Raw genomic sequence first — 275,470 nt, forward strand, 5'->3', positions numbered from 1 at the left:
GGGCCAGATGTTTAAAGTGATTAAAATTGAGAGTGCTAAACAGGCAGCCAATCAGCTCCTAGCTACCATGCTATAGACTGGGTTTGAAAAATGGCTGGTAGGAGCTGGTTGTTTCTCACTTTATCACATTTTGAAGCTTGATACATCTGGCCCTAAACTGGGCGACTTTAACTTGAAAGCTGCTCCGTTTTCTCGTTTTGAGCGACTTTCAGCATGAAAGCTGCCCAGTGGGTACTGGGTAGCGATGCTGATGCGCACTCCAGGATCATCGCTGACGGACGCTCATCTGTTGGTACTACCAGCAGATGAGCGAGGAAGTGGATGGCTTTCCAAAGCATCCTGCTATGAAAACTCGCCCACCCTGGGAAAATCACGGGGATTGGGTTAAAACCGCTTGGTGTTATATGAACTGAGAGTTTTTCAACCCAGTGATTTTCCCCATCGTTGTTATCTATACACGCTGGGCATAGTCGCCCAGTCTGTATGGACCTTAAGTCTGGCGGCGTATCACAGTTCGTGCAATACAGAATGAGAGCATTAGTTATAAAGTATACATGGCGTAAGACACATTTCTCTGTGCACGTTTGCCTTACTACATTTTTGAGTTTGTTCGGGTCGGAGAAGGGTCAGGTGTAGTAGTGAAGTGTATACTTGTTCAGGAGCACTTCTGTGCCAGCTTTAGCAGAGCTAAAAAAAAAAGGTGAGAAAAGTGGAAATGTTATGAGTGGAGTGACAATAGGTGGTATAGTGGTAACAGGTTGGACTCTGATGTGACCTAACTCATTCTGAGCCAATTCAGGCTTTTGCAACTCTGCACACTGAAGTAATGAGCATTGGGTTTAACATCAAGGAACATTGGGCCTTATTTTGGTTCATTCTTTCTGACAAAATCCTTCTTAGATGGACAAAACCATGTGCACTGCAGGGGGGGCAGATGTAACATGTGAAGAGAGAATTAGATTTGGGTGAGTAATTTTGTTTCTGTGCAGGGAAAATACTGACTGCTTTATTTTTACACTGCAATATAGATCTCACTTTGAAGTAAAACCCCACCCAAATCTAATTCTCTCTGCACAAGTAACACCTGCCCCACCTGCAGTGCACATGGTTTTGCCCATCTAAGAAGGATTTTGTCAGAAAGAATGAACCAAAATAAGGCCCCATTGACACTAAGGCGATCCTCTTCTGTGATCAGTGACTGCAGCTAGTGCATTGCCCGCCTAAGGCGTAAGCCGGGTACACACTAGCTAAAATGTGTACTTGGCGACAGCAAGCACCTGGTGGGGTGTCTTCATCAGCAAGTGCATACGCGTTTGCCGATGCCGGTGGGGAGGAAGCGACAGTGGGGGGAGTAGGGGCAGTGCTGCAGCGAGCCCATTGTTAACAATGACCTCCCTGGTCTGCACTGTTCAGACAAGCGAGGGTGGCATTTATGATGCATGGGAGCATCTAGTGTACACACTAGACGAGATAGTAAAATATATCGCTCAGAAGGGCTCCTATTTTATGAAGGAAGCTATTCTGCAAATGCCCTCATGCACACATGAATAAGCCACTCTGGATAAGTGACTTGTGTGAATGACCACATTTACAGAGCAGACCCTCTGCTTTTAGGGACTGCGTTGACTGCAGCCCATAGAAACTAGGTAGGGCTGCCTTGTTATCGGAGGAGTGGCTTACTTTTGAAATCCCTTTCTGCTGTCTGTGTGGGATTTCTTTCTCTTCGTGGATAGCTTCAATGATTGAACTTGTGTCATGACAAGTCTTTTTGTATTTTAAGGTATGATTTGTGATCTTACAATGGTGGGCTCAACTTTGGCAGCTCTGTCTCAGAAATAAGAATAAGTGATCACAATACTAATAGTAAAAAAAGAAATAACCTGATCGTCCCCATTGATCTATTATAATATTGAGGCAGCTGAGCAGTGTTCTGGCACATATTAGTTAGAAAGCTATTGACTGTTTTAGGAAGCACCAGAGAAGGCAAAGCCGCACGTGTTACTGATTAGTATAGTCAAACAAGGAAACCCTGATTAGTAAATTGTCCAGCGGTTGGAACTGCTTCTTTTGTATTCCATCTATCGGAAATTTTGCGTTTTGAAATTTGTTATAGCATAGTCTCTCTTGTATTATGTATTAAAGCAGGGGTCATCAAACTATTTTTTGCTCTGGAACCCCATCAGACCATAAAAATAATTACAGGACCCCAGCAAGTTACCGCAGAAGGTCATCACTGACTGAGATTAGAAAAGTCTTCAGCCTGATGGTCAGCAATAAGGAGTAGCGACCGCATGGTGAGAAGGTCAGGACCCACTTTTGGGCGAGGAAACACAGTTTGAGAACCGCTGTATTAAAGTAAATGAGGACTTAAGGCCACCATCCACTTGTGCGATATGGCCACTTTTTACGCGAGCGCGTCGGATCGCATGAAATGACACATCGCATCTTATTTTCCTGTGATTGCGATGTGAGGAGTGTTCCTGTGTGCCTCGCATCTGTCGCAGATCCTACAGGCTGCCATGAATATTCATTGTAGCCTTGGCTAGGATCGCATATGATACATTGTATGCAAAAGGACCACATACAATGTATAATATGTGATCCTGCCGCCCAGCAGCTGCCGGGTGAGTTGGAGGGGTATTGCATACGAGGTACCGCATGTGATACCCCGCCCTAGTGGATGGGGGCCTTTACAATGGGGTGACTACACTCTACCAAGACCTGAGATGGCATTTACCATCATTTCTGCCATGTGAGTCACAAATCACATGATCCTTTTCCTGCAACATGGAAATGATTGGGTGTGTCATCTGTACACAGAAATCAAAGGTTCCGATTTCAGCAGCATTGGACTTTGTATTCAGCAGTTGTATAAATACGTGTAATAAACCTCATATACATATCATAGCCTCTGTGTTAGCTCTGTGGGCAGTTTCTGCACGCACTGAGCTACCCTGGTATTGTGTCAGAGGGGACTGTGTGACTGGCATCTAATTTTACACTAGCCCTCTTTCTTGCAACACCTTGCTTTTTATAGAAAGTATATCTGTGTGGGAAGGGTAAAGGTACTTGTGTATTTGCAGGGCGCCCACTAAGCCACTAAGTGAAATCGCATTGCATGGCACGTTTTCGTGCTGTGCGATGTGATGCTATGCAATCTCACTAGTTAATTTATTCACTGCACCCTGACCACGGATCGCATCACACGCAAAATCGCATGCGATTTTGCGTGTGATGCGATTTAGCACAACACGTCCAGTGTACACGTCTATGTGATGCGATGGGATTTAGCACAACCCGTTATACACGTCACCCCAAAGCGTGGCGAGTCGGGGTGGAGTTGATTTTATAAAGTGTGGCGAGTGCAGTGAGCCACCGAGCCCGAAGCGTGGCTATTGCAGCGAGCCCCGCGAGGGGACAAAGAACACATTTAAAGTAATTTGCCTCCCCTCGCGAGGCTCGCTGCGCTCGCCACACTTTATAAAATCAACTCCACGCCAACGTGGATAGGGGTGCCGGATGCGTTCCCGACGTCGGGATCCCGACTGTCAAAACGCAGACAGCCGGGTGATTTTCCCTCGTAGGGGTCCACGACCCCCATAGAGGGAGAATAATATAGGTGGCTCGCGTAGAGAGCCACCGTGCCCGCAGCTTGTCGAGTGCAGCGAGCCTGCAAGGGGCTTTTTTGCTGTCTGAGTCCAGACAGTCGGGATCCCGACGTCGGGCTAATGACTGTCGGAATCCCATACCACACCCCGTGGATAGTGGGGGTATGAAAAGGTCGGGGGGATGCGTAACGTGTCCGCTTGCGGGACTCGCTGCGCTCACCACGCTTCGGGCTGGCGTGGATTGTGGGGGTGTTTCAGGAACACATTCGCACCTGCCATATCATACATCTGAGACAGTAATGACGACGTGTTAACTGGATTTTACTTAATAATAAACAAGAAAATATCAAATTAACAAATTACAATAATAACAATTAATCAAGAACAAAGACAATAATAAGAGTTGGGAGAAGAGAAAGTGCATAAAGAATATGCTCAAAAGCATTTTCTGCACCGACACCGACTTTTGCCAGATAAATTCCTGTAGGTAGGAGTCGAGATTCTGGCGCGCGGTGCCTCTTTTGACGTTTGTTGCGCCATTTACAGGAAACCCAAATGCGCTTAATGTTTTGTGTGTGAACCCCAGTCTCCGGATTAACAAAATTAAACCGGTGGTTCACCCGAGCATGGTGGTACCCTGCCTGCTTCAGCTGCTCGGTGTTATAGGCACGCCAGCAATCAGAGTAGATAGTCATCCCCGGTTCAATGTATTGGTTGATGGCGGCCATCAGGGTACTGGCGTCACGTCTTTGTACAGGTGTCACAAAGCACTCACCGGTGTCTCTGGAAATGCCTCCGAATAGCCACTTTTGAGGCAGCATCCGTCCCACATGACTTTTCCTCTGTACAAAGAGGCTCTCGTCGACTTCAACGATTTTCCCTGGACTGCCAATCCGGCTTTGGGGCTGTGACATTTGGTCCACGGTGCAAGCCTCCCACATCAGGTTATTGTATAGCACCGTTGTTTTATTCGACAACTTAAGTTGTCGCTCACAGAAAGATATACTTGTGAGCTTCTCCGCCCATGAATAAATAAACCATATAATCAAAGAAAAGGTAAACGGCAACCTGGGAACCAATGTACCGCACGGAGGCTCACCTTCTTCCGACACTTTTAAATATGGCAGCACCACCTACACTCCTTCATATTTAAGCGCATTGGGTGTCCATTAATACAAGTTTGTGTTAGTGGCAGCAAATGGTGCTGCTGTAAGAACACCACTGCCGCCTCCTCTGTCTGGGGCAAGTTGAACATTGTGACAGGTTCTGCAGTCACTTCACCTTCACCTCTGACTGAATCTGACAGGGAGCGGGAATACTACGCTACTTCTGACTATCTACGCTGCCCGCGCAAACACTACGCTGATTCTGAAATTGGGCGCCATGCAAATACACAAGTACCAGGGTAAAAAATATCAGATTTTTTTTTAGCGTGAATAAGTCATATGTAAAAGTGCAGATATTTAAGCCTTTTGGAAATATCGGCGCTGATTTAATACCCCCTACATCTTATATCAGTTTGTAACTTTAGGTGAGCATCTGTATATCTACTCTTCATTGAGTGCTGCTCGTGTGTATAAATGGATTGTAAAGCTTATGAGCAGGGCCCTCCGACCTCGATGTTGGTCTGTTATTACCCCTTTGGTTATTACTGTTGTTTCCAGTTGTAAAGAGCAACTGAATATACTGTGCTATATAAGAAACTGTAAATAAAATGAAAGAGGGATACTAACAAATATTTAACATGATTTCTCTTTCAGTGTCTGTGCCTTGAAAACCATTCTGCTTCTTTAATAATTTCAACCAATTACTTTCCTGGAAAGTGAGCAGAAGTCTGTGCTTCTCTGTCCAGCAAAGCCCTAGACAGTACACATTGTACTGGGGGATTTATAATGTATGCTCGAAGAGTGATGCGCGCTGGAAAAATATTTCCTAACGTCACAATCACTAGTATATCAAGTCTATTAGTCAGCATATAGTGTATTAGGAAAAGGAAAGCAGCAAGAATTAGTAAAGCATAAGACCGCTTCAAAAAGTGCATTTGTAATCTTTTCTACCGATGGGCTATTCATTTTGTTATAATGGGGCAGATGTATTAACCAGCGTTAAGTTCAAAAATGCACTTAACGCTGGTTAACTGGGGGGGGATTACGTCTGACGCTAATGTATCACTAGCGCACCTAACGTGCGCTAGTGACAGCCCGCCGAATTACGCTCGGCGGGGCTGTCCCTGCAATCCCCCCCAGGGATTAACGGCCGGGGCGATGTATTAACAGCCTTGAAGGCGTTAATTCGCCCCGGCCGCTTCGCCAGCTCAGGGCTAGCGTTGTCCTATCCCCCACTATGGGGACAACGCTAGCCCTGCGTCTGGCTTGGGCTGCGCTGGAGATCTCGCGGTTTTTGCGAGATCTCGCGCATGCCCAGTAAGCCGGGCAGGGGGGGCGACGGCGACTGCGCATGTGCGGGGCGGCGAGGGAGCCGATAAGGAGAGCCGTTAACGCTGGGCATAACGGCTCTCCTTATCGGCTTGGAGGATGTTAGTACATCTCCCCATAACGTGTGCCCGCTTCTCCTCGTTATGCAGGAGAAGCGGGACGTTATGTCAGAGGCGCAAAGTGGGGGGGTTAGTACATCTGCTCCAATGTAACAATATGTATGCAGTGGTTGGAGAGATGGAAGGTTTACATCTAATGGTTACCTAGGCTGCATTTATCAAATGTTTCAGAATTATTCTATTTCTATATTGGTGCATGGAATGTATTCAGTTGCTTGAGTTCTGGGGTCAAAGGAATCTGTTCTCCATGTATTTGAAAAAGTCTACAAGCACTGCGCTTGGTACATTGCTATTCCCAATTGTAGTTCAATGATGGACAATGAAGTTGAAAAAAGAATGTTTGAACAAAAAAAAATCACTGGTATCTAATCAATTCAGGAGCTCAGTCAGGAAAAGAGCTCAAACCTCTTTTATATTGCTCAGAGCTATAGTTGGTCATTGTTTGTAGTTTGCATTATGCAATGATTGGCAGCCTTCTTTTTTTTTTCAATGACATATTTTTTTATCCAAGACAATAGGGGGTGATTCTTTGTTTTTGAAGGGGAGGGGCAGGGCAACCAAAGCAATGGGCGCAAAAAGGCTACAACCCACTAAATACTCGCCATAACTCTGTCGTTTGGAACACCCATCTCAGGTGGCAGCATCTGAAATGTGTCCCCTGTGGCTGTTCACGCCTGAATGGCGGTCCTCCAGTAACCCCAACAGTGCATGTTTTCCAGAATCACAAGTGAAATAATTAGCTCCACCTGTGGATCTTTTAAAATGTGTCGGTGAGTAATAAGTGCACCTGCTGGGTGACCTGGAAAACGTGACCTGTTGGGGGTACTTGAGGACCGAGGTTGAGAACCACTGCTCTAGACCACCAATGTAACATTAAAGAGATGAATGACAAATGAAGTGCAAATAGGAATGTGTTACCTGGAGGCTTCTATCCAGAAAACGTTGGAATGCAGAAAGTAAAAAAAAAAAAAAAAAACTGCAACAGACTGGGAGAACTAGGAAATGTGGAACTTGGGGGCCAATTCAGGCCTGCACGTACAGGTCAGAATTCAGCCCCTCTTCTGATGGTGGCTTGACTGCACATTTGCATTGTCAGTAGGGTGCATGTGCAGGGCCCGGCTACGAGCGCCTTCAGCCAGTTTCTCCCTTGGCAAGGCCTGATTGACAGGTGGGGGGCATGCCTGGGTGGTTCCCTCTGCATTTCATGGCCATGTCCACAAAAACTGTGGGTGCACACAAAGAATCGCTGGGTGGGCCCGAGTGTACCCAGACGTTCCTTTTCCCTGCTCAGGGCAGTGGGAGCCTCACGTCGGAACCTGCCTTTATTTTGCTTCAAACCCAAGCAGCCACGGAATAGCTCCTGGGTCACGCGGCTGCTGAGAGCGCTGGGGAGCAGATGATAAATCCTTTGCTGTTGTAACCATACAAATCTGTTTTCAGCCCTGTAAAGGGAGTTCACAGCTCCTGACGGCAGGAGGGTCATGCGTGCAGCATTAACCAGCTCGAACCGAACACACGCAGCCCAGTGAGATGGTCTGAATCGGGCCCTTAGCACATGTTCACGTTGTTTTAAAGCCGCAGTCATTTGTACACCAAAACCAACCTAGCATTGCCATGTAAATGATCGGTGCTTTACAAAAATATGAGAAAGCAGATGAAATCCCACAATTCTATGTTCTTGCACTCTACTGTACTGTATTACATTAACCCCCATGAGTCTCTGGTGTGGCGGGCTACATATGTAACTTTGGGGTAGATTTATTAAGCTCGGTGAAGTGATAGTGTCTGGTTTTTATCACCGGCCAATCAGCTCCTACCTATACACTCAGTAGCTGATTGTCCGGTGATAAAAACGAGACCGTTTCACTTCACCGAGCTTAATAAATCTGCCCTTTTGCAACTGTACACATTTTGGCTTTCGTCTGCATGGCTGGCAACAATGCAAATGCGTGATAGAGAACCATTTCATGGATATTTAGCTATTTTGAGTTGGTTGTGACTGATTTCAGGAGCATCACTCTATAGTTTTAATTGGGTGGACCCCTGCAATATTTAAATGTAGATTAGTATACTTAATTAAATGATTTGCAAAATAATTATACTTTTCTATTTTTATTTTTTTAATGAAGTGGCACTTTTTGCATATTTACATTGCCTCTAATTACAATTCCCTCTTTATTGGACAGTCAGTGTTGATGATATTGAAGATGTGCGTCTGGGTCATGAAACCGAAGGGATGAAGCGATATGCCACTGACGTCCCAGACGATCTTTGCTTCTCGATTATCTTTAAGGGCCATCGGAAGAACCTCGACCTGATTGCAAACTCTAATGAGGAGGCCGCCCGCTGGACTGGAGGTTTAAATAAAATTATGAGCAACTCACGGACCATGAACCAAACACAGAAGCTACAACAGTATCCTTACAGGCATTGTATGTAATATTTCTTTGGTGCATGGTTGTTTCAGATTTTGATTCTTGTAATGTTCCACCGAAAATGGCCCGGTAACAAAAACATTTCCAGATACTTGATAAAGGAACACTCTCTGAGTGCACTGTCCCAATTTTTTTTTTTTCATTTTTCAATGGTGGATATATAGGACTTTTTTCAGGTAATGGGCCAAATGTAATAGGGTGAGAGTTTCAGAAAGTGCGAGATCCCCCCCCCCCCTTTTTTTTTAAAGCGGCAATCAGTTACATGGCAAAAGCCACATAGTTTTGTAGTGTAAATGATTGCCGCTTTAAAAGAATGGGAAAACTCAACCCAAAATCTCTCACTTTCTGAAACTCTCACCCTATTACATTTGGCCCAATGTACTGTAAGTATATTGAGATTCTAAAAGATTTAATAAGAATAATGGGAAAAAACACTCCCCCATGCCTCCAATGTCATATTGCTCCAGTGATTTTGTATCCACTGCTGTTACTCACTTCTCGGTGGACATCCCAGTGCCACTTGTTTCAATACATCGGTCCACAATTACTAGCTTATGGGAATATTCAGTCACAAAGATGCCACGTAAACATGCTGTACTTTTACAGGTCTGAGTAGGGTACTAACTAACCAAAGGCAAATGTTCTGTAATCCATGAAATTTTATTTGTTTTATGGAGTATATTCACTGGCTTAATTATAGAGTATGTAAGGGATGTGATTGCTATAAGGCCCGACCGCTTATGGGCACTGTACAGACCTTTATTCCCTGCTGCCACCTTTTAGTAAAATTCTGTGGCCAGCAATGGATGGTATGGAAAGTAGAGGTTTGGCCTTTTTGGTTTGGGAGGTTTCACAAAGACTCTGTGTCTGTCATTTACTGTACTCCTGGCCTCCGTGCCATCACTGTTTTGCAAGATGTCTCTTCACCAGGCTTGTGGTGGAATGCAGGGACTCAAAAGTACTGACAGCCATACAGGCTGGGCGAGCTATAATCTTGTAGTGCTGGAATCTGATGTATTGCTTTGCAGACACTACTAGATGGCTAAACGGTAAGTCTTCCCTCCAAATTGCAGTGGATAAGCATATAAAATAAATGGTGAATGGATGCTGGTTTGTATACCGGTCTTCAGCAGTCCATTATAGGCATAATATCCATCAGTAACCATAGAGAATCGTGTCCACTGCAAGTCCATCATGCTCGACGGCTGTTTTGGTGTCTCCTCACCCGCTTGGTACGTGTCCTAAGATTTATTAATGGCTGGTATGAGAAATTGTCACTTTTTTGTAATAAAAAAAAAAACCTTACTACACTGTGGAGCGCCCCCTCTACCTTTTCTTTTAAGAGATTTTTACCTGTGCCGAGAGACCCCGGGAGATTCAGTGGGTCAGCTGCATTCCTAAATCAACGGAGGACCTGGTGCTTTATTGGTATATTTCAGCAAGAGTGAGATCAGTGTGAACAAAATAGTGCAGTATTGGGCTATTACAACTTTTACTGAATTTGCTAACTAGCGCACCTGTACCAAACAAGGAGAACAATGATATAGATATATATATATATATATATATATATATATATATATATATATATTTTTTTTTTTTTTTTATGCACATGTGTTATATATAGTGCAAGTTAACGGTGCGTTAAATAGTGTTAAGAGTTGTAATTTGCTAAAAATAAATAAAGAGAAATCTAAATCAAATCTGTGTGTGTATATATATTTATTTTATTATATATTTTAGATGTGTGGTGTGCTATGTTAACTACTATCTCCAATGCTGTTGGTGTACACGTCTGTCTCTAATTATATGGCCTAGCAGAATTAGGGCGTTGGCCTCAGGATAAAAATATGTAGTCTCCTACAAGAGGTCCTGTAATTACTAGTTGGCATGGACCAGTGTGGTGATGACAGCCACTGGCAACTCGTATTTAACAACTCTGCTGTATATTTGGCATGCAAAAATTAGCATTTATCTATTTGTAAAAGAAAGTTTAAGGCTTTTTGTAAACCTAGAATTTGAAAGAAAGGCATGTACAGTACATGTGTACAAGTAGTTACATGATTCCACATTTTTGTATATATGCTACTTAGTGACTTACAGAGTCTAGGTCTACGACTGTTGGTCAAAAGATGACACCTGACAAAGGTAGACCAGCTTTAGGTCGACAAGGTCAAAGGGTCAACATGAAAAAGGGTTGACATGAGTGTTTTAAACCGACTTTTTCATAATTTACCATCCGAGTTGGCAAAGAGGGAGAATATAACAGTGTGCCCGAAGCATGGCGAGCAATGCAATATACTTATACGGTGTCCATGTTGACATAGACTGCAAAAAAGTAATGTTGACCTTTTGCTTATGTCAACCTTTTTTATATGTATATCTTTAGTTGTCGACCTAGACCTGTGCGCATCACTGGCCACAAACGGTGCTGTCAAGGGAGAGCCTTTGGTGGGAAGGGGCATTGACCGCACCATCCCATCCTTGCCTTTGTATTATTCTAGCACAGGTGTTCTCAAACTATTTTTTGCTCTGGGACCTGTCAGAAGATAAGAATTATTTCAGTCCCCCAGCAAGTCACCACAGAATGGTCGCCACACGTGTGGTCAGCAGACAGCACATGCATGGCAGCATTGTGGAGGCACAAAATTGTGAGGAGTCAGAGGAAACCGACCATTCAACTGATATATTAAGGCCCCATCCACTAGTGCGATATGGACACTTTTTTTATGCGATTCCGATGTATTGCTGCAACGGATCACATAAAAAGTGACACCTCGCATGTCCTTTTTCTTGCGATGTGAGGCAGGCAGCCATGAATACTTGTTGCAGCCTGTAGCCCCTGCTATGATCACATAAGATACATTGTATGCAGTCCTTCTGCATACAATGTATCTTATGTGATCCTAGCAGCTGCCAAATGAGATTGCAGGGTATCATATGCAAGGTACCGCATGTGGTGCCTTGTTCCTAGTGGATGGGGGCCTTTAGACTCTCCGGATCACTGGCTAAGAGATTAATGACGTCATCAGCCTGACAGTCAGCAACATGGAGTCACAACCCTGTGCGGAGATGGTCGCATCCCACTTTGGGGTCAGAATCCACTTTTTTGAGGACATTTTGCTACTTGATATAACAATATACCATTTTCCTGAACAATGTAATTAGCTGGATCCACACATGTCTACGGAAAGCTGACAAAAATAAGGACAACAAGATGAGCCTCAAAGAGCTGAAGAACTTCTTACAGGATGTGAACATCGAGACAGATGATAACTATGCAAAACATATATTCCAGGTAATATCGCCAATATGTCCTTTTAAATTAAATTGCAAGCACACACTGGTGGGCTAAAGGCTCAGTATGTGGTGGTGGGCAACAGGTGCGACTGACGGGTTAAGATGCATACACACTAGCCGATTTATCGGCTGCTTAGTTGATCGGCTGACACATGCCTGGTCCTTGGACCAGCATGTACCAGCTTTATGTTTGAACGACGCTGTTCAGACGTCTTGGGGGGGTTTACAAAGATGGGAGTTCTATTACAGATGAGGTGTTGCTATGGGCAACCAATCAGATACGATCTATCATCTTCTAGAAGGTGTTAAATAAATAAGAAGTGGATTCTTATTGGTTGCCCATAGCAAAATCACTGATGCCAGCAGTAATTGATGGTACAGGTGTATTTGGAGGGTTACAATTGTGGAATTACAGGTAAGGAAATAGGCATGGTTAGGGGGGGTTAGCAATCATTTCTGGGAAGCTGCTGAGAAACCTGTATTTCCATTTACATTATCTGTTTGCTATATATAATAACCTGTTATTAAATGTATATTCTTAGATTTAAATGATTTATGTTTCATTTCCAGCAATGTGACAAGTCAAAGTCTGGTGCTCTGGAAGACAATGAGATAGAGGAGTTTTACCAGATCCTGACAATGCGAGAAGAAATAGATGTCATATTTTCTAAATACAAGAACAGTGACGATCTCATGTCTGCTGCTGCCCTGCAGAATTTCCTGAAGAGCGAGCAGATGGAGGATGTTAGCTTACAGCAGGCACAGTCCCTGATAGACAAGTATGAGCCGAGTGAGACAGGTGAGCCAGCTGACTGCATCATGGTTCCTCTAAACACTTGTATGTAACCCTTCCTGCATTAGGATGATTGTGTCTCTACACAGTAGTAACAAACGGACATAGAGGTAGGAGGGCCCTGCTCGCAAGCTTATAATCTAAAGGACTTAAAGTGCATTGGGAAACAGGGGCACATGGCTCCACATATGGTGCGATTGCTCTGTTGTTGTCTCATTTTGGCTTAAAAATAATCGCCTTGATTTTAGAAATTCTAGGTCATAATGTTCACGCAGGGCCCAAATTCTGGTTACTGCTTTATTCTTTATAGGCATCCACGCCAACGTGGATAGTGGGGGTAGGAAAAGGTCGGAGGACGCGTAACGCTGCCCCTCGTGGGCTCGCCACGCTTGGGGTTGGCGTTCATCGTGGGGTGGCGTTAACAATGGGGGGGCATTTGACATACAAATTACCCATCAGGGTGGCTATACAATCAAAAATCGGGTATGGGGGGCCATTTAACATTGGTTCCTATGTAAAATCTGGTCCATCGCATTGGTCGCATCGCATGCCATTATAATGGCATGCGATGGACCCGATTTTTACATTGTCGGGAAAGCTCTTAAAAAGCCCGAAATCGGGTTGGTCGGGTCCCATCGCATACCTTAAGTTAAGGTATGCGATAGGACCCAACGGGCGCCCTGCTAGGAAACAAGTTCCGCTAAATCCATCTAAATTATTAGGGAAGACAAGAAAAATGTGAAAAGATGCACTTTCTGCTGGCCACCTCAGAAGGGGGTGAGCAGAAATAATTGTTTGCCGGTGGTATTCGTGTCTGGGACAGAACATCGGTTGAATTGATCATCATATGCAAGGTGGCAAAAAAAAAACAATTAAATTGAGAGAAAGACATGGTGTAGGCAGATGACATAACATGTTCCGCTCCATTTTTCTGACCATTTAGAGAAAACATGGCAACAATGACAAACCTCTTGATTTTTAGGTGTCCCTGTAATATGTTGTATGTTGCAGCTAAGAAGCAGCAGTCCATGACTAAGGATGGGTTCCTCATGTACCTGCTGTCTGATGATGGAAATGTATTTGACCCAGCCCATAGCAAAGTTTACCAGGACATGAAGCAGCCTCTGAATCATTACTTCATCTCCTCCTCACACAACACATATTTGATGGAAGATCAGCTGAGGGGACCAAGCAGTACTGAGGCCTATATAAGGTAACCTGGCCACAAACTCCTGTTATCGTCCTGACTCCATATGGCGGAGCTTACCCATAAATGTGCCTGTACTAACGAATGCACATACTTGGCTGGCTGACCTCCTCATGTTATGGGGCATCTTTCCTGATCTATGTAAATTTGGGGACATAGTGCTACAAATAGTAGACTCTATATGGGGACAGCAGACCTTGTCCAATTCACGTTGGCCCAAACGACATAAATCTTGAAATCCCACTGACCTTGAGTTCTGAATGATAAACGTTCCTTGTTTAGGTAACCATGCAGTTGGATCCATAGACTTGTACAATGGGGGTCATTCTGGTTGGTTTGTTCAGCAGCATTCTGGTTGGTTTGTTAAGCAGCGGTAGCAAGCCTTCTAAAGCCGCCCACCGGCAAGCCTTCTAAAGCCGCCTGCCGGCAAGCATATATGTTCGCATGGGGACACCCAGCATTTTCCTGCTCGCTCCCACAGTTTTGCAAATGCCCCCTGCCCATCTCCAACCCACCCTCGCCCTGTGCGAGCGCCACGGAGACTATGGAAGTCTCCGAAGGCACATGCGCAGAGATTCAACATCGGTCCAAGGGGACCAAGTCAACTAGAATGAGAGCCAATGTGTGTATTGACAAATTATTCACATAAACTAAACAAAATATGAGTCAAGCAGATAAATTCTATAAGATGGGCAAAGTGCAGGGTGAGAGAGTTGGCATAAGATTGATAGACATTTGAAAATGATGGAACAGCTGCAGTAAACCTTATGGGCCTTCTGATCGGATTCTGAAAGAGATGGCCTTTGGCTTTTATTCTGATCAGGGTACTTTCTGTATGACCTTTAGGTTTACCAATACCACATGTATTGTAATAAAAGGCAAACTGTGCTGCATACCTCCTATGGGGGAATTCAAATGTGTGTGCAACGGCAGCCACTAGATGGCACCAGATGGAGCAATTGAAGTGTTGCTCTGTTTGGGCGCCATTTGTGCTGACATTGCTTGTTCAGTTATTTTAACTTGCTGGTAACTAGTAATAATAGTAAAATGGCAGCTTGACGTTATTTTGGGTTTGATTTACACACAGAGCTCTTACAAAAGGATGCCGGTGTGTGGAGCTGGACTGCTGGGATGGGGCTAATGGAGAACCAGTCATTTATCATGGCTACACCTTCACTTCCAAGATCCTCTTCAAAGATGTTATTAAAGCCATACAGAGCTATGCCTTTAAAGTAAGTCAGGGCTCCAGGCAGTGTTGCAGTTCCTGTACCTGGCTTCCTACAAGTAGTGAGGGTTAGACAGACAGCTGGCAAATCCATTGCTGTATTACATTCATTGGCAGCTCCAGAGGTGGGGCTGCAGCACATTCCATAATTCAAATAGGGGATCCATTCCAGCTGCCACTCAATCGCTGCCACATCACTGTCCGGGACGGGTGTGATATGGGACTTTGACAGTCGGGAATCTGACAGTCTGTATTCCGACATCGGGATCCCGACTGGCCGGAGTCAGACAGCATGGCGAGCGCAAAAAAGCCCATTGCGGGCTCGCCGCGCTGCAGGCACGATGGCGCGATACGCGAGCCACCTATTCTATTCTCCCTCTATGGGGGTCGTGGACCCCCACGAGGGAAAATAGCGGGTGACCGTCGGGCACCCGGCTGTCGGTGGTTTGACAGTCGGGATCCCGACGTCGGGTAAATGACTGTTGGGAACCCATCCAGCACCCGTCCGGGACTCGCTGGCATTGGGTGTGGATCTCCCTATTTGAATTTTGGACTGTGCTGCAGCCCCACCTCTGGGACCGCCACTGATTACATAATATTCAAGTTGAAACCATTATGTAACTATCAAAAGGGATGCACAGGGCGTTCAGTTATGTGGGTCCCTGTGTCTGTTCTTATATCAGCATTTTTTTTGTTCTTTTTTCTTCCAAAAAGACCTCTGATTACCCTGTTATCATTTCCCTGGAGAATCACTGCACCCTGGACCAGCAGAAAACTATGGCCAAGCACATGAAGGACATCCTGGGAGATATGCTGCTAATGATGCCCATTGAAGGGAAAGTAAAGGATTTCCCATCCCCAGAGGTTAGTCTGAAAGCACTATCCTTGTTGGTAGGGCAGTAGAGAACAGGGTTGGCGTGGTCCAGCGAAGGTGTGGGATGAATGCAATCCCCGTCTCAGGGGAATTATGGTATAATTTACGGACAGTCGGGATTCCGACACCAGAATCCTGACTGTCAGGAGCCCGATAGGGGGCGAGCGTATTCAAGCCCCTTGTGGGCTCCTATTCTATTCTTCCTCTATGGAGGGAACATAGCCTGTATAAGTCGAGATTTCAGCTGTGGGGCTACTGACAGTCGGGATTTCGATGTCAAAGAAACAACTGTCGGAATCCCGACTGTCAGTGACTCATCCGGCACCCACGCAAGGAGTGGCCTCCCTGATCCCACCAAAGCTCAGCACACAGCAACAAACCTGTGTAATTAATCCCAACTTGCCCCCACCTCTCGGCACCCCTGCTTACCGGTGATCTCTAATCCACATTACAGTATATGTATAGGATACATTTGCATATAAATCTATAATGCTACAACAAACAGATACTATAAACACTTCACTTATTTATCTTGTAAAGGAAGAGGGGTTATGTAGCTAATAAAGTTATGTTTGTTGAGATTATAAATCTGCATGGCATTCTGCAATGGCCACACTCATCCGAGTATTCCTCTGTAGGAATCCACATGGCAGGTATAGCAATAAAGTACCCTGAGCTCAAGATATTGTTAGATATACTATTCATATTTGTTCATGTCTGGCTGTAGGTTTGTCCCTCTTCTTTATGATTTTCTTTTTTTTGTTATCATTTGCACACAAAAATTTATACCCAGTGTGCTCTTATGTTCCTGTTTGATGTATAAATACTTAAAGTGAAAAGCTAAACAATAAGGAGTGGTTTCCTGATCCTGAGAACCCTGTGTACCAATACTGGTCAAATACAAGTCAAATGATTATTTATTATTATATACAGTATTAACAAACAGTGAATCCAACCACCAGTAAGTTGCATGACTAATACGAACAAGTTCATTAATACAGCACATATTGTGGCTAATTCTGGTAGGTGAGAGCAGTGTTCTGTCGGTGGGTCAGATTTATCATGTGCAGAGATATTTCAATGAGACAAAGAGATGGGCGTGTCCAGGCGCAAATCTAAATTGCGGTGTAAAAATAAAGCTGCCCAGTATTTGGGTCTACATGAAAAAGTAGCCACTATTTACCCTGCTTGCAAATAAAAAAAAGAATTGGTACTTGTTTTTTAGCACGGCGCCTGCGATAAAGATTGTATCCATCGGGACCCCCAAAAATCGCGTCCATCGCATGCAACCAAATCGCATGCGATGTGATCGACGTGATTTTTACATTGGAATCAATGAAAAATGGTCCCTGAGACCCGATTTTACATTGGCCCCAATGTTAAATGGCCCCCAGACCCCAATTTTTATTGTTTCCCAACCCTGATGGGTCAAATGCCCCCTCATTGTTAACGCCACCCCACAAACAACGCCAACCCGAAGCGTGGCGAGCGGCGGCGGTACGCGTCCTCCGACCCTTTTCATACTCCCATTATCCACGTCGGCGTGGCGAGCGGACGCGCATTACTTCACAGGTATTACGTGTCCCCTCGCGGGGCTCGCCACGCTTCGGGCTCGGTGGCTCGCTGCGCTCGCCACACTATATAAAGACACCTCCACGCCGACGTGGATAGTGGGGGTATAAAAAGGTCGGAGGACGCATACCGCCGCCCCTCGCGGGCTCGCTGTGCTCACCATGCTTCGGGTTGGCGTTCATCGTGGGGTGGCGTTAACAATGGGGGGGGCATTTCACATGTAAAATACCCATAAGGGTGGGTATACAATGAAAAATCTGGTCCATTGGCCCATTTAACATTGTTCCTTATGTAAAATTGCGTCCATCGCATCGGTCGCATCGCATGCCTTAACTTAAGGCATGCAATGGACGCGATTTTTTAATTGTCGGGGAAAAGGCTAAAAATAGCCCTGAAATTGCGATGGACGCATACAATCGCATACCTTAAGTTAAGGTATGCGATCACCTACGACGGGTGCCGTGCTAGGAAACAAGTACCTAATAATTTATCCCACCCCCCCCTTGTGTTGCAACATGGTTTTGTTCCAGGTGCAAATTTAATTGCTTTTTTGTTTTGCTCCAAACTCTGTATCATATCTAATATAAGTGGAAACAGCAAAGGGGATTGTTTAAAGGGAGTGTTTATTATGTGTACTCCTGGACGTTTGCAGATCTGGTGCAAAGGGAGTTCTACTGTTCGAGATTTTTTTTATGTGTTGGTGTTATCTGCTTTGATAGGCTGTTATGAGCAATGTGTAATAAAGATCTGACACACCAACACCAGCTGGTTTCAATAATGGAATGGGAATGTGTAGGCGGTGTTTGCAGGGTGTGCCCCCTTGTGGCCAAAATGTATGGTACATAAAGCAGGTTATTCCAAGAACATGATCTGTCATTGAAAAGTGTTACATCTTAAACAATACTTAAACTGTATTTCCAGAATTTATTTTCTCAGGACTGATAAATGCAAATAATATAATTTTGCTAAAGTGATTGATATACATTTAAACGTTCATAGTGCTAGCATATCTTACTGTCATTTCATCATAGTCTGAGTATATTCATATATTGGTCTTACATTTATTTATTTTTTTTATTTTATTTTTTTTCACTGAATTTTTATCAGCAACTAAAAAGGAAGATCCTGGTGAAAGGTAAGAAGCTGAACTCAATTGAAGATAGCTTTAAGAAAGCAGAGAACCACACGACAGAGGCCGATGATGTGTCCGATGAGGATGAAGCTGCGGAAATGGAAGATGAGGCTGTAAAGTCTAAAGTGCATGCCAAGAAAAGTACGGTAAGTAGAAGGACCATGTCTGCAGGTGTGTGTGTGTGTGTGTACAGTGATAGGGGTCGATCCGAAGGGTGCAAGGTGACATTCGGGTGCTTTTTAAATGCCCTTTGCTGGGCCTAATTTGCTTAAAATTGCTTGCAGCCGTATGAGGTGCGAACACTGACTAGCAAGGTGAGGTACTACCTAGTTATAGGCACAACACATAGCGGTATATTCTGCAATACGTCATTATACTGTTCGATGTACATTACTGAAATAGGTGCTTCATTTGTTCTGCAGAAGACCATTGTTCTTTATGCCAAACATTAATGATGATGCTTTTTTCACAAATGGTTTCCTAGGGTGCGACGCTGAAGCTTGCCATGGAACTGTCTGACACGGTTATGTATTGTAAGAGCGTGCACTTTCGTGGCTTTGAGTATGCGGCGCAGCATCAGTCGTTCTATGAGATGTCCTCACTCACAGAGAGCAAGGCTCTAAGGCTGGCCAACGAGTCAGGTGAGGATATGGGAATAGGGCTCTGTACATGGCATGAGGCAAAACCATGTGCACTGCAGGTGGGGCAGATGTAACATGTGCAGAGAGAATTAGATTTGGGTGGGGTTTTACTTCCAAGTAAGATCTATATTGCAGTGTAAAAATAAAGCAGCCAGTATTTACCCTGCACAGAAACAAAATGACTCACCCAAATCTGATTCTTTCTGCACATTTTAAATCTGCCCCCCTGCAGTGCACATGGTTTTGTCCATCTAAGAACGATTTTGTCAGAGAGTATAAGGTCCATTGTGCTCAGGTACCCCCCCCCCCCCCCCCTGGTGTTTGTCACTAAAATGCCATGAAGGGACAGCAGAGAGAGGTGGGAGATAGAGAGGACTGTGTCAGAGAGAGGGGAGCAAAAGAGAAAAAATGTTAGGGAGACAGACTACTGGATTACAGCACAGAACGGGGGTGGGGGCATAGATGGACATTAGAACAGGCAATGCACCGGTGCGAGGGCATAGATGAACAAACGGGCATAAATGGACAGATGGGAGAGGGCATACATCTGGCACCATATGACTCAACCCGGGGCTATTTGAATCAGCCCTGAAGTCGTTTTCAAAGCAGTTAGGAATAAAGTTTTTTACAATTTTGTTTTGTCATCTGACCTCTGTCTAGCCGGCCTGTAACTGCACACCTTCCCTGCTGTGCTTTGTACATAGAATTAGAGGTACCCTTTGTTACTTTTACAGAAAAGCATTGGTTGCAAAGAGTGCACCATCGTGAGTCACTTTGCAAGCTTGTGTAACACAGTGTGCACCATCGTGAGTCACTGTGCAAGCTTGTGTAACACAGTGTGCACCATCTTTTTAAAGAGCTGTGGTTTAATTTTTTATATTGTGTTACTGGTGAACTGAACCTCCGCTGAGATTCCAGACATAATTATAATATACAACTTATGATGAAATGTATTGTGTTTCCCCTTCCCAAACAGCAAACAGTTTTATTCGCCATAATGTGCGTCAGTTGTCCAGAATCTACCCTGACGGCAAGCGTACTGACTCCTCCAACTACAGCCCTGTGAACATGTGGAATGTTGGCTGCCAAATAGGTGGGTACGGCCCTGCGTGTGCACTAATCTGAGTGCGTCTTATCCTTTGAATGTGCACAGGAAGGACTTTGCACCACTGCAGGGAGAGAGGGTGGTGCTGTGTCTTATGGTGCCCATAGACAGTCCGTTCCCGGACCGTCCGTTCTGTACTATGAGATGCGCGCTCCCGCGCATCTCATCGTACGGTACAAAAAGTATGTGCTGCACATACTTTTTGTATTAGGTACACATCGCATCGGATCACAGTGCATGCACTAGGGATGCGATCCGATGCGATGCGTGCTAATTAAGTGCCGAACGGATCCGTTAAACGGACCGTGTATGGGCACCTTTACTGCTCAGGACTCCGGGGTCAGCACAGTCTCCCCACAGCCCCATTAACTGGCTACCACACTGATATGTCACAGCACCAGTGTGAATGTGTGGCAATATTATATGGCCAACGAGATTATTCATGCTTCAGATTAATAATTTGAAGGTATAACTATATTTTGATTGTAAATGAATCAAATCCGCTATAATTCACACTGAATTTAACGCCTTCTCCTGTTTATTCATGTTCCTGGTTTTATATACAGTAATATTTTGCAATTGGTGTGCTAAAAAAATTGATGACATGGCCACTGGCGAGAGGTATCAGATATCCTATATGGTGCGAGTTGTCCTGATTTATCCATTTTCTGGTGCCATGCTAGATCAGAAGCGATCTGTCTGTCCTGTTAACTCATATTTAAGTAATTTATTTATATAGTTTTATTCATTTATTTATTTGTAACCTCTACCAATTCCTCTGGCTCTTTCTGCTAGTAACATAGATTGTATCCTCTTTCCCACTGATGTCTTATGCTGGGTACACACCAGAACGACCATGATTGTGCAACCATTTCATAAAATCGTACGACGGTCACACGATCTGTTGGAGCACTCGATCTGCTTATTATCTGTTAAAATCTCCAAACGACCAGTGGGGAAGCACATCGAATCAGATTCGCATTGAAAACATGCCCAATTCTGTTTTTTTTTGTTTGTTTTTTTTTACATGCAATCGGTCGAAATTTCGGGAATTGAACCCAAATCGTTCTGGTGTGTACCCAGCATTCGAGATCTCTGTAGGCTTCCTGAGGCATTTTCCATTTGTAAATATAAAGAAATGGTGAAAGTCCTAATTACATTTCCATTCTGTTTGTGTTAAAGCCACATATTAATCCATTTTAAGCACTGAGTATACACTATATGGTTCAAGTATTTAGCTACATCTATTATTGAATTCAGGTGTTTCAGTCAGACCCGTTGCCACAGGTGTATAAATTAAGCAGCCACGCAGCCTCCATTTGCTAACATTTGTGATACAAAATGGGTCATGCTGGAGAACTTGTGATTTTAAGCACAGTACTGTGATAAGATGCTGCCTGTGCAATAAGATGGTTTGTGGAATTTGATCCCTGCTGGATATTCTATGGTCATCTGTAAGTAATATTAGAAAGTGGAAGCCGCAACTCAGCCATAAAGTGGAACACAACGTAAAATCAGAGCGGGGTCAACAAGGTGCACGGTGCGTAAAAAGTCACCATACTCTGCCGATTCCATAGTGGAAGTGTTTCAAAATTCCACTGGCATTAAAGTAAGCACAAAAACTGTGCGGCATGATGTTAATGGTGTAGGTTTCCATGGCCGAGCAGCTTGCATGCAAGCCTCACTTCACCAAGTCCAATGCCAAGCGTCGGATGTAGTGGTACAAAACAAATGGACACTGGACTGTGGAGCAGTGGAAATGTGTTCTGTGCAGTGACGAATCACAATTCTCTTTTTGGCACTCAGGTGTGCAAGCTGGGGTTTGTTGGATGCCAGGAATACATTACCTGCCTCACTGCACTCTGCCAAATGTGAAGTTTTGTGGTGGAGGGATAATGGTTTGGGGCTGTTTTCCAGGGTTGAATCTAGGTCCCTTATCTCCAGAGTCCTGACCTCAACTCCATTGTGCATCTTTGGGATGCACTGGAACAGAGATTATTCCATATCAGAACCTGACCTTATAAATGCTCTACAGTGTGAATGGGCATAAGTCAACCCACACAGAAACACTCCAAGATGCCTTTCAAAGTTGTGTGGAAGCTGTTTATAACCACCAAGGACCAACTCCATATTACAGTATATGTATCTGTATACAATATCATTACAGTCCCTGCTGGTGCAGTGGTCAGGCATCCAAATACTTTAGTCCATCTAGTGTATATTAAACATTCTTGCTGTGTAACAAAGCTCACGTTCCATTTATGGGGTGTGGATTATTAAAAAGACTGTGTCTAAATCAGTGTTTTTCAACTAATTTGCCGTGGAACACTAGTGGGCCTTGAGCTGTTCTCAAGTGTGCCCCCAGATCTAGAGATGCCCAAACCAGTCAACAGCCACCACCGGTTTAACTGTTGTTTACTGGTCTCTTCTTTTCATGTAAAGGCCAATGTATTTTATTTTTGTTACCTGTGGTGACCAGTGTGATTGTTTTTTTTTTTTTTATATGGGGGCCAATAGGTTTGTTTTTTTTTCCTGTGGGGGCCAATGTGTTTTGCCCTGTGGTGATCTCATGGTGTGCCTTGGCAATTTTTAAATCTTATTTAGTGTGCCGCAAGGTAAAAAGGTTTTATTACTTGTTAGTAAATTACTAGTCTAGATAGACAATCAATAGGTTGATGTGGTCAAAAGGTTGACAAATGAGAAGGTCGACATGAGTTTTTCTCATTTCTTTTGGGTGTCAGTGTCGACATGGCAAACTTTAATGTTCTTAATTGTAGTCCACATGGATGGTAATGTATGAAAGAGTCCAAAAAAGGTGTCTGCCTATTGACTATATATACTGTAGATCAGGGGTGGGGAACCTTTTTTGTGCCAAGGGTCGTTTGTATGGGGAAAAAATCCTTTGGGGGCCATAAGTAAAAAATTATCTTACAAATTGTCCTGCGGCTGCCGCTGAATAGGACCGACAGTCCCCGGCTGCTGTTGATTAAGAGGAATCTCGAAGAAGAGCTACCGACCTCTTGCGAGAATTCCCCTGTACTTGACTCCCAGCAAAGCCGGTGGGTGGGAGGGCCACTCAGACTGGCTACGGGGGCCGCATACGGCTCCCGGGCCTGAGGTTCCCCACCCCTGCTGTAGATCTATCAACAGGAACCACTTTTTTGTTTTTAGTTCCTTGTAACTAATGTATTAAATATACATTAGTTACAAGGAACTAAAAACAAAAAAGTGGTTCCTGTTGATAGATCTACAGCAGGGGTGAGAAACCTCAGGCCCGGAGGCCGTATGCGGCCCCCGTAGCCAGTCTGAGTGGCCCTCCCAGGGGAAGGGGGCGTTCTAGAATTCCGTGTAACTGCTTTAATGTATGTTGGTGCAGTTGTATTCTAGAGTTGCTTGTAATTACTTGAATGTATGTTTTGGCAGGAAGGGTTAGAGAATTCTTTCTAACTACATTTAATACAACTCACCTCTTCAGGCTAGCTGATCACATTCCAGAACCGCTCACTCAACCATTATAAGCTTTCCTATCCAATTATATCCCCACTGTACAGCCCACACATCCTCCACAAATCTTCTTTCTTCACCTTTTCTTCCTTCTGACCCTGGTTCACCATTGCTGAGATGTGATATCAAACAACTCACCTAGAACCCTTGTAATCTGGTGGTCAACTATGCAATAGATAGCACCTATCCTTGTGTATTGATGCCTATTTCACTATAGCTAGTAAGCCTGCGAGCAGGGCCTTCCTACCTCTATTACTGGTTGTTCTTACCTAGTTTTGTTTTATCTGTGTCCAATTGTAAACTACAATGGAATTTGCTGCCTTCTATATGAAACTGTTAATACATAAATAAGGAAATCCAAGTTTTTTGAGCTTATAGTGAAATTAGATATTGTCACCTAAATAATCTTCTATATTTCAATAGAGTTGAGATTTTTTTTTTTTTTTTTTTCCAGTGGCTTTGAACTTCCAGACCCCATGTGTGGAGATGGACGTGTACCAGGGCAGGTTCCGGGACAATGGCTTCTGTGGCTATGTGCTGAAGCCATCATTCCTGAGATTCAGTCAGTCTATGTTCAACCCGAAATCTATTCAGGATGGAGAGTGGTGGACTCCAAAAAAGCTCAGCATCATGGTTAAGTATTGATGTCCTCCCGACACATTCGTGTAGTAATGAAAGCGGTGTCTTCATGAATTGATGTTAGCAGTTTGTAGATAAGCATTCTGGTTCCCTACATGGAGCAGGTTACCCCATCCTAACGTTAATTTGCCCTCATTTTCATTCCCTGTGTGGTTCTGAAACAGCCTGATTATATGCAGAGATAGGACGGTTCCATTGTATTTTGCACTTTAGTGTGTGCCATAGGGGGCAATGTCCCTGTGAGTTCCCTGTGACACATTTATATAAGGCACTGCTTTTCCAGATTTTTGGGAGGTGATCGTCCAAGTGGGCAATTGGCCTTCTTCTCATCTGGTGCCCCTTGACCCTCTTTATCTTTTGTAGCAACCAAGCACCGGACCTCCTTTTTTCCTTTGTCTTAGTAACATCCCGTTCACTTCCCTGAGACCCTGATATTGTCCCCTCTATTCTAATCTAAATACAAATGAGAGAACCCTGACATACTGCACCATATCAGACTGTAATGGTCCAGCAGGAAAGTTGCTTACATCTGTGATATTTGAGGGGCTACAAACATGGGGCGAGATGTACTAAGCTTTGAAAAGTTATAAAATGGAGAGTGATAAACCACTCGTGGCAGGTAGGAGCCGATTGGCTGGTGGTTTATTACTCCCGATTTTGTCCCTTTTCAAGTTTAGTACATCTGGCCCATTTTCTCATAGATAGAATGCCTCTTAGTCAGATCATGATGCGTCTAGGACGCACTAGGAGACTTTGCTGACAGATCAATATGTGACAATTGTATATGTGTGGGATCTGTTTTTGCTAAATAACACCAAATTATTTAGCATTTTTATTCCTGTTTTATTAGTTTTTTTTTTTATGTTTTATTAGTGTTCCCCAAAAGTGAAACATTGCTAACCAGAAACCCATCTATAAATGTGTATAAAATGGGCAGAGCAGGATGTTTTACATTCAGCCATCCACAAGGGGGCACACTGGTACAGTTGTTAACAGATGCCTGCTCATACAGTAGATTACAGGTTTACAGAAGTGCTGGAGAATAATCAGTTATTTCCATGCATCAGACTGTTTACTGGGAACACATATAGGGCCTTATTCTAGTTCACTCTTTCTGACAAAATCCTTCTTAGATGGACAAAACCATGTGCACTGCAGGTGGGGCAGATGTTACTTGTGCAGGGAGAATTAGATTTGGGTTTTACTACAAAGTGAGATCTATATTGCAGTGTAAAAATAAAGCAGACAGTATTTACCCTGCACAGAAACAAAATTACTCACCCAAATCTAATTCTCTGCACATTTTACATCTCCCCCCCCTGCAGTGCACATGGTTTTGTCCATTTAAGAAGGATTTTGTCAGAAAGAGTGAACTAGAAAAAGGTCCATAGTGACATTGGCCCTTATTCTGATCGGTGCGTCCGGATCCGATTATGCGGCCAGGACCGTGCGTGCGAAACCCCGCCTTCCATACGGATCGCCAACTCCGTCCGTACGCGGTAAGAAGCTGGCCGAACGGACCGCACGTGTATTTTTCACGGAATACGCCTCCTACATCTAAGGCAGGGGTGGGGAACCTTTTTTGAGCCAAGGGCCGTTTGGGGAAAAAATCCTTCGGGGGGCCATAAGTAAAAATTTCTCTTACAAATTGTCCTGCTGCAGCCGTCCCACGCTGCGGCGGCTGCCGCTGAGTAGGACTGACAGTCTCCGGCTGCTGTTGATTAAGTGAATCTCACGAGAACTACCGACCTCTTGCGAGAATTCCCCTGTACTTGACTCCCGTCAAAGCCGCCGGGTGGGTGGGAGGGCCACTCAGACCAGCTACAGGGGCCGCATACGGCCCCCGTGCCTGAGATTCCCCACCACTGATCTAAGGGAACCTCTCCCATCATTCGATGGTCGCAGGACCGAGTGCTCCACCAGCTCCCGCAACCTCAGACCACACGGACATTTTTCTGTGCAAAAGCAGAGATCTGGGCGGGCAGCTGACATCCGGCGATGTCATATGTCCGCCCCCTACACGTGCGTCACGACTGCATTACCATACGTACGCCCAGCGTTTGCATGGGAACGCCCATGAAACGCGGGGCGTATGCATATGGTAATGAGCCCAAATAGCCCTTTACGCCCCTCTCCACCCCCTGTTCGTAGTGTACACATATCATGCGGGATTTGGCCGTACGCCCCGCTCGCACATGCGCAGAGACGCCTCTGCACATGTGCAGACACAAAACATCGGCGGCACGAACGCACGCGGATATTACCGCACCGATCAGAATAAGGGCCATTGTGCTGATCTGCCTGCATGTGTAATCAGCATACTGTAAGACTGTTCTATGGATGTTTATTAAGATGAGCTTTCTCCTCTTCACTCCAACTGTTAAATATATTATAGTGCTTTTATTGGTATTTATCTAGTACAAACACTTTTTACACAGAGGGACTAATGTGCCATCTTGTTCAATATACAGGTAATCTCTGGACAGCAGCTCCCGAAACTGAGCACAAAGAAGAGTTCCATAGTGGACCCATTTGTCACCCTTCAGATATTTGGGGTGGCACGGGACAATGATAAGAAGCAAACAAAAGTCATTGATAACAATGGTAAGAAATATAAAAATGAAGACCAGGTATTAGGATCCATCTGCAATATTATTTGAAAAAACTTTTGGAAACAAAAAAACAGTACCACATATATCTTTTCCAAATCAACATGATGCCCTCATTAATAATCACGCCACACGTATGCATCCCCTCCCTTATTTGCACCTGTGATCAGTGACTTCCTAAGGTTACATACCAACTGGTGTTGATATTCTGTATTTAAGGCATCTGTTAATGCAGGATTCACCAAAATGAGAGCATACTTATCTGAGGGTTTACTTGCCCTCATGCTGCGATGCATAAGGTTGAGTATCCCCCCGAAATATTATGAAAAACCACGGTTTTCGGAATATTTGTGTTTTTAGAATACACGGATAAGGGAGACTCAATCTGTATTGTTCAGTCATCATCCTGGTTAAAAACTTAAGCTGGGTACACATTAGACTATATATCGGCCTATCCCACGTCTCCGCGCTATATATATTGGGTACAAAGTCTAGTGTATACCCATGTTATACGCGCTTCTGTGGGTCACTAACGACATCCCCCGTCGGCCTTGCAGCAGGACTAATGGGGGATGTCGCTAGTAATTCACCCACACACACAGTTTGGCTGTTCTAATGTGCATTGTTGGTGGTCTCAGCTTGGCGTGAAGGGAGACCAGTGGACAGATCGCCCACCTAGTAGTTTAGTTTTAGTGATAAGCTAGGCACAACTAATCTGGCGAGAATCTGTCTGGGTGGTTAGGTGAGTAAAACAATTTGTAATCCATATTATAGAAGTTACTAGTAATCCCGTTTATCCAATAATAATTGATTTTCAAACTCCCTCTCTGTGACGAAATGTAACAGAAGCACAGAGGATCATTCATCATTCTGTATAATGTTACAGGGTCTACTGGTTCTAGTCTGTATGAACAGATCTAGGGGTCTGTTTACCAGTCATTGAAAAGACAAAGTAGAGAGAGAACAGTACCAGCCAATCGGCTAACTACAGTGTCACAGGAAGCAGGGTTTGAAAAATGACACAAGCTGGGACTTTATCTCCATCCACTTTCATGTGATAGAAAGAAAGAAGATGCCTGGCATGAGCGGGGTGACTTGGTTTTTCTTTCTATGTACAGAACTTGTTGACTTGAACGGATGCATTACGCAATGTTTTGTTTATTTGGAACACTGGATGTTCTGCCCGTCAGGTTTCCCTCCTCTCTCCTGGTCCCCAGCAGTCTCTCTCTGACTAACATTTGCAGAGTTACTGCAGATAGAACTCCATGTCCAGTTTCGCTTTGGTCAATAAGAAAGATTGTGTTACAAATGAGTTTTGACGATGTTCCAGATCTGCCATATAGTTGTTATTACTTATACGGTCTCTCACTTGTGTCATTAATGTATTTCCCTTTTTTTCCTGTGTATTGTGTGTTAAACCTTTTTATTTTGTATTGTTCATGCCATTGTATTTTTCCTTTAGTGAACCACAGCCACTTGGTGTCACCATACTTTATTAAGGATAATAACAATTACAATACTATAAGGGAAGCACAGACAGCTTTGTAGATTACTGCTCCCTATGTGCAGTCATTTCTGTGATTTTACGTCTCCACTGACCCTGTATCATGGCATATTCTGATATTCACTACTGTGTATACAGCACTGTGCTAAATACTGTATTTATGTATGTGCCATGTGTTCCTTTAGAAACAGACTTCTCCCTACAAGTTCTGTAATCGTTTGTTACTGTCTGATTTCAGGGTTTAATCCCATGTGGAATGAGAGTTTTCAGTTTGAAATTGATGTGCCTGCCCTGGCCCTGGTGCGATTCCTGGTGGAGGACTATGACACAGCATCACGTAATGACTTTGTGGGGCAGTACACCGTTCCCCTCCCCAGCTTACAGCTAGGTAAGAAAACCTCCTAATTTCTGTATCTGAAGTCAAATAAACCTCTGGAATGCAGCGCTGTTATTTGCTGTATGTTATAAATACATTTGTCAGTAATTCTGGGTTTAAGTGAAAGACAGGTGTTATAAACTGGAAGTTATAAGTTATATATTACCATCAATACTGTATGTCTGGATCCCCAAATCTAACAGTAAACTGCTTCCATACGGTTAGACCAGCACCCGAGGCTGCAGGTTAACAACCGTGCTGTCACCCTTCAGTGATGCGGAGCTACTGACAGACAAGCACCTGAGGCTGCAGGTTACCACCGCGCTGTCACCCTCCAACACATATCTATTTCCAAGATAATTATCTTCTTTTCCACATACTCCCCCTTCTGTCACCACGTTTCCTCCTACACCTGTATTCTTATGGAAGACACTGCAGAGTTTTATACATCTCTTCAGTTACACTGATCAGATGTTCCATGTACAGATATAGCCGCACCCATTGTTGCTGCGATATGGCCGCTCCTGAAAATGATTCCCATGGTGTGGAATCGCTATGCCGTGCCATCACGTCCCTGCATTTCTATGAGCGGAAGAGAAATAGACTCACGAGCATGGTCATGGGGTTGCGTTACTAGCCACGGATGTCGCATGTGGTGAGGTGACGATGAGCGCAGCTGCATCTGTAGTCAGGAGTTACAGCCCCCATTTTAAATTTGTCACCATGGTAGGTGCAGTTCTTCTGTACAGTACCACATAATGTAATAATACTAGGTAGATTGAGAAGTATTAATAGTAAACTTCCAGGTTTGGGTATTTTTTTCTGAAGACCATAATAAAATCATATGTATACTGATTTATTAGTTCGCAAATTAAGTTGCGTGTTAATGAAGATTACTGTCCAGTGTCATTTGAAATTGCCATCTATAATGCCCATAATAAGCATGAAGAAAAGAAGGATCTCTTTACATTGGTGATTGTGCAGAGTATGTGAGGTGTCCTTTGCTCGTTTTTGTGAATGCTCTAATACTATACATTGTGATTCCTTAAGGATTAAGCATTTGCTTCTCTTCCTGCAGGCTACCGGCACATCCACCTCCTGGATAAGAACGGAAACATTCACCCCTCTGCCACCCTGTTCGTGTACATTATGCTGCAGGAAAGCAAAGGCTGATGGAAGACTTTTAGAGTTTTATTTTATTTTACCAACATTTTAGTTGCCTTTGTTTTAGGTCAGATCCATTTTTTACATTTTTTATTTTAGTGCATGGGTCTTCAACCTGTGGCCCTCCAGAAGTTGTGAAACTACATGTTCCAACATGCATTCCCACATTTTTTCCTATAAGAGCATGCCAAAACTGCCAGGGCATGCTGGGACATGTAGTTCCACAACATCTGGAGGGCCACAGGTTGAAGACCTGTTTTTAGTGTATATGAAATATTCCCTAACCTGATACTAGGAGAAGTTAATAAGACCTTAACATATTTTTTATAACTATTGTAATGTATTTTTATTTTTTCAATTTTAATGGTGTTTTAAAAACCCTTTCGTGTGCCTACTGCATTCGCCTATTGATGGCGCTGTCGTATTTTTAAACCCTGTTGTACATAGATTTAAAAGGGAACTTTGTGCCAAAAGTGCACTTTGCACATCCCTGTACCCCCAGGTTCCATCCATTAGAAAAGATAATTGTATTTTTCTTTTATCCTTATCCGAAAACCAAACTGTCGTGCCTTGCGATTTATCATTTTGCTAAAATAGCTCTGTTACTGCGCTTATGATATTCCAAGCGCAATTCATTTTCATAATGTTTTATGCAAATTCCAGGAGCTCAGGTAATAATGTACAAATACAGCAGCCATACATCAGCGTTAGATAATCTATCTGCTTTGCACTGTGGGAACCAATCCTCTGAGGTAATATTACCTACATCTCTGATAACGCGTGTAAGTCCCATTTACTGCCTTGGGATTACATTCAGTTGTTGTAGATAGATGGATCAAATGTGCTGGTGCAGTGATGGCTAACCTTGATACTCCAGCTGTTGTTCAACTACACATCCCAGCATGCCCTGCATCAGTTTAAGCATGGCCAAATAGTAAAACTGTAGCAGGGCATGCTGGGATGTGCAGTTCAACAACAACTGGAGTGTCAAGGTTAGCCATCACTGTGCTGGTGATTTAATACCTCATATATGATCTATAGACTGGGTCAGTGGTTCTCACCATCCTTATGACACGTTGCGGACCCCTGTCCTGCGTTGTCATTTTAGGTGTATCCGTATATTTAATTAATACTAAAGTAACATGTTATAAGCCAAGTATTTAATGTTTTATGTTACGATCACACAGAAGCATAAATGGCAGTACAAGACGCAGCATTACATATGTGCGCAAATAGTTCTAAACATAAGATTATGACAAAATAGGGGTCGTGGTTGAACACTTGTCACATCTGTGGTTTCTTGTTCCTATAACATGGATGAAAAGAACGTAGAGCACGTTGTTAATAAACCATTAGGTGAAGTAAATAACCAGGGAAACACTACATCCTGTGTTCTGCAGGGACTGTACATGTATGTTACTACATATGTCAGGGGAAATAAGTGGATTGCACTAGATAAGAAAATACACTAATTGGCTACTTCCATAGTAATAAATTAAGGGTATGTGTGTCATTGTGGGGAGGCACTTTCCGGAGAACCTATTGTCTGCATCCACAGGGCAGTCGTTTATATGGGTTAATGAGCTGGAAGGCTGCAACTTGTATGACACCTTTTATTCTAACTTACATTCCCTCCCCTCTACACACTTGGTTTCCAAGCATTTATTTGTACTGGAATGGAGGTGTACTCTCTATGCGTATTATATGTCCCCAGTCTACTGGCTTCCGTGTAATATAACTTACTCAATAACTACAGTAACTTCTTATAGAGATACTCAGTAACCTATGGTAATGGTTCGCCTGTTGGATCGCTTACAATTCACTACATACATGTGATATGACACGTTTCACCCATAACTGAGCAACTATGCAAGTTTTTGTTCTGTCCTACATGTATCTACTTGCCCTTTCTTTTACTTTGTAATATAAGTGCTACAATAATCCGTTGTCTATGTGAATGATGCGTCAGTGACATCACTACACGCTGCTAATGTTTTAAGGAAATCACTGATGAAGCACAGGCAGATTGGCTGCTTGCTGCTTCTGGGACATAAAAGTAACCATACAGCATTGTGGGCAGTAGATAATGTTGGTCTCCTGGTGATACCCCTGTTCTTTAACAGGGCTATGGATCTTATAGTTTGTAGTAAATAGCGTAAAGTTGGGTTGGTAAGTAAGCAAATGCCTTTGTTCTATTTCATATGTCAGTCTGTTATACACCAGAAAATGTGCAATGTTATTTAGTAAGTTAATGTCAATACTGTTGTAAGTTCCTTTACACAGAAGATCTCTTGCAAAAAAGTTGACTATTCCCTGCTGGATTCCCGAATCCTTCAGCTTGGGTGTGGTTCCAGCTTGTATTCCTTATTTGTGTTTATACAATGTTAAGACATGTTGGCCTTGAACACTTGGAATATACATTTTGCAAATAAAAGTTATTTGGCCCATTGTCTTGGAGTTTTTGTGTCATTGTTCAACCCATTTGCTGATAGTCCTATTGTGAACCTTTTCAGGCTGGTCACATTCCAACATCAGTGTCCATAGTTGTTCTGCAGCAAAATATCTCCACCAAGATGCACACAGATATACGCAGGTGGAGCACACACAGGTGCCTCTACATTTACCTTTCTGAAAATGATGCCATTGCCTGCATTTCATGGCAGTACATAATCTTCTCTGCCAAAGAGGCTGATGTTCTGATGAACTATGCAGGTGTATGGGCTGCTGTGCGCTGCGCTTGCCAGCGATGAAAGCCTGCAACTTTTTTTTTTCTTGATCGCGGCACGTTCACACGGTGATTGTCAACGCCTGGGGGTGGTAACTGGCTGTTTTATGGGCTTGCCAAGATCAACACTAGGCGTGCTGGAAGTTTCAGGGAAAACACAGTCATGCCCAAGTGTTTTAGGGGAGGGTGTTTTAGGGGAGGGTGTGTGATGTCAGCAACAGGCTGGATATTGCTGTTTTCCTCGCAGCTGCTGAATAATCATTTGAAGATGAGCGTCTTACGAAGGATTGTGGACATATTCACACAGCGAGAACATTAATTGGCAAAGGTGGGATTTCATTCTTAGCGGGGCAGCGTTTTACCTAAATGATGGCTGCTGCAAACTCACAGCCTTTCCATCAGGTCAAAATCGGTCCCATAGTGCAGTACCACTTTTCAGACAGCAGATGGCATTTTCAGAAACTATGGAAATCTGAGAGGAAAATGCTTTACAGTAGACAGGCATATAAAATGCCCTGCAGACGTAAGCTACACATACTGTACAGTAAAAGGTCCCGCTGAGACCACCATCCCCATCTGACATTAGCAATTTTTGAAAACTATTTTCAGTTTCTGAAATCTATTTGAAAAATGGTCAGTTTCAGTAGGTTCTGTGTGCTACACAGCGAAACGTGCCGGTGGATGGGTGCTTTTTCGGTACTTGTTTCCTAGCACGGCCACAACGATCATAATCGCGGTCATCGGGGGTAAAATCGGGGCCATCGCATGCGCAAAAAAAACGGGTGCGATGGGCCAGACGCGATGCTCGCGATTTCCCCATAGAGAACAATGTTAAATGCCTCAATTTACCCGCGATGACCACGATTTCCCATAGGAAACAATGTGAAATGGCTCAATTTACCCAAATTATCATAGGAACAATGGTAAATGGGCCAAAAACACCCCTGAACATTGAAATGTCCCCCCAAAAGTAGTTTACGCCACCACGTGATCAACGTGAACCCGAAGCGTGGCGAGCGCAGCGAGCCCACGAGGGGCGGCGGTACGCGTCCTCCGACCTTTTCATACCCCCACTATCCACTAGGGCGTGGAGTTGAGAATAGAATAGTGTGGCGAGCCCGAAGCGTGGCGAGCGCAGCGGATACCTGTGAAGCCCGCGAAGGGATGCGTTTACCTGTGAAGGTATCCGCGTCCCCTCGCTGCGCTCGCCACGCTTCGGGCTCGGTGGCTCGCTGCGCTCGCCACACTATTCTATTCTCAACTCCACGCCCTAGTGGATAGTGGGGGTATGAAAAGGTCGGAGGACGCGTACCGCCGCCCCTCGCGGACTCGCTGCGCTCGCCACGCTTCGGGTTCACGTTCATCGCGGGGTGGCGTGAACTACTTTTGGGGGGACATTTCACTGGTCAGGGGGGTTTTTTGGGCTTTCTGGCCCATTTACCATTCTTCCCTATGATGATTTGGGTAAATTGACCCATTTAACATTGTTTCCTATGGGAAATCGGGGTAATCGCGGGTAAATTGAGGCATTTAACATTGTTCCCTATGGGGAAATCGCGGCCATCGCGGGTGGACCATTTAAGCATTTTTAGGCGCACACGACGCGACCGACCCGATTTTTCACTGTTTTCAATGCATTTCAATGGAAAAATCGGGGGCATCGCGTCGGTCGCGTCGCAGGCCACTAAAATTACCCCCGATGGCCAAGATTTGTGGCCGTGCTAGGAAACAAGTACCGCTTTTTCTACTACTCGTCCACCCGGACACTCCGATCCTACTGCTGACCTTCTTTGAGTCCATCCGCTAATATAACATAATTGCGGCCACTGTATCCATGAACTCGCTTCAACAATTGGCACAGGGGAGACGAGTATATCCAGCCTGCTACAATCACACAACGTCCTACCATCTCACCAGAGTTAAGCCACCTCACCAAAATATTTGAGATACCTTGATCCCCCAGTTGCCAACTATACAAGAGACTTAGCTCAAAACCAACTTTAGGGACACGTTTATCCAAACATCAGACTGCTCAGGACCAGAGGTCACGGGTGATTAGAACACTCACCATTATGCACCTTTTTATCAGATAACCAATTAATGAGCATGCCATTTTTATATTTTGTCTGTTATGTTTATTACAATTGTTTATATTTGAAACTTATACTATTAAGTGCAACATACACCGTCTTTTTTGTATATGTATTTTTAAGGGCTGGACACCCCTGAGTAATTGCTGCTGCTTGGGCTAAACCGCTCATTCTCAAAAGTGCCCTATTAATCTCTTACCTTTTTGTTACAACAAGTGATTGCGTCAGCCAAACCACTCCTCTACGCATTTTGTCATTCGACTTAGCCACTTACGAAGCCACTTATGAAGTTGAATAACTACTGCTGTGGATCTCCCCCTCAGATCGCCCTCCCTCCGCATCTCTTCTTCCCACTACCCAACACACACAACGAATTTGGGATTTTAGCGTTAAGGCTTATAAACTGCGTTCACTCCTCCCCCTATCTGGAATAACCAGCTCCCCCCCCCCCCCCCCCGGGATGGATCACAAATCCTTCCACTTCTGGACCCGACACAATATTCTTTTCCCACTAGACATTGCTCCCTTGTTGTCCTTTCCTGATTTTGCTTCACTTCAATCCAGATTCTCCCTTCCAAACCACGTTTTCTATCAATAGCTCAAGCTTCTCCATTTCTATAACTCTCTCCCTCGTCCAGCCCCTTTCCTATCTCGCTCAACCTTTGAATCTCTTTGCAGAAATGCCCATTTAACAAAAAAGCTAATCTCCACTACCTATCAAATACTCTCATCTCATAATCAACCGCTAAAAGAGACTCATGAACTAGCCTGGGAAAGTCCTGCTACTTGGTCGAAAATTAGAATGGCCATTGCTAAGAGCTCCATATCGGTTCGAATTAAGGAAAACGCATATAAAATATACTTTCGATGGTACATGGTCCCATCCAGACCTCTGCTGGAGACTGTGTGGCCAAAGGGGAACTTTTTTGCATATTTGGTGGTCCTGTCCTATTTAGATCTTCTGGAGGGAGGTTCACAATCTGATTAAACTAGTCACAGGAACTCAAATGCCCTGTTTTACTCTTTATTGCTTGGACCATTACTCAAAAATTAATAAACCATATCCTAGTTGTGGCTAAATGCCTCATTGCAGCTCACTGGAAATCCTCATCTCCTTCTATAACTGCTGCGATCAATTCTATTTGGGCCACATCTAAAATTAAAAACAATCACCTCGATCATGCATGATAACTCCCTTAACTTTATCAAAACATGGTCGATATGGACATACCACTTCCGAGCCGAAGCCCCGTTGACTACCCTATAATGCCACTATATTCATATCACTGCCTTGGTGGCTGTCGACAGCTCCTCCGGATCTTTAGATCTCCAGTTATCAAATCCCTTAACCACACCGCCCCGCCCAGTCTTTTCCCCTTGTCCTAACCCCCTCTTCCCTCTTCGCTCACTCTTGCCCCCCGCTCTTCTCTAGATAAACCTTCACACTTCTAATGATGGTATAATGCTTAGAATGATCAGGATTAATACCTTGCAATCATCAAAGCATCCTTACAAATGGTTACTTCATCCAGTGATGATCCTGTCCTCTCTTAGCACACTATTATCAAGATTATAAAATACATGTCTTCTTGTAATTATCAATGTATCCATTTCATGCATGTTGATATATGTTTGAAACCAAATAAACACATTTTCTCAAAAAAATAAAAAAATCCATCCTGAATAAAAATTTTAATATCTAAAAATCTAAAATCACTTCACTTATATTAAAAGTAAGTTCAATATTTAAAACATTAAAATTCAGATATGTGCAGAAGGATGATAATGCCTCCCTTCCCCCTTTCCAGAGGAACAGTATATCGTCAATATAGCGTTTACATTATTTATATAGATCTCATTGTCCCCAATCTCCTATATATTTGGCTACATCTGTCACTCAAAGTGGGTGTCTGTGTCTATAACGCTCTGTTCCTGGACTTTCCTCTTAATGTGTGATTGCCTTCATCTGTGCTGAACACCTTTCTGAGAAATTAACCTGTTTAAAACAGGTGATGGCAATCATACATTAAGGGGAAGTCTAGAAACAGAGCATTGTGTCCCTCCTGGAGAGGGTCATGTTGGGAGGTATGTGACCGAGAACCAGCCCAGTGAGCCCACAGACAGTGCCACAGACAGTGCCAGACACCCACTGCCTTCCCATGTTGCCCAGCACTGCTACTCCACAGCCACCAGGTGAGCGCCCCCCTCCCGCGATTTGCGTCAAAACCTCCCCCCCCCGCGCGCGCCCTCCCGCGATTCGCGGCAAAAACACCCGCTCCCCCGCGACCCCCCCTACCGCGATTCGCTGCAAAAAGACCCCCCCCACGACCCCTCCTGCAATTCGCGGCATAACCACCACCCCGCGACCCCCTCCCGCGAATCGCGGCAAACCCTCCCCCGTGACACACCCCCCCCCCCGATTTGCGGAAAAAACACCCCCTCGCGACCTCCCTCCCGCGATTCGCGGCAAAAAGAACCCCCCGCGACCCCCCCTTGCACGATTGGCGGCACCCCCCCTGCGACCCCCCTCCCGCGGTTCGCGGCACCCCCCCCCCCCGCAATTTGCAGCAGCCCCAGGATTAAATGGCACATGCAAAACACTGACATGGCTATGGTCGACAATGAAAAAGGTTGACATGAGTTTTTGAAAATTTATTTTTAATTTTTTTAATTTTTTCATATTCATTGTCATGTGTCGACATGGACACCAATGAAGTGGCACACTTATGTCAACATTTACATGTGTTGACCTTTCTGTGTTGATTTTTTCTTGTGGCGATTTGCGTCACCCCCCCCCCCACAACCCCCACTCCCGCGATTCACGGCACACACACACACACCTCCCCCGCGATTCTCGGCACCCCACCCCGTGACCCCCCCCCTCCCATGATTCACGGCACCCCCCGTGACCCCCCACCTCCCGCAATTCGCGGCAACCCCCCACCGGAACCCCTGTGAACCCCGCCCTCCTGCGATTCGCGGCACCCACCCCCGCGACCCCCCCTCCCGCAATTCGCGGCACCCCCCGTGATTCGCGGCAGCTCCAGAATTAAATTGCACATGGAAAACACTGACATGGCTATGGTCGACAATGAAAAAGGTTGACATGAGTTTTTGAAGTTTTTTTGTCATTTTTTTAATATTTTCATTCTCATGTGTCGACATGGACACCAATGAAGTGCCACACTTATGTCAACATTTACATGTGTTGACCTTTCTGTGTTGATTTTTTTCTTGTGGCGATTCGCGGCACCCCCCCGCGACCCCCCCCTCCCGCAATTCGCGGCAACCCCCCACCGGAACCCCGCTCTCCCGCGATTCGCGGCACCCACCCCCCGCAACCCCCCCTCCCGCAAATCGCGGCACCCCCCGCGATTCGCGGCAGCCCCAGGATTAAATGGCACATGCAAAACACTGGCACGGCTATGGTCGACAATGAAAAAGGTTGACATGAGTTTTTGAAGATTTATTTCATTTTTTAAATGTTTTCATATTCATTGTCATATGTCAACATGGACACCAATGAAGTGGCACACTTATGTCAACATTTACATGTGTTGACCTTTCTGTGTTGATTTTTTCTTGTGGCGATTCGCGTCACCCCCCCCCCCCCCCCCGCAACCCCCCCTCCCGCGATTCGCGGCACCCCCCGTGACCCCCCACCTCCCGCAATTCGCGGCAACCCCCCACCGGAACCCCTGTGAAAACCCCGCCCTCCCGCGATTCGCGGCACCCAACCCCGCGACCCCCCCCCCCCCCTCCCGCAATTCGCGGCACCCCCCGTGATTCGCGGCAGCTCCAGAATTAAATTGCACATGGAAAACACTGACATGGCTATGGTCGACAATGAAAAAGGTTGACATGAGTTTTTGAAGTTTTTTTTTTTTTCATTTTTTGAATATTTTCATATTCATTCTCATGTGTCGACATGGACACCAATGAAGTGCCACACTTATGTCAACATTTACATGTGTTGACCTTTCTGTGTTGATTTTTTCTTGTGGCGATTCGCGTCACACCCCCCCCCCCACCCCCCCGCAACCCCCACTCCCGCGATTCACGGCACACACACACCCCCCGCGATTCTCGGCACCCCACCCCGTGACCCCCCCTCCCGTGATTCACGGCACACCCCCCGCGACCCCCCCTACCATGATTCGCCGCAACCCCCGCCCCCGTAACCCCCCTCCCGCGATTTGCGGCAACCCACCCCGCGACCCCCCTCCCGCGATTCTCTGCAATCCCTCCCCTCCCGCGATTCGCAGCATCCACCCCCCCACAACCCCCCCTCCTGCAATTCGCGGCACCCCCCGCGACCCCCCCTCCTGCAATTCGCTGCACCCTCCGCGACCCCCCCTCCCGCGATTCGCGGACACCTAAGTTGCAATACAGGGCATCTTTCATACAATTCTAACCATATTTCTCATATACAAACGTTCACAAATTAAGGGGGCGCAGCCCCTTACGACGGTGTGAAGAGCGCCCGTAGGGCGCGATGAATCACCTAGTAGATTATATCTCTTTCGATAGGGATGGGAAATTCTATAAAATGGACAAAACATATGTCCCCCCGTTGAATTAGTTCTGTTACATAGTAGGTGAGGCTGAATAAAGACTTGCGTCCATCTAGTTCAACCTATGTTTATAATAGTTTATCCCTTGTTGTATAGTATGTTCGTATGTTCCAATATTTTAAAGACAGATTATGTTACTTATTCGTACCCGTGGATGTTTTTAACCAATAAATGTTTATCCAACCTTATTTTAAATGTATTTATAGTGTCTGCCGACACCACTTCTTCAGGAAGAGAGTTCACTCGGTAACTATGGAATGGCAAGGAATCGGAAGTCCGGCATAATAGACCGCATTTTGCGTTCCATTTGCCGGAAGTGACATTCTGGATGGACGTACCCGGGAGTAAGTACCGGTACGAGCGGAGGAAGGAGGTGGACACTCGTGACCGCTAATTAGATGGACTTACTATAAATAGAGGGGTTCTACAGCCACAGACACAGCCTTGATAAAGACCCAAACTGCTCAGGGTCGAAACGCATTGGCGGAGTTCTGTGGTAAGAGAGACACAAGGACCTTACCTGTTTGCAGCTGTCCCAGACCTGGCACCCGGGCACCGGACTGGTGACTATAGATACAAACACATGCATGAACTGATTAAAAACCAGTTCTGATACACATGCTGGTAATTGTTCCCTTGCAGTTTTTGTCTGGAGCTTTTTAAATTCTGGATATTGTGTGTTGAACTGTATATTGTTTTATGTATTAAAACTGGCTTCACCATTAAAAGCCTTTCTTCTTTTACATATATTGGAGTATTCTACCACCAGATTAGTTCCATCTATCCATGTGGAAACAGGATGGAATTCCATACAATATAATGGAAGTATAGTATTCTGGTCCATTTGAATCCTACCACCCTTTCACAGCATTGTTGATTGCAATTACTTTCTTTGCTTGGGCGCCGTTTGAAGTTGTATACTCTGTTTTGGTGATATTGTTCAGCAATCATATTGCTCATTGTACCGTTTTCATTTGCGACCAGCGATTTTTGCCTGAAAATTGCAAGCTATTCTGTCTCTGGGTGTGGTATAGGACTCCGACAGTCGGGATCCCGACTGCCTGGAGTCAGACAGCATGGCGAGCACAACAAATCCCCTTGCGGGCTCGCTGCGCTCGCCACCTATTCTATTCTCCCTCTATGGGGGTCGTGGACCCCCACGAGGGAAAATAGCGAGTGGCCGTCGGGCACCCGGCTGTCGGCATTTTGACAGTCGGGATCCCGACGTCGGGTAAACGACTGTTGGGATCCCGACTGTCCAGCACCCATGTCTCTACCTCATTTTGATTAGAAAATCGCTGGTCACGTGTGCACAGTGCATTGTGCACCAGTGACCAGCGATTTTTAGCCATAATCGGAAGAGCCTGCTCCTGCGACCATGAAGGGCTGGCAGCAGAAGCACGCTCCCGGCGATTTATCTCCCACAGCACATGAATTCACTGGCAATAGGTGCTGATATCGCCCCGTGTGTACACAGCTTTAGTGATATCATTGCTTCAGCACAGATCCGCAGTACATGTACATTATTTCTCAGACATGGCGTACTCACTGGGTGATATAATGAAGGATTTTGCACAGAAGGGCAGAAATGAGCAATACATTTGTTCATTACATCACCCAGTGTGTACGCACCTTTAGAGGGTGTGGATCATATGGTCGACCAAAAGTGGGTTGACAGTCATAAGGTCGTCATGGGTCTAGGTCGACACAAGCATTAGGTTAACATGGGCAAGGTTGACAGTCAAAAGGTCGACATGGGGTTTTTCTCAGGGTTTTTTTACCTGAATGTCGACATGGACACGGACGGCCCACTGCATCCCCTCGCCTGGCTCGCTGCGCTTGCCATGATATGGGCACACTATTTTATTCTCCCACTACGCCCTAGTGGATGGTAGGGCATGAAATACCGTCTGACGGCTCAATAAAAAAAGTGAAAAAACCCATGTCAACCTTGTCCCATGTCGACCTAGTGGTGTCATTGTAATGACTGTCAACCAACCGACCGTATCCCTCTTTAGAAAACCCTTGCTTACATTTGGTAATCTCTCTATGATTTCCAATCCAATAACACAGACCATGCAGGAGATTTTACATTGGATTTATTAGACGCACTTTAGGATGAACCGATAGCATAAAAATAAATGGTCACTTAACGTGACATCATGGCACTTTCTTCATATAATATTGTTACCCTAAGTGACCTCTGCAGAGACCGATTTAAAACAACAATATATGGTATGGAAACAATTCTACAGCGTAACATGACTAATATCCCCTAACAGTAATCACAGTTCTATCATGGCGGATACAGGGACACAATATGGCGACAACGACCAGACAGATGCATGTTTGCCACTGACATTGTACCTTACAGAGGAGACACAAGGATGTATTGGTCCTGGCATTGGGAAGATCAGATACAGATGCCACTATAGATAAATCTTTTATTAGTTTATTATGGGAGGTGTTCAGCTGAGCGATGGCTTATATGTTATTGCAGATCAGGATTTCTCACCTCTCCCAATTTTCAGTGTTTTCGGAGTTCTGATCACTTCCTGAATATATATGTACTTACAGATATGGGCACACACACACACACACACAGATGTAGGGCATAATTCAGACCTGATCGCTGCTGTGCAAATGTGCAATAAAATCCAGCTAATTTTGCCCTGGGGGTGGTAACCGGCCGTTTAGTGGGAGTGCTCAGAAAACCGCAGGTGTGCCACATAAAACCCTAGACGAGCCCAATCATTTTAGGGGAGGGCCTGTGATGTTGGCTCCAGGCCGGATAAGCCTGTATTTAAGTCCAGGGCTACACAGTCCTTGTGATGAGTTGTGGCCAGTGAATACATCAATTGATGGAAAGCGTCTTACGAATGGGTTTGGACATTTTTCCCCTCAGCTGCGATTTCTCCGCTAGACGTTCACTACTTGCAGTGAGCACATTCATTCGCAAAAGTGGGATTTTACTACAGTGGGACGGACGCTGCCGATTCGCTCAGCGACAAACAGGTCTGAATTGGGCCCTTAGACACACATATACCATGACACACCCATACGTATGGACAGACATCTCTAGAGTGTAAGCTCATACAATCAGGACCCTGTCAGCCTCATATGTCCTTGTTCTGTGTGTATGATGTGTTATACTGACTGGCCGGAGCTTAGGAGTGTGATGTGCCCTATACATTAACAATAATAATGATGCTGCAGTATATACACACACATATGCTGTCATACATGCACACACACCGCATACGTGTAGACAGGAACCCACATACAGAGGTATGAGCAATAATGTACATAGTCAGGAATATACATCGCACGAGAACGAGGGTTTGTGAAACAATCTTACACTATTGGACATAAATGTGATTAGTAATAACTATCATGGGGTAACAACCTCTGAGGTGCACAGCGCTGGGACGCTGAGGAAAGAATACATGGACACACACATCTGCGCAGCTGTATACATTGATCTATCCAAGAAACCCTCAGACAGGTGTAACATATACATGTATTTATTTATGTAAAACGTGTTGAAATGCAGATTGTCAGACCTTTGCCTCAGAAATATATGTGCTGTCATGAACTTTCTCACAAATATGGCAATGTTAACCGAGTAACCAGAATGTATCTTGTGCTGTAAAAATGTATAAAAGTTATGATATGGACTCGTTGTGATTACAACATCACCTATAGTGAAGGAAGTCTAGATATACAATTGCTAATGCCATGTTTTAAGGACATTTGTACTGGTAATGCCTGAGGTAATTGCTTTGGCTGCCAATCATCATTATCTGAGCGGGAGAACTCAGGAGCTCCAGACAGCTGTGTTTTCCCGCTCAGCTGGCCTGAGGTGAAGGTCAGCTGACCCTGTAGAAGTTGTATAAATAGAGCTGTCAGAGCTCTGACAAGGGAGAAGCTGTTCCCTCTTTCGTGCGCTCACTTCACTGCTGCTGGCCCTGAGCTGTAGCCTTATCTGTAAACATTGGCCGCAGCAGGAGAGGTTATGAGCCGGAGAAAGAGCTCCTAATGTTTGCTGACTACTGCTTGGAGAATAAGCAAAGCTCTGAGTACATACAGTAACCGGGCACTGTATAGATAGCTGTTCAGCCAGCGGAGAAGTGCGCTCACATACTGTTTACAGAAGAGGGGAGGTGATGTATATTAGCTTCAAGTAGGAGCTGCCTGCCCCACACACAGAGACTCAGCCAAGAGCGAGATAGCTACCCTATTCTTGCCCCTCTACACCCAGAGCCTGCCTGCTCACACAAAGGCGCTCTGCGGGAGACGGGAGGAGGCATTGGGAGAAAATACAGAGCACATCTCAGTCAGAGATAAGTGCTGCCTGAGCGGAGGAGAAGCGTCACAGTAACAGCTGAGAGAACCGCTGTGATCAAGTGAGCGATGTCACCCCACCGATAACAGCCACCTCCTAAAGCACTGTCAGCAGCCAGTGCCTCCCCAGACAAGAGGGGAGCGCACCACAGCTATCGGTTGCTACCAGCAACAACACGCTCCAGCCTTTCAGCCCTGCGCTGTCTTCAAAACAGCTGCCGGAGGGAGAGCTGCAGAACAGCTGAGAAGACTGCAGCAGGAGGGGAGCCCTCAGCCGCCGGCTCTCACCTACTATTGGTCACTGTTGCCGCCCACCACCAGAGCGTCATCCAGCAGGGAAGAAGCGCTACAAGTCAGCTGTCAGAGGAAGCTGCCGCCTACCGCCCCCTAATCAGCTGCTGCGCTGATAGAAGAGGAGTCGCTATACAAGTCTGGTGAAGTCACCGTCTAGCAGAGGAGGGACGCAGGTAACAGCCTACCCAAGTGCCTGACAGAAGAACACGCCCCTCTACACCCAGGACTGCTGGTGTAAACTAGCGGATCTTGCGGGAGACGGGAGGAGGCAGAGGAAGCAGCCAAAGAGAAAGCTCCTGAGACACCTGCTACTCACCAGTCGGGGAAGTGCTGCTGACAACTCAGGCTACCGCCCGCCGCTGTCAGGATCCAAACAGCGCTGCATTCAATAAGGGGGAGAAGACACCTGTCCGCTGCTGAAGCCGTCCAGTCAGCTGTCTACTAGACGCCGGTGAGAGACATCCCCTGGAACACCCCTCTACACCCTAGTACCGCCCACTTAATGGTGGTACTTGCGGGAGACGGGAGGTGGTGTTTACAGTGGGGGGGACGCCCAGCTGAGAGAGACGCCGGTGATTGACAGCCGTTACTAAGAAAGAAGACAGAAGAAGAGGTAGGGATCTTCCGCCCGCCTACCACCCACTAAGGAACCTTTGCTATGAAAGACAGCCTATGCCCAGCTTGGAAAGCTTGTCCCACTTCAGTGATCGCTGTAAAGCAGTGTCACTCTTTATACCCCTCTACACCCTGGGAGTGCTAGCTATAATCGCAGCATTCCTTGCGGGAGACGGGAGGAGGTAAAGGGACCACCTGTGGCAATAATATTGCTACACTCAGTTGCCAGACATCGGGCTGTTTAAAGTACAGACTCAAGCACAGCAGCTAAAGGTAAAAGGACAGTATCCAGAGACTTAAACAGCGACAGGATTGGTGAGCTCAGCAACTTTATTTTATGCACTTATAACACTACAGGAGCCACAATTGCTTAATTTAACACCTTTTAAGGATAGCTAGGTATTTAGAAGCTATTCATAGCTACAAATACAGGAGTGACAGTTTCTTTTAAGTAACTTCAAGTAATTGCTTCTGGGCTTTCAGCCAAGCAATTATAAGAAAGTATAAAAAGTATCATTATCTAAAGGAGAACAAGACTATCTAAAAGACAGTAACTTAGATACTTTGTGTTACTATTATCACTCCTAATAGGGAAAGAGTTATATATTTTCTACAGCTATAGGATCCACCTAGAGAATTTCAGCGAGAGGATTTATTTCTAAGGCTGACTATATTCATGTACTTACCTGCTCTCATCTCTAGTAACTTAAGGGCCCCAACGCGCGCCAACGTAATGCTGTTATGATATTTATGTGCGATGTTATTGAAATATATTTTTTCCTATACTGGCCAGTAATTACCCCCGGGGAGGTAATTGTAATTTTTGTACTGCATGCATAATATCAACTGTATAGGTAGTTTAAAGGATTAGAATGTTAATGAAATTGTACACGTATATTTACTGTGAATTTAATGCTTAAAGTATATACTATATTAAATTAATACTAAGTTATACTTACCGAGTTGTGGACATTTTCCTTGAAGCCATTCATCGATATCTATATAAATAGAAATAAAGAACAGAAAGAATTAGGTTTCCCAAGTGATCCTCACATACGTTATTAAAACTTGGGTGGAGGCACAATAAATTTGGTCGCCCTCACTGTGATAGGAGGGTTACATTTGGAGGCACAGGCCGAGATACGAAATACAGGATATACGCCTGTTAAGTCACAGGAGAAAATGGAGATCATGTCAGGGAAAGATATTTATGAATGGTGTTCAAGGAAAGGAAAAGATGAGGATAAATGTTTTGCAGTAGGAGGAAATTTTTCAGAATTTACTGATGATAAAATAATACAGCAAATAAATAGGCTATGTGGTGTAGTCAGACCTAGGGTGATAGATAAATGGAGAGGAGAATTGGGGAAAGTTGTAGCTGTATTAATTGAGACTGACGAGGACTTAGACAGTGAGTTAATACCATTAATGATTATAGCTGACAAGGAGACGGGGAGGAGATGGCACATTATGTGGCCTAAAGTAACAGAAGAAGAGGCTGCAAGTGTGCATGCGTCAGCATTCATGTCTGGAGAAGGAAATGAGAGGGGTGATGCTGATAGACCCACTCAAGAAAATGATACCAACCTAAATGGTAGTCAATTCGAGACTATGGTAGGCAGAGTAGTCACTCAGTTGGAACGTTGGCACTATGAGGGCAGCTATAGAAGATTAAGAATCTTTTCTGGGATTATCCCTGTACCCACTGGAGAGGAGGCTTATGAAGCCTGGAAGGAGGCTGCCATACAACAAGCCGAAGAATGGCAATGTCCGGATAAAATCAAAAGACAAAGAATCGTTGAAAGTCTGAGAGGTCCAGCTATGGGGATAGTACAAGCTGCCCGGCGTAGCAACCCAAATGCCACGTTGGACACCTACTTCGAGGCACTCGATTATGCCTTTGGAACCATGGAAGACGTCGGAGACCTAACATCCCGCTTATATCACACTTTCCAAGAATCTGGAGAAAAGCTGAGTACCTTTCTAATTCGTGTAGACAAGCTGCTGTACAAGATTGTGGACAAAGGAGGGATTGAAAAGAAGGATGTCGATAAACAGCGGATGAAGCAGCTTCTAAGGGGGGCTTTGACCAGTGACCCGGTAGCGCAGAAATTGAGGTGCTCAACAATGCAAGAACCTCCTCCTACCTTTAATGATTTACTCAGAGACATAAAGCAAGATGAAGCACTGATCGAAATGAGGGAAAAGACCGTGAAGAAAGTGAAGGTGGTCCAGCCTACGACAGAAAGCAGTGAGTTCGAGAGCAAGGTTCTTAAGATGTTAGAAGAACAGAATAAAAAGATAGAGGGTTTTTTGACCCAACAGAACTCCAAGACTCCTAATGTGAACAGCTATACCCCAGTGAGAGGCTTGGGCAGAGGAAGCGGTAGAGGGTGCTTCAATTGCGGAAGATTTGGACACCGAGCATTTGAATGTAATAGAAATGCATACAGAAACCCTGGCAGAAGAACTGATAATGATGAGCAACAACAAGAAAGCCAGAATCAGGGAAACGGGAGAGGGAGACCTATGAACCCCGCATAGACTCCCTCGAAATCACGTACTGTGCCATGGGAAACTCATGGTGGAATGGGGAATTGCCTGAAGGTTTGGTGGGGCCCTCCTGCCATTTGAATGCGACCATCAACGACAAACCATGCCGAATACTCCTCGACAGCGGATCCCAAGTGTCCATAATCTTTGAAAATTGGTACCAAGAAAACTTGCCTGATGTACCCATTAAACCACTCAGTGGGCTCGTGATATGGGGACTTAGTGCCGAAAAATACCCATATTCGGGCTATGTACAAGTGACTCTTAAATTCCATCAAGAATCATCAGAAGAAGGTGACACTCTGGAGATCCCTTTAATTGCCTTGGTGTGCCCTGATTTATCGAAAGAGAGAGGTGAGACACCAGTGATCGTGGGGACAAATACCCGGTTGTATTCCTTGTTACAAGAATGGCAGGAGGGTGAGAGTGAGCAGTTCAAGACGACTTCTTTCTGCATACAACCTAAAGAAGATAAATTCCATGTCTGCTTTGAGGGGAGCGACATTCATAAAAGTGATAAAGATGAACTTATCTTTGAACTTGAAAAATACCAACAGGCATTCTCCGAGGGAGAGTGGGACCTTGGCACAGCAAAAGGAGTTGAGCACAGCATCCGACTTACCAACGAGACCCCTTTTAGAGAACGCTCCCGACGGATTGCCCCAGCTGACTTCGAGGACGTGAGACAGCATTTGAAGGGATTGATCGAGAACCAACTAATTATTGAATCTCGGAGCCCTTACGCTTCCCCCATAGTGGTGGCCCGAAAGAAAAGCGGCAAAATCAGAATGTGCGTAGACTATCGTACCCTAAACCAACGTACTATCACTGACCAATACACCGTGCCCAAAGTGGATGAGGCCCTAGACTGCTTGCAGGGGAGCAACTGGTTCTCTGTGCTCGATCTTAGAAATGGTTACTATCAGATCCCTATGAAGCCAGAGGACAGGGAAAAGACTGCTTTTATATGTCCCCTAGGATTCTTTGAATTCCTGAATATGCCCCAAGGGATCAAGGGAGCCCCTGCAACTTTCCAACGGGCCATGGAAAAGATTGTCGGGGATATGGCGTACAGAGAGGTGGTCGTATACCTCGACGATATCATAGTATTCGGAGCCACTTTGCAAGAACACAATCAGCGCCTCTTAAAAGTACTAGAAAGACTAATCGAAGGTGGATTGAAACTATCGATCGACAAGTGCCTGCTGTGTCAATCAAAAGTCAAGTATCTGGGCCACATCGTCAGTCGGGATGGGGTAGCTACTGACCCCGAGAAGGTGGAGGCGGTGAAGAAATGGCCAAGGCCTATTAAATTGAAAGAACTGAGGTCATTCCTAGGTTTCTGCGGGTATTACCGGAGATTTGTTCCCAACTACTCCAGTGTGGCCAAGCCCCTAACCGACCTCACCAAGGGGTACCCTTCGCCGAACAAGAAAATTAAGAGCAAGAAAGAGTGTTATAAGGTTGGTGAGCCTTTTGGAGAACGATGGACACCAGCGTGCGAAGCAGCTTTCCTGTCTCTGAAGAGATGTTTGACAGAAGCACCATTACTAAGCTATGCGAACCCTGACAGAACCTACACACTCCACATCGACGCCTCTCTAGATGGACTAGGGGGAGTGTTATACCAGGAGCACGAGAATGAATTACGGCCTGTATCATTTGCCAGCAGAGGACTGAGTGAGAGCGAAAGGCGGTACCCGACGCACAAGCTAGAATTTTTGGCTTTGAAGTGGTGCATTGTCGACAAGTTTCATGACTATCTGTATGGGACATCATTTATAGTGCACACTGACAACAATCCACTCACCTATGTACAGAGCACCGCCAAGCTCGATGCCACCGGGCACAGGTGGCTGGCCGCCTTAGCTCTCTATGACTTCTCCTTGAAATACCGTCCGGGTGTCAACAATACAGATGCCGATTCACTCTCCCGCATTCCAGGCCAACAAGGTAACAGCGTAGAAGACGACTGGATTGAAGTGCCTGCTAGCTGTATTAAAGGAATGTGCCATAGTATTGGAGTAGAGCTGCAGTCTGAAAAGAGATGCGTGGATTGTCTAGGGCCTCCGCCGCAAGTCCTACCACTATCATATTGCTGGCTCAGTCAAGTCGAGATGGAGGGACTGCCGAAAGTGAGACAGGATCAACTAAGAAAAGACCAGCGAACTGATCCCGGTATGAAGTATGCCTTCTTGAATAAGTCTGACCCTAATGTTTCACAAGACATCAAAAGAGAAGCTGAATTGTTGAGGCGACAGAGAAAAAACTTTATCACTAAGAAGGGAGTGATGTACAGGAAGCATGAAACTGAGAAAGGCCGGTGGCAAATTGTGCTCCCCAAGAAACATCGAGCAACAGTAATGAAGGCATTACATGATAGGCATGGTCACGTGGGAATGGAAAAGACATTGAAGTTAATATCTGACCGTTTCTACTGGCCTAATATGAGGAAAGATGTGGAAATGTACTGCAAGAGATGTGGAAATTGTATTGTCCGGAAAACCCTCCCGGGGAGAACGGCCCCTTTGATGAATTTGAAAAGTCAAGGCCCCATGGACTTAGTGTGCATAGATTTCTTGACGTTAGAAGTAGACCCAGGGAACAAGTGCAACATCCTAGTAGTCACTGACCACTTCACTCGCTATGCACAGGCGTATGTCACCCCAAATCAAAAGGCCATTACAGTTGCCAATGTGCTATGGGAGAAGTACTTTGTACATTATGGCCTTCCCAACAGAATACATTCCGATCAAGGACGTGACTTCGAGAGCAGGCTCATCAAGGAAATGTGCCAAAGATGCGGGATAAAAAAGTCCAGAACAACTCCCTACCATCCGCAAGGTGACCCACAACCTGAGAGATTTAACCGTACTCTGTTGGACATGCTGGGGACATTGAGTCCATTAGACAAACGTCGTTGGAAACAACAGATCTCTCGGCTAGTACATGCTTACAACTGTACCCGTTGTGACGCCACAGGATACTCGCCATACTACCTCATGTTTGGGCGTGAAGCGAAACTCCCCATTGACGTCAGCTTTGGGACCCCAGATCCCAACCAGTCAAACCTGTCCCATCTAAAGTATATACAGACTCTTCGCAGAGAACTCAAAGAGGCATATGAACTGGCTGAAAAAACTGCTGATAAGTTAGGGAAGAAGAATAAAACCAATTATGACCGCACTGTGCGTGACCATATTCTCCATCCTGGAGACAGAGTACTACTGAAACGGCTAGGACATCCTAAAAAGTTCAAAATATCCTACAGGTGGAAGGAAGAACCTTATGTAGTGCTGGACAAATTTAAAGACTCACCTGTCTACAAAATTCAAAGGGAAGATGGAGAGGGAGCCATCTTAACTCATCATCGACAAAACCTCCTACCAATAGGAAGAGATACTCGCATGGAAGATCTTATAGACAAAAGCACAAAACCCATCAGGGAAGAGATAACCACAGATAATACAAGTCAAGTACAGCACCAAACAGAGTCTGAAGAGAGTGAGGAAGAGATTGGACAGGGTTGCTACTACAAAGACTGTGATCGAGACACTGATAAAATTTGTGAACGTAACCCAGAGACTGATGAACTCTCTTCACCAAGCCCTGTGTTGCCTGATTGGGACTTTACAATTGATGACTCTGACCGTCCTGTCCCTGAAGAATGGGTTGTGGGAGAGGGGGATGTAACAGAAAGTTATCCCAATGACTATACTTCGGAGGATGGGGAAGCATTTGGGGAAGTGACTGCAACTAGGCCTCAGAGAGCATGTAGGCCCCCAAACATTGTTACCTATGATCAGTTAGGGGTACCCACCTATATTCCAAGAATGACATACCCTGCCAGCATGACCGTATGGCCTTACTTTGCGAATACAGAAATGGTATACTAAAGAAATGTAATGGCTACTATGATGATCCAAGTTCACTTAGTTGCCTTGTATCATCAGGGGAAGAATGTAACATATACATGTATTTATTTATGTAAAACGTGTTGAAATGCAGATTGTCAGACCTTTGCCTCAGAAATATATGTGCTGTCATGAACTTTCTCACAAATATGGCAATGTTAACCGAGTAACCAGAATGTATCTTGTGCTGTAAAAATGTATAAAAGTTATGATATGGACTCGTTGTGATTACAACATCACCTATAGTGAAGGAAGTCTAGATATACAATTGCTAATGCCATGTTTTAAGGACATTTGTACTGGTAATGCCTGAGGTAATTGCTTTGGCTGCCAATCATCATTATCTGAGCGGGAGAACTCAGGAGCTCCAGACAGCTGTGTTTTCCCGCTCAGCTGGCCTGAGGTGAAGGTCAGCTGACCCTGTAGAAGTTGTATAAATAGAGCTGTCAGAGCTCTGACAAGGGAGAAGCTGTTCCCTCTTTCGTGCGCTCACTTCACTGCTGCTGGCCCTGAGCTGTAGCCTTATCTGTAAACATTGGCCGCAGCAGGAGAGGTTATGAGCCGGAGAAAGAGCTCCTAATGTTTGCTGACTACTGCTTGGAGAATAAGCAAAGCTCTGAGTACATACAGTAACCGGGCACTGTATAGATAGCTGTTCAGCCAGCGGAGAAGTGCGCTCACATACTGTTTACAGAAGAGGGGAGGTGATGTATATTAGCTTCAAGTAGGAGCTGCCTGCCCCACACACAGAGACTCAGCCAAGAGCGAGATAGCTACCCTATTCTTGCCCCTCTACACCCAGAGCCTGCCTGCTCACACAAAGGCGCTCTGCGGGAGACGGGAGGAGGCATTGGGAGAAAATACAGAGCACATCTCAGTCAGAGATAAGTGCTGCCTGAGCGGAGGAGAAGCGTCACAGTAACAGCTGAGAGAACCGCTGTGATCAAGTGAGCGATGTCACCCCACCGATAACAGCCACCTCCTAAAGCACTGTCAGCAGCCAGTGCCTCCCCAGACAAGAGGGGAGCGCACCACAGCTATCGGTTGCTACCAGCAACAACACGCTCCAGCCTTTCAGCCCTGCGCTGTCTTCAAAACAGCTGCCGGAGGGAGAGCTGCAGAACAGCTGAGAAGACTGCAGCAGGAGGGGAGCCCTCAGCCGCCGGCTCTCACCTACTATTGGTCACTGTTGCCGCCCACCACCAGAGCGTCATCCAGCAGGGAAGAAGCGCTACAAGTCAGCTGTCAGAGGAAGCTGCCGCCTACCGCCCCCTAATCAGCTGCTGCGCTGATAGAAGAGGAGTCGCTATACAAGTCTGGTGAAGTCACCGTCTAGCAGAGGAGGGACGCAGGTAACAGCCTACCCAAGTGCCTGACAGAAGAACACGCCCCTCTACACCCAGGACTGCTGGTGTAAACTAGCGGATCTTGCGGGAGACGGGAGGAGGCAGAGGAAGCAGCCAAAGAGAAAGCTCCTGAGACACCTGCTACTCACCAGTCGGGGAAGTGCTGCTGACAACTCAGGCTACCGCCCGCCGCTGTCAGGATCCAAACAGCGCTGCATTCAATAAGGGGGAGAAGACACCTGTCCGCTGCTGAAGCCGTCCAGTCAGCTGTCTACTAGACGCCGGTGAGAGACATCCCCTGGAACACCCCTCTACACCCTAGTACCGCCCACTTAATGGTGGTACTTGCGGGAGACGGGAGGTGGTGTTTACAGTGGGGGGGACGCCCAGCTGAGAGAGACGCCGGTGATTGACAGCCGTTACTAAGAAAGAAGACAGAAGAAGAGGTAGGGATCTTCCGCCCGCCTACCACCCACTAAGGAACCTTTGCTATGAAAGACAGCCTATGCCCAGCTTGGAAAGCTTGTCCCACTTCAGTGATCGCTGTAAAGCAGTGTCACTCTTTATACCCCTCTACACCCTGGGAGTGCTAGCTATAATCGCAGCATTCCTTGCGGGAGACGGGAGGAGGTAAAGGGACCACCTGTGGCAATAATATTGCTACACTCAGTTGCCAGACATCGGGCTGTTTAAAGTACAGACTCAAGCACAGCAGCTAAAGGTAAAAGGACAGTATCCAGAGACTTAAACAGCGACAGGATTGGTGAGCTCAGCAACTTTATTTTATGCACTTATAACACTACAGGAGCCACAATTGCTTAATTTAACACCTTTTAAGGATAGCTAGGTATTTAGAAGCTATTCATAGCTACAAATACAGGAGTGACAGTTTCTTTTAAGTAACTTCAAGTAATTGCTTCTGGGCTTTCAGCCAAGCAATTATAAGAAAGTATAAAAAGTATCATTATCTAAAGGAGAACAAGACTATCTAAAAGACAGTAACTTAGATACTTTGTGTTACTATTATCACTCCTAATAGGGAAAGAGTTATATATTTTCTACAGCTATAGGATCCACCTAGAGAATTTCAGCGAGAGGATTTATTTCTAAGGCTGACTATATTCATGTACTTACCTGCTCTCATCTCTAGTAACTTAAGGGCCCCAACGCGCGCCAACGTAATGCTGTTATGATATTTATGTGCGATGTTATTGAAATATATTTTTTCCTATACTGGCCAGTAATTACCCCCGGGGAGGTAATTGTAATTTTTGTACTGCATGCATAATATCAACTGTATAGGTAGTTTAAAGGATTAGAATGTTAATGAAATTGTACACGTATATTTACTGTGAATTTAATGCTTAAAGTATATACTATATTAAATTAATACTAAGTTATACTTACCGAGTTGTGGACATTTTCCTTGAAGCCATTCATCGATATCTATATAAATAGAAATAAAGAACAGAAAGAATTAGGTTTCCCAAGTGATCCTCACATACGTTATTAAAACTTGGGTGGAGGCACAATAAATTTGGTCGCCCTCACTGTGATAGGAGGGTTACACAGGGAAACCGCGTCTCATAGTTCCTCCAAATTGACAAGTATTGGTCTCCCAGGAATGACATAACTGACGTGACAATAGGAAAAGTATATATAAATATATTCAGAACAGGTTATGTTGCTTTTTCATATTTTGCTGCTTCCATTTGGGCAACTGGTAGAACTGAGCCCTGGGCATCCCCAATACGCTGGCAAAATCTTCATCAGACAGGTACACCTGTTACACAGGAGACAGGTTATCAGGTGGGAACTGGCATCAATGCATTATGGCATAATATACATAAGCTTTTTTATATATATATATATATATATATATATATATATATGTCAAAAAGAAGGACAAGAGGGGCGCTCCATAGTGCATAAATGACAATTTAATAACAACATATAAAAACACGGTCCAGGAAAAGCAACACTGTACTCGTACCGAACCATGCAGCGCTGTGGGCTGGGTACCACAAGATATTCAAATTTTGAATGCCAGGCAAAGCTCCTACCACCAAACGCCGGGGCACCGCTGGAAACCACGAACCACCACTGGGGATCACCGTCAACAGGTGTCAGTGTATCGGGAACCACACGGGAACAGCTACGGAGGAGGGAGCCGGGCAGCAGTTGGAGCAGACGTCACAGGCCCCGCCCTAACGCGTTTCGTAGTACAACTTCGTCAGAGGGCGTGGCCTGTGACTGACGGCTCGCTGGTTAAGTAGCAGTGACCAACCAATCAGTGCGTTTATGGTTTTTAACCTGTATCAGCTGTGTGAGAGCTTTGCTAAGTAAATCACCTGGACACAGCCCAATATAGCAATAAAATGTGAACTAATGAAGGAAAAAATATATCCACAAACGTTCACCACATTAAAAGTATATATAAATATTGAACATGGGAATTAAAATTATTTGTATATATTATCTTTAGTAAAACAAGGTACACGCTGTAGAGTGGATGGTCACCGTAGGCACATACAATAAATTTACAAAGGGATCAATTATAATTGCAATTACAATCCATTTTGAACATTTTCATAAAACATATCAATTGATAACCGCTAATTACAGTGGAAAAATTGATACATAATGTGCAGTATGCAGAGACAAAAGAAAAAATATATGTATACACATTATCAAAACCTGGGAGGATTAATATATTGTGGATTTGACATATAGTCAAAATACACTAAGATAAACAGAGAAACAGTTTCAATACAGGAGAAAAAGTAATTATTAATATTAAACAGCGGGAAGAATTGAGTCTGTTATTATTACAGATCATTCTAAGCCGCTTCATAGGACATATTACTTGATAGTCACTAAATGTAATGAAAGAATTCATACACACTATCCAATCTCCATAGACAACCAATCGGTATCAAAACCTAAGATAATTAGGATATCATGGATTTATACATAGAGCCACACTAACGTGGACAAAAAGATAGTTTCAGGGGACACAAGAGACTAATAAGGTTAATATACAGGACTGGCCAAGAAAATACATTATTAATTTGTATAACACAGATGGAATCAACGATTAATAAAAGGGGTAATTTCATAGCCCTCATTTAAACCCATAGGGGTAAGGGTATTGAGGGTTATGATCCAAAACGTTTCACGTCTTAGGAGGGCCCGGTCTCTGTCGCCGCCCCTTTTATGCGGTAGTACTATTTCAATGCCTTTAAACTTAAGACCAGAGGGGTCACTATTGTGGGCATTCTTGAAGTGACGTGGAACACTATGATTAACCAATCCATGCTTGATATTGCGTGTGTGCTCCAGTATGCGGGTCTTTAAAGATCTTTTAGTCTTTCCTACATCCTGGAGCCCACACGAACAAATCAATAAATAGACCACATAGGTCGAGTTGCAATTTACAAATTGTTTAACTTTATGGGGGTCACCATCAGGAGATTTAAACAGTGGTCCTTTCTCGACCAGAGGGCAAACCTTACATCGGCTACAAGGAAAGCAGCCTTTCAGACTCAAGAAAGTTGTACTTGATGGACCATTGTCACCCTGATTGACCACCTCCAACTGGCTCTTAGAGACCATGGCCTTGATGGTTTTTGCCCGGGTATAGACAATTTTAGGCATATCATGAAGATGTGGACCAAGGATTGGATCTCTTTTCAAAATGTGCCAGTTCTTTTTTAGGGTTTTAGAGATATCCCGTTCGGCACTGTTATATTTAGTAATAAACAAGCAATCCTTTTTATTATCCATAGTCTGATCTTTTACTTTATATTGGAGGATCTCCTCTCGCACTGAGTTTTTTGCCTTATCCAAAGCAGTTTGAATAATTTCCTTGGGGTAACCCCTCTCTCTAAACCTTTGAGTATAAACCTTAGATTGTTCATCAAAGGTGTCTAGGTTGGTGCAATTTCTGCGCAATCGCAGAAATTGCGAGTAGGGGATGTTATTCTTCCAGGGCTTAAAATGGCAACTCTCGTATTCCAAATAGCTATTGCTATCAACGCTCTTAAAAAATGTGCGAGTTTCTATATCAGAAGACATGGGGAAATTCTCCACACTAAGGACAAGGTCCAGAAATTCAATGCTGGTAGTTTGAAAATTGGAGGTGAAAACCAGGTTGTAAGAATTCATACAACCTGGTTTTCACCTCCAATTTTCAAACTACCAGCATTGAATTTCTGGACCTTGTCCTTAGTGTGGAGAATTTCCCCATGTCTTCTGATATAGAAACTCGCACATTTTTTAAGAGCGTTGATAGCAATAGCTATTTGGAATACGAGAGTTGCCATTTTAAGCCCTGGAAGAATAACATCCCCTACTCGCAATTTCTGCGATTGCGCAGAAATTGCACCAACCTAGACACCTTTGATGAACAATCTAAGGTTTATACTCAAAGGTTTAGAGAGAGGGGTTACCCCAAGGAAATTATTCAAACTGCTTTGGATAAGGCAAAAAACTCAGTGCGAGAGGAGATCCTCCAATATAAAGTAAAAGATCAGACTATGGATAATAAAAAGGATTGCTTGTTTATTACTAAATATAACAGTGCCGAACGGGATATCTCTAAAACCCTAAAAAAGAACTGGCACATTTTGAAAAGAGATCCAATCCTTGGTCCACATCTTCATGATATGCCTAAAATTGTCTATACCCGGGCAAAAACCATCAAGGCCATGGTCTCTAAGAGCCAGTTGGAGGTGGTCAATCAGGGTGACAATGGTCCATCAAGTACAACTTTCTTGAGTCTGAAAGGCTGCTTTCCTTGTAGCCGATGTAAGGTTTGCCCTCTGGTCGAGAAAGGACCACTGTTTAAATCTCCTGATGGTGACCCCCATAAAGTTAAACAATTTGTAAATTGCAACTCGACCTATGTGGTCTATTTATTGATTTGTTCGTGTGGGCTCCAGTATGTAGGAAAGACTAAAAGATCTTTAAAGACCCGCATACTGGAGCACACACGCAATATCAAGCATGGATTGGTTAATCATAGTGTTCCACGTCACTTCAAGAATGCCCACAATAGTGACCCCTCTGGTCTTAAGTTTAAAGGCATTGAAATAGTACTACCGCATAAAAGGGGCGGCGACAGAGACCGGGCCCTCCTAAGACGTGAAACGTTTTGGATCATAACCCTCAATACCCTTACCCCTATGGGTTTAAATGAGGGCTATGAAATTACCCCTTTTATTAATCGTTGATTCCATCTGTGTTATACAAATTAATAATGTATTTTCTTGGCCAGTCCTGTATATTAACCTTATTAGTCTCTTGTGTCCCCTGAAACTATCTTTTTGTCCACCTTAGTGTGGCTCCATGTATAAATCCATGATATCCTAATTATCTTAGGTTTTGATACCGATTGGTTGTCTATGGAGATTGAATAGTGTGTATGAATTCTTTCATTACATTTAGTGACTATCAAGTAATATGTCCTATGAAGCGGCTTAGAATGATCTGTAATAATAACAGACTCAATTCTTCCTCCTGTTTAATAATAATTACTTTTTCTCCTGTATTGAAACTGTTTCTCTGTTTATCTTAGTGTATTTTGACTATATGTCAAATCCACAATATATTAATCCTCCCAGGTTTTGATAATGTGTATACATATATTTTTTCTTTTGTCTCTGCATACTGCACATTATGTATCAATTTTTCCACTGTAATTAGCGGTTATCAATTGATATGTTTTATGAAAATGTTCAAAATGGATTGTAATTGCAATTATAATTGATCCCTTTGTAAATTTATTGTATGTGCCTACGGTGACCATCCACTCTACAGCGTGTACCTTGTTTTACTAAAGATAATATATACAAATAATTTTAATTCCCATGTTCAATATTTATATATACTTTTAATGTGGTGAACGTTTGTGGATATATTTTTTCCTTCATTAGTTCACATTTTATTGCTATATTGGGCTGTGTCCAGGTGATTTACTTAGCAAAGCTCTCACACAGCTGATACAGGTTAAAAACCATAAACGCACTGATTGGTTGGTCACTGCTACTTAACCAGCGAGCCGTCAGTCACAGGCCACGCCCTCTGACGAAGTTGTACTACGAAACGCGTTAGGGCGGGGCCTGTGACGTCTGCTCCAACTGCTGCCCGGCTCCCTCCTCCGTAGCTGTTCCCGTGTGGTTCCCGATACACTGACACCTGTTGACGGTGATCCCCAGTGGTGGTTCGTGGTTTCCAGCGGTGCCCCGGCGTTTGGTGGTAGGAGCTTTGCCTGGCATTCAAAATTTGAATATCTTGTGGTACCCAGCCCACAGCGCTGCATGGTTCGGTACGAGTACAGTGTTGCTTTTCCTGGACCGTGTTTTTATATGTTGTTATTAAATTGTCATTTATGCACTATGGAGCGCCCCTCTTGTCCTTCTTTTTGACAGATTCTTCCCCCTCTCGTGAGTCCCGAGAGTTCAGAGAGGTGGCTGCTATTCAAATTGTGGATATAGTGCACTAGCCCCAGGTGTACCCTGTTTGAGCTAGTCCATTGCTGGAGTGGTGCTAAGGAATCAGTGGCGCACGTCCATCACCTGCTTTTCCTTCCATATATATATATATATATATATATATATATATATATATATATATATATATATATATATATATATAAATAAGAGAGGCCTTGAACACTGACGTGTAACTGTTACTGTATTATACATATGTAACACTGAGTTGTGCATGGCCACAGGCACTTCTACTCATTTGCATGTCATTAATCCAATTCAGTGCAACATGTGCGAGATGCCATTGCTACGGTGCCCGAGCTTTCACTCCTTGTAGTCCCATTTAGTGGCAACCAGATTTTTGTCAGTCCTATGGGTTTGCAAACAAATTTCCTGAAGTTGGCGGTACCCCAAGTGCAGCATAGCACCGCTCTTACACCTGCGCTAATAATGAGGGAAATAGGATTGGCCAGGGCTGGACCTGTAAATGTTGAAAGGTCAATTATGAGAACCCATACACATACACCCCAATGCGGGAAATTTACTTAGATTGGATCACATGGGATGTTGTTATGAGCAACCAATCAGAATCTACATATTTATTTAGCACCTTCTAGAATATAATAGTATCTGATTGGTTGCTCATAACAACACGTATGGTGTAATGGTTAGCATTATTGCCTCACAGCACTGAGGTCATGGGTTCAATACCCACCAAGGCCCCAACTGTGCAGAGTTTGTATATTCTCCCCATGCCTGCATGGGTTTCCTCCGGGTACTCCGGTTTCCTCCCACAATCCAAAAATATACTGGTAGGCTAATTGGCTCCCAAAAAAATTAACCCTAACATGTCTGTCTGCGTGTACACATACCTCCCAACTATCTGACCTGAAGAAATAGGGACACTCGCGCGGAGCGCCCGAAAAGGGGGCGGGCGTATGCAAATGTGGGCGCGGCTTATGCTAATTAGCCGCAACCTCATTTTCATACGAGAATAGACGCTGTGAGCATGCGCACAGCATCTATTCTACTAGATTGGGGGGTCTCCCAACTGCCACCCCCCCCCGCAGCGGGACAATGCCTGCCGCGGGTGGTACAGCGGGACAGGACCCGAAAATCGGGACTGTCCCGCTGTAATCGTGACAGTTGGGAGGTATGTGTACATGTGGTAGGGAATATAGATTGTAAGCTCCACTGGGGCAGGGAATGATATGAATGGTCAAATATTCTCTGTAAAGCGCTGCGGAATATGTCTGCGCTATATAAGAAACTGCTAATAAATAACTAAATGTGAAATAGAACTCCCATCTTAGCAAATTTCCCCCGATGTCTCACTAAATAAATTAAAATACAAAAATAGCATGTGTGTAATGTAGGAATGCAATTAAAATACAGTACTTCTGATTTATGGCCAACCATGTGACCACTTGGTGAACATCATTCTGCCATGACGGTGGGCCTACTTTTCTGAGAAGGCCTGTAATTACAGATCCATGATGCTGTATGTGGTGTACTGGGGTGTAACATAACATGGATAATGGGGGGGTCTGTGTCAGGTAATATGGGAGATATAAATGCACTATGTGTCCTGTATCAGTGTGGAGGGGAGGGTGCTGCTTGTGGGGTATAACATTACATGCGCTCGGGAGGCTGTCAGGTAATATGGGGGATATAAATGCACTGTGTGTCCTGTATCAGTGTGGAGGGGAGGGTGCTGCTTGTGGGGTATAACATTACATGCGCTCGGGAGGCTGTCAGGTAATATGGGGGATATAAATGCAGTATGTGTCCTGTGCCACACACTGAGCTACAGTATGTGGAGGCCTAATGAGCTGTACTGTGCACTAGTATCACTTGCTGTGTACATGGGGTATACCGCTAGCACTAGTTTCCTAGGATAAATGAAAGGAACAGTTACTGTTTGTGTTTTCTTGCATGATCTGAGCTTTCTTACCTCCTTCTTAGTGGGGTCTACTCCATCAGGTAAGTCCTCTCCATTTTTGTTAAGAAGAAGACTCTTATCAAAAATGTTGTTGCCCTGTGGTAATGACTCTATTGGTTGGCCCTGGCTCTGCGGCTGATTGCCATTGGGCGTTCCGTTATTACCATTGCTGTATGACAGGTTCCCATTGCTGTGAGGATGATATACCGAAGGCTTTGGTGCACTCGGCTCTGACTTTTTTGGGGCACTCGGCTTGGTTGTGCTGTTTGCATTTAGATTTGTGTTGTGCAAGTCCTAAGGAAAGAAAAAAGGTTACCTTCCAGAGAGATCTAATAATACACATCCAATCAGGGCTATTTTTGTGCAGGCTCCAGCAGGAACTGTGGCCCTTATTCTAGTTCACTCTTTCTGACAAAATATTTCTTAGATGGAAAAAACCATGTGCACTGCAGGTGAGGCAGGTGTAAAACCCCACCCAAATCTAATTATCTCTGCACAAGTAACACCTGCCTCACCTGCAGTGCACATGGTTTTGTCCATCTAAGAAATATTTTGTCAGAAAGAGTGAACTAGAATAAGGGCCACAGTTCCTGCTGGAGCCTGCACAAAAATAGCCCTGCATCCAATCATTTATAATAATGCACAGGAACTTGTACAGAATATGAATACATGTAGCAGTACTGCTGCTGTTATTATTATTATAATTAATAATAAACATTTACTTTTAAAGAGTTTGCAGCGCCCTATGTATTAGTGTTCATTCTAGCACCCGCTATCTCTGAAAACATATGCAGTTCCTCTTCCCTGCCTGGGGTGTCGCTGTCTGCTGTGATGTTTCTAGCACAGGTCTGGTTTGCATATCAGTGCTGATATACAGACCACACTGTGCTAGAAGCACTACAGCAGACAGCGACACCCCAGGCAGGGAAGAGGAACTGCATGGGTTTTCAAAGATAGTGGGTGCTAGAATGAACACTATGTAGTGTACAGTATAAGCAAACTTTCAGTACAAGTCATTGTATAACAGAGTAGACACTATAACAGCATTGCAGCACATGCAGTCACGCAGCGCCAGGCTCCCGTTCAGTGCCGCTCTTGGTAATGGGGAGAATTTAATGAAGGGGAGCGTGATCATTAGGTCGATTCTGTCTCGGTCAACAGTCGATAGGTCGACCACTATTGGTCAACAGATTTTCCACGTCGACATTTTGCATATCAGTCTTTTGACCATGTTGACGTAATGCATGTTGACCTTTTTTAATGTGTTAACTGTCGATCAATAGTGGTCGACCTACTGCCTGCCGTTCCTATGACCCATAATGAAGCACAAAAGGGAGAGGGCCCTGCTTTTTAGAGCTTGCACTCTATGTCAGTCGTCAGTACAAAAGGTTTGTTATTTGAAGTTGGTCCTGCGGCCTGTTGAAACCTGGTCACTCGTAGAACTGGGCACACAGTGACCACCCGGAGGTGTGCCCTGTCACTACAATGGGTGTGAGAGACACTGTTTACCTTATTGTGTACAGTATTTAATGCACATAAAACAATAGCAAAATTATGGACAGCAGCATGCATGGTGTAATGGTTAGTGTTATTGCCTCTATCAAGGGGCCCAGACCATCTAGTGGTTTAGCCAGGCCTCTGTGGACTAACCACTCCCCTAAACCGTACCTCCCAGCTTGAGGTGTGCCTGTTGAGCTAGACATTGGACAATATTCTGTCCACTTGCAAGGCTGTGAAATTCGCAACCTTGCGTGTGAATGAAATGCTGCCCGCCACTGGCACGCCCGCCCCCAGCCCTTGCTCTGCAAATTCACCAACCATCGAATGATTTGGAAGGTGCACACAAAACTAAGACACTCTCTGGTGTCTTAGCTTTGTGTGCTCCCTGCACGGGAAGGTGGGCAGCTGACATCCGGTGACATCACAGTCTTTTCCCCCTGTCCTAACCCCCTCTTCCCTCTTCGCTCACTCTTGCCCCCCCCCCCCCCCCCCGCTCTTCTCTAGCTAAACCTCCACGCTTCTAATTATGGTATAATGCTTGGAATGATCAGGATTAATACCTTGCAATCATCAAAGCATCCTTACAAATGGTTACTTCATCCAGTGATTATCCTGTCTTCTCTAAGCACACTATTATCAATATTATAAAATACATGTCTTCTTGTCATTATCAATGTATCCATTTCATGCATGTTGATATATGTTTAAAACCAAATAAACACATTTTCTCCAAAAAAAAAAAAAAAAAGATCCATCCTGAATAAAAATTGTAATATCTAAAAAAATCAACTGTCACTTCACTTATATTAAAAGTACAGTAAGTTCAATATTTAAAACCTTAAAATTCAGATATGTGCAGAAGGATGATAATGCCTCCCTTCCCCCTTTCCAGAGGAACAGTATATCGTCAATATAGCGTTTACATTATTTATATAGATCTCATTGTCCCCAATAGATTATATCTTTCGATAGAGATGGGAAATTCTATAAAATGGACAAAACATATGTCCCCCCGTTGAATTAGTTCTCAGTTACATAGTTACATAGTAGGTGAGGCTGAATAAAGACTTGCGTCCATCTAGTTCAACCTATGTTTATCCCTTGTTGTATAGTATGTTCTGATATTTTAAAGACAGATTATGTTACTTATTCATACCCGTGGATGTTTTTAACCAATAAATGTTTATCCAACCTTATTTTAAACGTATTTATAGTGTCTGCCGACACCACTTCTTCAGGAAGAGAGTTCACTCGGTAACTATGGAATGACAAGGAAATCCGGCATAATGGACCGCATTTTGCGTTCCATTTGCCGGAAGTGACATTCTGGATGGACGTACCCGGAAGTAAGTACCGGTACGAGTGGAGGAAGGAGGTGGATGCTCCTGACCGCTACTTAGATGGACTTACTATAAATAGAGGACATCTACAGCCACAGACACAGCCTTGATAAAGACCCAAACTGCTCAGGGTGGAAACGCATTGGCGGAGTTCAGTGGTAAGAGAGACACAAGGACCTTACCCGTTTGCAGCTGTCCCAGACCTGGCACCCGACTGGTGACTATAGATACAAACACATGCATGAACTGATTAAAAACCAGTTCTGATACACATGCTGGTAATTGTTCCTTTGCACTTGTTGTCTGGAGCTTTTTAAATTCTGGATATTGTGTGTTGAACTGTATATTGTTTTATTTGTATTAAAACTGGCTTCACCATTATAAGCCTTTCTTCTTTTACATATATTGGAGTATTCTACCCACCAGATTAGTTCCAACTATCCATGTGGAAACAGGATGGAATTCCATACAATATAATTGAAGTAAAGTATTCTGGTCCATTTGAATCCTACCACCCTTTCACAGCATTGTTGATTGCAATTACTTTCTTTGCTTGGGCGCCGTTTGAAGTTGTATACTCTGTTTTGGTGATATTGTTCAGCAACCATATTGCTCAGTGTACCGTTTTCACCTGCGACCAGCGATTTTTGGCTGAAAATTGAAACATAGAATTTGACGGCAGATAAGAACCATTTGGCCCATCTAGTCTGCCCCTTTTTTACCCTTCAGGTAAACTCAACCCTTTTTAATCCTTATTTCTTTGTAAGGATATTCATATGCCTATCCCAAGCATGTTTAAATTGTTCTACTGTCTTAGCCTCTACCACCTCTGATGGGAGGCTATTCCACTTATCCACTACCCTTTCTGTGAAGTAATTCTTTCTAACATTTCCCCTGAACCTACCTCCCTCCAGTTTCAGTGCATGTCCTCGTGTTTTATTACTTGTTTTCCTTTGAAGAAAATGTCCCACCTGTACTATGGTAAAACCCTTGATATATTTGAAGATTTCTATCATGTCCCCCCTTTCCCTTCTCTGCTCCAAACTATACATGTTAAGATCTTTTAGTCTATCCAGGTAAGTTTTGTGGGTACTTATGTAGTATCTGGGCTGCCGATTTCTAAATCGGGTCGGATCGGGAGATCGCATCGCATCGCATGCGACCATGCGATTCGATGCGATGCGATGCGATGCGATGCGATGACCCGATTTTTCCATAGGAATCAATGTTAAAATGGACTGAGTCCATTTTAACATGGAATTCAATGGGAAAAATGGGTCCTTTTCATACCCCTACTATCCAAGTGGGCATGGAGTTGGATATAAACCTGTGGCGAGCGTAGCGAGCCACCGAGCCCGAAGCGTGGCGAGCGAAGCGAGCCCCGCGAGGGGACGAATACCGTCCCCTCGCGGGGCTCGCTTCGCTCGCCACGCTTCGGGCTCGGTGGCTCGCTACGCTCGCCACAGGTTTATATCCAACTCCATGCCCACTTGGATAGTAGGGGTATGAAAAGGACCCATTTTTCCATAGGAATCATTTTAACATTGATTTCTATGGAAAAATCGGGTCATCGCATCCGATATCGGATGCGATATCGGATGCGATGCGATGCGATATCGCATCGCATCGCATCTGATTGTATGCCTTAACTTAAGGCATACAATCAAAAAATCGGCAGCCCAGATACTACATAAGTACCGTTTTGTGATGTAGGCCATGAACCATTTTAGTTGCCCTTCTTTGTACACTCTCCAATGTATTTATATCCTTCTGAAGATATGGCCTCCAGAACTGGACACAGTATTCCAGATGAGGTCGTACCAATGACCTATAAAGTGGCATTATTACGTCTTTTTTTCTGCTACTGATTCCTCTCCCTATGCAACCAAGCATCTGACTAGCCTTCCTCATTGCTTTGTTACATTGCCTCCCTGCCTTTAAGTCACTTGAAATAGTGACTCCTAGATCTCTTTCCTCCTCAGTAGTTTCCATTATAGTACCCTTGATACTATATTGAGCCTTTGGGTTTTTGAGTCCCAAGTGCATAATTTTGCATTTTTTAGCATTAAACTGTAGTTGCCATTCTCTTGACCAATTCTCAAGTTTACTTAGATCATCAGTCATTTGATTTACCCCTCCTGGTGTGTCTACTCTGTTGCATATCTTTGTATCATCTGCAAAAAGGCATACTTTCCCTTCAATACCATTTGCAATGTCACTGACAAAGATATTAAAGAGCACTGGTCCAAGTACAGATCCCTGGGGTACTCCACTGGTAACATGTCCCTCCATAGAATGCACTCCATTTACGACAACTGTCTGTTTCCTATCCTGCAACCAGGTTCTTATCCATTTAATTGTTTTATAATCCAATCCCACACTTTCAAGTTTATTTAGCAGCCTGTGATGTGGGACAGTGTCAAATGCCTTACTAAAGTCTAGATATGCCACATCTACAGCCCCCCCTTCATCTAGTATTTTGGTCACGGGGTCAAAAAAGTCAATGAGACTTGTTTGGCATGATCTCCCTGCAGTAAAACCATGCTGTTTTGGATCCTGTAAGTTGTTTAATTTAAGATATTCCACTATTCTTTCTTTTAATAGTGTTTCCATTATTTTCCCTACTACTGATGTAAGGCTCACTGGTCTGTAGTTACTTGCTTCTTCTTTGCTTCCGCTTTTGTGCAGTGGAACTACATTTGCTTTTCTCCAGTCCTCTGGAACTGCACCTGTATCTAGTGACTGGTTGAATAAATCTGTTAATGGCGCTACCAACACATCTTTTAGTTCTTTTAGTATCCTTGGATGCACTCCGTCTGGCCCCATTGATTTATCCACTTTCAGTCTTGAAAGTTCTGTTAGGACTGTCACACTCAGCCGCGGCGGTGCGCGGCGGGCATATTACTCACCCGTCCGCGCCCGCCGTCGGCTAGCGTGTAGTGGTCTCCGGGTCAGCGGCAGCGGGCAGCGGCAGTCTGGTGGGCAGCAGGCAGCGTGGGACATCGACAGGTGTAGCAGTGTGTGCTGTAATGGTGCCGGGAGGCCGGCGCCGCCATCTTGGTTAAGGGCAAAATAGCAGATTGGCCCAGGTCTGAGGTTTCCTCCCATACTGACCTGACAGCCAATGGCAGCCGCCCTCTTGGGATATAGGGGATCTGCCTAGGGCTGTTCAGTGTCAGTGCAAAGAGTCTCCAGAGGCGTTCACAGCTCCCAGCTGACTCCGGCTCTCTGACTCACCTCTCCTGACCTTGGTGCCTTGCTCGTGCTCTGCGTTGGTCTAGGTTGCTGCTTAACCCCATCGCTGCCAGTTCTCTCCACAGTCTGGTCTCTGCCTGTATCCCTGAGCTTCCTGGCCTAGCCCTTCAAGTCTCCTGCTTCCAAGCAATTCTTCAATCTTCATTCATCATTCATCTTCCTCCAGTCTTCAAGGATCCTTCATTTACCATCAAGTACATTCTCTTTCCGGATCCTCTTATTCTTCAAGACCCCAGCCTGCCGTCCTATGCTATTTGAACTGTCATTATTCAAATGAACTTTCTTCTTCTAAAGTGCCTTACTGGCTCAAGTATTGTTTATCACTAACTGCCACTTTAAGAAAGTATTCAAGTGTGTATTGTTTCCATTTATGAATTCTATTATTAAACCTGCACGATTTAATCCTTCATCATCTGGTCCGTCTCCAGTCGCTACACACCACACGACTTCATCCAGCCCTTCAGTCGTGACAGTTTGCACTGACCCGATGGAGTCGGGTGAAGTACAGGCTTCCATGGCGGACGTCTTTCAAGGTATCGTGACTCGTCTTGAACAAGTGGAAACTACCCAACGCCAAGTGGCTCAATTTCTTCAGGCCTTGTCCCCGCCCCAGGCGGCTCCCTCAGTGTCGGTTGCTCCAGCGCCAGAGATTCCAGTTCCTGTTTCCACACCAGGATTCGTAGTTCCTCATCACATGCAACTCCCTACTCCTAGCAAGTATGATGGTTCGCCAAGAGCATGCCGTGGGTTCCTGAACCAATGTGATGTCCACTTCACCTTGCAGTCATCTCACTTCCCAACCTCCAAGGCAAAGGTGGCCTATATTGTGTCTCTCCTGGCAGGGTCAGCTCTGGACTGGGTGTCCCCTCTCTGGGAACGCTCTGACCCCCTGCTCAATGATTATGAAGCTTTTATTACCTCTTTTCGTCGCATCTTCGATGACCCTGGCAGAGTGTCCTCTGCCGCCACTGAAATCCTGAGGATTCGCCAGGGTAGCCGATCGGTGGGACAGTATGTTGTGCAGTTCCAGACCCTGGCCTCAGAATTAAAATGGAACGAAGAGGCTCTCCTCTCCGCCTTCTGGAATGGGCTGGCAGGTCGTATCAAGGATGAATTAGCTACTCGTGACTTCCCGGCTACCTTGATCGAGCTCATCTCTCTGTGCAACAAAGTAGATCTACGGATGCAGGAACGCCAACTAGAGAGAAATCGCTCTGATCGTCTTCGCCCTCGCTTCACCCCAAATGCTGTTCCCGTTCCTAGACCAAGTCCTTCCACAACTACACCACCTGATGAACCTATGCAGATCAATCGTTCTCGGCTCTCACAGGAAGAAAAGTCCCGTAGACGACGGGAGAATCTCTGCATGTACTGCGGGTCTGCTGCCCATTTACTGTCCTCCTGTCCATTGCGTCCGGGAAACGGCCGCTCCTAACCTCCCCGAGGGAGGCCCGGTTAGGAGTCTTGCTTTCATCTCCCTCCTCCGCTGTTTCCACCATTCCAATTACCATTGTGTGCCCTCAAGGGGAAAATAAAGTCCAGGCCCTATTGGATTCCGGAGCGGCAGGAAACTTTCTTTCTTCATCTTTCGTCTTTCAACACTCCCTGGCAGTACAACCCTTGACCCATCCCCTGGTTCTCACTGCAGTGGATGGGAGTCGTATCTGTAGTGGGCAAATCACCCTTCAAACCAATCCAGTGACAGTCCTAGTGGGTGCTCTACATCAAGAGACTCTAGAGTTCTTAGTTCTTCCTCAGTCATCACACCAGGTGGTCCTGGGTCTACCATGGCTCGCTAAACACAATCCTCATATTGATTGGACCAGCATGGAGATCAAGGCCTGGGGTACGAACTGTTTAACCACTTGCATGACTCGTATCATTCCACTCAATCAAATGAATCCTCAAGAAGAGGGAGGTTCCAGTCTTCCGTCTTCACCAGCTTCACCCTTGTCTATACCCACACCATACCATTCTTTTTCTGATGTCTTCAGCAAGGGAGGTGCCGATTCTCTGCCCCCTCATCGTCCTTGGGACTGTCCGATAGAGTTGGTACCCGGGAAATTTCCACCGCGGGGTCGTATCTACCCCTTATCTCTACCCGAGACCAAGGCTATGTCTGACTACATTCGTGAAAACTTGAATAAAGGCTTCATTCGTCCATCCACCTCGCCAGCCGGAGCGGGGTTTTTCTTCGTTAAAAAAAAAGATGGGACTCTCCGGCCATGTATCGACTATAGGGGTCTCAACGATATCACAATCAAGAACCGCTACCCATTACCCCTCATCACCGAACTCTTCGATAAGATCAGAGGGGCGTCTATTTTTACCAAACTGGATCTGAGAGGGGCGTACAACTTGATCCGAATCCGTTCCGGTGACGAGTGGAAGACGGCTTTCAACACCCGGGATGGCCACTACGAATACCTGGTGATGCCATTTGGCCTTTGCAATGCCCCGGCCGTCTTCCAACAGTTTGTAAACGACATATTTCGGGACTTACTGTATCATTCTGTCGTGGTGTATCTCGATGATATCCTCATATTCTCTCCTAACCTTCATCTCCATCGTCAAACTGTATCTGAAGTCCTGCGCCGTCTACGCCAAAATCAATTGTTCTGCAAGCTAGACAAATGCGTCTTCGAGGTCACTTCCATTCCATTTCTTGGCCACATCCTCACCAGCACTGGGATAGAGATGGACCCAGAGAAAGTAAGAGCCATCCAAGACTGGACAGCGCCTACCACGCTCAAAGGTATCCAGAGGTTCCTGGGTTTTTCAAATTATTATCGTCGCTTCATCCGGGACTTCTCCACCCTTGCTGCACCCCTTACAGCTCTAACCCGCAAGGGAGTAGATCCTAGTCAGTGGCCACCCGAAGCCTCGCTAGCTTTCCAACAACTAAAGAATGCATTCATCTCTGCTCCAATTCTTCTTCAGCCGAACCTCGACAAACCCTTCATTATCGAGGTGGATGCATCCTCAGAGGGAGTCGGGGCAATCTTGTCACAGAAAGGAGAGGACCAGGAACTTCACCCCTGTGCTTTCTACTCTAAGAAGTTTCTTCCAGCAGAGAAAAATTACCCCATTGGGGAGCAAGAGTTACTAGCAGTAAAGTTAGCGTTGGAGGAGTGGCGGTACCTCCTGGAGGGGGCACGACATAAGATCACGGTATACTCTGACCATAAGAATCTCTCATTTCTCAAGCATGCCCAATGTCTTACTGCTCGTCAAGCCCGCTGGGCCATGTTCTTCGAACGATTTGATTTCCAGATCAGATTCAGACCCGGGTCGATGAATGCCAAGGCCGATGCCCTTTCACGCTCCTTCGAGACTCCGGCCGACCTAGAGACTCCTCCTCGACCAATCCTCGACCCTCTGGTTTTTGCTCAAGTTACGGTCCAACCTTCACCTCCTCCGGGCAAAACCTTTGTTCCCCTCAATCTTCGCAAAAGAGTGCTGTCCTGGGCACACGCTTCCCGTTTTGCAGGACATACTGGTGCACAGAAGACCCTAATGTTCCTGTTACGTTCATATTGGTGGCCCACCATTCGTCAAGATGTAACCAGCTTTGTCGCTTCCTGTGTAAAGTGCGCCCAGCATAAGTCCCCCAGAACATCTCCTGCCGGTCCTCTTCTACCTCTAGCCATTCCTACAGAACCATGGTCCCACTTGTCTATGGACTTTATCTGTGAACTTCCTCCCTCCAAAGGGCATACGGTAATCTGGGTGGTGGTTGACCGGTTCTCAAAAATGGCGCACTTCTTCCCATTGAAAGGTCTTCCATCCGCTCCAGTTCTGGCTCAGCTCTTCATCTCCACAATCTTCAAACTTCATGGGTTGCCCAAAGAGATTATATCTGACCGTGGAGTGCAATTCGTTGCAAAGTTTTGGAGGGCTCTCTGTTCCGCTGTACAAGTCAAACTCAAGTTCTCCACTGCATTCCACCCACAAACCAACGGGCAGACGGAACGGGTCAACCAAGACTTGGAAGCCTTCATTCGTTTATTCATCTCTTCTTCTCAAGACGACTGGGTCGATCTTCTGCCTTGGGCGGAATATGCGCACAATAATTCTTATCATTCATCCTCCGGCACCACTCCCTTTTTTACTGTTTTTGGCAAACATCCCCGATCTCCAGATTTCTCAGACTTATCTTCATCCGATGTTCCTGCAGCTGCTGCTTCTTTACAACGGTTTGCGAAAATCTGGTCAGATGTTCATACCGCTCTCCTCAAAGCATCCGCTCGATACAAAAGGATGGCGGACAGGAAAAGAAGAGCGGCTCCCAAATTGAAGGTTGGAGATCGAGTGTGGCTGTCTACCCGCCACATACGCCTTCGGTTACCATCCATGAAGCTGGCTCCCCGATTCATCGGACCGTTCCCAATCACGCAAGTTATTAATCCTGTTGCATACAGACTACAGCTTCCTTCTTCCCTGAAGATCTCAAATTCTTTTCATGTGTCTCTTCTAAAGCCCTTGAGATTGAACTTCTATCAAAAGAAGGTGCCCAAACCGCCCAAGATTGGTTCTGAAAGAGAGATTGAGTTCGAAGTGAGACGCATCATCGACTCACGTTGTCGCAATGCCCATCTGCAGTATCTGGTGGAGTGGCTTGGATTCGGTCCTGAGGAGAACTCCTGGGTTGATGCTGCAGATCTCCATGCTCCCCGTCTGGTGAGGCAATTCTTTCAAAGGAACCCACATAAGGTGCGTAGGTGCCCTGGGGTCACCCAGAAAAGGGGGGGTACTGTCACACTCAGCCGCGGCGGTGCGCGGCGGGCATATTACTCACCCGTCCGCGCCCGCCGTCGGCTAGCGTGTAGTGGTCTCCGGGTCAGCGGCAGCGGGCAGAGGCAGTCTGGTGGGCAGCAGGCAGCGTGGGACATCGACAGGTGTAGCAGTGTGTGCTGTAATGGTGCCGGGAGGCCGGCGCCGCCATCTTGGTTAAGGGCAAAATAGCAGATTGGCCCAGGTCTGAGGTTTCCTCCCATACTGACCTGACAGCCAATGGCAGCCGCCCTCTTGGGATATAGGGGATCTGCCTAGGGCTGTTCAGTGTCAGTGCAAAGAGTCTCCAGAGGCGTTCACAGCTCCCAGCTGACTCCGGCTCTCTGACTCACCTCTCCTGACCTTGGTGCCTTGCTCGTGCTCTGCGTTGGTCTAGGTTGCTGCTTAACCCCATCGCTGCCAGTTCTCTCCACAGTCTGGTCTCTGCCTGTATCCCTGAGCTTCCTGGCCTAGCCCTTCAAGTCTCCTGCTTCCAAGCAATTCTTCAATCTTCATTCATCATTCATCTTCTTCCAGTCTTCAAGGATCCTTCATTTACCATCAAGTACATTCTCTTTCCGGATCCTCTTATTCTTCAAGACCCCAGCCTGCCGTCCTATGCTATTTGAACTGTCATTATTCAAATGAACTTTCTTCTTCTAAAGTGCCTTACTGGCTCAAGTATTGTTTATCATTAACTGCCACTTTAAGAAAGTATTCAAGTGTGTATTGTTTCCATTTATGAATTCTATTATTAAACCTGCACGATTTAATCCTTCATCATCTGGTCCGTCTCCAGTCGCTACACACCACACGACTTCATCCAGCCCTTCAGTCGTGACAAGGACTTTCTCTCTAGTAAATGTACCTCCATCTACCTTATTTTTATGAATGTCCTTGCAACTTAACTGTGATCCCTTCCCTTCTCCTTCTATAGTGAATACAGAGCAAAAGTAATTATTTAGATGATCTGCAATTGCCTTGTCTCCCTCCACCAAATTCTCAGTGTCTGTCCGCAGTCTTATTATTCCTCCATTTGATTTTCTCCTTTCATTTATATACTTAAAAAAAGTTTTGTTTCCTTTATCTACCGACTGAGCCATTTTCTCCTCAGCTTGTGCCTTGGCACGCCTGATCACTTTCTTAGCCTCTTTGCGTCTGGCAAGATACACTTCTTTGTCATTATTATTTTGAGTCTGCTTGTATGTCCTAAAGGCCATCTTTTTTGCTTTTACACTAGTTGATACCTCTTTTGTAAACCACACTGGCTTCCTTTTACTGGTACTTTTCTTAACCCTTTTGATACAAAGGTCCGTTGCCTTTAGTATTGCACTTTTTAATTTTCTCCACCTCTCCTGCACTCCTTTCAAGTTCGTCCAATCCGCTAATGAGTCGCTTAAACATCTCCCCATTTTTGCAAAGTCAGCCTTCCTAAAATCCAACACTTTAGTTTTTGTGTGACTGGAGTTGGACCCTGCCTTGATACTAAACCATACTGCTTGATGATCACTGGATCCCAGGTTCTCACCCACATATATGTCTGATATCCTGTCACCATTTGTGAGTATTAAATCTAATATTGAGTCTTTGCGAGTAGGCTCCCTCACCAATTGCTTGAGAGAGGCTCCCTGTAGGGAATTTAGAAATTTGCCACTTGTAGATGATCTTGCAAAAGACTCCTCCCAATTCACATCAGGTAGATTAAAGTCTCCCATGATTATGACTTCTCCCTTTAAAGCCATTTTAGTGACATCAAGCAATAGGCTCCTGTCCAAATCCTGCCCCTGGCCTGGTGGCCTATAGATGACCCCAGTACGAATAATGTCCTTCTCCCCCATTTCTATGGTCACCCAAAGGGCCTCAGTTTTTTCTTCAATGTTTTGTATTAAAGTAGCATTTATGTTTTTCTTTACATACATTGCTACCCCTCCTCCGATTCTTCCCATTCTGTCCTTCCTAAATAAATTGTATCCTGGTATAGCTACGTCCCAGCCATGGTTCTCATTACACCATGTCTCTGTGATAGCCACAATGTCTAGGTCATCCCTTGTCATTATTGCAATTAGATCAGGAATTTTGTCTCCTAGGCTTCTAGCGTTTGCACACATACTGTAGTTTTAAAAATTTTGCCTGTGCATCTGTTATTCCTAGCCATGTTCATACAGTACAAAATCGAAATCTAAAGTTGAAATTACCTGTTTGATGATTGCAAGCTATTCTGTCTCATTCTGTCTCTACCTCATTTTGATTAGAAATCTCTGGTGCACAGTGTATTGTGCACCAGCGACCACCACACTCCCGGCAATTTATCTCCCACAGCACATGAATTCACTGGCAATTAGGTGCTGATATCGCCCCCGTGTGTACACAGCTTTAGTGATATCATTGCTTCAGCACAGATCCGCAGGGGTGTACATTATTTCTCAGACATAGCGAACTCACTGGGTGATATAATGAAGGATTTTGCACAGAAGGGCAGAAATGAGCAATACATTTGTTCATTACATCACCCAGTGTGTACGCACCTTTAGAGGGTGTGGATCATATGGTCGACCAAAAGTGGGTTGACAGTCATAAGGTCGTCATGGGTCTAGGTCAACACAAGCATTAGGTTAACATGGGCAAGGTTGACAGTCAAAAGGTCGACATGGGGTTTTTCACAGGTTTTTTTACCTGAATGTCGACATGGACACTGACGGCCCCACCGCATCCCCTCGCCTGGCTCGCTGCGCTTGCCATGATATGGGCCAACTATTTTATTCTCCCACCATGCCCTAGTGGATGGTAGGGCATGAAATACCGTTTGACGGCGAAATAAAAAAAAGTGAAAAAACCCATGTTGACCTTGTCCCATGTCGACCTAGTGGTGTCATTGTAATGACCGTCAACCAACCGACCATATCCCTCTTTAGAAAACCCTTGCTTACAATGGGTAATCTCTCTATGATTTCCAATCCAATAACACAGACCATGCAGGAGATTTTACATTGGATTTATTAGACGCACTTTAGGATGAACCGATAGCATAAAAATAAATGGTCACTTAACGTGACATCATGGCACTTTCTTCATATAATATTGTTACCCTAAGTGACCTCTGCAGAAACCGATGTAAAACAACAATATATGGTATGGAAATAATCTACAGCGTAACATGACTAATATCCCCTAACAGGAATCACAGTTCTATCATGGCGGATACAGGGACACAATATGGCGACAACGACCAGACAGATGCATGTTTGCCACTGACATTGTACCTTACAGAGGAGACACATTGGACCTGGCATTGGGAAGATCAGATACAGATGCCACTATAGATAAATCTTATATTAGTTTATTATGGGAGGTGTTCAGCTGAGCGATGGCTTATATGTTATTGCAGATCAGGATTTCTCACCTCTCCCAATATTCAGTGTTTTCGGAGTTCTGATCACTTCCTGAATATATATGTACTTACAGATATGGGCGGGCACGCACACACACACACACACACACACACACACACACAGATGTAGGGCATAATTCAGACCTGATCGCTGCTGTGCGAATGTGCAATAAAATCCAGATACCTTTGTCCTTTGATAGCCATTCGCAAGGTGATGGGACAGGAAGTAGACGGCTGGTGGTGGTAACCGGCCGTTTAGTGGGAGTGCTTAGAAAACCGCAGGTGTGCCACATAAAACCCTAGACGAGCCTAATCATTTTAGCAGAGGGCCTGTGATGTTGGCTCCAGGCCGGATAAGCCTGTATTTAAGTCCAGGGCTACACAGTCCTTGTGATGAGTTGTGGCCAATGAATACATCAATCGATGGGAAGAGTCTTACGAATGGGTTTGGACATTTTTCCCCTCAGCTGCGATTTCTCCGCTAGACGTTCACATCTACTTGCAGTGAGCACATTCATTCGCAAAAGTGGGATTTCACTACAGTGGGATGGACGCTGCCGATTCGCTCAGCGACAAACAGGTCTGAATCGGGCCCATAGACACACATATACCATGACACACCCATACGTATGGACAGACATCTCTAGAGTGTAAGCTCATACAATCAGGACCCTGTCAGCCTTCGGTCTCATGTCAGCCTCATATGTCCTTGTTCTGTGTGTATGCTGTGTTATACTGACTGGCCGGAGCTTAGGAGTGTGATGTGCCCTATACATTAACAATAATAATAATGCTGCAGTATGTACACACACATATGCAGTCATACATACACACACAGCATACGTGTAGACAGGAACCCACATACAGAGGTATGAGCAATAATGTACATAGTCAGGAATATACATCGCACGAGAACGAGGGTTTGTGAAACAATCTTACACTATTGGACATAAATGTGATTAGTAATAACTATCATGGGGTAACAACCTCTGAGGTGCACAGCGCTGGGACGCTGAGGAAAGAATACATGGACACACACATCTGCGCAGCTGTATACATTGATCTATCCAAGAAACCCTCAGACAGGGAAACCGCGTCTCATAGTTCCTCCAAATTGACAAGTATTGGTCTCCCAGAAATGACATAACTGACGTGACAATAGGAAAAGTATATATAAATATATATTCAGAACAGGTTATGTTGCTTTTTCATATTTTGCTGCTTCCATTTGGGCAACTGGTAGAACTGAGCCCTGGGCATCCCCAATACGCTGGCAAAATCTTCATCAGACAGGTACACCTGTTACACAGGAGACAGGTTATCAGGTGGGAACTGGCATCAATGCATTATGGCATAATATACATAAGCTATTAGTGTTCATTCTAGGACCCGCCATATTTGAAAAGCCATGTAGTTCCTCTTCCCTGCCTGGGGTGTCGCTGTCTGGTGTAGTGCTTCTAGCACAGTGTGGTCTGTATATCATCACTGATATGCAAACCAGACCTGTGCTAGAAACACCACAGCAGACAGTGACACCCCAGGCAGGGAAGAGGAACTGCATGGGTTTTCAAATATAGCGGGTGCTAGAATGAACACTAAGCTATTATATATATATATATATATATATATATATATAAATAAATGAGAGAGCGAGGCCTTGAACACTGACGTGTAACTGTTACTGTATTATACATATGTAACACTGAGTTGTGCATGGCCACAGGCACTTCTACTCATTTGCATGTCATTAATCCAATTCAGTGCAACATGTGCGAGATGCCATTGCTACGGTGCCCGAGCTTTCACTCCTTGTAGTCCCATTTAGTGGCAACCAGATTTTTGTCAGTCCTATGGGTTTGCAAACAAATTTCCTGAAGTTGGCGGTACCCCAAGTGCAGCATAGCACCGCTCTTACACCTGCGCTAATAATGAGGGAAATAGGATTGGCCAGGGCTGGACCTGTAAATGTTGAAAGGTCAATTATGAGAACCCATACACATACACCCCAATGCGGGAAATTTACTTAGATTGGATCACATGGGATGTTGTTATGAGCAACCAATCAGAATCTACTTATTTATTTAGCACCTTCTAGAATATACTAGTATCTGATTGGTTGCTCATAACAAACACGTATGGTGTAATGGTTAGCATTATTGCCTCACAGCACTGAGGTCATGGGTTCAATACCCACCAAGGCCCCAACTGTGCAGAGTTTGTATATTCTCCCCATGCCTGCGTGGGTTTCCTCCGGGTACTCCGGTTTCCTCCCACAATCCAAAAATATACTGGTAGGCTAATTGGCTCCCAAAAAAATTAACCCTAGCATGTCTGTCTGCGTGTACATGTGGTAGGGAATATAGATTGTAAGCTCCACTGGGGCAGGGACTGATATGAATGGTCAAATATTCTCTGTAAAGCGCTGCGGAATATGTGTGCGCTATATAAGAAACTGCTAATAAATAACTACATGTGAAATAAAACTCCCATCTTAGTAAATTTCCCCCAATGTCTCACTAAATATATAAAAGGTACAAAAATAGCATGTGTGTAATATAGGAATGCAATTAAAATACAGTACTTCTGATTTATGGCCAACCATGTGATCAGCTGGTGATCATCATTCTGCCATGACGGTGGGCCTACTTTTCTGAGAAGGCCTGTAATTGCAGATCCATGATGCTTTATGTGGTGTACTGGGGTGTAACATAACATGGATAATGGGGGGGTCTGTGTCAGGTAATATGGGGGATATAAATGCACTATGTGTCCTGTATCAGTGTGGAGGGGAGGGCGCTGCTTGTGGGGTATAACATTACATGCGCTCGGGAGGCTGTCGGGTAATATGGGGGATATAAATGCAGTATGTGTCCTGTGCCACACACTGAGCTACAGTATGTGGAGGCCTAAGGAGCTGTACTGTGCACTAGTATCACTTGCTGTGTACATGGGGTATACAGCTAGCACTATTTTCCTAGGATAAATGAAAGGAACAGTTACTGTTTGTGTTTTCTTGCATGATCTGAGCTTGCTTACCTCCTTCTTAGTGGGGTCTACTCCATCAGGTAAGTCCTCTGCATTTTTGTTAAGAAGAAGACTCTTATCAAAAATGTTGCTGCCCTGTGGTAATGACTGTATTGGTTGGCCCTGGCTCTGCGGCTGATTGCCATTGGGCGTTCCGTTATTACCATTGCTGTATGACAGGTTCCCATTGCTGTGAGGATGATATACCGAAGGCTTTGGTGCACTCGGCTCTGACTTTGTTGGGGCAATCGGCTTGGTTGTGCTGTTTGCATTTAGATTTGTGTTGTGCAAGTCCTAAGGAAAGAAAAAAGGTTACCTTCCAGAGAGATCTAATAATACACATCCAATCATTTATAATAATGCACAGGAACTTGTACAGAATATGAATACATGTAGCAGTACTGCTCCTGCTGCTGTTATTATTATAATTAATAATTTACTTTTTTTTTTTTTTTAAATAAACAATTTTATTGAGCAAATACAAGGATATACAAGCTTTACAGACCAGCTGTTATCTCAAAATATCAAGACAGCGTGTATCACAATTTGCCAAGATTTTCATATTTATCAGAATGTATAGCAAGGGGATAGAAAGAACGAAGAGAGAATAAAAAGAGAGGAGGAAAAGAAGGACAGGTGGGTAAGTTGGGGGGTAAGAGGGTTAGTGAAGAGGGGTGGGGGGAGGAAAAGAAAAAGAGGGGGGGGGGCGGGAAAGGGAGGGGAAGGGAAGGGATGACCTCCATTAGTATGGCTCAAACGGGGGTGGCATGTTTTGTTGAGAAAGCCATGGAGACCAGACCTTATGAAAGGACTTAAGCGAGTGGCGTATAGTCGCAGTGATATATTCCATCTTGTAGACGTACCACACTCGTGAGAGAATTGCTTGCATTGGGGCAGGTGCAGGTTTCTTCCAGTCGGAAGCAATTTGACAAGTCATTGCAGAGGAGATATGCCTTAGTAATTTGTGCTGATGGTGGTTAAGCTCGGGGGGTTTTAGTGGGAGAAGGAAGTATCTGGGGTCTCTGGGCACCGCAACTCCCAGCAAAACTGTAAGCAGGTCAAGCAATTCTCCCCAGATGCCAGCGATTAGCGGGCAGGTCCACCAGATGTGGAGGAAGCTACCCTCTGTAGGACAACCTCTCCAACACCTGTCAGAAACCTCGGGAAACATCTTATGTAGCTTAGAAGGGACGTAGTACCAGCGATATAGTAGTTTATATATGTTTTCTTTAATTTTAACGCAAATGGAGCTTGATGCTGCATTGTCGCGTATTTCCTCCCAGTCCTCCTCGTCTAGGGAGAGACCTAGGTCTCTTTCCCATGCCGTTTCATGAGGGGCCCGGGATGAGGTTGTGAGTGGGTCTAGCAGAGCGTACAGTGCAGAGATTAAACCTTTAGATGAGGTGCGTCTCCAGCACATATATTCTATAGAGGTTAAGGGTCTAGCGTTTAGAGTAGATATAACTTTGGAGTGGAAGTGGCGAATCTGGAGAAAGCGGAAGAAGTCTATGTTGGGAATTGCAGTGCCCTCCCTGATGTCAGCGAACTGAGGAAAGGTAGCGTTATCTGATATGTCGTTTAAATAATAAATGCCGTCTTTCAGCCAGCTAGACAGGGAGGAGTGTCCCAGGCCGGGGGGGAAAGCGGGGTTGTGAAATAAAGGTATTAATGGGGAGGGTAGCGGGGCTAAGTTGTACGTTTTGTTCAGTCTGTCCCAGACTGCTAGAGCATGCGACACCACCGGGTGTGATACTATCGAATGTGGACGTTTAGGTCTGGGCAGCCACAGCAGTGAAGACAGGGTGGTCAGGCCCAAGTCCCCCGCCTCTACGTTCACCCATACTTTGCTCGCGCCCCAGGGGTTACACCACTGAACAGTCTGGGACAGCTGTGCGGCATAATAGTATCTCTTAAAGTCTGGTATCCCCAGGCCTCCCTGGCAGGAGGGCCTCTGTAATAGTTTTAATCTTATGCGCGGGCGTTTTTTGTCCCATATGAATTGTGATGATTGGCGTTGTAAAAATTTGAATACGTAGGGGGGGACATATATGGGCAGGGTCTGAAAAAGGTACAACAGGCGTGGGAGAATATTCATTTTAATAGAATTTATTCTGCCTATCCAAGAGATAAAGTGGGAGGACCAGGTGGTAAGGTCTGATTTAATCGTGTCTAGCAATCTCGGGAAGTTGGCTTGGAAAAGTTGGAGGTAATGATGAGTTACTGTAGGTATATACCTAGATATTTCACTTTTTTCCTGTTCCAGTTACATGGCAACAGATTCATTAACTCTGTTTTGAGGGGTCCGGGTACATGAAAATCGAGGACTTCGGTTTTCTCAACATTTATTTTGTAATCAGAGTGGAGGGAGTATTGTTGAATCTCTGACAGTAAGCGGGGGATAGAGCTCACTGGGTCGGCGAGGGTCAAGAGCACATCATCTGCGTATAGTGCTATTTTGTGCTCCGAGGAGCCTACTTTAACGCCTTGGATAGACGTGTTATTGCGTATCCTCGCCGCCAGGGGCTCCATAACCAGAGCAAAGATTAACGGTGAGAGGGGGCAGCCTTGGCGGGTGCCATTGGTTATGCTAAAGGGGTTTGACCTCACCCCGTTTACGACAACCCGGGCGGACGGCGTGTTGTATAGAGCCTTGACACCCTCCAGGAAGGGCCCTGAAATGCCCATCCTTTCCAGCACTGCAAAGGCAAACGACCACGAGATACGGTCGAATGCCTTCTCTGCGTCCAAGGCTAGGAGCAGAGCCGGGTTTTTCTGCTTCTGGATTATGTGGATAAGGTCAATCGCTCGCCTTGTGTTATCTGACGCCTGATGTCCCGGGATGAATCCTACCTGGTCCGGGTGGACAAGGAATTGGAGCAAAGGGGCCAGACGTCCGGCTAGAATTTTTGCATAAAGCTTCAGGTCAACGTTCAGTAATGAAATCGGCCTGTAGTTTGCACAGTTGGTTGGGTCTCTGCCCGCTTTTGGAATTACCACTATATCCGCCAGGGTTGTCTCATGGGGAAAGGAGGCACCCTCCAGTATGTTGTTGAACAAGGCCGCTAAGTGGGGGGCTAGTTCTTTTGCAAAACGCTTGTAATAGATGGCCGAGAACCCATCTGGACCTGGTGCAGCGGATAACCGCAGGGATCGGATTGCCGCTACCACCTCCTCCTCCGTAATTTTCCCATTCAGGGTAGCCAGCTGGGCCTCTGAAAGGAGCGGGAGGGGGGTGTCTGCAAGGTAGGAAATAGTATCCTCATGTTCTGAGGTGGGTAGGGGAGGGGGCTTTTTTAAATTATACAAGGTGTCATAGAAGAGTTGGAATTCCCTGGCTATTTCCAATGGGTCATACGTGCAGGATCCTAATGTTGGGGACTTTATTTTCTCAATCAGCCTGGACGCTTGTTGTCGTCTGAGTTTATTGGCTAATAGGGTGTCTATCTTGTCTGCTTTGTCATAAAAGCGTTGCCCAAGCTTTTGAAGAATGCTAGCCGCCCGGTGAGCTAAGAGTGTGTTCAGTTGACCTCTGATCGCTTCAATTTGGGATAACAGGTTTGGGGTGGGTGTGCTTTTATGTTGATCCAACAGAGTGGCCAGCTGTGATTCTAGAGCATGTATCTGGGAGGCCCATTTTTTCCGCACAGAGGCGACCTTAAAGATTATCACGCCCCTAATTGTTGCCTTATGAGCCTCCCAGACAATGCCGGAGGGTGTGTCAGGCGAAGAGTTTTCTTTAAAGTAGTCATTGATGGCAGTTTTGACCTCCTTCAGAGAGGAAGGGTGTCCCAGAATGGAGTCGTCTAGTCTCCATCTGTTGGCTCCTGGGGGGCGGTCGTAAAGGCCAAGATCTATGAGGGTGCCGGCACGGTCCGTCCAAGAGAACGGTGCCACGCCCGCACTCCTAATATGTGGTATAAGAGAGGAGGAGATGAGTAGCATATCGATCCTAGAGTACTGCTGGTGGGGGGCCGAAAAGTGGGTGTAATCTCTGGAATGTGGATATTTCAGTCGCCAGGAATCACACAGCCCATAGTGTTTCATGGCAGCTCTAAGAGTGCGTGTGGCTCTAGGGGTGTCTGCCGTGTGCGGATGAGTGGCAGGAGAGGATTTGTCTAACATCGGGTCTATAATAGTATTGAAGTCCCCGCCTATGATTATATGTCCCTGCGCTACTTTGTCCAGTCTCTTGAAAAAGTTGTCAAAAAATTGTGATTGATCTTGGTTGGGAGCATATAGGGAAACTAGGGTCACAGTCAGGGCTCTGATCTTTCCTATCACTATAAGAAACCTGCCGTCGGGGTCCGCAATTGTCTTGGTGAGGGTGAAAGGGACATCGTTGTGGAATAGGATAGCCACTCCGCGCTTTTTGCAGTCTGCTGATGCAAAAAAGTTGTTTGGGAATGATCGACCCTTCAGTTGAGAGTGATTGCCTGTAAGGTGTGTTTCCTGCAAAAACACGATAGATGCCTTTTCCCTTCTACAAGCTTCTAGCAGAATTGTACGTTTCCTAGGGGAATTTAGGCCGTTAACGTTTACTGATAAGATTTTTAGGGCCATGGTTGGGTGTGTAGGTGCGGCGCGACGGAGAGACCAGGGAAGAGGAATAGAGGCCATCCCACGGGAGGGGAGAGGCGGGGGGGGGGGGGACAGGGGAATGGGGGAGACGAGGGGAAGACGCCCCACAGATTGGGGACTAACTAGAGTAGAGAAAGTAAAGAAGGGCCCGTGAGGGCAGGATCCCTGATAAGGAGGGTCCCCATTGGAGACCGCTACTAAGCAAATTAAATCAACAGACATTGTAAACTTATGTAAAGAGGGAGTTTGGGGGGGTGGTAAGTCGGCAAGGTGGTTCTGATTTCAGAACCGCCAAGGCCAGTAATGTCCCTTTCTGGAGTAACTCGTAGGGGCTGTATCGACCTACAAAGAACATGCAAACAGTCACTAGAACAAAAGCTGCCCTGGAGAAGGGCTTAAGGTGTCAAACAAAAACAACAATGGGGATAGATCTCACCCATAACGAATCAACCTGGCGAGAGCATGAATGACGCCATCAGGTAAGTCAGTTCAGTTCAGTTAGGCTCTTTGTTTTCAACTCGAAGGCGAGAGACCCTTGTCCATTCGGGTGGTGAGGGGGACTGACGTTGAGATCTTAGAGATGACTCTGCGTCCATTGGGGGTGTCGGGAGGAGGTCCAGCTTGGATAGCAACTCCTGACCTTGGGCAAGGGCATACCTCCCAACTGTCACGATTTCGTCGGGACAGTCCCGATTTTCGGGTCCTGTCCCGACGTCCCACCCGCGGCAGGCATTGTCCCGCTGCGGGGGGTGGCAGTTGGGAGACCCAGCAATCTAGTAGAATAGACGCTGTGCGCATGCGCACAGCGTCTATTCTCGTATGAAAATGAGGTCGCGGCTAATTAGCATAAGCCGCGCCCTCATTTGCATACGCCCCGCCCCCTTTTCGGACGCTCGCGCGGCTTCGCCGCGCGAGTGTCCCTATTTCCTCCGGCCAGAAGTTGGGAGGTATGCAAGGGTCTTGACGTTATGTACTGTGTTGTCAGCTGTGACGTGGAGCATGAACGGGAATCCCCACCTGTAGCGAATGTTACGTTGACGAAGGATTCTGGTTATTGGCTGGAGGTCGCGCCTTTTCTGGATTGTTGTGGGAGCCAGGTCTTGAAAGACTTGCAGTTGCATCTCTTGGAATTGTATGTGTGCGGCGTCCCTGGCGGCAGATAGAATTTTCTCCTTCGTTTGGTAGTAATGAAAACGGATAATGACGTCCCTTGGGGGTTGAGAGGGAGGGGGTTTAGGGCGGAGGGCTCTGTGAGCTCTGTCCATTAGGTAGTCTTCATCTGATAAAGCCGGGATGATGTGCTGGAACAGGTTTTTGAGGAAGGCCGGTAGAGTGGACCCCTGGACAGACTCCGCTATGTTGCGGATGCGCAAGTTATTGCGCCGGGACCGATTTTCCTGGTCTTCCTGGCGGTCTTTGAGGGCTTCCAGCTCTTCATGGAGTCTAGAGAGCTCTTTATCCATGCGTAGTTGGGACCGGCAAATGTCGTCTGTTTTGGACTCTAATGCATCGGTTCTATTGCCCAGGGCTGTTAAATCGGAGCGGAACTCTGCAACGGCCTTGGCCAGTTCATGTTTGAATGCGTTTTGGACGCCCTCGAGGAGTCCTGTCATTACCGCCCGAATGTGGGGGTCTATAGAAGATTCGGTTAGCTCAGGGCGAGTTGGAGAGTCTGTGAGCTGTGATGGGCTTGGGGTGTTCTTAGATTTGGAGACAAAGAAGTTACCGGCTGCCTGCGGAGCCCTCTTGTTTTTATGAGACATCTCCAACCAGAGTTAGGAGAGTAAAAAGGTAGCAAGCTGGAGGGTGTACTGGGTTCGCCAGGTGGGGGCTAGTAGGCTAGAGAGGGTCAATAAGTCGATGCTGAGGGACAGGTTTGGCCCAGGCGGGTCATCGGGCACACTCAGGTTAGCATGATGAAACTCAACGTACCGGGTGCAGGAGGGGGGCAGATCATCAGGGGGGGGTCCCTTTTAGCTTTTCAATTATTTCCCCCACAGCAGTTTATGTTGTGGGTCCTTGACCAGGCCTCTTGGGCGTTGGGGGGGGGGGGGGGGGAGCAGGGCTGATGGCGACAGCGGTGGTGGAGGGAGGACTGTCAGCACCTCTGGGTCTCTTCCCCACCCCTGAGGGAATTGCCAGCGTTTCTGTCTGCACCTGTGTCTGGGTCCTTGGTGCAAATCTGCCCCAATCCAGTTATGGCACTGGGGGTTATCTGGGGTAGTGCAGAGGTTTTAATGGAGCAAGGGAAATATGAGTGCTCCTGTGCCTGTACAGGTGCAGGGGAAATGTGCTGTGTGTAGGTCTCTATGTAAGGAGAGACCAAGATGGCCGCCGCTGCTGGAGCCTGGGGTGAGGGTTTTTATTTATTTTCCCCTTTTCCCCCACCACAATCGCCGCCTTGGGAGGGATGCAGAGCGTTGGGGAGGTTAGGGGGGACCCCCCTCTTACCTCCGTTTTGTGGGCTGTCTGTGCTGGCGCCTCCGGAGGTCGTAGGAGGCCGCGAACGGGATGGAGCTCCGTGGCCGGGTGCCCGCTCCTACTTTAGGCCGCGGCTTCAGCCGGGGAGAGGGCCGCAACCTGCAGAGAAGGATTTCTCCTTCTCCCGGCTCCGCAGCACGCTCAGCCCCGCTTCAGCAGGCGTCGATGGGGCGGCTGAGCTGGTGTGGAGCTGGGGTTTTATGCTCCAGGGCCAGGGGAGGGTAGTTTTAATGGAAAAAACGCAGGAGCTCTTCAGTGGTGCGTCCTGCAGCTAGCTCGGCTCGGCCACGCCCCACGCATTCGACGATTTTCACAGATGCCGAGGTGTTAGCACAGTGGGGGGTGCGCGATGGTGATGGGCAGGGGGCGTTTGCATGGGGACATCCTGTGTTTCCTGGCCGTTCCAGTGAATGTGCCCAGGACAATGCTGGGCGTCCCCATGTGAACGCAGGCAGCTTAATAATTTACTTTTAAAGGGTTTGCAGCGCCCTATGTATTAGTGTTCATTCCAGCACCCGCTATCTCTGAAAACATATGCAGTTCCTCTTCCCTGCCTGGGGTGTCGCTGTCTGCTGTGATGTTTCTAGCACAGGTCTGGTTTGCATATCAGTGCTGATATACAGACCACACTGTGCTAGAAGCACTACAGCACACAGCGACACCCCAGGCAGGGAAGAGGAACTGCATGGGTTTTCAAAGATAGTGGGTGCTAGAATGAACACTACAAGTCATTGTATAACAGAGTAGACACTATAACAGCATTGCAGCACATGCAGTCACGCAGCGCCAGGCTCCCGTTCAGTGCCGCTCTTGGTAATGGGGAGAATTTAATGAAGGGGAGCGAGATCATTAGGTCGATACTGTCTCGGTCAATAGTCGATAGGTCGACCACTATTGGTTAACAGATTTTCCACGTCGACATTTTGCATATCAGTCTTTTGACCATGTTGACGTAATGCATGTTGACCTTTTTTAATGTGTTAACTGTCGATCAATAGTGGTCAACCTTTTGCCTGCCGTTCCTATGACCCATACTCATAATGAAGCACAAAAGGGAGAGGGCCCTGCTTGTTAGAGCTTGCACTCTATGTCAGTCGTCAGTACAAAAGGTTTGTTATTTGAAGTTGGTCCTGCGGCCTGTTAAAACCTGGTCACTCGTAGAACTGGGCACACAGTGACCACCCGGAGGTGTGCCCTGTCACTACAATGGGTGTGAGAGACACTGCTTACCTTATTGTGTACAGTATTTAATGCACATAAAACAATAGCAAAAGTACAGACAGCAGCATGGATGGTGTAATGGTTAGTGTTACTGCCTCTATCAAGGGGCCCAGACCATCTAGTGGTTTAGCCAAGCCTCTGTGGTGGCTGACCACTCCCTTAAACCGTACCTCCCAGCTTGAGGTGTGCCTGTCGAGCTAGACATTGGACAATATTCTGTCCACACACAATTCTGTGAAATTCGCAGCCTTGCGTGTGGATGAAACGCCGCCCGCCACTGGCACGCCCACCCCCCTGCCCCCACCCCTTGCTCTGCAAATTCCCCAACCATCGAATGATTTGGAAGGTGCACACAAAACTAAGTCACTCTCTGGTGTCTTAGCTTTGTGTGCTCACTGCACGGGAAGGTGGGCAGCTGACATCCGGTGACATCAGCTGCTCGCCCCCGGGACCCAAGTCACGGCCATATTTTCATTAAACCGCGTAGCGTTTTCATAGGAACACCCATGAAATGCTGGGCATTCCAATGGGCACAGCCTGTCGCTGCCACCCCTGCCTGCACTGCTAGGTGCAACTGGACGGCGCACTAGCAGTTTGTTGTGCCCACTCACACCCAGTGTCTGCACATGAACATAAATGCGCAGGTGCACACCATCGCTCCCCTGTGCGAATTCGCAGGAAAGTGTGGTGATCAAAATAAGGCCCTTTGCCTGTAATCTATACCACACCCATTCCTTCCAGGCTTACGGCCAAATGTAATAGGGGGGTAGATTTATGAAGCGGCGCTGTGGGGCATATGCGTTATCCCCGCACGCTAAAGCAGGGGATAACGCTTCACTTCATCTATGACACCCGCGATGTGTAACACTCGGCGCTATGGGGGAGAAGGGGTAACATATATACTTTAGGGGGAAGTGGGCGCCTGCCTCATACCTTATTTATCAACATCTCTTTTGGCCACGCGCTGCTGCTTTTAGCTCTTGTACATAGCGCTGGATTTTTCTGGCGCTGTGTAGTAGTTTAAACGGAGGTTTTTTTTTTTGTTCATTAAAAAACTTTATTGGTCCTCTGACCGGCTGACACATGTTTCTCTCTCCTCTTCTCTTTCTCGTCCCCGCCGTGCGACAGATGTATCTGCGCATGTGCCGGGTACACATCGCCTGACAAGGTAACCGGCGCATGCGCAGTACTCGGCAGAAGGGGGGAGCGCACAAACGCTAACGCTAACCGGCGCATGCGCAGTACTCGGCAGAAGGGGGGAGCGCACAAACGTTATGGGAGGAAGCGTATCCCTGGCAGGAGGGGATGTACAGTCGAGCATTAATAGATTAGGGCGATAGACAGGTTCTCTTCACCACGATAAAGTGGTGAAGCGAACCTGCGCCCTTAAGGAACCTTAGGGCAATATTAATAAATCTACCCCAGGGTGTCAGAATCAGAAAAGTGAGAGAATTTTCAAATTTTAAAACGGCTAATCATTTACACTTAAAAAAACAGGGTGATTTTGCCATGTAATAGATTGCCGCTTTAAAAAATGGGAAAACTCTCCCAAAATCTCTCACTTTGACTCTCACACCCTATTACATTTGGCCCTTGGTGTGTTTGTTATTGTACATATTCCAATGGAATCCCACCAGCTTTCATAATGTGTCTTCCAGTTACCAAATTCAATGGCAAGAAAATCTATCAGGACTTACCACACTTATCTGTGAGATGGCGGAGACATCACCCAAGTTCTTTTTCATATCTTCATAGGACAAGTCCGACTAAGAGAGACAACATATTAGTTGGCAATTCCAGAAAGAGCCCGCTGTACCGGACTACATGTGCACATTATACATGAGTCCTATACCTGCTGCAGTCCTATCTAATAAACCAATATTATAATTACAGGACAGAAGTTGCTCTCATTACAGTACATTGTAATGCCTACAATATGCAGGAGCAAGATGGAAACTAGTGCAAAGGTAGTTCTGCAGGAAGGGACTGTTACCCCTCAGATAGGCTTAGTGGGAGCCTCTGGTGTGGAATGGAGAAAAGCCTGGTTTAGTACCAGCTCACAGGATGGAGGTTTGGACAAGGGTTCCTTGTAAGAAGTGGAGAACAACTGGGTTTATTCCAGAGGTATGGGCAGGCCCCTGACAGACAACAGAGAAAAGCCTGGTGTAGTATCTATTCTCTCGCTGGGGGTTGGACCGAACCCTTAATGGAGAATGGAGAACCGCTTGGTCCTCTTTTTGGAAGGTCGGCAGCCTGAGGTGCTATGTGCCACTGGTGCCTGAAAATGCCCTGGTGATTAAAACCCTTCTATGTACCATTAAGGCACTTTTGAACTGTGAACTTCCCCTCTCGACCCTTTTGGCTAGGGTGAGGACAATTTTAATTCTCTTCTGGCTGGAGCTTAAGTTTTTATTTTGTGTGTCTGCACCGCTTTGAACTTCACCATACCATTTTATGTTTTTATTGACCCTTTTTGGCGTGACCCTTATGGGCTGCCTTCTCTCTTTGTTGATTAGGCTCTTCTCCTTTTGGGGATAGCTGAAGTTCCAGTTCCCCAGGGAGTAGCTTCGGTCAATGCTGGAGAAAGGAGTGGCCCTGAGCCATGAGGCGGAGGGAAGCCAGAAAGACCTTTGCCCCTAAAGAGGTATTTTGGCTCCGGGTTGGAGATGAGGTCTCTCTAAGCTTCGGCAAAGAGGGATCTGAAGACCCTTTTCCCCTCAGCAGGCCTTGTGGTTTTGAGCTGTTCGGGCTGGGGTAGCCAACTCCAGTCCTCGAGAGCTACCAGCAGATAACGTTTTCCAGGTCTCCTCACAGAATCACAAGTCAAGTAATTAGCTGCACCTGTGGATCTTTGAAGATGTGTTAGTGAGTAATGAGTGCACCTGTGCAGCAGCTAGGTTGTCTGGAAACTGTGAACTGTTGGTAGCTCTCGAGGACTGGAGTTGGCTACTACTGTGTTAGGGAGTAACAGGGCCCTTATACTTTTGGAGAGGGCCAAAGTTTCATGTCCCTAGCACGGTGTTGAAGACATGCACCTCAGACTTCAAGAACAAACTATAATCTTTGACGTACAACTATCAGATACCTGTGTTCCCAAATGGAAGATATAACCAAACCCACACTCCAGAGCAGGGCCATATAATAAATAAAGTTCAAGAATACATAAAACATATAGCTGTTGTTGAACCAAAAATAATATTCAAACAAAAAGAACATTATAAACAGTCACATATAAAGGCAGGCTAAATGGCCCTGTTATGTCAGCACAAATATTATATATCTACTTCTGCTCAATGGCACTGTAATAGTCTAATTCAAAAGCTCTGACTTTCAGAAATGGGACTAGGAGCAGTCAAAGAATAAAAAGAGTAGGTGTAGTACTATTTGTGACCAGCAGGTGGCAGAAAGTCATTTCTTCTATTGTCAATGTGTTTGCCATCTGCATATTCATTTTTATTTAGTTTGATTTTTAAGGAATTTTTTTTTTAACATGACACTAATATCTAAAATCACATTTTCTCGCATTTAAAGACATTTTGTCTCATCATATTCTAAGAATTTATAAGGGTTTTTGTATAGCTTCCTGTACAGCAAACAGAGCTAGCCCTAGGAATAGGCTGTATTGGTAAATGCTAGGGTCATCCAAAAAGCATGGGAACATCTGGACAGACTGGACATCTAAATGCAATTTCAGGCTGTAGCTTTATAGCAGCTGCGGTAGGCAAAGCCTTGCCTAGGGCACCAAATGGTTTAGGGCTGGCTCTGACAGTATAGAGGCCTACACATGGGGAGAAGAGTGTTCTGAGCGATGCTAGATCTCTCAGCGCACAGTGCTGCATAGCGAAGAGCGATCTGTGAGGGCTAGTGGTCTCTGTGAGACCATGGCGATGTAGGGGCATTCTCTAAACGATCTGTTGGGATCACTTAGAAAATCCCCAGGGATCGTTACAAGGACTCACTGAATGCAAGTGATTTAAGCACATAAACTGTAAGAAATAACTATATTAGAGAGTCAGTGAGAATAGACTCAATGGCTGGAGGTTTAGCACCAGTGGCGTAACTATAAATTTTGCTCCCCCCTGCCAAAAAGTTTGTGGTGCCCCCCCCCCCGGCTCCTCTCCAGCGTGTTTCCCCAGCAGGTGATGTGATGACATCAAATGCATAACGGAAAAGCTGAAGCAGGAGAGAGGAAGAGAGACCAGCAGACACTGCTGCTTCCCTTGGCTCAGACGCATCGCAGGCCGCCCTAGCATGCCCATCCGCCCTGCCAATAGTCGCCTCTGTTTACAGTCAACTGATTCAGTGGGGGGATTTGTCGTCTCTGCCATAGCCACACCCGTGCAGTGGCTGACTCGCCTCCAGTGCTCAGTCAGAGGGCAGCGGCAGGCAGCAGCATGTCAGTGCGTCAAGCGGGTGCCAGCGCCCACACAGAACCCACTGCTGCTTGCTCCCCCAAGTGGCTGCCTTACAGTAGTTACGCCACTGTTTCTGCCCCACATGCAAGCTGCAAATGGATGTTTTTGCAAAACATCCATTCGCATGCGTGCGGGTGAAATCTGCATGTGGGCGGTGGGCAGACCTTCGTGCGGGCAGCAGGGTGGCATTTAGATGACTGTCACCACTCACTGCGCACTCTTCTCCGCCCGCCCGCCTGCCTCTTCTCCTCCGCCCGCCCGCCTGCTCGCCTGCCTCTTCTCCTCCACCTGCCCGCCTGTCTCCGCATGCTGCCTGCTAAGGAGGAGGTGCACTTGCCGGGAGGCACAGTGCACCTTCAAACCCACTCCTGGCCGCCCGCTCGCTAGCTAATGTAAGTAAATAGGCGGGTCGGCCGGTGTGGGGATGTCTATGGGATAGACAACATCAGTGCTGGTAATGGGATTGAGCATTTTTCAATCCCGGGATTGAAAAAATGCCCCGGGATTGGCATCCCTAGTGGTGTGTGTGTTTCTGACAGGACCACTCAAGGTCATACTCAACATTTTGTATTTATATTTTCCAGGTACTTTGCTGCTATAATAGTCTTTTTAAGCAGGTTACCTGACATTTCATCTTGATGCCCCTTGGAACATCCCTACAAACTACAAACCTTAATCATGATACGCTTGCTGAATATTATAAGTGTATTTATTGCTGTTTTTAATAATAATTTTCAGAAAGGTTCCAAATCTATAAAACCTGTAGGTTTCCTAGCACGGGGCCCATTGCATCATATACCATTACACTAAATAAGGTATACGATGGGATGCGATGCGACGCGATATTGTACAATAAAATATTGCATCACATCGTATGCCATACAATAGCATACAATGCGATTGTATATGATTTTTGATTGTACAAGCACCCTGATGGGTCCTTACAATGTTAAATGGCCCCCCCATAGTCAACGCAAACCTGAAGAAAGCGCAGCAAGCCCGTGAGGGGTGGCGGTACGCGTCCTCCGTCTTTTTCATACCCCCACTATCCACGTTGGCGTGGAGTTGATTTTAGATAGTGTTTAAAATTAAAAGCACCCATCAGGGTGCTTGTACAATTAAAAATCGGATCGCATCGCATGCCGCTATATTGCATGCGATGCAATGCGATTGTATAAGATGTAATACAATCAAAATCAGGGGCGCTGTGCTAGGAAACAAATACCAACCTGTATCTGTACCTGTTTACTATATGTAGCAAATTCAGCATGTAGGGTGAACAAAACATCAGTACAATAATAATAATGTGTATATATGAGTGTTACAGGTTACAGGTACTGTACATGCCTATGGCATCCACAAGACACTAGGGGAGAGGGTCTCCACTGAAGGAGGGCATCCCAGATACAGTAAATACCTCACAAAAAAGGAGCTGTAGAGTGTGGGATTGAGGCTTCTGCTGATCCTGTCTCCATTGTAACCAGTAGCAGCAGCAGTACCAGAGCGGCACACTGGAGGAAGCGCACCCACGCCGTAATAGGGCTGGCGGATGGGTGATAATAGCCCTTGCCGACAGGACGGCCCTGCATGAGGGGGGTGGATGCCTTGTGTCCCCAGAAGGTGCTGCTCATAGGCCTGTGATAGTAGGCTGGCCAGGTGGAAGCTGCGGCTGAGTGCAGTGCCACGGCGGCAAGGGGCATTAACATGGACCAGAACTGTGAGACTGGACGCCAGTAAAGCTGCCGCCCCTAGGCATAGGTTGCCATCCTAGGCAATTGCCTAGTATGCTTATGCCTAGAGCCGGCTCTGGGTGCATCCACAAGTAAATTTGCAACAAATTTCTCCTTTCCCTAATTGGACACAATCAGGGGCATCTTAAGAGAGGAGGAGGCCTGTGTGCAGCCTCCTCGGCTGGGACCACTCCTCTCTGCTGGGAGCAGTCTGAGTACACTAGAGCACTCAAACTACACTGCGCATGCACAGATCACCGGAAAAACGCAATTTTTCCAGCAATTTCTGCAGCACACCTGCCGCTGCTGCAGGACTCCAGAGGGTATTTCCAAAATGGGTTCAGTGTGCACAGTGTGGGCCCCCTTAGGACTTGGGTCTGTGAGCATTATAGATACACCACTGTACCATGGGCGTAACTTCAAATTTTGCGCCCCCCCCCCCGCCAAAGTTTTCTGGCACCACCCATATACTAACCTGTCCGGCTGTCAGCGATGCGGGTGGGAGCTGGGATGCCTGTCAGTGCTGCACTGGTCCCGGCTCCCGTCCTGGCTTCATTCTGATATGTAGAACGGACCATCACAAAATGTCCACCCCCATACAGCAGACAGTTTCAGAAAACAATGTGCTATATGGGGGCGGACATTTTATGATGGTCCGTCTCCATAGGCTCAGAATGAAGTCAGGACGGGAGCCGGGACCACCGCAGCGCTGACAGGTAAAGCTGCGGGGCATGGGGGGTGGGGGGACATTACAATAGCACCGCAGCCCCCCGGCGCCCGCACTTACACTGCGCCTCCCCGCGACCGCGGGGGCTGCGGTGCTATTGTTACACCACTGCTTAGCACAATACATAATATACACAAATCGCCCTGCACACTATTAGGTGGTGTGCCGAGACAAGTGACAAACTGACTCTTATTACATAAGCAAGACTGGTACAGACTTATGTCTATTCAGACAAAATGTGGTAAAACCCCCGTTTTACCACATTTTCAAATGTACTAATCCCCGACCACCACGTCACCGCAGGGTATCGCCACCTTTGAGTGGCGGTACCATATAGAAGCCTATGGGCTTCTATCGCCACCCGCCACAGACCCCTACCCCCCTCCCCGTCCTCTGTGCTGCTCCTCCTCCACCAGAAGCATGTCACAGCAGGGGATGTCCTTCCGGCTGCAGGGGTGAGAAGGAGACACCAGGTTCCACCGCAGAGTCCAGGAGGTGACGGAGCCCTCCCACGCACACCAGTGCATATGCGCTAGCATAGTCGCAAGGGCATCGATGTATGTTAATACATCCCGCCCTAAGCCTTTGATGAAGATAAAGTGGACGGAAATAAATTACCAACCAATCAACCCCTAACTGTTATTGTTCAAACACAACATGTAAAATGGCAGTTAAAAGCTAATTAGCTTGTCCTTTATCTCTCTCCACTTTATACCCATCCAAGGCTTAGGAAATAGACCCCTAAGTTACAATAGTTACTCAGTTATATTACTTACACTCCATTTATGAGAGTCCCAGGCGTTGAACCAGCCAGTGAATGTCTGGGGTTCGTGTCCTTGCTTTACTGTAATTATTGGTGTTGACAAGTCGCGCCCAGCCGGATGAGCTCTCAGGTATTCATTGGCAGAGGTAATGGATTCTGTTTTCTCATAGTCATTGGCCGACTTACCGATCCAAAGGAAAAGCTTGTATGCAAACACAAAGAAAAAGTTATTCAGTGTTATTGTCCACTAACTAGTTTAATAAACCACATATTCAGAATACTGAATGCAATTTCCCTGAAGGCAAATAGGCACAATACAATGATGTAAATTAAAAGATGCACAAACTAACTAAATGATTTACTTCCACAAGGAGACTTGAGTTATGCTGGCCAAACACTAGACCAACTTTCATCCATCTAGTTGGTTGGTTAGACTGAAGGGGGTATTCAATGTGGGGTCACGGCTGTCGAGCTGGCTCGACAGCTGTGACCCTGTCCCGTTCTCGGGCAGCTCGAAAGAGAAATCGGAGGCAGGATTCAATGTCCCGCCTGCCGCGGGGACGAGAAAGGGCCAGGAATCTGAGAGATGCGGCCGGGAGCTTGTCAATTACCGTCCGTTCTCGGAAGAAAGAGCCTGATAGCATTGAGCAGGGGATCTCGCAGAACGAGCCCTACTTCACAAGCAGTAGGGGAAGACAGCATTGAATAGGGCCCCACAGCTATCTCCCCAGTCGGGAGATGGCTGCAGGAGATTGAATACCCCCCCCCCCCCCCCCCCCTGAATCTGGTACCGTGTAGGACCAAAGGACAATCTGCACTTTGCTCACAAACCCAGGAAAATGGACAAAAACATTCAAATTGTTTAAATCAGATTCAACTACAGAACCTTGATCAGATTCAACTACAGAACCTTGTCTGTGCAACAGATTTTGTAAATTTCAAATTTTTGGGAGCCCATTATTGTATTACAAATAAATTTGCTCCCGTCCAGTACCAGAGTTTTATTCCATCCAACCAACTAGATGGCCAGCATTAGATCTTCCCCTGACAGAGAAAACCAAAGTCAGTGATCGGTGGAGATTTCTATCTTGGCCAAGCTAGAACTTCGAATACTGTATTCAATTGAGTTTTAGTAGACATGTAGGTAAGAAGCGAAATACACATTTTGTGAAAGCAAATTAATGTATAACAGTGATCAAGTCATAACAAAAGGAATCACATGGTAATGACACTGAGCCTGCAGACGAGGCCTGATATAATAGCACAGTTGCCAATGTTAGGTATTGAAGATTTGTGGACAGAATTTGTGTAGCAGCAAAATTCAGAAATGTGCATCCAATGCAGTGCTTCCGCCACCATATAACCTATGACTCATCCCAATGTATTAGGGAGGGTCCCCAGCACTAGGGTTACCAACTCATCCCTTTAATTCGGGACACATATTAATTACACAGGTTCTGTGGCAGTTTAAAACCAGGTGAAAGCCAGCCACAGAACCTGTGTAATTAATTTGTGTCCCGGATTAAAGGGATGAGTTGGTCACCCTACCCAGAACATAAATCTAATATCTGCTGTTATCGCTCCATTTCTGACAGCAGCCGCAGTCCCCATAGGTTTCTATGAGGGATGCAATGCGGTCAGGTTTACAGAGCTCGGAAATGCCAATGATTACAGAGTTTGTCCCCACAGAACACTATCTGACATTGTGCTGCTGTAGCCTGTGGGTTACACTCACATGCGTGGTCAGCAGACTGTGCATGCACAATAGTACTGTCCCAGCAGTGAAGACATTGCCAGGCAATGGCAGCCACACCTGCGCAGTAGCGCTACAGCAACGTATAGGAGTAAAGGAAGCATGCTAAGAAACAGAACATACGGGGAAACTTTATTTGGGCCTTGAGAAACGTTTTGAAGACATAAATGCAGCAGTGTTGGGAGAGTTATGGATCTTGCTGGCAAATCACAGGAAGTGATGTAAAGGTACAGAAAGTAATTGAAGCATGTATAGGTGTGGAGACAGGTTTGCCTAAAACCAACTAACCTCTTCCCAGGTGTCAAGTAACATAACATCATCCTCATCCAGGTCACTCTGGTCGAAGTCTACCAGTTCGGTCATGATAAACCGGCCCGTCTGATTGGAACACTCAAAGAGGCGGGGCTTGTACTGAACAGCAGACTCCTGGAACCTAACCCAAGCAGCATGTGTCAGACGTTTGTAAAGGTTTATGGTGCATACATGTCTCTTCTTTAAATGTGATCGTATCAAGTATAACTACTACTACTTGCAATAAACCCTTGAAATAATTAAAGCTGTATTATTTGTATGCTGCAAGAAATCAGAAGCACTCAAACCAATTTGATTCCACTCCACACTCTGGGGCTGATTTTAAAGTTGGGTAAAACATAACGGTGCACCTGGAACAAACCACTGCACTGCTATAATCCAGCCTTCAATGTCCTCTCCAAATTAATAAGAATTGGACCAAAAAAATTCTAGAGTTGCTCCGGAGTAATATCCCACAGGCTCGGACGTTCTCTGGGCCCCTAGGTGTTTATCTGCATTGTCCTCTATGTTCCCCACTGATACACGCTTGTTTTATTACTGTTTGTTTTTCCATCATGTGCTTTCTGTGCTTGCTCACTATTGCCTCTATGTAGGCCACAATACATCTAACTCATATTGCATGAGGATTTGTTTTTGTCTCTGATATTGTTGGTCTTTTTGTTTCTTAAAAAAAAAAAACTTAAACAATTAAAAAAAAAAGTTAATTATGTTGCACAAACCAGTTTATATGGCTAATATGTGAAAGAAAGTGTTAATCACATAGATTATTAAACCCACATGTCATTAGTAGATGAATAAAAGACAAGGACATTCATATTAAAAGTGCAGTTACCTCTTATCGCTGGAATACGGAGCCTTTCCGCCTAGGGCCACCCAGAATTCTGCAGGTTCTTGAACTTCAAGAATTGTTTGCTTGTCTTGATTGGAGATAATATTTGCCACTGTCTTAGCCATTTCCCGTTCATCTCCACTGCAGCCCTAGAGACAATTTAGGGTTAATATGAAACCCAGGCTGTATACAAAATAATTGTGTATTACAATTTTTTTTTACTATGACTATTACCAGCTATCTACAGAGCGGGTCACTAGCTGGTTAGAATGGAATATTGGACATTCCTATTAATGCTCACTGATTGTACCTTTCCGCACCACAAGTAGCATATAGTATTGGTCTTCAGCACAAAGACGTCATTGGAGTTGAGGGAAGCGGCTCTGGCAGGAACCTCGGTGGCCTTTGTGTTGTATTCATCGGTTCCTCTGACCTGGAACAGTCTGATTGGAGGTACTGGTTCAGTGCTTCCAGTTCTACTTGTTCCTCCCTGTAACATGGGTGAAGATGCAATACATCATAAAGGACACAAATAAAGCAATCTGTTTTTATAAAAGCTCTAGTAGACATGATTAAGCAAGGAACCCTAATGACAATATATATATATATATATATATATATATATATATATATATATATATATATATATATAACATTATTTATATAATAACTGTAGAAGGTCTATTACATCTCCACAATTCACATTCCATAGAAGCCTGGGTGCGTGCCTCAATGGCTCACAGAGAGAAGGGACCATACTAGGAGGGGAGGACTGGCGGCCAGGCTATGTATGGAAGTGGAGGGTGGTCAGGACCACATACCTCCCAACTTCTGGCCGGAGGAAATAGGGACACTGTCCGAAAAGGGGGCGGGGCGTATGCAAATGAGGGCGCGGCTTATGCTAATTAGCCGCGACCTCATTTTCATACGAGAATAGACGCTGTGCGCATGCGCACAGCGTCTATTCTACTAGATTGCTGGGTCTCCCAACTGCCACCCCCCGCAGCGGGACAATGCCTGCCGCGGGTGGGACGTCGGGACAGGACCCGAAAATCGGGACTGTCCCGACGAAATCGTGACAGTTGGGAGGTATGCCGACCAGGCAGATCGAGAGGGGGCTGAGGGAGCGGAGACTGAGGAGATTCAGCAAATGCCAGGCACCTTATACTATTTTAAATAAATAAGAGAAATAAAATAAAAAAACAAAAATAAGAACACTCAAGGGCAAGCACTTTGAAGTCCCATAGATATCTAGAATGGAGTGTAGATGAAAAGACAGACAGGAAATGGTGGCAATTTATTGTAGTATGTTTTTACCCTTCCCAAATATATGAGAAGTTTTATGTAACAGTGTAAACAAAGGGTTAAAGTATATCTGAGGCCTGTGATTGGTCACTGATGCTGCTTTCAGACCGCATAACTGGCTTTGACCCTGTATTTGGAAACGTTTCCAAAAACGGGTCTGCCAGATAAAACCCCTTTCACACCGCAGCACTTAAACGGTATATTACCGTTTAAGTGCTGATTTTTTGACACTGGCAGACCCGTTTTTGGAAACTTTCCAAATACAGGGTCAAAGCCAGTGCAGCCTTCAGCCCTCCCCTCCGTGCAGCTCCCCCCCCCCCCTCGCGTGTCGACCGAGAGCATGTCGACGCCCCCCCGCGCATGTCGACGCCCCCCGCGCATGTCGACGCCCCCCGCGCGTGTCGACGGCCCCCCCACCCCACCCCGCGTGTCGGCGCCCCCCCCCCGTGTCGACTTACCCCGTGCCGGTACCTCCGTTGTGGACTGCAGCTCAGTATGCTCGGAAAGCACTTATGAAAAAAGTGTCTTCCAGAAAATGGCTGCCCCATAGGAAACCCTGTTTAAAAAAACTGTCTTCCGTATGGGGGGCAGCCATTTTCTGAAAGACACTTTTTTCATAAGTGCTTTCCGAGCATACTGAGCTGCAGTGCCGGGAACCACAACGGAGATACCGGCACGGGGTAAGTCGACACGGGGGGGCGCCAACACGCGCGGGGGGGTCGACACGCGGGGGGGCGTCGACACGCGCGCGGGGGGCGTCGACACGCGCGCGGGGGGTGTCGACACGCGCGGGGGGGGGGCTCCAGTGCTGTGAATACTTAATGAGCGCTCATTAAGTATTCACTGTGCTGAATTTAGGACCCAGCTCATTGGCTGGGTCCTAAATACCGTTTCTGAGCCGATTTTTGCGCTAAAATACCGGTTCAGAAACGGGTAGGACCCTGCATTTTAACCGGTTAGAAAAAACGGCATTTTCTAACCGGTTAAGTGGGACTGGACCTTTCAGACCGCACACATTACCGTTTTAAAACGGTAAAAAAACGGCAATTTACCGTTTTAAAAGTGCGGTCTGAAAGGGGCATGAGATGGGATTATGTACTCATACATGCCTAGTGTCACAGACACATACATATAGTATGGTCAGTTTTCTAATTCTGGTTTACTGCAAAGGAATAGCTGTGGTCCCTCCAGGAGCACAATATACCTGTATAAGAGAATACATGAAAATAATACTTTTTCTACTATGTGTGGAAGAGAGTTAATGCACCTTACTAGAAGTGTTGTTGAACAAATACAACAAAACAGTAATAAAACGGATTACAACTAACACACATATGAGCGATATGGGCAAGGAAGGAGGAGGGTTTTTGTTTTATTGTTCCTTTATGTTAAGAAATCTTTTTTGCTTGAATGTTTCCTGTTGGTTAGTACTGTATGTATTCCACATTTTTGTTCAACAAACATTCTGGGCGGGATTCTCTAAAATCCGCAGCCCAGTATCGCCGGCATTCGCATTTCTAATGACCGCATATTCTCTAAAATATGTGGTCATTAACGCAAGGGACAGCTCTTGCGGTAAGAGCTGTCCCTTGCGATGTGGCGCCGTTGCTGGACTTCCGGGTCTATGACCCGGGAGTCCGTCTGCGCATGCGCAGACCGACGCTCCGGCCGCTGGGCATGCTGGGAGAGATCCGTTACGGATCCCTCACACAGCGCTGCGGTAAGAAGCCCATAGGCTTCTGCAGGGAATCGCCAGCTTTTTCTGGCGATTCCCTCCGCAGCGCTGAAACTGCGGAGGGGGGTTAGAGAATACAGAAATGCGGTAAAAACCCCGATAACGGGGTTTTTACCGCATTTCTGTGATAGAGAATCTCGCCCTCTGTCTTTTGTAATATTAAACTCCATTATATAAAGTTCTGTCTTTTGTCATATTAAACTCCATTATATAAAGTTCTGTCTTTGTTTTCAACAGTCACACCTTAGAAACTTGCCAATTAAAACAATATAGGTTTATTATAACCAGGGCTATTTTTCAGCAGGCTCCAGCAGGAACTGAGGCCCCTATTCTAGTTCACTCTTTCTGACAAAATATTTCTTAGATGGAGTAAACCATGTGCACTGCAGATGAGGCAGGTGTAAAACCCCACCCAAATCTAATTATCTCTGCACAAGCAACACCTGCCTCACCTGCAGTGCACATGGTTTTGTCCATCTAAGAAATATTTCGTCAGAAAGAGTGAACTAGAATAAGGGCCACAGTTCCTGCTGGAGCCTGCTGAAAAATAGCCCTGATTATAACTAAGATTAAGTTAGGTTGTGACTGTATTTTGGGATTAGACAGAGAGTACCTGAAAACAATTCATAAGTGTGTCAACTAAATCTTAGTGGGGACACAACTTGGTATATAGTTCTGGGGAAGAGGAGGTTCTGTTTATTTTAAACTTTTCACACCTATATTTCATGCAAGTCCAGGGTGTTAGGATGTCACATAATATTACAGTAATCTGGCGATTATATTCTTTACAAAATAATAATAATAAAAAATATTACCTCATATATAATAAGTTTTCCTTTAAAGATAGCTTGGAAATGTTTTGGCTCCTTCCCCATAGTCACCCTTATTTGGACTGGCTGGTCGTGATACTTGCGGTCCAGTTCTACTGCATGAAAGGCGCATGCTGTGATCTCATCTGGAGTAGCATGGCGACCCTACAACAGGGACACATAATAATATGAGTATTACACAGGCCTGGAATACAGAGAATAAAAGCTTCAGAATTTTAGTCAACACCTATAAGCTGACTTTCTAACTGGCCACATTGGGTGGCCGGCAGGCAGCTATGGGAGGCTTGCACTCTCTTCCAGTTGCCCAGGAGAGGCACTCAAGATTGGTGAGTCTCCTGGACAGTAGGCAAGTATAGCACAAATCCAATGTAACACAAAGTTTGTTTAGTCTATCAATGCCCCCCTCATGCTTTCAGTTCTAAGATCCTAAGAAAATGAATACTGTTTGTATACATGGTCTTCAGATGGGAACATTTTATAGAAATATTAGTATTACAAATTAAAGACTTCTAGTCCCCAAAGACATATGGCAATTCAACATGCAATACAACAAAGAAACAAAGGTCAGAATCAGGGCCGGACTGGCCATCTGGCACTTCTGGCAAATGCCGGAGGGGCCGATGGCTAGGTGGGACGATTTCTTCTTGTAAGTGGAGGCTCCACCTCCAGATCGGCGCACAGAGAGAGCCGCTGGACTTGCGGCGGGTCCGGCTGCTCTCTGTGTGCGTCGTTGAGGTCCAAAAGAGAGGGGGCATCACACGCCGCTATTCCCTTCTCTCCTGCAAGCCGGGAGAGGCAGAGCATGCATACAACAAAGGTCACGCGCATGCACAAATTCCAGGGCCGGTTCAGCGACCCAGTCCGCCACCGTCCGAATCATAAAGAATACAGGTATAGTAGAGATCCAGAGCTGTAATGAGTTAGAATAATACCCTTGTAGGCAATCAGCCCCAGGCATTGCGACTAGATCACTTTTACTTTAATAATGATGATACGCCACTTACCAACCACATATAAAGCAGGTAATTGGGTTTCCCTGACTTTATGTATGTATACAGCACCAAATAGCAATCGCCTCCATAGAACCTTCCATACGTCTTTGGATCAACCTCTTTTAACTCTAGGTGTTCAATTCTCCAAATCTGTACAGAAAAGAAACATAAACATATAAATAGAGCAGTTACATTTGCTGCCATCGAGATCTACAGAAGGTCTATATGGTTATAAAATAGTAATTTAAAGTTTTGTTGTCAGTGATTAGATCACCTGAATATGCAGCAATGTGTAATAACTCAGCACTTTATACATAAGGTATAGTGATTATAATTTTATGTATTTTATTATTAATTAATTGTTAATTAATTGAAGATAATTGAATTTAGAATCAAAAACAGTATATATTAGGGGGGTATTCAATGTCAGGTTCACGGCAGTCGAGCTTGCTCGACCGCCGTGACCCAGTCCCGTTCTCGGGCAGCTCGACCGAGAACACGCAGGCGGGATTCAATGTCCCGCCCGCCGGGGAGCGAAAAGGGGGCGTGGCCGCGAGTTGCGGCCGGGAAGAGGCGAGCTGCAGCCCGCAGCTCGTCACTTCCCGGCTGTTCTCGGCAGAACGAGCCCGACAGCTAGTGATGTCGGGCTCATTCTGCCGAGATACCCTGCTCAATGCTGTCGGGGGAAGACAGCATTGAATAGGGCCCGGCGGGCATCTCCCCGATGGGAGGTGCTCGCCGGAGATTGAATATCCCCCTTAATCTATTAATAATGTATTAACCTGCAACTTTAATAAAGTATATTTAATATGAAGAAGAGAAGCAATGGGAAGTTCTATAAACTCACCTCCACATTCCCGGAAGCATCATCCACCATCCTCTGTTCTGCTGCCAAGTCTGGTCTGGCATACAGCTGGTTAATATCAAATTTTACTTGATCCACTTTGGCTGGAAGCAATGTAATATCAGTTAGAGTGCAGTTAGAATAAAACTAAAAATCTATGAAGGGGAGGTAAAGCCTCACCTATCATACTCCATTATACTCCAGATATTTGACTATAAAAATGATTACAGTTAAACAAAGATGATATTATAAGTTGCACATATCTTTGTTGTATTATTCTAACAATTTTTACAATCAAAACTCACAAATGCAGCACTCTAAGTTGAGGCAGCTATGAGCTCAGCCTCCACTCTGTGACAATCAAATACTGCCTGAAGCTGGGCGTGGGCTGGACTGCAAAACATGGCACAAGGGGAGGAGCAATCAGATCTGCCTAACTCATGGCTGGGCAACACCGGCCCTCCAGATGTTGATGAACTACACATCCCAGCATGCCTTGCATCAGTTTCATAATGGCCACATAGCAAAACTAATGCAAAGCATCCTGGGATGTGTAGTTCACTAACATCTGGAGGGCCGGTGTTGCCCAGCCCTGGCCTAACTGATACCCCTTTCACACTTGCAAGCCGGGTCGCAAGCTGGGATCTAAGTTCCAGGTGCGACCCGGCTTGCAAGTGCTTTCACACTGGCCACCCGACCCGGAATGAAGTCGGGCGGGTGACGTCATCTTGAGGCTTGGCCGGGGCGGCGTTGGGAGGTGTCAGCACCTCCCAGTGGCGCATTTGCACTGCAGTGAACGGGATCTGGGTCACACTGACCCGGAATACCCGTTCACACTGACCCGTTCACACATCCCGTGTCGATTCCGGGTTCTACCCAGGTCAGGACCTGGGTAGCAATCCCGGAATGCTGAACACGGGATATTTGTCCAAGACCCTTTCACACTGAGCTAAATCCCGGGTTGATGCACGTTCATGTGCAAAAACCCGGGATATTTTTGCAAGTGTGAAAGGGGTATGAGGGGGCATGGCTTGATGCAGTGTCAAGTGATTGATCTAGGAAGTTACCTAGACCCCAACCAGGGGCAGCCAACACGTAGGAGAAGCCGATGCTCAAAAGAGCAAAAGTTCAGTGGAACGTGCTGGTGGTTGCTGGGGCTGCACAAGGGTGGGGAACAGAGCTGACCCACTCCCCTCCTGCGTGCAGTATACCCCCCTGTACAGGGGAGAAGCAGATAGTGCCCAACAAGTTTTAGGCTGATTCTGCACAGGTAATCCAAACTGCTTTACTTATACTACCCTACAAATATACAGAAGGCTGCTCTTATGTATAGAGTGGCACCTGTATTATGGAGCAAAAATAACGGGGCTAGATCTGGATGATGGGTAAGATAACATCCAGAGAGGTAAGGGTCTGGGAGTATACACCACCCCACAAAGAGAACGGGGGTTTCAATTTCCTCTCATTCACCCCCAGAGCAAATGCATTCAAATTTCTATTACGTTACAAAGCATCTTACCAATCTTCCCCACACTGTATGACTTCCCAAGTCCTTGTGTCTCTCCGAAATCTCTCCAGTTCTGGAAAAGCTGCTTGAACATGGTTGACTCCGCTCCATCATTCAGGACCTCAATGTTTGTGGTAGCTGGATATCCCTTGGCCTGTATGAAACCCTACAAGAAACACAATGGTGAATAACTAACGCTTCATCCCGTAGTCATATAGATATAGGGGGATATTCAATCTCCGGCGAGCACCTCCCATCGGGGAGATGCCCGCCGGGCCCTATTCAATGCTGTCTTCCCCGCCAGCATTGAGCAGGGTATCTTGGCAGAAGGAGCCCGACATCACTAGCTGTCGGGCTGGTTCTGCCGAGAACAGCCGGGAAGTGACGAGCTGACGGCTGCAGCTCGCCTCTTCCTGGCCGCAACTAGCGGCCACGCCCCTTTTTCGCTCCCCGGCAGGCGGGACATTGAATCCTGCCTGCGTGTTCTCGGTCGAGCTGACCGAGAACGGGACTGGGTCACGGCGGTTGAGCAAGCTCGACTGCCGTGACCCTGACATTGAATACCCCCCATAGACTCTAAGGGGGTATTCAATGTCAGGGTCACGGCAGTCGAGCTTGCTCGACCGCCGTGACCCAGTCTCGTTCTCGGTCAGCTCAACCGAGAACACGCAGGCGGGATTCAATGTCCCGCCTGCCGAGGAGCGAAAAGGGGGCGTGGTCGCGAGTTGCGGCCAGGAAGAGGCGAGCTGCAGCCGGCAGCTCATCACTTCCCGGCTGTTCTCGGCAGAACGAACCTGACAGCTAGTGATGTCGGGCTCGTTCTGCCGAGATACCCTGCTCAATGCTGTCAGGGAAAACAGCATTGAATAGGGCCCGGCGGGCATCTCCCCGATGGGAGGTGCTCGCCGGAGATTGAATATCCCCCTTACTGTGACTGGGGCATCTTCCAGGGGATTAAGCCTCAGGGGATCCTTGTCACAGAACATGTAACACTGATATAGAACAGCCATTAGTGCACATGTAGCTCTACAATGATCAGTGTAATTATTCATGTGCACACGTGTAACACGCTATCTGAGACACTGAATGTATTTGCAGTAAGTAAGCAATATAGTGGAATGTACCTTTTGTATGGCATAGTTTTTTCTTAAGCAAAATAATTTCCCAGATACACAATGTTTTCCGCTGGCATAAAATAGGAATTTTACCGGAAAATAAAGTAAAGTAACAGCTAAATTGAAAGGAATAAGTTTTACACCTGCAAACATATATTTTTAATAATTGTGAAATGGAATATTAACACCAATTATAATTAGGTTTTATGTATTTTATGTAGATTAAAGTGCAATTTCCTTGTAAAAAAAGGAGCATATAATGATATGAATCTAAAAACATGTTATGGTCACCTCTGATAGTCCGTACGGCATGTACTGTATTGTGTTCACCAATGTTATACACACAAAGTGGAAGAGTCCAAATAACCTACTCTCCCAGGGATGCCTGCAGCTTCTTCTACAAACATAAATCCATTCATACCGTACCTCTGCACAGGACATGTTGTATATTCAGCCTCAGTTCTGACCTGAACCTTTTATCAGGGCCATCTTAACATATGGGCTTACAGTGCAGCTGCCTAGGGTCCCACAATTCTAAGGGCCTTCGAGCAGGGGTTTGCTGGTGCCTCTGGAGTTTCTTGTGAGATTGCTGCCCGGCTACTTTGGTTGTGAATTACAAAGTCAGAGCTGCTGGAAAACATTCTCTACCGACCTATAGCCAAACAGTTAATGTCTGTAAGCATGGTAATTGCTGGATGGCTAATAACAGGTGGTAAGACACTGCAGGGGTTTTTTTCTTTTACTTAAGTTGGGGCACCAGTGCATTGCTTTGCCTAGGGCCCACAATGCCGTTAAGATGGCCCTGGCACACATAAGAAGTCCCTGTGTATCAGCAGATATTACCTTTGTAAATACATGCAGTGATGTACTTGTTATTATCAGTGGCGTAACTTGTGTAAGGCAGCCCACGCCACTGCTTGGAGGAGCGGGGGCTGCGTGGGCACCGAAAGCCTCTCACTAAATTGTCGGACGCTTAATGTCCTAGCAGCGGCCGGGGCTGATATTATGACAGAGAGCAAAAGCTCTATCATACGTCACAGCCTCCTGCTGCTGCTGCCGCCCGGCCAGTGTATGACAGGGCAGGGTGACAGCTGCCCCTGGACCAATCTGCTTTCTGCCTAGCAAGCAGGAGATGGTGGGGGCTGAGTGTCCTCCTCTTCCCTGTGCAGCCACGGACTCACGGAGCTGCCGGGTGTGCGTGCCTGTATACTGCAGACTCAGCGGTTCCCCAGCTTCTTGTGAAGGGAAAGCATCAAGGAGCTGGGGAACCGCTGAGTCTGCAGTATACAGGCACGCACACCCGGCAGCTCCGTGACTTCGTGGCTGCACAGGGAAGAGGAGGACGCTCAGCCCCCACCATCCCCTGCTTGTTGTCTGTCTGGCCAGCAGCTCCACTTCACTCCCTGCCCTCACGGCAGCCCAGCCTCAGGCAGCAAAACAATGTAGGTAACTAACAAGCATAAGAGGTGCGTGTGTGTGTGGGAGGTGACTAGTGTACAAAGGGTGTTTTTACAGTGGGATAGGTAGGTACACACATATATGACTATCACCCCCATCGATTATATATATATATATATATATATATATATATATATTAGGATGGGGGTGATAGTCATATATGTGTGTGTGTGTGTATAATGGATGATGTAGGGGGTGATATGTATATACGTATAATGGATGTGGGTGTGTGTGGGGGGTTGCTACACAAATATTTATATATAGAAGGGGTGATTTGCATACAATATATTCTGGGGTCAGGATGCCAACACTGGGTTACTGACAGCCAATTGGTGACAGTGGCGTAGCTATATATGTGGCAGACCCTGCGGTGGCTTGGGTGAACGGTGCCTGCAGGGTCTGTGGTGGGCGCCTGGGCTGAACTGACAGATGACCTAGGCAGCAGTGAGTGCTGAGCTGGTCCCGCTCCGTGCATATTTAATGAGCGGGGACCCAGCACAGTGTATATTTAATAAGTGTGTCCCCGCCCCATGCATATGCTCAGCGCTCACTGCAGCCTGGGTCACCTGTCAACTCAGCCAGCAGTGCCCATAGTGAATTGCCTCGCCCCTTCTTGGGGGGGCGCCAGAATGTTTTTGGCAGGGGGGAGAAAAATTTCTAGCTACGCCACTGGTTATTACAGTACTTACCACTCCTCTATTGAATGCTGCTTTCTTCTCCGCTGTGCTGGAGTCTTTCCCTCGCCAGACGAAGATCTTTACTCCTCCTTGATCTAGAATGTGGCAATCCTGCAGGAAGGGATGACACAAACGGAAGCCACTAATGGATGGAAGCCATGCTGTGTATGTAGGTCGCATAAGGTCTCATCATGAATGAACAGTTTACTATATGATTTGGAACTCGACATTTGTTGTATGGAAAGTAGGATGATATGAGCTCCAGCAGCAATTACAGATATAGACGCGCTCATCGTTGCTGCAATATGGCCACTAGTGCTCGTTTGGCGCAGAAAATAGCACCCTCGGTACAGAATCGCAATGCTGAGCCCATAGTTCCCTACCCTCTTGTATTCTGCAGGAGACTTCCTGAAATAACAGCAATCTCCATCTATCCCTTATTAGTATAGCAATCTCCCTCATGTCACCTAGCCACACTGTTACTTTTTTGTGGAAAAAGTAATGAGAGATAGATACATTTACATTGAATCAACAGCACATTAGCAAGTACAGTGGCTCTTACTAACTGCATTGGGGCTCATCTACAGATCTATAGATCCCTCTCAGAAGTAACAGTGCACCCCCACGCTTCTAGGTGCCACGTTCACAATCTCATTTCATAATCTCTCCATATATGGAACTAGACATGCCCTTTGGTGGAGCATGACACGCCCCCTCAATGGGGCGCCGTGCAAAATTCTGTTACCAACTATAATCTCCCTGAAACTAGTTTTCAAAAGCAGGCAAGTATGGTGAGCCATGCACTGCCGAATGCTTTTCAATGAGCCGCATGTGCGCCAAGGCTGAGCTCCGACAAGCGGGGCTACAAACTGTACCATAAAAAAATGGTACTGGTTTCCTAGCACGGCGCCTGCGATTTTGATTGTATCATCGCGGCTGCAAAAATTGCGTCGATCGCATGCCAACCAAATCGCATGTGACGCGATCGCAATTTTTACATTGGAATCAATGTAAATTGGTTCCTGAGACCCAATTTTACATTGATTTCTATGTAAAAAGCCCCAAAACCCCAATTTTTAATTGAAAACCCCTCACCTCATGGTTGAAATACCCCCTCCCCCATTGTTAACGCCACCCCACTATTGACGCCAACCCGAAGCGTGGCGAGCGCAGCGATCCCGCGAGGGGCGGCGGTACGCATCCTCCGACCTTTTCATACCCCCACTATCCACGTCGGCGTGGAGTTGATTTTTTAAAGTGTGGCGATCGCAGCAAGCCACCGAGCCCAAAGCGTGGCGAGCGCAGCGAGCCCCGCGAGGGGACACGCATATATACATCACAGGTATACGCGTCCGCTCGCCACGCTTCGGGCTCGGTGGCTCGCTGCGCTCGCCACACTTTATAAAATCAACTCCACGGATAGTGGGGGTATTAAAAGGTCGGAGGACACGTACCGCCGCCCCTCTCGGGATCGCTGCGCTCGCCACGCTTCGGGTTGACGTCAATAGTGGTGTGGCATTAACAATGGGGGGGCATTAACCATAGTTAATACCCATGACGGGGGCATATACAATGAGAAATTGGCCATATTGGCCCATTTCCCATTGTTTCCTATGTAAAATCGCGTTGATCGCGTTGGTGCGGGTGGCCCGCGATGGACGCGATTTTCACTTTTACCGGCAATTAAGCTGGTAATTGACAGAAAATCGCGTCCATCGCATGCCTTAAGTACCTTAACTTAAGGCATGCGATCAACCCCGAAGGGCACCGTGCTAGGAAACAAGTACCAAAAAAACTATAAAATCACAAATGAAGTGCACAATAGCGAACATTAGCGAAATGCCCTAATAACTATTTAACAAAATGAATAACTGTAAATAAATAACAATAATTATTTTAGTTCCTTTTAAGTGATGAAATAATTAGGTTTATTTGTGTAATTGAAGATAAACAGATGAGCTATTATTATTCCAGAATTTGGTACAAGCCCATTACCTATAGTGATTGCACATGATAAATGCTGAGCTTGTGTCTTTCCCCGTGTGACGGTCCTAATCTCCGGATTTCATGCATTTTTTGTATCCACGTTTCAGTTATACCGGAACTGAAAATCATGTTGTAAAATGAAAAAACCTCATAAAATAAATGAGATTTCATCTGATATTTATCACGAAGGGTTATGTGGTAACTCTGCTGCAGCTCTTGAGATGCTGGTGCAGCAGCATCCAGGAGTTTTTTGCACGTTTTTTTTTGCTGTATTCGCTCCATAAGACGCACACACTTTTCCCCTCCACTTTATTTGGGGAGAAAAATTATGCATCTTATGTTGCGAAAAATACGGTAATTATATTTTGTATTATTTACTGCTTCTAGTTCATGTTAGGAATGCCGCAACTCTGCCCACCTCCCTCTGCACACTGCTGCTCCTCTGCCATCTTGCTCTGCACACCTAAGCAATCTAGGCACAGACTGTATAGCAGAGCCTACTGTCTTTGTAATATACAGTAGGCATCTATTGTGCGCTTTGTAAATGACCTTGAGTCTGAATGAATGGATTTGGTGGTCTACTTAAAGCTTTGATTTTGGATAACTTTGGCTAAACAGGTGACTCCCTCCTTTATAGTTAAATAGAACTATGTTCTTTACATATTTTTGCTTTCAGATTTTTCCTGTTATGCAATTTACTAACCTCGTGCTGGAGGAGATCCTGGGTTAGAGGTTTCGTTGCGGTTTCTTGTACGACCAAGTCTCCGTCTTTTTCAAATACACTGCACAAAAGGAAAGCGATATAAATGAGAAAGATCACTCGTACTTACAGCTAATCGGCTATCTTCAAAGACAAAATCAATCTATTTACTTTTAATTAAAAAAAATTGCATAATTATTTTGGGCACATTTCAACACTGTAAAGGCTGTGATGTGCCGTTGATACTACGTGGAAATATGGGTAATGGTGGCATATGGCGGTACAGCAACGCTACTTTTAACTTATACCAGCATAGGGGAGCACAGTAATTATGCCTGATAAATGCAGATAACGCTCCCAGTGTATATACATGCGCAGAAATGCTGTGGCACATACGCAAAACACTGGTCCTGGTGCGAATTTGCGCCTGGTCAAATCAACCAGAATAAGGGCCTAGATGCAGTGCTGAGACCGACACATGCTCTATATCATATCACAGCACAATGCACAGCTCTCCCATTGATTATTCCTCGTGTTAGATTGGGTCCTTAAATAAAAAGTCTATTGTGTCACTTGAGTAAATATTTAATCTCACCTTACTCATGTTCACTGTACAGTTCCTATATTTACATTTACCTGTCCACAAACATGTTATATCTACAGTATGTGCTTAAAAGGCAACTAAATGTAAACATGAGGTCATATAATAGACACAATGCAGTTTGTGAGAGCTGGTTAAGGCCATATACTGTATGATCCATGAGCCACAACACATACACAGCACATACAGTCTCTCATACAAAGATGTAAAAAAACTTTACAAATTTTTGAATACTGTAAAAGATGACATTTAGGTGATTTCTATGTTTTACTATGGACCAGTTTGTCTATCGCCAAGATTTTCTATCTATAGCTTTGTATTCACACAGTGCACTGTGCGTGGGAATCATGGAAACTTTGGTGAGTGGTTGCAGATTTCATACGCTGTATTGGAGGGTGATAGACAAGGCATGGCAAAGAAACACCCCACACATGTACCCTTGTCATTACTTTAGCTTATTAATAAAGGGTAACTATGCAAAATGAAACTCTCCTTCTGCATTGCTTGTAAAATAAGGCCCACAATTGTCTGTTCCAAACTTTGCGAATAAAGCTGCTATTGTCGGCCAACTCCTCCCCTTTGCTCCTCCACACATGTGACCAGATTCCTCTGCAGAACCTATGTACCCACATCTGCATAAATGGAGGCACTCTGATTTCTATTAGTGCTGTAGAGCTGCTGCTTTCTGCTTCTCCTTTACCTCCTGTACCATATTTAGTCAAAATTGACATCACTTAGAACTTATGAGGGAGTACGAATGCAAACGAAGCATCCAATGGGTGTGTTGGGGGAATATAGTCCCAGTTACTGCCTACTCTGAGTATCTACAGCATATGGTAGGTAGTAATTACAGCTAGTCTTGCGGCTGGTGGTCTGGGGGCTGTACGATCATTATATAGATATCATAGTCATATTAGAATTCCGTTTGCTTTAGGTGTCTGAAATTGCTACTACACTACATGTGACTTGAGAGTTAGGCCCTAAATTCAATTAACAATGTCAATGCACTGTTTCAGTTTTCTATGTATATACAGTATCTTCCAAAAGTGTCAGATATACTGTAGGTCAGGGCTACATGCCAGGCTGCTGCTCTGTGACTTACTGGTAAAGTCTGACATTTGATTTTTGTTGCTCGTCTGCCTTTTCATCTGGAACTGCGTCCTTCAGCTCCCCGGTCCTTGCCCCTAGCACGGCTGTCATCACCTGCATCAAGTCGGGGGAATCGTGTTCATTGTCTATGATCCCAATCTGTGCTCGTCCTCCTCTCTCATCATCTCTTATACTCTGAGCCAAGGCGCAGGCCTGGAAATAGACACATTATTTGTTAGGCTTCATGTAGGGAAAGACCTACTAAAATGCCTTATCTATTAATAAGTGATATAATGTCTGTATACTGTATATCATACACCAGAGATAAAACATGTATGACAACTTGAAACAATGACACTGTACCCTGCAGAAACCAATCCACAGGACAGGGAGCAGAATAGCCTATTCTTGGCACAGAACGTGGCGTTAATTATAGGGGCTAGATGCGAAGCAGGAACACAGAAGGGGATTACAATAGTTGATGTGGAATTGGATCAGGGTTTGCATTAGTGTTTTCCAGACAATGGAAAAATCCTAACTTTACAATTCCCCAGAATGAAAAACAGTGGCGTAACAATCATAGGCGTGCGCAGCACATTTTATTAGGGGGTGCACTGTCAAAGCGGTGTGCCTAGCACCACCTTTTGGGCATGTCTAACACTGCCATTGGGTCTGTCTAACACCACCAATCAGGCGTGCACTCACTACAATATAAAACGACTCTCAGCCAGACCATTATATCCGGCCTATTTCAGTTTTAATCTTCTAATTACTCTGTGTAACAGTACGTGCAAATAAAGTCAAAATCATATCTGGATGACGCAGGTATGTAGTGATATGACAATTAACAAGGCAAAACACACATAATTGATTGATGGGCGCTTATTTTAATGGAATACAGGTCTAAAAAGCAAAAGTCTTTGGTAAAAGGTATTGCTGGTATTACTAGCAGCAATAAGTGTGGGTATGGGGGCACAGCATTAGGGGGTGCCTGTGCACCCTTAACACTCAATGTGCGCACACCTATGGTAACAATAGCCCCACAGACCCCGCGGTGGCGGGGAGGCGCTGTGTAGGTGTGGGTGCCGGGCGTCTGCGGGGCTATTGTAATGCTGCTGACACCTGTTGGGACCTCACTATGTAGATCGTTCAGAAAGTGTCAGCGATGTGCACCAGCGATTGTGCATAGGCGATTTCAGTTAAGCAGGGGAAAAACGTAGATCGCTGATCACTTTCGCTCATGTCACAAAACACGGACGATGTAGAGTCTTTTGGTAGGCGATTTAACCAGATTTATCCTGCATGCATGATCTTCATCTCCTAGCGATATTGACAGCGACGTGTGCTTAATTTCTAAGCGATCTAGTCAAATCTAGTCAGACCGCTTACAAAATATGCCTTTATCGCTATGTGTGTAGGCCAGTGGTTCCCAAACTTTTTTGCATCACGGCACGCTAGATTATCAGAATATTTGTCAAGGCACCCCTAGGTGCAAAGTTTGCTACCGAGAATTTCAGAAAACAATAATAAATTAAATAAGTTGTGCTTATATGTCATCCTTTGGTACAGTTATGTGGTGAGGGACAGGATTCACTTATTTTTATCCACATATTTTAAAACTGGAAGCCACAAGCTCTGGTTTTGCCTATTATATTGACCAGAAATTATTTGAATCGGTTCTGGACCACCAAACCGAGGCACCCCTGCAAGTGCTCCGAGGCACCCCAGAGAGCCGAGGCACACAGTTTGGGAACCACTGGTGTAGGCCCTAGTACTATGCTGACATACTGTAAACTGACAGATCCATGATGATAGTGCTGGAAGGACAACGAAATGACTGCATAGGCATGTAGTGTATTAAACATGCTGAAGCTGGGTGTAGACCTAGGGAGAGCATGTGACACGGGGTATCCAATAGGGGCATGGGGATTGGCAGATTAGCTGGGATAATAGTAGCTGAAATGGGAGGAGACTCCCTCTCTTCCCAGGAAAATTCCCGCCCTCCCTTCCCTATTTGTTTGGTTCTTGGAGGGTTGGTGTTAATCGCGTTAGCTGATTGGCGGGAAAGAACAGCAAGTTCATAGATTTTAGATTATTTCTTAAGTTTTGTTGAGTTTTCGGTGTGCTCGGTGTGCTCGCTTTCGGTGTGCTCGCCTCTCATTGGCTTAGGCCTTTCGCTGGATCACCCGCTCGGGGACAGCGACCCCACCCGGATGGCTGGGTAGTCAATGTCGTAGGTTGAGTGTATACCGTTTTTCTGAGTTAGGCTGATTTACGCAAGTTAGTTTGGGGGGTGGAGCTTAACATTTTTAGCCGTTCTTTCTGGCCACCATAAAATAACCAATTAAAATAAACAAACATCAAATTAGCTTAACGTCTAAATAAATTCAGCTAACAAATTCTGCCAAACCTATGTCTCCGAGTCTTTATTTTAGATTAGTTTATGTAGAAGTATAAGTACACCATTTTACATGCTAAAGGTCACATATCTGCTGATAGAATGTTTAGGCTGCACTGTAGCAATCTTACAATAAGACATTTGTATGTGTAATGTATCATAATAGCGCCACTAACACCTATGCACTACTACACCTAAATTGTGTTGATGTACACAGAGAAAATAATAAAATGGACAATGTTTCATCATATACTTCAATTGCTTGGTTGCTTTAAATAGAACACAATCTTCCTAGGAAATATGTAACATGTAAAACAAACATCTCTGAATGTTCAGTTTTACTGACCTTTATTCTCTCTGACTTGTTACTTTCTGGTCCATTCCATTGGATGATCACTTTACCAAGGTCCAGTAGGAAAACATCTCCTTTGTTAAAACTGTTCCAGGACAAATCCACCTGTGAGAGACATATGCCAGAAAGTTACTGTAATGACATCGCTGTGCTTCACCAACAGACACATCCAATACCAATAGCTATAACTGTGTAATTCTTAGTCTTCATGTAAACATACTCTGCCTGCTTAATCATGTTGCTTAACCCTTTGAGTGCCAACATCTCTGAGAGATGTGTAAAATATCTGCTAAAAATGCCAGCATCGCTCACATTTGTTATATAAATTCAAATAAAAAATGTTGTGTAAAAAAAGATTATATTATATGCAAAGAAAGATTATATTATATATTATAATATAAACATTAAAAGGTCATTATGATGAATAAAAAGGTTTGTTTGGCAATTTTTAAAGAATCATTTTGACAAATTTACTTGCCACTCAAAGCGTTAATATATTACTTTATTTGTTTTAGGTCTGTGTTTTTCAGTAATCAATTTGTACTATTAAGAACAGGGGCGGGATTCTCTAAACTAAAAATGCAGTAAAAACCCTGTTATCTGTGTTTTTACTGCATTTTGGGATGCTCTAAAGAGCCCTCGCCGGATTACCGCAATGGGGGGCATCACCAGCCAAAAGCTGGCGAAGCCCCATAGAAGCCTATGGGCTTTTACTACGACCCACTGCCGCCCCGCACTGACCCCCCTCAGGCACTGCATATTCTAGAACTCTGAGTTATCAGCTTACTGCTAAATAAGCGCTATGTGAAAATGTTAGAAGGATAATGACAGATAAACAGCCTAAAGCTGACCATACACCTAAAGATTTATTCTCCGATCTCCTAGTTGAAAAACAAAATTGGTAATTTATGGGAGCAAAAGACAGTTGACCATTTGCTTAAAAAAAAAACATGGCCAGCTTTACTTGATGTCATACACCTTTGTAATCAAAGTCACTGGTTTAGAACTGTCCGTTAGCATCTGTATCTGCTCATATGACTTCTCACGGTTTAAAATGAGCTTACTTGACCTAAATGTTTAAAAAAATTATGGGGGATATTCAGATGTGCAAAAGAATGCGACCGCAGTGTAAATGCTGGAGGGGGTGGTGGTGGTGGGGTGGGGTGGAAGGGGTGGTGACTCGCAGTTGTGACAATGACTATTTGGCATTGTGGGGGCACGGCCTGGACAACGCAGACCTTACAAGTAGCTTCTGTGAATGAAAAGATGGTTGGCTCTGTAAGGCAACCACAAAATATTGCTGTCGCATAGCAGGGAGGGACCCGCATACAGGGCGGCCTTGCCCTGTGCTGGGTGATTCCCCATTAATTACAAAGAATTAAAGAATCAATAGATCTGAGGTTACCAAAATTTGGAGAAAAAGGCAAGACTAGATGGGCCAAGTGGTTGTTATATGCTATCAAATTCTATGTTTAGATAAATGGAGACATGTATAAGAAAAAGAAATGAAAGAAAGAGAAAGAAAGAAAGAAAATAGCAAAAGAAAACAAACAAAATAAATAAATAGAAAGAATGAATGAAAGAAAGAAAGGAGTGAAAGGAATGTACCCATTTATAAAACATTATTTGCTGCTATGTCCCTGAAAACACCCATTTTTAGGGACTAGCTTCAAATATTAGGTATCCCGCAAATGTAAGATGTAGGGCTCACAGCAGATCTGATATTCCTGCTGTGATCTCTCCATATGCTGCCCGATTTACCAATATTGGGAATGCAAAGTATTTCCGATATTGGCCCCCACTGTTACAGCAATCTTTAGATTGTAGCCTAGGGCTACAGATCATGGGATGTAGTTCTGGCAGGGTTCCACAGGAAACCTCCACTGAAAATGGCCCCTGTGTATGGCGGTCACACAGACCACACATACAAAGCAGCACAGTCGACCCACACAGCACATTGCAGGAAAAGATAAAGAAAAAAAATCAACACAAAAATATGAAATATAGAAAAAAGTAACAAAGAAAAAAGAAATACATGTAAAGAAAGAAAAATTTAAAAGAAAGCAAAAGGAAGGAAATAAAAAAAAGAAAGAAAACAAGAAAAAAGAAAGAAAAACAAAATAAGGAAAGCAAAGGAATTAAAGAAACAAAGAAAAAAGTGAAAGAAAGAAACAAACAGAAAAAAAGAGAAAGCAAAAAATCAAAAAATCTATACAAAAAAATTAGATGTAGAAAAAAAAGAAATAAGGTAACAAAGAAAAAGAAATACATGTAAAGAAAGATACAATGAAAAACAAAGAAAGAAAAAGAAAGAAACAAAGAAAAAGAAAGCAAAAGAAAGAAAAAAGCAAACGAAAACAAGAAAAACAAACTGAAAATTCGAGAAAAAAAAGGAAAAAATAAAGCAAGGCAAGCAAAGGAATTAAAGAAAAGAAACAAAGAAAAGAAAGAAAAATAAAAAGAAAGAAAAATAAAACAAAAATGAACAAGATACAAAAAGAAACAAGTAAAAAAGAACAAAAAATGAAATATAGAAAAAAAAAAAAATATTGGGTGCCTGTACAATAAAAAAATCGGGTCGCATCGCATGCGCTCTGATCGCATGCGATGTGACGATTTTTGGTTGTACAATGACATAAGATTAAAAAATTGGGCGCCCAGATAATACACAAGTACCGGGAAAAAAAAGTAAAAAAGAAAGGAAGAAAAAGAGACAAAAAAAAGAAAGAAAGAAAAAGAGAAAGAAAGAAAAAGAGAAAAAGAGAAAGAAAGAGAAAGAAAGAAAGAAAGAAAGAAAGAAAAAGATAGAAAATGAAAAATTTTAAAAAAGAAATAAAGAAAGAAAAAATATTAGTAACAAAGTAAGAAAGCAAAATAATGATATAAAGAAAATAGGAAAGTAGAGAAAGAAAAAAGCTAAAAAAACGAAGAAAATGAAAGCAAAAGAAAAAAAAAGAAAAGAAATAAAGATAGAAATAAAAAGAAAGCAAAGGAAAAAGCAAAAATAAAACAAAAACAAGAAAGAAATGAAAATACTAAAGAAAGAAATGAGAGAAAGAGAGAAAGAAACAAACAAAAGAAAATTTAAGAAATAAAAATAAATAAAACAGAGAAAAAAAGAAAGACAACCAAAAAGAGAGAGAAAAATAAAGAGAAAGAAAGAACTTCTGTTTTCTGTACTAGATTTAATTTTATTGAAATTATATTTATTTTGTGGTTTAAGGTTATTTCTAGGTGCACTTTCACACCCAGCCATTTTCTCCTCTTTCCTCTGTAGTCTAGGGGCATTCTTTAGTTAACTGCGGCCTTTACAGAGGGTGACAGGCTTGTTGCAGTTCCTGTAGCTATTCAGTTGGGGTTTTTTTTGTTTGCAACCTCCCAAGGTTCTAACAGAAATCTAAATGGGTTTTGTCCTTACTGTAGCCAGTGTGTCAACACATAGCTCCAGTCACTTAACCCAGTACCTATGGGTTAACACAAATTAACCGTGGTTTTAGCACAGGAGGAGATTTGCGTAAAATTGAATAGCTATTGGTATTAAAGCTCAATGCCACTCTCTGGGGCTAATTGAATATGCCCTACAAAATCCTTTGCATGAATGTATGTTATATACAGTAGATATTTGTATCTTGTTTATTGTATGTACAGAACTTTACTAAAAACATGTAGGCTAAGCAAATACTAGGTGGGTATAAGTAGATTAGATGATAGGGGGGCCCCACGGTATCTTAATCTGTGTTGGGGCAGGTGGAGGGGGGGGGGGGGTGTGACAGCAATTACTAGGGAGATGGGAGGGAGAGATCACAGCATCGCTGTATGATCCAAGAACGTGGTAAAAAAAAGCAACAGAACGGTCCAGACCAAACAGGGAGGCTGTGATCTCTCTATCCTCTCGCTGCTGACTGCTGCCACATACACCCCCACAGACGGCGATAATTTGTAAATGGTGTTTGCACAGCGCTCGGAATGAGGAGAAGGCTAACCCTTAGCAGCTCGCACCTGTAGGGGGGAGTCCTAATACCCCCTAAATAAAACAGGTGAAGGATTTGGGTGGTGCTGGCGCTCTGGGGTTGCTGTAAGAGGTGGAATTGGTTAAAGTTTAGAGACACTGATGTTGTGCTTAAGCAGGTGGGCAAAAACTGTAGGCTGGGTGTTGAGAGATGTTAATGGACCAACGTGGTCTGTGGACCTATGGTGACCTGTCCCACTGGGGTTGTTGTGAGGAATGGTTTCAGAGTTCAAAGTTACTGATGGTGTAATTAAGCAGGTGGGCAAAAACTGTAGGCTGGGTGTTGGGAGATATTAAAGGACCGGTGTGGTCTGTAGACCTTAGATAACCTGTCCCTCGAAGAGTAGTCTTTCTACCTGGGGGACTTGAGGCTGGGGGTTCTGAATTGAAGTTGCTTGCTTCTGGGCTGTAGTGCTGGTACCTCAGATGCAAGGAGGATGTGTCAGAATAAATAGGATAACAGAATGGTTGCTGCTGTAGCAACTTACCCTTAGGTCTTGTAGAGTCAGCGTGCACTTCTGTCCTGGATGTAACCTGGTGTGGCGATCAGACGGCAGGAGGAATGAATGAAAGATAGGCTGTAGACTAGTGCTTGCAATGTAGCACAATTTATTGTAAAACAATATACAATTGGAAAAGGCTGGATTACCAAACGCGTTTCATCCCATAAAGGGACTTTTCCAATGGTCATTCATTCCTCCTGCCGTCTGATCGCCACACCAGGTTACATCCAGGACAGGAGTGCACGCTGACTCTACAAGACCTAAGGGTAAGTTGCTACAGCAGCAACCATTCTGTTATCCTATTTATTCTGACACATCCTCCTTGCATCTGAGGTACCAGCACTACAGCCCAGAAGCAAGCAACTTCAATTCAGAACTCCCAGCCTCAAGTCCCCCAGGTAGAAAGACTACTCTTCGAGGGACAGGTTATCTAAGGTCTACAGACCACACCGGTCCTTTAATATCTCCCAACACCCAGCCTACAGTTTTTGCCCACCTGCTTAATTACACCATCAGTAACTTTGAACTCTGAAACCATTCCTCACAACAACCCCAGTGGGACAGGTCACCATAGGTCCACAGACCACGTTGGTCCATTAACATCTCTCAACACCCAGCCTACAGTTTTTGCCCACCTGCTTAAGCACAACATCAGTGTCTCTAAACTTTAACCAATTCCACCTCTTACAGCAACCCCAGAGCGCCAGCACCACCCAAATCCTTCACCCCCACAGACGGGACACTCCACAGATGGGGAGGGAGTGTTCTGCTTTCTCAACCATGGCTAAAATTGTCCAGTGTTTGGAACGCTACAGTTTTTACCAAGTTCTGAAAACCACTGCTCAGTTTATAGCCAAATCTCGTGCTTAAGTGAATTACACATCATAGAAAGAAGGCAGAATAGATGCTTATACGAATCCCTCCTTTCCCACCTCCAGCTTTTGCAAGGGCACAAAGCTTTATTAAAGCATAACCACTCAAGCATTATTCTGAACAAGATGATAAGCCCCATACACATGGGGCGAACAGGGAGGCGGTGCTGAGCGACGGACTTAAGCATGATCGCTCAGCACACATGGGGGTAACCTGCGATGCACACCACAATGTGTGCTGAGTGATTTGTGCAGAGCGAGGATTTGCCTATAGTTTATAGGCAAAGCCCCTCGATCTAGCAGGAAAGATAGTGCAAGAACTGTCTTTCCCTGTGAGCAATGGCGATGCACGGAACCGCACATCGCCATTGCCCAGGGCTATACAAATGGAGCGATTATTGCTCCAGTTCTATGCGATCTAGTCAGATTGCTTAGAAATTAGGTGAAAATCGCCCCGTGTGTATGTCCCTGAGCGGTTTACAACCCTGCTATTTTCCCCATCATCGGTCAGCAAACACACTGGGCAAATCGCAGAACCGCAGCCCTATAGAACTCTACGCAAATTCTCCCCTGCTGTGGATCAGTCTGTTTGGTCAACTGAATCCAATGGCTGGATGTTTGTGTTTTGTTCTTATTTGGTGATAATTACATTATCCCCAAACTAACAGATGACATAATAGGAGCCATTTAGGCTGCATTTTTTGCTTTTAAAAGTTCCATCGCCCATAAGGCCATTCAGTCAGCAAATCAAATTTGGTCATTTATACAGGAATGAAACTGACATTTTTCCACAGGGCAAAGTAAAGCTATGAAAGGCTGAATAGCTTAACACACACACAAGCTACAGACCACCCACATACCTCAGTGGCAGAGACATGTTTTTTCCCCTTCACATGAAGTAAACGACGTATGTTGTACATGTTTGTCTCCACATGTTTAAATCCGGAGGCAACTCCTCCTTTCTTGTATCTGGAGAATGAAATCAGAAACGGCATAAAACACACTGCACAGGAAAACAAACAGCAATGGAAAAATAACATACTGTACAGTAACAATCAATAGAGTTCATGTAATATTCATCTAAATAGGTTTATGAAGCATCCAATGCATTTTTAAAGCTGTCCCATAAGGATGGGATGCGGTCATTTGGTCTACAGCATGATGGTCGACAGTCATTAGGTCGACATGGAAAAAGGTCGACATGGTTCTAGGTTGAAAGGTCATTAGTTTGACAGGTCCTTAGTTCGACAGTGTCTAGGTCAACAGTCAAAAGGTCGACATGGGATTTTTCACTGTTTTTTTTGAGCCGACAGGAGGTATTTCATGCCCTACCATCCACTAGGGCGTGGTGGGAGAATAAAATAGTGTGCCCGACGCATTGCGAGCACAGCGAGCGATGCGAGGGGATGTGGTGCACTTTAGACTATGTCTACGTTGACTGTGTTGACATTCAGGTAAAAAAAACAGTGAAAAACCCCCATGTCGACCTTTTGACTGTTGACCTAGACTGTCGAACTAATGACCGGTCAAACTAGTGACTTTTCGACTTAGAACCATGTCGACCTTTTCTCATGTCGACCTAGACCCATGTCAACTTTTTCCCTTGTCGACCTAACGGTGTCGACCTAATGACTGTCGCCCATCATGCTGTAGACCAAATGATCCCAACCCATAAGGATATACACTAGCACCAACCACAGTGAACAGACATAGATCACTTATATACCTAGCAACATGCACATATGAGAATTTTTGATGTGAAGACATCAGACATGCTCATGTAACACTGGGGTGTGCCCCAAACCCCCCTCACACAGAGCTAGATTAATGGGGAGGCACAGGGGTAAGTTACCCCCCAATATGCTAATCACAGCTGTAGTTTAGAGCTTGACTGTATTGCCAGCTGGGAAATAGAAGAGGGCAGCGTAGTCTGAGCAAAGGAAGGGCAGCAGGGGAGCGATCCTGGGGGAATTGCAGGGACTCCAGTCCCGGGCCCAGGACGAGAGTTTATAAAGTATAATTTGTCATAAACAAAGTTCACATTTCCCTTAAAGCAATGTAAAGGTTGAGTAGTGCGGCCAGTGGTGCCGACACAGGTCTCACCAGACATGTCAGTTGTTCGAGTATGAGATGGGGGCCCTGTCTATTTTGTCAGTCCTGGGCCCCACAATTTCTGACGGCAGCCCAAAAGGGCAGTACAGCATTGTACAGTCTGTGCCAGGCCGGCATCATGGGACAGAGAAGGGGAGAGACCAGTGGCGGCTCCCTAGTGAAAGTCACCAATGACCTGCTGTCAGCCAAATCCAAGGGTCACTTCTCCCTGCTTATCCTTTTGGACCTATCTGCTGCCTTTGACACTGTAGATCACCCTCTCCTCCTCCACACACTCCAAAACATTGGCCTCTCTGGCACAGTCTTCAACTGGTTTTCCTCTTACCTTTTCAACCGTTCCTTCTCAGTCTCTGCCTCTGGCTCTACCTCACCACCTTCTATCCTTCCTGTCGGGGTTCCGTCCTTGGCCCCCTTCTGTTCTCTCTGTACACCTCCTCTCTGGGTGCACTCATTAACTCCTTTGGCTTCCAATATCACCTCTATGCGGATGACACCCAAATCTACCTCTCCTCTCCTGATCTGTCCCCCACTGTTTTCTCTCAAGTTTCCAACTGCCTCTCTGCCATCTCTTCCTGGATGTTTGAGCGATTTCTGAAGCTGAATATGGACAAAACCAAACTTATTATCTTTCCCCCCACCCAGAGCTATGCTAATATCTCTATCACTGTTAACAACACCATCATCTCCCCCGTTCCCCAACTCCGCTGCCTGGGTGTCACTCTCGACTCCTCCCTCTTCTTTGCACCCCACATCCAAGCCCTGGCCCATTCTTGCCGGTTCCAGTTATGCAACATTGCTCGCATCAGGCCCTTTCTCTCACAGAGTGCAACTAAGCTGATCATCCACTCATTGGTCATCTCACAGCTCGACTACTGCAATGTTCTCCTTACCGGCCTTGCTCAATCCCAACTGGCTCCTCTCCAATCTGTCCTCAATGCTGCAGCCAGGCTTATCTTCCTCTCCCGCCGCTCTAATTCTGCCACTCCCCTTCAACAAAATCTGCACTGGCTTCCATTCCCCTACAGAATCCTCTTCAAACACCTCACACTCACATACAGGGCCATCTCTACTTCCATTGCTCCATATATCTCTAACCTCATCTCCATTCATAAACCCTCCTGCCCTCTACTGTCGGCTGATGACTGTCGTCTCTCCTCCACCCTGATCACTGCTTCCCATGCTAGAGTACAGGACTTTGCCCGTGCTGCACTCCTTCAGTGGAACGCACTCCCTCGCTCCATTAGACTCTCCCCAACCTTGCAAAGCTTCAAACGGGCACTGAAAACTCACCTATTCATCAAAGCATACCCTTCCACTGCATAAACCAGCTGGTTCTCCGACCCCTTGCCTGTTTACATCCTGCTATCTAACCACCACCCACTTGCTTGCACCTCTTGTAATCTGTCTGTTTCCCCCTCATACTAGATTGTAAGCTCCTCCGAGCAGGGCCCTCTTCCCTCCTGTTGTGAAAGCCCTCTTCTATTCACATTTCACTCACAGCTCTCCTCTACTCCAACACTCAGTGACCATCTTTGTCCGCATACTCATCTCCATCATTGGCATCAAGCCTCTAGTTGTATGTTGATTGAGTCCTCACTACTTACATTTAAGCTGTAATGTGTATTGATCTGTGGTGCTCTTTATTTGTACTGTATTTTTGTTATTTATTCAAGGTTATGCCAAGCTTTGTCTCCCTGTATTGTTCCTTTGTACGGTGCTGCGAAACACTTGTGGCGCCTTATAAATAAAATTATAATAATAATAATAATAATAATTGGTCTGCAGGACTGCAGCCCCTCCTGTGAAAACCAGGAGGTTTCCAGTGTAAAACAGACAGCCAGCATCAGAGCTCCGGTGTGTGCGCACGTTCTCTACAGTGAGCACGCCTCATTGTGATACAGCTGAAGGAAGGTATGCATTGCTCCAGAGAGGTGCATGGAAGTTTGTTTTATTTTAATAATATTTGTGTGTAGATCTTTATTAAGAGTATCATTTTGTGTACTTTAATTAATATTAAATGTATTAAAAGTGTGTATTTTGCTCTGTATCTGTGTTTGTGTGCTTATGAGTACATCATTTATTTACAGTAAATGCACACAAACATTGGTACAGAGCAAATCAAACTAATAACCTGCAAATAATTAATGACTGCTTGCAACGAGCAGTATCCAGGAAATTGCAGCCCCCCTTAAGTCTAAAGGCAGGAGCCGCCACTGTGTACAAGTGTATGATTTTGTGTCTGTATGAATTAATGTGACTTTATAGTGTATGGCTGTGTATGTATGTATGTATGTATGTATGTATGTATGTATGTATGTATGTATACCCAAATATAAGTAGAATCTGATTGGTTGCTATGGGCAACATATCTAAGTTCTAAAAACTCCAGAGAGTCAGACTGAGCAAAAGTCACCAATGAAAAAGCATAAGCTGAACACTCACATAACTCCATTCTTAAAGTAACTTTTAAAGGTGGCTGATTCATTCCCCTGCACCTCTCTGTGTTGTATTGGGCTCCCCCCCAAAGCATCATCCAACTGGGTGGTGTAAACGGCAGCAGCCCCTTGTTCATCCTGAGTGGATTCCTTCCCTATCCAGTAGTGGAGATCACTGGACATGCCGCTGCTCGTTTTCTTGCTCTGCACAAAAAAGAAAAGCAAATTGCTGATCAGAAACAAATAAAAGGAGAACTGCAGACCTATTACTGCAATAAAATCCATCAAAATGCATAGTATTCTGCTATTTAGTTTTATTTGAACTACTTTCTTCATACAGTCAAACAATAGTGGATCACCAAACTTGACCTTTTGAACCAACATATGCAAAAGGTCAATAGATGAAAAGATCAACAGTGATATTTTTTTTATGGGGGGGTAACGACTATGGGTACTTGTGTATTATCACGGCGCCCACCTTTTCCATCGTAGGGCATTGTACAACCAAAAAAAGATTTTTAATTGTACAAGCACCCAGATGCCTGGTTCCTATGTTAAATGCCCCCTAGATCCGATTTTTAATTGTATACCCACCCTGATGGGTTATGACTAGAGACAGGATTATATGCAACATAAAAAGCTTGAAAGATGCATGCAAATATGCATGAAAAATACTTAAAATATGCATGAAAAGTGTTAAAATATGCTACATTAAATAATAAAAAAAAAAGTAATTTTTAATTTATTTAAAAATCAGCATACAATTAGTAGCAAATAAACCTCAAAAATAGGCCCACAGCATCTGCAGATGTCTAGTGCTGTACACAGGATTTTTTTCTTCCTTAGTGCTACAGCAGACTGCAGCGTCCTAGGCTCTTCTTGCATCAACAACACGGACCCTTGTCTCCAGCACCGATGGATCAAATGTCAGCATAGCGTTTGAGGGCGGTGCAGTGGAAGGCTTCCTCCCTGCGCCACATATTCACTGTAACACAGCATTTCCTCTGCGCTGCGTGATGTCACAACCCTTCCGCCCGTCTCCTCTGCTGCAGAAGTCTCTTGGTGTAAAGTCCCAGGCCAAGGGCAGGCAAAGGTTTAGGAGCTTCATAATGGCATCCGCCTGACTGACTTGAGCAGTGTCAAACATAGCGTACATCCAAGGTTCCCCACACTGCGCACATATTGCCCCAGCCTGCACACTCTACCACTACCTGGCCAGCAGCAGTAGGGCATTGCAGTGCTGTGACTCGCGGGTGGGAAGAGGGTTGGGCCTAAAATATGCACCATCACTAGATTTTAGGTAAAATATGCAATAACCAGTGAGAATAGGCAAAATATGCAAATGCATATGAAAATATGCAAATGCATATAATCCTGTCTCTAGTAATGACCATGTTAAATGCCCCCCATTGTTAACGCCACCCCACTATCAACGCCAACCCAAAGCGTGGCAAGCGCAGCAGTACGCGTCGTCCGACTTATTTATACCCCCACTATCCTCGTCGGCGTGGAGCTGATTTTATATAGTGTGGCGAGCGCAGCGAGCCACCGAGCCCGAAGCGTGGCGAGCCCCGCGAGGGGACGCAGATGACTTCACATATATTCAGCGTGCGCTCGCCACACTATATAAGGTCAACTCCACGCCGACGTGGATAGTGGGGGTATGAAAAGGTCAGAGGACGCGTACCGCTGCGCTCGCCACGCTTTGGGTTGGCGTTGATAGTGGGGTGGCGTGAACAATGGGGGGAGCATTTAACATAGTCATTACCCATCAGGGTGGGTATACAATTAAAAATCGGGTCTGGGGGGGCATTTAACATGGGAATAAGCCCAAATCGGGCATGATCGCGTCGCATCGCATCGCATGCCATTATAATGGCATGCGATGCGACGCAATATTAAAATTGTATACTCACGCCCGGGGAAAGGCTCAAATCGGGTCCCATCGCATACCTTAATTAGTGGCATGCGATGCGATGGGCGCCGTGATAATACACAAATACCCGACTATGTCCCAATCCCACCATAAAAGGCTCACAATGTAATGATTTTTACAGTGAGCACAAGTTATCCCAGCCTAATGCCCCCCATACACGGTCTGTTAATCGGATCCGTTGTGTGCTTAAACAGCACACATCGGATCGAATCGCATCCCTAGTGCATGCAGTGTGCATGCACTGCGATGCGATCCGATCCGATGTATAGCTAGTACAAAAAGTATGTGCAGCACATACTTTTTGTACCGTACTATGTGATGCGCAGGAGCGCGCATCGCATAGTACAAAACGGAGCCATACACAACAGACAGTGTATGGGCTCCTTAAGAGTAGACTTACTCTGACTTACTCAGCGGTGGAATGGAAAAATGCATATCTGGCCTGAATCTAACGTCACACACCTATAACACTTAGGCACGCCTGCGTTTCCCCTACACTCCCAGTGGTTTTTATGGCACTCCATGCATTTTTCTGAGCATTCCTACTAGACATCTGGTTTCCACCTACTTCTTGTCAATCACCTAGCGAATCACATGCAAACAGAAAAAGTAGCAGGGCGGTCTCGTGTTTGCATACTATGGGCCGTACGCATGAACAGTGTATCGATAATCGGCCACTGTGCAAATTGGCAGCCGGGCAATCAGGTCTTTGTTCTTTGGGAGGCTTGCCACCTAGCAACAGCAGGTGGGTTAGGCAGCAAGCCTCCCGAAAATGCTGAGGGAGAGGAAATGATAAATGTTTCACTTACCTCTCCCTCTACAGCGCCGCTGGGGGCGCGCGCACGCCGCGTCACGTGCACGCACACGTGAGCGCGCCCCCCAAGCGCTGGTCAGATTTTTTCTGTCAGCAGACATGGAGGACAGTGTTTCTGTGTCTGCCACAGACTCACTCTATATGTCCTCCATGCCTGGCAGTATGAAAGGGGAGAGAGGCCACAAGAGGGCACTCTCTCACTCCTCATCAAACACATCCTCTTCTGAGGAGATATTTACAAAAAGAAAGAAAAAGTCAGTCAGACAGGTGGTGCAGACTGACTCAGACTCTGAGGTAAATGAGTCTCCCCAGGAAGAGGCAGGGTCACCCTACACCTCAGGGAGCCCCATTCCACACAGGAAAAGTCTTAAGAAGACAGATAAAAGTAAGTCTTCTAAAAAGGGGACCTGTTCAGGTGATAAACCCCTTTTTCCTGACATTGCCCGTAGCAGGCAACCTGATAGTGCTCGGAGCAAGCACACATCCCCTGCCCGTAGCTGGCAAAAAAACTTTCCTGCCCGTAGCAGGCAGCATGAAGATACCCGTTCCCAGTATAAAGGGTCATCTGTTAAACAGTCACATCACTCCCATAGGGAGCGTAACCCCCCTCCCTCAGTGGATTGGGAGTCAGAAGAAGTAACCAGAACATCAGCTTCTTCAAAATGGGGGGAATATAGTGACATTCAAATGGCTAGAGTGGCTCTTGCAGGGAAGACCCCCCCCCCCACCTAAGCTATATGCTACCCACTGGGCACTGAAACAAAATTCTGAGGTACAGAAGTTTGCTCAGCTAGCATTCAGAGCAGCACTGATTAAGGAAGATGAGTTAGTGTTGTGCTCACATACAGGGTTACCAGATATTCCTGCGCTATTTGCGCCTGGTATTGACCCAGCACTAATGTCCATAGTGGGTGAAAAGAGACAAAAAGACACCACGGACCGTACTCTAAAAAAGATACAATACAAAATTGCAGACGCAGCTGGTCCGCTATTATATGTGCTAGACAAGGCAGAGAGGGAAGGAGAATCTAGCGTCTCCCTAGATGCACTGGTAGCATCTAAAATGGCTCTTCTGAAAGCTATTAGCAGAGCAACACTGATTATAGGCCAAACCTTTAATCATATTACCAATACCTGCAGATCCAGATGGCTCACTACAGCGGGTTTGACAGACTTGGCCCCTAAGTCTCTAGAATTCCCCAATCTGGATAATGCCGACCTTTTTGGGCCCCAATTCATAGAAGAGGTGAAAATACGCCATAAGGCACGAAAATCCTTTTCTGACCTCAAAAAAGGGAGTGAACACTTCAAGAGGCCCTTTACCCAAGGGGGTCGGACTTCGAGACAGAATGGGAAAACATTTCCTCAGACAAATGGTTACTAAAAACAATTTGATTTGGGCTGAAACTCCCTCTAATACGGTTTCCACACCAGTTCCGTCACATTCCTTGTTCAAGGAATTGCAGTCCTCGACTAGACGAGGTCCTGGCATTAGCCTTGAGCCAGGGGAAAATAGAACCAGCGAACCCAGTGCTTTCGGGCTGGACAAGTCACTTGTTCCCCATAGCAAAACAAGACGGCTCTGTAAGACCGGTATTAAACGTCAAAGGTCTAAACAGATACTTAAAAACCAAAAGGTTTCGTATGGAAGGCATATCAGACATTCCATATATTCTGACAAGGGGCTGCTTCTGCATAAAGATAGACCTGAAGGAAGCTTTCCATTCTATATCGGTCCATCCCAACCACAGACGTTTTCTCAGATTTGTCTGGAAAGACATTATATATCAGTGGACTGTCATGGTATTTGGCCTCTCATGGGCACCCTACACATTTACACGGGTCATGAAGGCAGTTATATCCCACCTACGTCAGCGGAGCATACTGTACATCGTCTATCTAGACGACATATTACTGATGCCCCAGGACATCGATACCTTTATCTCTCCTGTCCACCTTGGGTTTCACTCTAAACACCCAGAAGTCCATCCTCAACCCTACCAAAACGATAACTTTCTTAGGGTTCAACCTGGATACCCATTCTTTTTCCCTGGCAGTGCCTCCAGAGAAATGGCTAGACACACAGACCTACATCCACAATACATTAAAGAAACGCAGACTAACCCTACGGGACTTAGCTGCAATCATTGGGAAGATGATAGCCAAGTCCCCGGGTTTTCGCCATGTTCCCCTTATGTGCAGAGAGATGCAGGGTCTCCTCAGATCTCTACTACACGCACATTATACATGGAAAGATACGATATTCCTGTCCAGGAAAGCAAAGACAGGGCTGTCCCACTGGAACACTCTTCCTATCCCTCCTCCTCGTCCTCTGATAGATCCCCCACCGTCTATGACAATTACCACAGACGCTTCCCTAACGGGTTGGGGAGGCTTCTCACAAGACAAAGCAGTCCGGGGAGTCTGGTCGGCAGAAGAAGCCCAGACGTTTATAAACATCTTAGAATTGCGAGCAGCGAAACTAGCGATGAAAGCTCTAGTTCCCAATCACATGACGAACACCCGCATACAGCTGTGCCTAGACAATACGACAGCGGTGTCGTACATAAACAGAATGGGAGGCACAAATTCCATTTCCCTATGCAGGGAAGCCCTAGAGATTTGGGAATGGGCTACACAGAGGGAGATTATCCTGGTGGCATCTTACGTTCCAGGCCAACTAAACGAGTTAGCAGATTCGCTATCCCGCGAAAAAATTTCTCTAGACTCTGTGGCTCTAAAAAGCCAACTTTTCCTAAAGATAAGGGAAGCCTTCGGAGACCTAAAAATAGATCTCTTTGCCAGCCCCACAAACGCCCAAACTCCACGTTTCGTATCCAGAATATGGACCGAGGGAGTCTGGAGGATAGATGCAATGTCCTTCCCATAGACAGACCTTCCTCATTGGGTACCTCATATAGTATTGGTATACCCCGTTTGGCCATCCAGAGTGTGGTTTCCCCTAGTCAACCAACTACGAACAGGCCCAAAGATTCCCCTGGGACTATCCAGGGAATGCTTCCAGGGAACCTCAGACATACTAGAGACCCTTCCCCAGTGCATGTGGATGGCAATATTACTGGGTTGCTGACCGACCGGGCTCTAGCATCACCCACAAGGGCACTAATTAATGCATCCTTGAGACCACGCACTAGATCCAGATACTGTGCAATTATCAAAGAATTCGATCTATGGAGAAGTCAACGTAGCTTACAAACTCGAGGCTCACCTCTCCATTTAGCCCTGGATTTCTTGGCATCTAAATACCAATCAGGGTTAGCCTCAGCTACCATAAGGTCATATGGCTCAGCCTTGGCCATTTTGGTTCCTGACCTAACAAGTAATAAACTTTACCTCCGACTACTGAGAGGTATCCACCTTTCCAGACCCCTCACACCAAAATATTGTAATACCTGGGACATTGAGCCATTCTTAACTTTCTGGTCTTTCCAGGATACAGTCGATGACATCATCTTACTTTCCCGTAAATTAGCATCCTTACTAGCCCTGGCCATAGCAGCAAGAGGGGCCAAATTAACTCTCATTCACATCGAAGATCCATGGTTGTCACGTACTCTAACGGGTTACCATATCATCCTGAAAGGGCATACAAAAACCTCGTCCTTTAATACACCAATAGTGGAATTTGACATCATTAGGGATTCAACCGACCCCAATATTTGTGTATCATCATGTCTAGAATCGTACCTGGCCTTAACGGTTAGAGACAACATCTCCCAACTATTCATCACCTGTAGAAAACCCTATCGTCCCGCTAGACCCTCTACCATCAGAGGGTGGATAGTAGCTTCTATGAGGCAAGCGGGTATAGATACAGATCCAGTGGAAAACGCAGGATTTTCAGAAGGGGGTTTCCAGAGGGGCGGAGCAAAGCACGGAGATGGACACTTAGGTGACCCAGTATATGCCGGGTCAGTTAAAGTATTATAGATAGACCAAATGTATATAAATAATAATAATAATATACACATATATATCTCTTATATATTTAGCCAGATCTGTCACTCAACCCCTGTGGAGAACGTTCCTGTGTAGAACAGTTTCACTTTCATGTCTAACGTTCCACCCCCTTGACATCACCTCCCCCCGCCCAGCCAGGGCTACAGTACACGCCCACCATCCACCATTACTCCACAGCCACCATCCACCATTACTCCTGCACATCCCTACCCTCGGCCAGGACCCCCCGCGACCCCCCTCCCGCGATTTGCGCGACCCCCCCTCCCGCGATTCGCGGGACCCCCCGCGACCCCCCCTTCCGCGAATCGCGGGACCCCCCGCGACCCCCCCTTCCGCGAATCGCGGGACCCCCGCGCCCCCCCCTCCCGCGAATCGCGGGACCCCCGCGACCCCCCTCCCGCGATTCGCGGGACCCCCGAGACCCCCCCTCCCGCGATTCGCGGGACCCCCGAGACCCCCCCTCCCGCGATTTGCGGAACCCCCGTGACCCCCCCTCCCGCCATTCGCGGGACCCCGCGCCCCCCCTCCCGCCATTCGCGGGACCCCCACTTTCCACCCTCCCGCGAGTCGCGGGACCCCCGCGACCACCCCTCCCGTGATTCGCGGGACCCCCGCGAACCCCCCCGCGAACCCCCCCTCCCGCGATTCGCGGGACCCCCGCGACCCCCCTCCCGCGATTCGCGGGACCCCCGCGACCACCCCGGTATCCGGACTATTGTTAGACAGCACTTACATCGACAGCCATTACATCGACACCATTAGTTCGACAGCTCAATAGGTCGACATGGTTTTAGGTCGACATACCATTAGGTCGACATGTCATTAGGTCGACAGCTCATTAGGTCGACACTGCCATTAGGTCGACAGTGTCTATGTCGACAGGGGTTTTTTCACTGTTTATCGAGCCGACATGTGCCGACAGGCGGTATTTCATGCCCTACTATCCACTAGGGCGTGGTGGGAGAATAAAATAGTGTGCCGAGCGCAGCGAGGCACCGTGCCCGAAGCATAGCAAGCGGCTGCGGTACACTTCAAACTGTGTCCATGTCGACTGTGTCGAGATTTCGGCCAAAAAAACAGTGAAAAAACCCATGTCATAGACTCTGTCGACCTAATGGCAGTGTCGACCTAAAAACATGTCAACCTAATGAGCTGTCGACCTATTGAGCTGTCGAACTAATGGTGTCGATGTAATGGCTGTCAATGTAAGTGCTGTCTAATATCCGTCCCAGACCCGACCACCCCCTCCCGCGATTCGCTGGACCTCCGCGACCACCTCCTCCCGCGAAACGCGGGACCCCCGCGACCCTCCCGCAAATTGCGGGACCCCCCGCGAGCCCCCTCCCGCGATTCGCAGGACCCCTGCATCCTCCCCTCCCGCGATTCGCGGGACCCCTGCGACCCCCCCTCCCGGCATTAAAAGGGCCACCCGCGACCCCCCCTCACGCGATTCACGGCACCCCCCCCTACTGTGATTTGCGACCCCCCTCCCGCAATTCGCGCCGCCCCCTCCCACGATTCACGGAACCCCCCGTAGCGCCCCCCTCCCACGATTTGCGGGCCCCCTCGGCACTTCTCGCGATTTGCGACCGCCCCCTAATTCACACATTCGGGGACCCCACCTCCCGCGATTCATGCCCCCCTCACGCAATTCACGGCACCCCCCACACCCCCCTTCCTGCGATTCGCAACCCCCCACGACCCCCCCTCCTGCGATTTGCGGGCCCCCTCGGCACCTCTCGCGATTTGCGACCGCCCCGTAATTCACACATTCGGGGACCCCCCCTCCCGCGATTCATGCCCCCCTCACGCAATTCACGGCTACCCCCCTTCCTGCGATTCGGAACCCCCCACGACCCCCCCTCCCGCGATTCATGCCCCCTCCCGCGATTCACGGACCCCCGCACCACCCCCCTGCGCCCACCCTCCCTTGATTCACGCCCCCCTCATGCAATTCACGGCAACCCCCCACACCCCCCCTCCTGCGATTCGCAGCCCCCCCCCGACCCCCCCCCCTCCTGCGATTCATGACCCCTCCCGTGATTCACGGACCCCCGCCCCACCCCCCCTTGACTCACGGCACCCCACGCGCCCCTCCCGCAATTCACGGACCTCCGCAACCCCCCCTCCCGCAATTTGCGGACCCCCCTTTCCACGATTCAAGCCCCCCCGCGCCCCCGCCCACGATTTGCGGACCCCCGCCCCCTCCCGCTAACCGCGGATCCCCACACACCACCCCCCCTCCCGCAATTTGCAGACCCCCCAGACCCCCTTCCGGCTATTCCACCACCCAGCGGACCACCGCGGCCCCCGCTCCCGCATTTCACGTACCCCCGTGACAATGGGGGATCCTGTACCACCACAAGCAGGTACCGCCCCTAGGTGGGAAAATACGGCCCTGGCTGCCGCACTGCAGGTTTCCCCACTGCCCTCTGCACCAGCGCCACAACTTTTATCAATGTCTTGCCCACATACCACTATTATACAGCCTCCTGCTCTCATGCACGCTCACTCCCTCCCAGTGGGAGGAGACGCTCACCCACTGCCGGGAGCTGCATACTGTCCCCCACCCTCCTCCAGTTCTAGGGATGCCCATCGACCATCAATGATTTCAAATAATCGATGGTTTATGGCCGATGTTGAATACTTTTGCCATCAATGTGGGAGGACACTGCCCTGCCTCCTGTTCTCCTGCCCCGTAACTTCCGCCAGTGGAGACCCGCTCACCCTGTGTTGCCCACATTCCCCTATCATGCTTTACCGCCCAGCCTCCTGCTCTCATGCACCCTAACTCCCACCCAGTCGGAGGAGACACTGACTCCTGTATTTCTGTGCTGCCACGCTGGACCCCCATCCACTGGCAGAAGCTGCACAGTGTCCCCCACCCTCCTCTTTAGTCCCCCGTATACTCACACATCCATCATCACTACCCAGCTTCCTGCTGTCCTGAACTGTAACTTCCACCACTGGGTAATCGCTGACGCTGTGTTGCCCACATAACCCTATCATGCCTCATATCCCAGCCTCCTGCTCTCATGCACCCTAACTCCCACCCAGTAGGAGGAGACACTGACTCAGGGCCACCGTCCGGTACTCCTGTGCTGCCACGCTGGACCCTCACCCACTGCCAGAAGCTGCAATACAGGGCATCTTTCATACAATTCTAACCATATTTCTCACAATACAAATGTTCACAAATTAAGGGGCGTAGCCCCTTACGCCGGTGTGAAGAGCGCCCGTAGGGCGCGATGAATCACCTAGTATGTGTATATATATATATATATATATACACACACACACACACACACACACACACACACACACACACATATATATATATATATATACATATACACACACACACACACACACACACCACAACAGTGTAGACCCCTGGGCATAGCAATGTATTGGGGCACTTACCGATCCTCCAGCGGTAGGGGTGGGGGAAGCTTTGCCCCGGGTGGTAGGTATTATATCAACCGCTCAGCATGTAGGGCCTGGATCAGTAATTTCCACTAATTACCCCTTTACTGCACAGATGGTGGGAGATGGGGTGGGAGAAGGGGACATTGGGCTGAATGAAGGGGCCCTGATACATAACTTCCAGGGTGGTTGAGGATGTTTAATACGTAGAGGAGGGGTGTATAGTGGAGTGGGCTTATTATTCATAATTTTCTGGTGGGAGGACAGCTTGCTTGACTGCAGATATCTCCAGTTCCCAGAAATAGATTTCTTAGATTTTAATGGAATTAAAAACTAGAGAATCCCACCTACCAAATGGTTTGGGGGACTAGGGGATCAGAGTTCAGGAGGCAAAACAATCTGCCAACAAGAATATAAAACTACATACCAGGTGTGTGGAGCTGGAGCAGTAACCAGCTGCTGGAGGGTTGATATCTCTGGTTCTGGGAGGAGTAGAGACAAGCTACTAGTGTCCATCAAAGGGGAAGAGTCTCAGCTTTTGGAATATATCCTCAGAAAAACTCTAAGTCAGACAGAACCTGAAATATCTGACTAGGAAGAGCAATTAACAGGCTTGGATGGGGATCACTGCTTTGAAGTCAGATATCTCCGGTTCCCAAGGGCCGATTTTTGAAATTCTTGTACCCATGGAAAGAGGAGACCCTCAGCTTTCAGACTAGGGCCCTTAGACTCCTGGGGGGGTTTCTGGGTACTCAGAAACCCCCCCTGCGTGCGCTACTGAGATCAGTTCAAAAGCCATTCCCTGCGGGGAGCGGCTGCCACTAGAGCAGCTGCTAAAGGCATTCCCCTGCATTCGATTATGCGAGCAGCAAGATGGTCCTCTGCCCGTACCTTTGCAAAGCACTATTGGAGACCAACCGATCTTCAGAAGATCGAATTTCTCAGAGCAACCACCAGGTATGTGGTAGTCTGCCCACCTGCTGTTGCTAGGTGGCAAGCCTCCCGAAGAACAAAACACTGGTTTGCAGGAATCTATGACCTGCAAACTGGATTTGTTCTAGGGAACAGGATTGCCACCTAGCAACAGCTCCCACCCGCCCACCCTTGGTTGGTTGGCACCAAATGTTGCTAGGTCTGGCGCTTCCTCTTATAAATTAGTTGGATTTTACAAATTTCCTTCTTTCTTCCCATAAGGCGCACTGAGGGACCAAAAGAAGCCTCAAGCAGCTGCCAATAAGGACCAGAAGTAACCTTCATCCTACAGTCGGCAGTTAATCTTCATGCTTCATCAGTTTTCTTATCTGCTTCAAGTTCAGTCTTAAGGAATTCAATCCTCCTTACAGAAGGATCGTTCACTAATTTAGTTAGCCCGGTTACTCAGAAGGGCTCCCGGTTTTTCAGTTTAATAAACCTTTCTCTGGTTTCAAGGCATTACTGGTTTGTGTCATTCCTTAACTGTGAATTTGCCAAGAGTAGACCAATTAGAAGGTCAATATACCTTCTCATATTCTTGGAGGACAGGTTGCCACCAGTAAGCTTCCGAAAAAATCTGACCAGCGCTTGGGGGGCGCGCTCACGTGTGCGCGCGTGTTCACGTGACGCGGCGTGCGCGCGCACCCCCAGCGGCACTGTAGCTGTAGAGGGAGAGGTAAGTGAAAAATTTTTCATTTCCTCTCCCTCAGCATTTTCGGGAGGCTTGCTGCCTAACCCACCTGCTGTTGCTAGGTGGCAATCCTGTTCCCTAGAACAAATCCGGTTTGCAGGTCATAGATTCCTGCAAACCAGTGTTAAATTACCCCCATGGAGCACGACTGAACAGTAACCTGTGACAAGCGCAGTGAACGGATGGTGGTTACATAATGACCTATGCATGTCAAATATTTGGTATCCTTCTATTCACTGCCATACTAACCACTGAAGATCTTCTTTACCATGCCCTTCCACAATCTCTAGTACACACGTAGCTGTCAGCATTACACACTAGGATTACTGAGCAAACAAACTGCAAGGTATTTTGATGTCAATATTATTGAATGAATTAAGTTCTCTATTGTAATCGCTATATTACTGATGGTGAACAATGAGATTCCTGCTAAGACTCGCTGTTTATTCAGTGATCTATGGTAAGTTTCCCAATCACCAGTGTAATGAATAACTTGAAATCATTAAAAACTTGAAATAACTTTTTAAAGTGGCAAAATAAATCTAAGAACTGTTTGGGCGATCCTTCAGAAAGTGAACGTACAGTCCCGTGCATCACATCCTTTTACATATTTTCTCCTGTTAAACTGGTGTGTTAAGAAATATTTGTTATATGAAAACTTATTTGCTTAGTAGCAATACCTTTCCATATACTGTAGCTTAAGATCTAGGTACTTGTTTCCTAGCACGGCCACAATCGCGGGCATCGTGTGTCATTTTTAGTGGTATACGACGCGAAATGCATTGTAAAAAGTCAATATCGCGTCGGTCGCGTCGTATGCAGCTAAAAAAGGCTTAAATGGTCCAGACGCGATGCCCCCGATTTCCCCATAGGGAATAATGTTAAATGCCTCAATTTACTCGCGATGCCCCCGATTTCCTATAGGAATCAATGTTAAATGGCTCAATTGACCCAAATCATCATAGGGAACAATGGTAAATGGGCCAGAAAACCCAAAAAACACCCCTGAACAGTGAAATGTCCCCCCAAAAGTAGTTGACGCCACCCCACGATCAACGCCAACCCGAAGCGTGGCGAGCGCAGCGAGCCCGCGAGGGGCGGCGGTACGCGTCCTCCGACCTTTTCATACCCCCACTATCCACATCGGCGTGGAGTTGAGAATAGATTAGTGTGGCGAGCGCAGCGAGCCACCGAGCCCGAAGCGTGGCGAGCGCAGCGAGCCCCGCGAGGGGACGCAGATACCTTCACAGGTAAACGCGTCCCTTCGCGGGCTTCACAGGTATCCGCTGCGCTCGCCACGCTTCGGGCTCGGTGGCTCGCCACACTATTCTATTCTCAACTCCACGCCGACGTGGATAGTGGGGGTATGAAAAGGTCGGAGGACGTGTACCGCCGACCCTTGCGGGCTCGCTGCGCTCGCCACGCTTCGGGTTTGCGTTGATCGTGGGGTGGTGTCAACTACTTTTGGGGGGACATTTCAGTGTTCAGCGGTTTTCTGGCCCATTTCCCATTGTTCCCTATGATGATTTGGGTCAATTGAGCCATTTAACATTGATTCCTATGGTAAATCGGGGGCATCGCGGCTAAATTGAGGTATTTAACATTGTTTCCAATAGGAAAATCGCGGGCATCGCGTCGGTACCATCGCACCCGATTTTTTTAGTGCATGCGATGGCCGTGATGCCCCTGATTTTTCCTCACGATGCCCACGATGAACATCTTTGTGGCCGTGCTAGGAAACAAGTACCAAGATCTATATTTCACATAAAAAGTAACTTTATTTTAGACACAAATAAAAGACTTGTAGATGCAAAACTTTCATGCACAATTATGTCTCCCTATACCTACTGCATCCATATCTAATGCATAAGCAGAATATCTGTAAGTGAGCCTGTCACCTACACACAATGCAGGCGGCCATCTTGCTAGAGGAGTCATCATACATGAGAATGCAGTCCAGTGACATGACCACTCACATTCCCATGAATAGGATAAAATGTCCTACTCATGACAAGTTCCTATGTATATTGGTTCAGCCAGCAGAAGAGCTGCCTTCACTGTATGTAGGCACAGGTATGACATTTACCTGAAAGAGATTATTGTGTTTTCCGGTGACATAACCATCGTTCGTGTATTGTGGTTTGGGGTGTGGCTACCTCAGTGACCTTCCACCTTTCACCTATTATTACAGCAGGTATAAATAACATTAATCTGGGTGTGTGCTCTCTATCGAGTCATTGCTGTGATTCATCACCAGGAAATTAAAGCTTCAGGGTAGCCTCCAACATACAGAAGTAAGTAGATGTCATATACTGTACCAAAGCCGCATATAGATCTGTAGCTGGAATTCTCACATCACTCACACATTCATGAAACCAGATGTGGAGTGGAAAGCACAGAACACAGATCACAGCATGGAAGCTACTGGAAGATAGAATACATATCGATATATATAATGCAAAACTAGTAGGGGTAGTTTACCGTTGCTAATAGGTTCGCCAGGGGCTATCTTCCCCCAATGCTGGCATACCTTCCTAATAATGTCTTTAAGTATACAAACTGACTACATGTCTTGATGTCTACCTTGAGTCAATCAGATTATATCTGGACATACCCAGAAGTCTGATCATCTAGCCTGTGCACTGATTAACATGTAGGGACAAATTAGAAATGCATTAAGTTTACACTGTGTTCTGTTTTATGTTAGGGCAGATCTTATTCTTCTGACATTATTCATGCTGTGCTAACAAATTGCAAACAGACTGAGCTTATGAGTCATTTGGTCACCTCTTCCCACACCCACCTAGAAGATTTCTCCTGCAGCGCCAGCCTCCCCTGGACCCACACTACCTCACCCACTCAGTGTCCCCAGCTTTACATGCACCCTAAAAACACACCCTTTTACTAAAGTCTACCAGCTCTCCTCCTAATTGCTCACTCCCTCAAACCTTTATGTTGGCTGCATCCCACATCACCCTACACGGTACATATGCTCCCAACGCACCAATCGCTCTGGTATTCCCCACCTTCACTATCCATGCAACCAGCTCTGTGCTGTTTGTCTTTTTGGTGCCCTTTCATCATCAGTAATGGGCCCATTACACATTCAGAAAATCTCATTTCTGCATGTTGTCCCTCTCATGTCAGTCAACGGTCAGCGGTGACTGCAGTCCCTGGACTGCAGTGCTGGCCATATAGTGCAGGAGAACCGCTTAACACATATGTTTTAATAGGGAGCTACTGGGACACCCCCTCTTTAATGCTATTCTACCCCGGATCGCAGTCCGAACCAACCCCTGGATATCGCACCACCTGCTATTTATTTCTGTGGATCAACCAAGTATTACACTCAGTGAACTGTCGGTAATATGTGCCACCTTGGACCGACCTAGTGGAAACTTGGTGGAGGACACACGTACCCTATCAAGGGTGGTAAATATCCTATCTATATTGTGATTTCCTAGGGCTATCATGGACTCTCCGGCACATCCGCAAGCCATACCTTCCAACATGACCCATTCCAGGAGGGACAAAATGCTCTGCTCCTGGATTTCCTTGCCAGTGTCAGTTGCAAAGGTGGGACTGCACCATTGTCCAAATTTCAGATAGGGGAGCCACACAGTGAGCCCCGGACTATGGTGTTTGGGGTGGAAGGTGGTGGGGCTCCCCTCTCTGAAATGTGTACTGTGCTGCAGCCCTGCAACTCTGCAACTGCCACTGGCATGGAAGTCCAGATACAGAGCATCTTGTCCCTCCTGGAATGGGTCATGTTGGGAGGTATGCGCAATCTTAGGGGGTTCCCTCTAATTGAATCTGTCTTCTATAGATTTTCAAATATTATATGTATTTTAATGGTTATTAATTAACATAGTGTAAAAGACCATCCAATCGATTATTATTTTTCATTGGTTTTCATCACTTGTGTGCTGCTCACACCTTTTCCCTTTTTACATATGTTTTAATGTATGTAATACAGATGGAGCCGGCTCCATCTGTTCCTGGCACCCGCCAGATCCCTTTCACTGACGAGCGCTGGCGATTGGGAGACGCTGCCCAGTTCAGGGGGGGGGTCGAGCGAGGGAGGCCGGAGGTGACGGCGGGGGAGGCGCCGTGGACCGGCAGCAGGCTCCGTTGCAGGGGCTCCGATAGAATCGCCAGCCCCTGCAAAGATGTAGCCTGCTACATCTGTATGAGCTGGTTGGTTTGCCCGTGAATCAGATGCGCGGATCATGTGGAACCGTGCGGCACCAGGTAACTAGCATAAGGATTCACACACCGCTAAGATCACTCCCAAACTCACTTGAAACTAGCCAATGGGAGTCTGAGGGTGGGCTTAGAAGGCATGTGTGAAGCTATATACTTAGTCCCGGGTGCCATGCAACACCAGATACATTCAGGCGCACCAGATTCCCAGGGGAACCAGCCAGGACATACACTATTTGATAAAAGTATTCCCACACCTGACCATTACATCAACAGGGACTGTAATGACACTGTACTCAAATACATTATACTTTAACATGTAGAAGGTCCCCCTTTTGCAGCTATAACAGTATCCAGTCTCTTTGAAGGCTGTCCACAAGATGTTGGAGAGTGTCTGACGGTATTTGTGCCCATTCATTCTGTAGAATGAGGTCAGGCACCGATGTTGGATGAGAAGGTCTGGCTCACAATCTCCATTCCAGTTCATCCCAAAGGTTCTGGATGGAGTGGAGATGCGTGCTCTATGCGGGCCAGTCACATTTTTCCACATCAAACCATGGGGAGAATGTATTATTTCTGGCGAAGATATAAACTGGAGATAAAGCGGAAGAAGATAACACCAGCCAATCACCTCCCAACTGTCATATTTCAAACACACGGCTAGTGCGTTATCTCCTTTCATTTTATCTCCACTTTATCTCTTCGCCAGGCTTATTATATCTGCCCCAATGTATTTATAGTCCTTGCTTTCTGAACTGGGGCACAGTTGGAATAGAAAAGGCCTGGTAATGTAATTTCCAGAGCGTCTGGGTAGAATCGGTAGGTACCAGGAGGAACAATTAAGATCAGGAATTGAGCTGGCTTGTACTGTACATCACTTGTGGCATTGAGCCAGCTTGTACATCAATTATCTCTATCACATAAGAAATACCAACTTAACACTGCTTAATATGATGTGGGACATATGTTATAATTAACCCGCTAAGGTAGGGCTGGGCAACACCGGCCCTCCAGATGTTAGTGAACTACACATCCCAGCATGCCTTGCATCAGTTTCAGCATGGCCACATAGCAAAACTATTGCAAAGCATCCTGGGATGTGTAGTTCACTAACATCTGGAGGGACGGTGTTGCCCAGCCCTGCGCTAAGGAGAGTGAAATTAGCACCTTTTATATAGAACTTTCATTGCTGCTATTTATGGGCAACTGAAAGGAATTTTATATTTGATTTATGGAATATTTATTGCTTTCTTATCATTAAGGAAAACAAGATGCGGATAACAGTTCCTACTTTTTACAGTATAATGTTATCATTTTATTAATCTTTCACCTGCAAATTGTGTGCTTATTCCGAGCATTTTGTCTGGTGTTTGTTCTAAGCATGGATCATTTTTCTGATTAATATCTGTATCCTTTCGATTCCTTTGTCCCTTTCAGCAAACATTCACAGTACATTCCCTCCTTCCTTTCATCCTGGTAACTTCCTCACTGATGAGATCATCTTCCAAAGACTGGTTTACACATAAGCTGGGTATACACTTGCCCAATGCTCTGGGGAACCAACTCCCTACCAGACCGGTGACACAATACTATATAGACTAGGGGGTAAATTTACTAAAACATCATTTGAAATCGATGTGGTTTTTTGCTACTATAAATTGCACATATACTAAAATACCACTTTTTTATATAAAATTGTATTTATTAATAAATTAAATAGATGCAGAAAATTTTATTTAATATTGATCAAATCGACCTTTAGTAAATTTTTCCCTAGGTCGCAGATACAACAGCTGATCCGCATACACACTTGCCCTATTTTTCTCCATTTTTCTGATCTGTATCTGCTCAAACCATATTCAGAAAGGATCTTGGCACATTATGCTGAGCAGAGTTATGGTTGTCCGCACAGACTGATATTTTTATCTATCTCAGGTTTCCAGATATATGGTTCCTATTTAGATATATAGATATGTATTATAGGTCTTTAAGTTCTGGAGGTGCTCCCTGGGAATGTGTTTGCAGATACTTGACAAAAAGAGAAAATAATTCCCAATTCGGGGCACTCATTCAACTGATTTAAATTATGTTGTTTTAGTTTGAGAGTTTCCACCGACAAAAATAGAGTTTAAAATATACCTTTTATTCAGATCATTTTAAAATGCTGCAAGCCAGCGAAGTATAGACAAACAAGTATTTGTGCAGAATCAAGGAAAATAAGAAAGTACAGTGATTAAAATATTGCACTGTGTGTGTTGATTATTCTGTTCTTGTGTGTATGTCAATCTGAAAAGCCACTTAGAGTATATTTTTCAATGCTTTGCAAACAAGTTACTGACAATTGAGACAATGTTGCTAAGATGCTGTGAAAAAATTACTTTGATACAGTTCATCAAATTGACGTCAAAACGTCTCTGTTATAATCAAGTGCAAGCCTGCAGATTGACATGTAGGCTTTTTAAATGTGGTAATGAGTTGTCAAAAATTGGTGCTATTAATTGCACCTAGTTGGAGTGTACATATATCAATTAGTTGCCACCTACGAATGAGATTATACAAATATAGGGTTACTCCAACAGAGTAACTATGATCGTTGCCAAACAGACACTGCTGTTAAAAATCACGTGTGGGTACAATTAAAGATGTGAAGGTAGCTGTGCTGATAGTTGCACCCTTTTATAACAGGGTACACATTGTCCAATAAATTGGCCCCACATACGCTGGAAGCAAGTTCTCTGTGTCCAGCGTTATACAATTTATTGCTGTAATTTCAGCGAATGAGTCACTGAGCGCATTTGCAGCAGTATCTTATTGTAAGACAGCCGTGCCCGATATTATATAATTAATATTTGGAGGATATTTGCACCCTTTTATAACAGGGTACACATTGTCCAATAAATTGGCCCCACATATGCTGGAAGCAAGTTCTCTGTGTCCAGCGTTGTACAATTTATTACTGTAATTTTAGCGCATGAGTCACTGAGCGCAAATCACAGCAGTATCTTATTGTAAAACAGCCGTGCCCGATATTATATCATTAATATTTAGGGGATGTATATTCCAAACAATTGGCTCTTAATACAGTGGGCGTCGTGTTGGTATAGATCACCTAAGTAGGCAAATAGGCGTCTTAGATTTACTTCGTGTGTTTGCCAAATAATGGTGCTAAAATCGGTCAAAAATCGGCCGATGCTCGCTCCCGTGGATCTTTTGCTAAATCTTCTGATCTTACATGCTGCACAAAAGATCAGAAGATTTAACAAAAGATCCATAGGAACGCACAGGGGATCTTAAGAAAAATCTTTGGTAAAGATGTGCGCTTGCCTGAAATCTTTTGTCCAGATTGGACAAAAGATTTGAAGGCTAATTTATGTGCACATCTTATGATCGCAGATCTTTCTAGTGTGTGGGCACCTTTAGGATATAATGGCACATCATGATGTGTGTATGGGCCATTCGCCGACCACCTATACACTGGCTGCACAAGCCGGCGGTCACTCTTCCAATCTGATGCTGCTTAAATGTGGCCATACATCAGAAAGATATTGTACCGAATCATACAATCTCAATCGATTGTAATGCTGGGTACACACCAGGACGACTAGGGCCCGATCCCCTCAATCTAGATCCAATTCCGACCAATTGGATGTAGATTGTGTGGTGATTGGGCCCTTTTCTGTCCTGGTGTGGACCGATACCGATCCGATGCGGGGTCCCGCGAGTCGGTCGGTCGTTATTCAGGTCCTACCTGCTGCAGGTAGGATCTGAATAACGACCATACTGCCGGGTGCGGGTCGCCATTGGATCGGACCCGCTCACGGTGCACATCGTGAGCGGGTCGGACGAGACACTGACGACCCGCTCACGATGTGCATCGTGAGCGGGTCGTCGTGGTGTGTACCCTGCATAAGATGGATTGTATGCAGATTGTGTGCACATCTTGTGTACACAATCATACAAACAATCAGCAGATGGATTGTATGCAGATTGTGTGCACATCTTTTGTACACAATCATGCAGCAGATGGATTATATGACTGATTGTATGATGGATTGTGAGTAGATTGTGTGTCCAAAAACCACCAAGGACTGCCGGGGATTTCAAGGGAAATTGTACACAATCATGAGCGCAATCGATCTTAAGATCGATCTTTCTGATGTATGGCCAGCTTTAGGGATGAATTGGGAGAAGAATTGGACAAACCAGTTGCAGGAGAGGATTGATGGCCATTATTATTTTATCCCTCCCCCCAGTGCCTGCCATACAGCCAATCACTGGTGACGAAATATAATAAAGTCTCGCTCACCTTGGCTAATCCTAACCCATCCTCCATCCCCACTGTTGCTGTATAGAGAAACAGCCACTGGGAAAATGTAGGTTCCCGATAATTGCGATGTTACTTGGATATATCATCGATGGATAGATATTTTGGCCATCGAGGTCTAACAAGTGATATTGTAAATATTTTAATTGAATAAAATCATGTTACATAGGTTATAAATAAATGTTATTAACCTAATTCAGTCATAAAATAACCTAATATCTGTTAGTTTTTTGGGGAAAAAATTAAGTTAAGGCGTACACACTGGGGGATTTAAGCTGAAAGCAGCTCAGTTTTGTCAGTTGAGCTGCTTTCAGGTCAAAAGCCGCTCATCTGCTGGAATTACCAGCAGATGAGCGGTGGGGTGGACAGCTTTCCATAGCGTTGTGAAAATCACTCAGAATTTTGAAAATCGCTCGATGTGTATGCACTGAGCAATTTTTAGCCCAGCGATTTTCCCCATCATTGCTGTGCATACACGTCGGGCAAAATCACGCAGTGTGTATGGAATCTTTTTGCTTTTCTATCTTGCTGGGCACTTGGCAATGCTTTATGTAATCAAAATATACAGAGCTAAAAGAACAGAAGCAAGTCCCCTAGTTCCAGCTGGGTACACCCTTTGGGCACCTTACTCACATCCAATCTGACCTCTGACCAAGTTGATCAGACACTGTTAGAGTGTGTACACTCACATAACATCTGGTTTCATCCAGCTGTAGTCACCTGGTCCTGTCAAAATCATACTGATCATAGATCTGCTGGGAAGCACCTGAAAATCGTGGGCGACCTGAGCGACCAATGACCCGATTCTCTGTTTCAGTTCCCACACCACCGAACCGACCGTCACCTCCACTCCAGCCCCTGTAGCGGGTCACTTCCCTGTATTCCTCCCTTCTCCTTCCCCCCAGACTGAGCTATCCCGCCCCCCATTCGCACATCTTTTGATGGTTGCCGACCATCGAATGATGTGGTATATGCAAGCATATAGAAAGGGACTCTCAGGTCACTTATATATGCATGCACATTGGGGAGGAACTGTGCGGGCAGCTGACATCCGGTAAACTTTAAATCAATCCCTGGTTAGAAACATAGAATATTACGGCAGATAAGAACCACTTGGCCCATCTAGTCTGCACCTTTTTTAAACATGTTACCGCAAACCATATTTGATACTTATTTCTTTGGAAGGATATCAATATGCCTATCCCAGGCATGTTTAAATTGTACTACTGTATTTGCCTCTACCGCCTCTGATGGGAGGCTATTCCACTTATCTACTACTCTTTCTGTGAAGTAATTCTTCCTCAAATTTCCCCTGAATCTTCCTCCCTCTAGTTTCAGTGCATGTCCTCGTGTTCTGCTGCTCCTCTTCCTGTGAAGAATGTCTCCCACCTGTACCTTGTTAAAGCCCTTGATATATTTGAAAGTTTCTATCATGTCCCCCCTTTCCCTTCTCTGCTCTAAAGTATACATATTAAGATCTTTTAGTCTTTCCTGGTACGTTTTGTGATGTAGGCCATGCACCATTTTAGTTGCTCTTCTTTGTACAGTCTCTAATGTATTTATATCCTTCTGGAGATATGGCCTCCAGAACTGAACACAATACTCTAGGTGAGGTCGTACCAATGACCTATACAGTGGCATTATTACTTCTTTCTTTCTACTGCTGATACCTCTCCCTATACAACCAAGCATCTGACTTGCCTTCTTCATTGCTTTGTTACATTGCCTACCTGCCTTTAAGTCCCCTGAAATACAGCAGTGACACCTAGATCCCTCTCTTCCTCAGACGTTTCCATTATAGTGCCATTTATACTATATTTAGTCTTTGGATTTTTGAGACCCAAGTGCATGATTTTGCATTTTTTGGCATTAAACTGTAGTTGACATGCTCTTGACCATTCCTCTAATCTACCTAGATCATCAATCATTTGTTTTACCCCTCCTGGTGTGTCTACCCTGTTGCATACCTTTGTGTCATCTGCAAAAAGGCACATTTTACCCTCAATTCCATTTGCAATATCACCAATAAAGATATTAAAAAGCACCGGTCCAAGTACAGATCCCTGGGGTACTCCACTTGTAACCTTTCCCTCCTTTGACTGTACTCCGTTTACTACAACTCTCTGTTTTCTGTCCTGCAACCACGCTCTTATCCATTCTACTATCTTAAAATCCAATCCCAAGCTTTCAACTTGTAGACAAACTTTAAATCAATCACTTGTTGTAGACAGGTTCTCCAAACCCAGTATGTATTGGAGGTCATACTCTCTGAGAATCTGCCCTAAGCATGTGGCTGGTGCAATGTTTGATGTTGCGACCAATGGTTGCAAGCCTCCTAGTGTCACAAAAATTTGGGATTGCTGCAAGGACACCCCCATCTGAAATAGAGCTATTTCGAAAAGTGCTGCCAAATATGTTGTCTCTCCTATTGTTTGCAAAGGTTGACACTGTTTCTGCATTGTTTTAGCACTGGCAACGGCACCCGAACTTACACCCCTTGCGGGCTGAAATCAGCCCGACTTTGCACAAAATTGCTCAGAAACCCTATGGGGCAGAGAGCACTTTGGAGCGAATCAATGCCACAATGATTTGCACCTGCAAGATCATTGCAGAGAATAGGACGGATCCCTAAATGTGCACTTTATAATTAACGGTCAATAAATAATAAATAGGTCCAACTAGATGTACGGTCAGAGTTCTCTGGGGGTGTGGTCAAGCCCTGTTGTGGGCCTTTTTGACCCTTGCTTAAAAACGTAATGCTCCCTTTATTTACCTTCTCTTGGATCCACAGCTGGTATTGCCATCTACTGAGTTGGCATGCTGGAGCAGGGCATGTTGCAAGGTTAAACCACCATGAAGCGTGTCCATGCCCTTTTCTTCTGTGAGCACACACACAATGCCGGAGCACTGGTCTATCTATAATGGGTGCAAGGTGTGCGGTGCACATGGGTCCAGGGCAATGTTCCCTCTAATTTGACAAAGGCTATGTGCGGCAAAAGATTTTGGCTGTGCAACTTTGGAAGGAAATTTTAATTTTTGTGCGTTAACTTTACTTCAAAATGATATTAAACATTTAAACATTCAAATCACAGCACAGAATGTAGTTACTGGGTGAAACACACATTAATTGAGTCCACAACTGCAAAAAGGGACCACTGCTGCTTTGTGCGCTCTGTTGTAATGTCTGTGCGCACGCTCGTCATGTTGTGTGCGCGCGCACGCGCGCACAGCTTAGAGGGAACACTGGTCCAGGGGCACCTGCAAACCGCACACCCTGCACCCATATGGCTAGACTGTCATCCAGACAGGATAATAGTTGCCAGACAGCCCCTATTCCTTTTTCTTCTCTCCCGTCCACTTGACTATATCTTGGTCCTGAGGTTCCTCACTACTGTCCTTTACTCTTTTCTACCTCCCTCTCCTCCTTGCGTGACAACAGTAACACCCCCCCCCCCACTATGTGCAGTCTTTCTTTTGAATGTTTGCCAAAATGCCATACCAGACTGCATGATTAGTTACACGCCCCTACATTCTTTCTTCTTCTATGAACGTTTCCACATAGTGTTTCCTTATTATTACAAAAACCTCAATAAAGTTTTTATTTGGAAGAGAAAAAAAAAAGAATTACTAAAAATCTTGTGGATTTTGATTATTAAACCGGAGGAGATTCAATTTCACTTGTATTATTCACTTGGAATATTATGGCAGCTGTCTGGGGTTAGCAGTTTCCATCTGTACAGCCTACGCAAAGCATTTGTCTCTAGTACAGGGAGCCTGAGGGCGCCTGTTATATGGAAGCTCCTTGCAAGCTAACATTAGCCTTTCCCAGCCTACATACGTCATCATACGTGGCTTTCCCTTCTAAGGGATTACAACTCAATGAACATGTATTATATGAATTTGTATTTCATAGTGTGATATCCTTGACAATAAGCCATTGACTAATCTTTGCACACCTTAAATGCAAAAAAGACAGGTGCATATTAAAGACAGTGACCGATACAAAAGGGAAACATTAAATATGATAAACACTATATATGCATACATATACATCTCCATCTATCTATGGGCCTTATTCAACATGGATCGTTAAGAAGCCTGGCCGAATGCGGTGCTCCCCCCCCCCTCCAGGTTATACTCACTTCCTATTCCATCACCCCAGCTGCCATATTAATTTGCAAACTAAATGAATTAGCTGATATTGTATTACATCACCGTATGAAACATTGGGAAAATAGCTACATAGAGAATCCCTCGGACTACAGCTAGGGAAAGAAAAAGGTTAGTAAAATGTACGTGGAATAAGACACAAAGCAATCCAATCTCAGAAAATGGTAAGACTTGTTCCATTGGTACTTACAAATAAAATGATGTAGCAGTCACCTTCAAAGAAGCTCCCATAAGCCTTTTCAGGAAGTGGAACCATTTGCATTTTCTGAAATGACACACAGAGGTAGAGCATATGAATTCTGCAATTATCCAGACCGCTAATGTAACATAGTAATATAGTAATTAAGGTTGAAAAAAAGACGTTAGTCCATCGAGTTCAACCTATCTAACTTGTAACTACTGAATTGAATAAGTCGTATCTATAGGATTCCCTTAGTGGCCAAAATGTATCCAGTTTTGATTTAAATTCATTAACAGTACTTGCTGCAATCACCCCCACCGGCAATGAGTTCCAGCTTTTTACTGCTCTAATGGTGAAGAATCCTCTTTTTAACTAATTTTGGAATTTATTTTCCTTGAGCCTCAGCACATGCCCGTGTGTCCTAAGTATAGGCCTGTTAGTGAACAAATCTCCCAGTTCCATATGATTCCCAATCCTGTATTTGAACATACTAATCATATCACCCCTCAACCTCCGCTTCTCTAGTGAAAACATATTCAGCCTGGTTAACCTTTCTTTGTATTCTAGTGATTCAAGATTTTTACTAGCTTAGTCGCCCTTCTCTGTACCTGTTCCAATTCATTTATGTCCTTTTTAAGGTGCACTGCCCAGAACTGAACACAATATTCCAAGTGTGGTCTCACCAATGCCTTGTAAAGAGGAACTATCACATTGGAATCCCTTGAATCCATACCCCTTTTGAAGCATGCCAGTGTCTGGTTTGCTTTTGCTGTTGCACTTGAGCAGTGTGCACTATTACCCAATTTTTCATCTATGATGACCCCCAAGTTCTTCTCTACAGCAGAATTTCCTATAATAACTCAATTTAGCCTATAAGTAGCTTGTTCATTTTTGGTTCCCGTAATGAATTACTTTACGTTTTTCAACGTTAAACCGCATTTTCCACCTTTCCGCCCACCTTTCCAGTTTATTTGAGTCACTTTGTAGTGTTTCCACATCCTCTCCTGAGTTAATTTCCTTACTCAATTTCGTGTCTTCTGCAAATATTGCAATTTTAATCACTATTCCAATATCATTAATAAATATATTAAACAATGTAAATTACAGGAAGTTAATAGATGAAAAATTCATAGGAATATTTGTATATGACGCAGCCCAACATGTGGATGTGACTGATCATTCAGGGAGAGCTAGGTTTACTTAGTGGCGACAGGTTGGTGGCTGTTGTCAGCTCTGGCTGTGGGATTTTAAATGGCAATAATAACACACCTGGTTTTGCATTCATATTATTTCCATTTTACATCACGTTGTCAGAAATACTATGTATACCCCAGGGAAACCCTCAGAGTAGTTAGCGACCAGGTTGACAAAATTATTTACACAATTAAGGTCATTACACAATTAAGATCGTTAGCTGGGTTATGGTTTGAAGGGTTGAAAGTATCTAGGTCGACAGATCAACACCAGATGGTCAATGTGGACAAGGTTGATATGGCAACGGTCAATATGGCAACGGTCGGCACATGAAGATAGCTCATATTGACCTATTCATGTGTTCACAATTGCCATGTCAAACTTTTGTCTGTGTCAACCTTGTCAATGTCGACCATATGGTGTTGATAGTCAGTAGGTTGACAGTAATGTCTAGGTCTACCCAAACACTGTCTGCCTTTGGACCAACCACCAATTAGCTGGGGGTCTCTCACTGACAGTCAGTGGTTGTTCTACACCAGGGCTGGGCAACACCGGCCCTCCAGATGTTGATGAACTACACATCCCAGCATGCCTTGCATCAGTTTCAGCATGGCCACATAGCAAAACTAATGCAAAGCATCCTGGGATGTGTAGTTCATTAACATCTGGAGGACCGGTGTTACCCAGCCCTGTTCTACACAGTGGCGTGGTGTAGCGTAACAGTGTACAGTATGTGGTTATTGTTACTGGTGCAGCTTCCTCTCAGGGTGTTAGCTTGTTCATAAGCAATGGACACCATAATATAATGTGTACTGAAATACATAGGTATAACACTAATTGTGTATCTCAGTGATTCTGAATGTAATGAGCGAGGATATAAAGATGGAAAGATCAGCTGCTCCCATTCTGTGCGTGATTGTTGCATTGTGTGACATTTGCCCATTGTGCGAGATTAGTGTCTGATGACTAGCATTAGAACATACACGGAGAGCCTCGGGGTTGTGTCTCTGGCTACTGATTGATGTGCAAGAACAAGTTATTCAGCAAAATCCCCAGTAACCAGTCACCTGTTTGGGACAATACAGTGCTATATACTGTACAGCACAATTGTGCACATGATATACACTTTTTAAATCATACTCAAAGGGTTACCGGATTTTTTTTTATTGTTTGTATACTAATTAGTAGTGTGAGGTATTTTCGGGACTACGTAAAAACCGGACCCGGACAAGACCCCGGACAGCCGGACCGGACATAATAATCTGCAGTCCGCAGCTTGTAGTGTCCGGCCTGGGGGTATCTTGTCCAGGGGGATACCTGTGATAGCTTTCACCAGGGACATGGGGAAGGGGAGATTACAGCCTCCCCGTGTGGTCCAGACCGTTCCGGTTTTTGCTACACGCCTGGACCATGGAGTGAGGCTTTATTTTCCCCCTCCTCCTCTCTTTGGTGACAGCTGTCACGTGAAGTCCCCGACAGGACATACCCCAGACCGGACACTACAAGCTCCGGACTGCACATTTTGATGTTTTGGAGATACTCTCTCCCCCCCTTCCCCCAACCACCACCCCTTGTAGCGTAGAGACCTCATACCTCAAATTGCCAGCATCTACTGAACAAAGAGACCCCAATATAATAACAGACCCCAATGAACCAGGAGTGTAACTGCTATACAAGTACAGTAAGTATTCCATCACATAATGTACAGAATAAAAACATTTTAAAAAAGAACTTAATATGACTCAACTTACTGTAGTTATTATGGATTAGCATTAGTCTTGCATGATAATTGGACAATTGCTTAGACTACAAAAACAGTCCTATTAAATATTAACCCTTTGAGTTTCAACATCTCTGAGAGATATGCAAAATAATTGCTAAAAATACCAGCAAAATAAAAATGTTGTGTAAAAAAAGATTATATTTAAAGGTATATTAAGGTAAACATTACAGGTCATTATGAGGAATTTGCTTGGCAATTTTCACACCTATTTTGATAAATTCACTTGACACTCAAAGGCTTAATAAATAGACCCCATAGCCTGATAATGTTTATAGTAGATCATAAGTTATAGGCAGGCTAGCTGTAGATTCTCATCTTTAGCAACACCTTTTCCCATAGAAATCAATGTAATATTAACTGGTACTTGGTTGCATCCAGGTCTTGAGCAAACAACCATACAGTATCTGCTGGTCAATAAGAGTGTCTATCATAGAACACAGATATGCAGTCAGACAGGCAGAGCAGTGTCAGAGACAGGAAAGATGGGGCAGCAGGTCGCAATGGTGTAGCAGTCACAGGAAGGTGAATGGCAATACCGAATACACAGCAATGCGCTAAATGCACTCAGATCCAAGATACGAAACCTATCATGAGTATACATGCTATGCATTATACAGTATATTACACATGCCTCCTGTCATTCAGAAGGTGATCAAAGTTCTAGCATATATATATATATATATATATATATATATATATATATATATATATATATATATATATATATATATATATATATATATATATATATATATATATATATATATATATATATATATATATATATCTATCTATCTATCTATCTATCTATATATATATATATATATATATATATATATATATATATACACACAGTACTATTTTTCTGGAAAAATAGGTTCAGGAACTCCAGGTCTGGGGTTGGATCAATTAAATAAAAAAAAATATATATAATAAAGAGAGGGAGGGAGAGATAGATGTATATATTGTATTTAGAAACAAAGGCACTCACAGGTGACTTTAAAATAAAACTTATCTTATGGAAAGTACATTTGTAGTTCCTGATGATGTCATATTTAATTAGAGGTTCAGGAACTGAGTTCCTGCTGGTTCCTGCTGAAAAATAGCACTGTATATATATATATATATATATATATAAAATATGACAGACAATTACTTGAGGTCTTTAAATGCGAGATGGGTCTAAGATGTGAGGTGGCTAAGATGCTGTAGATAAGAACTGAAGAACTGCATCATTCAAATAATTAAAATAAAACACATGGAAGGTATTAGGAATCCTGTGGGGATAGAATATACTTATGAGTAAAATGTAGATTATTTAATGAAAATATATTTAAATTTAGGTGACAGAAAAAGTACTGTAGGTCAATATTTTTGATCAACAAGGAAAGTCTATCACCAGGTAAATTTCACCTTGGTAAGACCATGGCTGCATTGCGGGTGGGATGGATTAAAAATGTGCAAAGAGAGTAAGTGTTGGGAAGGGGCGTGTCCTAGCTTATTCTAATTGTCAGTGTAAAATTAGCTGTCCAGTAAGTTGTGCGTGGGACTGGTGGAAACATTGTCAAACACTGAGGAGCGCAGTGTGACCAGATTGATGTGTCTAGATGGGACATCAGCAGGTGCTTGTCAAGGTGTATAGTGATAACATGGCAGCAGGTTTGGGTTCTCGGTGGATGGGTCACAGCCCCAGAAGTCAATTTCTGGGGCTGTGACCCATCCATCTGTTTGGTCTTGACAAAGGGCCCGCAGTGGCTCGAAACGTCGGCATTATTCACGGAGACTATGGTGATGTATTAATAAATTTTACCTGCATCTAAGTTGGAAGACATATTATATATATATATAATACTCCAAATGGACAAAGGCACTCAGGGGCTTGATGCTGGTGAAGAAACTGGAGGAATTTTTATTCCATAGCCTGTCTACGTTTCGGGGGTCAAGCCCCCGTCGTCAGGACACAAAGGCACAAGTAACTCCAGTTTCTTCACCAGCATCAAGCCTCTGAGTGCCTTTGTCCATTTGGAGTATTGTGTATGGATGTCTGTGTGTCGACACAGGTCATCGACTCATGGCAACAGAGCAAGCCACACGGAAACGCAGCTTATTTCAGTCCTGAGTGACAGGTCCTTCTCTTGGTATATATATATATATATATATATATATATATATATATATATATATATATATATATATATTGTGGGGTTTTAGCATCAAACGGGTAGGCACAGGTGAGGATTTGGCACAGACTTAGACAGTGACATCACGGCTTGGGTCCAAAACAGGGCTTGCCTGAGTTTTATTGCAGCACTCAGAGCAAGAAACTAACAACAGCCTTTACACTTCAGGCAAAACAGAAAACAAAAACCTGCTCGTCTGAGCTCTAACTAAACAGAATAAACGTCCCTCTCTATACCAGGGCCACACTATGTGACACTGGACGCATACAGCAGATATAGATCAAGTAATGCAGTACTTACAGCCTTGTCTCTCTCTAGCAGCAGCTTACTGCCTCCAACACCCAGGGAGAGAGAGAGCTCTATGGAGAGGGCTGACTCCTTTTTAAAGAATCAGGTGTTCTCCTGATTACCAGCCCAGGACAGAACACCCTTTGTAAGCCGGAGCTTACCACACAGATTGAAACAGCCTGCAGTCTATATGCCATAAGACAGGATTCTAGGGGAAAAGTACCTGCCGTCTATGACTTTCCCTGCCACTGTCTTACATACCCTCCCCCTCTGTTCGAACCTGTGGGGTCGGACACTGTCTGCCAACTGGCAGTATGTTCGGGATAGGGCATCGGCATTACCCTGAAGCCTTCCTGCTCTGTGTTCCACTGTAAATTTGAAATTTTGCAAATTGAGAAACCATCTCATGACCCTTGCATTTCTCTCTTTGGCTTGGTACATCCATGTAAGTGGGGAGTGGTCAGTGATTAATCTAAAGGAGCGTCCTAAGAGATAGTACTTTAGGGATTCAAGGGCCCACTTGATTGCTAAGCACTCCCGCTCGACTATACTGTAGTTTCTCTCCGTAGGTGTGAGCTTCCTGCTCAAATATGTTACCGGGTGTTCCTCTCCACCAACTTCTTGGGAGAGGACAGCACCTAGTCCCACATCAGAAGCATCAGTCTGTACGACAAACTCTTTTTTAAAATCTGGAGTGATCAGGACTGGTTGATTACAAAGGGCCACTTTTAATTCTTGGAATGCCCTTTCAGCCTCTGGGTTCCAGCTGACCATAACTGCCCTACCTCCTTTGGTAAGATCGGTTAGGGGCGCTGCCATGGTTGCAAACTGGGGAATGAACCTACGGTAATACCCCAGAATTCCCAAAAAAGCCCTGACTTGTTTTTTTGTCGAAGGACGAGGCCAGTCTTGGATAGCCTCCACTTTATTTATTTGTGGCTTTATTATACCTCTCCCGATAACATACCCCAGGTCTAACATTTTCTGGACCTCCCCAGATATGGCCTGTCTACGCGCTTCTGGTACTCTATAGGGTTTTAAGCGTACCCGAACTCCAGGTTCGGTGACAATGTCATGTTTTATGGCTGTGGAGCGCCCTGGAAGTTCTGAGAACACATCATAATTCCTTTGTACTAACTCTTTAGTTTCCTGCTTCTGGGATTTGGACAGGGTCTCTGACACCCGCACCTCTGGGCTATCACTAGAGGGGGCACTTACAGCTGTCAGAGTCTCTCTGTCTTTCCAGGGATTAATTAAGTTCACATGGTACAACTGTTCTGGCTTCCGTTTACCTGGTTGATACACTTTATAATTTACACTTCCCACTTTTTTATCTACCCGATACAGTAGATCCTGGTTAATGGCCATATATGGGAACTCTTTGTCAGCATTGGGGTATTGGGGCTCACCATTTATGACTTTAGGATTTTCCCTAGCTCTTAATAAGGTGGGATCTCTAAGTTGAGCAGTCCCAAAATTATCACGTGACATCTCTAGCTCAGGCATGTCACACGCTTCTTCCTGCTCCTCAGCTTCACCTGCAAGAACAGCTAGGGGAAAACGGTCAGATTCAATAGTGGTCACCCCTACCGTTTGAACCTCAGTATCCTGATCAAAAGGCTCAGGACTAATCACAGGGCACACATTCTTATTATTAACATCATTTCTAGTGCAGTGTACATTCTTTTTCCACAAGTCCCAGAACAATGGGAAGTCTCTTCCCAGGATCACACTATGCATCAGGGTCTCTACCACGCCCACTTCATGGGACACAGTTCCACAAGTACTCTTTAGCTGGACTAAAGCTGTGGGATACTCCTTGGTGTCCCCATGTATGCACAAGACCCCTATGTAACGTCCTGTGAGTGTCCCAGGGTCTACCAAGCTGGCATGGACGAGAGTAACTAAACTCCCAGAGTCCAGAAGAGCCCTCCCGGGATAACCATCCACCTTTACATGACATATTTGCTGTCCAGTTTCTGACACAGTCTCAGCAGAGAAAACAGAACGTGCATATAAAGAGCTTCGCCTGGCTGTATCACACTCCATTGGCTCAGAAGTAAGGGGGCAATTGGCAGCAATATGCCCAGGTCCATGACAACGCCAACACTGTATGCGGCCCCAGTCTTTTTGCGACCCAGGTTTGGACCCTACTGTCCCTTGGGAACGCCTCTCCACTGTTTGTTCCCCATCTAGGCCACCTCCCTTTACAACATTATTCACCCCTCTAGTAAACGGAACAGTCTTACCAGATGATCCGGCCGATTTGCTGTTCTTGAGGGTGGAATGTCCAGGAGGCACTTCTTGGATTAGATTTTCAGTAGCTCTGTACCTCTCAACCAAGTTGACAAGCCCCTCGGCATCATTAGGGTCGCCGTGACCGACCCAGCGCTGAACCTTTGGAGGTAAGGAACAAAGATACTTGTCCAGCACAACTCTCTCCACGATCTGCGCTGGTGTAGACTCCTCTGGCTGTAGCCATTTCCTTACCAGGTGGACCAGGTCATACATTTGGGACCGCGCAGGTAACTGTTCAGAAAAAGTCCAGTTATGCACCTTCCGGGCACGCACACTCATGTTTACGCCTAAGCGAGCAAGGATCTCTCCCTTGAGTTTCGCGTAGTCGTTAGCATCCTGCTCACTCAGATCAAAATACGCCTTTTGTGGTTCTCCAGTTAGAAAAGGTGCTACCACACCTGCCCATTGATCCACGGGTAACTGTTCACGCTCTGCTACACGTTCAAACACCGCAAGAAAGGCCTCTACATCATCCGTGAGAGTCATCTTTTGCAGAGATTTCTGTACTGCAGCCCGTGTGGCTGGAAGCAAGGGTTGGGGTGTTTGCACACTCTGCGCCACACTCTTAGCCACATTCTGTATTTGCTCTTGTAATTGCAGATTAATTTGCTGCTGTTCCTTTAAGGCTAGTCTGTTGGATTCAAGCAGCAAAACATTGGTTTCAGCCTGGGCACGCATGGCCTCCTCATGCACCTTTTGCTGACATGCGTTTGCCTGCACCAAGTGTTTTAAAAGGTCCTCCATTTTAACAGTCTCCTGTTGCAGTGTTACAGCAGCCTTTAGCCAGGACATGCAAGTATCAGTGCACTCCAGACACTCACTTGTGGCTGGTTGCCTTTAGCAACAACTTCCAGCTTGCTGTAGCAAAAGTCCTATAGTTCGATGTATGTCTCTTTAAGTGAGATGCTTGCTCGCATTCTCCACCATATGTGGGGTTTTAGCATCAAACGGGTAGGCACAGGTGAGGATTTGGCACAGACTTAGACAGTGACATCACGGCTTGGGTCCAAAACAGGGCTTGCCTGAGTTTTATTGCAGCACTCAGAGCAAGAAACTAACAACAGCCTTTACACTTCAGGCAAAACAGAAAACAAAAACCTGCTCGTCTGAGCTCTAACTAAACAGAATAAACGTCCCTCTCTATACCAGGGCCACACTATGTGACACTGGACGCATACAGCAGATATAGATCAAGTAATGCAGTACTTACAGCCTTGTCTCTCTCTAGCAGCAGCTTACTGCCTCCAACACCCAGGGAGAGAGAGAGCTCTATGGAGAGGGCTGACTCCTTTTTAAAGAATCAGGTGTTCTCCTGATTACCAGCCCAGGACAGAACACCCTTTGTAAGCCGGAGCTTACCACACAGATTGAAACAGCCTGCAGTCTATATGCCATAAGACAGGATTCTAGGGGAAAAGTACCTGCCGTCTATGACTTTCCCTGCCACTGTCTTACAATATATATATATATATATATATATATATATATATATATATATATATATATATATATATATATATATATATATATATATATATATATATATATATATATATATATACACACACACACACATACATATAGTGTTTGCATGTGTGTGAAAGTAAGTGTGATTTTAACTCAATCCTCCTGCAGCCTAACCCACCCCTTCAGGAGCCTAGCCCTAACCTCCACTCATGCAAACTAAACCTCCCCTCATGCAGGCTAGCCCTAACCTTCCCTCCAACAACCTAACCTCACTTCCCATAGCCTAGCCCTCACCTCCCATAGCCTAATCCTCACCACACCTTCCATAACCTATCCCATAGCCTAACCCTCACCTCATCTCCCATAGCCTAACTCTAACCTCTCCTCCCGCAGCCTAACCCTAACCTTTCCTCCAGCAGCCTAACCTCATCTCCCATAGCCTAACCCTAACCTCACCTCCCATAGCCTAAACCTCACCTCACCTCCCATAGCCTAATCCTCACCACACCTTCCATAACCTATTCTATAGCCTAACCCTCACCTCATCTCCCATAGCCAACTCTAACCTCTCCTCCCGCAGCCCAACCCTAACCTTCCCTCATGCAGGCTAACCCTAACCTTTCCTCCAGCAGCCTAACCTCATCTCCCATAGCCTAACCATAACCTTACCTCACCTCACCTCCCATAGCCTAACCCTTACCTCCACTCCAGCAACCTAACCTCACTTCCCATAGCCTAGCCCTCACCTCACCTCCCACAGCCTAGCCCTCGCCTCACCTCCCATAGCCTAGCCCTCACCTCACCTCCCATAGCCTAGCCCTCACCTCACCTCCCATAGCCTAGCCCTCACCTCACCTCTCATAGCCTTACTCTAATACAGAGGCAGAATAAATAAGAACAAAACACACATTCACCATTGCTAATAAGAAACAAATACACCCATGAACAAAACATTTACCCACACCCATTGCCCCCCATAAACTAGGCATACCCGGATCCTAACCCCCCCAGACTACACTAGTCTACCTAACAACTCCCACACAAAGCATATATACTGTACACTACAATCAGCACAGAAGCTGGTAGAGCAAGCTGTAATAAGCTACTATGCCAGTAACTTGTGTAGAAATTATAGCTAGAGGCTTAAGCTACAATTAGCAGGCCTTTTCCAGTAATGTAGCCTTGCATGTGTAGGTAAAGATAAAAGAAGGCTCAAAAGGCACACTGGTGACACTAAAGTGCATCACCAAACAATTCAGCTATTGCTACAGCTATTCAACTACATTGCTCAAGCCAGATATTGCCTATTCCCGCGGTTTAGAAGAAATGAGTAGTCATATCACCTGTAGGCGAGCAGGGAAAAGCATAGAGTATGAAAAAAATATGACAAAAAGTAATGCTTGTAGAACCAATGACCGCATCTAGGCTAAACACTGGTAATGTCTTGGACAAATAATCTGGTTGAGAGGCTCCGTATTATTTTAAACAGGCATGGATCCGGTCAGCAAGATTCTGATCCAGCAAGTTGCAGAAGATTGTGAAACAAGATACCTTCATTTGAGGATGAACAGAAGTGCGCAGTAAGTTCACCAATGAGCTTCGGTTTTTGAAGCTGTGCAAAATGATATTGGGGATAGTCTTTTGTATTGTCCAATAATTCTAATGGGACTAATGTTATGCATCCATATGGCACTTTGGCAGAGAGGCATTAAAAGAGCACTCCTTTGTAATGTTATGAATAGCATCACATGCACACAAGAGCCATGTGTAATAAAAAAATTTGTTTAAAAAGCACCAATTTTTCTGTGACTACCTTCAGCCCTTGTAATAATTAAATAATTCTGAACAATTATGGAAAAGCATAATTTAAAAGAGATGGTCTAATGTTTGTGCAATTTGACACTTTTCTACATGATTTAGATGCACCGGGCCAATTAATCATGTGAAAAGTGTCAAATCTTATGTCATTTACTTACGATTCCCACCTGATGTGCGGTCCCGTTCGTTGTATCACTGCTGCAGTAAGGATTTATTGATGAATGATGCACTTATAGGGCACACTGTACATACTGGCATTAATAACTCCGGTATGTACCTATAAAATTGCAGAGGACAGCTCTCCTTGTAACAGCTGTCTTTTGCTATACAAGAACTTCCGAATTTATCTGAAGAATGATGCACGCACCACAGTGGACACGGGAAGAAATCCAATCAGATGATCCCTCTGAGGAATGCAAAACGTGTACATACAGAATGGGAAATGCAGCCAACTTTTTGCCTACATTCCACCTCCAACTTGGTGAGATATCGTCTGAGGCAGAACATCCAGAAACAAAATGGCAAAACCAGGATGCTTTCAGTAAACATCAATAACACTTCAATGAGTCCAATTGTAATCATCAGTAGTAGCTGGTTGCCCACAGGTAGCCAAATAAGCAAGGGCTACCTGAGACAAACTAGCAGGTAAAAGAGGAATCAATTAAATAAACTTTATATCACAGTAATGTGACATGCAAAATGACAGGAATCATAAAGGGAGGAGAAAGTCTTACCTCGATGGACCATATCTGTAGGCCAGGCTTCTGACTGATGTTATCAAACAGATGTGCACTCATATTGGCGGAGAAGCTGTAAGACATGTTTTAAGAAGATTATGTTGACCACCCGATGAATCTGCTCTTAATAATGGCAATTAAGACACAATAAATGATGGACATATGTAAATGGGGTTATGTTATTGCAATAAGAGAACCAAAATCTCCTGTTAAATGATAACTTAATTTAGCTAATAAAAGGACTTCTTTCCATGCCCCACATGGCCCTGCAGCCAGCCAAAGTCATTCTCACAGGACACTGGTCAGTCATTTAAGTTGTGGCTTTTGTAATACTACATGATTGGGGGGTTAGTATGCAGTCATTATTTCAACAGTCAATATGTCTACCACTATTAGTGGACACGCAATAGGTCGACGCATGAAAAAGGTTGACATGCTTTAGGTCAAAAGGTCAACACTAGCAAAAGATCGTCAACGTTAGTTTTTCATGATTTTTTGTATTTTTTTAAACCGACTTGTTCTTACTTTATCATGCCAGTGGGCATAGAGGGAGAATATAATAGTGTGCCAAGGGCAGCGAGGCGCCGTGACCGAAGCAGGATGAGTGCAGCGAGCCATGCGAGGGTACACTTATACGGTGCCCATGTCGACATCTTCCAACATAGGCACCAATAATATGAAAACTCATGTCCACCTTTCCCCTGTCGATCTTTTGCTTGTATTGACCTTTTGACCATGTTGACTTAATGCATATCAACTTTTTTTTGCTGTGTCAACCAATAGTGGTCGACCTGTTGACTGTCAAGCTAGACAATATCGATCTAATGACCCACATCAGCCAGGGGATTTAACCCCTGACTTACAAAAAAAAAAAAAAAAGAATAACACAATGAATCCAGCGGTGTTTCCTATTATGATGACTGTTTTCGGAATTTGGTTTTGCCTGACTGTGACAAATTATTGGGGCTAATTGGATAGCCCCTGGGGAGTCAATGGATATCCCTCTATGAGTGATACTATTGGATTGTTCTTTGGAAAAGGAAGTGGGTAATCTCAGCTACTGTTTTTTAAAGATATTTTAATAGATAAATAGTAACAACTTCTACATACATCGGCAGCAGCATCAACATAAAGCAGGGTTGCCTACCCTCCGGGAATAGCCGGGAGGCTCCCCCTCCCAGCCTCCCGGAAAGGTGAGCAAACCACACACACATACATACATACATACATATACACGGCAGCATTCCTTTTTCCGCGATGCACGGCTTGGGGAGGGGGCTAAAGATGCAAATTGTGTAATTTAGCCCCGCCCCCTCCCCGAAGACCCGCAAATTGCGGGATTTGCCTACGGGGGCAGGGCTTGATGAGGTCTACATCAGGCCCTGCCCCCCGAAGTGCTGCTGACAGTCTCCTCGCCAAGACTTTAAAAGTAGGCAACCCTGATATAAACTTAATAGTACAGTTAAATCATATCTTGATAGGCTTGTAAGTATCTAAATATGGATCATTCCATTGCAGGTTTGTAGGACGGCATCCTGGTGATAGGTCGACATTCACTGGGTCAACACCAAAAGGTCAACATGCACTCAAGCTCGGTCAACATTAACAAAAGGTCTACATGAGTTCCTATCTTTAAATATGCGAGCACACTTTTGTAAATATATGTTCTACCTGCCTTAAGCTCAAAATAAATCCCAAGTATTCTGTATAATACATGCCGCAGTGCAGTGTAATGTGAGCTGTAGGAAACCTTTTTGAATATATTCAAATCCATATATGAAGACAAATATAGCACAGCGTAAAAGGGGATCCAAATGTGAGGTGCAGATAGGTAGTACAGTACATTTTATTTATCGTGTACCTGCATTCATATTAAATTAGTGAGCAATACTGCATACCTCCCAACATTTTTACATGCAAATATGGGATCCCGCCCATAACGGTCCCATGTGTTCCCGAAGAGAGGCTTGGCCTCAGACACCAGGTGTCCAACTGTCTGCGAAAATCGGGACAGTTGGAAGGTATCATAACGTGAGGTAGATTTATGAAGCAGTGATAAGGGAGGAGCCAGTGAAGAAGTTGCCCATGGCAACCAATCAGCTGCTTTGTATAATTTTATAGTATGCAAATTATAGATGTCACCTATGTGTGTATCAAGGTTTCTTTATATCCATCAATATATTTCCTCCACTCTTGACCACACTTTATGGTTTGTACTGACCTTGGGATAAATCCCTATTTGCATATAAAAGGTATCTTTATACTTCATCAGGCTTCACACATCATAAATGATTGATATGGATCAATGTACTGACCTGGGAATAAATCCCTATGTTCGCATAAAGGTATCTTTACACTTGAGTCCTTGTTCATATGAAGTAGTCAACACCTCCAATTCTCCGTAAAGAAGGGGGTATTTTATTCTTAACAGATATCCATAAAACAAAACACAGATAATATTCTTAAAACAGATGGACGGCTTCCACAAGTGGGACCAGTACACTGCTGAACAACGTGCTTTCCTCTAACCAGGACTGAGCTGAAGTCATATGTGGCAGAACCCGATGGTAAGGGGGGAAAACGTACTGGATCCTCCTATGGTGTACCCGTCCAAGCACCAATGCATTTCGGACAGGCTATGTCCTTCCACAGGGTCCTTCCTCAGGTATACACCCGGATGAAGGACATAGCCTGTCCAAAACATGTTGCTGCTTGATGCTTCGATGGGTACATCATAGGAGGATCCAGTACGTTTTCCCCCCTCAGTCCGGGTGAGAGGAAAGCACGTTGTTTAGCAGTGTACTGGTCCCACTTGTGGAAGCCATCCATCTGTTTTTAGAATTTTATCCTATCGGCACCTGGAGGGAAAAGCTTTCCAGAGAGAAGTACAGTCTAAAGCAGGGCTAGGCAACATCGGCCCTCCAGATGTTAGTGAACTACACATCCCAGAATGCCTTGCATCAGTTTCAGCATGGCCACATAGCAAAACTAAATGCAAAGCATCCTGGGATGTGTAGTTCACTAACATCTGGAGGGCCGGTGTTGCCCAGCCCTGGTCTAAAGTGTCCTCCTTCCTGTACCTAGTTGTGACTGCAGCTGTGCAACACTGCTGGAATTCAGGGGGTACGGAAACTGACCCCTCGGGACACACCTTGCCAAGCAGTATATCTGGCCCTGACCAGACCCAGGTGATGTTGCAGCTGCCGGTGGCTGGTGATTAGCTCTTTTCAGCATCAGTGTTGGACTGGGGCATGAAGGACCCACTGGGGAAATGCAGTGGTACAGGCCCATGCTTGGGGTTGTGGCCAACCACCGCAGAGGTTTGGCTAACCATTAGTGAGTGCTAATGCATGCAGGATGATGTGCCAGATTAATAACAGGAGTACACTGCAGAAAATGTACCATAGTCCTGGTTGTATAAGGCAGTAAAAATTGTGGACAAATGAGCCAGCAAAGAAGTTACCCATGGTAACCAATCAGTTACTGTGCATAATTGTACGGAATGCAGATGATAAATGTTATTTAAAGCGGATTGGTTGCCATGAGCACCTTCTCCACTATTTTCACTGCTTGCTACAACATCCCTTCGTTTTTATTTTAAATTGGTGAAAAATTTTACTTTTCACCTACCTTTGTTTTTTACATAATTAAGTATTGGGGTCATTAATTATATTCGTTGTAGTGGTAACACAGGAAATATAAATATCCTGCTTACCATTCAGTCCTGATCAGATCAGGTTTCTCCTCCCCTTCTTCTATTGGACGCAGGGTTCACAAGTCAGATGTGGCAGTGCTAAAGTAGCGGTGATAGGAATCGCGAGGACAAATGATCTTCAGATCAGCTGTATCTGTAGCGATTTTCTATCCAAAGTTGCTATTCACAGCAAGGTGGATACTTAATTATCAGTTTTGATAGTTACGCCACTGCAGGCATCTGAATACTTTTGAGTGTATTTTTGAACATAATTTCATCTTCTTTCCTTTGTTTTCCAATGCCTAACTGATTAGCTAATAGATGTAGAGGAGCCCCCATTGTATTTCGTGAGAGATGCTTTTACCTCCCTTCATTTATCGGGCTAGCTAACCACTTCCACTTAGACAGGGAACATTTCAGCCCCTGACTTCCTTAAACAGAACTTCATTCTGAAGCTCGTGAATGTGGCTTGTACACTTTTGCTAGTTCTGTGTTGCTGTGTTGCTTAGAAAACAAATACCCTATCACCTCATTGTTCTGTAACATCAGTAGCGCACGCAGGGGGGGTTTCCGAGTACCCAGAAATCCCCCCAGAAGTCTAAGGGCCCTAGGATGAAAGCTGAGGGTCCCCTCTTTCCATGGGTACAAGAATTTTAAAAATTGGCCCTAGGAAACCGGAGATATATGACTTCAAAGCAGTAGTCCCCATCCAAGCCTGTTGATTGCTCTTCCCAGTCAGATATTTCAGGTTCTGTCTGACTTAGAGTTTTTCTGAAGGTTTATTCCAAAAGCTGGGACTCTCCCCCTTTGATGGACAGTAGTATTTTGTCTCTACTTTGCCCAGAACCAGAGATATCAGCCTTCCAGCAGCTGGTTACTGCTCCAGCTCCACACACCTGGTATGTAGTTTTATATACTCATTGGCAGATTGCTCTGCCTCCTGAGGTCTGATCCCCTAGTCCCCAGTACCATTTGGTAGGTGGGATTCTCTAGTTTATAATTCCATTACAATCTAAGAAATCTATTTCCGGGAACTGGAGATATCTGCAGTCAAGCAAGCTGTCCTCCCACCAGAAAATTATGAATAATAAGCCCACTCCACTATACACCCCTCCTCTGCATATTAAACATCCTCTACCACCCTGGAAGTTATGTATCAGGGCCCCTTCATTCAGCCCAATGCTCCCTTCTCCCACCCCATCTCCCACCATCTGTGCAGTAAAGGGGTAATTAGTGGAAATTACTGATCCAGGCCCTACATGCTGAGCGGTTGATATAATACCCCCTACCACCTGTTGGACATCAAAGCTTCCCCCACCCCTGGAGGATCGGTAGGGGCCCCAATACATTGCTATGCCCAGGGGCCTACACTGCTGTTGATGCCCCTGTGTGTGTGTGTAATATATATATATATATATATATATATATATATATATATATATATATATATATATATATATGTTTTTATTATTTATATACATTTGGTCTATCTATAATACTTTAACTGACCCAGCATATACTGGGTCACCTAAGTGTCCATCTCTGTGCTTTGCTCTGCCCCTCTGGAAACCCCCTTCTGAAAATCCTGCGTTTGCCACTGAACATATATAAAAGCACTCAGCCAGGAACATTATGAACTTATGTGGTCACATAACTCCTCTGTATCTAATAATATCCACATTATTTACAAATACTGTTTGAGTACTGAATTGTCTCAACTAATTTTACCCATTACATTGGTTTACAACTGCCCCACATAAATGATACAACCCTCATTATGCCAGATGTTGAGGCTCTGCGTATGCGCAGGATCTGATCGGCTTATGCACAAGACAGGTCCAGAGATCACCGCACAGAACAGGAAACGCTTCTGCCTGAGGGAGAGGGAGAGGGAGAGGGAGAGGGTTTCTAGAAAAAGGAGTGCGTTGCCCCCTTTTTTTTTTACATTTGAAAAGAATATTTCAAAAGACTGAGTGGCCCTCTGATTGGCTGAGAGAGAGAGATCTCTCAGCCAATCAACTGCCACCTGAATGCGAGGCCTCTGATTGGCTGATAACTCTCTAAGCCAATCAGAGGGTCACTCAGTATTTTGAAATGTTTTTTTTTTTTTTTTTCAAATTCTGCCGCCCGCCACGGACTACCACCGCACGCCAGCCCTCCGGCCACCCGCTCCGCTACACCGACGCCCGCCAGCCCTCTTCCAGCACTTGATGGCATGCGACTGGTGGCATGCCACATCGGGTGCTGGAAAGAAAATCACTTACGATGCGATCAGAAGCAATGCAACATCGCATTGTAATGTCGCAACGCATCTGATCGCACAAGTGCATGGGCATATCCCTGTACAATGCGATTGTAAATGCACCTCCTACTGCATTTGCATTGCTGAAGGATCACGTATGCTAAGCTGCTACGAGAAGCTTAGCATACAGTATGTGATGCAAGCTGAATCAGGCCCCATGTAGATATATGTAAACTCTGTTTATTCTTTTCAATCTACTAATACTTCTAGATGTGTCATTGAGAGGACAAAGTGTCACATAATTTGTTGATGGCGTGTATAGTGGCAGCACATATACTGAGTATAGTCAGGCATTCATTGGTTCCTATGATGGCAAGCAAAAGGTTAACAATGAATCTCATCTCTTATTCCCTGCATTGGCAGGAAGTCAGCGTGGTACGTGGCTGTATATATTGTATTATTTGTTGCCTGGCAGGTGGCCTGTCCTCTCCTCACAAAGGCTGAATTCACTATTAATTCAGGTACTGTAGAGTGATACATTCAGGTGAGACCTGTTTATAGTGCTTCACAATCCAATAATATCCAATACAAACACAGTGATTCCAGTAAAGAGCAACTGTCTCCACATCATTCATGTTTTAACTCATTGCAAATGACTGTGTTAATTTCCAGGCTGTTACCTGCCAAGATGATGTGTTTTGGCTTGGACACATTGCTATCATCCGATCACAATTATTCCTCCAATGAGCTAACAGCATGACTGATGCTATAGTTTTTTTTGGAAGCAACAATGAATTAATTCAGCTGACATTAAGGGGGGCATCCAATAGCCAACATAGAAACATCAGAAGCAATAAATGCCGTTCCTATTGGAACACCCTGATAAAAGACCAGTTTTCACCAGGAAACACACAGGATCAGTTAATCTTGTTTGTTTTTGCCCCAATGCAGCTGAAAATGGGCTGATTTCGGGGATTTTGCATCAGCTGCCTGAGGCAGGCAAAACAGATCCCCCGATAAGTTACGGCTCATGATGACTTAAAGGGGCTAATTAAATAGCCCCAATCAATTTATTTAATGTAAAGAACTCCTGGGGAGCTGGCAGTGGCGGGGGGTGGGCAGCGGGAACCGGCCATCGGCGGGGTTCGATTGGCGGGGTCTGGACGGTGGGGTCCGAGCGGAAGCGGGAGTAGGTAGCAGCATTTGCCGGGTGGAGGAGTGGGAAGCGGCTACTGAATTTGAAAAAATATTTTGAAACCAGTGGATATGAATGACCAGATCCGGAACTACTTTCTTTCTCCAGCTAGAAGGATATCCACGTTACCTGCTTTGCCCTGAGTCTTCTTGTTTTATGCTTATCTACTTCATTTTGTAAGTGCAACCTTTATTAAAAACTTGCTTGTTTTTAAAGTTTAGGCTACAATGGGCTAACAGAATCTTTAGATCACATTCCCAACAGAAAGTTAGGGGTTGTCACTGCAGGCAGTAAATGAGGGATTGCGGCAGATATTAGCTGTTGTCCCTCCTTAATACATTGGGGGGGTACTAAATATATGGGTTACCCCCCAAAAAGGTGTTATGAGGAATAAGCAGTAAATATGGGCCCTTTAGAAGAAGTTTTACAGCTGTAACACCGAATAAGTGCAACACAGGTTTAGGTACACAGCTAGTAGACCTTTACATAACAGTATTTATGATGCACATTCCTGAGTAGAACCCTGTAATCTAACATCACCACTGGCAATGTATTATTTTCCAACCCCTTCTACCGGTTTGTCCAGTTCTTTCAAATCTCAGTTTACAAAATGCATTGAAAATTTCTCCATTGCTTTGTTTGACATGAGTCACATGTACTAATTATTGTGTTTTAGACCCAAAGATTAGAAATTCTTTGCATCTATTTGTGGCTGTAAGAAATTAACATTTGTCCAAATGTACTGAACTTAACATGCGGGGACAGGGGCTCCCCCTGTGATGTCTAAATTGGTGAAATTGTTGCAAATGTTGGGGCTGTCCTGCTGTTCCTATGGAACACTCTCCCTGTAAGTTGTGCAAAAATGCAACCCATAAGCACACACAAAATACTGTTTTATTTTCCCATCCTGCAGAGCCCACTTCAAGCAGCAGAACCAGTCACTTTTTTCCGGGGATTGTGGGGGGCCACCCCAAAAATCAAGATGTATCTTCTAGGGGCGCAGGCAAGTATGAGCTATAGCTGCACAAAACCATCTGAAGATGGCATTAACTGCTGGGGCCAGGGCCTAATGGGCCTTGAGCTATAAATATTAAAAGGACCTATTATGACAAATAGAGGAGGTGAGGCCAATGCATGTAAATATTTAAAAAAAAAAAAACTGATGTCCCCATAAAAGCCTATGAGGGCTGCAGCTGCTATCAGCAATGGAGATATCTACTGCGGTCTCTCCTTTGTTAGGTTCCCCACCAGAGGAGGGCTGACAATGTTTGACTTGTGAGGCTAATACAAATGCAGTGTTGGACTGAAGAGCACACGTGAGGCTGGTCTCCAGAGGGGGTGTGGCCAGCCACCAGAGAGGTTTAGCTAACCAATAAGTGCATTGTCTGGGCCTCTGAATATATAAAGTAAGTACACCATAGTCATGTGCAGTATAAGTTAACATGTATAATGCACAGTCTACCATCTTATCACTAGAGGAGGAGATGGGCCCCCAGGCAGTGGCTCTCCACTGGAGTTTCACCTGTACCCCTAAGGGGCCAGTCATACTCTGTACAAATGGGTCCTTACTATTCATGGCTTTAACACTTATCCCTGTGCTTGCATGGGTTTGCTCTGGGTATTACAGTATCTTCCCACAATCCAAAATATCATTAAAAGATGAATTTGCTCATGACAAAAATGAACCCTAGTGTGTAGGTGTACATGGGCAGACTAGATTGGCCATGTGGTTCTTGTCTGCTGTCAGAATCCTATTTCTATGTTCAATAGTAAAACATACACACATCTGTACATAAAAAGACTGGTATTGGAATGAAGAATATTGTGACAGCTCTGTGATTCCAGTATAACAATAAGACTATTTGCTCCCAACATTTCAAATGGCCAATGAGGATTTTTAGAGAAAAATGACTTTCAATTTCAAGCGTTTTCCTGCATTACTACAATTGTGTCCTTCTATGCATCCGCATTAAATTTACTTTCTATTTTGACTTTCGTCTGCACATGTTTGAGCCGACTAATAAATTCTGTGAATGTAGCCCACAGACTAAAGGCCCCATTACACTTGTTCAACAAATTGAACCTGATTGACTCGAGATTTATCCTATGTGCAGGAGGTTCAATCTCTTCCAATCTCTTGGTTATACCCAATGGCAAGGGATTGTGTCCTACACATCAGGCACAAGATTTTGTCAGACAGGCACATCAGATTTTGTCAGATAAATTGACTCAAATCTCACAAGTGTAAGGAGCCCTTAAGGCCATCTAAAGATGATTTAGTTGGTCCTCCTCCCTCCTGTTACCACAGCCTCTTGCACACCACCTACACTCTACACCTCTCGCTCCATTAGCCAACCCTTTGTGGTGTCTACACCTCTTCCAGCTGCTCTAAACCTAAGAGATAAAATCTTATTAGATGATATAGGAAATTTTACAATGTGTCCCTCTAAGAAGGTTTAGTGCATCTTTCCCAACTTAAGAAATGAGGCCACATGTCTGCAAAGTAGGTACTATATACTTAGGGGGAGATTTTTAAAACCTTCTAAAAAGGATAAAGTAAAGGGGCAAATTGTCCCCTCAGCTCCATGATATGTTGTACTGGTGCGGTTATTTCATCATCCAATTAAAACGCTTTACAATAGTGAGCAGTGACTTCGTAACTGAAGACCAAGGGATTTATTTGCAAAGCGTTGGGTTGGAAAACTGCCATTTCTAATCAAGTTTTATCTGATATTTCAAAACTTGCCAATGATTTCACTCGCCTTGTCTCGCTAGAAACAGCATTGCCCTTTTAAATATTGGCTGTAAACATGATTAGAAGTTTCAGGTTTTACGACCCAGTGGTTTGTGAATACACCCCTACTCTCACATTTACCACTCATTAGACATGGATATAGTTATTTATATAAGTTATTTATATAGGAAACTAACCATGACCTTTATTTCATATTGCTCTGCCTCTTCCAGCTGATACACCCAGCTCCCCGGAGTTTCCCTACTGTCCAGACAGAGCCACCCTCAAGCTCCACTGGTAGCTATGCTCACTGACATTTGCCTTTTATAGGATAATTATAGGTAAAGTATTTTACCAACCTTGGGTCTGCCTACAATAACAATATTAGGGGGAGCGAGTATTTTTGGGCGACCACCCAATATACAAATTAAATTTATTTGGCTGCCTCCATCGGGGGGGTGTGGGGGGGTTGGCTGCCTCCATTGGGGGAGGGGGGAGAGGGGCCACGGACCTTTTGTTGTCCAGGACCCCAACAGACCTTGATCAGGCCCTGGATCTTTAGCCAACCATGAACAAGAAATGGCAAGAACACTGCATCATCTGTTGACGCCTTCTATAGAGACCTATATGTAACATCTGAACGCATGGAAGCCTCCTTAATATAATGGACATTGACTAATAATTGCAAAACTATAAGACTCCTCCCTGCCTACATCAGTAAGATGCGGTGGGGTAAGTAGCTGGGGAGGCACTGGCCAGATCAAAGAAATAATTTGATTGTGAGTTTTTATTGTAAAAATGAATAGAACAAAACAAAGATTGAATTAGGTTAAGAAATAAAGGGGCGTGGAGTGTGTGCGGGGGGGGGGGGGGGTGTTAAGGGGGCATGGTGTGATGCTAAACATTGATGGCTGATATATTGGACCATCGATGATTAAGCCATAGTGACTCTCCCAACATTTTCTCAGAAAGCTGCTCCTCTCTGCAGCGTCAGGGGGGACTCACGGAAGACGTGGCACAGCAAATCTCTGCAGCTGCAGGGTGAGGAGCGCTGCCAGGCTGCCTGATCAGCAGTGACTAAGGGGAGGGCACCAGGAAAAAGAGGGATCCTCTGATAGCATCAGCTGCTGGAGAATCTCACAGTGGGCTTTCTGACTGGTCGCATAAGATGCGACCACGCCAGGCAAGTAGCTAAAGCACAGAAATAGTGCTGCTTTATCAGACGTAACAGGGCAGCTATAACACCACTAAGTGCCGGGAGCATTCAGAGAACACTCTGTGCTGAACTATGTCCTCGGGTGCTGGCATCTCACAGCACTGTCTGTGACATCCTTCCTGTAGTTCAGGACGCAGAAGCCAGGAGACGGAGGAGGGCCACTGGGTGAGGAGGGCAGAATCCACCCTGGGCAGTCACACTGCTGGCACCACCCTCCTTGCGGCCCTGGTAAATATATTACTTTAAAACCCTAAGATCATGTAAAATATTTTGTTTAAATGTAACTGTGGAATGTTAGTAAATATTTGAACTTGAGGTGTGTTTCACAATCTAGATCTCACTCAGCTTACAGTTATCTTCTATCCCATGGCAGACCGTGGGAATAAATATACAGAACGTACCGGCATAGTGAATGCTGGCAGTCATTTCCCAGATCCGCTGCCAATAGGGCGTTAGTGTCCAGGCAATTCAACACTAAGGGCAGGATGTTTTAATATAAACCGCCACCTTCGCTGCCCTAACACTACATGTTTTCTAGCTCTCCTCACAGAATCACCAGCAAAATGTTTAGATCCACCTGTGGATATTTCAAAAGATGCCAGATGGCAATGAGTACACCTGTGCACCAGCTCAGATATATGCAGAACATGCACATATATATATATTCAGTGATATGTCTGTGAACACTGTCGTTCATAGATATATTGTGCAGCACATTGTATGCACAGGCGATCCTCCGACTGCCCATACACTCGCTACATAAACCAACAGTGATTGACAGACCAACTGGGCAGGCGCATGCAAATGCTCGTACAGTTGTGACGTCAGTGTGTGATCGGTCAGTGTGTATGCAGAACACATTGCCTGATCCGTCTAGAGATATATCTGCAGCTGTTCTTCAGATATAGCTACTGTATTGATGAGTTCCCAGACTCAGGGTTCCCGGAGGACTGGAGTTGAGAAACACTGGCATAATGTTTTGCAGAATATGTTTAATCAGGCCTGATCCCGAGGGAGCATGCAGTGTAAATGTGCTACTACCACACACTAACATTACCTTCCCCTGAGGTTTTGGACTGTAGAGGAAATATCAGTGTATCAGCTCGTAGAGTTTAACATGATTATTTACCAGTATGAAGCTGTTCATGGAAATACTGCATGTACGTATGTGTCAGAATTTAGACCTCAAGGGGCCCTAGTAAAACTGAAGGTTTGGGGCTCGCCTCCTTCCAACAATCCATAGCACTATATTTTTGTGGCTGATTGCAGGCGGCATTTATAGAGTGCCATAGTGCCCAGGTGATAACTGACTACAAGTGATCACATGACCATATACCAGATTATATGCCAAGCAGTAGCTTGTTTATGGGTAGCCAAAGAGATAATTTGCCAGGCAGTGATGCATACCACTCAACTTGTATTCACTATAATGCATAGTTGCTTACCCTCATGCATTCTGCAGGAGACTCGCTGAGATAATGTAGCACCCCAGTGGGTTGCTGATCACTATAAACTGACATTGTGAGTATCTGCCTAAGGTATGGAGCACTGAGGGTAAATTGAGTGCAGGCCCCTTTAATGCTACCAGCAGGGGTGGGATCAACCCAGCAGGATGATTGACAGCTTTGAAGAAAAGGTAGCTGTATTGGCTAACAGAGTGTGGGGTCAAGAGGTGAAGCAGGAAGAAGCATGTGGAAGAGAGAGAGAGAGAGAGAGAGAGAGAGACTAGAGCAGCAGCAGCAGCAGCAGCAGCATGGTGTCTGAGCTAAATGGAACTGAGGTGTGAAGAGAGTGACACAGAGAGAGTTCTTAATCTCCCCAGCTAATCTGCCAGCCGTCCCTGCTAGCAATAAAAGTGCAGGCTACTGAGTGGGACACAGTGGAAATAACTGCTAACAGCAGCAGCAGCAGCAAGGTGCAAAGACACACAGAGCCCCATGTGCTCAGAGGAGACCCTGCAGAGCAGGACAGCATGCAGAGTGGAGGACACTGTAACAGCCTGTACCAGCAACATCCAATAAAGCGTGAGTCTGACTATCACACCCCTGTGCAACAGTGTGCTCCCCACTAGATCCAAGTTTGCACCACTCACCCCAACTCCAGTATTAACAGAGGAAAGCATCCACAGAGAGCTCAGGCAAAAGATAGCTCCTGGCTATAGAAGTGGGTCCCTGTCAGACCCCCCAGCAGAGTATAACAGGACTGCCCTAAAAAGACTGTAACCTTTATAAAAGGATCTCTCAGTAGACTGTGAATGCAGAGACTTCATTTAACCCCTTCATGCTGGAAGCTGCTTTGAATGTGGGATTCAGCATTAACCAAGCCCTGTCTAAGGATTTGAGAACACCTAAATGAGTTGGCCTTGGACTGTTTTCAGTTAACAAACCTATTGCAAGACTCTCAGCCACTGACCCCCAAATAAAGACTGTGCTTTACTGCTGACTGAGCCAACCTGAAGAGACTGTTACACATCATTTGATCTGCAGGATCATTACAAGGAATAGTGACTATTGAGTTGTATCTGGGTACCCAGTAGTAGGATGATATAGCAGAGTCTAGTTAATGTATGCAGCTATTGCACATAATAGTAAGTGTATTGTGAAGAGAAGTTTACATATATTGCAGGTAAACAGATTGTGTTACAAGAATTGAATTGTTCATCGGATTGGATATATTGTACTCTTCCGCTAAAGATGTGTACAGAAGTGTGCAGTGCTTTGTTTGCTTGATACCATAATTGCCGTTATTACTGAAGGTGATCATTTATACCCTCACCCACGAGTCACAAAATAAACTGTTATAAATGTACCAACTTGTCCATTCATTGTGAGCAATTGGAAAAGAAGAACTGAAGTAACCTCACAGTGTGAACTCCACCCAGTTTAGGTAAACCGGGCCACCACTAGCCTTGGGGGTGTCACATATGGCGTCATACCGAACAGGATCGGACATGGAAGTGCATAAAGGCAACCCCACTGCAGATGACAAAGCCTTTAGGGAATTGTCTGTAACATTGGATGGACTCCTCAAAATGACTGCAGAGATGAGAAAGACCCTAGCCAACCAGAGAATAGAACAGACTGTATACAGAAACGGGGAATGGCGTTCAGAACGCAGAGTGAAGCACCAATCCAGATGGGACGTTACCCAGGAGACGGGAAGATGGGTGACTAATCAGTTTTATGCTCGAGGGAGACCAATATGTTGGCGATGTAGACAAAGTGGTCATATTGAGAGGCATTGTCAACAGTCCTCAGGAAGACCATCACGAGGAGGACCACCCTGGGAAGGACGACCCAGAAATGCAGGCCCACCTGCAGTATTCCAGAGCCAAATGAGAGTGTCTGGGGTACATAATGCTGTGGCTGGTGAGCGAACCAACCCAAGAAGGATCTCTGGTCGTGTCGTGTGGTTCAGTGTACCACGTGGGTACGGGTTCATCAAAAGAACAGACACCAGACAAAGCGTGTATGTACATTTTACTGCCATTCAGAAAACCAACCGAAACTGGTTTCGGAGCCTGAGAAGTGGCGAAATGGTGGAATTTGAGTTGGCAAATGGAAAGAAAGGTATCAAGGCTGTACACGTGATCAGTCTAAATGGGGCTCAGGTGCAAGGCAACAGGCATGCTGCAGAGGGCAGCCAGCATTGGCGCTGTCCACCTTTTAGAGAGCGTTCACGCTACTGCCAGCAAGATTACCATTACAGTAAAAGTAGAGAGGAACCAAGTGAAGTTCTGCTGGTTGAGGAAAGACCCCGGGGAGGTAACAAGATGCAACCGAAGCTGCAGGATGTAGTCAGATGGCAATTTCCCCCAGAACCAAAAGAACAGGAGAGCAGAAAAAGGATAGAGTACACTGGTTCCAGCACAGCCAACCCCAGACCAACAGATTCCAGTGCAACTCACCGAGAAAGAGCCATTGAAGCTGTGGGGCAACTAGTTGTGGCAGAGAGATCTAGAGCCTTGGAAACCAATAGCAAAGAGTCAGATGTATCAAAGTCTGAGTGTAAGGCCCCGGAACAAACCCCTAGTGCAGCCAAGGAGAAGGTGACATGGCTCTTCCCAGAATTGCATGGGCCCGACGTTGAGTACCACACGATCAGCAAGGAGGAGGTCACCTTGTGGTTACAGCAGGCATCAAGAAGGAAAGAAAAAAAGATCCAAAAGGAATTTCTACCAGCAAGAAGCACAAGGAATATCTTGCCCGCCAGTTATGGGGATTGATGGTTCCCGTTGCCATTAGCTGTTGATGCGTGAGGACACACACATGAAAAAGCGTGGGCGAATGTAGCACCCCAGTGGGTTGCTGATCACTATAAACTGACATTGTGAGTATCTGCCTAAGGTATGGAGCACTGAGGGTAAATTGAGTGCAGGCCCCTTTAATGCTACCAGCAGGGGTGGGATCAACCCAGCAGGATGATTGACAGCTTTGAAGAAAAGGTAGCTGTATTGGCTAACAGAGTGTGGGGTCAAGAGGTGAAGCAGGAAGAAGCATGTGGAAGAGAGAGAGAGAGAGAGACTAGAGCAGCAGCAGCAGCAGCAGCATGGTGTCTGAGCTAAATGGAACTGAGGTGTGAAGAGAGTGACACAGAGAGAGTTCTTAATCTCCCCAGCTAATCTGCCAGCCGTCCCTGCTAGCAATAAAGGTGCAGGCTACTGAGTGGGACACAGTGGAAATAACTGCTAACAGCAGCAGCAGCAGCAAGGTGCAAAGACACACAGAGCCCCATGTGCTCAGAGGAGACCCTGCAGAGCAGGACAGCATGCAGAGTGGAGGACACTGTAACAGCCTGTACCAGCAACATCCAATAAAGCGTGAGTCTGACTATCACACCCCTGTGCAACAGTGTGCTCCCCACTAGATCCAAGTTTGCACCACTCACCCCAACTCCAGTATTAACAGAGGAAAGCATCCACAGAGAGCTCAGGCAAAAGATAGCTCCTGGCTATAGAAGTGGGTCCCTGTCAGACCCCCCAGCAGAGTATAACAGGACTGCCCTAAAAAGACTGTAACCTTTATAAAAGGATCTCTCAGTAGACTGTGAATGCAGAGACTTCATTTAACCCCTTCATGCTGGAAGCTGCTTTGAATGTGGGATTCAGCATTAACCAAGCCCTGTCTAAGGATTTGAGAACACCTAAATGAGTTGGCCTTGGACTGTTTTCAGTTAACAAACCTATTGCAAGACTCTCAGCCACTGACCCCCAAATAAAGACTGTGCTTTACTGCTGACTGAGCCAACCTGAAGAGACTGTTACACATCATTTGATCTGCAGGATCATTACAAGGAATAGTGACTATTGAGTTGTATCTGGGTACCCAGTAGTAGGATGATATAGCAGAGTCTAGTTAATGTATGCAGCTATTGCACATAATAGTAAGTGTATTGTGAAGAGAAGTTTACATATATTGCAGGTAAACAGATTGTGTTACAAGAATTGAATTGTTCATCGGATTGGATATATTGTACTCTTCCGCTAAAGATGTGTACAGAAGTGTGCAGTGCTTTGTTTGCTTGATACCATAATTGCCGTTATTACTGAAGGTGATCATTTATACCCTCACCCACGAGTCACAAAATAAACTGTTATAAATGTACCAACTTGTCCATTCATTGTGAGCAATTGGAAAAGAAGAACTGAAGTAACCTCACAGTGTGAACTCCACCCAGTTTAGGTAAACCGGGCCACCACTGGCCTTGGGGGTGTCACAATAGTAGCAATCTCCCTCTCTCCCTGATTAGTCTAGCAGTGTCACTCATTTCACCTAGCCCACATTATACAGCTGTTAAATTTTTGGGAAAAAAAAGGAATGAGAGATAGATACATTTATATTGACCCATCAGCACCATTTCCCAGCATTGGTGATAAAACACAATGGGGCAGATGTATGAAGGGTCGTTATGGGGAGAAGCAGTATCAGCGCACGTTATGTGCACTATACCGCTTCTCCCCCATGTATGACGGCACCAGTGTGCGGTAATGGACAGGGGTGCTGCTATCTAAATGATAGCAGGCCGAATGTATGAACGGTCAGCATTGCTGACCGTTCCACCTGCTTCTGCTTTTGGCTTCGCCAGCCTTCTGCTGTAGCGCTGTCCCTGCTGTTAGGTCTGGGCTGCCCTGGGGATCTCGTGTGAGCAGAGAGATCTCGCGCATGCCCAGTGTAGCCGGACAGGGGACAGGAGCTATCTCCAGGTGGGGACATCGCCGGAGGGGGGAGTTAGCGCTCCCCCGCTTCAGCGGACAAAATGTTAATACATCTTGTCAGTCTCCCCTCCGGCTTCGCCTCGCTAATGAGGCGAGGCAGGAAGTATTATAGCGGCGCCATAAGCGCAGCTATTATACATCTGCCCCAATAATCCATATAGCTAAATGCATTTCTTGTGCCTATTTATATGGAGCCATGTGTAAAACACAATAGATTAACAATCCCTGACATGTATCAGTGACTTTTAGTAACTCTTACTAACTGCTTTGGGGCTCATCTACCATAGATGGATAGAAGTCATTTTAAAAGATTCTAGGTGCCACATTCACAATCCCTTTTCACAATCTCTCCATATATACGCCCCTTTGGGTGCAGTATGACACGCCCCCTTACTGGGGTGCAGTGCAAAATTCTACTACCAACTATAGTCTCCCTGAAACTAGTTTTTAAGTATGCTATAATGAGGGGCACAGGCAAGTAGGAAGGTGTGTCTGAAATTAAAATGGGAGTCATAAAGGCAATCGGCAGCCAATGTTGGGGCTGCACGGCTGGCACTACCAACATCTGCTGCTGATCGCTTTAATGCTTATGGGGTTGGACCACATACAAAGTTTAGTACATCTGGTACTTGTGTATTATCACGGCGCCCACGATGTGCATCGTAGGGCATCTCATCGCATGCCATATAGCGGCATACGATGCAATGAGTTTTTTAATTGTACAAGCCCGACGGGTGCTTACAATGTTAAATGCCCCCCCATTGTCAACGCCACCCCCAGTATCAACGCCAACCCGAAGCGTGGCGAGCGCAGCGAGCCCGCGAGGGGCGGTGGTACGCGTCCTCCAACCTTTTCATACCCCCACTATCCCCGTCGGCGTGGAGTTGATTTTAGATAGTGTGGCGAGCCCCGCGAGGGGACACGTATAACTTTACATGTATTCCGGGCTCGGGGGCTCGCCAATCTAAAATCAACTCCACGCCGACGTGTATAGTGGGGGTATGAAAAGGTCGGAGGACGTGCACCGCTGCGCTCGCCACACTTCGGGTTAGTGTTGAAACTGGGGGTGGCGTTGACAATGGGGGGCATTTAACATTGTAAGGACCCATCATGGTGCTTGTACAATTAAAAATCGTATACGATCGCTTCGCATGCCATTTAATGGCATACGATGCGATGCAATATTTTATTGTACAATATCGCGTCGCATCGCATACCATCGTATACCTTATTTAGTGTAATGGTATACGATGCGATGGGCGCCATGATAATACACAAGTACCGTACATCCTGCCCAGAATGTGATATTATGTTTGCTTCACAACTTAATGTACATAGATGATATATTTTCTGAAGTATACTACAGTACTTTATCCAGGGGCATATTTATGACATTAATTATTTATGAAAGTACCTTTATATTTATGAGATATTCCCTGGATACATCTAGGATTACTTTGCTTTAACAAGCTGCAGAATGTGTAGTATTCTGAAGCTCGGGACTGGCCATTGGATTTGAATATGGCACTAGCCTGTACCTGTAGTAGCCTTGGAGCCACCTTTTGCCAGTTAGAAAAGGGAGTGCATTCTGCTTGTAGTACAGCTGGGGGGGTAATGCCGCTGTTCCAGCCACTCAGTAATGGTACATCTGGGCACGTAAAAAATAATAGGCCTATCAGCTACATACAGCGGAAGATCTTTTGTGAACTGAACAAATATTTAACCAATAAATCATTAGTTCCCAGGACATTTGACAGTATATTGCTCATATATAAATATATTAATTACAGCAGAAATTGTGCGTGCCTACATATGTGCTTTCAGCGATACGCTACTAAATATCAGCTATACATTACCATCTCTATTGTACTGTTATGATCAGTTATTCGTCTTTTTATGTATGACACATGCAATTAAATGAGATTACGTAGGTGTTAACTCTAAAAGATATATTATATACAGGATGCTGTGAAATACAGTCCCCGCAGGCTCACTGTGAACTAATATTATTCCAAACAGGTACGTACAACAGACCAGTTATGGAACATTCCCGGTCATGTGGCAATACAATGTAATTAAAGCTGGGACACAAGAGACTGAGAACCGCTGTAACCCTTTCTTTGCTGGGTTATTCCAGAAAAGTCAGTGATGCAACAAGCAGATTAGAAGAATCTATTAGCATCGTGGGACAGAGCCTCCCCTCTGTGTCACCCCTGTCTGTCTCTGCCTTCTCATTAGAATGTAGGCTCTCACGAGCAGGGCCTTCTTCCCTCTTCTGCTTTTCCTCTCCTCACCATCATCTCCTCTCCACTACTACCAACAGCAGCAGCAGCAGCAGCAGCAATCCTTTGTCCACCCTGTCTCTCATTTGGTTTTTATGACAGCTGCTGCTTCTTGTTTCATTAATACTGTTTCTGTTAAAGTACTCCATGCTGCAGACCCTTTGTGGCGCCATATAAATAAATTCTAATACAATAAAACCACTGCTTTGATCATGCTATATCTTATGTAATAAAAATACAAATTAAATTCTAACTTACACCAAAACCATATTTAAATGAAGTTCCAAAATTCCAATCAGAGACCTTTTAATTGTGTATTTATATACTAAACTTTAAGGCACTGGTCTGATTTGTTCTAAGGACAAGTTGGACCAGTTGGCCCTTGAGAGCCCCCCAGCAGCTCCCCAGGAGGCTCACATGCGATCTGGCAGTTGATGTGACATTTTTACATGCAATAAATCGCAAACTTGTCACTATCATAAAATTAATATAAGGACACATAGGGGGGGATGCTCTAACATCCGCACCCCAGCTCCACCCCCTATCGCATTCATAATTATCGCATATGCACTAACAAATGCGATAATTATGGCAAAGGACAGCTGTTGCGTTAAGAGCTGTCCTTTGCGGTGAGAGTCAGCAGTTCCCATGGGGACCCGGAGGCTCTCCCCTCCCTCCCTTACCCGGCGCGGTTGATGCTGCACCGGGCTCTCCTCCTCCCTGCACCCGGAAGAGGATCAGTGCAGGAAGGAGGAGGTCACATGTCTGGGCAGCACAGCTCTGTGCTGCCCGAACACAGGTGTGTGTGTGTGTGGGGGGGGGGATGCGGGCGGCGGGGGTCCGTGCGCTGCGGCGGAGGGTTGTGGTAGAAGCCCATAGGGGGATGCTTACAGTTAGACAGAAATGCGGTAAAAACCCCGTTATCTGGGTTTTTACCACATTTCTGTATGCTCTAACCCCCCTCCGCAGTGGCAGCGCTGCGGAGGGAATCGCCAGCAAAAGCTCAACATCCCGCCCAAATTATGGTGCAGCTGCAATTTCAGACATAGCGGAGGTGGGCAAATATGCAAATGTTGCAGAGACTGGGCTTCTCTTTAGATTTCCCACTGAGAGGGATCCAATCAGATCCATGTTTCTCCCTGAGAAAGATCCCTCCCAGCATCCCGATGTCACATCACAATGCACATGTGCAGAAATTACTCCTGGGTCTAAACCCAGAATATCTTCTATAGCAAAGTAAAGCTCTTATCTGGAGAACTGTCCATTGCGCTTTTCTAAGTAAAAAACAGTGTTATATACCCAAAATGAGTCAGGATATAGCACAATGCCTGGTACATCCCACAATAAGTAAATTCATTTAATGGAATAAGACTTATTGCATTATATTCACATGCCATTGGTCTCAGTAAATTCATAATGTACATCTTCACAAGGGCCTGATGCAAAGTTACGAGCAATCTTTTGCTTCTGTGCGAGGTACATAGTATAAGAGAAGTCGGTACTTATGTATTAGCAGGGCGCCCACTAAACAAATCGCTTAGTGGGCGATTCTGCGTAAGAAAATCGCATTGCATGCATTTTGCGTGCGATGCGATCACATGCGATGCGGTGAGATTTTCTTATGTGATTTATTATCTGCTCTGTACCATTGGGCGGTGCGATCGCATGTGATCGCACCACACGCAAAATCGCATGCGATTTTATAGGGTGTGATGCCATTTACTTTACTATACATTTGTATGAGATGCAATGAGATTTAGGCACCCCTCACTATCCACGCCACCCAGAAGCGTGGCGAGCGGCGGAATGCGTCCTCGCAACATTTTCATACCCCCACTATCCACGTCGTGGAGTTGATTATATATAGTGTGGCGAGTGCAGCGAGCCACCGAGCCCGAAGCGCGGCGAGCCCCGCAAGGGGACGCGGAATACTTGTTACTTAATCCGCGGGTCTCACCACGCTTCCGGTTCGATGACTCGCTGCGCTCGCCACACTATATAAAATCAACTCTACGCCGACGTGGATAGTGGGGGTATGAAAAGGTCGAGAGGACACATTCTGCTGTGCTCGCCACGCTTCGGGGGTGGTGTGGATAGTGGGAGGGGGGGTGCCTAAATCTCATTGCATGTCATATAAGTGTATAGTAAATTAAATGACATCGCACCCTATAAGATCGCATGCAATGCGAAAAACCGCATGCGATTTTGCGTGCGATGCGATTTTCCTACGGAGCCGTACATATGCAAATAGGGCACTCTTAATACATAAGTACTGAAAAGTCTGGTAAAAGTGCTGGGTGTTCCTGGGCCGCAACTAAACAGACACATGGATATGGTGTTATGTCTGTGTTATAGGAGTGTTACAGCTCAGATGCAGAACAGGTTCTGCGCCGGGGGTCGGGTGGTGACGGGAAGCATTATTGGCCCACCACTAGATGAGGTTCTTATCAGTTTCAGGGTTCTCTGATGTAGATTTCCTGGTGCCAGCAGAGTGAACACACCGGCCATCCTACATAACCTAAAGGATAACTCAGATAGCTGATAGCTTTCACAAGTGATCTGATGCTGCATTCCTGCCCGCAGCAGCAGATCACTGAAGCATGCAGGAGGCATAAATTAACGCCCCTTTCACACTGCACCTCGGGCCAGGGTTATTGCTGGGATGGTGACTGGTCAACTCGGGTAGAGGTGCGGTGCAAAAGCACCACACCTAATAACCTGTGTCGACCAACCCAGGATTTAAGAAGGGTTAAACACGGGTCATTCTCTGTATAATGGGTCAGTGCCGGGTCAGACCTGGGATCAAGACCAGGGTCAGATCCGGCATTCTGATGTGTTAAGGGGTATAACACAGGACGCCTGCCATAGCATTAACATATTTGCACACAGATGCTGCGTCCAGAGAGGCAGCTGCTGTGTACACTGCACCCATCTGTAAATCTGGCCCAATGTGTGGATACAAGGATTATTTTCAGTGGACTGAGGTCTAGTGTTGAACCCACACAAAGGACACAAGCCTTGTCGTTCATGCTTACATTGTCATGTGAATGTTTGTGTCCTGCCACTAAAAGAAGGAAATGTTTCCTTGTGGCCACATACACACACACACACACACACACACACACACAGCAGACACTCCCTGCTTACAGCAAGAGATTGCACTAGGCAAGGTGAACAAATACATATTATTCCTGACATAAATGCTGTATAGCTCTGCCAAACAGTATTATGCTATGGCTATTTCCATACTTATCTTTTACAAAATAAACTATTGTGGCCAAATGCAAATATACTTGTTATGTTGTTTTACCTTGAAGATATAGTGCTGTGAGGCTTTTCATATGAGGAAACTATTTTTATGGTCCTATGAAAGATGGAAACAGACTTGAAGACCTATATTGAAAACCTTTTTATCCCTTTTTATACACAAGTATCATACTGTGTAACAAATTAATCAGCACAGTCCCCTGGTGCGCCCTGGACCTAATTCAGACCTGACTGCAGGGCACATTTGTTAGAAAATGGGCAAAACAATGCTGCACTGCAGGGGGGTAGATGTAACAATTGCAGAGACTTAGATTTGGGTGAGTTATTTTGTTTCTGTGCAGGGTAAATACTGGCTGCTCTATTTTTACACTGCAAAATAGATATAAGTTTGAACCCACCTCAACAGAAACTCAATCTCTCTGCACATGTTACATCTGCCCCACCTGCAGTGCAGCATGGTTTTGCCCATTTGCTAATAAAATGTGCCCTACAATCAGGTCTGAATTAGGCCCCCTATCTGCATTGTGTTGCGACGTAGGGCCCGATTCAGACCTGCTCGCTAGGCAGTGTATTAGCTCCCCGCCGAACGCACCCCACCCAGCAAATCTCCACAATAGCATGCAAAGGGAAGTGTACGCTTACTCATGCGCTCGGATACAGCTGCAAGGACGGAAAATCATTCGATGGTTGCTCACCATCGAATGATTTTTCCTCCCGCTGTAGATAACAGTAAGTCTATACTTACTTTTATCCTGGACGGAGATGGCCAAGATGGGGCAGGCGCTGATGTCATGTGACCATGCTGATGTCATGTGACCGCCCCAAGCAGGCATGGACAAGCCTGTGTTCTGACGGGCCCGCCCACCGTTTTGGTAGGAATGCCCATGAAATGCTGGGTGGAACCCATCAACCTCCCCCTGCCCACCCATCAGTGAGCAAATTCCCTGGCGAGTGTTCGCTCTGGGGGCTTGCACACGTTCTTATTCCCGCATGTGCCAACCCACTCCATCAGGTCTGAATAACCCCCAATGGATGCATAAAGGCAATAGCTGATTCTTGTAATTCTCCCTCCTGAATCATCAGGTGAGCCGTCGCCGCAGCAAGGCCGGAGGAGGAGAAATACTCTTTGTTTAGAAATATGTCAGGCTGACTTTGCCAAGCTAGTTGGGTGTGGACACATTACGGCCATGAGTCTATGTATACATTACTATACTGTATGATACGTAGTGCTATTACATAGTCCTGTGGCGTCACTTGTGTGCGCAGAGCCTATGGCATATAACAGTGCGCTGTAGATTATACGGCTGCTGGGATTAGCAGGAGAGACATGAAACATATTATACAGTACTTGCTGAATTTTTAACCCATTGTATTTCAGCTTGTTTTTACTTCTCTCTCGTTATTCCTGATATTTCATATGAACTAAAGACAGTATACATGACATACACACGCCATCCTTCCGGATCCATACACGGTTATTCAGTTCCATTCGCAGGGCCGCATTTGTTCTCACGGGGCCGATGTTTGTATGCGCATTTCTGCGCATGTGATTGCGCTGGGTGCGTGCAGCCACGGTGGACAAACTGTTTGCTGGGTACACGCACCCATCCTTGAGGGCGGGGGCGACCCATTAGCATATGAGAAAGCCCAGCACTGGGCGTTCTTATGCTAATGGGACAAGGACGCAAGTGCGGGGGGCAGGCAGCTCTGAGCAACCTTAGGTCTGCGTGCATGTTCCACATCATTCGATGGTTGCTGACCATCGAATGATGTGAGTGTTACCCCGCAGGCTGCAAATGGATGTTTATGTAAAACATCCATTCGCAGCCAGTGCGTGCGAACATACGCTGCGAATGGGCTGCCATTCGCAAGGTGGAGTTAGGTGGACTAGCAAGGATGCGAATTCGCATCTGAGTGAACCAAGCAGAATAACCCCTATGTTGGGAGATTTGTCTTTTGTAAAATAATATCAGCCTAAATGGCATACAGTAATTATTATCAGATTTGTCAGAATATATGGCGAAACTGCGTCCATTTTCAACAAAATACGTGTGAATCAGCGAGTTTTGTGACAATCCACATGTTTTCCAACTGTTGGAACGTTTCCAACAGTCGGAGATTGAAAAGATTTCGTTGAATTGACTGATATTTCCAGCTGTTGGAAATGTTCAGTTATGTGCAACGAAACTGGGGAAAACTATTAGGGAATGTTTCCAAACATAGTGGCAGATTTAAGCTTGTAGAAGAGATAAACTGGAGATAAAGTAGAAGTAAGGTAAAAGGAGATAAAGCACCAGCCAATGAACTCCCAACTGTCATTTTCAAACACATTTCATTGGCTGGTGCTTTATCTCCTTTCACCTTTATTTCCAGTGTATCTCTTCTCAAGGCTTAATATATCTGCCCCATAGGGCCTTATCCAAAGATGCGCCCAGATCACACAGCCGCTGCGTTTTTCTCTAGTCATTTCATGCCAGCTTCTCTGCCTTCGAAAACGCAGCATCGGATCATCTTTAGGAATATCGGTCATCTGAGCAACCCAAGGGCTACTTTCGATGGCCAGGAAATTCACGCTAATGAACCTGGTCGAGCCAATCCCAGATAATGGGCCAGACACGCCCCTTTTCTCTAGAATGCCTGACAGTCTCTCTCCATGTTAATCACACTGAGGAGATTGGGGAACTGCAGGCCTGCATATGTACATGTTCAATGTGTGCAGATCCAAAAACATCAGAGATGTACATAAATATCGGATTTGTGTACACCTCAGAATTAGGCCCATAGACTGATTTCTGCATATTGCCTTCAGTTCTGCCTGCTTCATGCTGCTACAATAGCAATGGGGCGTGAGACTGCATGCTTCAGCCCCATAACAGTGATTTTAGTGTGGACCTCTGAGCTTGGTGCCAGAAGTTTTGTATTTGCCTAATGGGCTGTTTGCATCTAATAGGCAGTGCCCCCATTCCAGAAGCGATTGCATAAGCAGTGTCATACAATGGAGACTACAGAAGTAATCACAGAACCGTGGAGCGACAGTAATCTTGTATTATTACAAGCTGATCTCTGGTCTATTTAAATAGTAAATGAAAACAGAACAGTACAGAGAACATTAGTCCACAATGTGAATAATTGTCAGCAATAATGGCAATCCACTGCAACATTTGCAAGGTGACAGCGCTATAAAAACCACCTGAAGCATTGATAAGTTCTGTGCCTCAAAATCATGTAGGATTTGTGCTGTAAATCTATTAATCCACCCAGCACCAGAGGAAAGTGACATGATCATGTACAGTACACGTCTGCATAAGGAATCTGCCCTTAGGGTATATGTCTCCTGGGGCAGAAGGGAGTAGTTTCCTGGGCATACTTCAGTGTGCAGTCACACAGGGTGTCGCCCGTTGCTTATACACAGCTGAGAACCTACGGTGCCAGAAATCTAGATTTCCAGTTAACTTATAGCCTATCTAACCCCCAAATGGCTTCATTCTAAAGTATTTGAGAAACTTTGATTAAACAGTCACTGACACAACTGCAGCAGGAACACTCAGGTTACAGACTAGAAAATAATTATTTATGGTGGAAATCATGTATCCACGAAATAAGCATGCAGGTGACAGGTGCAGTAGGGGCTCCCCACAGCCCAGAGAGAAGGGTGACCTCTGATTCAATTACAAGCCACAGAAATCTCTCTGCAATTTAAATGGGTTCACCACCATTGTGGGAATTCTTACCTTGTAGCTGGTGAAGAGAATTTGTAATCTGCACCGGTTGTTTCTCCCTCTCTGTCAGGACCAGCAGTGTCCCTTCCACCTGCAAAAGAGACACAGCTGCCTAAAACCTGTAACTTGAGCTCAGACTGAGCTGCAGTGATCCTCCTACCTGCTCAGCCAACCCACCCAGCATTCCCCGAGCATGCACCAGTCCCAAGGCACTGGGTACTTCCAGTAAATTAAGTATGTCAGTCATTTGCATTCGTTGTTAGTTACAGTCCCTAGTAGTACAAAGGTTGCTTTTCTAAAATACTACAGGAAGCAAAATAGTTAACTGCGTAAGTAAATGATACACATGCTGAGGGTAAGAAATCATGGTTTCTACTTCTATTAAATATGGGTTGGCTGAAAGCAGGTGTATTACCAGCATTTTGTTAGTTCTGGACGTTTCCCAAATTATATAGATTTGTCCTCATAGTCCAGCAGTAGCGCACGCAGGGGGGGTTTCTGAGTACCCAGAAACCCCCCCAGGAGTCTAAGGGCCCTAGGCTGAAAGCTGAGGGTCCCCTCTTTCCATGGGTACAAGAATTTTAAAAATCGGCCTTTGGGAACCAGAGATATCTGACTTCAAAGCAGTGGTTCCCATCCAAGCCTGTTAATTGCTCTTCCTAGTCAGATATTTCAGGTTCTTTCTGACTTAGAGTTTTTCTGAGTGTATATTCCAAAAGCTGGGACTCTCCCCCCTTGAAGGACACTAGGAGCTTGTCGCTACTGTTCCCAGAACCAGAGATATCAGCCTTCCAGCAGCTGGTTACTGCTCCAGCTCCACACACCTGGTATGTAGTTTTATATACTCGTTGGCAGATTACTCTGCCTCCTGAATTCTGATCCCCTAGTTCCCATTACCATTTGGTAGGTGGGATTCTCTAGTTTTTAATTCCATTAAAATCTAAGAAATCTATTTCTGGGAACTGGAGATATCTGCAGTCAAGCAAGCTGTCCTCCCACCAGAAAATTATGAATAATAAGCTCACTCCACTATACACTCCTCCTCTGCATATTAAACATCCTCTACCACCCTGGAAGTTATGTATAAGGGCTCCTTCATTCAGCCCAATGCAAACATCCTCTCCCACCTCATATCCTACCATCTGTGCAGTAAAGGGGTAATTAGTGGAAATTAGTGATACAGGCCCTACATGCTGAGCGGTTGGTATAATACCCCCTACCACCCGCGCGACATCAAGGCTTCCCCCACCCCTACCGCTGGAGGATCGGTAGGGGCCCCAATACATTGCTATGCCCAGGGGTCTACACTGCTGTTGACGCCCCTGTATGTATATATATATATATATATGTGTGTGTGTGTGTGTATATATATATATATATATATATATATATATTATTATTATTATTATTATTATTATTATCATTATTTATATACATTTGGTCTATCTATAAGACTTTAACTGACCCGGCATATACTGGGTCACCTAAGTGTCCATCTCCGTGCTTTGCTCCGCCTCTCTGGAAACCCCCTTCTGAAAATCCTGCGTTTGCCACTGTGCTGTTGTCTGACTTTGGGGGAGAGTTATCAAAGCTTGACGAGAGGTAAAGTGGAGAGTAGAAATAATCTACTAGCTGTCATTTTTGAAACACTGCCTGAAAATGGTAGTATGTTGCTATAAGGCTATTGCTTTATCTTTCTACAAGGCTTCATACATCTAGTCCAGGGGTAGCCAACTCCAGTCCTCGAGAGCTACCAACAGTTCACATTTTCCAGACAACCTAGCTGCTGCACAGGTGCACTCGTTACTCACTAACACATTTTAAAAGATCCACACGTGGAGCTAATTACTTCAATTGTGATTTTGTGAGGAGATCTGGAAAACATTAACTGTTGGTAGCTCTCGAGGACTGGAGTTGGCTACCCCAGATCTAGTCCTTTGAATTAAACAGTGATCTGTACCCAATCGAAGGCTGACAGTGGTTGGATGTGGTGTCCTATAGGAATTCTTCATCAGAAACCCCAGTAATGTTGTTCCTGGTACAAATATGCTGTTGTGTTTGAGACCTATTGCCATGTCTGGGAACTGGAGATATCTGCAGTCAAGCAAGCTGTCCTCCCACCAGAAAATTATGAATAATAAGCTCACTCCACTATACACCCCTCCTCTGCATATTAAACATCCTCTACCACCCTGGAAGTTATGTATCAGGGCTCCTTCATTCAGCCCAATGCAAACATCCTCTCCCACCTCATCTCCCACCATCTGTGCAGTAAAGGGGTAATTAGTGGAAATTACTGATCCAGGCCCTTCATGCTGAGCGGTTGATATAATACCCCCTACCACCTGCGGGACATCAAAGCTTCCCCCACCCCTACCGCTGGAGGATCGATAGGGGCCCCAATACATTGCTATGCCCAGGGGTCTACACTGCTGTTAAATATATATATATATATATTTTATTATTATTATTATTTATATACATTTGGTCTATCTATTATACTTTAACTGACCCGGCATATACTGGGTCACCTAAGTGTCCATCTCCGTGCTTTGCTCCGCCCCTCTCTGGAAACCCCCTTCTGAAAATCCTGCGTTTGCCCCTGTCCAGGGTTGCCTACCCTCCTGGAATGGCCGAGAGCAAGGGCGTAACTACCATAGGTGCAAGGGGTGCAGCTGCTATGGGGCCCAGAGCTGAAGGGGGCCCATATTTACTGTGTAAGTAATATGTTTTACATACATTTATCACCATCAGTTGCTACATAGGGGGCCCTTTAAAACTTTTTCTGTGGGGCCTACGAATATCTAGTCAAGCCTCCCACATTTAGCTCACTCCCACCCCACCGCAGCCCCCTCCTCCACCAATGAAATAACAGTATTCACCGCCAAAAATGACACAAATTGCATAATTTGTCTCCTTCCCGAAGAGCCGCATTTACTGTGTACTGTTACTTGATGACAATGCCCCTAGAAATGTCGCAGAGAATCTACTCTCTGCATAGGTGTTTGAGGACACATCTGTAGTATTAGTAGCAATGATAAAACCGTTATTAATATTATTACTAACTATTCCGCAGCACTTCACAGAGAATATTTGAACATTCACATCCGTCCCTGCCCCAGTGGAGCTTACAATCTATATTCCCTACCACATATACACAGACATTCTAGGGTTAATTTTGTTGGGAGCCAAATAACCTACCAGTATATTTTTGGATTGTGGGAGGAAACCGGGGTACCCGGAGGAAACCCACGCAAGTACGGGGAGAATATACAAACTCCACACAGTTAGGGCCATGGTGGGTATCAAACCCATGACCTCAGTGCTGTGAGGCAGTAATGCTAACCATTACACCATCCGTACTGCGTTCTGACAGATACATAGCATACTTTTATACTCTCCCGATTTTTTTCGAGTATCCCCCTGCAGCCCCAGATCCCGCATTTTGCCCACTTATTAGTGAAGTGGTCAGAATGGGGACATTAATACAATGAAATCGCTGTTCTGGGTTTAGGCCTAATGACAAGGTTGTATGCCAATCCATACTTACCTACCTGACCCTCTCCATGAGGGAGAAAATGCTCTGTTCCTGGACTTCCCTGGTAATGTATGATTGCCATCACCTGTGGGGAGCTAGGTAATTGATAAGGAAGGTGTTTCCCCACAGGTGCTGGCAATCCTACATTACCGGGGAAGCCCAGGAACAGAGCATTTCCTTACTCATGGAGAGGGTCAGGTAGGCAAATACAGTATGTGCCAATCGTGTCATTTTAGTTCCGCAAATACCACTCAATCAAAGCAATTTCATCAGTGAAGAGGTAGGCCAATTAACGCAATTATCCCAGCCATCCCATCACCAACCAACTGCATAGATCTGCTGCACCTGTTTTTACTCAAAAATGACCTTATTCTGATTGACTCACAAGGCTCATGAGATGCCGCCCGCATTACCGGACGCCTGCGCAGATGCTCAACAAATGGATTTGAATAAGGTCCAGAGTCAGCCGCCATAGGTCTCCTCCATTGCCTGTGGACTGGAAACTGTGGGGAGTCAGCTTCTTAAGTGAAGAATAATAGTATTGGACCCGCAATCATGTATTTATAACACATTTGTAACCAGCTTAATAGACTTTGCAGGACTGGTGTAAGTGATGACAGGTATACCATGTGGCTGCCTGCAGTGTAGCATAATATAAATAAATACATTGTAATGATAAAATAATAACATAACATATCCAGTGGCGGCTGCAGAACTGACCATGTAGTGCAGGGGGGATCACTAACCACATATACACATACAAGTTGTCATGGCTACTGGCTAGATCCCCCGGGAGATCGGCAATAAACTCCACACAGACATAGGCATTCATCCACACTCACACTACTTATCTAAGAAATAAAGACGCGTACAACTGAATGGGCTTAAAGGGGACGGCTTATTTATTTTGAGCAGGGGCGGCCTATTTGAATCTAACTAAAATTTATGTCCCTGCTCTAACTAAGGTGGCGGGCAAAGAACGGCATGCAAGATAAATAACATTGCTGGAAAATAACAAAGTAATAAAAATAACAAACTCCGGATCTAAGGGCCTCCTGCCCTTAATTGCCAAGGACCGGCCACCTGCCAGCGTCCAAGACAACGGCACAATTACGAAGCAGACTTTTCAAAAGGGGCCACTTGCCCTTAAGGTCAGGGGGTTGACCTTCTGCTTCTGCCCCTGACCTCGCATATCACTAAGGCAGAGCTCACCACTCTGCCCGAGTCAGCAAAAAATTGGGCCACCTGCGCTAAACTACAAATGTCCGCAACAATTTACCCTATCCGAAGTAGATGATCGTTAAGGTCCAGATGTGGGCCCACCTGGATCGGTGATGCCCACATCTCGACATCAACCACCAGCTAAGTGTAAATACAGCTCTAATTTAAACTACCGTTCTTTCCGCCAAGACAAAATAAGCCGACAACAACTAAACGAATAAATGCGAACGACTTCTCAAAACGAATTCTAACTAACAATTGGGGCGGGAGGGAGGGCAACGTTTCCTGAAGCAAGAGGCAGAATCTTCTGGAAGCAAGAACATCACCCCATCAATCTCCACCTCTGACCTCAACCAGCCTATCCTGAACCGTCATTCAAATCAGCCAACCCGTCAATCAAGATAAGCCGAACCCCCGGGCCCAGATCCAGTGTGTGAGCTAAGGATTCCTGCCAATAGCCAGGTGAGTTTATGCTGTTTTCAGCCAGACAAGCTGGCCTCTACAGTCTTAAACTCCACACAGACATAGGCATTCATCCACACTCACACTACTTATCTAAGAAATAAAGACGCGTACAACTGAATGGGCTTAAAGGGGACGGCTTATTTATTTTGAGCAGGGGCGGCCTATTTGAATCTAACTAAAATTTATGTCCCTGCTCTAACTAAGGTGGCGGGCAAAGAACGGCATGCAAGATAAATAACATTGCTGGAAAATAACAAAGTAATAAAAATAACAAACTCCGGATCTAAGGGCCTCCTGCCCTTAATTGCCAAGGACCGGCCACCTGCCAGCGTCCAAGACAACGGCACAATTACGAAGCGGACTTTTCAAAAGGGGCCACTTGCCCTTAAGGTCAGGGGGTTGACCTTCTGCTTCTGCCCCTGACCTCGCATATCACTAAGGCAGAGCTCACCACTCTGCCCGAGTCAGCAAAAAATTGGGCCACCTGCCCTAAACTACAAATGTCCGCAACAATTTACCCTATCCGAAGTAGATGATCGTTAAGGTCCAGATGTGGGCCCACCTGGATCGGTGATGCCCACATCTCGACATCAACCACCAGCTAAGTGTAAATACAGCTCTAATTTAAACTACCGTTCTTTCCGCCACATCAGTTCAAACTGAACTGACCCGCCACCAACCTAATGACAAAAAACTCCCTCAACTAAACCTCTAAACTTCTCAAGGCGTCTATCAGATTCTGAAAAAACAAATCCATGCCGACTAAAGAGAGATGCACCCCATCTGGCCTATACAGGGTCTCGTTTCTAAAGGATATGGCCTTGTGCCTGACGACCACTCCGCCCTCCGTTACTATAGCCCTGCCGACTACGGAGTTGATCCGCCTCCGTACTAAATCGATGGCCCCCGGATTTAGTGCATCTCTCCAAACCCTCCTAGGTATAATCTCTGACCAAAAGAAACGGCAAAATCGCCATTCTCTGATCAGGTCCAGCAATAAATTCCTAATCTCAAATCGTATATTGAGACCGGAATTATGCGTGAGGTCGTTGCCCCCCAAGTGAATGATGACAAAAAGTGGGTAACCAAACGACCTAACCGACTCATCCAAAAGACCCCTCAACGCGGACCACCTCATACCCCTACGCCCCAGCCAACGGATAAATCGCGTCTCAGGGAAACGTTCCGTATCCGTGGTTACCTGGGACAAGGACAACCAATAAATAAATGAATGCCCCACCATCCAAATCATATTGGTGTCCAAGCGTTGACCTGTAAGTCGAAATGATAGATACTGTTAGAAAGATTGAAATAAAGGCAAACATCTGGCAAAATTTTAACGGGCCCGGGAGATTCCCTTAAAGGTGATTTTGGAGTTCTATATTAAATTGTTGATAACTAATAGTACTGTGATTCGGGTGATCTATTTAAGACTAATTGATTATTTTACCCACTTGAATTATGTATAATCCCTACTTGTTGTTTCTTATTTTGTGGTTGGGGGTGGGGGGGGGAGTGGGTCACCCGATTTGACTTGAGGCAAAAAACACAAATCTTCCACCAGTTGGCTAGAGCCTAATTTAAGACTGGTGATAACACAAAAAATTCCTCAAGGCCCCCCAAACACTAAAGCGCGTTTGGGCGAGCGGCTACTCCTCAAATGGGCTCACTGGACTATGTCGGCCTGATGTATCGCTTAAATGCACCAGACCGCCATCTTCCGAGTGCTCGTATGTCGACCTGAGACCAACCCGCCCCAGCGGCTGCCGAAGCGGCGCCGATACGGAAAGAGTGTGTCCCAAAGTCGGCTGGAGAAAGACCCTGATGCAATATACAGCGCCTGAAAACCGACCTAAACTGGAAGTTAGTAAGGGGGGACCCGTCGATGTGCATCAGCCAGGCCCCGGGCAATTGGGGCCGCAACTCCACGTAAGCCAGAGCCGCCGCCACCGGACAGATCCGGCGGTCGCCACTCCGACCCAAATGGACCCACTGACCCCTGCCCGCTACATCGGTCTTTGAGCGCTGTATCTTGCACCATAAACCGTCGTGGTGCACGTCGACATGGCTGAACAGCATAGGCGAGGAAGATGCCCTGTTTGCGGACACCAGTTCGCCTACTCTGAACGCCCCATGGAAAGCCATGGCAAAGGCCAGCCTGAAAAGTCGAACCTCGTAATCGTTTGAGCAAATTACTCTTAGGGACTTCGAGATTCGACGTAACAAGCCGGCATCAATCGGCCGCCATCTGTCGGGCAAAACCGGCCTGGTTCTGGCCCATCCCTTTAGCATCCTGGAAAGGATGAAAGACTTGGTGATGTCTCTCCTCCCACCAAGACGCAAAAAGAATGATATGCCTGCCAGAGAGCGTCCAACAAAACTTCTGGACTTACCCTCCGTGTACAGGTTCCACACATAGGCAATAATAAGGCGCTTAGAGCTCTTACCTGTGCCACCCTGTTCAAGCATGAACTCGCTCCAGCGCTCCCATGAGGCCAGATAAGCTCTGAAGGTAGCCGGCGCTAGCGACCGCAGGGCCAGCTCCTCTACCCCTCCAGAGGCACCTGCCATAAAAAAGATGGACATTGTTCACCATACTTCTGGGCTAAAGGCACAAGTTGCCTGAATCTCACCCATTCGAAACGGGACAATGCATCCGCTACTTCGTTAAGTACGCCTGGGACGTGCTTGGCTCGCAACGTAATGTTGTTCGCCAAGCACATCATCACTATCCGTGCTAAAATACGCAAAACTGGGAGAGAGGTTGACTTTAGTTGCGTAATGGATTGAACCACCCCTAGGTTATCACACCAAAAGACAACCTCCCTGTTTACCAATTCTGCGCCCCAGAGCTCTAAGGCGACCATTATTGGAAATATTTCCAATAATAGCATATTCCTGGTCATGCCGTCTCGTGCCCAAGATTCGGGCCAAGCATCTGCGCACCAACGTCCCGCATAGAATGCGCCGAATCCGGAAGATCCTGCAGCATCTGTATATAATTCCAACTCCGCATTTGCAACGGCTGGAGCTTGCCATATGCATATGCCGTTAAAATTATCCAGAAACATTTCCCACACTTTCAGATCCCTCTTCATTTCTGAAGATAGACGTAGAAAATGGTGGGGTTTGCGAATCCCTACGGTCGCCCGCTAAAGTTTTCTACAAAATATTTTGCCCATGGGTATAACTCTACATGCGAAATTAAACAGGCCCAATAGAGATTGGGCCTGTCTAAGAGTTAACTTAGCAGCCGCGATGGCATAAAGTATTTCGTCATGTAGACGGCGTACCTTATCCAGAGGAAGTTTACACAGACCTAGCTCGGAATCAATTTCAATTCCAAGGTACACCAAATTCGTAGTAGGTCCCTCGGTTTTTTCCCCTGCCACGGGAACCCCGAAATCCCCAAATAAATCCAGCGCTGTTTCCAGCAACTTAAAGCACAGGTCAGAACTTGGAGGACCCACTAAAAGAAAGTCATCCAAATAATGAGTAATGCTGTCAGCTCCCGTCACTTCCTGTAGACACCACTGCAAAAATGTGCTAAAGCGCTCAAAATAAGCACATGAAATGGAGCAACCCATGGGCAAACATTTATCTATGTAAAAACCCCCATTCAATTTAAATCCCATGTATTGAAATGCGTTCTTATTTAAAGGTAATAGTCTAAAAGCTGACTCAACATCCAATTTGCACATGAGGGCACCAGGACCAATTTTTCGAATGATGTCTATAGCATCCTCAAATAAAAAATAATTAACTGTGCACAAATCGTCATTGATGGCGTCATTGACAGACGACCCTCTAGGACAAGAAAGATGTTGAATCAGCCTGAACTTCCCTTTAACTTTTTTGGGAACCACCCCAATAGGGGACAAGATTAGTCCCTCAACTGGTGGTGTTGAAAACGGGCCTGCCATGCGACCTAGTTTTACCTCGGCTTCAACTTTTTGGGATATTATGTCAGGATGTTCCATGGCGGAGCGTAAGTTTCCCCTAGTTCCCGTACTAATTGGAGCGGAAACAGGTAATTGAAAACCTTCTGAAAATCCGGACTGCAAAAATCTTGCTCCATCTCTGTCCGGATACCGTTCCAGCCATGGTAACATCCTGACCAATACTATTGGAGTTGGGGCTCTATCCAACGACAGGTGCCGCTGGACCGCGGCTTTGTTTTGTCGTGGACTGAGCCCCACCTCCCCCTCCAGTTGGTGGTTTTGTGCAGTCCTTGATTGCGTGTGGACCTCCGCATCTGAGACAAAGGTGCCGAAAACGACACCGGTTTCCCAGGCTGCACTGCCCATTATTAAATGAGTAGCACTTACCATGGCCAGGCTTAGTATTACCTCCCTTATTAATGTTATTGTAAGGCCTACTCCCATACTGTCTTACCCACCCCTTATTCTCAGCAGCCCTAAGAGGTGTAGCTGATTCGGTAACTTCGACATATAACTCTACGTCTTTTTTACCAAAATCATACACCTCCCGGCCATGCTGCTTCCTCCTAAACTCTTCGTCATAGATCCGCCAACCGGGACCGACGTAAGAGGTGTATAGTTTATGAATAAGAAACTGGTATCTCACCAAGTTCACATATTCATCTGGATGTGTCTCTAAATAACAGGCCGCAAAAATAAGTATGCCTCTTACCCAGTTATTATAAGTGCGAAAGGCATCCTCGCTAGCGGGTCCTTTCTTCCTTGCGGCTAGGAGGGCCCGCCTATCTTTGCTTGTTAAAGCAAAGATATCTACATAGCGCCCTTTTCTGATCCTATCCCTAGCCCTAGGGCGCAAACCCCGCTTAACAGCGGTGTTTGCGCACTGCACTGCATCGGACTCGACCGATACATTAGAGGATCCGGAGCTATGGGACCTATATTCTCTACGCCTCTTCCGCCGTCGTCTCCTCGCGAACCAGTCCGAAGATGACTTATCTTCGGAAGACGTCGATGCCAACGAGGAATCCGAGGTTTCATTTCTGCGCCGTCTCTTCCGAGACTTTGCAGATCTTTTTCGCCTAGCCTTCTTCTCTACAGATGAATCCTCAGACCCACCACTGCTAGCCCCAGCATTATCATCATTTGTCCAGTCAGGATCATTCGTGGACTCACCAGTATCAGATGATGCTGCCCTCCTTCTTCCACGTACACCCCTTCCTTGACTTGACGATGGTCCTTCCATGGCTTGCTCCGCGGAATCTTGACCTGTCAATAGAGGTTCATTAACAACCCCCATCACAGTTGGAACATTCGGCGATACCCTTTCCGCTGAGGAAATGGCATTTCCCCCTTGCGCCGCAGTAATAGTCGGAGCTATCGCTTTGGCTATGAGGTCAGATACTGACTCCAGAGTTGCCGAAGGAGCAGTGTCCCCCTGCCCACCTGGCCCGGTGGTTAACAGAGGAGCCACTGCCGACACCACTGCTGCGCATATAGATGTAAGCGCCGATGTGTCTAATGACACAGTGTTACCCTCTGTGTTCCTCCCTGTAACCGCGTCCGCATATGAGCGACCCGGTTGCCGTCTGGCCCCTTGTGGGACCCTATTGATCTCCTTAGCCTTCTCTGCGACCAACCTTCTCCTCGCTGCCCGTCTAGATCTGGCGTTAGAATTTCTAACCCCTTCTACCGGATTCATTTCTGAATCACTTTGTTGGTCCCCGTCACTACCCCCACCTTCTTCGCTTGAACCAGCAAAGGGGCCTTGCTGTTGCGGACCGGATTCGCTGCTCAGCGAACGCACTTCACCTGATTCACTGCTTGAGGATACGGATTCAGCCGAATCCTCGCTATTAGCCTGCCACGTAGCTACGGCCGATTTAAACATTGCAAATTCGGCTTCAGTTAGCTTATGTCTCATGTCCTCAATAAATTGTCCCCTGGGGTTGCTATCATAACTAATACCACCAGATGGCGCTGCTCCCTCATTCCTTTTCTTCCCTTTACCTTGGGACCTCCTGCCATTTCCCCTTCTTACAGCAGAGGGCGCTCCAGGCATAGAAGTGCCTGCAACACCCTCTGCAGCGTCTGTGGCTTCACCCCTGCGGCCACTTCTTCCCCTGGCGGCCATTACACTCTCAGTGCTCATAGGCACTGCACCCCCCTTTTTGCTTTTATTGCGCGCTCCGGTCCCCCGACCGTCGCGCCGTGACCTCACTATTTTTTCTACTTGTAGTGCGGATGCGGGTCCAGAGTGACTCCTGGCACCCGCATCCTTCCTTGCTCCTGCGGCGGACGCTTCAGGCCTAGCGCCTGAGCTCCGCCGCGTGACGCTGACTGACACAGCGGGGACGGGTGCCGTCTCAGACGCGCTAGCCGCCCGCCCCCTTGTGCGCGACTGACGTGAGCGGGTTGCCGGAGGGATTCCTGAGCCTCCGGCAGCACCGCCACGCCGCCCTGACCTGCCGGGCAGACGCTTGTCAACCGCCGGAGCGGGCGGTCCCGCCCGCGATCCGGCAGCCCTCCGACGAGGAGAGGGGGATAGCCCCCGCTCGTCGCCCCTGCAAGGAGGCCTGGCTCTGGCCCTGAAAGACCCTGGAGCTTCTCCTAGCGCGGCATATCTGGCGGGAGCCCCCGCAGCGCGCTTAGGCCTAGCAGACATTCTCACAGGCTAGAAGTTCTAGTTTAAGGGGATATAGAAAAGGGATATAGATATTGTAGGATATAGATTAAAGTAATAGGATTATAGTTTAGCAGTAAGAGAGAGAGAAATAGGGTGAGAAAGAAGAGCGATAGGGAGAGAAAATTATACAGAAATAACAGATCTCTAACACAGGCTAATAATTGTCTGTACTCAACAGTCCAACGTTTCCTGAAGCAAGAGGCAGAATCTTCTGGAAGCAAGAACATCACCCCATCAATCTCCACCTCTGACCTCAACCAGCCTATCCTGAACCGTCATTCAAATCAGCCAACCCGTCAATCAAGATAAGCCGAACCCCCGGGCCCAGATCCAGTGTGTGAGCTAAGGATTCCTGCCAATAGCCAGGTGAGTTTATGCTGTTTTCAGCCAGACAAGCTGGCCTCTACAGTCTTGCTGTACGCATCATACGATTTTAAGCCCAACCCCGGACTCCTGTGAAACTAGCCAATGTGAGTATGGGGGCCGGCTTAGAAAGGGTGTATGAAGGTTTATGCTGATCACCAGGTGAGGCAATGCACTCGATACGTAGAGCACTGCCGATCTCCCCTGCACTACATGGTCTGCTAATCTAATACTAATCTGTTAGTAAAATGGGAAGATATGCTATAATAAAGGTTGTACAATGTAGCACAGTGACAGTAGAGCTGTGTATGTTTATATTACCAGACATTGATTGTATGAAGTCAATTATTAATTGTACAATTATGTTTTGTTTGGTCAGTTAAAGTAAATACAGGCTGAGAGTGTGTACTGCTCAAGATGTTTCCTTGTTCAGCATTGTCCTCCAGTGTCCTCCATGAGTAAATGTTTACTTAATACATCCATCATCCACTATAAAACATGCGGCATAGAAAGAGAACATTGAACAAACCAACATCTTATTACTGTAGGATCAAGTTGACTTCAACACTGGTAATACGCAGCGAGGTCTTAAGGTACATGCACACTAGAACAGGCATGGCCAAACTGTGGCCCTCCAGATGTTGTAAAACTACACATCCCAGCATTCCTTGAAATAGTTTTAGCATTCCCTAATAGCAAAACTTTGGCAAGGCATGATGAGACTTGTAGTTTCACAACAGCTGGAGGGCCATAGTTTGGACATGCCTGCACTAGAAGAGATTTTGAAATAATATGCACGATAATTATATCATTAAAGATATTATTATCTAGTACGGGCGCACTATATCGTTAATGATGTGCGCTCCCGACTGCATGTTCAGCAGGGGCCGGGAAACCGATATTATTAAGTGTTTATTCCAGGCTTGCCTACCCTCCCGGAATTGCCGGGAGGCTCCCTAAAATCAGGTCTACCCCACCCCCCCCCAAATCCTCCCGCATTGGCCACGCAGCCACCGCGCACCCCCCCCCCCCCTTCCATGCTGCATTACCGGTTTTCACGGGTCCCCGGCAAGGGGCAGTCTAAAATTTCGTGAATCACTTCATTTTGCGTAATTATAGCCCCTCCCCAAATCCGCGGGCCCATGAATTGCAATATTTGATGTCATGGGGGCGGGGCTTGGTGACGGGCTTCTCCCGGAGAGGAGGAAAGAAAAGTTGGCAAGTATGGTTTATTCCCTATATTAGGGGTTCACAAACTTTTTCGAATCACGGCACCCCTAGACCAAAAGTTTCTCTAAAAAAATATTAAGTTAATTAAATTGTATTTATAGCTCATCATTTGGGTCAGTAATGTGGTGATGGTCAGGGTTCACATACTTTTTGCCTGATCGCATTACAAATTTGTTCTCAAAATAGGCAAACCCCTGTGCACAGATGGGGCAGATGTAACATGTACAGAGAGAGTTAAGGCTCATACACACTTGGTGACTTGAGCTGAAAGTCGCTCAAAACAGCATGTTTGAGCGGCTTTCAGCTCAAAGCCACCCATTGTGTATGACCCGGCGATGAGTGCTGCTGCGCGCTCCCGCATCATCACCGGGAAAGCCACTATACCAGCAGCTGGTTATACCAGCAGATGAGCAGCTTTGAGGACGGCTTTGCATAGCACTGCGCTATGCAAAGCCGTCCTCCCACTCTGTCCGCGCCGGGCAGGGGGAAAGCCGCTCAGTGTGTATGCACTGAGCGGCATTCCCCGCAAGCGATGAATGCTATCATCGCTGTCCATACACGCTGGGCATAGTCACCCTAAAGTATGTATGGACCTTTAGATTTGTGTGAGTTATTTTGTTTCTGTGCAGGGTAAATACTGGCTAAATTATTTGGTACTTGTTTCCTAGCACGGCGCCCAGATTTACTACGTACGGCACCGTAAGGAAATCGCATCGCATCGCATGGGCCATTATAACGGAATGCGATGCGATTCGATTTTTTCATGTAATTTTTTTTTTACACTACAATATCGCATCGCATAGCATCGCATGTCCCGCAAAATAGTTACATCTGCCCCACCTGCAGTACACATGGTTTTGCCCATTTTCCAAACAAATTTGTACTGCGATCAGATCTGAATAAAGGCCCTTGAGTGAAAGTGTGGAGGTGGAATCTTAGAATCTCCACACCTGCCATTTGCATTAAGGCCAACAAGGACGCCTCTTAGAGTCAGCCTTAATTTTGTGATAGTCAGGGAGGCAGCCCAAATTCTCGAGTCCCTAGACAGCTGCCAAAAGCTGCCTAGTGGTAAAACAGGCCATGGGCACTTTCTGTTGCCCCATAACAGCTGGGGTACTGCAGGATGCATGTTGTGACTAGTATGTGCAGGATACTTGCCTACCTGACCCTCTCCATGTGGGATAAAATGCTCTGTTCCTGGACTTCCCTGGTAATGTATGATTGCCATCACCTGAGGTGAAACGGTACTTATATGTTAGTTGGGAGCCCACTATAGTAAGTACGCTCATACCCGCACTATCCATGTCGGCGTGGAGTTGATTTTATATAGTGTGGCGAGCAGTGAGCCACCGAGACCGAAGCGTGGCGAGCGGACGGACGCGTAAAACTAAGCAAATTGTTTAGTGGGCGCTCAACTAACACAACTAACATATAAGTACTGGTGAAACACCTTTCTTGTCAATTACCTGGCTCCCCACAGATGATGGCAATCATATATTACCAGGGAAGTCCAGGAACAGAGCATTTTCTCCCTCATGGAGATGGTCAGGTAGGCAAGTATGGTATAACTCGCTGAAGGCGGTTGCTCCGGGGGTTTGCGCATATTCATGCATGCGCAAACCCCCACCAGCAGCCGGGGAAGCAAATTCGGACCTGAGTGATCAGGTATAATTTGCCCAAAATGTTTTTGCTCCTTGCGATACCGATGCATGGCCCCCCGTAAGGTCGGTATCGATATAAAGAATGTGCAGGCGAAGCAATTTTGACAATGTCGCTTGTGATGTAATTGCCCATATTCCAAATAGTCAAAATCGCAAGTGCATTTAGGTGAAATTGGCTCCATGGGAAATCGCATCGTCAAAATCGTTGAAACAATTGTCAGATAACATCGATAGTGTGCAACCATTTACATGGGAAGCATCAATATTTTCACCCCACTGATAGAACCAGCGTTAGGGGAGGGTTTGGGCAGAACTAAGCTCTGTGCCCTATTCCTTAAAGGAGGGGAAAAATCCTTATCATCATCATTGTAATTAATTTCCTTACAGCTCTTACCTTTACCCAGTGTGACTGCAGGGGCAGGGTTCTGCGGGTTGGGATAATTTGGTCTACAGCATGATGGTCGACATGGGAAAAGGTCGACATGGGAAAAGGTCAAATGGTTATTAGTTCGACAGGTCATTAGTTCGGCAGTGTTTAGGTCGACAGTCAAAAGGTTGACATGGGGTTTTTCACAGTTTTTTTACCCGGATGTCAACACAGTCGTCATGGACACAGTTTAAAGTGCACCGCATCCCCTCACATCACTCGCTATGCTTCGGGCACGGTGCCTTGCTACGCTCGGCACACTATTTTATTCTCCCACCACACACTAGTGGATGGTAGGGCATGAAACACCGCCTGTTGGCACATGTCAGCTAAAAAAAAAAGTGAAAAACCCTATGTAAACCTTTTGACTGTCGACCTAGACACTGTTGAACTAATGAACTGTGGAACTAATGAACTTTCGACCTAGAACCATGTCGACCAAACGGTGTCGACCTAATGACTGTCGACCATCATGCTGTAGACCATCCCGGGTCCTGCAGCTCTGCAAGCTTGGCCTAGCTTTATTTGTTCCCATCAGGCAGAAAGTGAAAGTAACCTTAAGCTGCCCATACACGCTGCTATGCGTGCTGTCCCGATGTGTGCTTTAAGGTGCGCCTCATCGCACAGTACAAAAAGTATGTGCATTGCATCGCATTGCATGCACAACGGGTGCACAGGCAATGCAATGCAATGAGATCCGTGCTAGTACAGCACGGAAAGCACGCCCTCATAGCAGTGTGTATATGGGCTGAGTTTGAAGAAACTCAGGGAGCCCGAGGTGTGCTCCCACCACCACCAGTGACGTGACTAAACGCGTGCACAGGGGGCAGCCGTACAGAACTTGTGGCCCTCTCCCAAAGGAGAAAGGCCCCATGGTTCCCCTGACCTCCCTCAGCCATAAGGCCGAGGAAGGAAAAAAGGGATCGGTGGGTCCTCTTTGCCTAAGCTTAGAGAGACCCGCGTTTCCTCCACCCCCGGAAGGGTTTCGGACGGTGGGTCCTCCGCACCCGAAGGTTTGGAGGGACCCGCTTAGGCTTCCCTCCGCCTTGCGGCTCGGGGTTGCCCTCGAGGGAACCGGGACTCTCCCCAAAAGGTGAAGAGTCCCAGTCACGTTTGGGGAACGGAAGGCCCGTTAGGGACAGCCGCACTACCCAAATGAAAAAACGTGACAAACTAACGAAAAACGTGGAGTGCAAAAAGTGCAAATCATAAAAAGAAAAGAATAAGGCCCTAGCCAGAAGGCCGGGGGGGGGTGTGAAAAATTGTCCTACCCCATCCAAAAGGACAGGGTAAGGACGTGAAGCGCTAACCTAAAGGGAAGTGCGCAGTGCTAGTGCCATTCGTGCAAGGTGACTTGGGATCACCCGTGCATGTCCGGCACCCCCGAGTTTCCCCGGGGGCACAGTGCAGCCTCGGACTCCAGGCAGCCAGCCAGTCAGCGTCCGACCAAGTGTTTCTCCGTCTCACCAGCAGGCACTTTCCAGCCCCCGGCATGGGAATGGGTACTCCACTGGGCTTTTCGAAAGACTCCCTTAGGGGCTGCACCCCCCTCGGAAGAGCAATCTACTCAGTCCCAGTGTTTCTCCGCTCCCAGGGTTAAGATACTAGGCTGAGCTTTTCGCTGTGCCCAGGTTGGATCCTTCCCAACCTGGACCAATCTACTCGGTCTCAGCTTTTCTCCGCTCCCTGGGAATGGATACTAGACTGAGCCTTTCGCTGTCTCATCCTTCGGGGGCTACGAACCCCGTCAAGAGAGTCAAACTACTAAGCCCAGTGTTTCTCCCCCCCTCCTACCAGTGGGTTTACGGAGCCTCCTACCACTGGCAGAGGTGAAGATACTTAGTGAGACTTTTCACTGCTCCCGGGAAAAAACAGAGGGGTCCCACACCCTCCGCCCATCAGAGCAGCTACTCAGTCCCACCTTTCTCTATTCTCTGCCAGAGGCCAGTCCATACCCAACTGATAAGAACAGATACTACACTTGATCTTAGCCAAAAGGCAGTGTGTATATGGGCTGCTTTACTTCCTGCCTGTGTGAGGCTGAGCATCTACTGTGAGCTGCTGCTGCTGCTGCATCCTCCTGACACTCCCTCTCTCCTCCTGGCTGCTGGCGCATTTGCTCCCCCCCTCCAACCCTTTTACCGATAGCCTCCCTGCCACCTCTCTGCCCTTTTGGCGGGCCATGTAAACAGCTCAATGGGCTGGAGACCCCCGGCCTAGACTATCTTGCTCCATGCTAGAAGCCAATAGCTAGGTGTGGTGCATAAAGAAGGGAAAGGCCCTCAAAATGGTGTGGATTACAAACCAATAACCTTACTTAAAAGTGATTTAAAACTGTTACGCCAAAGTTTTATTTGAAATGATAAATTATTACACTACAGTGATCTGTGCATGGTTTTGAAAAATTAAATTACGGTTTTGATGTTTTCAATGAACATCTGGGTGTGATCTTTTTAAGTGATTTTCTTTTTGGTCACAGCAACATTTTTTACAGTAAATCGGACGCTATTACATGTGCAATGTTGGATACACATGCGATTTTTTTAAGTTTTTGACAAAAAATAAAATCAGACATTACTAAAAATCACACCCATGACTTCCCCTAGAATACCTGGGAATTCCTGCGCTTTCCCTGACACTGCCAGTAAACGGCCAGTTACCACCCAAAAACATGGGTTTCCTGTCCATCACCTTGCGCATGACCAACAATAAAAAAAGTATTAGGAATTTTCACTATTTCTGTCGCTATTTTGGCTTGTGTATGCCCGCAACTATTCGTACGCATGCGCAGTCATTCGATAATCAATGAGATTGCGAATTCGCATATCAGCGATCAATTTGAATTGGGCCTTACTGTATATTCTAAAATGAAATGCAACAATTACATAAGAGATAACTATAGATTGTAAGCTTGCGAGCAGGGCCCTCATACCTTTGACTCTCTGTAAATACCCAGTTTGTTGTATCACTGTCTCCTATTGTAAAGCACAATGGAAAATGCTGCGCTATATAAGAAACTGGTAATAAATAAATAACTGCCATTTTATAGTTGAGGGGTTTGGTTGAACAAGTGCTTTTTCCTTTTTTATTAATAGATACAAATAACACAAACAGCACAGTATTAATTGACAATCTTTATTACAGGAATTAGGTTTTTTTTTTTATTGAAAGACTTCTGCCATTGGGGCTAACATTAATATATTGCAAATCTGTGTGTGCATCAAATATAATAGAGGGGATTTTGTCATATTTTGATCAAAACATTTCAGATTACAGCGCACGTCAATGGACCCCAATTCTCTGCAAGTCCCTACACTAGTATATATGCTCAGCACACCATTACATTGCAGTTCCTCACTTCCCAGATACAGAGGGGAACATCTATACAGGGCTGGCTGTGAGCCACGCCTAACTAGGCCCTTTATAGTCCTTACTGAGTTCTGCGTATTAAAATAAAAAGTTCAAAACGCTTCTGAGAATCGCACCGATGTTCGGGCACCAATAGATGTTTGCTATCGGTGCTAACAATGACATACTGTAATCTGTATGTAGCACATAATATTGAGGGGTTCTGTCATGTTTTGATCAAAACATTTAAGCTTGCAGCCCACGTCAAGGGACCCCAATTTTCTGCAAGGGGGTGAGTGCCAGCAATGTTGACTGGCACTCGTGGTGGTATTAGCACAATGGAAGCGCACTAGAAACTGTGGGTATCTGGCACTGAGAGAATCACAGGAGCAATCTGGAAGCTGTGAAGAGCTCCAGCGAGGGTGACTGGCGATGAGCGTAACACAGCAGCAGGTGGAGGACTCTGGGACTGTGGAGCAAACCCTGGAGAAACACTCAGTTGTTCTGGCATGGTCTGCGGCATAAGGGACAGTTTGGTCTTCTGTCCATCCAGTGCTCTATGCAGGATCCATGAAACACATGGGCACAAGGCAGCACAGAAACTGCATCACCATTTGCATAGTGCTCCAGGCATATGACACAGGAGTCCGGTATCTGTATCTGCATATAAGGGCCAGACGGCGGTGCAGCTATCTCATTTGGTGGGTCCAGATGGGCCGCTACTTGCTGCCTGCTCACAGCTGGTACATCAGGGAGAGGGGGAGTTGGACCTCTGATGATATTCGGTCTTGGCAATTCCACAGAGCTCTGTGCAGGACTCCTGGAGCGATGTCTCTGCTCTCTGCCTCTCTGTGTCCTGCGAGTCCTGAGTCTCCTCCCTTCTACAGCCGCTCTCCTGAGTTCTGATCTCAGTCTCTCCGCAGAGGTCGTCATATGATCAGACTCATCTGAAAACATACATGTTATATTGTGGTTAGCACCATTCCCTATAGACAACATACACAAATCATTTCTTGTTGGTCAATAGCAGCAATGCAGCTATAATATGTATTACCGTATGTATTAAGTGTTAGATATTCACTTATGTGTTATGTGTCGCTGGATGTCACCACAATGTCCAGCCTCTCACATTACTGACTATTACCCTCCATGGGAGTTATTCAGATCTGATCGCTACTCTGCTAAATGCAGATCCCTGCGATCAGCCCATTGTGCCCGGTCAGAGTGATATCCTGCCCGTGCCATGCTGCGAATTGCTTAGTACAGCTTGGGAACATTAGCTGGATCGGCAAATAGCTGCAAATCCATCAGCAAGCCGCTCACCATCTAATGGTTATTCCAGTGTGTGAGGTGTTTGCCCAGCCCAGGACTTACCCAGCGGCTGTGATAGAAGCTGCATTTCCCTGACACTCCCAGAAATTGGCTGGTTACCCCAAATGCCGTATTTCTGTCAATCAACTTGGGCTCAGCCAGCATTAAAAAAAGTAGCAGTATTTTATCGCAGGAAGGCCTCGCCCATGCGCTCTATGATCTGCACAGTCTGTCATTAATCTCCTGGCCTGCGAATTCACAGCCGTGCGATCAGGTCTGAATAACCCCCTATGTTACACACACACATACACACACACACCACACACACACACACACACAGAATAACATGTCCTAGATCAGTGGTTACCAACCTCGCTCCTCAAGTACATCTGACAGGTTTTCCAGGTCACCCTGCAGGAGTGCTGTGTCATCTAGCAGGAGCCAACTGTCACACTTTATCACCAACTGTCGCAGGTAACCTGGAAAATGGGACCTGTTAGAGGTACTGGAGGACTGGAGATGGGAACCACTGTCCTAGATTGTTATATTGCCCCAAGCATTTCACTTACCGAGATCTCCATGACCAGTCCCCCAGCTTCTCTGGTCTTCCAGGAGGCGCCTTAACTCTCTTATACTCATTTTGAGTAGTTTACAGTCAAAAACTGTCAAAAATCACAACCAACAATGTCCAAGGACAGACTTCAGCCACACGGTCAGGTACTGAAGAAATAATACTGCTGGTCCTGTTCCGTGGTGGATGACTCACAGCTGACCATTGTGACATCACTGCAGCCAAGATGGCGGAAAGCTGCTGCTGTGTTACTGTATTTCCATAAATGCGGCTGGCTATTATAAATGTGCACAATATTTCTACATCATTTCTAACAACAACCCATTAGTATTGTGAGGTCCATGAATTGGGACTGTACCCGTGCAATACTGACATTTGTGAGATCTGTCACATGGTAATTTCCCATCTCTGTCCATTGTGAAGATCACCATATTAACCCTGTACTCTGCTCAATCCCAAAATATTACGCAACAGTCTGCAGCATACTAATTCATTGGGCAGGGCCAGGGAGAGATCAGCGGGGCCCAAGTACTGGGGACATGGCCAAATGCAGGAGGTGTTTTCATGTCACTCTGGGAAAAAACAAACAAATGAATACTACTATGCACACAGCATTGCATGCTGTTAATGGGGATAAAGTTTACAAATACCAATACATTATTAAATTAAATTCTGTATTACAGGAATTAGGCGTTTTTTAATTGAAAGACTTTTGACTTTTGGTGCTAACATTAATATATTGCAAATCTGTGGTGTATCAAATATAATAGAGGGGATTTTGTCATTTTTTTAGCAAAATATTTCAGATTACAGTGAACGTCAATGGATCCCAATTCTTCATAAGTCTCTACACTAGCGTATATGATCCATAGCATTTACTCCTCCATCTTGATGGCCCCACTAATGTATGTTTATTTGCAGAGATGGGTTCAAATATTATCTCCACAGCTCAAAGGGTTGCTAATGGTACTGCAGCATTGCTGGGTGCTTTCCACATTTTCCAGTGTGCTCCTGTATTACCCCAAGCACCAGAAACCATTGCTGGCCACTCTCCGCAGTTTCCAGTGTGCCCCTGTGTTACCCTCAGCACCAGACACTATTGCTGGGCACTCTCTCCACAGTTGCCAGTGTGCTCCTGTGTTACCCTCAGCACCAGACACCATTGCTGGCCACCCTCCGCAGTTTCCAGTGTGCTCCTGTGTTACCCTCAGCACCAGACACTATTGCTAGGCACTCTCTCCACAGTTGCCAGTGTGCCCCTGTGTTACCCCTGTGTGACACCATTGCTGGCCACCCTCCGCAGTTTCCAGTGTGCTCCTGTGTTACCCTCAGCACCAGACACCATTGCTGGCCACTCTCTGCAGTTTCCAGTGTGCTCCTGTGTTACCCTCAGCACCAGACACCATTGCTGGGCACTCTCTGCAGTTGCCAGTGTGCTCCTGCGTTACCCTCAGCACCAGACACCATTGCTGGCCACTCTCTGTAGTTTCCAGTGTGCTCCTGCGTTACCCTCAGCACCAGACACCATTGCTGTGCACTCTCTCCACAGTTGCCAGTGTGCTCCTGTGTTACCCTTAGCACTAGACACCATTGCTGGGCTCTCTCTGAAGTTTCCAGTGTACTCCTGTGTTACCCTCAGCACCAGACACCATTGCTGGACTCTCTCTGCAGTTTCCAGTGTGCTCCTGCGTTACCCTTAGCACTAGACACCATTGCTGGGCTCTCTCTGCAGTTGCCAGTGTGCTCCTGCGTTACCCTCAGCACCAGACACCATTGCTGGCCACTCTCTGTAGTTTCGAGTGTGCTCCTGCGTTACCCTCAGCACCAGACACCATTGCTGTGCACTCTCTCCACAGTTGCCAGTGTGCTCCTGTGTTACCCTTAGCACTAGACACCATTGCTGGCCACCCTCTGCAGTTTCCAGTGTGCTCCTGTGTTACCCTCAGCACCAGAAACCATTGCTGGCATCTCTCCGCAGTTTCCAGTGTGCTCCTGTGTTACCCTCAGCACCAGACACCATTGCTGGCCACTCTCCGCAGTTTCCAGTGTGCTCCTGTGTTACCCTCAGCACCAGACACCATTGCTGGCCACTCTCTGCAGTTTCCAGTGTGCTCCTGTGTTACCCTCAGCACCAGACACCATTGCTGGCCACTCTCTGCAGTTTACAGTGTGCTCCTGTGTTACCCTCAGCACTAGACACCATTGCTGGCCACCCTCCGCAGTTTCCAGTGTGCTCCTGTGTTACCCTCAGCACCTGACACCATTGCTGGGCACTCTCTGCAGTTTCCAGTGTGCTCCTGCGTTACCCTCAGCACCAGACACCATTGCTGGGCACTCTCGCTACGTCTACATTTAGATTATTACATGACATACAACAGGATGTGGCACAATAAAAGTACCATAGTTAGTAATACTGTATGAGATTATGGGGTAAAATAAACATATATATATATATATATATATATATATTATATATATATACAGTATGCTATACAACTCCAATGTGTCACACTTCTCTATAGATACAGCAGTTCCCGGCTTTTCCTCCCACTTCATTCTCTCACCAAACTTATTTCATATCATTTAAACTCATCATGTGCTGCGACTTTTGATCTAGCAGTGACTGCAAAATGATGCTAATGCTGGAGCTGATGGGCTATTGATTGCCCCACCGGTTGCAGATCTAATAGACAGTGATGTCCACAAAAGTGCAACATCGAGCAGACATGAGCTGCACAATTAGATTTCTGAACAACCCTATGATACTGTAGCCCAATATGTCAGTCAGACTTTGGTCACTTTGACATCGCCATGCGCCTGACACACTTGCTGTCTTCAGCCACCCCCTTCCCCCATCACTACCCAGAAATGCCAACTCTAGTTCTAAATCAATCAATCTGATATTTCCAGACAGGGGAAATATCGTCTGTCGCCTATTCAATCTTTTCACGTATGACAGTAATGCTGCCATTACCGACAGCATTGAAGGCTGTCAGATCCAAGTCAGATCTGTTATGTTGAAACTAGAGATGTGCAGACTCGGATTCCGGAGATCCGAGCCCCCACGGACATCATCATTCCGAGCCTGATTCCGAGCAGCGCTCGGAGATTCCCGCCTGACTCGGGTCCGTCCGCGTGGTCAGAACGTCATCACCCGGCGCCGGAGTTCGCGAGGCTTTAAAAGTGGCTGCTGCGCCCGCCATCTTCACTCCAGTCTAGTAGTGGGTTGGGAGAGGGTGTGTTGGTGCTGCTGCTGGGGCTTAAACTTGAGCTTGACCTTGAACGCAATATTTTTTAATCGCTGGGGCTGTCTCTCAGTGCTGCTGTGTAGTCTAACTGTGTACTTGTAGTACTACTGTCTCCTCTGTGCGGTCTACCTCTGGTGAGCTGTGCTGTAATTCATTATTTTATTCGCTGAGGCTGTCTCCCTCAGTGCTGCTGTGTACTCTGTTCTCCTCTCTGCTTAGGAGGACAGTCTAACTGTGTACCTGTAGTACTACTGTCTCCTCTGTGCTGGGGCCTACCTCTGGTGCTGTGCTGTGCCTGTAATATTATATTATATATTAATAATTAATTAATTATATTATATATATAGTCTACTGGTGCTGCCTGCACTGAATCTGCCAGTATTATTTAGTTACTCAGTCCACTGTTGCCACTGGCAGTGCTACTGCCTACTTAGTGTACCTACCTAGTACATACTAGGCTGCTATATCTAATTTAATTAAAAAATAATACTTGTGCTGTGTGGGACTGTAAAAAATAATTCTATGCTGCTGGTGCACTGACGGATGCCACTGAGTGCCACTGCCAAGCAGTACCTAATATAAAATTAATTATTATATAAATTCTGCTGGTGCACTGCATAAAGCTACTGGTGGTGTGTAATATTAATAACTACCTTTTGTGGTGACCACTGGCAGTGCTACTGCCTGCCTGCCTGCCTGCCTACCTACCTACCTAGTACCTAGTAGTTTATTTTCTCTACCTACTAGGCTGCTATATTATTAATAATTAATTGAATTATATATAGTCCACTGGTGCTGCCTGCCTGCACTGAATACTGTGAATAGAGGTTGCCAGTATTATTTACTCAGTCCACTGTTGACACTGGCAGTGTTACTGCCTAAGTGTACCTACCTAGTAGTACAAGTACATACTATACTGCTATATCTAATTTAATAAAAAAATAATACTTGTGCTGTGTGGGACTGTAAAAAATAATTCCATGCTGCTTGTCCACTGAGCCAAGCAGTACCTAATAATAAAATTAATTATTATAAATTCTGCTGGTGCACAATACTAGTATTGCTGACGTATCTACCTGTCTTGTGCCTAGTACTGTTTTATCTACCTGTCTGGTGCATAGTACTGCCATATCTATCATCTGGTCTGGGGCTCACTGCCTAATACTGGCGTATCTTCCTGTCTGGTCTGGGGCTCACTGCCTAATACTGCTGTATCTACCGTCTGGTCTGGGGCTCACTGCCTAATACTGCCGTATCTACCGTCTGGTCTGGGGCTCACTACCTAATACTGCCGTATCTACCTGTGTGGTCTGGGGCTCACTGCCTAATACTGCCGTATCTACTGTCTGGTCTGGGGCTCACTGCCTAATACTGCCGTGTCTACCTGTCTGGTCTGGGGCTCACTGCCTAATACTGCCGTATCTACCATCTGGTCTGGGGCTCACTGCCTAATACTGCCGTATCTACCTGTGTGGTCTGGGGCTCACTGCCTAATACTGCCTTATCTACCTGTCTGGTCTGGGGCCCACTGCCTAATACTGCCATATCTACCGTCTGTTTTGGGGCTCACTGCCTAATACTGCCGTATCTACCGTCTGGTCTGGGGCTCACTGCCTAATACTGCCGTATCTACCTGTGTGGTCTGGGGCTCACTGCCTAATACTGCCGTATCTACCTGTCTGGTCTGGGGCCCACTGCCTAATACTGCCGTATCTACCGTCTGTTTTGGGGCTCACTGCCTAATACTTGCATATCTACCGTCTGTTTTGGGGCTCACTGCCTAATACTGCCGTATCTACCGTCTGGTGCCTAGTACTGCCTTATCTAACGGTCTTGTGCCTAGTACTGCAGTATCTACCATGTGGTCCCTACTACTGCCTCATCTACCTGTCTAGTCTGGTGCCCACTGCTGAGAGTCATTCGTATGAGGGACTTGTCTTTTCAATGCATACAACTGATTGCATTCCACTAATGAGAGTAATTGATTGCTGCACCAATCGCCCACTGCTCCTCGGCTGTACTGTGTAAACAGTGCACAATCAAGCCAGATAGAAGTCTTGTTGGATGTTAAACTGATCGAAACAGTTTCCAACATTTACACACTTGCAGACAAACTCTGTGCTTCACGAAATGCCCACTGCTCCTTGGCTGCACATGGTAAACAATGCACGATCAAGCCAGATAGGGGTCTTTTTGGGGCCTAGTTTTTTAAACTGCCATCCTGTCTGCCGCTGCAGTGCCACTCTTACATGAGCCATGTGTTTGTGCCGCACACTTGTGTGGCTTAGCATAGTTATCCAACTACCTCGGTGCAACCTTTTGCCCTAAAAACAATATTGTGAGGTGTGAGGTGTTCAGAATAGACTGGAAATGAATGTTATTGAGGTTAATATAGCGTAGGAGCAAAAAAAAAGAATTCTGCGATTTTAGCAGTTTTTATACGTTTTTAACAAAAAAAATCAGAACCCAAAAAATCCAAACACAAGAAAAAAAACAAAAAACAAGTAGGAGGTGTTTTGCCAAAACCCATTAGAACCCAAAACCTCAAGGTAATCAGAACCCAAAACCCGAAAAGTGGCCGGTGTACATCCCTAGTTGAAGCGGCCGTGGATTGTCAAATTCACTGTAATTTTCTGCCAATTTGCGGACATTTTCGCAGATTTCAGGACTTTCCGACACTCGCCTGATGGTACAGTCGAATTACTGTTGGGAGCCAGTGAAAACAGCCGGGATTCTAACTGTTGGGAGGTTCCGACAGTCGGATTCCAGGATTAAATACCCCCCACCAAACACTACGATGCAAATAAGATGTAACATTTAATAAGGAAGATGGTTCCCCACACCTCTCCGACAGTGCTCCCTCTAAGCTGTGCGCACGTGCGCGCGCACACAACTCGACAAGCGTGTGCACAGACATTACAACAGAACGCACAAAGTAGCAGTGGTCCCTTTTTGCAGTTGTGGTCTCAATTAATGTGTGTTTCACCCATTAACTACATTGTGGGCTGTGTTTTGAATGTTTAAATGTTTAATATAATTTTGAAGTAAAGTTAACACAAATGCTGAACATCATTTTCCATTTATATATGTGACGCACAAAAATTTAAATTTCCTTCCAAAGTTGCACAGCCAAAATCTTTTGCCGCACACAGCCTTCGTAAAATTAGAGGGAACATTGCTCTCCGAGCCTAGTCACTGTGTAGTGTATTGAGGCTGTGAGGGCAAATGTATTTATTTATTAACAATTTCTTATACAATATAGCGCACGCATATTCTGCAGTGCTTTACAGAGAATATTTGAACATTCACATCAGTCCCTGCCACAATGGAGCTTACACTCTATATTCCCTAACCAGGGCCAGATTAAGCCTTGGTTTGCAGATAATTGCAAATAGTAAACCATTCGCAATTTTCTCACAGATTTCCACAGGACTGGTTTTCTGTCTTTGCAGATGAGCGATCAACTCTGAATCAGGCCCATAAATCATCCGATGGCCCTATGATCACTCAGCATGACTACGGAAACTGAGATGCTAAACCATTGTGTCTGCATCTGGGAACAGAACTGCAATATGCGATGTAACCCTAATACTGGCGGGGATGCGCCTGCTTTGAGCTGCCACTAACCTGTTAATCAGTAATGCAACCTGACACATGTGTAGTGCAACTCATACGGAGACCACCAAGAATTGTTCAGGGTCCTCACAAGTTTTGTTATGTGATTTGTGACTTTAATGGTGGTGTAAGGTCATGAGTCACACAAAAAACATGTCACGGCCCACATGCTTATGGTATGATAAAGTCAGGAGAGAAAAAATAACAGTGAATTCCACATTGATTACATGAAGCAGAGCCCTAACCATTTTGTTGTCCTGGATCATCATTTATGCACTTAATTTCAGAGCTCTTTGTCATTTAGTAACAGTATTCTTTATTTCAAATCACACATTTGTTAACAGTCAGACCCGGGACCTTGTTACACCATTCTTTCTTCAGAACACATTTAAAAAAAACCTCATACCTACAACCTTCCAAATTGCAGTCAGACACCTTACTTATGGAGCTATTTGCTCCAATATGGGAATTGTGAGTGTATTTTGAGATGTGTGTTAAAGGAGTGGGTGACTGAAGGTGCTCATAAACATGAGGGTGAAATTGGCCGGCCATTGGGGATTAAAGAGCTGCAAGTGAGATTCTAAAAGACAATTGAACAGTGCCCCCTGCCTTGCTGTGCCCTGTCCAGTGACACATGTTGCACCACCCTAGTTATGACCATGAAAAAGGTAAAAAATTGCTGGAAATGTATGCACAATGTTGTACACAGAATCAGGTGAATATTTTATTGAAGAGTTTTGACATTTTCAGTCATCGCCAAGTTCCAACATTTTGTATAAAGGAAAAACTTACATTGCTGCCCATCAAACAAATACAAACTGTGCGAGTTATTTTCCCAAAATAGTTTTTATTAAAGGTTTTGTTCCGTTAACACGGAAGGAGAGGAGGATACAGAACAAAGACGGGGAGGGGGGGGAATGGGAACTACCCAACATACAACGATGTACATGAAAAACATCAATAAATGTAATAAGTAATAACAATATCACAATCGACAAAAAAAGCAAAACAAGAAAAAAAAAAAAAAAAAAAAAACGAAACGGAATTAGTATCAACAATAAAACATTGTGTATGATAAGTAGTACTATACTAAGAGAGTTCTCCAGTAACTTAGGCAATATCAAATAAAAGGTTTGCCCCTTCGGTTGAGGTTATATAATCCTGCCAGCAAGACCATGACGTCGTTGTACGGGAAGGTTTAATGGAAGAGGGTAGGCCCATTGTTTCCATTTGAAATGAGTGCTGAATTTTCCTAATAATTTTACTGAGTGGGGGGGGGTTCCAATCCTGGGCTATTGCGGCTCGGGTGGCTATGAAAAGGTGGCCTAATACGTAACATTTGAGGTGAGGGATATCTGATGGATAGACATGGAGTAACGCTGGCATAGGGGACTCTTGCACCAAAATTCCCAGGATCTTTGAGACAAGGTCGAAGACTCCTCTCCAGAGTGGTCTTATTTTCGGGCAGGCCCAGAAAATATGGAAGGTGTCTCCTATCTCGTTACATTCCCTCCAGCACCAGCATAGGTTGGAGATTGAGGGCCAGATTCTGTGCAGTTTAGCAGGGGTAAAGTACAAGTTATGCAGGAGTTTGAAATGCATTTCTATGTGGTTGCTGCTTTTCGATATGTGATGCATGATAGATTTTTTTCCCATTGTTGTTGGGAGAGAGAGCACGCAAGACTCTCCTCCCATTTTGTTTGTATAGAGCAGGGGTGTCAAACACAAGGCCCGCGGCCAAATCCGGCCCACAAGACCTCTTCATGTGGCCCGCGCAGCCGCCGCCAGCCTTCACCTTTTATTCTTGATTTTTTTTGTTAAACAAGAAAGCCGCCTCTTCAGCGCATGCGCGGCAGCCTACAAGCCAGAGAACGTCTGCCCTCTAGCGCAGTGCCGCCGGTCGTCAACCCCTCCTCCGCTCCCACCTGCTGTATAGGAGCCAGAGAGAGGAAAGAGCAGGTCCGTCGTGGTGAATGGTGCTGCTGCTGCTGCTGCTGCTGTGCGCTCCAGGTCACTTACTGCTGAGTGTGCACTGCACAGTGACTGGGAGCACGCTGCCCCCCACTCCTGGATAGATAGTGGGAGGAGCGATACTCACAGGAGCAAGGGGGAAATGCGCCTGTGTGAGAGTGCAGCTGTGTCCTTGGTGGTGGAGCAGCTCAGACTGGAGTGGACGCATCAGAGCGGGTAAGTGTCAAACTCTCTGCCTATGTGTGTGTGTGCACTGGCACATTGCAGCCAATCATTAATTGCTGTGTCCCATGATAATAAGCAGGACATATGCCCTAAGACTGAGTGCTGCCCCCCTGTGCAGGCAGCGTGTGCCTTAATGCACTGCAGTTCACAGCAATAGCAGGAGGGAAATGCTACTGCTGAGTTACAGTGGTATTATTTGGGACATACTTGTATGAAGGACACTATTATGATAATAAAGAGTGGACACATAGTCCTACAGATACAACCGGCCCTTTGAGGGTGACCAAACTGCTGATGCGGCCCCCGATGAATTTGAGTTTGACACCCCTGGTAGAGGATCTCACCTCTGGGGTGTCAGCTTACCAGAAACTTATCAAACCCGTAGAGTTACCCATTTTTAGTTTTGTCAATATGTTCGTGGAGGGGAGCAATATTGGACCTGACGATCTTATAGCACTCTTGATCCAATGGACAATACGTTTGTAAGAGAATAGTTCCCTATCTGGGATGTTACATTGGGATTGCTGCGAGGTAAAGGGGGTTATGGAGACACCATCTACTAATGCGGCAATAGAGTCAATGCCGCGGACCGTCCAGTTGGTTAGGTTTATATTAGGCATCAATTTTGAAACGGCCTGTAGGGAAAGAGTGCGGGAGGGGAGGGAGACATAACAGGATAGAGTTATTAATTGTAAAAAAATGTACACTTAATTGTAAAATATATTTATACATTTGCAACACACAGCAGTTTTACATATTTCATATACACTTTTCACACCTTGGACGTGGGTAATTGCAGGGTTGAGGGCATCTCAACCTGGTTCAAAGTGTGGTGTGCAAGCACCAAGGCTTACAACCAGGGTCAACCAACCTGGCAATTTCACCCGGGTTATTAGAAGTTAAACCTGGGTCACCTCATACTTGCCTACTTTTGAAAACTAGTTTCAGGGAGATTATAGTTGGCAATAGAATTTTCCGAAGCGCCCCATTGAGGGGGGCGTGTCTTGCTCCTCCCAAAGGGCGTGGCTAATTCCATATATCGAGAGATTGTGAAACGACATTGTGTATGTGGCACCTAGAAGCGTGGGTGTGTACTGCTGAGGGGAATCTTTTAAAATGACTTATATACAAATGTAGATGAGCCCAAAGCAGTTAGTAAGAGCTACTATACTTGGTAATTTGCTGGGAAATGGTTCTGATGATTCAATGTAAATGTATCTATCTATCATTCCTTTTTCCCCCAAAAAATGTACCAGTGTAATGTGAGCTAGGTGATATGAGGGAGATTGCTAGACTAATGAGAGTGAGACAGAGATTTCTGCTACTTCAGGGTGTCTTCTGCAGAATGCAGGAGGGTAGGAAACTATGCCGGACCAGACTTGAAAGAGCTAACCAGACTAAACTGGCCTCAACAGGACTGGAGTGCACTTAATCGGACTGGACAAGACTGGACTTAACCATAGTGAACTGGAGCGGACTGGACTTAACTAGAGTGGACTGGACCAAACTGGTTTTAACCTGAGATCAGGGCCGTCTTTTCATATGGGCTTAATGGGCACTTGCTCAGGGGCCCCAGGTGTATAAGGGCCCTATGCTGATAGCTGAGGATTCCCTTTTTCCATGGATACCAGAATTTAGAAAATCGGCCCTGGGGAACTGGAAATATCCAACTTCAAAACAGCAGTCCACATCCGACCTGTTAATTGCAATTCCCAGTCATATTTCTCAGGTGCTCTCTGACTGACAGTTTTTCTGAGAGTACATTCCAAAAGCCGGGACTCTCCCCTTTCTGTCAACACTAGCAGCTTGTCTCTATCATGCCCAGAACCAGAGATATCAGCCTTCCAGCAGCCGGTCCCTGCTCCAGCTCCAAACGTCTGGTGTACAGTTTTATATTTTTGTCAATGGATTGCTCTGGCTCCTGATCTCTGATCCCCAAGTTCCCAGCACCTCCTGAAAGTTGGGACTCTAGGTTTTTCCAGATATTATCTGGCTATTTCCAGATAATGGCGATATCTGCAGTCAGCTGCCCTTCCTCCGGAAAATGACAAATATTAAGCCCACTCCATTATCCAACCCTCCCCTGCGTATAAAACACCCCCTACCTCCCTGGAAGTCATTTACAAGGGACCCTTCATTCAGCTCAGTGCCCCCTTCCACACGTTAGTGTTCTCCCTCCCACCACCTGTGCAGTAAAGGAGTAATTAGCAGAAGTTACTGCTACGTGTTGAATAGAAGATAAAGCATCCCCTGCTACCTATGGGACATCAAAGCTGCTGCTGATAGCACCCCCCACCCCTAGGAGGGGAGAATGGGTAAGGGCCCCAGTGCATTGCTTTGCCCAGGGGCCCACACTGCTGTTAAGACGGCCCTGCCTGAGATGATTTGACTGTAATTGATGACTAGCAGAGAATATCTCCAGACGAATACTCCAGGAGAGACAGGCATCCGACAGATCCGAACATTGCAATCTAAGTCAGGATCCGAGCCGGCTCGGGAGTTCCCGCCTGAATTCCGGACCGAAAACGAGGCAAAACATCATCATCGTGCTGTCGGATTCTCGCGGGATCGGGATGTTATATAAGATACGCGCGCGCCCCGCCATCTTCACTACATTATAGGAGAGGGAAGAGGGTGGGTGGGAGATCTGTGCTCCGTCCTCTCTGCTCTTTGCTCCGTGCTCCATGCCCTGTGCCCTGTGCTGTGATTTATTTTGTGTGATTTTTTATTTTGTTGTAAACTAGGTGCTGCAGTGCTCACACGCAGGGGCTGCAGTGCTGCTGACTGTACACTCAGTGTACAGGGGCTGCAGTGTCCATAATACAAGGGTCTGTGTCCAGTGTGTCAGGGGCTGTGTCCAGTGTACAGGTGCTGTGTACAGGAGCTGTGTCCAGTGTACAGGGGCTGTGTCCACTGTCCAGGGGCTGTGTCCAGTGTCCAGGGGCTGTGTCCAGTGTCCAGGGGCTGTGTCCAGTGTCCAGGGACTGTGTCCAGGGTGACGGGCTGTATCCAGTGTCCAGTGTAACGGGCTGTGTCCAGTGTGACGGCATATATCTAGTGTCCAGTGTGACGGACTATATCCAGTGTCCAGTGTGACGGACTATATCCAGTGTCTAGTGTAACGGGCTGTGTCCAGTGTGAAGGCCTATATCCAGTGTCCAGTGTGACAGCATATATCTAGTGTCCAGTGTGACGGCATATATCTAGTGTCCAGTGTGACGGACTATATCCAGTGTCCAGTGTGACGGACTATATCCAGTGTCTAGTGTAACGGGCTGTGTCCAGTGTGACGGCCTATATCCAGTGTCCAGTGTGACAGCATATATCTAGTGTCCAGTGTGACGGCATATATCTAGTGTCCAGTGTGACGGGCTATATCCAGTGTCCAGTGTCCAGTGTGACGGACTATATCTAGTGTCCAGTGTGACGGACTATATCTAGTGTCCAGTGTGACGGCCTATACCCAGTGTCCAGTGTGACGGGCTATATCCAGTGTCCAGTGTGACGGACTATATCTAGTGTCCAGTGTGACGGACTATATCTAGTGTCCAGTGTGACGGCCTATATCCAGTGTCCAGTGTGACAGGCTATATCTAGTGTCCAGTGTGACGGCTATGTCCAGTGTACAGGAGCTGTGTCCAGGGGCGGTGTCCAGAGGCTATGTCCAGTGTGACGGGCTTTGTCCAGTGTCCAGGGGCAGTGTCCAGTGTGATGGCTGTGTCCAGTGTACAGGAGCTGTGTCCAGGGGCGGTGTCCATAGGCTGTGTCCATTGTCCAGGGGCTGTGTCTAGGGGCTGTGTCCAGGCTGACGGGCTGTGTCCAGGGGCAGTGTCCTGGGGCTGTGCCCAGGGGCTGTGTCCAGGCTGACGGGCTGTGTCCAGGGGTAGTGTCCAGGGGTTGTGTCCAGTGTGACAGGCTGTGTCCAGGCTGACGGGCTGTGTCCAGGGGCAGTGTCCAGGGGCTGTGTCCAGTGTGACAGGCTGTGTCCAGTGTAAAGTAAGAAAAATAAATAAAAGTAATAAATAAAATAAAAACACATTTTTGGAGGATGATGGAGGAGGAAATAGTGGTAGATCAGCAACCTGATAGAAGTGCTGAAGCTGCTACCACCAGTCATGACAAGGCCGATACCTCTTTGTATTTTTTGCTCTTTGGAGCATTTCTCTTTTTTTGGGGTAATTTATTAAACTGCCACCCTGTCTGCCCCTGCAGTGCCGCTCTGCTTCCAAGATGTGCCAATTTGGAAGTGTAAGGTCCACATGTATGTGATGCCCACTGCTGTCGCTTAGCTCAGTCATCCAGCTACCTCGGTATAACCTTTTGGCCCAACTACAGTAAATGAAAACAATTTTGTGAGCTGTGAAGTGATCAAAATTGACTAGAAATGAGTGGAAACTAATGTTATTGAGGTCAATAATACTTTAGGGGCAAAAACAGGCCCAAATTCTGTTATTTCAGCCATTTTTAGCATTTTTTCATAAAAATCCAGATCCAAAACCAAAACCCGCAAGGGTGGTTTTGCCAAAACCAATCCAGATCCAAAACACGAAGGGAGATCCAGATCCAAAACCAAAACCCGAAAAAGTGCCCGCCGCTCATCTCTAGTTGTGATTGGTTTCCATGTTCACCTGGCTTCAGGGTTAACAAGGATTGGTAAGAACTAGATCACATAACTGAGGCAAGATGGCGGCACCCAGCTCCGGAACCGCTAGGAACCTGGACCCGCTACCCCAGAACAGAACCCATAATATGCAAGTCACCCACAGAATAACCTCCGGCCAGGCAATCACAACCCACTGGCTGGGTAAGCAGGAAGTACTGCAGTCCCTGAACAGGTAAACACCAGATCCTCCAACTGCTGTGCAAAATGCCGGATTGTGACACTGTGTAACTTTAACCTGGGTCAACCCTATTTACACCAACACACGCCCCAATATCAGACCTACAGTATATCCCTTGTCGCTGTGGAAGCATTCAGACCGCAAATGCTGGGTCACTCTCGGGACGGACCCCTGTCACAGTCCCTGGTGTGAACCGGCATTTGCGGTCTGGAAGGGGTACGAGATGAAAAGTACCAGTGGAAACTTTACATTCCATCAAGGTCAAGTTTTGCCCTGACTCCTTTACTGTGCATCTGTTTTTAAGATTTTTTGGATTTTGCATGGACAGATACATACACTAGGGTTAATTTTGACAGAATACATTTTTTTTACCAGTATGTTTTTAACATGTGGGAGTAAACCAGAACATCATTAACAATGGAGCAGAGGGAGCTGCAGCTCCAGGCCTCCACATTAAGATAGGCCCATCATCAGCACAATGACAGACACCAGCTGGCCACATGGTTGGCCATAAATCATAAGTATTACATTTTATATATTTAGGGAGACATTGGGGTATATAGTGTATGGGTTCTACAGGCCTACATAGCATTGACCTCACCTCCTCCACTTATTATAAATGGACCTTGGACATTTTTAGCTCCAGGCCCATTTGGCCCATAATCCGCCCTGATCCTAACCACCTTAATATAAATATTAATATGCCAAGTAATTTTCTCTGTATACCATTATTAATTTCCATAGTATGTGCTTTCTTTAAGGAGGTCAAACCTCCTTGTGTTCTAGAGTTAAACAAGTAAAGTATTTACTTTACCTTGGCAGCCTCAGATAAATGCCAATACTGTCAGGGGAAATATTTCAATTGAGAACTGAACCCATTGTCTTGTCGCAGTGATATATAATTATGTTATCCCAGAAAATGGAAAAGGGAACGGTCTTACTAAATTAGTGTGTGTTACTACGGATACAAGTGTATAGCTGAACGGGGACCCATGGCCTTGTTGCTGCTCTGTGCACACACTGCTCCCACATCTACAGCAGAGGGAGCAGACTCCACCATGGGTACACAGCAGGGCTGAAACTAGGATTTTCATTATCTGGGGCAAGGCAGTCATTCAGTTCCACCCAGGGCATGAGACCCCCCCACCCCCACCCCTGGGGTGCACAAGAGAGTTTGGGGCAGAGTCAATATCAGAGGTAAGTGCCAAGAGCAGCTTGCACTTCATCGTGTGCACCCACCCCTTAGCTGCCCCTGGTATCGGTGTGCCATCTTAAAGATAGCAGAGGTGATAATAAGCTACTTGCACAGAGGTCACTTCTGCTCCTTCATACATAGGGAAGAAGTGGTATCAGCGTAAATACAGTGCTGATTCACTTCTCCCCCACATTGACGCTTCTTCCATTTACCCCTGAGTACAGGGAATGTTTCCTGGCCCTAGGACTATGCAAAAACAGCTAGGACATTACTTTACTACTTTTTCTTACTCTTTTACTTAATAATATCTTAAAAACAAAAGAGTTGTCTATGTAATATGTTAAATGTACCTATTGATATTTTTCTTTTTATTATGATACCTCTGCGTAGGTTTCCTTGTAGTGCTTAGTCTCTGTATTCATGACATATCTAATAAACTTTATATATAAAAAAAATAAAAAACAACTGGGACAGTGGAGGAGGCTGGAGTGACCAACAGCAAACGTGACCAACAGCAAAGGTCTCCATTGTTTCCGGTAGTTCGTTCCATTGCGACACCTACATATTGACTCAAGCAGGCAGTATTAGAAAAATAATATGGTTCAGTCGCTGGTGACTTACAGTATAGGCCTTCTACATCACAGGTTCTCAAACTCCGTCCTCAGGGCTCCACACAGTGCATGTTTTGCAGGTCTCCTCATAGAATCATTATATCATGAAATAATTAGCTCCACCTGTGTATCTTTTAAAATGTGTCAATCAGTAATGAATGCACCTGTGTGGGGTTCTGAGGATCGAGTTTGAGAACCTCTGTTCTACATCATTATTATGGTTATCAACTCTTTAATGGGGAAATGTATCAAACCTTCTACAGGACAGGTAGAGACATTGCATATAGAAACCAATCACCCCAGAATCAGGCCTTGTATAGGGCAGGGTTGGGCTTACAGTAGATGAATAAAGGGCACATTTATCAAACAATATTTGCGGCTAAATCCCCGAAAACAAGTGTTTTCGGGGATTTAGCCGCAAATATTAAGTATCCCCGAATGTATCAAAGGGGAACCCAGCAGGAATCTCCGATCCCTGCTGCAATCCCCCCTGCATCACCGCCGGCCACCTCCCCCATAGGTTTCTATGGGGATGCGAAGCTGGCTGATGTATCAACACCGGGCAGCCCATCTTCGCATCCCTGTGCTATCGCCATTCTGAGATGGCGATAGCCCATTGTAGCCCCGGCGGCAGTGCAGTCAGCGGGGTCGGCGAGGGGTCAGCGCTAACCGCGCATGCCCAGACTCCCTGCTTCCGGCTCAGGACTTCGCAGAGATGGGCTCTTTTCAGAGCTCTGTCCCTGCACCTCAGGTATGATACATACCACCAATGGGATCGCATTTTACAATGCAATCCTGGGCGGTAATATTCAGCCCAAATCGCATTGTAAATGCGATCCTTGATAAATGGGCCCCATAATCAGGGCACTCTGTTCCCTGCAACTCACACTTGCCTGCACCACCACCACAGACCTCAAAGCGGGCTTCTCCCTCCTGTATGGGGCAGCAAGGATAACGACAACTTGTGGAGGATTTTTAATTCTACAATCTGATATAGATCACAAATTGTGTAATCTATCAGAGAATGTAGTGGGAGTGGTGTTACGGTGTTATAAGAGTGCAGATTTACAGATAAACTGCAATGGATGTGCTTTGTTCTTCACAATAAGTCTGCATTAAGCAAATGAAGCATGTTTATCTTTTGAACCAGTCACAGAATACATTGCAAGGTATTTACAAAGCGCTAAACGCCACCAGATTTTGGCAGAACATGGAGCAAAGAATTTTGTTGTCACGAACCAGGATTTGAGCACTCAGTTGTGACCGCAGTGGGCTGTGGTGGATATACTGGCTGAGAATAGGGTCAGACTTACAGGGCGGGATGCAGTAACATCCTCCGCCACACATCGCCGGCATTCACATTGTTAATAACCGCATAAGCACTAACATATTAACGCAAAGGACAGCTCTTGCGTTAAGAGCTGTCCTTTGCGTTGTTGCCGGCGATGTGCAGCGGGTCCCCCCTCCCTCCCTGGACCCTTAGGCTGGTTTCACACACTCCGGTTTTGTCCGGAAGGCAAAAAGCCGGACACATTTTGTCCGGCTTTTTGCCTGACAGTTGTCTCTTTCACATGCACCGGCTCAGTGAGCCGGTGCTATGTAAATTTGAGGGTAAAAACTGAAGTGACGTCAGTTTGGGGGCGGTGGAGAGCTAAAACCGGACACCAAATGACCGGTGTGTGTGAAAGGCCCCCATCGGCCTCAGCACACACTGACCTGTGAGGACGGGACGGCCACGGCACGGCAGCCGGACACTGCAGTGGAAAGATCCGGCTGCTACCCGGTAGCCGTGCCGTGGCCGTCCTGTGTGAATGGACACATAGCTGTCCATTACACACTGCAGGGACGGCACGGCTTTTAAGCCATGCGGGATTTCACCGTCCGGCAGGAGCCGGACAGTGTGAAACCACCCTTACCCGGCTGCTGCTGCTCGGCCAGGGCTCCGCCTCCTCCTCTTCACAGTTTCTTAAATCGCATGCAATTTATCCAATACAACTCCCGGGGAGCTGCAGGCGGCGTATGCCAGTGAGGGGACCAGGAAGCGGGGGACAGCAGAGGGGGGATACCTGTGACCAGAGAGCCAGGCGGAGGGAGCAGGAGGGGCGGCGCAGGGTGCCGTGCAGGGGAGGAAGCCGTTGCCATCAGCATGTCAGCGGGAGCAGGGGGGCGGCGCAGGGAATCACTGAGCCGGGCAGGGGAAGTCACTGCTTCAACAAAAAAAATCCCATACAAATGAATGGGCAGCCACTGATTGGCTGAGACTTCTCTCAGCCAATCACGGATTGCCGGCGAAGTGTGGCGGAGGATGTAACTGCATTCCGCCCTGTAAGTCTGACCCTATTCTCAGCCAGTATATCCACCACAGCCCACTGTGGTCATGACTGAGTGCTCAAATCCTGGCTTGTGCCAACAAAATTCTGCCAAAATCTGGAGGCGTTTCGCGCTTTATAAACCAGGGAGCCGGGCAGGAGAAGATGCTGCCGCGGCGCATTTGCTGGGCATTTCCATGGGCGCAACTATCTGCCGCCGCCCCACTTGGGCGAATTTTAATGCGGCTGCGCATGCGCTTACGGATAACATTGGTTGCTGTGCGAACGCCAGCTGCGAATGGACCAGAATAAGGTCCTATATCTGCGCTATATAAGAAACTGTTAACAAATAATAAATAAATAAATAAATTAGACTTGCTTCTGCTCCATTGTTGCTCTTTTTGATGACTGCGATACATCAGTGACTACTTTCACAGTGACCTATCAATAAATTGTACGTTTAAAAAATATATATATATATAACAATAAATATTTGATACAGCTCCAAGAAAAAAAGATGCAAACGAGTAACTGCAAAAGGGGAAACAATAAGGACAAAGGGAAAGGTTAGGGGAACGATCAGCACAGCTGCAGCTGCCCAAAAGTCTGCATTGAATGTCAGGTGTTTACTTGGTTACGCATGAATGTACAAGAAGATGGATTAAAGAAGCTGAAGGTAAGAGGTCACAGAGGATACTAGTCATGTATTACATTGTGTATACTGTATGTGTCACACTCTAGCTACAAATTTCCTGCAGACATAGAACTACTAGGGGATTTTACCTAGGCACTGAACCCCTGTCCATCCTCTTCTTCATCCACCACCCCTTGTGTGCCCTCGGTGTGTGAATAATTAGTTGTGGCGTCTGACTGTAAGGCCCTTTTCACATCGCACCTCGGATCCGGGATATTTCCGCGTTGCTTACGTAAGGACCCTGTTCGTGGTGCTGTGTGAAAGCCCCAAACTTTATAACCCGGGTTGAGCAACCCGGCAATTTGACCCAAATTATAAGAAGGGTTAAACCCGGGTCACCCTCTGTATAATAAGCGATTCGGGTTTAATGTGAATGTGCCGGAACAACAGATGCATTAAATCAATGTTGCCAAACCATCACAGGGTACAGGAACAATAAACTTTGTTGCACTTATTCCATACAATCAGCACCTTTCTCATATACAGGAGCTGTTTCATGGACCTCCCTCCATCAGGAACATACTTACTGACTTTCTGGCTGCCCTCGCCTGGAGTGGGCAGCCAGCTCAGTGAGGCGCGGGGGGGGGGGGGGTCATTACCGGGAGCGAAAAGGGACCGGTTCGGGGGTGGAGCCACAGGAGAACTGTCTTGTTTGGGGGCGTGGGGAGATGATTGCGTCATTTTAAACCCCCCCCCCCCCCGCCAAGAAATGTTGGTATTTACAGCTTACAATGATCAACCTTACTATAATAAGAAGGCTTCCCAGCTCGGTTCTTCTCTGATACAGCACATGGAGGCAATCACCTCCATGTGATGCATGTGTGCCTCTTATCCTTCTCTCCTCGAAGGATGCCTTACACTCCCTTCCTCTGTGGTACAAGGGCAGTGGTACCATAGAGGGAGCTGTACCACTCCCCCCCTGTCCTCTGCAGGGGTCTGTCTCTATTACTAGTTGTTCAGGGGCTTTACATGGGGGACCCTATCTCAGTGTATGTTAAAAAAAAATTCAGTTAGTTGCAGTAAGAAGTATGGGTACACACTGTAAAATATTTTCAAACGATATGTACTATAACGATATCGTTAATATAATCATCAGTGACGGATTAGCCACGGGCCGATAGGGGCGGTTGCCCCTACACATCTGGGGGCCCCCACACCAGCCACCCCAATGCTGCGGTGGCAGGTCACGGGTGGCAGGCAGCGCAGGGTGGGTAGCGCTGGTGGGCAGGGGGTCCCTGCGGCGTATGTGAAGTGAGCGGCGGGGTTCCTGCAGCAGATGGGAACTAGTTACAATAACCCCGCATTGATTATTGCAATAGCCTCCTAACTGGTCTTCCCAAGAACAGACTCTCACCACTGCAATCAATTTTAAATGCAGCTGCGCTGCTGATCTTCCTTGCAAGATGCTCACCGTCTGCTGATCCTCTCTGCCATTCCCTTCATTGGTTGCCTGTATCTTACCGTATTCAATATAAAACACTTCTACTCGCATATAAAGCTATTAACCATACTGCACCAGCTTATATCTCTCTACTTATCACAAAATATCTTCCATCACGGCTCCCATTCACTATTACAGGACTTTCATCGGGCTGCTCCCACCCTATGGAATGCCCTTCCACGCACAATAAGACTCTCCACTAGCCTCCAAACTTTCAAGCGTTCCCTGAAAACTCACCTCTTCAGGCAAGCCTATCATATTTAAGTTCTACATGCATAAACCTCTGAAAGCACTTATGTATTATATAGCTATATAAAATATGAAATGTTGGAGCTGATTGCGTCTGCATAGTCATTTTTGTGAAGTCCAAAGGAGTGCCACTTACCACACATCTCTCTCTCTCTCTATATATATATATATATATATACATCTATATCTATATATATATATCTATATCTACTGTATATATCACCTGCAGTTACCCATTGAACAAGTTTATACTGCCTTTACTCTGTGTTTTGACAGTGTAATATTCTCCTATGCAGTTTGCGGCCAGTAATGACAAGTGCAAGGGGGCTTAAAGCCTGGCAGAAATGCAGGCACCACGGTGCACCCAGGTGCATTAGAGTGGTTTATAGTGTATACCCGGTGCCCAAGGGAAGTGATCTCGGTTGACAGGTACAGATGGAGCTGCTCTCATTCAGCGAGAGTCTGGTGGTCGGATCTCCAACCGCCAAGCCGGAAGGGGACGCGCGCACAAGACGCACAAGTGTCCCCTTCCGACGGAGCTCCCCGTCGGTTCCTGCCGCCTCCCCGCACCCCCCTAACTCTCCCTGTCTCCCTGAAGCAGAGACGTGCAGGGTTCGCGTCCCCCGCCGCCTGAAAACTGGGACACGCATACGTGTGAGATGCTTGCGCGTCCCAGTCAGATGAGGCGCCTCTCCTCCGATGCTCGCGAACTGCGGCATTCTGGTGAGCCCCAGCGCTGGCTGAGAGTCCCTCCATCTGTAAATACATTTTAAACCCTTCCCCCACTTGTTAAAACCATTTCATGTCAAGAATAAAAATGTGAAAGTAGGAAACCTAAAAATGTTGCTAGATATCTGAAGGAATGCGGTTTAACTGGAGATCTTTGTTTACAGTATAATTAAGTGTTTGTTTGAATTATAGCGCAGGTAAGCTATGGTAAGGCCTATTTATCCAGAACATGCTTTGGGATCACATGCTATCTAAATCCTGAGAATTAATGTGTGTGTCACAACTGTATTCATGTACGAAGCGGATTAGGTGGTTACACAGGTGTGTTTTGCATTACACAGTCTGTGCTGAACCATAGCACATACACTAGGCATACATACATAAAGCATGCTACATATGCAAAACTCTTCTACATGGCGCTAATGGATACAAATAACCTAACGTTATTTGGCTGCTATGGGTTATTGTATATACATACGTTTACATATGTTTAACTAGTCAGTAAATAAATAGCAATGCTGACTGCTGTGATATCATTGTAGCATATAGGGCACACACATACACTTTATTTCACACTTGCCCACCCTTCTGGAATGGCTGGGAAGCTCCCGAAAAGCGTCTGGCACTCCAGGATCCCCAGTAAGGAGGCCAAGTCTCTAAGGCCTGCCCACACCAAGATTTGCACTCAATTAGAACCCCCCCAACAAACACACACACACACACACACACACACACACACACACACCGCAATGCAGACATTGGCCCTTATTCAGATCTAATTGCAGTACAAATTTGTTTTCAAAATGGGCAAAACCATGCGCACTGCAGGTGGGGCAGATGTAACATGTGCAGAGAAAGTTAAATTAGAGTGGGGTGTGTTGAAACTGAAATCTAAATTGCATTGTAAAAATAATTCAGCCAGTATTTACCCTGCACAGAAACAAAAAAAAACTCACACAAATCTAATTCTCTTTATACATGTTACATCTGCCTCACCTGCAGTGCACATGGTTTTGCCCATTTTGAGAACAAATTTGTACTGCGATCAGATCTGAATAAGGTCCAAAATGGGCGTTTTATATTGGAGGGCGGGCCGTTGTGACTCGATCGCGTCTCCATGCCCAGGGCAGCCGAGTGGTATGCCGGGGACCGGTAAAATTTTGGGGGCGTGGCCTAATTGTTGGAGGCATGGTCACCTCTCGTGATTAGGTCAAGCCCCCAAAATGTTTAGAGGGGGGATGAAAAAACACTCTAAAGTCAAGGGGGGGATGTTATTGTCCCCCCTCAGCAGCAGCAGCGGCACTCACCTACAGCATGTGCTGTGCTGACAGCAGGCTCAGCATGAGCTCTCATGTTGTCAGTGAGATGCTCATGCTGAGCCTGCTGTCAGCACACCACATGCTGTAGAGGTGTGTGCTGCTGCTGCCCAGGAGGGGCAGAGGGGAAAGTGTGTGTGTGTGTGGGGGGGGGGAGCGGTGTCGGACCAGGGCCCCCGCGGGGCCCCTCCAGCAAGCCCGGGCCTGGGTAATTAGTACCCACTCCCCCCCCCCCTTCTTGGGTGCCCTGTTCATGTGCTTTATTGTAGCATAGACAAGACCAGTGGCGGCAGCTTTTCCTACCAGGTCTGCTGAGTGTTTGGATCTGAGCACTAACTGTAATTAGTACACAAGACCAGAGAGACCAGAAATGAGGTGTCAGCACGAAGAAAAACGAGACCATTCCAGTTATACTGTCCATGTCCCAGGGACCGGCCATCCAGGAAGGCAGCTGGTCACCTATCTTGCAACAGAGACAACCGATCAGTCACTGGGTGCAGATGTTTACAAAAAAATAACCATTCTTGGTACTTCCTCATCTTTATGGTCACAGCTTAAGATACGGAACTTACGTAGTGTAACCCGCACCACCCTGGGTCAACACCACCCTCCTGTGTCCACGCTACCATCTATTACCATTAGTAAAGTTGGAGCGGACAAAGCGGAGCGAGCCACTGAGCCCACGAGGAGACGATGATGCTATTCTCAAAGCGGCTAACGGAATTGGCATATGCTGTGGCTGCAAATATGAGGAAGTACCCAATTCTTTTACACAATGATGAGACTGAGCAGATCTCAGCCCAGGCAGATTAGGATGTGTATGACCCAGGGAAGCTGTAATAATGCTAATTCAGCATTATTATCACATGGCTCCCTGTTGTGTTTCCAAATTCTACTCAAAGGGCCCTTTAGTACATTCCAAAATATTAAAATAATGTGAAATGGGTGTGAAAACACCCCAGTCACTATTCAGCAGGCCAGATCACGCATGTACGAGCCCTGAAACATCTGGGCTCAATGTTGGCCATGGGTGGCGACAACGAGACAGTGACAATGCAGGCATGTCTGTACCGCTCGGTGTGAGAGCAATGGCCACTGTGTGTCATAAGGAATAAGGCGCACTACATGCAGTGTAATGTGAATATAATTGTGCTACTGTGTGGTGTAATTTTAATTGGGTGTACTATTATGCGACCACACCTCTGCCTTGTGAGACCGCTGTTCTTTATAAGGTATGGCGGGTAGGTCAGATTTTGTGGTGGAGCCAAAAAGTGGAGGGGGGGGGGGGGGTTCAGTTGTTCAGGGAAAGGAGTTCCACCACCTCTCCAGGACCACTCTGAGTCGCAGGCAAAGAGATAGTAGTTGTGGGCTGCAAAAAGGCAGATTTACTACCAGTGGCTTAGCTACAGTGCGGCAGACCCCACGGCTGCTTGAGGGAGCGAGTGCCAGCGGGGTCTGTCGCAGGCGCTGCCGGTGCCCACCAGGCGAAGAAGCAGCATTAGAAGCAGGGAGGATGGCTCCAGCTGTGCACAAACTCCGGGAGCCATTACTATCACAGGGCACATTGTGCACCACAGACAGTCTCCCGGCACCCGCCGAGAGCCACCAGCCCACCACCAACCTCCAGTCCAGCAGGTTCTGTCACAGGAGATGCCGGTGCTCATTAGATGAAGCAGCATCAGACGTTTGAAGCCGGGAGGGTGGCTCCAGTGGCGCAAGAGCTCTGGGAGCTGTTACTGTCACAGGGCGCACTGTGCACTGCAGACAGTCTCCCAACACCTGCCAACAGCCACCCGCCCACCACCAACCTCGCGTTGTGTCAGTCTTATCTTGTCTTGTTCTACACTTCGTACTGCAGGTAGCCCCTGTCCCTCGTCAAGGGCCAGATGCACTAAGCTTCAAAAGTGATAAAATGTAGAGTGATAAAAAGCCAGCCAATCAGCTCCTGACTGCTATGTCACAGGCTGTGTTTGAAAAATATCAGGCAGGAGCTGATTGGCTGGCTGTTTATCACTCTCCATTTTATCACTTTTGAAGCTTAGTGCATCTGGGCCCTAGTGGGGAGCCTGTTACAAATTGGGTGGTGGTGGTGGTGGTTGGAATAGTGGGCGCCAGACGATATTTTGGCTGGGGGGGACAAACATTTTTTAGTTACGCCACTGTTTGCCACCTTATGATAATCGGTTCAACTAATGTGGGGTTCATGTGTCAGAAAACTAGACCTCACAATGATCTTACACTGGCTGCAGCAACTGGTATCAAAAGTGTTGGTAATAGAAACAAGCCTCCCTTCTTCGTAGACAGGATTGACTGTCGATGTAACAATTAATGCGTTGCGAAACACATCTATAATAACTTGCAGATGCCATGATAGTAAAATGTGGTTAAATCGCCCCCTTATTGGCAAACTAATTTATGACAACCGGAAGTTACCACATTCTACTATCATGGCATCTGCAAGTTATTATAGATGTGTTAATTAAATGTGATCCTATATTACTAAAATACATATATATATATATGTACATTATATAGATCACCTGCAGCAGTGTATTTACAGTAAAAAATGACCAAGCTCTCCATTCTTTGATTAGTTCCTTTGAAACTGTGCAAATGGTGAGTGCTGAGAGCAGATCCAAGGTGTGGCCGGCCACAGTAATATGAGGATTTTTACATGTTTACTGTTGACTCTGTTCAGCCAGAAACAGGGCAGAGAGAAACTGGAAATACAAGTTAAGGATTATGAAAACTTTGTTCTGTTCCTTTATGTTGTCTACTATATCTCCAAATATGGTACTGAAAGTCTCATTTAACATATGACTAAACAAACATATTATGACAGAGGTATGTCAATATTTCCCAGCCCTGAAGTTACTATTTTATTGCTTGTATGGAAAAACCATTATTCTGCACACCAGGTCAATGACTATTAGTCAGGACCGGTTACTAGGCTGTTCTGCCCCTACATAGTTATGTTCTGTTCTTATATAGGGGGAGATTCTGGGGGAGATTCTCTAAGGTAAAAATGCGGTAAATAAACTGCATCAGGGGAGAGAGCTGCTTGAGGGATAAACTGCCAGGGGGATGAGCTGTGTGAGGGATACACTGTGTCAGGGGGAAGTGCTGTGTGAGGAATAAGATGTGCCAGGGGGAAGAGCTGTGTGAGGGATAAGCTGTGTCAGTGGGAAGATCTGTGTGAGGGATAAGCTGCGTTAGTGGGAAGTGCTGTGTGAGCAATAAGTCACCCATATGTTTTATTCATTCAGAATTCTACACTAAAGAAATAAAGACTCGGACACAAATAATTTTGACTCGTAGACAATAAATAATGACTCAGACAACTGTGTAAATTGGAAAATTAAGGTCACAGCCAAAATTTATTTAAACGAATGGCTGGAAATTCAAGGATTAATCAAAAGTGGCCCAAGAAGCATGGCCCTCGGCAATCGCCTATGTATCAATGCAAAAATGGGCGTGGCCATAGCCACGCCCTGCGTAACCTAACTGAGTAGCTCAATTTTCCCTTAACTGGCAGAGCACTGGTCCCTCCCTAAGATGGTGACCTGGTCCTCCCCTAAGGTAGTGACCGACTCGCCTCTCTCCCAGGGAAAATGCTAGCCAATTTCTGTCACGCTAATCTCTTTCAACCGAGGAGCCATGCTCACCGCCCTCCATCACTCTTGCAAGGTCCTAAACCTTTGCACTTTTCCTTCGCCCTTCAATTTGCAAGGCCCTCAACCTTTGCAACTTCTCCTTTTCCTCCTCCTGCAAGGTCCTAAACCTTTGCACTTACACAACAAAATTTCTTACTTCGGGTGGGTGGGTGGGAATCCAAAAATGGCAAGAGGGATAATTTACCTCAGCTAACACTTATATAACCTTTCAAACCCCTCCCCCTACTCTGTCACTACTGGCTAACCCACCTGAACTGCAACCAACCAGTACCTAGCACTAAACCACCAATGACAACTGCTCTACTAATTCTTACTACAAAACAGGGTGCTTATTTCATCTCAAGCTTAGGTAAGCTTTTGATTCTATTAAGTCACCCATATGTTTTATTCATTCAGAATTCTACACTAAAGAAATAAAGACTCGGACACAAATAATTTTGACTCGTAGACAATAAATAATGACTCAGACAACTGTGTAAATTGGAAAATTAAGGTCACAGCCAAAATTTATTTAAACGAATGGCTGGAAATTCAAGGATTAATCAAAAGTGGCCCAAGAAGCATGGCCCTCGGCAATCGCCTATGTATCAATGCAAAAATGGGCGTGGCCATAGCCACGCCCTGCGTAACCTAACTGAGTAGCTCAATTTTCCCTTAACTGGCAGAGCACTGGTCCCTCCCTAAGATGGTGACCTGGTCCTCCCCTAAGGTAGTGACCGACTCGCCTCTCTCCCAGGGAAAATGCTAGCCAATTTCTGTCACGCTAATCTCTTTCAACCGAGGAGCCATGCTCTCCGCCAAAACGAAGGCCGCCACCGCAGGCCAGAGTCCGCCACCCAGCTAGAACTCCTCACATACCCAGCACTTCAAACAAGGCTGTGACAAATAGCTTCATCCCTTCCCTATTAAGATGCACTCCATCCGCTCTATAAAGCTCCACCTGCTCATATCTGATCCCTGGGTGCTTAATCACAAAACCTCCAATGCTCCAGATAAACTTGGACACTGCTGCATTAAGCTTTCTCCTCACCTTATCCAATGCAGCTCCTCCTTGTGTCCCTCTCCATACCCTCCTCGGAATCATCTCCGACCAATAAAACCTCACTTCGGGCCATCTCTCTTTTATGCCCTGAAGATCAATCTTAATTGCTATAATCAATTCAACGCCTTTGCACGACCCTAAGTCGTTGCCACCTGCGTGAATGATCAGCACATCTGGAGCACCCCACTTCTTCTCTGAAATCAATAATAAGTCCCATAATCTGAACCAGCAAAGACCTCTCACACCAATCCACTTCACCCTACCAGCCCCTTTGGTCCTGTTCTCATGCTTTCCTGCCCAATATACATATGAGTGTCCTACAATCCACACCCTACCCACCACATCAGCCGAACCTATAATAAAATTATATAAAATAACCATTAGAAACTTAAATTACTTAACATATCTAAAGCAACTAGCCAAGGTAAGGTAAACTGAGTTGTTTAGGCTACCCAGATGGATGTGAACAACACAAAACCTCAGATTTTAAGAGGAAAAAAGTGAAACGCCATCCAATCCCCCTTCATAAAAGGCAGGCGGCTTATGGCCCTGGGTTACCTAAAAAACAAACTCGCCAGGAGCGCGCTCTCTATAACTTATCCCCTCTTATATACGCCTTAAAAGCTGACGATCTCCACCTACCCAGCCGCTTTATTGCCTCCTCCGAACTGCCCGCTACCGCTGCGCAAGTTGCTGCTCCAATTCTAAATGAATGAGTACCATATTCTTCCTCCGGGATGCCCAAGGCCACCAAACATTTACCAAACACACTAGAAAATTGAAATTTAGTTAACGGGGTACCGTCCCTATGCACTAACCACTGAACCCCCCCCCTTTGGCCTAACCAAATTGAATTTGTTTGCTAATTCCACCGGACAGATCCCCTTATTCTCCTCTGCCTTCAAAGAAATCCAGCGCCCCTTACCCAGCTGATCTGTTTTTGATCTCTGAATCTTTATCAACGCTAAATCTTTTTTAATCACCACATTCTCCTTCAAAACCCCAGAGACCACACACAATTTATTTCTTGCCACTAACTCCCCAATCCTAAACGCCCCAAAAAACGCAAGCACAAATGCCAAACCAAAAAGGGCTGATTCATACTCATCCACCGCCACCCCCGAAACTGCCGTGACTAAATCCTGCAGCAAACCCTGATCTATTGGCCTTCTCGAATCTCCTTCCACCCTCTGTTCTCTGGCCCACCCCTTCAATGCCTTAGACAACAGGAATGACTTAGTAGGATCTTTTTGACCCTTCAATTTAGCGAAATAAGCGATTCCCGCCAAAGCCCCGGACATTGCTGCCCTAGATCTACCTTCCTGGTGGCAAGCCCACACGAATTCTAACATGACTTCCTCCTGGCACTTACCCTCACCCCACCTTGCTGTAAAAATCGACCATTCATTCCAAGCCGCCGAGTAACTTCTCAGCGTACTTGGGGCCAAAGCCTTCAGGGCTAGACTCTCGATGCCGGCTCGATGATCTGCCATAATTGAGAAGGACATGACACACCATCAATATCTGCTGCCGGCGCCAGCCTCCTGAACCTATCCCATTGGAACCTTGATAATGCATCCGCTATTTCATTCTTTACCCCCGGAACATGCCTTGCTGAGAAAGAAATATTCTCCTGCAAACATCGCAGAATGAGATGCCTAAGTAAACGCATTACCCTTGGACAATCCGACCTCTGATTGTTAACTGAATGAACTACTCCCAAATTATCACACCAAAAAACAATGTTCTTGTTAGCAATCTGCCTAGCCCATAGTTCCACTGCCACGATTATTGGAAAAAGCTCTAACAGCAACATACTAGCAGTAAATCCTTTCACCCTCCAATCCTCCGGCCACGCCTCTGCACACCAGTGCCCCTTAAAATACGCTCCAAAACCTACTGCCCCAGATGCATCCGTGAATAATTGCAGTTCGTCATTTGCCACCGCCTCCTGCCAAATCCTTACTCCATTAAAATCCTGCACAAAACATAACCAAACTTTCAGATCTTCTTTCAACTCTGCGGAGATTCTTACTTGATGATGAGGCTTCCTAACCCCCGCCGTAGCTCTCTCCAACCTTCTACAAAAAACTCTGCCCATTGGGATCACCCTACAGGCAAAATTTAACAACCCCAGCAATGACTGCAACTGCTTCAATGTGACTCTTTTCACCTCTAAGAACTCTTCCAACTGCCCCTTCAACCTCGACACCTTTTCCTCAGGAAGCCTGCAAATACCCAATACTGTGTCTATCTCAATACCCAAGTAAGATAGCCTACTAACAGGCCCCTCCGTCTTTTCCTTTGCAATTGGCACCCCCAGTACCCAAAACAATGCACTGGTTGAAAAAAGTAACTCACTACACACCTCACTATCCGCCGGACCTATTAACAAAAAATCATCCAGGTAGTGAGTAACCCCTTGCTGCTTACAACCTGCCTTAATACACCACTGCAAGAAGCTGCTAAAACACTCAAAGAATGAGCATGAAACCGAACAACCCATCGGTAAACATCTGTCTATATAGAACTCCCCTCCTAACTTAAAACCCATATACTTGAACGATTCCGGGTGCAAAGGCAAAATCCTAAAAGCTGATTCCACATCTACCTTAGCCATCAGGGCTCCCTTACCGTACCCCTGCACCAAACCTAATGCATGCTCAAACAATTCATAGCTGACGCTACAAACCTCCTGATCCAATGCCTCATTCACTGACCCCCCCTCTGGATAAGATAAATGCTGAATCAACCTATATTTCCCAGGCTCTCTCTTAGGCACCCCCCCAGCGGAGAAATACATAGATCCGCGATTGGGGGCTCCCTGTAAGGTCCTACCATTCTGCCTAAGTTTACCTCGCTCTGCACTTTTTTCCGAACCACCTCTGGGAAATCCCTAGCTGACTTCAGGTTCCTATTTGCCGATGCAATAACCCTATCTATAACCGGTAAACGAAAACCCTCTGAAAAACCCTGCAATAAAAAGGCTGCTTCCTCCCTAAGAGGATAGAGCCTTAACCACCTCTTTAACTCCTCAATCCTAACTGGCGACTCCGCCTTGCCTATTGCCAGGCCCAGCCTCTCCTCTCCCAGCTGCTTGCCCCCTTGATCTTGCACACTCCTTTGCTGGGTGGGCCCCGCTGCATTGCAAGCACACGTGCCTGTACCTACACCCTGCTCCTTTTGAGCACTGCCCGTTGTTAAACGCATAGCATTTTCCCCTCCCGGGCACACTGTACCCGGGCTTGTTAAGAAAAAGCTGTCTTCGCCCCCCCCCCCCCCCCCCCTGCTTCACTGGACCCCCTCATTTGTTGGGTAACTTCCAACCACACTTCCACGTCCTTAAACCCTAAACTAAAAACTTTTTGCCCATCCTGCTTTTTCCTAAAAAGCTCATCGTACTGCCTCCATGCATTAACCCTGCCTGTTGAATACATGTTATGTATTAGATGAAAATACTTAAACATATTCATATGCTCCGATGGCCTGGTTTCCGTGTAGCATGCTGCAAACACATAAGCCCCTGCCAGCCAGTTGGTATAAGACCTCCTAGCCTCCTCTGCTGCCGGGCCTTTTGCCTTGGCCGCATCCAATTCTTTCTTTGCTTCATGTGTTATAGCAAACATGTCCACGAAACGTCCCTTCTTTATTTTGTCTCTAATTTTAGACCTCACACCCCTCAATATGGCCGTGTTAGAACAATGCACCGCGTCACCTGATGCATCCGGACCTACCCTGGCTGCACTGCTAGCTACACTCCTCGAACCCCCTGCTCCCTTCTTCTTTCCCCTAATTTTCTGCGCAAAGTACTTCATCAGCTTGCGCGGCCTACCATCTGAGCTGGATGAATCAGTGGAACTGTCTGAATGCGACCCCTCCACCTGCTGCTGCGCTGTGTGCGTGATCTCACCTGCTCCTGATGTCGACGGTCCCGCCTGCTCTTCAGTTCTAACCGTCTGTCCCACGCCGCGCAGTGCGCCCACCGCGACTTGACTCGATGATTCCAGGACTTCAGATACACTTCCAGGCCCTGCGCTTTCCGAAACCGCCTGCGAAGGAATACTAACAGGAACAGAGTTCACAACATTCTCTTCATCAGCATCTAATGTAATAACCCCTTCACTGCCACCCTGCTCCTTGCCCGACCCCCCTCCTTGCCCAACCTGCTGAAACGCTGCCGTTACTGTGGGAGGTGCTGCCTCCGGGATGGGCGGGGGCGGGGGTGGCAATTGAAAATTGCCTTGCTGCGCTGAGGTGATTACTCCCTGCTGTCCACCAACCCCATAAAATCCGCCCGGAGCTTGCCCAAACCCTTGATTGATTGCCCAAAATTGCTGACCCTGGTTACCAGGTACAGCACTCAGCCAAGCATGACCCTGTGGTTGATAAACTGGCTGCTGCATGCTCCCCCACTGCGGCCCCACTGGCCACTGCCCCTGCACACCCTGCTGCTGGACTGCCGTGTTAAAATAGGGAGACCAACTCCTGAACTGAGCTGTCTGGCCCACGGCCACATTGCTTACCGCCCCACCCACTGCCTGCAGTCCTACAGGCTGCGCTAACGGCACCGGCCCCTGCACTAGCACTGGTGTAGGTGGAGGCTGTGAATAGTTTGGTAAAGGAGAGGATCTAATTCTAACAATGGGTGTGAATGCACCCCTCACTGACTGAGGTGACTGCCAATCGTTTATTCTAATATCCTGCTGCCTGCTGACAGGGGACAAATTAACTGACTGCCCCCGCTGCTGCATGTCCCCAGCTCCTAAAGCTGTAGGACTGCCCACTGCTTGCTGATAGTATTCAGTGGACAAAATGTCCGCCTGAGATAAGGGGGCGGGGCTAGTCGCCACCTCTGTACCCCCACTCTCTGACCTGGGCCCCCCCCTCTGAGTATTGTCACTGACTGAGGGTGACCCCCTGCCCTGCGCCCCCCTAGCCAACCAAGCCTGCAGGCCGGAAGGCGAGGGGGCCGGGCGCGGCGTGCTTACCACCGCGGCCGCCATTAGAGTGTTCTGCCCCCCGGCAGAGCGAGCAGCCGCCCGCCCCACCGACCCACTGCGTCCGCGCGCCCTCCCTCTCACTCCCGCCATGTTACCCGGGGGAGCTTGGGCCAGGCGCGAACCCCCCGCTGCCGCCGCCGCTGATAAGCGCGCTCCCCTAAAGACCTGGGAGGACGCGGCGGCCTGTAACGGCCTAGCCGCTTCCACCAGCCGCCGGGGAGGAGGCGCATTGCGGCGAGGGCGAGACATACCACTACCTACAGAAAAACTTTTCCCACACTTTGTGCTGAAAGCCAGCAGGTGCAGCAAATACTGCAGCCAGCAGCCAGACACTGACAGAGGGGAAAATGACAGAAAGTTGAAAACACTAGAAAAAACGGAAAGAAGAAAATTATAAACAGAGATAGACAGAATAAGAAGCAGAAAGCTTAGGGTAAATAGAATATATAAAGAATAGTAAATAAAGCGACACTTAGCCTATCCAGACTCCAGAGGGACCGCAATCTCCAGGGAATCCAAAAATGGCAAGAGGGATAATTTACCTCAGCTAACACATATATAACCTTTCAAACCCCTCCCCCTACTCTGTCACTACTGGCTAACCCACCTGAACTGCAACCAACCAGTACCTAGCACTAAACCACCAATGACAACTGCTCTACTAATTCTTACTACAAAACAGGGTGCTTATTTCATCTCAAGCTTAGGTAAGCTTTTGATTCTATTAAGATGTGTCAGGGGAAAGAGCTGTGTGATGGATAAACTGCATCAGGGGAGAGAGCTGCTTGATGGATAAACTATGCCGGAATCGGGACATCTGTCAGAATGAACTTAGGTCTACAGTCATTAGGTCGACCCCACTAGGTCGACTGGCAGGAAGGTCGACCTGACTTAAGGTCGACATGGGCCAAGGTCGACATGACTTAAGGTCGAATTTGCATAAAGGTCGACATGAGGAAGGTCGACTGGTCATAAGGTCGACGTGTGTTTTTCACTGTTTTTTATCCGAATGTCGACACAGTCGACATGGACACAGTTGGCAATGAGAATCGGACCCTCGCATCGCTCTCTTCGCTCGCAATGCTTCGGGCACGGTGCCTCGCTGCGCTCGGCACACTATTTTATTCTCCCACCACGCCCTAGTGGATGGTAGGGCATGAAATACCGCCTGTCGGCACATGTCGGCTCAAAAAACAGTGAAAAACCCATGTCGATCTTATGACCAGTCGACCTTCCTCATGTCGACCTTTATGCAAATTCGACCTTAAGTCATGTCGACCTTGGCCCATGTTGACCTTAAGTCAGGTCGACCTTCCTGCCAGTCGACCTAGTGGGGTCGACCTAATGACTGTAGACCTAAGTTCATTCTAATAGATGACCGCATCCCACTGTGCCAGGGGGATGAGCTGGGTGAGGGATACACTGTGTCAGAGGGAAGTGCTTTGTGAGGTATAAGATGTGTTGGGGGAAGAGCTGTGTCAGGGGGAAGTGCATAAGGGAGAAGCTGCATCAGGGGGAAGAGCCGTGTGAGGGATAAACTGCATCAGGGGGGAGAGCTGTGTGAGGCATAAGCTGCATCAATGGGAAGAGCTGTGTGAGGAATGAGATGTGTCAGGGATAGAGTTGTGTGAGGGATAAGCTGCGTCAGAATAGCCACCAAATAATTCAAGACAGTTCTTATTAATGCTAGAAGATTCTGTGGCAATTTTGAGAACTACATTTTCATTGCTGGCATGCACTGATAAAATCCCAGCGGAAGCGGTGGAGGGAGGTGCAATGAATGTGAAATGGAGGCGGGATGGAAGGGGGAACCCCAGACAACGAATATGTTCCCAGTGGCCATGTTAATGAGGACTAGACACACCGGCAGGCGGTGGCCAATTGGGGGGGGGGGGGGAGTGGGGGGGGGGGGGGAGTGGGTGGTGTTGTTGCAAACATTTTGTGGTGAGCGGCCCGGCGCAGTTTGTGAGTCATGTGAACAGGGCCGACGCCACCTGCCACCACTAGGTAGCTTTAGGCATCTGCTTGGGGCGCCGGCCACTGGAGGGCAGCAGGAGGGAGCAGGATGGAGGTGAGCAACTCTCTCCCGAACCGGCTGCAACTCTCCCCACCCCTGTGGAGCGTTTTGGCATCCCTCGCCGCATCACGTCACCCCCCCTTGGAGCGGGTGAGCGCCGGGGCCTTGCACCAGCCCTGCATGTGAATAGGAGGGCATATAACAGTGACTAGGAGAAGGTAATGCGTGTGTATGAGGGACACATGCATACCTCCCAACATGACCCTCTCCAGGAGGGACACATTTCTCGTTTCTGGACTTCCCTTTTAACGTGTGATTGCCATCATCTGTTTTATACAGGTTCATGCGTAACACAGTTGTTTTCACACAGGGGAGTTCTATCATAAATTAAGAGGGAAGTCCGGAAACAGAGCATTGTGTCCCTCCTGGAGAGGGTTATGTTGGCAGGTATGCACAAGTCTTGGGCCTAATGGAAAGTGAGTTGGGAGATATTGTAAGATAAGAGATGCATAAAATATAAGGCGCCAATTGGGGAAAACAGCAGAAGTGTAATGTTTTGCAAGGTGGGCAAGAAGGTGAGGGGCAAGGGATGTGTCATCTGCCAGGTTAGCAAGAAGGGGAGGGGGTGACATCCACCACCTCTCTAGGACCACTTTAAGCACCTTAACATCCTACACCTAGGGTTACACACCCTAACCCATTAAGGTTGCTTCCTTAAATTTCCCAGGCTTATTTTCTATCCCAATCCACCCCTGCCTTTACGTTATGACCCTTACAGCACCAACATATACCGGTCCCACAATGTACTGTATAACCCATTATTCTACACTTCACAGAATTTAACCCCTCATACAATGTTTGGCCCAAGATAAATTTAAATTTCAAAGGACTAATTGATCATTAGGGATGGCCCCATGTGTTCTGAGCAATGCCAACATTTGTATCTTAAGGTACAATTTCTCCCAAGTTTGCACCTGCTCTGAAGCTGTGAGAAAAAAAAAAAAACCTGTGTTAATTCCTATAGAATTTACATAGGCTTACAAGTAAATTGGCAAAAGTGTCTAAAAATCAAGAGGTGATGTTGTCAATAGCAACCAATCAGATTATGTCTGTCATTTCTCTATTGCATCCTAGAAAATGATAGAGAGGGTGAAATAAGAGATTCAGAAAGTGAGAAATTTTGGCAATCATTTACACCATTTCGATTTTGCAGTGTAAATGATTGCCGCTTTAAAAAAACTGGAGATTTCTTACTAAATCTCTCACTTTCTGAATCTCTCATCCCATTAAATTTCACCCAGAGAATCTGATTGGTGTGTGTGTATATATACTGTATATTGTGTACGGTGTATATTTGTATATATAAACAGTGCCATCTAGTGTTGCATTTTATGAACATCACTTCAAAAAACGGTTCAAAACAAATAAACTCCCAAAAAATTGTAAATAGCTTCATTCAAATTCTCAGCAAACCCCGCTGGGTGGGGTTTGGTGGAATCAACTAGAATAACCCCATCTATGTAATCAGAGCCACTCAGAAAGCCCGGATCTGAGTCCTACCCAAGCTGTGACTCAGTTGTTCCCACCAGACTCGGATTCCAGCTTGCGGTCAAACTGTGCATACAAGTACTGCAGACCGCAGACTGAGCCCCACTTTGTACACAAGTACTGTGATTCTGCAGACCATACCCTACTGTGTACACAAGTACCCTGACTGCTGGCTGTACCCCATTGTGCATACAAGTACTATGAATGTTGGCCATACCACACTGTTGTATACAAGTAATGTGACTCTGCTAGCCGTACCCCACTGGGAATACAAGTAGTATGACTGCACGCTGTACCTCACTGTGTACACAAGTACTGTAATTCTGCAGACCATACCCTATGGTGTACACAAGTACTCTGACTGCTGGCCACATCCCCCTGTGCATGCAAGTACTGTGACTATAAAGGATGTACCCCCACTGTGTCTACAAGTACTGTGACTCCACATTGAGTGGTGATAAAAATAAATCACACTAGTAAGTAAGTCGTTTTTTTTTGTACAACTTGGATGTGTTCTGGAATATGGATCAACTGAGAAAAGAGCAGAAGCAGCAAGCAAATGCTAGCACTGCAGATTCTGCAACCAATCATGATGATGATAATAGTCCTTTACTGTACTCTAAAACTGATCCTCATGGGTGATCCCTCTGTATATGTGGGGATGAGCAGCATAATTATTGCTGATGCCATAGAAATTGAGAATTTAACTGTGGAATTGCAAGAGGATAATTGTGTAGCTGACACTGGCACAAATGAGGATGTTGAGGATAAAGTAACAGTTCTTATAACAGCAACTGGTGCTAAATAAAACAACAACCAGCAGTCCAGCATCAGCTAGCTCCCTTCTCTCTACTAGATCCAAGCACCTGCAATCTTCACCACCAACACCTTCATCCCCAATATCCTCAGTGATGATAAGAGGTAGTCATGCAACTAATTTGGTAATGCTAAGTGACTCCTCCCAGGATCCTCAGAGGAGTCCTTGAGCACTAGGTCTACTACTACTGCTGCTGCTCCTGGGGGTAGAACTTCATCCCAGAAGTGGACCAAGAAGATAACTTGTACTAGTAGTAGTTTGAAAAAAAACTGTTAAACAATATTTTGCAAGGGGAAGGAAGTACGGCACTACTCACCCAGTAACGCAGCAGATCACAGACGCCATGACTGCTTTGCTAGTATTAAATCTACCTCTCATATATCCACCATTAATACAGTGGGTTTTACAAAGTTAATGGAGGTGTCCTGTGTCCACAGTACCAAATTCCATCTCGGTTCCATTTTAACCAAAAAGCTATTCCTCGGCTGTACTGGGACGTTAAAAAAAAAAAAAAGGTATTCCTCATCTTTGCGGCCACAGCTACACCAGTTACCCTAGCCGCTTTCAGGGTATCTGGACTATTTGTCTACAACAAGAAGATAGACAGCCATTAGGTCGACACCATTAGTTCGACAACTCAATAGGTTGACATGCTTTTAGGTCGACATACCATTAGGTCAACATACCATTAGGTCGACATGTCATTAGGTCGACATGCCATTAGGTCGACACTGCCATTAGGTCGACAGTGTCTAGGTCGACAGTCAAAAGGTCGACATGGTTTTTTTCACTGTTTTTGAGCCGACATGTGCCGACAGGTGGTATTTCATGCCCTACCATCCACTAGGGCGTGGAGTTAGATTATAATAGTGTGCTGAGCGCAGCGAGGCACCGTGCCCGAAGCATGGCGAGCGAAGCGAGCGATGCGAGGGGCTGCGGTTCACTTCAAACTGTGTCCATGTCGACTGTGTTGACATTTGGGTCAAAAAACAGTGAAAAAACCATGTTGACCTTTTGACTGTCGACCTAGACTCTGTTAACCTAATGGCATGTCGACCTAATGACATGTCGACCTAATGGTATGTCGACCTAATGGTATGTCGACCTAATGGTATGTTGACCTAAAAGCATGTCGACCTATTGAGTTGTCGAACTAATGGTGTCGACCTAATGGCTGTCTATCTTCTTGTTGTAGACAAATGGTCCCGCATCCGCTTTCAGAATAGCACCATTGTCTCCTCGCGGGCTCGCTTTGCTCACCCCAACTTTTCTAAAGATAATAGATGGTGGCATGGACACAGGAGGGTGGTGTGGACCCAGGGTGGTGCGGGTTACGTTGCGTAAGTTCCATCGCGTAAACTGTGGCCGCAAAGATGAGGAAGTACCAAAAAAAACTGATTATTGGCTAACAAACTGCTATTGTACCCACTGCCAACTTACAAGTGGTAGTGGGCAAACTAAAGTCCACATGTGACAGCCCGCTGGGTGGATGCATCGCCTTCAGCAGCAGTAGCAGTCTCTAGTAAATAACAGCAGCACATTCCTGCCACACACATTCCTGCCACACAGAGGCAGGCTACTCTGTATATCACTGGATATATCACTGGAAAACAGGTACCGGAGTAACTGTTGGGGCGCCTGTGTGAGTTGATAGGCCAGCAGCAATATAAAAAGGGATTGTCAGTCCCTGTAGAGAAACAAAAAATTGGGTTGTGGATTGTGCTAAACTGATGGCAGAATAAGGTTGGTATTAAATGATATACACTTTAATTAGCACATATAACACGCTATTGGGGGGAGGGGGGGGCAATTCAATGTGGTGTCCCTTACAATGCTTCCTCCAAGTAAGTGATGGGGGTGGCGTTCCTCCCGATTGGAATATCAGAAGCTGTAGGCGATCCACTTGGTGACCCGGGTAGGTACTTTAGAGAGGTAAGAAAAAAGTGGTTGTGGTAACAACCTATTAGGCGCTTGTGGTGGGATGATTTGTGGAGCCGCTACTAGGAAAGGGGGTGAGAGCCCCTTAATGAATACAAAAATACAGAAAGGAAGATAGTAGCGCTAGACAATATTGGATAAAAAATTCACAGGGTTTATTACACACAATTTAAAAATAGCACAAGAAATAAGTAATAATATGCATATGCAATAGGCTAGGCACCTAGTACGCTAACAATTTTGGTGGTCCATTCCTAGTACACCGCCATGTAATTCGTTCCAGTAAAGTGTCCAGAGTTGGAAAATATTCAAAGGTGGTATAGGTACCGCAGGCAAGTGTCCAAAAGAAGATTATTAATCCTTGGTAAGGAAAGCAAAATTGCTGAAGTCTTCAGGTGGTTTAGGTGGAATTCCCAAATATTGATGCGGAGATAGATATAACCAGCGGTCAGCTCTGGTGGCGGCTGGTCTGGGCCAAATGATAGCGGAAGTAGCTTTGAAGGTGCCAAGATGCCTGCTCCTGACTCGTTTCGCTGTCTCAAGGTACAGCTTTATCAAAGCTTTATCAATCCTTTGATAAAGCTGTACCTTGAGACAGCGAAACGCGGATCCGATATGATATCCCGGCGGTCGGGATCCCGGCGGTCGGAATCCCGACACTGGAATCCCGACCGCCGAAATCCCGACAAGGGGGGGACATGGATCGCCCCCCCTTGCGGGCTCGCTGCGCTCGCCACGCAGCGGGCCCGGTGCCTCGCTACGCTCGGCACGCTATTATATTCTCCCTCTATGGGTGTCGTGGACACCCACGGAGGGAGAAAGTTTCGGGATTTCGGCGGTCGGGATTCCAGTGTCGGGATTCCGACCGCCGGGATCCCGACCGCCGGGAAATTAACTGCATCCCGCGAAACGCGTCAGGAGCAGGCATCTTGGCACCTTCAAAGCTACTTCCGCTATCATTTGGCCCAGACCAGCCGCCACCAGAGCTGACCGATGGTTATATCTATCTCCGCATCAATATTTGGGAATTCCACCTAAACCACCTGAAGACTTCAGCAATTTTGCTTTCCTTACCAAGGATTAATAATCTTCTTTTGGACACTTCCCTGCGGTAACTATACCCACTTTGAATATTTTCCAACTCTGGACACTTTACTGGAACGAATTACATGGCGGTGTACTAGGAATGGACCACCAAAATTGTTAGCGTACTAGGTGCCTAGCCTATTGCATATGCATATTATTACTTATTTCTTGTGCTATTTTTAAATTGTGTGTAATAAACCCTGTGAATTTTTTATCCAATATTGTCTAGCGCTACTATCTTCCTTTCTCTACTTTAGAGAGGTGGCTTTCCTTCAAATAGGTGGTACCTTACTCAGGTGAATGAAGAGTGGTCAAATGTAGTCTGGTTCCCCGTTTTTTCTCTCTGGTCTGAGATTTCTCAAAAGTGGTTGCTGGGTGATGCCTGGAACAGCAGCGTAAAGGGTGGAGGGGCTGGATGCCTATTCCAACGCGTTTTGCTGCTGAGTGCAGCTTTTTCAAGGAGTTGCATTTTAGAGTGTTATATGTACTAATTAAAGTGTATATCGTTTAATACCAACCTTGTTCTGCCATCGATTTAGCGCAATCCACAACCCAATTTTTTGTTACTCTGTATATCACAAGCTTCACTAAGCAGCATAACGCTGACAACCTGTAAGAAACAGTAAGCGATGTCATAGCAGCATCGCTTACTCTCCCCGGGGTTTGTGATTTCTTATAATGCTACAAATATCGTGAAAACACTACAGCTGGATGAATTCCTTTGATACATTAAAATATATAAATCTTGCAGCACTCAATTGCAGGCCAAGCCTACAGCTGACTCAGGGCCAGATGCACTAAGGGGGAGATTCTCTAAGAATCTCCGCCCCGCTTCGCCGCCCATCGCATACTTAATTATCGCATATGCTGTACCATATGCGATAATTAAGGCAAAGGACAGCTCTTGCGTTAAGAGCTGTCCTTTGCGGTGAGAGTCGCCGGGTCCCAGCAGGTCCCGGCGGCTCTCCCCTCCCTCACACACCAGGCGCTGCTGCTGCTGCGCCGGGCTCTCCTCCTCCCTGCACCCGGAAGAGGATCAGTGCAGGGAGGAGGTCAAAGGTCCGGGCAGCACTGCGCTGTGCTGCCCGGACACAGGTGAGGGGGTGAGGGGGCGATGCGGGGGGTCGGTGCGGGGCGGCGGAGGGATGCGGTAGAAGCCCATTGGCTTCTATGGGGCATCGCCAGATTTTTCTGGCGATGCCCCCCGCCGCGGTAACCCGGCGAGGGATGCTTACAGCATCCCAAAATGCGGTAAAAACGCCGATAACGGGGTTTTTACCGCATTTCTTCTTTAGAGAATCTCCCCCTAAGCTTCAAAAGTGATAAAATGGAGAGTGATAAACAACCAGCCAATCAGCTTCTACCTGACATTTTTCAAACACAGTCTGTGACATGGTAGGTAGGAGCTGATTGGCTGGCTGTTTATCACTCTCCATTTTATCACTTTTAAATCTTAGTGCATCTGGCCTTCAGTCCTCACCACCAGTGACTAAAATAACTTTCAAGCCTAGGAAAGAAGCTGGTCCAATAGGGTAAAGCACTGGAGAGAGCAGCATAAACACACCACTGAGGAGCTGAAATAAAGATGCCCCCTAAAAGGGTTCTCCCTGGCATCTCCTTTTTATAATTCCATAGAAGCCAGAGGGCTGGGTTTGATAAGGCAGGACAGGCAAACCAAGCCCTCCTGTCTCACGAGAGAACTCAGCTGTGTCTCAACGCATCAGGGGGGGAGGGGGAGGTGCAGCTGGAAGAGCTATTGACAGAGACCATAGTGATTATGCACTACTCCACTGTGTGCTGGCTCTCGCACCCGCAGCACGCGGTCGTTGGTGTAGGAGCCGCATCTAATTTAGAAAAGCAATAGCCAAAGTTTTGGCAAGAAATCCAAATTCAAAGCCAGTCACAGCGATCTGGCAAATCCAAATTCAAATCCAAAGCAGGTCAACGAATCAGGCCCAAATCCAAGTCCAGTAAAAAATGGTCTAGCTCACATCTCTAGTGCGTACTGATTGCAATTACTTTTTTGGTACTTGTGTAGTTTCACGGCGCCACCGCGGGCACAGTGAAACTGTGAAACTTGGCAGTCTGCCAGACTCTGTGTTTACTGTGCGCGTGCCGCTCTAGCTGTTCTCAGCGCAGCGCGTGGCTGCTTTCCATATGTAATCTACGTTATCAGCGCTGCCCCGCGCTGACAGGTCACTGTGGTACTTGTAGTTCCACAGTGAAATAGGCAGTCCTGCGCACCGCTGACAACGGGGGCACGTAAACTGGACGCTAAAGCGTCTAAATCCAGACTCCCTGCAAAACACTAAGATGGGGGCATCTAAATTTAGACGCTATTAAACCTGTTCACAATGACACTGGTCGACGTAACAGCTGTTGACCTTGTTAATTCCACTATCCACGCCAACCCGAAGCGTGGCGAGCGATGCGAGCCCGCGAGGGGCGGCGGTACGCGTCCTACGACCTTTTCATACCCTCACTGTCCACGTCGGCGTGGAGTTGATATTATAAAGTGTGGCGAGCACAGCGAGCCACCGTGCCCGAAGCGTGGCGAGCGCAGCGAGCCCCGCACGGGGACGCGGATACCTTCACAGGTATCCGCGTCCCCTCGCGGGCTTCACAGGTATCCGCGTCCCCTCGCGGGGCTCGATGCGCTCGCCACGCTTCGGGCACGGTGGCTCGCTGTGCTCGCCACACTTTATAAAATCAACTCCACGCCGACGTGGATAGTGAGGGTATGAAAAGGTCGTAGGACGCATACCGCCGCCCCTCGCGGGCTCGCTGCGCTCGCCACACTTCGGGTTGGCGTGGATAGTGGAATTAACAAGGTCGACAGCTGTTACGTCGACCACTGTCATTGTGAACAGGTTTAATAGTGTACCCCTAGACCCTACTAAATTTAGACGCTTTAGCGTCTAAATTTAGATGCCCCATCCTAGCGTTTTGCAGGGAGTCTGGATTTAGACGCTTTAGCGTCTAAATTGCCGGGGTGTCCAGTTTACGTGCCCCCGTTGTCAGCAGTGCGCAGGACTGCCTATTTCACTGTGGAACTACAAGTACCATAGTGACCTGTCAGCGCTGGGCAGCGCTGATAACGTAGATTACATAAGGAAAGCAGCCACGTGCTGCGCTGAGAACAGCTAGAGCGGCACGTGCACAGTTAAACAGAGTCTGGCAGGCTGCTAAGTTTCAGACACAGACTGTGCGCAGTGGCGCCGTGAAACTACACAAGTACCACTTTTTTTGTCTTGCAGAGAATAGTAGTTTTAAATGTCACGGTCCTAAGTCACTTTTGATTGTTATATTTTGGCCAACGCAATTGGATTATATCTTTTTGCATTTCTTCATAGAAATATTAATCTAAATATTGTAACAGTGAAGTCAGACAATGATATCTTTGGGATTCTGTTCAGGGTACTTTGATAGTACTTTCACTATTATTTTCTCTTATCTTTGCCACACATTTATTGCACTCTGTTTCCCTCTTCACGCCTGCTCACATTTGCCTCACTTCTGACCTTCTCTGTTCCCTTCATCCTCTCACTTGTTGTTTCATACTTAATTGGATTACTCAATCAACCTGATTTTACCCACTTGTCTCCTCTCTGACAGTAGTTCCTTGCCTGTTACCTTCTCTCTCACTCTGTTTTCTACCACATCCTCGCAAATCTACTACAGACGCCGTCTGTCCCCCCAAATCCCTCTGTCTGCTTTCACTAACCTACCCTCTCACCTCTGGTCATCATGGCTGTTAATCTCTCAACTTCACTTTCTCCAACCGCTCCTCCCCCCTCCCATCCCATACCTATCCTGACCACTCGCCCCGCACCCCCACCCTCCCAACGACCCCCCCTCGCTTCTGCAATCCCAAAAACCTTATCCACATAAATACACAACCCACCCCCCTCTTTCCTGTGCACTATGGAATGCCAGATCCATCTGCAACAAACTCCCTGCCATCCATGACCTATTCATCTCTAGAGCATTCCACCTCCTTGCTATCACCGAGACCTGGCTCTCCACCTCTGATTCTGTCTCTCCAACTGCTCTCTCCCACGGTGGCCTCTCTTTCTCTCACACTCCCAGGCCTGACGGTCGCCAAGGTGGCGGCGTGGGTTTTCTCCTCTCAGCCTCATGCACCTACAGTGTCATTCACCCTCAACCCTCTCTCCTTTTCTCCTCCTTTGAGTCTCACTCTATCCATCTATACTACCCCTACCACCTCCGTGTCGCTGCAATCTACCGCCCCCCTGGCCCTATCTCCCAATTTCTTGACAACTTCGCCGCCTGGCTTCCACACTTCCTCTCCTCTGACCTGCCATCTGTCATTCTTGGTGACTTTAACATCCCCTTGGATAACCCCGCTGATCCTGGCACCTCCAAACTCCTCTCTCTCTGCTCCTCTCTTGGCCTATCTCAGTGGACTACCTCTCCCACCCACATCCAAGGACACTCCCTCGATCTCGTCTTCTCTCGCTCTTGTTCCCTTACTGACTACACTATCTTGGCTTTTCCTCTTTCTGACCATCACCTCATCTCCTTCTCCCACCCCCCCTCCCAAGCGCATTGTCTCACGGCATAACGTCAACACACTTGATCTTGCTGCCTTCTCAAACACGCTGTGTCCTCTTCTCGCCCCAATCGCCCTCATGTCCTGCCCGAACCTCGCCACCTCCCTCTATAATGACTCCCTATTTTCGGCATTGGACTCTGCCTGCCCTCCCTCCTCTATCCCCCTTCGATGCTCCAACCCCCAACCGTGGCACTCGCCTATCACCCGATTCCTTAAAAAGTGCTCTCGCACTGCTGAGCGCTTCTGGAAGAAATCACGCTCCCTTGCGGATTATCTCCATTTCAAATTCATTCTTTCCTCCTTCAGCTCTGCCCTTGCTCTGGCCAAGGAATCCTACTGTAAGTCCCTAATCCTTTCCCAATCATCCAATCCCCGCAGGCTCTTCGCCACCTTCAATTCCTTGCTCTCCCCCCCTCCTCCAGCTCTTCCGTCCTCGTAGCCGCTGATTTTGCTACCTACTTTTCAACCAAAATCTCCTCTCTCAGGACTGCCATCACTGCTGCCATGACCTCACCCTCTCCCTCCTCCCCTCCTACATCTCCACTCCCCTCCTTCCAACCCCTGTCCTCATTTTACCCCACCACTGCTGCTGAAGTCCACTCTATCCTTCAATCCGCTTCTCCCTCCACCTGCCCGCTCAATCCTATCCCCTCCAATATTATCCATCGTCTCAGTCCGTCAGTCTGCTCTCACCTGGCTCACCTCTTTAATCTTTCCCTATCCTCTGGGATCTTCCCTTCCTCCTTCAAATACGCTCTTGTCTCCCCAATTCTCAAAAAAAAACAAATCTGGACCCCAACTCTCCATCCAACTACAGGCCCATCTCCCTCCTCCCTTTTGCCTCCAAGCTCCTAGAACGTCTGACCTATAATCTTCTCCTAAGCCACCTTACTGCTAACTCCATTCTAGACCCCCTCCAATCCGGGTTCACCCTTTACATTCCACTGAAACTGCCCTGACCAAAGTCACTAACGATTTACTATCGGCTAAATCCAAAGGCCTCTTCTCTATCCTCATCCAGCTTGATCTGTCGGCAGCCTTTGACACTGTTGACCACCCTCTCCTGCTCAACACCCTCCGCTCCTTTGGCATCACTGGCACGGTCTTCTCCTGGTTCACCTCATACCTCTCCGATCGCTCCTTCTCCGTCTCCACTCCGAGCTCCTCCTCTCCTACTACCCCGCAGCCAGTCGGTGTTCCCCAAGGGTCAGTCCTTGGTCCTCTCCTCTTCTCCCTCTACACCACCTCTCTGGGCACCCTCATCAGCTCCTATGGTTTTCATTACCACCTTTATGCTGATGATACCCTAATCTATCTCTCCTCCCCTGACCTATCCCCATCACTCCTGTCCAAGGTCTCCGAATGCCTCACGGCCATCTCAGCCTGGATGACCCAACGCTTCCTGAAACTAAACATGGCTAAAACTGAACTTTTAATCTTCCATCCCCCGAACATCCCCTCTTCTCCCACTATCTCCATCAGCATTGGTGAAACCGAGATCACCTCCACCGACCAAACGCGCTGCCTCGGTGTCATCATTGACTCCTCCCTCTCTTTCACCCCCCACATTCGTGCTTTCTCACAGTCTTGCCGCTTTCACCTACGCAACATCTCACGCATCAGACCATTCCTCTCCACTGACGCGACCAAAATTCTCATTCACTCTCTTGTCATCCTTCTCTCTGGGCTACCTCTCACCCGCCTCGCACCTCTCCAAACCATTCTTAACGCTGCTGCTAGGCTCATCTTCCTCTCCCGCCGCTCTACCTCCGCCTCCCCCCTCTGTCTATCTCTTCACTGGCTCCCCATTCCTTTCCGAGTTCTCTTTAAACTCCTCACCACCACCTACAAGGCTCTCTCCTCCTCCAACGCTCCTTACCTCTCTTCACTGATCTCTATCCACACTCCCTCCCGTCCTCTTCGCTCCATCGCTGACCGCCGACTGACCTCTCACCTAATCACCTCCTCCCACTCCCGTGTCCAAGACTTCTCTCGCGCTGCCCCCCTGCACTGGAACAACCTCCCGCCACCCATCAGGCTTTCTGATTCCCTTACCTCCTTCAAACGCTCCCTCAAAACCCACTTTTTTCGACTAGCCTATCCCTCCTCCTAACCTCTTTTGATCCTCCTATCCTGCCTCCGTTCCCCTCCGTTCCTACTTATCCTATTGTTTTTCGTTCGTCCACCCACCTATTTTTAGTCTGTTAACTCTTACGAGCAGGGCCCTCCTTCCTCACGTACTCACCCTACCTCTTTACCTCACCTCATCTTCAGTCTCCTCGACAATTTTGACACCTACTTCTGAACTGATGCTGATTTTATTTCTACCAGCTATACCCCTATTTATACTGTATTTTTCAACACACCCTGTATGTTACCTTGTCATTTGTTTTTTGTTTGCTATGTACAGCGCTGCGGACACTTTGCGGCGCCTTATAAATAAACGTACTACTACTACTACTACTACTACTTTGACAGAATGTAATAGCCTCCGTCTTATGCTGGAGACATGAAGCTGAGTGCTGTGTCCCAAGTGCAGTCGCGGCTATAATTGAATTACAGCAATCTCTACCTGCCTCTGACTCTGCAGCCAGTTAATGGGCGGGATGCAGCAACATCTGCGACCCCTCTGCACCACACATCGCCGGCTACCGCAAAGATAATTACTGCATTTATACTATCATATGCGATAATTATTGCAGAGGACAGCTCTTGCGTTAAGAGCTGCCCTTTGAGATTTCCCTGGCGACGTGTGAGCGGTTCCCGGCGGCTCTCCCCCCTTCTCCTGCCCGGCAGCTCCCTGCTCAGGTGGCTGTAGGGGCTGCCGGGCTCCGCCTCTTCCTCCCTGCAGGAGGAGGTCACTGGCATAAAAGCAGGAGGCTGCCCGGACAGAGGTGGTGGTGGTGGTGGTGGTGGGGGGGGGGGGGGGGGGGGTGGAGCGGATCGGCGGGGATCTTGAGGAAGTAAAGGAAGCCCATAGGCATAACCCCCTGCAACGAAGCCCCAGCGGTGGGGCTTTACTGCATATGAAACTGCGTTTTTACCGCATTTTTTTGGTTTAGAGAATCTTGCCCAATGTCTGTCAGCATGCTGATTGGTGGATGGCTGTAGCTATCCACTAATCAGAGTGTTAACAGCCAATGGGGATATAGCCACACATGGGCCTCTTTCTAAAATAGGATTGACTCCTTAAGATGCTTACACACTGGGTGATTTTTTTATACAATATCACTCATTTTGGCCTGTCTGACCGATATCGTTTAAAATATTGCCCAGTGTGTGTGCTACCAATGAACATTGCACGCTCCCGCGGGTCATCAGCGATACCCCCACACACATTATCCGTGCATGCAGCTCAATTTGACATATCATCAAATGGCCTGCTCAGTGGTGGGATCCGTTTACGGAACTGAACGTTATTGTTAACGATATCATTCAGTTTTTACCGCTATCATCTGCCTGACAGCATTGCCGATATTGTTAAAAATATTTGCGGTGCTTGGAATCGCCTAGTGCAGAGGTCCCCATAGTTTTTTGAATCACGGCACCCTAGAGTATCAGAATATTTTTCAGGGCACCACTAGGCCAAAGTTTGTTACCAAGAAAAATAAAATTAGATTAAATAAGTTGTGCTTAAATGTCATCCTTAGGTCCAGTTATGTGGTGAGGAACACGATTCACTTCTGTTTCCCCACATATTTTATAATTGGAAGCCACAAGCAATGATTTTGCCTGTTTCATTGGCCATAAATAATTTGAATTGGTTCTGGACCATGAACCTGAGGCACCCCTGCAAGTGCTCCGATGCACCCCAGGGAGCCTAGGAGCACAGTTTGGGAACCACTGGCCTAGTGTGTACTTTATGTTACAGTAGCGCAGTACTGAATAGTGACCACTGGAGGGCATAAGAGAGAGTGAATTGTACTGGAAGCAGTCTCCAAGGAACACCAAGCAGGATGTAAAAATGATAACTGCGAGGGACTGGCAGTGTACAATAGAGCAGCATAGAATGGTCTGTTTGTACGTAAGGCCAATGTTTTTGCAATGGAGCAGGCTGCGCATGTGCTGTACCAAGGTACATTGTGTTTATGATTGCAGTGAGGATTTAATTGCAGAATGATTGTTAGAAAGGGGAGTTAACGCTTGGGTGTATCATGGCCATTTTTGGAGCTTGTATCTGCCTTCATGTAGGCCAGCGTCGATACTGCCACAGCCAGTCTGCATAATCATATGTGTACCTGACAGTCAATGTTTCTCATTCATGCATACAGGCTGCGAATGTGTACGCAGCTGTGACGGACTTTGTGATCTCTCTGGTAGGCATCTTTTTTTTTTTTTTGAGGGCGGTAGCTACACTTGGGGGGTTATTTTAGTTTCTTCGGTCACCTGTGCATTCGCATTTCTATGCATGTCGAGAAGAAGGGTGCGAGCAGACACGGCGAACTATGTGTTTGTCATCCCACTCACATAGCAGTGCAGACGGTGGGGCGGGGGTGGACACAGCCCATGGGAACGCCCAGCATTTCATGGGCATTCCCAGGAAAACATTGGGCGTTCCCATGCATAATCGCATCATGCAAAGGGGGTATCCGGTACTGTGTTTGATCCACATGCAACGCTGTGAAATTTGCATCATAGGAAGCAGAGGCGCCGGTATGGCGACGACGCAGCATAAGGGATTGCATCACAGGATTGCATCATTTAGCTCCGCCTCCTCATTGTGTTCTCACAAATCGCGGGTGTTGCTGTGCTGGTGGTGGGGCCTAGTAATAAGTCCATTCTCCCCTTGAATTGCCCTTCAGTGTCTGTGGCTTCTCCCAGAGCAGAGACTTTCAAAGCAGGTTATTATGACACAGGCCCAGTCCCGATTAGGTTGCGAATGACTGATGATTTTGAGACTGTGCCAGTGCTGGGGCCAGAGTGCTCATGTGCTGCAATGTTGCTGACACACAAACCACCAGTACCCGATTTTAATCGTACAGGCACCCAGATGCCACGCTTCGGGCTCGGTGGCTCGCTGCACTCGCCACACTATATAAAAACAACTCCACGCCGATGTGGATAGTGGGGGTATGAAAAGGTCGGAGGACGCATACCGCCGCCCCTCGCGGGCTCGCTGCGCTCGCCACGCTTCGGGTTGGTGTCGATACTGGGGTGGTGTTAACAATGGGGGGGGGGGGGGGGCCATTTCACATAGTAATCACCCATTAGGGTGGGTGTACAATTAAAAATCGGGTCGGGGGGGGGGGGGCATTTAACATTGTAATCAGGCATCAGGGTGCCTGTACAATGTAATATCGGGTATAATCGCATTGCATCACATGCCACTAGTTAAGGCATGCGATGCAACGCGATATTAAAATTGTACACTCCTCCTGGGAAAGGCTCAAAATCGGGTACAATCGCATCGCATGCCTTAACTAGTGGCATGCGATGTGATATAACGGGCGCCCAGATAATACACAAGTTCCGCTATAGCTTCCTTGGAAAGCTGCAAGGTTTGCTGGAGGAGAAAGGGGCCTTTGCTCAAAACAGAGCCAAATAACTAGAGGGCCATAATCCCAATTTCTAATATGAGTTTGCACCATAGGATACAGGGCCTAATTCAGACCTGATCCCTGGGCTGATAATTTTTGGAGCCCTACCATCGGGTATACGCCACCTGCTAGATGAAATCTCCCCCCCCCGCCCCCCCATGCCTGTTAATCGCTTAGCACGCCTGACGAAAATTAACTGGGTCAGCGATTAGCTGCAAATCCATTTGCAAACCGCAGGCGTTCAACCAGGTGGCGGGCAGCGTTTATGGGCTCATTAGGCAGCGGATGTACGCTGCCTAGCGAGCCAACCTGAATCAGGCCCTCTGTGAATGAGCCGGGAGGTATATATATAACACAGGGTGTTACAATAGCCCAGGGTCACATCAGATCCTGAGAGATTTGGAGCTTCAGATATGTTTGTGTAGTGGATCGGGAACCTGGATGCATTCACACAGTGGCCCTGATTCTGGTTGACTTGCAAAGCATCGGTATTTCGCTGCTTTGCAAGCCAACTAACGCCACCCGACGCCTGCTCGAACGTCCGCTCCCCGCTGGTCACCGAATATCCCCGCAGGCCTGCGTATGGATGTTTTAGATAAACATCTATTCGCAGCCTTGCGTGCGGGCCCTAAATCATTCAATGGTCACCGAGCATGAAATGATTTCTGAAGCGCCCGCTAATCTAAGTACACCCTGGTCACTTAGATTAGCGACGTCCTGCTCCGAGAATAGAGAGGGCAGCGAACATCCGGTGACGTCAGCTGCCCGCCCCCTGGAAGGCAGGAAGCTTCCCCCATTCGCATGGGGACGCCGCCGAGGGCGACCGCAGAGAAGACCTCCACATGCGCATATTTGTTTATGTGCATGCGCAGATCTTCAACATGGGTCCCCGCTGCGAATTCGCAATGGGCTGATTAAATCAGAATGACCCCCAGTAACTGTTGCATCTGCTTGGGAGGGTTATGGTACATTAGATCTACAAGGTCTAGGTCTACATTCATATGATGGACCACTAATGGTCGACATTCAAAAGGTCGGCAGGGTCCAAAGGTCGTCAGGGTCCAAAGGACGACAGTGGAAAGGTCGTAAGTCAAAAGGTCGACGGGTCCAAAGGCCGACATGTAAAATGTCAACATGACTTTTTCAGGTTATTTTGTGCTCGCCATGCTATTCTCCAGTATGAAATACCGCCTGTCGGCACATGTCCCCTCAAAATTTAGTAAAAAATATTCATGTTGACCTTTTCCATGTCGACCTTTTTACCATGTCGACATTCCATTGATCCTGTCGACCTACTGACTGTCGACCGTTGGACCCTGGCGACCTTTTGATTGTCGACTTTTGGACCCTGTCCACCTTATGACTGTTGACCTAGAGTCAATCTATCATGAGTCCGGATACCGCTTGGGAGCACACTTATGTTCCATAGATATTTTTTAAGAATTTATTAAATGTACTTTTTGTCCACTAGAGGGAGCATTCCTCGCAGTTGTCCACTAGAGGGAGCATTAATCGCAGTTGTCCACTAGAGGGAGCATTCCTCGCAGTTGTCTACTAGAGGGAGCATTCCTCGCAGTTGTCCACTAGAGGGAGCATTCCTCGCAGTTGTCCAGTAGAGGGAGCATTCCTCGCAGTTGTCCACTAGAGGGAGCATTAATCGCAGTTGTCCACTAGAGGGAGCATTCCTCGCAGTTGTCCACTAGAGGGAGCATTCCTCGCCGTTGTCCACTAGAGGGAGCATTCCTCACAGTTGTCCACTAGAGGGAGCATTCCTCGCAGTTGTCCACTAGAGGGAGCATTCCTCGCAGTTTTATTCTAAATCCTATTTTTATTTTTTTTTAAAACAGCATTGAAGGGAAATATTTATAGCTTCAATGTTTGCGCAGTTGTGAATTATTTACTACTAAGCATGCACAAAAAGTACTGCAAACCCCTATGGTGCATGCGTTCCCTTGACTGTATGCAGAGACCATTATTGCATGCCGAGTCGCAGTCATTAGTACTGGTGGCTTAAATCCATGTGTGCCATGAAGGTGGCCTTAAGTAAATGCAAAAAAAGCTGTCTCATGGGCATACTATGGGTTGTCACAGGCGAATCAGTGGTCGCTTATCCAAAAGCAGAGCTGCTGCCAGAGAGGCCAAGTTTAGAGTAATTGTGCCTGCCGTAAGCTGGTGCAAGTACCAATGGTGCACCTATGGTGGTGTGTTCATAACTACCGGCGGAGTTGCACTGTTCACGGGCATCCAGTGTGGGCTTGCATAGTCTGGTGCAAGCAGGTACACAAGGAGAAAGCTGAAACCAGCATCTGCCTATTAGCACCACTGCAATAAACTACACAATAAGTCAAATTTATTATACCGACTATTTGTGGCAAAAAAAAGAGATTCACGTGCCCCAGAATGTACTAAAATTCACATGCAGGGACTGGGAAGCTATGATGTGTATAGAAGCTAAATGATTGCAAAAGCAAATACTCCAATTCTACATCAGGACCTGGGCAGCCATGCGCACATGTACGATTAGCAAACCATGCATACATAGTGGCCACTGCTGGGGAGGGTCCCAGCATTTTTTTTCAAAACAGTAGCATACCTCCCAACATTGTCATGTCCCTAGTTGGGACTTCTGGGTGGCCCATCATGTACAGGCCCATAAGAGGCGTGGCTTTGATCAAAAGGGGTGTGGCTTTGGAGGATGTCTGCGATCGTGAAGCCACCTCCCGTTTGAGCCGCTGCAGAGGCATGGTCAGCACTGTATGAGCTGCTGGCCATGCCCCATCCCCTCTGCCTCCCAGGAATACTGTACGCATGTGCACAGAGTTTATTCACCACAAAGCAGCATGGAATCTCAACCCCCCCCTCCCCCCCCCCCCCGGTAGGATGCAGGACGGTCCCCAAAAAAAGGGGACTGTCCCATGAAAATCAGGACAGTTGGGAGGTATGTAGTAGTGCACAGGCTACAAAAACGTATTGGACTGGCCCACAGGGGTGTATGGGGAACACCCTAATTGGGCCCCCTTCCTGCTCTAGGATTGTGGATTTGCACTGTGAGTGATTTTTTAGACAGCAAAAACTGGTGGACAGGTGAAGGGGTCCTGGGGGGGGAGACCTCTTTACTGGTTCCAGTGCTGGCTCCAAAATATTGGGACCCCCAGTCTTTTTGTTCCCTGTATTTTTGTTCCCAGAGCTGGTTTCTTAAATACAGGGGAACCCCATTATTTTTAACCCCCGTATTTGGGGAACCAGGAACGTCTCAGTGAGGTCCTAGGCTGGTTATTCTCGGGGGGATGGGGGCCCCCACCCCACACCTTTTCTTATTTTATTTTAACTTTAGCACACTTTGCACAGATCTCACTGATCTGTGCATGGTTCTGCCAAACTCGCCAGGCTGGACCTGGTCTATTTAATTTGTGATATTTTTTTAGGGTCATGTTTAGGGTGCGGTTTGAAAAATCACACCCTATGAATTTTGCGATTTTGATGTTTTCTATTAGAAAACATCTGGATGCGATTTTTTTTTTGACGGGTCAATATGTGCACATTTTCCTACAATTCGCATGTTACTACATGTGTGATTTTCGGAAAAACTTTCAATTTCAGACATTTTTTGCCTAAAAAATTGCACATTACCAAAAATCGCATTTTACTACATTTCGCCCCCTATGTTTTTAAATATACTTTTATGATTAATGAGTTTTAAGAGACATGATTAATTGAGAAAAATCTGACATAGCATTAAGATCATGCTTTAATTATGGTGATACTCAGTGGACCCCTCTGCTCATCCTTTAGAAGTGCTGACTGTCTATACAAATGCGCAGATGATTGGAGCGTAACAAGACAGGAAGAATTGGGTTTTGACAACATTTTAGTTTTCATGTGGTCTTTAGAATTTTCGTTCTTTTTATAGACAAGTGAACTGTGTATCATTTCACATCTGCATGGAAAGAAAACATTAATGTAAGTTTGCTGATTGTTGCTTGTTTGACAGCGTTGGCTCTGGGAAGAATAATACAGCTGCAGGAAAGCGGAAATTCTTGAAGACCTATATGCTTGATTTCCTAATTCTTCAACCTTGGGTTTCATCTCATTATGACCACATCAAATGTCCTGAGGCAGTGTTGTACTGTCTACTCTTTGTCACATGCTGAGCGGGATCTTGTGAAGTCTTCAACAGATAATAAAGTAAATTGACCAGTGGATAAAATGGTCTTTTATCCAATAGATACAGTGCATTTCCCACACAAGTGGAATGACCTAAAAATGGCAGCCATCCTAATGTCAGACGTTTAAAAGAAAAACAAAACATTCTTGTTATCTATTAATTCTATCATTCTACAATGGTTGAATTGTCTCAAAATATTGGTCTTATCATAAGTTGTGCCCTGTGGAAGAGAAAAATGGGATTGGGGCAATGGTTTGGATGGAGCGGCACAGTTTCCATGTAATGTCTATGGGAGAAGCACACACGAGCAACTGCAACTTTTGCTCAAGTGCTAGATCCGAAAGATACACTTTATAGATTTACCATGCAAGAAGGATCATTGTCCTTATCTACATAAGGTGCTCAGTTCAGTGTCAGACTTGGTATGTGCATGGGGTTCTATGGATAGTGTTAAAGTAAGGGTCGGGCCGAGAAATCGGGTGAAATTGGGACAAATCGCATGTGTTTGATATTTGGTCTGACCTGATGCGTGGTTGGGTCAGAGACTGAGGTCGGACGTGCTGCACATGAGATAAATCGTATATAAAGCCATCTACGGCACATTGCAGATGCTTTGTAGCACATGAGATATAATCCCATCCAATTACCCTTGAACTCCCTCAGTAGCTCTCTGGGTGTCCTTATACATGTGATGAATCACTGTTTTAGCCCTCCAGGGGAGCTCCCCCAAATCGGCTCCGACTTGCCTTTCAGCAAGTCGGACTAGTCTATGGGAGCCTATACAGTATGTGGCATGATTCAGATGTGGATGGAGTTAGGGGCATAACTAGAATTTTATGGGCACCAAACCAAATTTTTAAAGGGCCTGTGGCAGGTCTCACCTATGTCTGAAGTAGCAGATTTCCTTAGCTCCTCCTGTGCCCCAGCTTAGGCAGTGGCAGTGGCGGGTGTCCTGTGCGCCGGTACCAACGGATGTCCTGTGCCCTGGTGTCAGTGGGTGCCCTGTGCCCTGGTGGCACTGGGTGTTCTGTACTCCAGCACCTTCTAGTCAGTGTTGGTAGCTGCTGAAGGGGTGGGAGTGGGTGGAGGGCACAGGATGGCAGGGCAGTAATATTTAAAAATAAAATAAAAGGGGCAACGGATTGCCGTCTGCAGGAATGAAGTATTGGAGACATTCATTATATGGGTAATGCAGGATATATCATTGACATCCACTTCTTTCCTTTCATCCCTGATGGCATCCCACATCCCCATACACCAAAATGATTTTATGCACTAATTCAACTTTTTCATAGTCTTAGCGTGGCCTTGCAGGTTCCCAGAGCCCTGCTCCTTCCAATGGGGAGGAGGCCCAGGTTGTAAAAAAAAGGTCCAAACTGGTTAGCACAAGTTTTTTTTTTTTTTTGGGGGGGGGGGGGGTTATTTAGGCAAATATTGTATACATCGTTGCAAATGTGTACCCTCGCCTAAGTTACTATTCCCATGTGGATATTACATCAAGAAAACATTGGGAAAATGTAAAAACCAAAAACGATGTGTGGCAATAATTGTCATGTTGAACTTTTGACTCTGTCAACGTTTTGTGTCTGTCGACTTAATGCATGTCAACCATATGGTCAGAGGCGTAGGGAGGGCGGAGCCAGTGGAGCACACGCTCCGGGCACCGATGGGGCGCGCCCCCCCCCCCCTCTGCAAATGAGCTGGAGACAGTCCAGCACTCAATAATTATTAACACAATAAGAGCAGCGGGCAGCGTGCGCCGGCGGCTGCCCTGCTCACCCGACACTGCGGCGGGCGGGGCTAGAAAGGCGTGATACGTGTCTCTTTCATTTAATAAATTAATAAGTGTCCTTATGTCTACCCTTATATTAAGGCATAGCAGAGGAGTAGTGTACTGTCAGGAATCGGGTCCCTCTGTGTCTGGCCACTGGCTGTGTACTGTCTCCGGGGTTCCCGCTAACGCCCGTAGGATTAATGGTACTCCTTCTCAACACATGTCAGCGCGGGGAAGATGATCGCTGATGTCTGAGGGCAGCGCGGGTAGTTCCCAGTGGATTGCTGGTCAGGCAAAAGCACAAGGAGATACTGATGACACAGCAAATGGAACTGGAATTAACGTGACTTGGTTCATCTCCACAGCAATAGGAGACTTCATCTTCTTCCTCATTACAAATATTATTTTCAAGTACCCCTCTGGTCTGCAGTGTACCCCAGGTTGGGAACCATTGTTCTAGTGAATCAATGAAGATTATAGATAGAGCATTTTGTGCATTCCTTATATAGAGCAGAAAATATATATGAACAATGACAATAATTCAGTAGCTAATATTTCCAAGATAGTTTACAATGTTCTAGTTTTTAGTATAATATACTACATTTTTCACCTTTACAAGTTAGGCATCGATCAGTGGCGGGATAAATGTGACAAGAAACCATCACTAGCTGCTGTTGCTTCAGGCCTAGACCGACTTGAGTTATGCACATAGACTGTGTGATAAGAAAGCATGTAAAATATGTACCTGGAAACATGAAATGAGAAAAGTGAGACTAGATTCCATTCCCTCAAGGAGTATAGTAAAGATGCAAACAACACATTCCCATACCTCCCAACTTGTGTCCGGATGAAATAGGGACACTCGCGCGGCAAATGAGGGCGCGGCTTATGCTAATTAGCCGCGACCTCATTTTCATACGAGAATAGACGCTGTGCGCATGCGCACAGCGTCTATTCTACTAGATTGGGGGGTCTCCCAACTGCCACCCCCCGCAGCGGGACAATGCCTGCCGCGGGTGGGACGTCGGGACAGGACCCGAAAATCGGGACTGTCCCGACGGAATCGTGACAGTTGGGAGGTATGCATTCCACATATGATTAAAGGTCAGTTCTAACGTTTTGTACGTTTATACAAATATCTACACATTTGAAGCATAGCTGCCTACCCTCCTGCATTCTGCAGGAGACTCCCTGAAATAGCAGCAATCTCCCTCTCTCCATCATTAGTCTAGCAATCTCCATCATTTCACCTAGCCCACATTACACGGTTACATTTTTTGGGAAAAAAGGAATGAGAGATAGATACATTTATATAAAATCATCAGCACCATTTCCCAGCACTTTACCAAGTATAGTAGCTCTTACTAGCTGCTTTGGGGCTCATCTACATTAGGATATAAGTCATTCTAAAAGTTCCTCTCAGATGTAGCAGTACACACCCACATTCACAATCTCTTTTCACAATCTCTCCATATATGGAACTAGGCACGCCCTTTGGGTGCAGCATGACACGCCCCTTAATGGGGTGCCTTGCAAAATTCTATTACCAACTATAATCTTCCTGAAACTAGTTATCAAAAGTAGGCAAGTATGATTTAAAGTTGACAAAACCAGGTTTGATTTCAGGGGGGCATATTCTATATTACAGAAAGATGTCAGAGAGGGACTTATCATTGTTCAACTCTAATACAGTGTCTTCTGTGCTTCATGCAAAAGCAGACAGCATTTTTTCTGCATGAAAATAAAAAAAAAAGCATTTTTGTACTGTGATTCCACCTATCATTGCTAGCCATTAAACAAACAACCCCCCACCTCCAAAGGGGTGTGGTATATGGTTCCGACCAGGGCTATTTTTCAGCAGGCTCCAGCAGGAACTGAGGCCCTTATTCTAGTTCACTCTTTCTGACAAAATATTTCTTAAGGTGTGTACACACGTGGGCGATATTGGCTGAAATCTCTGAAAATATGGTCGCTGAGCGACCATATTGCCAGTGATTTGGAGTGCTGCTGGCGATAAATCGCCAGCTGCGCGCTCCCGTGTGCACTCCCTAATGGTCGCTGGTCGCAGGAGCATGCTCCTGCGACCAGTGACTTCCCCCGGCGCTGAGCAGGAGGTCAGCGGAGTTCAGCGGCAGAAGGATTCCCTTCTGCTGCTGCTCCCTCCTCCGTTCGGGTCTCCGTCTCTCCCCTCCCCCTCGCCGCGTGATAGCAGCAACCAGACACTGCTGCTCCCCACGCCCCGTGACAGTAGCAGTGTCTCCTTTTCAACGCTGATGAAAAGGAGACACTGAGCAATATGATTGCTGGCAATATATTGATAGCAATATATCGCTAGCAATCATATTGCACCGTGTGTACACAGCATTAGATAGACAAAACCATGTGCACTGCAGGTGAGGCAGGTGTTACTTGTGCAGAGATAATTAGATTTGGGTGGGGTTTTACACCTGCCTCACCTGCAGTGCACATGGTTTTGTCCATCTAAGAAATATTTTGTCAGAAAGAGTGAACTAGAATAAGGGCCTCATTTCCTGCTGGAGCCTGCTGAAAAATAGCCCTGGTTCTGACAGTCGGGATCCCGAAAGTCATTAGCCCGACATCGGGATCCCGACTGGCCGGACTCAGACAGCATGGTGAGCGCAACAAAGCCCCTTGCAGGCTTGCTGCGCTCGCCACGCTGCGGGCACGGTGGTTCGCTACGCTTGCTACCTATTCTATTCTTCCTCTATGGGGGTCGTGGACCCCCACGAGGGAGAATAGCCGGTGGTCGTCGGGAAACCATGTCAGTGTTTTAACAGTTGGGATCCGATGTTGCGTAAAATGACTGTTGGGATCCCAACTAGTCATTTGCAGATCAGCAGATGGGACATTGAATCCCGCCAGCCGATAAACTGCCAGGAGGGCTGAGAAAGGGCCAGGGTCACGACTGTCACGATGTCCCAACAGTCGTGACCCCTGGATTGAATACCCCCCTTTTATCATAACAAAATTGTATTTCTTAAGAGCAAAATAAATGTTTTTTTGTTGGGAGGCCCCAAAAAAGATGGGCATCAATCAGGGCAATTCAGTTATGCTCTGATTGGGAAGGCATTGCTTTATACATACCCAAATTAGCTGTAAATATCTGCAAACTCCCATTTGGGCGCATAAACCACATACTTTGCACACATTTCTACTTGCACCTCAAAAGGTAGACCAAAAAACTGTTGGTGCTCAATGTTAATAAATAGCCTTGGCCATCTATATCTATATATCTATATATCTATCTACATATCTATATATCTATCTACATATATATATCTATCTACACATATATATATATATATATATATATATATATATATAGATAGATAGATAGATAGATAGATAGATATATGTCTAGTGTCCGTAAGGCTCCGAAACACTGCCATCTGTTGGCAGCGAGTAAAACTACATCTACTAGCTTTGGAAACATTTGCTAAGAGCATTACTGCATTTTTGCAATGCACATTATTCTTATCTTTGTCGGCATTGAAATAATGCTTTAAACAAAGATTTTTTTTTTTTTAAACCTATACATCTTCCAGATCTTAGAAAATGTACTGTACACTTGTAATCAGGCCAAACATTGAGATCTTAATATGGGCAGATTTTACTGAGATTTACTCAGACTAGAGAATTAATTTGGTTAAGATGATTAACATGATGCGATGGAATTACAGACCCTCTGTACTGGAGGTTATTCTGCTCCTCTGTCTGTGACTTACAATTGCAGAGCTAGCCCAATGACGTTGATAACAGGGCTGCAGTGTGCATTGCAGGCTCATGCACCTTATCAGAAGAACAGAATACTGGCAGCTGGAGGATGATATGATTCAACAGATTACCTAAATACAGTGTTCCATTCAAATTAATATAAATAACTGTGGTACCAATGGACAGTCGGATTCCAAAGTCGCTATACTGACTGCAGTGGCGTAACTATAAATTTAGCTCCCCCCTACCAAATAAAAAGGTTGCCTCCAGTGTTCCCTCTAAGCTGTGCGCACGTGCGCGCGCACACAACTCGACGAGCGCGCGCACAGACATTACAACAGTGCGCACAAAGCAGCAGTGGTCCCTTTTTGCAGTTGTGGACTCAATTAATGTGTGTTTCACCCATTAACTACATTGTGGGCTATGTTTTGAATGTTTAAACATTTAATATCATTTTGAAGTAAAGTTAACACAAATGCTGAACGTCATTTTCCAGTTATATATAAGTGACGCACAAAATTTTTAATTTCCTTCCAAAGTTGCACAGCCAAAATCTTTTGCCGCACACAGCCTTCGTAAAATTAGAGGGAACATTGGTTGCCTCCCCCCCTTCTTTAGTAAAACATGACAATGGTGCAGACTGGTTGCATGGGCCACTGTGCGGCGTGTAGTGCTGCAGCTCCCCAGGAGTGATGTGCGCCCATGAGGCGTAACAGGGAGGACCAGTGGCGTCGCTTGGTTTGGGGCGCCCCCCCGCCGTTAATGGGGGGGGGCGCCTCCCCGTCGGCCTCCCCCCCTCCCTGCCGGCCTGCCCCCCCCCCCCCCCCCCCCCCAAAGGAAATAGGGTGTGAGAATCAGAAAGTGAGAGATTTTGGGAGAGTTTTCCCAATTTTTATTTTTTTACACGGCAAAACCAGGTTGATTTTGTCATATAATACCGCTTTCAGACCGCACTCTAGACCTGGGTTATTGCCGTGTCCTAGCGGCCCCAACACGGGTCTAGGTGCGGTCGAGTAACACGGGAGTTCAACATGGTAATGACCAGGGTTGAACACGGCTCTTACCCGTGTAAAAGTGTAGTGTGAACGGGTGCCTGGGTCGAGCTACCCGGGTCCCGTTCACAGTATGGAAGAGGCAGCACTGTCAGCTCCAAGTGCTGCCTCCTCCCAAGCCCCGGGTAACGCGCCGACACTCAGCTCCGCCCCGCGTGATGAAACCAACACGGCAATAAGTTGGGTCGGGGTCAGTGTCGGAGCTTTCAGACTGCATATGCCGCGTCGCTCTGAGGACGGGACCCGTGTCCTAATCCCGGGTGCGACACGGCATATGCGGTCTGAAAACAGTATAAATGATTGCCCCTTTAAACAAAATCTGGAGAATTCTCCCCAAATCTCTCACTTTCTAGCTCTCCCACCCTATAACATTTGGCCCACAATAAATATACAGAAGAAAAAGAAACAGCACAAAATATGACAAAAGTGAGCAGCCTTTAACTGTTTTATATCATGGATATATCCCGGCTGGTGCAACTTCCACAGGGTTTGTGTCTATCATGCTGTAGATTGAAAGCTTAAAAAACATGCGATAAAAACCCTGTGTAGTCTGAGTACCTCTCTACACTGGCAGGCCGGAGGAGTTACGCTGGTTACACACTAGGCGACATGTGTACCCAGCGATATCGCTTATGACACGTGGGAGCGTGCATCGCCAGAAGCATAGCAGGTACACACTGGACTGTATGCCCAGTATGCCCGTCTGAGCCACCCAGTTTTTAAGATTAATGAATGATAATACTCAACATTTAATATTCCTCTCAATTATCATTTTTAAACTCGCAACCCACAAAAGTGAAAGGCAATTAACAGTCGCAAAAGAAACTCCCTGGGGACCTCCGAACTAGCCCCTCCTCCCCCGGCTACCCTGTCGCATTATCTACTCCTGGTGGTCCTTATTGCCTTACTGACATTATGAAGCCTTCCCTGTCTGCTCCTAGGGTTGAACTAGACAACAAGGATATATATATATATATATATATATATATATATATATATATATATATATATATATATATATATATATATATAGATAGCACTTACCCAGCCTAGGTGTTTAGGATAGGAACAGACCAGCACTCGTTTTTTAAGTAGAAATAGTGTATTGAAACAAAGTTACAGCATGTTGCAGATGAACAAGCAGTACAGTGCTTGTTCATCTGCTATCCTAAACACCTAGGCTGGGTAAGTGCTATCTAAAAATTTCTCTCTGAAACCTGCACCATCCATTTTTTCAAGACTACATTGAGTGCTGTTTTTCTAAAGAAACTTTTATATATATATATATATATATATATATATATATATTATATACATATACAGTAGATAGATAGATAGATAGATAGATAGATAGATAGATAGATAGATAAAATACATTATACTGCACAGGTGTATTTTCTACTGTGTATTTCTGTCATTCATTTGGTACATTATCATGATGCACTAGCTAGCAGTATTTATTACATATTTATAAGGGGGGCTAGACCATGCACTCTCTACTGGTTGGCAAATCATATCGGCAGCTGACCACACCCCGAAACATGGGCCCCTATCACTGCATTCCCCTGGTGGGCCCTTTATGCCATAACACTGCAAGCATTATTAAACTATTAGTTTTAATCTAATATACACGATTGGTTTAAATATAATATACACAGTCCAACATGACTTATTCCAGGAGAGACAACACCTTTATTGAAACACCTCTTATAATGCAGGACCTGTACTGTACATGCACAAAGACCTGGAAATCAATACTTTGCAACATGGGAAACACCAGCGTTGGGAATCAGGATCATAACTCAATACATTAAGGACTCAGTAGCCGGGGCCGGTAACAGAAATTTTGGCAGGGGCAGACACACTGGGGCAGGAGGACTGTCTGTATGTCTGTCTCTTTGACCCTCATTAGATAACAGGTTACACAAGACCCAGACGGGGAAGAGGAACACATAGCACAGAGGTACACAATAATAAGCTGAAACATGTCCTGGTTATATTTCTTTGTGCGATTCATTTTCTATTCAATCGGGACTGAAACAGGATCGAATTGCACGGCGCAGTGTACACATTCGATTTTGACTAAATAGTACAGATCTGTACTCTATAGTCTTGCCTGCACCAGTTTTCTATTTGATTCCTATGGCACGTGCCACACATCAGGATCGAATCAGCATTGAATGTGGCTGAAAATCATTAGATTTTAAATAATTTTTTAATTTGTAGTCAAAATCAAATGGAAAGCAGAATAGCACTGTATGCATGCCTCCCAACCGTCCCGCTTATTGCGGGAATGTCCCTTTTTTTGGGATGTTCCCACGTCCCTCCCGCGCCCAGCAGTGTCCCGCTGCGAGGGCGGGTGGCGTTGGGAGTCCCCCTCTGTCGTCCGTGAATAGACGCTGTGCGCTATTCTTGCATCCAGAGGGGCTGGGGGCATACCCAGCAGCTCACGTAGCATGCCCCCACAGCGACGAAAATGGGGCGTGGCCTTGTTGCAGCATAGCGGGTGTAGGCCACGCCCCTTTTTTGGTAGCCATGCTCCCCAAAGAAGTCGGCACGCGAGCTGTCCCGCCTCCCTGTTGAGAAATGTTGGGAGGTACGCTGTATGTACAGGGCATAAGCATCTGCAGGGGATAAATGAAAACGCTCAGCCGCATGTAAAATCTGACAGAATGGATCAATTATTTCCCTATGCATACGTATAACCCTCAAATATTGCTTCATGTGAAACAAAATGTGCATGACCAGGGTATAAAGTGGTCATGCAGAGGTGGGGGAACTCATTTCTCTATGCCACCTAAATACACCCACTCTCCTCCCCCCATTAGGCAGATACAGGGCCAGTGGTAGGGTTTTTGGCATCCCCCTGCAAACTAGATTGCTTTTCTGTTAGAATTACTGTGCAGGACCAATGTGGAAGTTAAAATGTTCAACCTCACCATTAGAGGTGGTGGAACTCAGTTCCACCTCGTTCCCCCTCACTTTAACCCCTGTGCATGACACAGCATTGCATGACAAGGCTGAGAGAAAATACCCCCTTAGGATCAGTATTTATTCAGGGTTTTTTTGCCTTAAAGAAAGATCGTTTACATCCTGTTGCAGTAAATGAGATGGGACTTTGAACAGCAAAATATTTTAACTGCTTTACTGCAGCTTCCTCTGCGGCAAATTGAGGGTGATCGTGTTTAGATGTATAATCTGTTACTGTTACATCAGTTTGTATATATGAGCATGTGTTCTCACAGTGCCTAGAAGAGTGCATTTAAGCATTTTTGAGAAATAATTTGATAAAATTTCCATAATGTTACATTGAATGTTATTAACATTAGATAAGTTCAACTATAGCAGATATCTAAAAATAAATATATACATTCTGTGATTGTATCAAATGACCTCAGACTGCAGTTCAGCTATTGTGTTATAGCACTGGGAGTGTGTCAGGTACATGCCACTGAGTCCTTATAGAAAAGCACTGAGATGCAAATAGTGGGAAGTCAGGATCATGGGATTTCCGGCACCTGTTTAAATGACTTCATCTCACTAAATAAACATTACCCCTCCCCTATCTTTGTACAATGATATTGCTTCCGCAATTCACCCAACCTAAACACTTCCTGCAACCATTTTCAACATGAGTCTATTTTGTTGTGCTTGATTTTATTGTCCTTAATCTTAGATCCCAAAAGATAATATACAGTATAGTGTATGTACTGTATGAATGTATTTAAGGGTTAAACTTCATGAGAGGCATGATAAAGACAACATATATTTGAAACATATTCCTAGAGTTTTTTGCATATAACTTTTAAAATCAGGGGCCAGATGTACTAAGCTAAGCTTGAAAAGTGATAAACATCCAACCAATCAGCTCCTACCTGCCATGTCACAGGCTGCGTTTGAAAAATAGAAGGAGCTGATTGGTTGGTGGTTTATTGCTCTCTCATTTATCACATACTTGCCTACTTTTGAAGTCTTCTTTCCGGGAGAAGCCTGGAGAGGAGACTGTAAGCATCGCTTCTGGGGGCCTGATCTAGACGTCATCAAGCCCGCCCCCAGGACGGCAAATCCCTCGATTAGAGGGGCCTTGGGGAGGGGGCGGGGCTAAATGGTGCTATTTGCATATTTATCCCCACCCCGTGAAAAGTCACGAATCGTGGTAATTGAACGAGGTGGCCGGGCAGCTGCCGGGAAACTGTGGAAGGTGAGGCAGAATCCGGGAGGATTGCCCACCTTTCCGGGGGGGGGGTTTCCGGATTCCGGCACCCTCCCAGCCAATTCGGGAGGGTAGGCAACCCTGATTTATCACTTTTTAACTTAGTACATCTCACACCAGTTCGCTTTGATTTTAAATGTTGCTTCTACAGCACAGAGCAGGGGTGGAGTGCAAAATATACCACAACCTCTCCCAGATGCTACTTGCCAGTGGTTGTGTGCATGCATACTTGCGTGTGCGTGTGTGAGAGGGAAGTTACTTAAATGTAATTCTGGAGGTAATATGAACAAGTGATTTAAGAAAATCAGCTAAATCACACAAGATAGAAGTGCATACCCTCCAACATCTGAAGAGATAAAACTGGTACAAATTCGAAAAGGTGGCATGGCCATGGGAAAAGAGGACATGGCCACATCCCCTTTCTTTATACTTAGGTACAGGCCTTAAAAAAAACCCAGTGCTGTACCTGCCAAAAAGGTACAGTTGGAGGGCATGGAAGTGCAGGATGGGTAAGGAGAATGCCACATAGGTGATTACAGTAGTTAAATGTGGGAGAAGATGAGTAAATGGATAAGGGTAAAGTTCTTTTATATGTAGATGTCCCTCCCCTCCTCCCCCACACATACAGCGATGCGTAAGTCAATAATTACTTGGTGCTGCAATGGCTGTGGGGAGATCAGGGCCGCTGATCAGCGGCCCTCACTCCCAATGGCCGGTCCTACCTGTGCTTTTGTGCGGCACTCCCAGAAAATTCTGGGGTGCCACCCACACACACCTGTTGGCTGAGTCTGGGGTGCCACCCACACACACCGGTTGTCTGTCAACCATACAGTGTATGGCCTGCGATCACAGGCTGTTGCTAGCTGTGGCAGCACGGAGGGCTCCTGCATGTGCACTGTGGACCATTCTGACCTCAACTATCAAGGTAACAAACTACTTTTGTTCCAAGACTTCTCATATATGGTGGCGATGAAGAGAAGACAAATTTTCCCCAATATGTAAAAATATTTGACATGGGCTGTCACTTTGTATTACTTTATCCATGCTAAATTGCGGGTGTTCCATGGAGGAAAACCTTACTTTTTTGATACTTTACAGGGGGCATCAAATTTTGTAGACTCTCTCCCCTCTGCTTAGTCACATGTGCCTGATGCGGACTGAATCACGTATGTTTCACATGCATAATTTCCTCCTGAAATTTGCATTCCAGTTACTTGGGTTGACTTTTTGGTTTAACCATCTCTTATGCTACTTATCGCATTATAAACATCTCGGTTTATGATATGGATTCAGTATGAATTCCCGGCGGTCGGGATCCCGGCGTTCAAAATCCCGACGCCGGAATCCCGACCGCCAAAATCCCGACAAGGGGGGGACGTGGATCGCCCCCCCCCCTTGCGGGCTCGCTGCGCTCGCCACGCAGCGGGCCCGGTCAGGGCCGGTGCAAGGCACCGGAGCGCCCCAGGCGAGTCGGGGTGGGGGCGCCCCAGTGCCATGGTGTGTGTGTGGGGGGGGTACCTGTTGCGCCTTCTGGGGAGGAAGGGGTGTCTATTCCGGGATCTGACAGGAGCCTGCGTGGGTACCTGTCCTGCGACGCTTTGTATATAAACCTGGCGGCGGCAGCGGGGGTCCCTGCGTGAATAATAAATAACTAGCTCTATCCGGCGGTCGGGCGGAAAGCGCTTCTATTTTGAATAAACACTGGCCGCACGCTGATTGGCTGAATCAGCGTGCAGCCAGTGTTTTCAAAATAGAAGCGCTTCCCGCGCCGCCGCATAGTGCTTGTTATTTATTATTCACTGCAGGGACCCCCGCCGGGTTTATATACAAAGCGTCGCAGGACAGGTACCCGCGCAGGCTCCTGTCAGATCCCGGAATAGACACCCCTTCCTCCCCAGACGGCACAACAGGTACCCGTGGCATGGGGGGCGAAATGCCGCCCTCCAGTGGCCGGCGCCCTAGGCAAATGCCTAGACTTGCCTAGTGGTGGCGCCGGCCCTGGGCCCGGTGCCTCGCTACGCTCGGCACGCTAATTTATTCTCCCTCCAGGGGTGTCGTGGACACCCACGGAGGGAAAAAGTGTCGGGATTTCGGCGGTCGGGATTTTAACTGCATCCCTATGATATGACTTACTGTGGTACAGTGGTACAGTGACAATTTAAATACTTGGGGCCAAATGTAATTAGGTGCGATCTTTTAGACAGCTAAATAATCGCACCAAATCACACAGGTGAAATGTGCGGTTTTATTTTTTTTTCAAAATTCACAAATGTAATTTGGTGCAATCTTTTAGACAAAGTCAGAAATCATTTGTAATTTATGTCAATT

General features: G+C 46.0%; 3 protein-coding genes across 9 annotated transcripts in view; 2 read left to right on the plus strand and 1 right to left on the minus strand.

Moving 5' to 3' along the window:
* Positions 1–32,692, plus strand: part of PLCD1 (phospholipase C delta 1) — a 131,275-nt gene extending 98,583 nt beyond the window's left edge. For all 3 annotated transcript variants that reach the window (XM_083189105.1, XM_083189104.1, XM_083189103.1), the window contains 13 exons: positions 8,349–8,577; positions 11,766–11,895; positions 12,468–12,696; positions 13,702–13,903; positions 14,985–15,129; positions 15,837–15,986; positions 18,676–18,846; positions 19,185–19,341; positions 20,318–20,434; positions 24,405–24,583; positions 27,061–27,193; positions 28,941–29,090; positions 30,157–32,692. In XM_083189105.1, coding sequence (XP_083045231.1) covers positions 8,349–8,577; positions 11,766–11,895; positions 12,468–12,696; positions 13,702–13,903; positions 14,985–15,129; positions 15,837–15,986; positions 18,676–18,846; positions 19,185–19,341; positions 20,318–20,434; positions 24,405–24,583; positions 27,061–27,193; positions 28,941–29,090; positions 30,157–30,251 — 2,087 coding nt within the window. In that variant the 3' untranslated portion in view covers positions 30,252–32,692. The remainder of the gene's footprint in view (positions 1–8,348; positions 8,578–11,765; positions 11,896–12,467; positions 12,697–13,701; positions 13,904–14,984; positions 15,130–15,836; positions 15,987–18,675; positions 18,847–19,184; positions 19,342–20,317; positions 20,435–24,404; positions 24,584–27,060; positions 27,194–28,940; positions 29,091–30,156) is intronic.
* A 10,051-nt stretch (positions 32,693–42,743) lies between these two features.
* On the minus strand, positions 42,744–192,102 carry VILL (villin like). Of its 5 annotated transcripts, XR_014475065.1 has the most exons (22): positions 192,024–192,102; positions 187,778–187,856; positions 161,200–161,275; positions 149,447–149,521; positions 124,747–124,943; positions 121,053–121,161; positions 114,803–114,913; positions 112,072–112,271; positions 110,372–110,450; positions 107,695–107,793; positions 104,445–104,598; positions 102,929–103,029; positions 102,094–102,231; positions 101,075–101,233; positions 97,530–97,709; positions 97,223–97,368; positions 96,367–96,511; positions 94,339–94,527; positions 88,388–88,456; positions 61,143–61,424; positions 54,270–54,480; positions 42,744–43,136 (listed from the first exon to the last, which is right to left on the minus strand). XR_014475065.1 is itself a non-coding variant. In XM_083189106.1 (21 exons), the coding sequence occupies exons 1-21, from the start codon at positions 192,052–192,054 to the stop codon at positions 76,572–76,574; spliced, it is 2,733 nt and encodes a 910-aa protein (XP_083045232.1). In that variant the 5' UTR covers positions 192,055–192,102; the 3' UTR covers positions 74,975–76,571. The 5 variants fall into 5 exon arrangements, 4 of the variants coding, with proteins under 4 accessions (XP_083045232.1, XP_083045234.1, XP_083045235.1 ...); XM_083189106.1 differs by lacking the exons at positions 42,744–43,136; positions 54,270–54,480; positions 61,143–61,424 and adding exons at positions 74,975–76,685; positions 78,423–78,704; XM_083189108.1 differs by lacking the exons at positions 42,744–43,136; positions 54,270–54,480; positions 61,143–61,424 and adding exons at positions 74,975–76,685; positions 78,423–78,704 and having other exon boundaries at positions 192,065–192,094.
* LOC146005807 (paraneoplastic antigen Ma1 homolog) lies at positions 46,067–47,428 on the plus strand. The gene has a single exon (XM_083145234.1). The coding sequence runs from the start codon at positions 46,067–46,069 to the stop codon at positions 47,426–47,428; it is 1,362 nt and encodes a 453-aa protein (XP_083001360.1).
* Positions 192,103–275,470: the final 83,368 nt, after the last annotated feature.

The sequence above is a fragment of the Crinia signifera genome, chromosome 5 (genome assembly GCF_055691185.1).
Source record: "Crinia signifera chromosome 5, ASM5569118v1, whole genome shotgun sequence".
In the NCBI taxonomy this organism is placed as follows: Eukaryota; Metazoa; Chordata; class Amphibia; order Anura; family Myobatrachidae; genus Crinia; species Crinia signifera.

Coding starts and splice junctions, on each gene's coding strand:
- LOC146005807 (XM_083145234.1), top strand. CDS start 46,067: ATGGAGATCATGTCAGGGAAAGATATTTATGAATGGTGTTCAAGGAAA.
- VILL (XM_083189106.1), bottom strand. CDS start 192,054: ATGTGGTTAGTGATCCCCCCTGCACTACATG. Junction 124,944..149,446: donor ACTGCTACATCATTTTATTT/GTAAGTACCAAT, acceptor TTTTTTGTGCAG/AGCAAGAAAACGAGCAGCGG. Junction 76,686..78,422: donor TAGACCCCACTAAGAAGGAG/GTAAGCAAGCTC, acceptor CCTGTGTAACAG/GTGTACCTGTCTGATGAAGA.